The sequence below is a fragment of the Typopeltis vanoorti genome, chromosome 13 (assembly GCF_054136105.1).
Source record: "Typopeltis vanoorti isolate ZY-2024b chromosome 13, IOZ_Tvanoo_1.0, whole genome shotgun sequence".
Classification (NCBI taxonomy): domain Eukaryota; kingdom Metazoa; phylum Arthropoda; class Arachnida; order Uropygi; family Thelyphonidae; genus Typopeltis; species Typopeltis vanoorti.
The window spans coordinates 67,197,147-67,485,504 of NC_143561.1; the positions used below are offsets into that span (position 1 = coordinate 67,197,147).

General features: G+C 34.9%; 1 protein-coding gene across 1 annotated transcript; it reads right to left on the bottom strand.

Annotated features, from left to right (window-relative positions):
• Nucleotides 1-15,223: 15,223 nt before the first annotated feature.
• LOC150100244 (putative polypeptide N-acetylgalactosaminyltransferase 10) lies at nt 15,224-232,574 on the bottom strand. Its single transcript, XM_090402425.1, has 11 exons — nt 232,339-232,574; nt 165,745-166,038; nt 64,130-64,344; nt 57,783-57,949; nt 45,709-45,897; nt 38,781-38,958; nt 34,314-34,542; nt 29,779-30,000; nt 21,785-21,895; nt 19,886-20,029; nt 15,224-16,556 (listed from the first exon to the last, which is right to left on the bottom strand). The coding sequence occupies exons 2-11, from the start codon at nt 165,925-165,927 to the stop codon at nt 16,404-16,406; spliced, it is 1,791 nt and encodes a 596-aa protein (XP_090258551.1). The 5' UTR covers nt 165,928-166,038; nt 232,339-232,574; the 3' UTR covers nt 15,224-16,403.
• Nucleotides 232,575-288,358: the final 55,784 nt, after the last annotated feature.

Consider the following 288,358-nt stretch of genomic DNA (forward strand, 5'->3'; position numbering starts at 1 on the left):
TATGTGTATGGGGGAAAAGGATTTATGAAAAAAAACTAAATTAAAGAATACATAATTAAAATTTCAATAATTACTGTGTAAAAACATTTACAGAAAATTATATTATTTTTTAGCTTTATAAAAATCAATTAATGAACTCTGGGTATGAAAGTATTTAAAAATTGATTTCTCATTATCCTGTTGAGCTATGTAATGAAAATAAAAAAAAAATCTGGAAATTTTCATAACTAAAAAAAAAAAAAAAACGCTACCAGTTTTTCATTGGTAAATTTCGCTAATATGAATATGCTAGCCTCGATGAGGCGCTTGATAATTAAATTAAAAAAACGCCATTTTTAATGTATTAATGTTCCATTTGTGAAAAAAAAAGGGAGGAGGGAGAGAGCGAGAGAGGTAATAATGTTTCCATTTCTAGGAGCAGTATCACTTAGTATTTTGGTTATACGCCACCAATATATACTTCTAATACGTTGATCGAGCCATTTATTAAAGTTATTAGTGACAGGTACAGAAGATGACAGAATAAATTTTATTCAAATTCATACGGGGAAACCTTGCTAGATGATGTTTGAAAATGAGATATTATATAAACAACAAACAAAAACAGATAATTATGACTTTCATCGAAACTAATGCTATAAGCGCATTCATGTAAACAAAAACATGTTTTAATACAAAAATACGTTTAAATATTCATATCAATCAAAAAGTGCAGCATACCTGAACTTTATTTGAGAGTTGAAAATCTACGTAGAATAACTGTAACTAAATTTTAACTCCACTTTGAAACAAAATTAAACCTTCTCTTATACATTCCATATCAGAAGCATTCACTTAAAGCTTTATTTTCTTTGTGCTCACAGAAAATAAACAATCGCTTCCTTCATTACCGTCTTTGAAATGCAGACGCTCAGTACTACCAGCGTACTCCTGAATCGATCAAAAATGTTGTACTAACTCCCTTTTGGAAAGATTAACATGGTGCGAGACTAGATACAGCGAGATCATGACACTGAATAAAATATTAGAACGTGGTTAACAGAAATGAGAAAGTAAATAAGAGCACAATTTCTTAAACCATTAAAAGAAAATATGACTTCCGATCTTAGCAGCCATTACTGGTGACGTCATCGCCAAAAGACTAGGAAGCTCTGTTAATAGGAAAAATTAAACGAAAATAAAATTACAAAAGTAAATAAATAATAAAATTCTCAAGAAACCAACTTTCAGTAAATTATGAAATAATTTAAAAAATCCAAATAATAATTAAGCGCAAAAAGAAATAACCGGTATGACGAAAATTTTAGCATTTTGACACTGTTTTCTGGTTTCTAGGTTATTTAAAACTCTGAAATAATATAAAATTATTACGCATTCATAATTATAAATGCAAAAAAGTGACAATAGTTTATCGAGGTAATGGGGCTTTAGGAAGGAACTATTTTAATGTTGTCCCGTTTGGGACAACATTAAAAGGTTTTCGTAGCCTTCGCTGTACACTATATTGTCAATGGAATTGAAACACTCCAATAGGAATGCATACGATAAAGAAATAAATGAAACCGAATACATTAACCCAACAAATGAAGACGATATAGTTCTAGGAATAGACGTATATAATACAGAGGCGTTAATAAACACCATTTGCAGTTTAAACTAAAACTGGTTCGCGCTGCTACGGTTGTAGTGATGCTTGGTAAAAATTGGAGTTTGGAAAACTGAACGTAACGTGTACTTTGGAGAGCAAATAGCTAGAATGCTTTCACCACAGGAGAAAATTGACTGGCTAATCCCCTTAATTGGGAGAAAAAAACTCCACATAAAGATTCCTTGAATAATGATGACACTCAGATCTTTCCATTCGACGGGTCCGGTCTCGACGTTTCTTCCAAATGCTATATGAAGGCGCCAGAGAAAGCTTTTTCCAAATAAGTTAGGAAGTGCTGGGACGTCCTATTCGAATCGCCCAGTTTGTCTTGCGTTATGTTCTCTTAAACTGAACAGTCGCGGGCGATGCACATCTAGTTTGACTAATGACTTAAAAAAATAGTCTTCTAGCAAGATATTCATTGATTAATACTGGTGGAAGACTTCGTCAATAAAATGTGTTACTGCTCAACGAAATTATCTGAGCGAAACTGGAGACGCTTGTAATTGCCACCAGTCTTTCGAAATACTTCTGTTCCAAGTAAAAGGACTGTTTATTTAACAAAGGCCACTATATACTTTTTAAAACATACTCCATAAATATCAAAATATCTAGATAGGAAGATAGAACTTGCTACGTACAATCCGTCGATATTTGAGTTGTCTCTGCATAAAAAAGGTAGTGTACGTGCTTGCAGAGCTATGTGATTAATATTACGGTTACTTGAAATTATAAGACGAAGCAAGGCGATACATGCAGTATTTTATATGTTCACTGTGTATTTGCAGGCCTAGTTGGTCGAGTGGTTAGCGTATCCGCTTTACAGTCAAAAGGTTATGAGTTATGATTCCGTCAGGGGCATGGATGTTTGTGATTGTCCTAATTCTGTGGAAACGGCATCTGCGACCTCTACTACTTCCTCCAGCAGAAGATTTCACTACCAAAACCAAATGAGACCACACGACGTCACATGTGAATAACTAATAGCTACCATCGTATGAGACCAGCTAACTCATCTTTAGCTGAAAAAGATCATTATAAAGATTCGCATCCTCGATGGAATTCGGATTCCCCTTTCCAACCGGATCGTTCTGTCGTTACACTGAGCATCAGAGGTTCTATGCGGTCAGCATGCAATAATTTCTTAATTCATTTACCATAATAATTACCTGAAAAATATTAAAATTAACCACTGTTTAGAACAACTGAAACCTTCATATATCTGTAGCTAAATCCAGATTTATAAGTTTAATGTTTATAGCCGAATTCTCGTCTAAAAATAATGCCATTTAATGCAATAGTTCACCTACCATGCAAGACTAAAAGACATTTTCCCTTATCTATTCAGTCCTCAGTATGTTGTTAACCGAGAAAAGCTTTCCTGTTATCAAAATTCTTCTCTAAATACGGATGTTTAGCTCTTATGCTCGAAGATAAAACCGTGAATGTTTCCGCTGCTAACACTGATGGATTTAGCCAATGCCTGAAAATCTTCTTTTGGGCACTTTCAATGCTATGGCTCTTCAGCGTTATCTACGGTTGGGTGGGATTAATAGCAGCTATTCTCATATCTGGACATCAGTATTTCCTTTCGAGTTGTACTTGTGACGCATTTACTTTTATCGTTCATCCTGTAGATCCCAGAGAGGGTGAAGAGTCCTATCGGGATAAAATCGCGATAAAAAAAAAAAAAAAAAAAAAAAGTGGCCACAACAAAACAGAGTTAACAAACTGCTTTCGTTTTTCTGCAAAACAACTACATCGCTGTATATTAAAGTGCAAGATAAGCAATGAGAAGATGTGTGAATATACTTCAATTTGACTAAATTGAAGTATATTCACACATTCTATATAGAAAAAAAAATATATGAAAGCGATTAAGGTAAAAATTCCAGTGCTTTTTAGACTATATTTAAATAATTCATAAGGTGATAATTTGAATATTGGTGTATTTTTTTAAAATAAATAACATGCCCAACACAAAAATGCGATATTTGTTAGGCAATTATATTAGGGAGTGGCCTGCACAGCATCGTTGCAACTCCCATGACTCACCTAAAGAGAAAAGGCCGTTATAGATTCGACTCTAGTACTGACGGGGAGCATTTTCGAAGCCAGTGTTCGACAGATTTCAGAGTTAATCGATCTTTGCTGTATTCTTAATCGTTAGGATTAAGAACATCCCTTTTATCTAGCACGTCATGGTAATTAACTCAACCTCGGCTGTGGAAATCAAATCCTTACTGATTTCTAAATATTTCTCATGTCCTCATGAGAAATGAAAGGCTTGAGTGGATAATTAATCTGTTGTACAGTCGTGTAACTATTATAATGCAAAATCCTATGAGGCCAGTCTATCTTGAATTTGTGACTGCCAACTTGTTTGAAAAAATGAAAAATCATGCATCATCCTGATGGAAGCATCTAACTCAATTTCGAATAACGTTTTTGCCCAATTTCAATTGAAAAAAATTATAAAAAGTTCCTGTTGTACTTGATGGAATTCGAATCCAGGCTTTTCCAAGCAAAGGGAAAATGTCATATCCTCCTTGCAACTGCACTATGTGGATGAAGTATACGATAACATAGGTGACCCCTTCCAAAAGGGAGGGGGGAGTACGGGGGGGGGGGCTCTACAAAAGACAAAGTAGTTGATGTGATGCCCTCAAAGGATCCAATTAATAAATTGTTGTGGGAAGGAGCAGAAACTCTTGTTGCCTTATACTATTCAACTTCCTAACTAATCATAATTTGTATGCAGACTCTGGTGTATAACTGATTAAAATTAGTGAATTGTACCATTTAAATAGGAAAATTCTCTCACATCTTTAACCCGGCATTAGTAAGGTGGGGTGTCACAGTTATAGTCAATTTAAAATTTGCATTTTATGAAATGTTTGAAAGGCAACAGTAGTCGCTTTCGATACCGTTTTTAATCAAGCAAGATAACATAATTTAAAAATCTGCATACTGTGTGCACTATCTGCCTAACAAATATTAATTTTCTTTTGACTGAAATTTTAGTGTTTTTCGTGTGGAAAGCAGTCTCGTATATGAATCGTGGAACCAGGTCTAACGTTTAGTGCCCAATGAACAATTTTCATTAATTGAATTTAAACAAAAATAAAAGAAAATAATTAAAAAACTTTCACCGATTGTTTTATCTCACATATTTAACTCGGCGTTAGTAAGGTGGGGTGTTTTATAACCGAGCCCAATTTTGAACTTTTATTCGGTTATAAATAGATAGACTAAATAAGAGATTAGCAGGCCTTTGTAGTGGTTCATTCAAGATTAGTATCTTGATCTGCAATATAAATCACACAGGAATCTGTCTGGCAACAGAAACGCTCTTTCAAAATCGCTATACAAAAGTTTCACCCAGATTGCACTGATCATAAACAAGGATAATTATTATTATACATAAATAGTAAAAATCATCGTCATGCGTATCAAGGATTTAGGCCTAGCATGGCCTGTTCCGGCTTTAGAAGTCATCGTTGAATCCTTTAAGAGGACGTCCTGGTTTTCTTTTTCCCAATGGCTTGTACTTTAAGGCTTGTTTTGGTAATCTTTCTGTTTTCATTCTTTGAACGTGTTCCATCCATTTATGTTTATATTTTTTTAATTTTTTCTATTACTGGTTCTTGGTTTAATTCTTTCATAATATCTTCGTTTCTATTGTGATCAAATAGGGTATACTTTGCAGTTTTTCTCATAAACTTCATTTCTGCTGTTGTAAATCTTTGTTTGTCTTTTTGTTTTATTGTCCAAATTTCGCTTCCATACATTAAGACCAGTAGGGCTAATGTATTGTATACTTTTAGCCTGGTTTGTTTCTAGGTTTGGTTTAAATGTAGAGTTAATTACACCTGTTATTTTTAAATATTTTGCAATTTTTACGTTTATATCTTTTTCATATGTGATCATATATCCTAGGTAGTTAAATGAATTCACTTGTTCTAAGATCTTGTTATCTATTACTATTTTAGTTCTAGCTGGATCTTGTCCTTTAAAGGCCATAGTTTTTGATTTTTCCGTTGATATTATCATACCATAATCTTTGGATATCTCATTTAGATTTAAAATTGCTTTCTGTAGTTTATCTTCAGAATTTGTAATTATTATTTGGTCGTCGGCAAAGAGGAGAGTGTTTAAGTTAACTGTAGGAGAAAGTTTAATTTCTTGATGTAAATTTTTACTCCATTTTATTATTATTTCATTTAAGTAGATATTAAAAAGAGTTGCTGAGAGGGGACATCTATATATAATTTCCCCTTCTTTATGGTTTAACTAAATCCAAAAGTAAAGTTTAAATTTAGGTTCACCGAAATAATAAACTATCTGATAATAATTTTTATTATTGCATTCTGAAATTAATGTATTATAATATTCGAACTTGATAAACAAGGAATCTGTATAAAAAAAATAAAAATAAAAAATCGCCCAACGTGGGGCTCGAACCCATGACCCCGAGATTAAGAATCTCGTGCTACCGTGGCTACGGCTCATATTCTTAATAAAAACAATTAAAGAACAGTTTTATTTTTGGTAATTATAAAACAATGATTCAGTTCTTTCTAATACAATATCATTTATAGTTGTAAGTTAATAATTAATACGGTACAATACACTATTTAGACTGAAAACAATTTTTATTTTAAAATAAATCTTTACTTTTTATGTTTTATGTTTAATTTGAATATCTACTTATAAAATTTAATCACTAATTTCGGTGCACATAAAAATTAATTATTAATCTTTTTAAAATTTTCTAACCTGTTTAATAGACCAAAATAACATTTTGCTTACTTGGCATACATACAACAGCATAGAAGTGAATCTAAAATAGGCTTAACAGGATATCTCTTTGGACTCCCTGGAAGTGTCTCATAATAATAATAATAATATCTGTTTCAACTAATAGCCATTATCGAAGCTATTATATCTTGAATCATTTCAGTCTTTCTTATGATCAATGTCGAAAATAAACTCTATGAGGATCATTACTGATTTTCTACAAGATGTTGTCATAAATGCTTGTACTGCAATTGAATCATAATTACTGAAAGTAAAACAGATTTGTCGCTTCTTCACTATAAAAGATGATTTCCTTGTGATTGGTGGCATTTAACGATATGGATATATGTACTGCAAAAACCCCCTCAGTCATGTAAGCTGGTATTTTTTGGCTAGCATGAAAGAACTATTAACAATAGATCAGATACACTCGGTGAATGTATCTAATACATCTAACTACTGCACCATGGATTCCTTTCATGGTACATAATGCATGAGATGACATCACTATAGAAAATTGAAGGTTTTTCTTAGAACTTGCCATGCACAAAAGCAGCCAGTTAGCCACTGGAAGGCTAATCATGGGACCTTCAGTCCAATGACCATAATTACCTACCTAACCATGCATACAGAGGGGTGCCAATTAGGATACACTCTTGAATAGTTTCTTTTGTGGCACTGAGCATATGCCTGTCTTGTTGACTAAAGTTAATCTTCTTAGTCCATTACATTGTCAATAAAAGAATTTTTTGGCTTATTTTTTTCAGGATTCCAGGAGGAAGAACTATCTCTGCATGAGACTGGCTCAATTAAAAGCTCTTATAAATGTTCATGCCTTACATGCAGCTGAACTTAGGTCTTTTCAACCAAAAGGCACTGTCACTACTAACTGCCTCTATAGTAATTCTGTTGTATGTGCTATATAGGTGCATTCAACAGATAAGTTGCACTCAGATGTTTGAAATATTTTATGCTTTTGAAAGTGTCTTGCAAATCAAGAAAAAAGCTATGTCCTCAAGATCATTATGGAAATCACTTTTTTTTAATCATAGGGAGATGAACATTGCAGGTAATGAATATGCCAACATTCAATTGAAATTCTGCATACAAGATTTGTATCTATCATCTAAATATGTTAATCTGAACATGTACACAGGTTTGTTGAAAAATATATTTTAATAAGATTCTAGCGCAGTTGTTCAAACTGTGCTAAAACAGACTATGCAGAATTTGAAGTAATAATCAGTAACAAACTTGCTTAAAGAATTGCAATTCTTTAAGCAAGTCTTGAAAGGGAGATTTTTGATGACACTTTTCACACCTTCTTGCTAACAAACAGAAATACATTTTTCGACATATGGCAGCCATGAAGAAAAATTTAAGATTTTTTTTATTTTTATTTTATCAATGATGTTCCATTTACTATTTGCTAATATAGGCAGTCCTCAACTTATGGCAGGATTCCAAATGATCCTGTTGTAAATTGATAAACCTCTAAGTCAGAAATCACCACATGAACCATAAGGGTATGATAACAATGAACATGCCTGAATGCTAAAATGTATAGGTCTGTTTTGTTATTTTTTTATACTAATTTTACCCTTTATTTATAATGAAGTAATAATGCAAAAATTATAACACAAAATTTCTGTATACTGTACTGTAATAAATAATGAAACGTAAGTGTATAGTTCTGTGCACTTATGTTTAATTAAGTAAAATAATCAGGGGGGGGGGAAACATGAAGCAAGAATACTTATACAAAGCTTCCGTTTATTAATTAATTGGACAATTCATCAAAAGAGGCAGAGGAGGCTAGCCAAACAATAACAAATTCAGGAAATATAACAAAGTGTTCTGAGGATGGGTCACCAGATGCATAAAATGTGGAAGGTTTAAGCTCATCCTCAGAGGATGAAGTGATAGCAGGAATGGGTTTCTTTAAAAATTTGTTACATTACATCCAACTCAGTCAGTATATGTTTCCTTTTCTTTTCTGCATAAATTTCTCTGCAGCAAGCAATTGCAGCTTACATCATTCTGTCTACTTTGCTAAATCTATTCATTTTGGGATCCATTTCCTCAAACAACCAAAAATTTAGAGGCTAATACTTCTGCCAATTTTTTTTCAGTGTAAGCTTCTTTTTGAGAACTCTACATCCTCTTCTTGATGAGGAAGTAGAGTTCTCAAAATCTTCCATGGCTTCCAACAAATGCTCTACATTTTCAACTGCTAACTCTTTAGCTAGATGCACTATCTCATCACCAATCCCTTGTAAGGATTGTCAAATCCTGTGAATGTATGAACAAATATTTTCAGCAGCTTCTTCCAAAACCATTCATATACTCCACTATCATCTCACTCCATGCTGCATCTGCAAGAAATTATATTCCTCCCAAAAGTCTCTGACTGTTTCTCATTCTCAATAACAGCAACAGCCTGAACAAAGGTATTTCTTAAATAATCATGAAGATAGCATTAAGACCATGGCAGCATGGGGTGGAGGAGCAAGGTGACCATCATAAGTCATACACTGCAAGTCAAGGATTCACTATGTATCTCAGGTTTTCTCTCTTACAAAGAGGAACATTAATGAGCATGCAAAACACACACATGCACGCAGAGGAAGAGAGAGAGAGCACATGGATCAGGCTATTCCAGCAGTTTAGTTGGTGTTAAGAGGAGCATTCAATAAAACTCAGCTTTCGTCATTATCAATAAATCCCAAGAATTAACTAAACCTTAATTATATGTTGAATTATGAAGGCTGCTATACTTATAGCTTTTTCCAGCTAAATTTCTTTTAAAAATATGAAATGGTGAGATGCAGTGCTGAAAAGGAAGAAAATTGTTAAGAGAATTATCATCATCATCATCATCAAATTCCTGCCATGTACCCTCAAGGGGTGTACAGGATATGACAGTACTACATGAAAAAATTACATCATTACTAACTTCCTATCTACAATTTTCCTCCAAATCAGTCTGTTACTTGTCAAGACTCCAACATTATCAGATCTTATATTTCTATCGTCTAAGGCACTTTGTACCGTATCAATCCACCTATATCTTGGTCTTCCTCGGGGTCGTTTTCCTGCCAACCTGGCAGAGAACACTTGTTTTGCTAATCTTTCCTCTCCCATTCTATTTAAGTGACCATACCATCTGAGATTAGCTCTGCTAACGCATTCCTGGATGCTGACAATGTCAAGTTCTTTCCTAATATCCTCGTTTTTAATATGATATTGCCATTGATGCCATCTGTTCACGCCTCTAATCTTTCTCAGAACTCTCATATCTGCGGTCTCTAGTCTTTGGTCAAGTGTTTTACTTCTAACCCAGCTCTCAGATCCATAAGTTAAAATTGGTTTGAACACAGTCTTGTATACAGCTAATTTAGTGTTCCGACTAATTTCTTTCTTATTCCATATGAATTTATTCAATTGACTTCCCACGATACCAGCTTTGCTGATTCTGTTGTCTATTTCTATATTTAGTTTACCATCTTCAGTAAAAATTGTGCCTAAGTAGCTGAAATGTTTTACTTGTTCCACAGGTTCTCCATTCACAACACAGTTGACATTTTCAATGATTCTGCCTATTTTCATTGTCTTTGTCTTTTTATTGCTGACCTTCATACCATATCTATTACAACAGCTATTCAATTTAGTCAGAGAATCTTGCAGACTTGTAGCGGATTTATTTAGAAGTATAACATCATCCGCATAAAGTAAAGAGCTGACATTAACATCTCCAATTTTGATATCAGGTTTAATACCACATTCCTTCATAATGTGATCCATATAGATAATGAATAACAGAGGGGATAATGTACATCCTTGTCTCACACCAGATTTAACATTAAACCATCTTCCTGTACTTCCTTCAATTCTAACTGCTGACTCACAACTCAAATAAAGACTAAGTATTGCTTGATATAATGCCCCATTGACACCATATAACTGCAGCGTATTGAATAGCTTCTCTCTTGGCACCTTGTCATATGCCTTTTCCAAATCGACAAAACTTAAATACAGATCTTTGTTATATTCCCATGCTTTCTCGACTATTTGTCGTAAAGTGAAGATCTGATCCTGACAGCCTCTATTTGGCCTGAATCCAGCTTGTTCTTCACCAAGCTTTTCTTCCACAATTCTTCTCAACCGTTTCTCAAGTATACTTGCATAGATCTTGCCAGGAACACTCAGCAGGGAAATACCTCTGTAATTCTCACATTCAGTTTTATTTCCCTTTTTATATATGGGTACTATGAGAGCTCTACTCCAATCATCGGGAATTCGTCCCTCTGTCCAGGCTTTCTGAACTATGCAGTGCAGCCACTGTAAGACTCTTATACCACCATACTTCAGCATTTCTGGTCGAATATCATCTACTACTGTGCCTTTCCACATTTCAAGCCTTTGATGGCTTTTTCTACTTCAAGTATGGATATGTATTCCTGACTGCATGCCTGGTCAGTGTTTTTTTATCACTGTGCTGTCATCACTGCTTGTTTCATTTAGCAGTTTTTCAAAGTAATTACTCCATACTTCAAGGATATCTTTTTCTCCTGTTTTCATTTCACCTTTATCATCTCTAATTCCTTTTACAGCACTCTTTCCTCCATTCCTAAGCTTCTTCAACAACCTCCAGAATATTTTGCCACCTTCTTGATATTTATTTTCTATATTCTTGCCAAAGTCCTCCCATGACTTTTGTTTAGCTAGTTTTACACACTGTTTAGCTTTCTTACATTTGTCTCTGTATTCTGTAAGAGTAAAAGCTGACTTATTTGCCAGGAACTTTTGATATGCTTTCTTCTTTTCCTTCATTGCCTCTTTAACTTCCTGTGTCCACCAGGGAGTTCTGATTTTTTTATCCTTGCACACAACCTCACCACATGCCTCTCTGGCAGAATCAATTAATGTTTCCTTCAGAGTTTGCCACTGAATCTCCAAGGTTTGATTCCTGTTCTCAAACTCTTTCATTTTCTTTTCAATAATATTTCTGTATTTTAGTCTACAGTTCACATCTGAGAGCTGCTCAACTTTTATTCGCTTTAAAACTTTCTTACATGTTATTCTTTTCAATATGAAATTCAATTTAATCCTACTCAAGACTAAATAGTGATCACTTCCAATTTCAAATCCTCTGTACACTCTGGTGTCCTGCACCAGGGAGAAAACATCACTATCAACAATAACATAGTCAATGAGACTTTTCTTATTCCTTGCCTCTTCTCTCCATGTGAATTTGTGCACATTTTTATGTTGGAACATGGTGTTAGTAATAACCAGTCCATGTCCTGAGCAGAAATCCAACAGATATTTGCCATTATTATTAGCTTTGCTCTTTTCTCCAAATTTTCCTAAAATATTTTTGTATGTCTCACAATCATTTCCTACTCTACTATTTAGATCCCCAACAAGGATCAACTTTTCCTTTTTCATTGTGTCAGTTGCTTTTTCTAAAGCCTCAAAAAATTCCTTCACTTCTACCTTAGTAGAACCTTCTGTGGGACCAAAGGCACAAATAAGTTTCATTGTCCAGTTCCCCATTCTCATATTTGCCCACATTACTCTACTTGAGACTGACTGCCATTCAAGAAGATTAGCCTCGTATTTTGTGTTGAATACTATGGCTACTCCTTCTTTTCCTTGATTGTCATTGCCTGAATATAACATTTTGTATTTATTGCTCAGAAAGATCTCACCAGTTTTGGTCTTTTTTGTTTCAGTCACCCCTATTATGTCGATCTGGTACTTATCTAATTCCTCAGCTAGCTCCATTTCTTTGCCATTCAGGCTTCTTACATTGATAGTACCGATCTTTAACTCTGGTGATGTTGAGTTGGGGTTTGTTTTCAGATTTGTTCCAGTAGCTGACTTTTTGCTGTTCGCCCTGGTTCCCTGGCGAAAACAACGGGGGCCTTGTTTAACCGGGCGACGCCCCAGCCGGCATGAAATTTTGTCATGTTGTACCATCATTTTTTATTTTGGTTTAACCAATAAGAATACAGTATCTCCCGACTGTGCCTGGTAGCTTGCTCCACCTTTGCCACGAGTTGCCTTGGTGTTGCACTACTTACTGGATAAGATAGTACAACACTATATTTAGTCCTGAAGATAATTTCAGGCGCAAACTTTGTTTGCTCTCACTGGGATAAAGGATTAAACTAAATCTATTATACAATAAGAATACAATTTGGTCGGCTAAATCCCAAATTGCCAGCCCATCCTCGTTCGTTCAGTATCAAAGTAGATACCCAACAGGGTGCACCACGAGAAGGTGAGAATTGGACATTAGGTCAGAAGCCCTGGTCGGTTCTCCGCATTCCTTTAAAGGCTATGTGGAGGTCTCCTCTCAGTTATACAGCTTTTGACCCTTAAGCACCCCGTTAAGAGAATTAATGTTTATAATATGCACATTTACACTGAAGTTCTAGTATTTAATAATCCTCTTCTGGGCATTCAGCAAAGTACTTTTATTTATTTGGGATGATGATACAATGGCTGTGAGCCCCTTTTACGAGGAGGTATGGCACCATCTCGATCCCCCTATGTTTTTTCTGGGCTCAGGACTGGTATAGTGATGAATCAGGCCTATGGCTGCGAGGGACCGTCTCTGAAATATTCTTGACTAATCTGTGCATGTTCACGGAGCCGGTTTGTCTGTTATGAGGGGGCAAAAAATCTGAGTTTCCGGGTGACAAACACCCTCTATCTCCATATGAGACCAGCTAACTCACTTTTCATTGAAAGAGACCAGATAAAGGTTCCTCACATCACAGACAGGAATCGAACCCAGGTCTTTCTGACCAAAGGGCCTAGCAATGTATTAAAACAAGAAAAAAAAAGGTTTCATTGCTATTGAGTGGTACTGAGACTTTTACTCTGGCTTTGTTATACAAAACTTATCATAAGCACACTTAATATTATTTGTAAATACTTTCAGATGTAAATTAAAAAAATGGGATCAAGTATTAGTTTGAAGTCAATGATAACAAAATCACTGATAGTCCTATACCCTGAAAAATGGCTTTTTTTTTTCAGAATATACAATTGCTCTTAACATATTATCTATCACATTTAGAATTCTGTTTGAATCCTTCATATTGAAGTACAAATACTTCCAGAAGTAACATCTACAATACTCAACTAATGTCCATTAAATAATTCTGTGTATGTTATTCATCCAGCAAGTTGGCTGGTTGAAAGAAACTTATTTCAATTATATCAAGGCAACTAAAACAATGAAATAAGCATATTATGTCAGGGTTAATGGCATGTTTTCCAATTGGGTTATCTTTTCTGCATAAGATGACTCTGCCACTTCTGTATGAGCTCACTAAGTTGAAGAGTCATTACGCTCCTTGCATTCCAGACATTTAACCTGTGTCATTTCAACAAAGGGCACATACTATCTCTCTTGATGGCAACATAGAAATAGTATCACTCAGATAACATCTGAATAATAAACAATTTTACTATCAATGACAGGACATTCCTAACATCACATCGTATCTGAATGAGTAATTTTTTTGATTATTAGGTCAGCTTTGGTGTCGGTTTGCAGAAGTGATCAGTGAGGTCACCAGATCCGAGTCCATTTTATGTCAGTGTTGAGTTATTATATAAAAAATGCAATGAGGATAGAAAAGAATGAACAAAATCAGCAAATTTGAAGCTTCAAAATGTGATAATCATATTACAATTTACCAAAAATTATATTTTCTGTTGTCAAAGAAGTTTGGTTGCTTGTCCAAGCTGATGTCACCATTTTGATCATTTATGTAGATGAAATATATAATGCAATTCTCTCCTCCCCCCAGTATATAATTCTACTTTGAGTCAAGGTAGATACTTTTTAGAAACAAAGCTGGGTAACCACTGAAAAATCACATCCACATTCAAGTGACATTCCTGACTAGGAATAAGCTCATGCAGCACTGACAAAGCTCACCAAATCTCTAGATATTAGTGAGAAGTTAGCATGTGGAGTTATTTCAGATAAATATTATCAGATTTTAATTTCTGTCAGAATAGGAAGATCCAAATATGCTGTTTACTGCACTAACAGCATAGCACAAAAACAAAGTTTTGCTAAGGACAAATACTACATTGGACATGTACTCACTATATAGGAATAAATAGCATAAGAAAATTTAGATGTTATTTAAAAATATATAACTATCTTATGATTACAATTACAGTTATAATTGAATATTTATATTTTGTAATCTTCAAAAGTTTAAGGTGTGCTATTTAAATAAATTGATATGGGCAAACCTTTATTAATTAACTGAATTATTAAACATTAAAGTATCTAATTTTTATTAATTGTTAATTAATAAAGCTTTATTGATTGTTATGGAGCTATACAATACATATTTAAATGTGAATAAATACTTAAACTTTTGTGCTTTAAAACTTATTATTCCCTAAATGCCAAATGTGGAGTATAGCATTACCTGACTATATCTCTATAATCAAAGGCCATTCTAGCCCACCAAATGTATTTTGGCATGCATCATCTTCTGTTTAAAACAATCTTTCTGTTATTCTGATTTATGATATGACCAGGAATTTTAGTAGCATATTCCAAGCATCTGGAGAGATATACTATTTTGATAAGCATTGCTATGTACGAAAATAATTCAGCACAACAGATTACTGTCTGGACTAAGTGTAAAAGGAATGAATCAAAAATTTAGGAAAGTTAATGTGATTAAATATAAGTTGCTTAATGTTACAAAGAAAGAAACTAATCCAAAATTAACCAAACCTCTGCTTTATTTGTAAAACATCCCCATAAATCAGTTATTATACACAGCAGATTTCCTGAGTTGCCACATGATTCACACAGAAAATAATCTAGTAAATATCTCGGACACCAAAGCACCATTAAAAATTTTATATCATTATGAGAAAATTAGTTATATACTGTATTTATCACAAACCCCGAATAATTTATTATTTATCAAAGTGTCTTGAAGTAGCGTAGTTCATGCCAATGTCGTGTTTCTCACCTTTTGAAGAAAAATATAACTAGTTTCGAACTTCATTAGTGCACTCAAAAGCTTTCTTACATTATTAAAATTATACAGGATTTGTCATGTAGACTACGAAATAAAAATATAATAAATTTACAGCAAAATATGTCATTCTGACTTCAATCTAGAGACATTTTAAGCAAATTAATCACAGTTTCAGAAATGCCAGAATTATCAGCCATCATCAATTGTACAAAACATTTAATCATTTACAATCGTTCATCATTTCAAATAGCTAGCATTTCCTACTTTCAATTCACAATCTGCATAATAAAATACAAAATTGCTTGAAAGAGCTGTATCAAAAATCTTAATATGGAATAATCTGATTGCTGTGCCAAGTGCAAATGGATGCATGTATATATGTACATATACTATATATAGTATACACACACATATTCATGCATCACACACACACAGTTTTATTTTTTTGTACAGTCATTTATATACTATAAAAAGGCATTTTATTATAGATAGAAGTTCAAACTCATATGGGAAAATGTGTTTCATGGCACAGTGATAAGTATCATAAACAGAATAAATAATAAACTAAGATAAAACATGTGAATCTTCAGCTTTACGTTACTGTTCAGGCACTCTGTATGTACTGCATTTATCAGCCAGCAGATATTTACACCCCCCCCCCCCTTTCTTGCAAGCAAAATGCTGTATCTGCTATGTTCATTACAAGTTCACACCAACATTATGTTCAGCTGCAAACTACCAAACCTATCGCTATCTTCATGCAAGTTCTCATTCTGATAGTAACTTTTCTTCTCAAAGAAAAAGGAAAGCACTGAAATCACTGAACACCAACAGAGCCTGCATAGTCAAGCTCACCTTAGGAACTCTCTGGAGTACTTAAAATACATCAAATTGTTTGCTATCATTCATATTAAATTTCACCAATTTGCAATGGCACTAGAATTGTAGTGTTCAAATTTCCATCTTTGACTTTCTCGTTTAGGATCACAAGGACTCATAAAGAGTTCTCTCCTTTCCTCATCACAATCTAAACAATTTCCCGTAATAGGATGAAAGAGCTGTTGTTTTGCCTGAAATTGAAAAAATACTATTACCATCAAAGAAAGTACAAAAGAAACATAAGCAATATAACTGAATTAAAATTCATTGATAAAGAAATCAAAATGTACATTAGTGAAATCAAAAATTAATTATACATCAAATAATAATGGTTTATTTTATATTAAGACTTTAAACCTAAATGGTATAACTCCTCTCATCCAATTTGAGAAGAGGAAAAATCTAAGGCTCATCATTTATTCTTTTATATCAAGAGCTGAATGAAACAAAATTATCTTTAAATTGTAATCAAACAGTAAAGGTAATAACAGTTAACATTCAGAGTCAATCTCATTTAGTGAAATGTTTGCTACAGTGCATTTCTGATGTAACTCTAATTTCTCTATCCAAATTCTTCATATTAAAAGTTAAGATGAAATCAATTGCTGAACAACAAAAAAAGTAAATACTTGAAGGTACATGATTTTTAATTCTATAAAAATAAATAAACTTTGCATGGATATTTCATAAACAATACAAAAACGTCATAAAGAGATAATTCACGAGTAATACAACAAAGTTAGTAAATACTACTCAAAAAATGCAAACAAATGTAACTATGAAAAGAGTCACAAAGCTACAGAATTTATTTTTATTTATATTTATTTATTTTTTAAAACAATTCCATCCATGAAAGAATCCAAAAATCCTGCTCTGGAGACTAAATATGGAACTTTTATAAGATTTCCAGTCTTCAATAACCAGGTAGTGGTCTATCATTGGATGATAATAATCATTTACCACTAAAGGATATTCACAAAGATCCAAGCCACACTATTGCAGGAAAGCAAGAGATGCTCTCCACCCAGGCCAAAAATATATTACAAATTACTAAATTAAAAAATTTGTATGGCTAAATAAAAGTTATCCGATCTGTTTACTTCTCTAATTTTTCTCAAACTGAAAAATTTGGGGAGTAATTAGATGGCATTCATGCATCACACTAAAAATGAAGGTATTAAACAGAATCAAATGTGCTATATGATAACTTAAATGGGATGGAAAAGAATAGCTAAGCAGATGTTTGATGGCAGGAAAAAAAAAAACCGGAGGAAGACTAAGATCTAGGTGGCTAGATGCAGGTAGTAGTGCCTAGAAGACCAAGATTAAATTGAAGAGAAAATGCTTAGTAGGTTAATGATAATAAAACTATCCTGTATACATCTTGAGTGTATATATCAGGATGATGGTTGTGTGCATGTGTAGTCTAAAGGATAATGCAAAAATCCTACTCTAGAGAAGAGCAGAATTTCTCACTAAACCCAAAACCTTTTCAAGCCACTTCAGCACTCCAGTAAGGTAGCAGTCTCATATTAGGTAGTGAAATAAATCTGCCATCTAAAGACATCAGAAAACATTCATATCCATGAGAGGATCCACCTTCTCTGATAGCCTGTTGTGAGTGAGTGAGAGAGAGAAAATATGCTAGCCATTTGGCCAACCAAACCAGCAGCTTTATATTTCCAAAGATCGAAAAATACTGAATAGCTTGGATACCATTAAACTTTGCTTAAAACCTGTGCTCTGGAATTAACACACATCCTATGTCATCTTTACAATCTTTCATATTCCTTTAGCATCAACTCTACAGCAGGAAACAAGTTTATATTCACCCATTATTAAAGAAAGGAAATAAGAGCTAGCCATCACACTATTGTCTCTTTATACTCATATTGGATGAAGACCCAACTCCTTCACCAGCTGGAAGCTTGCCAGTTAAGTGACCAACAGTATGGATTCCACCACTCTCAAGCCACAGCAGATTCCCTTTCAAACATTAACCATCCACAGTTGCAAGCTATGAAAAGGTTTGGTGAAAATCATGGTGTAATGAAAACCCAGACATTTCTCCAGGGCATTTCTTCAGGCCTTCCCTTTGCAATTGAGTTGCCAATTTCCTCTCCAGTCTTTCTGGTCTTGTCTTTCACTACATGTTGTGATGGATGGCTTCCTTTCTTCATCCCAATAATGCTGAAATATTCCAGAGCAATGTGTTTTCATTCATGCTCTTTCTCCTGTTCACAAATGACCTTACCGCTCATTTCAAATGCTAGCCATAACTTTGCTGGTGACAGTAATCTCTGGCAAACCTTGCGATGTTTTTGTGTGTGTATATTCCAAGATCTTCCACAATCGATGGCTTAAATATCAATCTCCTTGCCATATTTCCATGGAGAATGGATAATCTCAACTTCAGTGCTACCAAAACACAGTTCTATTATTTCATGCAAGAACACTCATATTTTACCTTTCCTTACTTTTGGTAATACTCAGTACTCCACAAAAGATCTTATTTCTATTCTTAGCCTAACCCACATTCTAGCCTCTCTTGGCATAAGCACATTATATCCATAGCCTCCTCCACATCCAAAAAACTCAGTGTCCTTTTCTGCCCAAAGCATTATTTTTCACCGTATAATTCCTAATACTGTATAAATCCCAAATCCACCCTACCTTAGAATATTGTTCTTATATATGGAGTAGTGCACCTTTCTAAAAATGCTTGATGCTGTCTAGAAGGGGATGATCCAGTTAATTCCTGAACCCCCTCTTCTCACAAACATGCTCCCTTAGTCATTTTCCCATAGATGTTCTGTTTTTTCCTTATGTCTCTTCTACAGGCACTTTTTATGGGCATTGTTCCACTGAAGTGGCTACAACCAATCCTCCACTCTCCCTCAAGCCTGTAAACACAAGCAACTGCTGGTCAATATCCATTCATGTCCAGTTCCAAACATACCAAACAAACTATTTGTCCCTTTCTCTTTCATTCCATTTACCTCTGTTTGAAATAGTCTTCACCACAGTTTCCTTCTTCCAAGGACTGCCAGCTCCTCCAGTTGTTCAAAAACAGAGTTCCTTGAACACTTCCCACCCATAGAACTGATGGACTACAGATTCTGCAACTTCTGATGGGAGGGATTATTGACACACACACACACACACACACACACACACACACACACACACACACACAGTGAGCTGTACGGGTTCTACCCCCACACCAATGCAATACAAGTTTCACAGTATGGCAGTTACACTGCCTTGAATGATCTTTATCTTTAATATGAGTCATAAGAATTAATAATAACTTATATACATTAAAATACTAGCTACTAATCCAAAACTTGCTTTATAAATCAAGATTAATGGCAATGAAATGATAAAATTTATATTAATAAATATCAAATAGTTTGGCTTGCTAAAGCTAAAAAACATCAGTTACTTTACATTTAAAACATGTAAATATGAAAAAAAAATCCTAATATGGAATTTGCTAGATATACACTATAGTTCTTACTATATCATATTTCCATAACTGGTTCCCTTGCATGCCGTGACAACTCCACAAAACAACAGGAGCATGATTTTCAGAACTGGATACATCAAAGCAAACATTACGCTTCATTGGACGGATGTCCTTGTGCCAAGTTAACACAAATTGCTAGGAGGAAAAAAAAGTAATCTTATTTTAAGAAATATAAATGATCTTTAAAATTAAATGTAAAAAATAAATATATCATCCTGAATGTGAATATTTAAATAGTGAAGATTTTTTTTTCCCCTGAGACAGTGTCCCAGAAATTAAAATATATTTCTCATTGTTTCAATTTTTTTTTTTTTTTTTTTTTTTTTTTTTTTTTTTTTGTTGTTGTTGTTGTTGCTTTTTGTACTATGGCATGTCAAGTAACATGCAAGAAATATTTTCAGTTGGAAATACATCAATTTCCTGATATATACCCCCAAGGGGGTGTTCAGGTTACTACAACAGCACTACATGATTAAGTTTACGTTAATATTAAAACTTAATCATGTAGTGCTGTTGTTTAACCTGAACACCCCTTTGGGATATATATCAGGAAATTGATGATGACAATTATGTATTTCCACACTGAAAAATATTTCTCACATATTACTTGCCATGCCATAGTACAAAAAAAGCAACAACAACAAACAAAATTTAAACGATGAGAGATATTTTAATTTCTGAGACACTATCTCAGGGGGTGGGGGGAATCTTCATTATTTAAATATTTACATTCAGGGTGATATACTTATTTTGTGTGGAAATACAAACAAAATGAAAAACACGTTTGCATTTAGTTGATTATAATATAACTCTCACTACAGCAAACAACAACACAGTAAGAGTATGACTACATTTGCTCTGAGATCAAATGTGTCACATTTTTTTATGCTATTTTAAAGACTATTTCACTATAGTGAAAGGTGACATTATAAGATTATTACACAAAATATATATGTTTATATAAACTATAAACTTTTATATAAATGTTTACCTCATGAAGCTGCTCTAAAGGAATCCTTTTTTCTGAGTGAAAGGATTCCAACCCCCTTTTTTTTGGAAGGGTCAGTAACACTTTTCATTTAAAAATTTCAAACATGAGTCAGAAGATGTGCACCACACACCTTCATTTTTTCAAGGCAATAAGAGTTACTCGCATCTGCTAGGCAGCAGAATAGTCAATGCAGATCTTCACAGTCAGTAGTAAATATCATCAATATACAATATGCTGGTTTTTTTTTTTTGGTTTTTTTTTAGATATAATTTAGATTTAATTTTATATAAAGCTGATTTTTAAACATATTAATTCTGAATAAAAATAACTTGAATTTAACACAAATGGACACTGACATTGTAGCAGCCATTTACTTGCCAAATGAACCAAATGTATTCATCAAAATTTATCTTCTTTTTGTTCTATTTGCCTATACATGCAAATACATTCTTCACTAAATAATGGAAAGTACTCATTTGCCAAAAATTAATTGGAGTTGACTTTCCAATGCATGTGTGTTACATCCATCTTCCAAAAAACCGACCTATTTTTAAACCACTATTATATATATTTTATATATTTTAATCAGATCAAAAGATTTATTTTATACTAACAGCATTATCCTCATTCAAAACACTATAGCAAACTAAAGAAAGAATGAAAGAATAATTTTATTAAATTAGCTATTTAGCTGTACTATTATAAATGCAATATCAGTTTATTGGTTTATGTTTTTGAAATCTGTTAAAGCTTTCTTTATTAGAACTGAATATAGTTAGTAAGAATTTTCAAAGTAAGAACAGGATTATATTTTAAATAAACTATAATGCTAGTAAAGTGGTTGAAGTGCATTAGCAAAAAAAATCTGTGACATAAATTACAGATATTGTTCCCTTTACCTGCTCTCCTCCTTGAGTTGGAGAATCTTTGATGCATTTTTCCAATCCAAATCTTTCATTCTGTCCACGGAATCTGGTGTCAATACACAGGTTGCCAGCTACATTGCGAATCTAAATAATAAAATAAAATAAAGACTCTTTCCTAGCTATTTATTAAAAATTACATTAAAAATTATATATAATAAAAAGAGCTTCCATATTGGTATAGATGAAGTCATTGGTCAGAAAGACCTGGGTTCAATTCCTGTCCATGACATGAGGAAAACCTTTATCTAGTCTCTTTCTACTAAAGGTGAGTTAGTCGATCACATATGGATGTAGAGGGTTTTTTTCACCTGGAAATTCAGATTTTTCATCCCTCAGAACAGGCAAACCAACTCCATGAACACATAGAACTACAGTCATAAAAAAAATAAGTACTTAATCCCTTATTAGGAGGGCTCAAACTTCCCAAAAGGGACAGGAGAGTAAAGGGGGGGGGGGGGAACCACATATGAATAAATATAATAAAAATTAAATTATATAAATAATTTATTAAATTATTATATTAAATATAAAAATTTAATATTGTTTGGTTTAATATGGTTTTCTATATTATAGGAACATGAACAAACACTTGCTTTATGTATATTGTATACAACAATAAAAATATTTGGAGAAAATGAAAAAGTACATATCTCAGTAAAGTTAATTATAAATGCAAACAGGTTTTTTTTTTTTATTTTAGTTTGTCTCAATATGGTTCCCTTAAAGCATTTCAGATTTGGAAAGATTTTATACTCTTAAAACAGAGTTTTGTAATTCAAGATCTGCATTTTGCTTTGTAGAAATAAAGGAAGTTCCACAGATGTTTAGCATATGAAGAAATTGCAGAATTATTCAATATACACCATATCATTAAAAGTTGATGTCTGAATAGATCAACCATTATTACTGGAAGACATGTTTATTCAAATATTTAATAAGTCATCAATTCATCTCTGTTCTTAATGACAGCATATGCTATTATTTTGCACTGCACTTCACAAAGACCTCATAACATGACATCATCAACCATTTCAAGATATTCCATAGATGGTTTATAGGAATGAAAACTGCTTAAGGGCAGTTTGCCTATCTATGGCAGCTTTCATAAAAACACAGTCCATTAAACCACACACAGTCACATTATTATAATTAGCGGATCGTTATGATCAGGCTTTGCTCACAAATTTTTACTTAGGATGAAAGTATTTAACAATTATTTTTATGCTCATTTTTATCTACTTTTATGAACATATTTTAAACTAAAATATTATTATTAATAATAATATTTATTATTATTATCTGAGACCTCCAAGGACTCATCGAGGGAGGCTGTAAATTACCCAACCCAGCTATCATACCTACCCTTAAATTCATTTAGACTAGATGCACTCACTACCCCCTAAGGGCAAATTATTCCACTCACTCACTGCTCTCTGAGAGAAAAACCTAGCTCTTACCCCTTTCTTGACTGAGAACAACCTCAACTTCCATGGATGCCCCCGTGTTCTCTCTCCGCCTTCCATATAACGAAAAATTTCATCATTTGAAATGCTATAACACCCCTTCAAAAGTTTATAGACCTCTATCATATCACCCCTCTTTCTCCTGTTAACCAGAGTTTGTAATCCACATACTTGCAATCTGTCCTCATAATCCGGATATAATCTTTGTAACTTTTCTTTGCACCCTTTCCACAGCTTCTTTATCCCCTTGAAACCCAGAGACCAAATCTGTGCACAGTAATCCAAGTGTGGTCTTATCAAAGCCTTATAAAGAGGCAAAATTACTTCCTTATCCTTACATATCAAGGTTCGCTTCAGCATAGAAATTATCCTCCGAGTTGTATTTGCAACTTTTGCTATGTGACTTTTGAACTTTAAATTCTTATCCACCAATACGCCAAGATCCCTTGCCTCTTCAGTTTCTTGTAACATAACCCCGCTAACATAATATGCCGCTGGATCTCTAATCACGCCGAAGTGCATAACTATACACTTACTAACATTAAATTGAGAGCCATTTTTGTTTGTCCAGATTTCCAGTCTATTCAAATCATTTTGTAATTGCTGAATATCAGTAGCATCCCTGATTGCCCTGCCTAACTTCGCATCATCAGCAAACAATTGCAAATCTGATAATAGACCCTGCTTGAAGTTATTAATGTATAGATTGAACAATTTCTGGCCCAAGGACTGAACCCTGAGGTACACCACTGGTTATCTTAAATCTGTTAGATTCACACCCACTGCATACCACTTTTTGATATCTGTCTGTTAACCATCCCCTGATCCAAGTCAATAGATTATGTTCCAATCCCATATTCTCCAGTTTACGCAACAGCCTATCGTGTGGTATCCTATCAAATGCCTTAGAAAAATCCAACATTATCATAGTGTATCCATTTCCTTTATCCAACTCGGCCATAACATTGTTATAAAATGTTATAAAACATGACCTTCCTTTAGTAAACCCATGCAGGTCCCTGAAGAGTATAGAATAATTGTCTGCCCATTTCTGTATGCGAGTTCTTACTAACTTCTCTAAAATCTTCACTACCAACACCAGAAATACTAATAGGTCGGTAGATAGACACATCAGTTTTTGTATGTTAAAAATAAAAAATAATAAATTGTAATAATCAATTTCATCAGAATTTATATAGTTTATGTAGCATGTTATAACATTCACAAATTTTCAGCAACAGCATCATCTAAGACTGAAGATAAAATTTATATAAAGGATTGTGTAACATGAAACAGAATGGCAACAAAATGCAGAGTTAAGGATTATGTTGCTGCTACATTTATACTAATCACTAATTTTCTTTACTGCATAATCTCAAGAGTTCGTGAAATTTTATTAACAAATAGATAATAGACGAAGACTATCTGTTTTGTTCAGACCACAGTCTCCTCTAATCATGCTATTTCCATAAATCACAGACTTTTATAGAAGGAAAAAAGTGCTTCATATTGATAAATTTAAACATGTAACACTTTCTAAAGAGCCTAACAAGGCCATCAGCAACTCTTCCGGTTAAAACAAATTATTGTCAATCTATTACCAAATTCTATCAAATGCTCCAGAGAAGATGGAATAAAAACCAATTCCCAGTAGGTGGCAGCAACCAACTTCACATTCCATTTGTATGTTTGTGATTTTGTTTCATATCATGTAATCTCTTATATAATTGTAAGATAGCCTTAGTAGAAAAAATTTAAATATTTATATGTTCTCCTCTCCATCAATTACAAAATTAATGACTTAACTCACTAATGATTATTTTCATTATTATTTTTAGTTTTTTCTTTTATGTTGCTCTCATCCATGAATGGTGTTGTCTTTAAACTTATAGTACATTAGTAACATTGGTGGGATAAGGATTATTTTTTTTCTATTTTCATTAATTTTACATTATTTTGTATTTTTATTGATTTTTACAAAGTTGTCTCTAGAGCAGGGTTTCCAAAAACATGGAACTTTTTCAAGCCACTTCAGGTCTCCAATAAGGTTGTGGTCTCACACTGGGTGACAAAATTCATTTCCTACCTAAAGACAACCACAAACATCCAATACCATGACCAGAAGATACGCTAACCACTCTACCAACTAGGCTGGCAAAAAACACACACCTTAACTATCTCAAATATATTAGTTTTTCTCAGCTACTTCTACCATAAATAAAGATTGAACCAAAAACAGATCTGTGGACATTATTCTTGAGATAAGCAAGATAAAGAGCAAATCCTCTAAGTCTAAAATGATGCTCTGAAAATAACGCCTTAGTAGTTCCAGTTGATATTTATCATGCCCTTTTGGATGGATGGAAAGACTTAAGTCTGAATCCTGTGAAGGATAAATAAAGGATCTTATCTGAAGTGAGTCAGCTAGTCTTATACAAAGGTGTCAGCATTTTTCCTCCTGGAAATTCAGGTTGTTTTCACCCCAAAAAACAGGTAAACTGGCCTGAAGAACACATTCAATTTATAGACATAACACATTGGCCCCCTTAGCGTTAAATGCTTCAGCCATTATTCCAAACAACCACAATGTTGATACAATATATGCTGAACTTCAGTGATGTCCAGTCGGTCAGCAACCGACTAATTTTCTCTTGCAAAAGGAATCTCAGCTCACCTTCCCTCATCTTCAGCAATACACACATCACTAGACAAGATGAACTCTCTCTCCTTGGACTGACATTTACTTCTAACCTCTCTTGGCACAAATACATCACATCAACAGCTTCTAAACTTAGGCATTCTTTTCTGCTCAAGAAGTTATTTTACATCCACCCAGATACTAACCCTATATAAATCCCAAATCTGTACTTAAAACCTCCTTAGAAATTCTTGCTGCCATCCAAAGAAGAGCAATTTGGCTCATAGATGACCCTTCCCTCAGTTCATGTCAACCTTTATCTACATCATTCCTGTTTGCTGTTAGGCCTGTTAAAACAAGAGCAGTAGTTGTCCAACATCCTTTTACAGTACAACTGCAAGCAAACTCATTGAACCTGCTTTTCCTCTTCCTCATTTATTTCATCTCTACCTCTGTCCTCTGGAACAGCCATTTCCATGATGTGTTTCCCAACAATTTCAAGCTACAGCTCTTTAAGATGAATGTCAATAGGGTTCTTCTTTCTCAACCGTTATCTGCACCTCACAACAAGGCACTCACGTGCTATAGGTTCTTGTACCTCTCATGTGTGGGATAAAAAAATAAAATAAACAAATTCTCTGCTTACATCTTCGTATTGGTTAGCCTGTTTGTATTCCTGTATCATCATATACATCCTTAAGCCAAATAAAAGGATTAAACTATCAGATTGAGGGCAACCACTGTTTTATTCATTTATTCACTCCCACCTGCAAAAGGTTATTTGTAAACCTATAGTACATTTTGTACCATGGGTGGGGTAGGGATAGTTTTTTTTCTATTTTTATCAATTTTATCCATTTACATTTTACATAGTCTGGAAACTCTGCTCAAGAGACCAAACATGAAACTTTTTCAAATCACTTCAGGTCAGCAATATGCAAGGTGGCGGTGGTCTCACAGTAGGTGGAAGATAAATGTCATCACCTAAAGACAATCAAACATCCATGCCCACTAACCACTCGGTCAACCAGGCTGGCATTTGACAACAAACTAATGTATATAAGCATTAAGGTGTGATGATATCCATGCCCCTCAGAGGAAAAGCAACATCTCTTGGCATTAGGTAGTACATGAATCATCACTCAGAGAAATAAACCATTTTACTTACCATAGAGAAAAAAGTGGTTACAAAAACCATGTGTAAATTTCAGAATAGAAACCCTGATTACTTTTCTCAATTTCTTCCAGCATGATATATAAGCGATGTGCACAGATCGACCATTTCTTGTTTTGGAGAATACAACTTTAAAATGATTATTCTAAAAACTGTATGCTAGAGAGTATGTTGGAATCATGCTCTCTCTAGCAGTCATCTACCAAATAATCTTACTACTGCTACTACTATTCTGCCAATTATACCCGGAGGGAATCCATGTAGTGGTATGTAATAGTGATTGGGAGGGAGGGGGTGGATTCCAAAAACTCTTCTGAAAAGAGTTGTGTATAATTTAGCAAAGAATCCATTATAGTATATAATGTGTCACCACAATTTTAAATATCCTTAAACAGCAACAATTTCTCTTTGCATAGTCAAGCAAAGAGAAACATACTACATTCAGATAAAGAGAAATCTCACAAACTTCCACATTTGCATCAAAAATGTGATCTTAGCTGCAACTTCAATGATGTTTCAATTTCATCTTCAATCTGCAAAACTACACTCACTTTTCATTACAGAAATTCATATTTCAGTTTCTCCAACAATGTTTCATCTCAAAGGTGGTACTCATTTATGTTTGCTCTGATATAACATGTTAGAGAGAGAGAGTCCCACTTAGAATAGCAAAGTCACAGTCCTTGAAGATTTTAATATTCTTAACTCCAACTGGTGGTGTCTGTTTCCAACTACACTAATCCAGCAGATAGAGATGATGAAGCCTTTGTTCTCACTAGCAATCTCAGACCAGCTGTTCACATTTCTTCCTCACTAATGATCTTTCTAAGTATAACATGAATGTTCTTTGTCCTGAAGCGAATTGAGACCACAACTAGTGGAGAAACATTCAAGCAGCCACTCTCATTCATGTTATCTGGTATTATAAGCATGCCAAGAGGGATGACAATGATTCCATGCCCGTTACTTGATTGGATTACTGGCTTCGGATCAAAACATTTGCAATGCATGCATCACTGAAATGATTATTATTGGTATGGGAACATTCATTCCTCATTCGACTTTATAAATTTTTGCCCCTAATCTAATCCTTGGTTCTCCAAGAAGTGAAAAGTAGTACAAGCAAGGACTTGATCATATTGCAGTTTGGCTTTCATCAAAATCCTTATCTTCAATCCTGAAATAGTTGCAAGCAAATTATCAAAATGTCAAAACTGATATGATGAAAGCAGAAAACTTGTGCATCATATCCAAATGGCAATCATACTTTCTGGTCTCTTGGTAGAGCTAGTGGCCAGAAGTTTTGTGAAACCCTGCTTCCATTTGATTAGCACTCAGATGATGCCGTTATTGCATTATCATGGAGAAAGGCTAATCTCCCTACTTCTTCCTATTCTTGTACTAATGAGCTCAGTGAATGTCTTTCTACAAACACACAGCATTCAATGATGTTTCATTGATTTTTTACTATGATGAGATAAAAAGAATCCTGTCCAAAATGAATACCAAAAAATCTCCTCCAGATGTCATTTTTTTATTGTTATGAAAGGTTTTTGGATTTGACTCCTGTACTATGGTTCCCCTTTTTTTATTCTTTCATGTTTCACTTAATATCCTGCAGCTTGGAATTTGCAATACACAAATCACCAAAGCTTGCTGAATATCAACTTTTACATCTCTATATTCTGATTTCCAAACTATTCCTGAATGAAGGTTCTTACTTCATTCAGGAATAGTTTGAAAACTTAATTCCATCTCCCCCCCCCCAAAAAAAAGCTTCCAATCTGCTAAGAGCTTTCTAAAAATCCTTCAAATTGATATATAAGACTAGTTAATCATTAATCAATTAGAATGATTAATGACTAGTCTCTGAGCAATTTATTATTCCACTTTCTTTCACACGGATGTTTAGTTTCTGCTAAATACATTTCCCACAAATTCCAACCTGGTTGGCTGAGTGAATAGCATTTCTACTCCCTAATCAACAGCCTGTGGATTCAAATATGTTTGTTGATTGTCTTTATGGTAGACAAATTTCATTGGCCTAAAGACCACCACGCTCTGCTTACTAGAGATCTGAAATGGTTCAAAAGGTCAATTTTTGATTTTCAAATGATCTAACTTTTACCTGCCCACAGTACTACTTTATGAGAGGTTTACAACCTGTCTTAGTGGGAGTCGCATAAAAATTTCCACGGTCATCATTCATCAAAACTGGCATCAGTAATTTTCCTTATTGTGTCTAAATCTCTTAAAATGCAAGCAGTGGCTATTCAACATACCTTCACACCAAACTTAGAGAAGAACAAATTTTTCTTTCTCTTCATTCATTCCTTTTACTGTTGTCTTTTGAAAGCATCTCTCATGTATTTCCTAGAATACACTCTACATGTCTTCAAAATCCAATGTTAGTGAGAGTTTCTTCTTTCCCCTCTACTTTCTGCTCACCCATGCTAATGCACAACAGGTTGAACAACCTCTCATTTATAGAATTATGATTTTTAAAAAATGTAAAAAAGAAGTATGAGGACAAAGCAGGTATGTTACTGTTCATATTTAACATTTAACACATTTACTGAAATAGTAAAACTATTTCAAGAATAATACATAATTCTTTTAACTACAGCATAAAAAAAAAAAATTCCTTTAAAATTATGGCAGTTTATTAAATACTGTTGAGAAAAAGTTTTACCTCTCCTTTGGCATAATTAGGTGGCTCAATGGGTGGATATTTTTTTGGCTGATCAAAAGCCACATTTTCCATAAACCATTTAAATGGTTTACAGTTTAATTTTTCCCTCAAAGCTTTCTGCTGAGTTATATCACCTGGATCTAAGTTGCGATAATGAGGTCTTCTCATATATAAGTATTCTTTATATTCATCCATCCATACCTCTGCTACTCTTCTATAATTCTGAAAAAGAAAATAATACAAATTTTTCAAACATGTTTTTTGAGCAATTTATTTTTGTTTATTCACTTTATATATATATATATATTATTTGTAATGATGTTCCATATTCAGATCCTCAGATAAAATCAGATATCTCTTCTGATACTACCATCTCTCTCACATGCATTTTCATACGCAAATATTTCAAATACACTCATCCATTGACAAGCAGTTGCAAACTGGTAACTACTAAAGAAAATCACTTTCTAAATCTCATTTTAACTTTAAGAAAATAGAGAAGAATATATGTAATATAAAGGACCACTCTAGTAACAGAAATTAATGTAACAAGTTACATCTTCAAAAAAAAAAAAAAAAAACATGTTTTTGTTTCCTGTTCTCATTTATTGACTTCTCCTTCTTTGAATGGTTCTCACACAATAGGAAATGTTTCCCAAACAATGATACCACACCACTAGTCACTTCATGGAAATCCTGACTTACTGGAACATATTAAAAATAATGGGAAGGGTGAGTACCACCTTTATAAAAACTTTTTCTCTTTTGCTCTCGATATTACTTCTTTCTGATAATAACTTTCTTACTCACATATTTCATCTATCTTGACACAAATGACATGCATCCAACCACCAAATATCTCACATGCTACAAACCAGCTGCTAAATGTGATCACATACACAGAACTTGCAGTTTTAGCAAGTGACACACATATACACTCCACTAATTTTTGCAATCAGTGGAGTGTATATATACGTGTGTGTGTGCGTGTGCATATGGCAAACTTTCTACTATAACAGACTCTCCCATTGTTCCTCATATATTCACTGCAGGAAGATTTAACTGTAATATAAAACAGAGAGAAAGGAAATAAGCTGCTATAGAGTTTATTTCCTTTCTGTTTTCATATTTTATAAAGGCAAGAACAATTATTCTTTACAACATTCTAAAATACACTAAAATTTAAAAAATATTTTCAGACAAACAAGCCTCTTTTGAATAGTTAAACAAATTTTATTGGATAAAAACTGAATTCTTATGTTGATTTTCAATTAAGTTTGTAAAACAATTTTAATGAATAATGTACTTCAAAGTTTTTTTGATATACATCAATTAAGCCCTTAAAATTAAATTGAAATGAAATAAATTTTATTAAAATGGTAAAGACCTGTAAATGACCAAGGGTATACAACATTTTCTGTACATACAGTATCAGTTATATTGGACAGACAGGGTGATCTCGAGAAGAAACAGGCATAAATTAAACCAAGTCAGGATTGGCATTCCAAGAAAAAAAATTAATTACCTCAAAAATGGCAAACACAGAATTCAATAACTATGTTTGCAGATTTAAAGAGGCTAGCAAAACGATATGATGTTCAACCTATTGTAATAAAAACCAAGGTCTCGTTTAAGCCAGCTTGGTTTAAATGAGAAATATAGCAATGAGCCACGTGTCTGACATCCTGATGGTATATTCAACATCTTGCTTGTGCTCATCCAAAGTATAACAATTATTAATTTAGAAATCACTCTATTAACATCATTTTTCTATTTGCATTTGATCTGAAGATGTAAATAACATGATGTACTAAACTAGCAATTAGATATTGCTCTTTCTAAAAAGTTTTAAGTGGTTCTTGCCTGACAAATACTAACTATTGACATTTGAAGCCAGAGGAACCTCAACTCTTTTATAAAAATAATTTATTTCACTAAAATAAATGCTCATTATTTAGGTTTTGCAAACTGATATAAATTATTTAACTAAATATTTTCAAAGAGGATAAATGTGTATTTCTTAGAAAAATAATGGCAAAATATGAGGTTGTTGCCTTATGAAACTAGAAATTTCTAATAGTAACCAACTATTAGAAACTAATCAGCAAACTCAGAATAAGGGATTTGTTATTTCTGTGTGTTTTATGAGAATTCAACCCACTAAAGGTTCTAATGTTATAATTATTAGATGATCTGGAAAACATGCTACAGAAATCAAACACTGTACTTTTTCTGGCCATTTCAAGATGGGCAATGAAAACTGTCTGGTACCAAATGATTTTCACAAACATCCACGCCACAATGGAATTTGAATCTATATCTGAGAAAGATGTTAATAATGCAATTACTAATTAACTGCATGGCACTCAGAGACTAACAGTTGCTAACTTTGTTTTAGAGACTTAATCAGCATAATTCCAAAGAAAAGCAAATGCAGAGGGAGAGAGAGATGTTTTTGTCCCCAATGCCCAAAACTACTTATGCCATACTTTCCTCAGCAAGATGCTCATGAGTAATTCTTATTTTTTGTATTTTGAACTAAGTAACCAACTTGGTTCAAAATAATGATGAATTATACTATCATTCCTATATTTTAAGACAAATAATAATAAAAAAAAAACTTTTGAGATATCTCCACTGCATGAATCCCCCACGAGTTTATGGATGCCATGAAAGTTTGGATGCAGTAAGTGTAATATCGATATACTTTTTAAAAAAAACAAAATATTTTGCTTCCTTTTTTTAAAATTGTTTTAGGCAAGTTTACTAACCCATGAATGGAACTAAAATTAACAACAGTAAGTTTTTACCTAATCTTATATCTTCTGCCATCCCACCTTACTTTTCGTTTTAGGTACCATAGCCTGTTATGACCAAGTAATTCAGGATAGTGGTTAATCCTACTTCCATAGTTTGCTATGCTTATTAATGCATATGTGTTCCCTGTCTGGTTTCTTTGTTTTGAAGGGGGGGGGGGGTAAATCAGCTTTTCCAGAATGAGGAAAAGTAGATTTAAAGTAGGTTGTTTTCCAGAATTAGTTGATAAAGTCCATATAAAAGTTCTTCTTGTACTACTAGAATAAAATATAGTAGTAATGAAATAATAATAGCTAATAAAAGTCTTTTCAGCCAGCATGTGGTCACTACTGACTGCACTACAAAAGTGCTAGAATTTTCAATATGTTTGCTAATTATATACTGCATAGTTCTACAATATAAAAGTATATTATACAGAGTCATTTTCAACACCGGAATGCAGTGTTATAAATATATCACATATCTGTCATGACTAATTTTTTAAAACTTGCAATTCATTACTGATATCACAAGTGAAATATATCAAAGTTGCAACATTACAGGGAGGTCAATGCTAGTAAAGTAAATACAGTATCATTTGAATTTGCTATTATCCCGCCTAACTCAGATCCAGAGATGCCTGGATATCATAAAAACTCATCATTCCACATGCACTGTAGATCCAAATATTGTTTTTTTTTCTCAAATGGTGCTTTTATTCTACATAGGCAAAGCAGATACTAGATCCATCATTATTTCAAAGCTGAATGTTTGTAGAAACTATAAAAGTTTCGTAGGTTGACCTGAGAGCTTACGAGAATAAAAACCTTGGCATCCCCGAGTTGCCTTAGTTTGCACTACTTAAAAGACATGAGTGCTGCCCAAGCATCCATACATTTGCCTTTTATTAGTGCATTTGATACAGGTTTCACTGGCCTGTCAGCTGTTTCGAACTGGTTGTTCTATTCAGAAACCAGGCAGAAACATTAAGAAAACAAAAAATCTCATTCAGTACTAAGAGTAATCAAAATGTCAGAGAAATGTATTTTTCATAAGTGAACTCTCAGTCGTGCGTAAAAGTAATTACTAAATAAAAAGCCAAAAGGCTTTAGTTCGGTGATGTAAAATTACATAGGCAAGTGGATACTAGATTCATCATTATTTCAAAGCTGAAATTGCCAAACTGAAGCCTTTTGGCTCTTTATTTAGTAATTACTTTTACGCACCAACAGAGAGTTCAACTTAAGAAAAATTACATTTCTTTGACATTTTAATTTCTTTAGTAGTGAATGAGAGATTTTGCTCTCTTAAGGTTTCTGCCTAGTCTCTGAAGAGAACCAACCAATTCAAAACAGCTGTCAAGCCAGTGAAACATTTATCAAATGCACTAATAAGAGGCAAATATATGGATACTTGAGCAGCACTCATGTTTTTTAAGTAGTGCAAACTAAGGCAACTCAGGGATGCCAAGGTTTTTATTCTCATAAGCTCTCTGGTCAACTTACGAAACTTTTATAGTTTCTACATACATTCAGCTTTGAAATAATGATGGATCAAGAATCCACTTTGCCTATGTAATTTTACATCACCGAACTGAAGTCTTTGGCTCTTTATTTAGTAAATGCTTTTATTCTAACTTAGAGTTATTATATCAAAAATTCTTCCGAATTATTCCTTACTATGCCTTATTTATCATATTTATATATAATACAATGATATCAACAAAAAATGTTCATTACTCTGCCAACAAAATCTCCAATGCCAGGATTTGGGAAAGGTGCAAATTTACGATATATATGCCCTATTCTGGAGCAAGGAGCATCTACCATCTGACCACCACACTGCCAAATCTTAAATGACAGTTCATACTGCTCTCCTCCCCACACATCCAAGCCTTCATCATAACCACCTAATTCCCAAAAGAACTTGCGATCAATTGCAAACAGTCCTCCAGCCATAACAGGACTCCTGAAAATGACAGAAAAATTTATTAATAAACTTGTTCTAGCATTTAAAAAGTAATATATATGTCAGAAGAAATACTGATATTTTCTAAGGTGATAAAATTAACATGTGCCCAATAAGGTTACATTCTTAGCTAGCTGTCAGCAATACCATCTATCAAACTATTAAAATATTCTGGTGTTTGACTGTATTTTTATGTTTACATTCAAATTTTGAAGAATTTTTCTTTAAAATTTGTTCCTTTAAAAATATTTCCCCATTTACATAGTTTTTTTTAGTTCCTAAGTGATATATGGGAACTCAAAAAATGTAAATAAATTTTCTAAGTGCACTTACATAAATACACAGTGTTTTAACATTTATGAACCATTCACTTTTTTGCATTACACTGAAAATCATTTATTTCTTATAGCCAGTCTAGTAGCAAGACTTATACGTTGGTTAGACATAACTGGTAATTAGTTTACGGAATTAACAACGCATATAAAGTATATTAATTAAAGATCACATTGCCATCTTCAGGAACATAAAGATATGGTATGTGCACTCAGGAACTAACACAAAGCAAATGAGGAAGAAAGCAAGCAACTAATATTGTTCCTAAAGTCCTAATGGTGCCCTCTTGCGGGCTAATTTGGTAGTCTTGGCAGTTGGGCTGAAGTTCTCATAATGAAAGTCTCCCAAATTTGGGGCAGTTTCATGCACCCAAATTTGTTGAGGTTAGGAACGTTTTTTAGAGCTGCTGAAGATTCTTTGAATAATATTTCGTATTTAAACTTGCTGCGATGAATTATTTTTGTTTTCTTCCAACGAATTTTATGGTGGGTATCTAAGGCATGGTCTAAGTGGATATCTAAGGCATAAGTAGTACTAGACCATACTACTTACCTCCCCATTGAATATAATCCGATCAGCTCTCAGATTAGAACTATCCACAGACTCCTTAAGAAAGTCACTCCTTGGCCTGTGGAAGTCACCAACAAACTTAAACCTTATAACTCTAGACCCCCCCCCCCCGATTATATGGACTCCCAAAAATACATAAACATAATGTGCCATTGTGTCCCATAGTGGATGGCATTGATTCCCCCACATATAAATTAGCCAAACATTTAGCCAAAACGCTCACACACTACACTGGCAACACACCATCACACATAAAAAACTCAGCCCACTTTAAAGCCAGTATAGAAAACCTCACACTCCAACACACTGACATAATGGTCAGTTTTGACGTCTCCTCCCTATTCACTAATGTCCCACTCAAAGAAACCCTTGAGCTCATCCAAGCCAAGTTTCCTCCCGATATCTCAGCCCTATTTCAGTTCACAATGAACTCAGGCTATTTCGTTTGGCAAGGAAAGTTCTACAAACAGATAGAGGGGAGAGCCATGGGTTCACCACTTTCCCCACCCTTGGCCAATTTCTTTATGGAGACATTTGAAGAGAAAGCCTTAAACTCCGCCCCATAAAAACCACTATTTGGCTTCGTTATGTGGATGATGTGTTTGCTATTTGGCCACATGGCTCAGACACACTCCACTCCTTCCTAGCACACTCAAACAACCAACACCCCAGAGTCCAGTTCACCTTAGAAAAAGAGGAAAACAACACCCTCCCCTTCCTAGACACTTTAATCACCTGCCAACTTGATGGATCTTTGGTTTTCTCTGTTTACAGAAAACCCACCCACACTGGCAGATACATTCACCAGCAATCCCACCACCCTCCCTCACAACAATATGGGGTGATAAAAACACTATATAACAGGGCAAAATTAATCTGCTCAGATGACAAGGCCCTGACTATTGAACTAAACCACATCCTCAACACTTTCTTAGCCAATGGCTATAACCCCAAAAAAATCCAAAAAATACTAAAACCTGTAAACCACAACCCCCCTCCCCTCCTCCACAATAAAGATTACACCAAGTCTATCATCATCCCTTACATCCAGGGCACCTCTGAGAAAATAACCAATATCCTCAAAAAATATGACCTTACTTCCTGTTACAGACCATATAAAAAGTTGGCATCCCTTATCCACTCTACCAAAGACCGACCACTTCCCCTAGACCTACCTGGTGTATACCAGGTCCCTTGCAGCTGCAAATTGTCCTACTTTGGCCAAACAGGCAGAACAACAAATATCAGGATTTCAGAACACCAAGACTACATCCGGTTTCACCAGTACACAGCCGCTCTGAGCTAGCAGACCATGCCTTAGATACCCACCATAAAATTCGTTGGAAGAAAACAAAAATAATTCATCGCAGCAAGTTTAAATACAAAAGATTATTCAAAGAATCTTCAGCAGCTCTAAAAAACGTTCCTAACCTCAACAAATTTGGGTGCATGAAACTGCCCCAAATTTGGGAGACTTTCATTATGAGAACTTCAGCCCAACTGCCAAGACTACCAAATTAGCCCGCAAGAGGGCACCATTAGGACTTTAGGAACAATATTAGTTGCTTGCTTTCTTCCTCATTTGCTTTGTGTTAGTTCCTGAGTGCACATACCATATCTTTATGTTCCTGAAGATGGCAATGTGACGTTGCCGAAATATAGAAGTTATTCATTAAAGTTACCTTTAATTAATATACTTTATATGCGTTGTTAATTCCGTAAACTAATTACCAGCCAGTCTAGTTATCTGATCAAGTCTAGTTAACAGCACATCAGTTTTCCACCAACAAGCCGCAGGTTTAAATCCCACTTGGACATGGATGTTTATGATTGTCTTTAGGAGGCAGACTAGTTTCATTATCCAGCATGAAACCACTAGCCTACTGTAGAAAACCTGAAAAAGGGTGGCAGATTCACACAGGATGATTAAATCACAAAAGTTAAGAGAAAGGATAAGAAATCAGAAAGCTAACTATTAAATGTTGACACTAGTATATAAGGTATATTGGAAGGAAGAGAGAGGTGAAGCTGATGAAGGTTTCAAAGTATATGTAATGAAGCAAAACTGTTTCTAACTTCCAAGTAAGATCCAAGTCCAAAATTTAAAGTTTTAACTACCACTATCATCACTACGATGAAGAGTGTAAGCAAACAGAAATCATGGTTGTTAGAATAGTCTCATAAACTACATAAGTTGTTATTCCATTATACATCACATCCCAATAAATTATGCTGTATATGGGCAGGAATTAAATACAATTTTTTTAATGGTCATTCCCCAATCAGATTTCACTGGATCTGCATGAGTTCTTGGGTCTTGCAAAACATGCCACAGGTTACATCAAAATTAAAATTAAATAATTCTAATTTTGATATATTAAAATTAGTTTTAATATATCAAAATATGGCCAAATAGTTAAAAAAAATTTTTTGAAAGTCATTTTTAATATATCACTTTCAATTTTTATATTTACTTCACTTTCAAGTAAAAAGTGTGCTATGCTAGCAAACAGTGCTTTCAAATGAACAGATAGCATTACTCTTAAAATGTGGTGCATTTTGGAAAGGGAAAGATATAGTATCTTTTTGTTAAATTTTAAAAATATAAATTTTTCAAATTAGTTAAAAAAGTAAAAAGAAATTACTAAATAAGAATTCAATTACTAATTTATCTTAAGATTTCAAATTATGGTGGTTTGAATATTTTGATCATACATTCATTTTCCCTTCTTCAATGGCCTATCCTGGCCAAGTTAATTTGAATTTATATAAACTATGAATATGACTATGAAAGAGTTGTTGGGAACTTCTAGCTTAGTGCAACACCCACTAACTAACCTTTATTTGAAAAGTTCTTATAAATTTCTAGCATCCTAGATGGAATTGAAACCTAGATCTTTTTGACCAATGGTATAGTGCCTATCAAGGCAGTGTAAAAGTTACTATTAGTTAATTAATGATGTTAACAAAGTTGAAAAAAATTATCTGAAAACTTTTTAAGCTGTGAGATGAGAGGTCTGATGCTGTGACACTTTTTTGACAAAGAAGGATCCAAAAGTGTGACATTTAAGAAACTGCATATGGACATTTAACGATGATAGGCACTAATATGAATTTATGACTACAACTTTCCTAATGCTATAGATGAATATAATATAGTCAGTTCTCACTATATCAAAGCCACTAGTTAATTTACTCGCTATAGCAAACTATTAAAAAGTCTTGGCCAAAATCCCAACGTGTTAATGGAATGCTGAAGAAAATTCACAGTAGCAAACTATTTTTTTGGTTCATGTGAGTTTGCTATAGTGACAGTTGTGTAGATATAAACTTACTGAAATGGCTCAGTTGGATGCTGCAAATCTTCTGGCAAAAGAGGTAGTCTCTTATAATACAGTTCCCAATCAAAAGATCCTCTTGCACCTTCATCTTGAGCTCTATATGCAAATGTTTCAAAATCAATCACATCAATAAATGGGCATACCACAGTGCGATAGTCTTTTGCAATGGGTTCTGAAAAAATATGAAACAGAAAATTAGACTTTGTTCTTCAGATATTTTAAATCAAAGTTTGGTAATAATCTTAGTTCATATTTTGCAAAGAAACTGTATACATATCAAAACTACAACCAAAAAGTAGGAAAATAATAAAAATTTTAAAAAGATTCGTTTAATTTTATTAGCAATTAATAGGTATACATACTATTCAGTATTATTTTATAAACAAAAATATGAGCTAAAAAAATAATGATTTTACAATGTTACATGAAAAAAAAAAAGTGAATACTTTCTCTCTCTCTCCATAAAATAATTTCATTTACTAGCTAAAATTAATGTGATATGTTTCCATAGAAATAGTAGATACTACTTGTATACAGTAATCAACACATATTTCTGCTGTTACTCAAATTATATCAATAAATGTTCTTTTTATTTACAATAATTGTTTGCTACTGAAATTTTCTAACTGCAAGTAAATTAATTAATTACACTATTTATGCTATTGAATGATATGGTTCATGTGCATTAAAGTTTACAGCCATATTCTTTCAGTACAAGGACAGCCTGTTACTTTTTAGCATGCAAGAGAATGTAGCTTCAGAAACAGAAGCTGATATTAACAACAAAAGCTTCTTTAGACACTGGAATTTCAGTGCCCAGTCACTTATTCAATATATTCATCATCATCAAATTCCTGACATGTACCCTCAGGGGGTGTACAGGATATGAGAGTACTACATGAAAAATTTACTCGTTACTAACTTCCTATCTACAATTTTTCTCCAAATCAGTTTGTTACTTTTCAAGACTCCAACATTATCAGATCTAATATTTCTATCGTCTAAGGCACTTACCATATCAATCCACCTATATCTTGGTCTTCCTCTGGGTCGTTTTCCTGCCAACTTGGCAGAGAACACTTGTTTTGCTAATCTTTCCTGGCTCATTCTGTTTAAGTGACCATACCACCTGAGATTAGCTCTGCAAATGCATTCCTGGATGCTGACAATGTCAAGTTCTTTTCTAATATCCTCGTTTTTAATATAATATTGCCATTGATGCCATCTGTTCATGCCTATAATCTCTCTCAGGACTCTCATATCTGCAGTCTCTAGTCTTTGGTCAAGTGTTTTACTTCTGACCCAGCTCTCAGATCCATAAGTTAAAACTGGTTTGAACACTGTCTTGTATACAGCTAATTTAGTGTTCCAACTAATTTCTCTCTTATTCCATATGAATTTATTTAATTGACTTCCCACCATACCAGCTTTGCTGATTCTGTTGTCTATTTCTATATTTAATTTACCATCTTCACTAAAAATCGTGCCTAAGTAGCTGAAATGTTTTACTTGTTCCACAAGTTCTCCATTCACAACACAGTTGACATTTTTCATGAGTCTGCCTATTTTCATTGTCTTTATCTTTTTATTGCTGACCTTCATACCATACCTATTACAACAGTTATTCAATTTAGTCAGAGAATCTGACTCCAGTTAACATCTCCAATTATGATATCATGTTCAATACCACTTTCCTTCATAATGTGATCCATATAGATAATGAATAACAGAGGGGATAATGTACATCCTTGTCTCATACCAGATTTAACATTTCTAACTGCCAACTTACAACTCAAATAAAGACTAAGTATTGCTTCATATAATGCCCCATTCTGTAACGTATTGAATAGCTTCTCTCTCTTGGCACCTTGTCATATGCCTTTTTCAGATCGACAAAACTTAAATACAGATCTTTGTTATATTCCCATGCTTTCTCAACTATTTGTCGTAAAGTGAAGATCTGATCCTGACAGCCTCTATTTGGCCTGAATCCAGCTTGTTCTTCACCATGCTTTTCTTCCACAATTCTTCTCAACCGTTTCTCAAGTATACTTGCATAGATCTTGCCAGGAACACTTAGTAGGGAAATACCTCTGTAATTCTCACATTCAGTTTTATTTCCCTTTTTATATATGGGTATTATTAGAGCTCTACTCCAATCATCGGGAATTCATCCCTCTGTCCAGGCTTTCTGAACTATGCAGTGCAGCCACTGTAAGACTCTTATACCACCATACCTCAGCATTTCTGGTCAAATTTCATCTACTCCTGCTGCCTTTCCACATTTCAAGCCTTTGATGGCTTTTTCTACTTCAAGTATGGATATGTATTCCTGACTGCATGCCTGGTCAGTGTTTTTTACCACTGTGCTGTCATCACTGCTTGTTTCATTTAGCAGTTTTTCAAAGTAATTACTCCATACTTTAAGGATATCTTTTTCTCCCATTTTCATGTCACCTTTATCATCTCTAACTCCTTTTACAGCACTCTTTCCTCCATTCCTAAGCTTCTTCAACAACCTCCAGAATATTTTGTCACCTTCTTGATATTTATTTTCTATATTCTTGCCAAAGTCCTCCCATGACTTTTGTTTAGCTAGTTTTACACAGTGTTTAGCATTCTTGCGTTTGTCTCTGTATTCTCTAAGAGCACAAGCTGACTTATTTGCCAGGAACTTTTGATATGCTTTCTTCTTTTCCTTCACTGCCTCTAACTTCCTGTGTCCACCATGGATTTTTAATTTTTCTATCCTTGCAGACAACTTCACCACATGCCTCTCTAGCAGAATCAATCAAGGCTTTCTTCAAGGCTTGCCACTGAATCTCCATGGTTTGATTCCTGTTCTCAAACTCTTTCATTTTTTCTTCAATAATCTTTGTGTATTTTAGTCTACAGTTCATATCTGAGAGCTGCTCAACTTTTATTTGCTTTAAAACTTTCTTACATGTTATTCTTTTCAATATGAAATTCAATTTTATCCTGCTCAACACTAAATAGTGATTGCTTTCAATTTCAAATCCTCTGTACACTCTGGTGTCCTGCACCAGGGAGAAAACATCACTATCAACAATAACATAGTCAATGAGACTTTTCTTATTCCTTGCCTCTTCTCTCCATGTGAATTTCTGCACATTTTTATGTTGGAACATTCTGTTAGTAATAACCAGTCCATGTCCTGAGCAGAAATCCAACAGATATTTGCCATTATTATTAGCTTTGCTCTTTTCTCCAAATTTTTCCAAAATATTTTTGTATGTCTCACAATCATTTCCTACTCTGCTATTTAGATCCCCAACAAGGACCAACTTTTCCTTTTTTCTTGTGTCAGTTGCTTTCTCTAAAGCCTCAAAAAATTCCTCCACTTCTACCTTAGTAAAACCTTCTGTGGGACCACAGCCACAAATAAATCTCATTGTCCAGTTCCCCATTCTCACATTTGCCCACATTACTCTACTTGAGACTGACTGCCATTCAGGAAGATTAGCCTCGGATTTTGTGTTGTATACTATGGCTACTCCTTTTCCTTGATTGTCATTACCTGAATATAACATTTTGTATTTATTGCTCAGGAAGATCTCACAGTTTTTGTCTTTGTTTCAGTCACCCCTATTATGTCGATCTGGTGCTTATCTAATTCCTCAGCTAGCTCCATTTCTTTGCCATTCAGGCTTCTTATGTTGATAGTGCCGATCTTTAACTCTGGTGATGTTGAGTTGGGGTGTGTTTTCAGATTTGTTCCAATAGCTGACTTTTCGTTGTTCGCTCTGGTTCCCTGGTGAAAACAACGGGGGCCTTGTTTAACCGGGCGACGCCCCAGCCAGCATGAAATTTTGTCATGTTGTACCATCATTTTTTATTTTGGTTTAACCAATAAGAATACAATTTGGTCGGCTAAATCCAAAATTGCCATTTCATCCTCGTTCGTTCATTATCCAAGTAGATACCCAACAGGGTGCACCACGAGAAGGTGAGGATTGGACATTATGTCAGAAACCCTGGTCAGTTCTCCGCATACCTTTAAAGGCTATGTGGAGGTCTCCTCTCAGTTATACAACCTTGACCCTTAACCACCCCAACATTTGAATCAACACATAAAATGAGTGAGAGGGGAGTAGCACTAAACAAACAGCTACCGGTTGCTATATGACAATGCACCTCCACAATGTGCATTAAATGTGAAACAGTTTCTCACTACCAAATCCACACCATGCCTGAACTCACCATATTTGCTGAATTTGGCAATGGATTGTTTCCAAAACTGAAAACAAAATTCGAAGTAGACTAGTTGAACTTAGTGAAGATCACCCAAAAAAGTGTGATCACCAAGTTCAATGCTACCTTCAGACACTCATCAGAGGTGTTTCAAAAGTATGTCATCATCATCAAATTCCTGCCATGTACCTTCAAGGGGTGTACAGGATATGATAGTACTACATGAAAAATGTACATCATTACTAACTTCCTATCTACAATTTTCCCCCAAATCAGTCTGTTACTTTTCAAGACTCCAACATTATCAGATCTTATATTTCTATCTTCTAAGACATGGTGTTAGTAATGGCTAGTCCATGTCCTGAACATTTTCCAAACACATTTCTATATGTGTGATATTCATTTCATAACCTGCTATTTGGATATCCAACAAGAAACAACTTTTTCTCTATGTCAGTTGTTTGCCTTCTCTAATGATTCAAAAAATGCCTCCAGTTCTTCCTTAGTGCCTATGTTCCCACACCCTCTGTGGGACTATGTGCACAAATAAGTCTCATTGACAGATTCCACATTTTGACATTCGCTTGCATCACTATACTTGATACTTCTTGCAACTCAAAAAGATTATTTTTGTGTTCTGTGTTGTATTCCTTGTTCCTTATTCTAATTCTTCTGCCAGTTCCACTTCTTTTCTGTTGACAGTTCTTACCTTGATGGTGGCTATCATGAATTCTTCATATGTTGAATCATAGTTAGCTCTAGTAGCTGACTTTTCACTCTGATTCTGCAACAAAAACAACTGGTCTTGTTCAGCCAGACAATGCCTCAGCCAGCATGAAATTTCATGTTGTGCCATCATTTGTTTTGGTGTAAGCCAATATAGTACAATAAAATACAACTTGGTTGTATTTTATTGCCTGCCTAATCTCAAATTACCAGTCCATCTTCGTTTACTCAGTATCTAGACAAATACCTACTAACAGGATGCACCATAAGAAGGTGAGAATTGCATACCAGGTCACAAGCCTTGGTTAGTTCTCCACATTCCTTAAAAGGATATATGGAGGTTTCCTCCTGGTTATCCAGCTTTGTCACTGAAATGACTCCAACTTATTTTATTTTAAAAAAATGAAACAGGCAATTTTAAGTTTGTTTGATAATTGAAACAAAAAAAAAAAAAAAATTCTTACTATTTAAGAAAATAATCAAGTAAGATGACACATGTGCTTTGCATTATGGGATGCTAAGGCAAGTGATGTGAAGTCATCAGCTTCTATGCACGAGTTGCCCCAGTCCCGATTATATTTCAGACACAAACTTTTTGCATACATTTGGATAAAGGATTAAACCAAGTATATAATTTCTCAGTATCTTTAATTTATAACATGACACAGTAATAATGAATTTTGTTTCTGTAAAATTTTTTTGACTATATCATAGGGGAGCAGCAATAATAGCCTCTAAAAATGTTGACTGTTCTTAATACAATTGAAGATTATGCTATAATTATAAAATCAGTCTTGCTATGCATAAATAAATATCTTCATTCAGGCACACACACAAAAAAACCCGAACCACTAATAATAAACAATAAAATTTTAAAAGCTTTCTAAGTTACTTTTATGTGACTCACAACATCCAGGAATGGTTGTAAACATATTGTATATTAGTACTATAAGCATAACAATTTTTTGAATTTCAGTTTATTATTTTATTTTTATAGAATCTGGAAATATCTCCCATCTTGGCATATTTGTATTATAATATTACTTTTGAAACTTTAAGTATACATTCTTGCAAGTTCAAAGACGCTTGTTTTACACAAAAATTCTCTCAAAAAAATAATTGATTTTTTTGATTCTAGCATCCTGAAAATGTTGACAAGTTTGTAAAGCCTGATGCAGAAAGGGTCAAGAGAATTCCTGATTGATGCAACAAGCATGATACATAACCCAGCTCAAATATGTTAAAATGATCATATTCTTTATATATATATATATATATATATATATATATATATATATATATATATATATATATATATGGCTCTTGGTGATATGCATATATAAAATCAAACTGTGATGATATTTTCATGTGGAATGAGTTAAGAACAAAGACAAGTTGAATACTCTACATAGACATGCACATAATACACATGTGCATGCAAAGGCAGGAAGGCACAAACACAAAAGATGTTCTATGAATAGAACATTCTTCTAGTTATTGGCATGATATAAAAATCAATATGCATACTTTACATAAAATTAAAGAAGTTGTAAGATGTTGAATGACAGAGCAGTTCAGGCTATTACTGACGACTACAACCAAAAAAGATAAGGAAATGCCTTAATTGACAAAATGAGATAATGGTGATGATTATAACTGTATTTGTGTATGCTACTTTTTTTTTTTTTTTGAAATTATGGCTGTGGCTGAAGCAATCAGCACTCTGAGGTCAGTGTATTATGTTTTGTAAATTTCCTGTTGGAAATACACACACACATACACACACAGTTTCTCACCTATCTGTTTTGATGGTTTGTGAAACTCTAATGGTGGGTCAATATTAATCTAATAACAAACATAACATGAAAAATGGATAACATATGTGATAAACAGCAGTATATGTATAATAACTGCAGCCTATGACATTATTATTTGTACCAGCAAAATGTTAAAATTACTTATCACACTACACTTATTTTTTTACCTAAAAGTGGAGGTAACCAGTTTATATTGGCTTCAGTATGAGAATCCAAGAAAATCAGTACATCACCAGTAGCTGCTTTAGCACCCAATAAACGAGCTCGAATCAGCCCTTCTCTTTTATTAGCTCTTAATATGTGGACTTTTTTCAAATGTTGCTTCACATATTCTTCCAAAGGTTTCTTCAGTTGCTCTTTTTAACAAAAAAAAATAAAATAAAATAAAATGATCATACAAATTATTCTGTTATATATTTTACATAATTATTAATTAAATATGACATTTATACCTGTTTAAAATGATATTCATTAATGTATATACACAAAAAGAAAACTAATGGAGACATATCAGAATGGTAGTGCTATTACCATACAAATATTGGTAAGCTATGGAAATTGGATCATATATTACTAGGAAACTCTCTCTCTATGTTCACTGGGCATCTACAGATGACATATGGTCACTCTGATGCTCGGTAATCTGCCACACCAGGCCTCACCATGTAGTCCTGTTGTTTGCTTTTCTGGCGACCTCAACTCTCTGAAGATCAGCGACTCCACACACACATCATCCATCCATCTCATTGATGGTCTACTTCTTCCTCTTTTTCCAGGAACTTTACCTTCTATTACTGTTCTGAGAAGTCCCACTTCCATCCTTTCTATTTGTCCAAAATATTTTAACTTCTGTCCAATATCCTTAAGGAGCCTTAAAGTTCTACTGATCTTTTCTAACACCAATTTATTTGTACATGTTAAGGATATCATATACTTTCAGTATATGAAATCCCCAACAACCTTCTGCATCACCACATCTCAAAAGCAGATATCTGTTTTTTTTTATCCAACTTTTTTAGGTTCCAAGTCTCACATCCATAAGTCGCTGTTGGAAAAACAACTGCATCCAAAATTCTCAACTTTGTTCCCATGCAGATAAATCCATCTTTCCAAATTTTAGACAGGTCTCTGATGGTTGTTTTAGCAATTCCTAACCTTTTTCTGACAACTTCTGAACAGCAATTCACATTAATAATGGATCCCAGGTAAGCTATGGAAATTGTGAGAAGTTCACATTTTTCCTCTCAGGAAAACCTGAGAGGAAAAATGTGAACTGTACTTCTCACCAAATATAACCATTTATCTCATCATTAGTAAGAACCAAAAGTTGTATAAATTATCTATCATGTTTATGCAAAGAGAAAATGGAAGGTTCTTAGTAAAGACCAGTGTGCAATACTGCCAAGGCAAATGCAATAATCAGAGTTGCCTGGACATAATAAACCTAACAAGTTTAACTCTTCAAAGTAAGAATATTAATTAAGTTTTTTTTTGTGTGAAGTTTATTAGGAGCAGAATTTCACTCTGTTTGTAATTTAATTTCTTGTGAGAGTAATAAATAGCTGTGCTGCTATTTATGATATCAGCAGTTTGTATACTGTAGGAAATTGTGTTCCAAGCAGTATGTCAAGAAAGCGAGTTGGCACACCAAAGCACATGCATGAAATGAAAACTGTTTTCAAGAATATTACTGTGAACTTATGTAAAAGTTACTTTAGAACATTGGTGAACAGAGGTCAGAAATTTCCGTTTATGCTAGTTTCCCTCCAACCTTTCTTATATTTGACTTCTTACCTGTGAATTTATGAACACAGTATGCTTGAGTTCACAGAGTGTATAGAGGTTATTAATTATCTTTTTGATTATCTTAATTATCTTACTCAGCATAGCGTAAGCATACTCAGCATAATTTTTGATTTTGATGAAAGTGAATTATTTTATTATTCTATAGATGGAAAAAATTTATTTTGCCTAGTATCTTATTACGAGAGCTATGTTTATTCAGCAGATTCACAGAGTTTCATAATTCTGGAGGGTTTTTAAAAATAATTACAGTTTATTTTCAGACTGTCCAATTTGATATTTTCTGCCATTTTAATGCACATACAATTGGATTTCTAATTTGCCTTTTTTCAGACAAATTAACCAAATGAATTTTTTCAAGATGGTAGCCACTTGCTTTAGGTATTCTAAATGCTCTTTTCCCATTTTGTACTATACTCTGCAAGCCCTAAGTCAAATCCATAAGTCTGATTTTTTGTGCATTTCATTTATATATATATTAGATGTGTATGCCCCAAATCAAGATCAAAAAAACTGCCACAAATTTGCAAAAAATTAAAAATGGCTAATCTTGAAGCCCAACAAAGTTAGTGGGGGGGGGGGGGAGGACACATTTGAAATTTTATGAGATAAGTGGCTATAAAGTAAAATTGGTCCCATTTTGTTATTTTCATAACAGAATAGGACCTTCATTTTCAAAAGGCCTGGATAGCCTTTTGAAAATGAAGAAAAAAAAATTTTTTTTTTTTTGCAACTTTCAGTGTTTAGTACATTAGAGGTTAGAGCTTAAAAGAGTACTCAAAACACCTAAACACCTGAAGCAGCCACCAATCTTACAACAAAAAAAATCAGAAATTGTACAATACAATCTGAAAATGAGCTGTGTCGTGACGTTGTTTTCTTCATGTTGTGTTCGAATCCGCCATCTTGTTACAAGTCACTTTCATAAAATAAAACACAACTAATTGTAAACTGATCACTAATCCAAGGGTAGAGAAATTTCTATTATACTGCGCCACTCTATCCTTAGATAAGTCTATATGAAATAGTAGGATCAATTCAAAGTTAGTTAGCAGTCTTTTCATTCATTCAGGCCGAAGTATTTATTTTCTTTCTGGGATTCCCGCTAGATTCGAATTTTTGTGAACGGTGCAGTAAAAAGAAATTCAGGCAAATACAATAGTTAGATTAACAAATGAAGCATTTAATATAGGTCATATAACACATACATAAATTTTACTTCTAATTTTTAATAGTAGTAACAAGTCAAACATTAAGTCAAGTTAATCCCATTAGCACAATCTTCCAAGTCTTCACATGCACTTTCTCAGCTTCTGGGTTACAAAGTTTCTACACTTAAATAAATATAATAGAACATCCAATCTAATCAGTTTTCACACATTTCTCAGTCATGCTATAAGTTCAAAATATCACAGGCACTAATAGCTGAAAATATCTTTCAAACAATTCTTATCTCCAACTCTCAATCACGAAGAGTTTCCACAGTTAAAGTTAGGTTAAGCATAGTGTAATTAACACACAATTCTTCAAGCATTGAAATAATACACTATGATAGACCTTACCGGAAATAGTCCCTAGTACATCAATTATGTTGTGAGCAAACTTTTGGAATTTATTTATCTTACTTAAAAAAAACACATCTACAAGACTTATCTACAGTTATACTTAAAGCACTATCAATCGCACTTCAGAATTCTAGACATCAATTACAGGGTACTTCAACTATCCTTGTTACCACTCATAAACTAATTAAAACACTGTGAGGTTCTTTTTAGGGCAAATCGGAAATAAGCCGCAATTCTAGACCAGCTGGGTTTATTCAGAACTCTTCCTTAAACGTCCAGCTTTTTATTTTATCCGATTGTAGCATTAATTTCCCTTCTATTATTACTGCTGATTTCACTTTCAGCTAACTATAAAATTCGTTTCGTTCTTGCTCACTTATAAAAATTATCCACTTAACTCCTACCCTTAAGAACCTTTTATTTACTTCTACTTCTCTAGTTTTTCCCCTTGCTTCCTTTCACTTCCAAGTTTTCTGTCCCAACTCTCTTACCTCCTATATATTTTCTCTTCTTTATTATGCCCACGCTCTGTTCCACTCGCGCTCGTTTATTTCACGCGTCTCCATGACAACAGATAAACGTAAACATTCTCGCAAATGTTACATTAGGCTATACTACTACATTGAGTTATTACATAACGTTAAGCTTTCACAAAATAGGAATAATTAGAATATTTGCTCTACTTAATCAACTTTTTCATTTCGTATACATTTAATTATAATAATATTCACGTTACAATATACACATCAGTTATAATAAATTATACACATTATTGTTTAATAAGTTAATAATAGATTAAGTTCAGAATAATTATTTAAATAGCAATTCTTAATAAAAGAGTAATAAATAACTTTTATACAAGTTATGATTAATATATATTAAGCAATGTTAAATGTGAATGATAAAAAACAAATTATACAACATAGTTTCATTCACAATTTAACAGCTGCAATTATTTTTAAAACCCTCCAAAACTGAAAATTCTACTGGAGCTGCTGAATAAAATTGGCTGCCATAATTAATAAGATGCCAGGAAAAATCTAAAAAGTTTTCTTCTGAGAATGGAGTAATGCAAATGCAGCTTTGGCCTATGATGATGATTTCATTTGGAATGGCCCTGTTATATTCTTTGATTCCTGACAATGAACTTAGACACAATCATGATGTACAAAGAACTTACAAAAAAAAAATAAATAAATAAATAAATAATAAAAAATAAAAAAAGTAACAAAAGGCCAACTGGATTAGACATTGGATTGGAGAGAATGCCAGGTTGCACTCTTTTTGTGTTTCTCCAGCATCCTTTCAAATAGTATTAGTTTAGATCAAATCTAAGATTTAAAGAATAAAAATTAATCTAAATCCAGCTTACACCAATGCAAACTGAAAAGATAATTAATTTCTGACTTCTATTCCAAATGTTCTTAAGTCAGTTTTGCACAAGATCATGGAAACATTCTTGAGAAGCCAATTTTAATTTCATGCTTGTGCTCAATGTACCAACTCACTTTCTTGACACACTACTGTGGAATACAGAATTCTACAAAACCATTTTTTTTTCATTCTACACAAGAAAGGTACAAGAAGTTATAGCACATAGTACTGTGTGTGTGTCTAGGTAAGAACAGAAAGAGAGATAAGAAATCTGTTGACTTTATTTTTGGAAGAGTTGGAGGTTGTAGCTGATGGGAAATACATCATGAAGATGTGAAGATGACTATTCCAGATGACAGAGGTAGATGGAATAAATGAGGAAGAGGAGAAGCAGGTTCAACATGTTTGCAGTTATACTAAAAAGGAATGTTGGGCAGCAACTGCTGCTTTTGTTTTATCAGGCCCAATGGAAAGTGAAAATAATGTTTGCCAGTTGAATGCAGTAGTAACTGTGGAAGTATCTATAGAAGATACACAGAGCTGAAACAATGTATCAGTGATATACAGTGGTACCTTGGTTAACAACGCCTCAGATAACAACATACTTGGTTAACGACTCTCGATTAAGTGAACCTCTATCCGATCTAAAAAACCAGAATTTTCCGATCACACTCGGCCACATGCGGGATGACAATGTCGAATAGAGAACAGCCATGCGGCATAGTTGTGAAGCTCAGATATGTTTGACCCATCGTAGCCAGCTGTTTATGTTTTCCGTTTATTGTTTCTTTTCTTGTAGCATTTATAACCACAAATTTTATTTTAAAATTTGTGGTTATAAATGCGTTTTATGATGAAAATGAGTATTTAAGCATTTATTTTTTATGTGTTGGTTCATATAGACAATAAATCGGCAGGTGCATGTCACTATTTGTTCGCCATCAAAAGGCAAAATCAAATCTCATCTGTATAATAATCGTATCTATAAGCTGCTAATCAGTGTATGTTACGGTAAGTGCTGTATCTAATATCGTCACCTTACAAGCAAAATGCACTAAGTCAAAAATTGCAGGTTTCGAATTTAACTGTTAACTTTTATTTCAAAAAGTTTTTTTTTTTTAACTTTTATTTTCAGGTGACGATATGTTCTTTGTATCCCTTGTCTTAGTGTTGTACAATTTGTAATAATACCGTATTTTACATATCTTTTTTTTTTATAGATCGAATTTTTTTTTACAGTGTGACAAAATGGGTCCCAAAAAGAAAGCTAGTGAGGAAAAAAAAACAGAAAAATTTTCTCTATTGAACAAAAGAAAGAAATAATAGCAAAACATCATGAAGGTGTGAAAGTTATGCAGTTAGCTCGAATATATGAAACCAGTCATTCTACAATATCAACTTTTTTTGGCAAAGAAAGAAGAACTTATGGTAGCTAAGGTTGCTAAGGGAACTTCAAGGTTGAATGTCGGAGAGCTTCTTTTTCACAAATGGAATTGGATCAAAGAAAGAGAAATGGCGGGTGATACTACATCTCAAAATGCAATCTGTCAGAAAGCTAAACAGATTTATCAAGATTTGAAAAAGAAGACTTCAGGATCAAGTTCTGAGGTAGATGATGATGATTTCAAAGGTAGCAGAGGTTGGTTTCACAACTTTAAAAAAAGAACAGGAATTCATAATGTGGTCAGGCACAGAGAGGCAGCCAGTGCTGACAAAGCAGCAGCAGATAAATTTGTCAATAGCTTTACAAGAATTATAGAAGAAGGAGAATACCTACCTCAACAAGTCTTCAATTGTGATGAGACTGCGTTATTTTGAAAGAAAATGTCCAACAAGACATTTATCACAAAAGAAGAAAAAACACTTCCTGGGCATAAACCAATGAATGATAGGTTAACATTGCTTTTAGCAGCAAATGCAAGTGGAGACTGCAAGGTAAAACCAATGTTAATCTACCACTCAGAGAATCCCCGAGCATTCAAAAAGTTCAATGTCTCTAAATCCAATCTCTGTGTTTTGTGGAAGTCTAACAGCAAAGCCTAAGTCACAAGAATAGAATTTAGAGACTGGATTCGTGAAGTGTTTGGACCAACTGTCAAAGCCTATCTTGAGCAAAACAATCTGCCTGTAAAAGCCATTTTAACCTTGGATAACACACCTGGCCATCCAACGGGCATACAAGAAGAGCTACCAGAGGAATTAGATTTTATCAAGGTGATTTTTCTTCCTCCCAAGACTACAGCTCTGATTCAACCTATGGATCAGCTGATAGGTGCAAATTTTAAAAAAACTTTACACAAGGGCACTTTTTACCAGGTGCTTTGAAATGTTTGAGGCTACTAACATAACCCTAAGAAAATTTTGGAAGGAAGAATTCAACATTGTCATAGGCTTGTAAAGGCTTGGCAAGAAGTAACAATGAAATGTCTCAAAGCAGCATGGAGGAAACTGTGTCCCTCCTTTGGTAATGAAGAAACTTCAGATGAAGGACAGAAATTGGTAAGGGATATTGTGGCAACTGCTCATGATCTTAACTTGGAAGTAGAGGAAGAAGATGTTGAAGAATTAGTGGAGATGCATGACCGAGAACCGACTACTGAAGAGCTAAAAGAACTTTTCAAGCAGCAATGTGAAGAAAAGGAAATGGAAATTTCATCTGAAGATGAGGATGGAGAGAAAGAACAAATTACGACTACTGAAATCAAAAATGTTTTGGCAAAGTGGGAGGAAGTTCAAAATGTTGCTATGAAATGGAATCCAAACAAATCTGAGGTTATCAGAACTGCAGATCTATTTAATGAAAAGTCCATGCAGTTTTTCAGAAACATTTTAAAAAAGAGGCAGAAACAAACAACCCTAGACATGTTTTTTTTTTTTAAATGGGTCCATTTGCCAAAAAACTCCGAAGTGAGCCCAGTTGTCCTTCTGGTGAAGATTGATAATTAAAAACTGTTTTCATGAACAATTCATTTTATTAATGTTAATTTTTTTTTGTAGCAAATTACTGTAAATAGATATTTACCATATTTTTATGAGATTTTAAATGAGTTTTATTTGCATTTTTAATATGTACTATGGCTGTGGGGAGGAGCCGGAACAAATTAATCGATTTCCAATTAAATCTTATGGGGAATCGCGCCTTGGATAACGAAGGTTTTGGTTAATGACAATAATCCTGGAAGTGATTACCATCATTAACCAAGGCACCAATGTGTGTGTGTGTGGAGAGAGAGAGAGAGAGATGGAAGTGAGTCTATGAGGGAAGGGTCTACGAGCCAAATTGCTGCCCTCTGGATAGCATCAAGAATTTTTAGGAGGTTTTAGGTGTACCACTTCAAATGTGTGGGTGGGTGAAAAACAGCATCTTGAGCAGAAAAGAATGCCTAGTTTTTTAGAGAATGAGGAAACTACTCGTGTTTATAACAGTAGAGGTTGGAGTTAAATGTCAATAAAGGGGAGAGGAATGATGATCTGATCAGTCTGCTAATTTGTATCACTGAGGATAAGGAAGATCAGTGCTTATAAGGCAATGGTTGCAGATGACTCTGAAAGCTTGGGATTTCTGAGAATTGCATGGTTTGTTGAAAGTGTAGGATAAATGAAGTGTACTATCATTGGCAAAGCTATGGATATAATTAGTGATGACTGAGAGTAGGTTATTTATGTATAGAAAGAGGATAAGTAATAAAACAGTGCCCTGAGTCACTCTAACATTGATGGGTAAACTTGAAGGGATGATATCATAAATAGCAACACAAAGATTGGTCATCCTCACAGTGCTTTCATGTTCGCATGAAGAAATTAAATTACAAACAAAGTGAAATTCTACTACCAATCTACTTTGCACAAATAAAAATTAATATTCTCACTCAGGATAAAGAGTTAATTTTGTAAACTATTATGTCCAAATTCTTATAATTATTCTATTTGCCTAAGCAGGAAGGAACTGCATACTGGTCTTTACTAAGACCATTCCATTTTTTATAGAATAAGGAAGATGGAGATAATTTATACTACTTTGTTGTTCTTACTAGTAATGAGAAGGACGACTCACATTTTTCAGTCACTAGTAGTAAACTAAGTTCTGGTCTCTAGAGCTCTCTTTGAATCCACTTCACACTGTCAATAAGTAGGATGGTGATTTTCCACTAGCCAACCAGCTGGCATACTTATCTGTTGAAAACAAAACAGCTAGTAGTGATCTAGTAGTAACTAGCTGGTGTTACGTTGAACCATATCCTCAAGAAACATGCATCAGTGATAAGAAACACCCATTATTCTTATGCTGTATATACTCATGAATCAATGGAGAGCAACCAATTCATAACATAACTAAGTGACGATCAAATTATGATAGGATAACTAATCAAGATATTTAGTTTATTTTAAAATTGCACTTTGAAAAATTTCAATCACTTGAATTTTCTTCCAGAGCCTCTATAAGGAGCATAAGCATCTTTTCAACTTGGTCACAATGCAAAACCTAGTTTTGTAGTGGGAGCTTGCCATTCTAACTGTATATCTTTGAATGTACATCGATATAACCATCATCATTTTCCTCTGTTAATACATCTACTTGACTTTATAGTTTAGTTTTAGTCACAAGGTTTTATCATTTCATATTGTGTAATTAGTTATAGTATATGTTACGCAATTCACTCTTCCTTTTTTGGAATTAACATAGTTTCTGTGGAATTGTTGCCTTATGGGTTTGTGATGAACTAAGAGCACCCCCTCCTCCATTTGGCTTATTACCTTTGCAAACAAAAAACTACACAACTTGAAGGGTTAGAAATAAACACTTGATCAGAGACTGGAGATCATAGATATGAGAGTTCTGAGAAAGATTAAGGGAGTGAACAGATGGAATCAATGGCAGTATCACATTAAAAATGAGGATATTAGAAAAGATGGTATGATTACTTAAACAGAGTGGGAGAGATTAGCAAAGCAAGTGTTCTTTCCAGGCTGGCAGGAAAAAGACCAAGAGATTGATACAGTAAAAAGGCCCTTAGAATACAGACATATAAGATCTGCTAATATCAGTCTGCAGGCCTGGCTGGCCAAGAGGCCCTGGGTTCGAATCCCGCCATGGGCATGGATGTTTGTGATTGTCCTACAAACTTTGTATGGAAATGGAATCTGCGACCCTACCACTTATTCTAGCAGAAGACATCACTGCCAAAACCATGTGAGGTATGGCAGTGACCATACACCGTCTACAGACATCAAATATGAAAATGTTTTTAAAAAAATATCAGCCTTGACCCATAACAGATTAATTTAGAGGAAAATTGTCATTCAGAAATTAGTAATGATGTAACTTTTCATGTAGTGCTAACATAATATCCTGTATCCCCCCCCCAAGGGTACATGTCAGGAATTTGATAATGAAAGACTGAGCTTTCTGCCTGCATTTAACATAATGTATTATTATAACGTGGCTATAATTTCCACCTGTTATTCCATTTTATTCTGCTTCATTAAACTGCATGTGCTGAAAACGGAATTGAATGAAAAACAAAAATTCTGCTCATGTTACATAATTTTTTTTCCGTGAATTCCGTATCTAATTACTTATATATAGTTATGTTTACTACTTATGTACCTATCATTCAATAATATTTGTATCCTCCATCTTAACAGAGGTATGCACCTCTCTGCTGAAAGGCCAACAAACAAAGACAGTGGTTTATTACTGTCATTTTAATGAATTTCATCAGCATACAATTTTGCTTTACTAATAACAGATAGTTATTGATCCAAATAAATGCTGCCTTTAGCCCACACAAGTACATGACACATTTTAGGAAAACATTCACCTAAAAATGTATGATCGTTAGGAACGATTCTACACATTAGTAAATTAATGTATCTTGTATCCTAAAAATATTTAAATTATGCCAGAAAATTCCCAATCTTAATATAATGTTTAAGAATGTTTAAATTTAAAGAAAAAAAAAAACTTATGATTAGTATACTTCTATACTAATCATGCAGCAGCTATTCTAACTACTACTGTGTTGCCTCACATAACTAAAAAGTTCTCAAAATTCTCCTTTAAAACTACCATGCATGGCACCACATAATTGGCATGCATGTTCAGGTAAACCCTGTACTATGTAACATGACAAAGTGGAGGGATGGGGGGGGGGGGGACGGAGAAAACTCCTCCAGAAGAAAGGGAGGCATATGTTGAGTGACTATGAATCACTTCTGGAATAGGCTGTTATGCCAGAGAGAGGGTTGTCTATTCAAACATTTGATTTACTTTATCAACAGCATAACATTACTCAACGTTCTCACTTTGGAAATTTCAACCTGGAGTAATCCTTGGGGCAGAGTTACCAGATTCTATGTGGTTACGGAGAGGATCAGTAATCAGATATGGTTGCAAATCAAACATCTTTCTAATATGTTAATGAATTTTAGGGATTAACGATGACATGTCAAGAAACAGGTTTTAATAAAATTTATTTATTTTTAAAGAATGATTCTGATGTTTCAGCAGTCCTGCAGGCATCCTAACCATCTATAAAAAAATTATTTTTATTCTAGTACAAAATAGCTTGAACAACTTCATGTGATTGGGATCAATACAAAAGAAATAATTACCAGGATTTAACTAAATGAAGTAAATTGCTCATGGATGTACAAGAAATAAAATGAGAGGTATAATGTTATTAAACTTTGTGACAAGATAGCTGGTCTCTGACTTGTGTTTCCCCATGATGGCCCTCCCAAATCAATCTTAATGATTCCTAAAACTTGGACAGGGATTTATAACTACTGCAATTCAAGATTTTATGGCTTTGGCTTATTCTTTCACATGCTGCTGTTAATCTTTAAACTTCTAGAATAACATACTCATAGCAGAGAAGTATTTTACAAAGGGCAAAATTTAGAGGCCATATAATGAAGAAGGTTCTGGTTTGGTTGTTTAGAATTTGATCAAAACAGCTAAAATGATAAAGGCAGTATATTATGTTTGTACAATAAGTGGGTTCTGTTGACTGGTTTGTGGGATGAAGAAGGTTCTGGTAATGCTGTATATGCTAACTTCAAGAATAAAATTTGAGTCAGTTTTAAGTTTTTTTTTAATCTTTTGTTTAAAATCAAGTTGTTTATTTAAAATATCTACATAAATTTCTTTTAGATTACCATCTTTCTCTCTCCCTTTTACCAAATCAACAATCAATATCTAACATCCATCTAGTAATACAAGGTTATTTGAAGGTACTGGCCTTGGATTTCAGAAGAAATAGAAGGTTACTAACATTTGCCATGAAAAGAAAAGCTTTTCATATTCACATTACACCCAAAACCAAAGTATGTTTCAGTTTTCAGAGACATCTCAGAAACTTTGAGAAGACTAATAAATATGAATATGAAGAAAGCAGTTCTAATGTTCAAAAAAAATATAAACTAATCATGAAAAATGCTAAAATTTTTTTTTCAAAAAATCAAATCAGGAGTTATTAAAATTACTAGAGAATTACCTTTGGTACTGAAGTCATCCACAAGAATCACTTCCTTAATCAACTCAGGCGGTGCCCTTTTTAACACACTAGATGCTGTCCTGAGCAAAGTCGTCCAATGTTCATTATGAAATGGTACAACTACACTAGCAACAGGCAATTTTGATAGGTATTTTTTCCCTTTGCAACTAATGAAATAGAGAAGTTTAACTTTTTTGTAATTTACATAATCAAGTCAACTTATAATTTGGTAATATTAACTAAATACAAATTTTTATGATAATATAACAAAATTTTTAGAGAAGCACTATCAAACTGATTTTTTCTTTTTTGTTTGGATAAAAATGTTTCTAATTTTAAAGTGTGATTAATTATATACCATCTCCTGAATAGAATTTAAAAATGATTTGATAAAATGTAAAAGGTATCGATTCATTAAATGGTTAAATTAGTACTTGTACCTCTGTAATTCAGCTGGATAGATGATACAACATGCACCCTTGGATCTGAAAAGACCTAGGTTCACATGTCACTGCATCAGAAACATTTCTTTGAAAACCAAGATAAGTTAGCTGGTCTTGTAGAGGTTTCCCCTCATGAAAACAGATACAGGTCTGAGAACATAAGAGTGAAATCAGACAAGAGCATTAAAACCAAGTGCCATGATGTTCTTGTTTACTAAGGCTCACTACAAGGGTAGCCAGAATGTAGGTTAACAGCAAATGGGAAAGGAAACACACTGTGCTTAGGGAGTTGCCTAGATAAGTTCTGAATTCAGGGATAGAAGTCTAATCAAGGAGAAAAATTTGGGAACTGAGAAAAGGAGCTGCAAAACAGAACCAAAAAGATAACTGATCATGGGCTAATCCAAAGATTACTTCACTCTCTCTCTCTCATGTACAATACCAACTAATTGAATGGATAAGCTGAAAAGATTGCAACCTTTACCCATGTTCATGTGCCCAGTGTAAAACATAAATATTAATGAAGAGCAAGCTCCAAATATGATAAGCTCTTCTATTTTTATACCAAATCTACATTGCCATTAAAGTTTTCTAAACATTTTCTTAATGAAATCTCTGTCAATGTAAGGAAACATAAATTATAGTAAAATTTTTAAAAATTAAAATTAACTACACATATTTTACAAAGTGAAAAATATAATTCACAATTAATTTCAATTTATTAATGATTTGTTGTGGTCTACATGCTTCCTTACATTAATTTTAGGTTATGATGATAAGCAATACAATAGAAAAAGATGACCAAAATATTACAACATATGAGAACAAGATGCCTTATCCTCATATGTTCAAGATGGATACAGTTTTCTTTTGTCTCATTAAATATCATTAAAAGCCAAAAGGTCAAAAGTTTTACAACCCATTAAGAATTTAATTTGTACATCCAATCCAACTCTATACACAAAAAAAGGTTGTGAAACAGAGCATCAGTATTTGTGGCCAAATGATTAAGAAAGAAGGAGATTTCTTGAACAGTTGGAGGGTGTAGACCTTGGGGGTTTTGTGAGAAGGAAAGAACTTTTTTTTCCTTCCCCTCAGCTTATATAATCCCTACTATTGGGTAAAGGTCTCTTCTATTGCAGGAGGGTTGGGTCTACTTTTGCCATTTGACCCATTCTATCTTGTGAGAGTGTTTATACATTCGTACGAATGAATGTATGAAGATAAAAGACAATCACAAACATCCATGCTCATGGCAGGATTTGAACCCGCAGCATTTTGGCTGGAGAGCAGATATGCTAATCACTTGGCCAACCAGGCCAGCCCAAAGAACCTAGACAGATGTATTGACTAGATGCAAGTCAATTTATGGTTTGGCATGATTATAGGAAAGGAATGATGGTAGGCAGTTCAGAAGAACAGTGCCCATGAAAATACCTACAGAGAAGTCAAAAACAGAACCTTTAAGAAAATGTGACTGAAGTAAGATCTATGAGAGAGGAAGAATTTAGAGGTGTCTTTTTTGACAGGTTTTTGACCTTCCCAAATATGAAGGCATCCTAAAGTTTGGAATCTAGTTTTATAGTGCTATAAGTCATACAGGTGAAATGTAGTAACTTGAAATAATAAAAAAAAAGGACAGTGTTCTGGAAGCTCAGGTGTGGATGTGTTTGTGCCACAAAAAAGTGCTAAGTTTAAGTCAGCAAAGAGGTAAAATCTGATCTTGCCTGAGGACCTTAGTATTATCAATAGTTAGGGGAGGTGAAGTAAGATCTTAAGACAATGTTTTAGATGGCTAAGCAGCTTGTTCTTCACCAAGTGAAAACATGTCCTGAATGTCCATTATACTTCCACAAAAACATATATATAAACATTACTTACTTAATCCTCTTCACTCCACTTGGGAGCATAGGTTTTCCACCACCATTTTCCACCAGACTCTGTTTTTTGCTTCTGCTTTTATTTGGTTCCAGTTTTTATTAATATTTGTTATTTCTTTCAGTAATGTTCTTTTCCATCTTTCTCTTGGCCTTCCTCATCTTTTACCCTGTGGGTTCCAATCTAGAGCCTGTTTTACTATTATTTTATCTTCTTTCCTCAACACATGCCCCAACCATCTCCATTTTCTTTCTTGTATGTGTTGCAACATCAGTTTCTGGTTTATTCTCTGCCATAGTTCTTCGTTTGATATTTGTTTTAGCCAATATATTCCCAGTATCATTCTTAAGCACTTATTTAGGAAGACCTGGACAGTGTTAACTATCTTTTTGTTTAACATCCACAATTCTGATCCATACATTAGTACTGCCTTTACATTTGAGTTAAATATTCTCATTTTAGTTTTTATAGACAAATTCTTGTTTTTCCAAATATTTCTAAGTTGGCTGAAAGTTAAATAAGCCAGCTGTTTCTTTCTATTTATATCTTCAGTAGTTCTTCCTTTTATTGATACTATTGAACCAAAGGTATATAAACTTTCTACTTCTTTAAGCGGTGTTTCTTCTATTGTTATTTATTTATTTTGCTTTACATTTATTTTCATTAACATTGTTTTATTTTTATTTATTCTAAGGCCAACTTTTTTGGCTGTTTCACACAAGTGTTGTTATTTTTTTGTTCTATATGTTGGTGCTTCTGTGAAAGTAAGCAAATATCATCTGCAAAATCTAGATCGTGGAGTTGGTTTTGAAGTAACGATTGTAATCCTATATTTCCATGAGATACTTTTCTCATCACCCAGTCTATGACAATTAAAAATATAGTAGGGGAGAGTATACAACCTTGCCTTACTCAGGTCTTTGTTTTAAATGGTTCTGAGAGGGTATTTCCATGTATTACTTTAATTTCACACTCTTCATACTTTTTTTAATTATTCTTATTACCTTTTCTGGGAGTCCATAATGTCTAAGTAATTTCCATAAGGAAGATCTGTTTATAGTGTCAAAAGCTTGTTCGAAATCGATAAAATTTAAATATAAGCTTGCCTGCCATTCCAATGATTGTTCTATGATAATATAAACTTGCTTGCAATTCCAATGATTGTTCTACGATAATTCGTAAAGTAGCAATGTGGTCGGTGCATGATTTATTGGCTCTAAATCCTGCCTGTTATGGTCTTAGTTGTTTTTCTATTCCTATATTGATTCATTCTAGTATTATCCTTGCTAGTATTTTACTTATAACACTCAGCAATGTTATACCTCTCCAATTTTTGCATTCAGATAAGTTCCCTTTTATTGGATAATTTGACGAGTAATCCAGTATTCCATTCCTTAGGCCACTCTTCTTTCTGCCATATCTCATTTAGTAAGGGATATAATATCTCTGCTATAAGTTTTGGATTTGCTTTTAGTATATCGCCTGGTATGTTGTCTGCTCCCAGTGCTTTACCTGTTTTGATCTGGGTTATTGCTTTTATAATTTCTATTTTTATTATTTCGTTCAAATTTATATCTAATGATGCATTTTGTTCACTTAATTCTAGGCTCTGGTCACATCAGTCATTTCTGGAAATTTCTCCAAGAAGAATTCCACCCATCTATTTATCTATTCTTTTTCATTTAATAATAGTTTCCCTTCTTTATTGTATATAGGAACTATCCATTTGTTTCTTTTTCCACTTAATTTCCTTGTAATATCAAACTTTCTAGTATCATTAATATATGCAGCATCCTCTGTCTCTTGTGCTAGATTCTCTATGTATTTTCTTTTATCATTTCTTGCACTTCTTTTTATTTCTTTTTTAATTGCTCTATATCTTTCTGCTTGTTCTTGTTCAACATTTTTGCCAATCTGTAACAGTCTATCTTTTATTCTATCTCTCTCTCTCCCCTCTATTTTTAATTTGGTGTTTTCTGATATCCATTCTTTGGATGTATCAGTTTGAAATCTCAATATCTTTTCTGATGTGCTTATTAGTATGTCTTTAATCTTAATCCGTTTTCCCTCTATGTTATCTCCTTCTCTTTTTCCGAGTTTATCCCATTTATCCTGTAGAGTTGTTATAAATTTATTTCTAATCTCTTTGTTTTTGAGTTTTTCAATTCTAAACCTCTTCCTATTGTGCACTGTTTGTTATTTTTAAATATTTTTACTTTTATGTTAGCTGTTAGGAGAAAGTGATCTGAATATGACTTTGCTCCTCTTTTAACTCTGACATCCAGGAGTGATTTCCTCCAATTCCTTGATATAAGTACATGGTCTATTTGGTTCTTTGTCTTTCTATCTGGTGCTATCCATGTCCACTTATGTATTTTTTTATGTTGGAAGAGACACCCTCCTATTATCAAGGCTGATTGAACATACAAAAGTCAGTAACTCTCCATTTTCATTTATTTCTCCTTCTGCATACTTTCCCATAACAGTTTCTTTATTAGTATTATCATTTCCAACCTTAGCATTAAAGTCTCCAATTATAAGTTGCATATCTTTTTTATTTGTTGTTTCTATACTTCTCTATATCATGTTATAAAAATTATCCTTTTCTTCCTGGATCGCATCATTTGTTGGTGCATATATAGCAGTTATTATGATGTTCTGCTTGCCAGCTTTAAATCTAGTGTTTAGTATTCTTTCGGATATTGGGTTCCACTCCATAATGCACCATGAGCTTTCTTTGTCATCATTAGTGCAACTCCCTTTGTGTGGTCATTCGTATTTTGATTCCCAGAGTTTAATTTGATTTTTCCAGTTCCTATCCATCTCGTTTTACTTAATCCCATTATTTCTAATCTGTATTTTTCTAGGACTCTCAAGACTTGGTATGTCTTCCCAGTTTCAAACATGGTTCTAACATTCCAACATTCCAATCTAAGCTTGTCTTTTGGTAAGGTATCTGGCACTTTCTTATGCACCTCTCTTTCCCCAGAAGAGCTTTCACAGAGGTGCCTCATATTCGTGGTAGTTTGTGTTCTATTTTCTTCATCTGGTATCACATTTTGGAAGGTTTCAGTTTGCATAGCAAAAAAATTTTTCTGAGACTAGGTTGCTAGCCCTGTGCTCAACCCTCTCCATTTATCCGGGCTTGGGACCGGCATGTCAAGTTTTCACTAAGCATGGCTGGGTTCATACATAAACATTAACGATAATAAATCTTATGACTGGAGGGCCACTTATAATTTAAACTCCGAGTGGCATTTTTCACCTCTCAAAAATGGTGGAAAAGACAAAGAGGAAATTTTACACTAAAAACAGAACAAAAATGATGTGTCGGTATGATTTATGATGAACTATTCAATAAATGATCAGCTGTCACACGACAAGGATTTGCAACATTTTATTGCAAGAAAGAATGAATCAAAAATGTCATTTTTTTAAAAAGTAATATAATTTGTGATTTTTCACACAACCCAATACATTTCTTTCCATCATGATTAATATACAAATTATCTACAAAGTTATTCTGGATTTTAAGAAGTAATATTTTCAGAACTATTACATATATCACAATAAAAAGAGGTGTTCAAATTTTTTGTCATCAAATATTAAAAAATAATAAGGGGGTGGGAAAACTATTCCATCCAAACCAACAAGCTGAAAACTTCTCACTCACTGTATACATTGTGTGCACTACTATTCAAATGAAGTGGAGAAATTTAGAAATACTTATAAAGGGCATCATTTTATTACACTAATTCTTGCAAAATTTTAAACATGGACCATCTTATATCTTAAAGAGAGAAAAACCAGAACCTTCTATTTGAATAAGCAGAGCCTTTACTTCTTAATTTTATGTTCTTAATGCTCATATTTATATTACTAATAAATTAAATAAGAAACCTAATAAAGACTGAAAAAACTAAGCTAAATCAAATATTTCATAAATAAAAAAATGTATGAAAAAGATTTATAACATTACATTATATATCACAAAATTAAGATTTTGCATAATATATACATACTAACCCAGGATGTCGGATATCAACTAGAGAACGGTTTAGAGATATGTAGTCACTAACTAATGCATTAAAACCATTTACTTTATACAGATCATCCTTTTTCTTTTCCATTCCAGCAGGCAGGTAAAATGCAATGCCCTGTTCTCCAGGACCCTCTCGTTTTGCATCTGCTACAATTTCACTATAATTATGCCAGTCCTTTGTTGGGTGGCTATCTTGTACCTACAATAAAAAGTCCCAATAATATGACAAAATTGTGCAAAAACTTTTACATACATTTTTTTAAAAGAATGTTTTTTTTTTTGTTTGCATTATCAAATCACAGTAATTTTACAATGAGAGGGTTAGAGTATTTATACCAAAGACATAAAAAAAGTATGATAAAAGTTTAATGGAGTGAAACAGCACTAGGAAATGATTGAAAATAGCCTTTAATGCTTCAATATTGTTGTATCGTTGTCTACGGTTATCTCGATGATTCTATACGATTTTATATAGTTGTTTACTTAATCTATCCTTCTTACCTAAAACCTTACTCAATCAAGTCCTGTCTTTTGTGCCAATTGTTATTGTTCGATCTCCTTCTTCATATACTTCTATCGTTATTATTGTCTTTACCACTGTTTGCTACACTCTCCCATACGTTATTTTCTTTCTGGCTTCTATAATAGTTTTCCAATATGTTAAATAAATCAGCTATCACTATCCTTTTCTTAAACAAACTATGATTCAGGCCGTTCCAAAATTTTGTCACATGTAATCCTTTCATTCATTAGGGCTTTGTCTATGTATGGGACAAGGCCCTAAAATTTTGTCCTCTGAGACAGTCCGCCTGTTAAATATTGACGAATTTATTTTTTGCTGCGCCAGCCAATACAGAAGATAGATAAGATTCTTATCCAAGGTGGCTATCTCAAAGTTTCAAACACTAATCTAACTATTCTCACTTCTCTTAGTTTTACATGCAGTCGTGGTTTGAAAGATTAAACTATATTCATATGTTCCTCCCGCTAGGTTTGTTAGTAATTTTATGAGTGGCTATTTGAATTCATATAATTGGCTGGATTCAAGCAAATGATATAAAACATATTTATTAAAGCTTAAGAGATATACATGAAGAATATAAGGTACATGATCAACTTAATCACCTTCCTAGCAATTTCTGATATCAATACTAACACTATGATACATTAATCACTCTAGGGTCACTAATCATATCTCACAACACATCTAAGTTATTGCACATACAGATCCCTTCTAGGGAGACCTTCTTCAAACAGAGACAGGTTACTGCCAAATGGGATAATCACTAAAATTCTCTACAACTTGTCCATTCACAAATTAACCTATAAAGTCTCTCATATCTTTAATTGGAAATCAGATACTTTAACATTCTACGTTACCATCCCATGGAATGACTTTCTGTTCTGTCTTCAGCCCTGTCTGGACATAAAGGCACCATTGTGGGTTATCGTTCTTCAGGTCACATACGATAGCAGCACGATCAGGTTCTCCGGGACAATAAAGGCAGTGTGCCGCTCTGGTCTCTCTCTCTGGAACCACAGGAACACATCTGTATCGTCGGTAACACAATACAGCTTAGCTAATCTGTTATGAAGAGATAGCTAGCCTTGCCTTGCGAACCTCAATAAGCCTTTCATGACTTCTACGGCCGACCCGGAATCATCCCGTTGGCGGAGACGGAGAGCCAACATCCAAGAGCGCAGGAACCAGGAACCAAAAGGAAAAAAGCCTCATGTGTGTGTGTGTGTTGGGGGGGGGGCTTCATCCTTATATTTTCCCTCTCTTTCTCAGAGATTCTCGTGCTTAGCTACGTTGTTTACCGCACGGCATTCATTCACTTGCGCATGGCGTTTTTTCGAGAAAGTGTTCTAGCTTCGCTTTCCTAATAAATTCTCCTTCCCTTAGGCCATACGTTGTACTGGACGGCTAAAGTGTGACCTTTGGACTATAGCTTACACTCAACTTGCTTTCACACAATACATAGAATGGGATACTCTAATTAAATAATAACCTTAAATAAATTCCTTTATTTGACTCTGTACCAAACTGGTTAAGTCTCACATTTCTTAAACTAAACATTTCTACAGTTTTGCTTTAAATTATAATGTACACTTCAATTTCCATGCCAAAACACAACATTTCTCTGCCTATAATTAAAGGTAGTTGTTTCTGAATAAATTAAAATTTAATTTTCAATTTCTGACTATTCAGGACACAACAATATTTCATCTCAGTTACAGAGACATTGTCAGAGTACAAAATGGGACTCTTAACACATGCACACAAAGCTAACTTAAACATGTGGATGAAAGACCAGAGTCCTAACTAGAGGACACCCCACCTACTTAGGACTCTAGTTTTTCGTCCATGGGTTTCTGTTAAATTTGTGTTGTCTTTGTGTTACAAGTCTCATTTTTGTACTCCCTGACAATGTCTCTGTAACTGAGATGAAATATTGGAAGCATTAAAGACTATTTTTAATAATTTCCTAGTGCTGTTTAACTCTATTAAACCTCGTTTTATCATGAATTTTTCACAGCACTTAAGCCTTAACACACATAAAAAACCTAATTTATAGGATGGGGGAAGGGATTAAACTTCAGTGATGGTGATGAAAAGAAGTGCATCTCTCAATTCCAAATTCTAGGTTACAGCTATTTCCAAAATGGCTGTGGGCATAGAATTTGATCACAGCCATTTTGGGATTTGAGTTTTTAAGTCACATATGCTTCATAAAATGAAGTATGTTAAAGCAGTCATTTCCACATAGATATTATGTTTAAAAAAAAGGCCTCAACCAGAGCTGAAGACATTCTTCTTGAGCTGGGCAAGACAGATTTCATGATTACAATGTCAGGGGCTAAATTTCAAGTCTAAGACACTGATGTAACTCATGTGAAGTCTAGGTAGTCTGCAGCAACTAAATCCTCTGTCTACACCTTCATATAGTTGAGCACATTAGTAACCTTGAATATTTAAGATTGAAGAAATTATTAGGAGTTAACTACTGTATGCAGGATTAAGGCATGGCATTCACACTACTCAGAGGAAAGGCCTAGCCTCTGTAGGACAGGAAGAATGAACTAGCCAAAAACCACGTTTAGACTACAGAACAAAGACTGGGTTTACTTTCTCCATTTCTACCAGCACGAGATATTAGTTATGTTACACCCAGACATCACTGAGAGATCAAAGATTTCTTCCTTTCTGAGGATACAATTTTAAAACTGTTGGTTTTAAAGAATTGGTTTTAAAGTGTTATTCCACCACTGTTGGTGGAATAACAGTTTAAAAGGCACTAATCTTTTTCTTACAACTTCCCTACATTAATGCACAACTGTGGTCCATATCAAGAAATAGAAAAGCGATAGTGAATACATCTGACATAACAAACCAGGACTTGTTGACACACACACACATATATACATATATCTTTTCAACTAGCCGCTGTGTGGATTAGTGTGTTACTTGAGAATTAAAATGCACAAAATTTAGACATGAAAGATGCTTCAAAGTAGAAGAATTAACTATCCAAACCCAAACAAATATTACTACAAAAAAAAAAACTAGATCACATACCTCTGTTCCACTCTACCATTTCCCATCCCACCACAATGCATCATCATTCAACTAACCATATTTATCTCTTCTTTCTCCATCCCAGACATAATATTATTCCCCTCCCTCTACCATCACCACATTATCAAGATCTCCAGTAGAAAAAGACGACTAGACTTCTTTTCTTCACTATAATGTTTAATATTCTAGATGCTACTGTTTCATAGGATTTTCAACATATAATCCTATTTCTTATATGGTTATCACTGTTTATTATTTTTTAAACATCACTACTATTTTCAGAGACATTTATGTAACAACAGGAAATCAATTTTTTTTTTCTCACAGCAGTATCAGATTAAGACATTTGAGTGTATCCTTTGTATGTGATGGTATAGTCAATGACACTTAATAGTGTTAGTGAGACTATATTGGTGAAGGCCTGAAATTATATTAGTACATGATAACTTCAAGGATTCCAAGTACTCATCATCATAGGATGTGGGGATGGGGGAGGGGGGGATCCACACAAACACACACAATTCACCATTTGCTTTATTCAAATCTAACACTGAAACCTAAAGTGTCCTCCATTATGTACTACCTAGGATGACTGTCCATCGAGACATTAATTTTTTTTATTTTCAGATCTCTTATTCCATAAATTAAAGATGCCAAGAAATTACACTCTTGGTTTAATCCTTTATCCAAGTGTAAGCAAACAAAGTTTGCACCTGAACTATTTGCAGGACTGGGGTGACTTGTGTATAGAAGCCGATGACTTCACATCACTTGCCTTAGTATCCCATAATGCAAAGCACATATCCTTGTGGACATGTATAATGCTATGAATTATGGGAAGGACCACTAACCAGACTCGTTTCGACCTTTATTGAAGTCTCATCAGTGGGAGCCAGACCTAGAGGTGATGCTAAAGTTGAAGTAATGCAAAAGTTCCATTTTCATATATGAGTAGTCAAAAGGTGCCACATTTTATTTTTAAAATACTCTGGATTAGAAATAGCCTGATGGGACCTCAATAAAAGTAGAAGCCGGTCTGGGTAGTGACCCTTCCCATAATGCATAGCATGATACATGTCTGTAAGGATATGTGTTTTGCATTATGGGATACTAAAGCAAGTGATGCGAAGTCATACCACCTTTACCACAAGTTGCCCCAGTCCTGAAAATACTTCAGGCACAAACTTTGCTTACACTGGGATAAAGGATTAAACCAAGTATAGAATTTCTTGGTATTGTTAATTTATAGTATAACCAAGTGGAAAAACTTCCAACAAGATCTCATTCCAATCTATATTACATAATTAAAATCACCCATAATAAGCACCTTTCCCTTCATTAATCCAAGTTAACTATACATTTCTTCATGATCACCATCCTCCATGTTCCCTGGTGTATAGCAACATTCCACTAAATATTTCTTTCCCATTAACCTCCACCTCACACCATACTGTCTCAAAACCAGTGCCACTGTTTCCCCTTTGTATCCGCCTTGTGCAAACATAATTCTACTGCTATCACCATCAGCAGCACTCCTCCCTTCTTATCCTTTCTGTTCTCATAAAAAACATTATACCACTCCATTTCTATACCTGTCAGGATATTGTCCTCATCCAACCATATTTTATGCCATTAATTTTTGCATGAACTCAATTAGTACAATAATTCTGCTTCCCTTATTTCTGATGCTCGTAGCATTCATAAATAAACACGGCAATTCATTTTTAGTCTGAGTCCTACCTATGCCACCTCTCAGCTGTGAAGCCTGCTCAATTTATCACACTCTTCCCATATATCCTCAGACTCCCTCAACTACTCACCATACATTCCAGGTCATCCCATTCCTATGCTCACCAACCCCATACGCATTCATTACTGCTTCCCACATCCACTCTCTTTATGATGTTTTCCTGTCCATCCTGACAATCCCCCATTTCCTTTTACAGTAATATAAAATATTATATTCCTGATGCATACGTGTGCAAAATATTAGAGGCGACAGATTCTTATATATACATATACATAATATATAGATAAGATGGTGACTGAGAATAAATTAACATGTAATTATTAGAAATTGTTTAGTGCAATATGATTGATATAGTTACAACAATATATCATATAAAATATATCACGTGAAAAACGCCGTTGCCATCCAGAAATTTGTCATAAAAAAAAAGTGTTACATTCATATGAGCGTTGCGTGGGCACATAGCAAGAACCTATAATAAAATACGTTTGTAATCCCTGCCGCGACACACACAAATCAATTTCGAAAACGTTTAAATATGTCGGAAGTATATATTAACATACCTGGAATAAGGATTAAAAACACACAAGGTCAAGGTTTCCATTTAAGAATTTTTGCAATATGTTTCGATGGTTAAAAAAATACCGTAGGCGTTTTGTTATTTCAAATTTCGCAAGGGCGATTAACACCAGGAAGAGATGCATTCCGATACCCGCGTTATGTGCGACGGCAAAATTTTTTTTTAAAAAAAATCCTAACATCGCTTGCATAAAGTGGCCGAGTTCTTTGAACAGTGAAAGCAAAGAAAATGTCGTAACCTGTTTTGTATTCAAAGAAGAACTTGATCGGAATAGTTCCTATTATAACTATTTCTAAAGCACACACACACACACACACACACACACACTTTGCAGACTTTCCTTCCATCTTACACACAGCATCATAAACTTGACACGTATCTCACACAACGGGCATGTTAAATTCGTTCTTGAAGTCCTCGAATGTGCTTCGCGTGCGAGGTTTCTTCGTATAGAGTGGATAGCCAAGAGCGTTTGTTATCGACAGAACTTTTTTGCTGAAAAACTTGCAGTGCATTTTTACCATTTTATGACCAGACCAAACCAAACAATAACAACAAAAAAGTTCAGTTATATTCGTCACAACGCAACACATTTTTATTTAAAAAATGTCAGAATGTAAGAACTTTTCTACAATAATATTCATACGCAGCTTCGCGCCATTCCTAAAATAAGTATCGGGAAACAGCTAAAAAAACACCTTTTATTATTATTATAAGAATTGCCGAGTAAAATCTATTTACGCTTTTTTGTTGGTAAAAATGCAAATTGTAGAGAAATGAAAAGAAAAAAACAACAACAACTAAGTGTTAGATGATGTAATATCCGTCATTCCAAACGTCCGGTTTTCTACTTTTTCTCCAACAAATAAATAAATCATTTTTACCAATTTCTCATTCTTGGAACTTTTGATATATTTTCTTTTGTGGTCTACGCTTTAATTCGATAGTGTGCTCTCTTACCCTGGAATGATGTTGATGAAAGATGACAAACAGTGAGCTCAATCTCGATACGATGCTAGTAATATTTCAGTTAAATATAAAAATATAAAAGTTCAATAAGTCACATATTAGAGTAAGTTATAAGACTGATTCTTAAGAAAAAGAACACAAAAGAATAATAATAAAGAAACGTTAAAATATTAGAAAAGCACATTTTTACCTTCTTTAAAAAATGTTTAATCTGCAGAATCCAGAAATCTTCAATAGTAATATCCGTGTTTACATGCGAGATCAAATTTTATTTAACTTATAGCCTCAGTTTTTATCTAATTGATTCATACTGTATCACAGGAAAAAATATTATTCTTTCCATTGAACGTTAGAATCTATTGATTTATTGATTTTAATGCTTTAGTGCAAATCCCTAGCGACTCGCAATTTTTTGCTACCCTTGCTATTGGGGGTTGAAGTTGGTGCTAAGAGGACCCACCACCACTTGACAGATCTTTTCAAAATTTGTCAGAATTCTGAGCGTTAATTTTAAGAATGGAGTAGGGGGTTACTTTCATCAGATAACCTAACAGCCTGTGCTAATTATTTGCATGGCTCAAAAAACAAAACAAAAAAAAAAGTAGCAGCTAATGATAACGTGGAAAAAGAGGAACAAAAGAGTTGTTCGTAAAAATCATTTATGAAATGAAGTTATAAATACTCAAAAGAAGTGAAGCAATTTTTTTCTTTTAATTAGAGTTTTGTAGAAATCCCCCCCCCCCTCCTTAACGTTCTCATTCCCAATTAAAAACTCGGACTATTTTTTTTTTTTTTTTTTTTTTTTTTCATTTCAAAAGTTATATATGCGCGTATGTCTGCTCTGATATCCCCAGGTCACAGAATGTGTTCAGCTTGAAATATACACTCTTTTTGTTCTCTTTCTATCAGTAAAAATCTCTTTTCCCCATTCTATCAAATTCATTTGCGTCTCAATCACTCTCCTAATATCCATAACCACTCTCAAACTCTTCGATTTTCTTTTATTTTAAATAATTTTCCAAAGTCCATCTTTCCGACTTTGAAATTTTAAATTTCACTTTAAATTCTCCTCCTTCATACAATGCAATGCAATTCAATTAATAATCTCAGCAAATATGTTCCTAGTATTCTAATCTCACAACATTCAATGATATTTCATTTTCCTCCAAATAAAAAAATCCCATAAATCTTGTCCTGTTATTCTGAAGGTTGTTATTTCAGAGACGATTCTTCTTTTGTGTCATTTTTTTTATATTCTTATTCATCTGATATTTATTTATTCTGCAACTTGGAAATTTAATCTTATGGTCTGATTGCTTTTGCATGGGCCTCCATGGAGTCACAAGACTCATCCTAGAAAACAAAGTCTATCAAACCACTTCTTGAACTCACTGACCATTTGTGCTCTCACCACTCTATCAGGTAAAATTTCCTTTCGTAACTTCCAGGGATGACCCTTTGTCCTTGCTTCTTCCCTTTTCACCAAACGAAAGAACTCCCTGGTGTCAACCCTGTGACCACCTCTCAACAGTTTACAAGTCTCAATCATATCATCTCTCCTATCTACCAAACTCTGCAGTCCACATTTTCCTCAGCCTATCTTCATAACTAATGTTGTACAGTACTGATACCATCTTTGTTAAAATTCCTGAGAAAGGTGAAAGATAAGGATTCTGTAGCTCAACAAGATATCTTGCTTATGGCATCCACATTTCGATTAAATGCCATGGAAAAGCTTCGTCTAGTAGTGTTCTTCGCACTTCCAACCGTTGTCCTAATTATTATTTTTATAGAACCTTATTCAGTTTAGCATATTTTAGCGCTTAATTTTAGGTATAAATATGAATTAAAGTTTGCAGAATTGTCATACTTTATTTAAAATTGATAATATCAAAAAACACGGATTGTAATCCGTATAATTCAAACTATGTAATATTCATACTCAAATGAATGAATTCATACACTGCTCTGAAGTATCCGATTGCTTTTGCATGGGCCTATTAAGTATCCTGTGGTGTCTCCTGTCTTTTGTAAACTGATTGCAGGTTTGCTCTTTGGACGCACATTACTCGTGAGAGGGAAATCTTATCTTTATCAAACGTAACAACTAATGCTGGGTTATCACTGGAGAGTCTATTCTTTCAATTATTATATTCTTTATTTTCATAAACTACCTTCACAAGTTGTCTGTAAATAGGATTCATAATGTTGTTGATGACAGTACTCTACAATCCTCATTCCCATGTGACAAACTTTGCGTGACACAAATCGATAAAACTTCTAGAATGGAAATTTCATTGGCTGTGATTTGCAAAGTTTGATTTTCAAAACCCTTCTTCCCTAAGGAAGAAGGGTTTGGAAATCAAAGAAGAGTTTGATTTCCAAACCGTTCTTCCTTTTAATAATACAAATGAAAGCAAAGCTCAATTCTTTCTCACAAGAAAACATTTTCCCTTAAAGTTTTTCCCTTAACTTTTGACAATACCCAAGCCTCTAAAGAATATTTCGAATTCTTTTTTTCTTGGGACAACCCTAATTTCCAGTCTTCCTTGGCATAAACATATCAAGAGTAAGTGTCACTTTCCAGGATCTAAAAAATTTGATTTTCTTATTCGTTCCGGACCTTCTTTTAACCCTGGACAACTGTTAACTCTATTCAAATTACAAATCCATCTAACAAGTGACCAATGTCCTCATTTTTGAGGCGGCAGCTCTCTAAAAATCCTTTCAAATATGGACAAGAGCAATTAGGGTGATTAATGACTCATCTCTCTCTCTCCATTCACTCCACTCTTTTGCACAGATGTTCAGTTTCTGCTAGCGTACATTTTCAACAGATACTTCCATGGTCTCTCTGCATTCGAATTGATATCTGCAGTTCCAGTGCTTTCATCTAAATCTGTTAATACACAAGTAGAGAGTAATGCTTTCAAACTCACAGAATTTTTTCCTCTAATTTTCTCTCAGGTATCTCTCTCTTTCTTAAACCTCTCTTAAGTATTTTCTAAGGAGTATAATCTGCACATCTGTAAATCCAATGTTAACAAATTTATTCTTTTCTCTCGTACTTTCTGCCCGTCCAAGATCTTAAACTATATGTTGAATAACCTCTCGTATGTGATATTATCATAAAAAAAAAAAAAAAGAAGACAAAGTAAGTGCCTTTCCTCTTCCCGAGCATGCAGCTGTTACGGCATTGAATGAGGCCAAAGTAATGATGAAATAGCACAATCTTTAGGCATATCTAGCTTTACGATTTCTACTTACATAAAACCGTCCGAAGCCGATGCAATAGCTGTTTTCTAACAGCTATGATCTCCTCTCCCAACTGAGAATTCACATTTAACTTGAAGATTCTAGGGCCTCCTGTACAGTAAATTATTTAGTAGAATTTACTGTACAAATATTGGGACTTTCAGAATGAACCACAGTGATGGACGTATATTATTCTTCTCACATGGGTCCTGTACTATTTACTATATAAGTCAAACAAATACATCCCTTGATTCGACCGTCCATTGGTATACTCTCAATTTGAGAAAACATTACAGAAACAGTATCATCATAGGATTCCATATCAGTGACTTCAGTGGCGTAGCTAGAGTTTTTGCCGCCCGGGGCGATCCCCGAGTTTGCCGCCCCTCTCAATAGACACCAAAAATACTACAAAAAGTCAAAACCACGTAGGGAAAGAAATTAAAACATTATGTTTATGTTTATTTCAGTTGTAAGTATAGTTGTTGAAAACTAATTATTAATTAAGTAATAAAATTACTAAGTTAACATAAATAGAATAATCGTAGAAAAATAAAATTGTCTCAGGTGAAAAGTGCCGCCCGGGGCGGACCTCCCCCTCCGCATCCCCCTAGCTAAGCCACCGAGTGACTTATCCGTTCATGGCATTGGTAAAAGACTGCACTGCCCAGCTTCAAAACGTAGGAGCGCGACATAATTTCGGGAAAATGATTTGGGAAAACTTGAATGACCCTGCATGGATTCTCAATCTCAGCTCAACAGAACGAACTCAAGTAGGATAGAAATGAAACAGAACAGAGATCAACGTGTGTACCAGTAGTCCGAATGAAGACTAGTTAAAAGTACCATTTTATATTATGTGTGCAATTTGGATTTCTTTGAAATACAGAGCAGTCCAATACTGGAGCTTTTAAGAGTTTCGTAAAAATACAACATAATTCTATGATCAAAATTTATTACTTCTTTTATAATCCTCTACTGGTTTCAAATATCGTTTTGTACACTTCTTCAGGAAAGTTTGTTACATATAAATTAAATGACACGAAACGTTTACTGAATCAAAGCAGGAATGAAATCTGAGGTTGAAAAACGGTGCAACGATGAATATCACGGAGACATCATGTTTCAAAACATGAAGCGTGATAAACGATGACCAGACCTGATGTAAGATGATGACTGGGGTTTTTATTGCATTTAAATAGGTATATGTAACATGTCTGAAGTTTCCTCAAATATTCTGAAAAAGCAGTTAAGGATCCGTGTACAGGATTTCTGCTATAGTTCAGTATGACTTCGTTGGTTGTATGATAAGCTAAATCTCGGTATTTGTGTCTTTTCTTCTTTTCCACATTTTTAACGTCTTCCGGCAGGAGGTGGAATTCTACGTGAAACAGATTTTATAACCGTTATATTTTGTCGCAATATTAATTTCGCCATATTTACTTAGCTGTCAAACGCTTTTACAGCTCATTACTATTAAATGATATATTAATACACGTATAGTTAATACACTAGTATAATTATATTGTGCTGATTTAACACACATTTAATCAATTCTTAAATACTCCACCAATGCGAGAGACAAATCCAATACCAATATTCAACTTTTATGTGGTATACGGGAATTTCATCAGTGGATGCAGCTTGAAACACGTTCCATATTTGGTCTCTCGAGCAGAGCTTCAGGACTGTATAATTAAAATAAATAAAATAATAAATAAATAAAAATGATAAAAAAATCGTGGGTGGGGAGGGGAAGAAAGTAATTTTCAAAGCGGTTGTTCACACATTCCACGAAATCTCTTTCAGTGATGTGGGGTTTATAAGAAATATCGTTCACTGTACTGAACCCTATATATATATCCAACGAAATTACTTTTAGGGCTAAGTAAACAGCGTTATTAACGTAGCACACGTTAAGGTACAGCGTGTTACCAGTGAATATTGATATTCTTGAAGTTTTTAACAATATAAAGCATTAGTATGAAGGTAAAGGAGAAGAGATGACTACCATATTAGAAAAGTCACGCAATAAAATACCAATATCTTAAAATCAGGGGCGAATTCTCCCTGCTTGCTATGCAAGCTCATTAATTGAGAAAGAAGTAATATTTATTTGTTGATAAATGCATGCAATGTATTTATAAGCATACATTCCATTTAGGCTTTTATTTTTGTAGATAGAAGATGTCTTAAACTTGCGCGGCAATAATTGAGCTTTGTGTTGTGTATCGAAGGCCGATGTTTGCTCGTGTAGTTAAAGCTACCTTGGCTTGTCGGTTGCAGGAGCTTCTAGGTCCTCGCAGCACTGTGATTTCATGCGGGAGCATGGCCATTTCACGTAGTCTCACTCTGTTGCTTAAACACAGGCTATATGCAGTCAACGTAGCTCTAGCCAGCCTTTACAAGTGTGCGTGCTGCTTGGGAAAAATAAGCTACAACCAACTTTTAATGACGATGTTATTGACCAGTTCATAAAGAAGAACCGTAGGGTAGAATTTGTATCCAAGTCACTAAATTTAAAAAGATAGAATACTATTTGTAAAATAAATGTATTTGTATGATTAAATGTACATAAATTTCTAAATATATAGTTTTAAATGGTCAGTAATTAATTATTCCGCTAATCAGACTTCAATCACCTCTCATTCCCTGAATGATCACAACAGCAAGCGTGAATTTCAAGACCAGCATTCGCCCCTGCTTAAAATCTTCCTAACTCGGTCCTCTTCCTCTAAAAACAATTCTGATGTTTCTAACATGTTACCAGCAGTTTAATTATTTGAATTTCTATTCACTAGATATCTACTTCAAAAATAATTTCGAATACACCGCACCGAGACACTGGGAAATAATTAATCCATAGCCAATTATAACGTCTTCCAAAAGACTAATACCATTCATCTGTATGAGCAAACATTAACGGCAATCAGTAAAAAAAGATACTTGTATAGTTCAAATGCTATTTTGGCAGTTGCTAGAGGCTGTAAACAATATACTGAATTTCAATGCCCACCATAAATTATTAAAGCAAAACTACACAATGAAACACTTTGTATACGCAAGCAATTTGTTCAGGCGAACAATCACGCACCACCGAGGAAATGCAATTAGTAAAGATATTAATAAAAAGGACAATTATCTTGATACACTATCATATTCTTACACAATTCGACATTCTTCGAAACTTACAAAAAAAGAAAAGATAGCGATGGATGATTGTACTATGCTAAATGAAAATTTTTATGATATGCATTTATAATTACAATTCTAAGCAGCATTAAAAATGACGCAGGTTGCTTTATTGAAGATTTCTTGAGACTGAGAAAGCTTCACACTTGAAGCTGTGTAGTTGTCCTGGAAAATCGAGATCGACGAGATTTTTCCAATCAGGAGCGAATTCTCCACGCTTTCTCATTAATTGAGAAAGAAGTAATATTGATGTGTTAATAAATGCATGCATTTATAAGCTTTCCAACTTAACTTCCACCAAAAATGCTTTTATTTTTGTAGACAGAAGACGTCTTAAGCTTGCGCGGCAATAACTGAGCTTTGCGTTGTGTATCGAAGGCCGATGCTTGCTCGTCTAGTCAAAGCTACCTTGGCTTGCTCGGTTGTAGGAGCTTCCAGGTCCTCGCAGCAGCACTGTGATTTCATGCGCGCGCATAGCTATTTTTCACGTCGTCTCACTCTGTTGCTTAAACACAGGCCATACGCAGTCAACGCAGCTCTAGCCAGTGAGCTTCAGTCAGCCTTTACAAGTGTGTGTGTTGCTTGGGAAAATTAAGTTACAACCAACTTTTAATGACGATGTTATTGACCAGTTCATAAAGAAGAACCACAGGGTAGAATTTGTACTCAAGTAGCTAAATTGAAAAAGATAGAATATCATTTGTAAAATTAAATGTACATAAATTTCTAAATATATAGTTATAAATGGTCAGTAATTAATTATTCCGCTAATCAGACTTCAATCACACCTCTCACTCCCTGAATGATAACAAGAGCAAGAGTGAATTTCAAGACCAGCATTCGCCCCTGTTTCCAATTAAACCAAACCAATCAGCAACCACACACACACATGACAGATAATACACCACTACCCCCCCCCCCAATGTGTATCCTATGAAAGATGGTCAACTTTTCATTTACAGCTTTTGGTACAGAGACCAAACACCCGATATTTTTAAGTAACTTCAGGACTCCAACAAGCAAAATGACGCTCTTACATCAGGCGACGAAATTCACCCTCCATCTAAAAATATTTAGATGTATCTATTGCTCACAGTGATATTTGAACACATCCTGTTGGTTAGATAACTAACACGGTACAGCCTGGCCACAATATGTCGTATACACCTACTCCATACAATATACTGAGTTGCGTTGTTTGACCTTACTTATTTCTGAAATAAGTTTTTTTTTTTTTTTTTTTTTATAAATTAGAAAATCTAAATAACACATCTAGAGGCTTAAATAACAACTTAACTTCCACCAAAAATGCTATTAATTCCTTTAAGATGAAGATAATAGACTCAGCGCCGATATACCAAAGTTTTAATACACCCCACAGATTCTCAAACTGGGTTAATAGATAACGGGAGACCTGAGAGTGATTAGGAAAGATGACTGATTCAATTGCCGTTTTAACAGATCACGATGACAACACTGAATATACAATGTTGTTGTCGAAACAAAGGCTTAACTATTGTAACTAAATTGATCTTATTCACTGCCGTTACGGTGTTGTTCTATTTTTGAACTAGAATAGTGCACTTTAACTATTATTGTTTTGTCACGAAAAACAGTTCGGATAACAAACAGTACTGCAAGAAGATGCTATCAGACTTGTTCTGTGTTCGTGATTCAATCAATAACTTTCTGCAGTGAAGTAGGATTTTGAAAATGTCAGGTTGTAATGATTAATAATGCATATAAGGTAGGAATCGATAAGTTCTACTAGATCATTCTCTGGCTAATACACCCCCCCCCCGCACTCCAGGTTCGGCTTTCAAGCAAAGTTCATGAATACAAAATATACACTCACCATTTCTATATTCTTGCGAACACCGTACATAATATCTCAAAAATTAAATAGCAATGATAGCATCCATCGCCTTGACCTCTTTTGATGAAAATAAAACTTAACGGGTGAAAGATGCAACTTAAATTATAAAGCGATTGTAGCAGCTAGAATGTCATATTCGCATGCTTTTTCCATTGCGTCGCCATAGCTCGTTGGTAAGTTTGACGTACAGTCAGGGCCAGTTTTATCATTAAGCGAACCTAGGCAATCGCCTAGGGGCACTCAGTTTCGGGACACCAGATTTTGCTACAAAGTTCGGGAAAAATATATATAGATACAATATATAGGGCGCCTAAATTTTCTTTGCCTATGGGTATCAGATACTCTCGGACCGGCCCTGCGTATAGTTCATACTTCGCATGTAGTTTACAGATGATGTTTATACCAATGTTAGTATAGATACTTGGACATTATTTCACACCATGGATAATCTTCAGCAATCAGAGGGAAGTTACCTGCTGTTTATAAAATGTAAGCTGTGATTATCCAAGATTGTGAATGTCTTTTTCATTATTTTTTTATTTCATATTAATATTTTACATTTATTTATTATTTGAAATACGATTTTTGCGACAAGAGTTCGCTACTCGAGATCATTATTATAAAACAAAAGATGTTCGCCGAATTCGCCAGGTCCCAATCTTATTGATTTCTTTGAGAGAGGAGATAACAGGAGGTTCAAAATTCAATTGTGAAGAGAATGATTGTGATTCAAGGAAATTGAGAAGGAATCGTAAGAGTCAAACGAATTGAAGTGCAACAAAATCTAATCTAAACTATTCTTCGCGACTTTTAGAAGTAAAGAAAAGAAAAGAAAAAAAAAAAAAAAAACGAAGTCGTAGTAATGCTATAAACAAGTAACTATTGTGTTCGAAGTACTTCTGCACAAAATCTCTCTCTCCACGAGCTAGCAACAAAATTAATAGGATATACAGTCTATTTGGAAAAGCAGTGATGATAGATAAGAGTGATAGAGAAACACGATGAGCAAAATATCAAATAGAAAATATACATGTTCTTCAGTATAAGAAAACGAAATGGTTTGTAATGGTTTGTATTTATGAATATATATTTTATCGAAAATCCTGATGTTCGCTATTCTCAAGAGGAGAACGAAACAATGGAAGGTAAAATAATTAATTAGAAGGATCTAGGTTCTTTTTATATGAACACCATTTCGTAATCAAAAGTTCAGAAATTAAGTTTGAAGTCTTTATTTTGAACTATTGGTTGGAAAGAATGTGAATGCAATCGGCTTGACATTATTGCCAACTCGAGATATAAATCATATCTGGTATGTAGTTCAAACAGCAAACGGGATATATTTTCGTATAGTAAAAGAGCATTTTTGTTATACTGAAAGGTTAGAACTGGTGAAGCATTAAACTTTGTTTCCAGAAGGCCAGGGTAAAGTTCAAACAGGGGTGTAATCAAATACGAGAGCAAAAGTGAGTGTCAACATCTCACAGCAATACAAACATAGTCTTTAATATTCTGATAATTCAATGCATTATTTCAAGCATCGCGATAATTCAATGCACTATTTCAAGCATATCGTTCACATTATAAAAGCATGTACACAGTGCCAGGAGATTGTGTGAAATGGCTATGGCTGTAGTATGGGGGCGGAGCAGAGAAACTACGTATAGAATACTTCAATGAACAATGTAGTTCTGGAAGCTTAAATGGTTCAATGAAAACAGAATGGCTTACGAAAACTTTTTTTTTAGATCGTCTGAAGATTTCTAATAGGGAATTTAATACAGTAATGGAGTATTATTGTAATTATGAGAAAAATGCAGTGAATGTGGTAGCGAGTAGTACAGTTGAAGAATCCTGTTCGGGAGAATAAGGGCATGCAATGTTTGGCTTATGGTGACTTTGATAGTTCAGCGCAGCATAGATAATAAAGAATGAACGACGAACTAGTTAATAACAGGATTTAGACAGATGGAGCAAAGTAAATATGATCTAAATCTTATAAATAAATAATGACCTAGAGAGACACCCACAAAGTCAACAAACTGGTATGCACTCTCAACAAAAGACAGATATTAAAAGTCTACATAAACATTACTAGACCTCTAGAAATGCATGAAATGGAACTATAGTCCATGAAAAAGGATGATAAAAACTTACTAAATATACGGAAGAATAAAAATAATGAAGAAAACCTGTAAAGTAAACGAAAACAAAGAACCAGAGAATGAAAGCAAATCAAGGGTTAGCAGTAGCTAAGCCTTTTTTTTTCCTTCTTTTTTTTTTCTCTCGCTTGCTTCAAAAGTGAAGTATACTTGGCAAGAAATTAAATTTTTTGTTTTAGTTCTTTACTCCATTGTGAGCAAACGAAAGTTTATACCTGAAGAATCCTTCACGGGCAAACTTTGATTGCTGACGTATGAGTAAAGGATTAAAAACAAGAACATGATTTCTTGTTAAATAAAATTTACAAGAGTTGGCGGATCTATATCAAGGTGTGAATTAGACGGAATGAGAATGCAGAAAAATAAGTATTTAATGGAAAAACCCAAAGGAAAATGAGGGAAAGACCTTGGGAATGGCTTGACGACATTAGAGAGCATCTCAGAAAGACGGCAGTAGAAGGACTGAGAAAGAAGAAAAATGGGGCTGGAGTCAACAAAGACAGTGGCGCGAGTGAGTAAATGGAAATGTATTGATGCTCTACTTGTAACAGGATGCAACAATGCATACCAAAACTAATTGGACATTTTTGACAACCATTCACTGTAGTAGAGAGAGAATACAACGTGCATCGCTATGTTTACAATATTAACATCTTCGTGAAATCTTTTAAAGTACAGTTTTGTGATTCGCACATCCACAGACATTAAACATTTTAATTTCATTAGGAGAACGTGTTTTTTTATCCTTAATTTTCAATAAAGTGAGAATTGATGGTCAGTCACAGCTCACAACAGGAAACGTTAAGCTCAGGAACTAATAAAAGTTTGGCACCATCTGCTAACAGCAATATCGAATACGTTTCCTTCTGTCATAAGTAGTTTTGCCTAGATATCAAGTGGAATTGAGCAAAGGTTAATTAATTGGCAATTCCAATTGTAAAGAAATAATATAAAAGGCAAAATGATATAGTAAGTTTAACGAAAATGATTTGTACTGTCACCATCAATTTATTAAAGTTTAAATTGGAATTACTGGGTTTCAATTTTTATTCGGCATATACGAAGTGCGATCAAAACGTACAGTGAGTGCAGCCATAGCGCTCGGTTTGGAGGGAGAGAGAGACATCATGCGACCTCACGTCCATCTGCCAGTCACGCGATGAATTTCAAGTTGATCGGTTCGCTCGCTTAGTTGTAAATACAGTTTCGTTGTACATGTGTTTTGCATTATTGTCGCGATAATAGAAAGAAGGGATCGTGAATAACAAGTGAACATAAAATTGTATTTAAAACTGGGTAAGAGTGCATCAGAAACCAATGAAACGTTAGTAAGAGTTTACGGAGATGTTTATTAAATGGTTTGAACGATTTCGTAGCGGTTTTGAATAGATTGGGGACGAAGAACAGACATTCGACTTCGTGCACAGATGAAAACGCTACAAAAGTGGATGAAATGGTTCGAAGATTGATCATTTCATTAAATTATAAGTGGCAAAATAAGCGCATTGTAAACAATATAGACGAAAGAAGACGAGCTGAATTATAAACGTTGCAAAGCGCCCTCTATAATTACTGATCTCTTGTAACTAACGGTTCGTCTGCATCAGGTGGGAAAAATACAACGAATGGCTGCTACAACCAATTACGCATTTAAAACAAACGAGACATCCTAGAATCAAACAACAAACAGTTCAATTTATATTACCATTTATAATACAATACTTTTATCAATTAAATTGAATTAAACAGTGTATTTATCGTACTAAAAATAACATTCGGCGAATAGAATAACTGAAGGGTCGTAATTCAAATGTCGTTGCGGACAAAGGAACAAGTACACTGTTCAGTATACAACTCCTTTATCTCGCTCATGTAATTTTTATTTTATTTTACTTTCTTGACACGCAAGCACGTTTAAACTACACCATCTGTGTCGTAATGCACATCACATTAGGAAAGCGTGAATGAAGTCAAATCAAAGGTCGAAAATAGATATATTGTAATTTATTGTAAGTGATTAGTCGTAAGTATGATAAAGGGAAAATTTCTGAGCAATATAGTACGTTATTTTAGTTTATTACTTTCGACTTACCGTCCGTCACTGACGCGTTGCCATTTGAGCAAAATGACCACGCCCGTTTACGTCGTTACGTTTTACTGACGTAACCTCAGAAAATGACAAAAGTTGCTTATAAGCAAAAATAATGAAATAGAGCTCGCTTTACAACTGGAATCATTTCTATATTTAATATTATCGCGTTGAGTGTGCACACAAAACAGTCGTAAAAATGGACTTTCGTTATTTACGGTATTTGTTGCAGCGAGCTTTCGGCTATAGTTTTCGATTTAGTTTGCATGACCGTTCTCATCAAACTGACATCGAAAGAATTCTAAACCACCGCTTCCATCGCAAAACTGAACTCTTCGCTAAAAGCTTTAAAGTTTTCATACTTGAAAATATTTCCAGTGCTACACGCAATATCACAACCACAGAGAATTATAACACACAAATTCAAACTGCTAGTAAGGCGTTTCGTACACAAAAGATGAGTCATTTTAAAAGGTGGAAATATTTCTTTGAATTTTGTCACGCGAGTTTCGACTCCATTATAAACAGTACTCCACCACAAACCATCTCTTTAACCAAAACTATAACTCGCCATGTCGGTAAATATCGCTACTGCTATAAACTAAACTCAAAAACACCTTACAAAAAAATAAAATAAAATAAATAAAAATAAATAAATCCTTCATGGACTTGTTAAAAGTTCAATCAATATGGCGAACACTTCATAAAACAAATTTTAACCAGAAAACATTCCGCTGTCCTGATTTGTGCAAAACGTATGCTACTGCAATCAGACAAGTACTGAATTCTTGTCTTCGTGTCAACCAGCTAATTAGAGTGGCAGCATTCTCCGACATGTGATCTGTGCTAATTTTTCAAGGACCAGGTGCGAACATGTGACAACAAAAGAGCGTCACAATCTATTGGGTTTCGGGTAAGAAAAAAAAAAAAAAAAAAAAAAAAATGAAGCTATCCTTGTATGAGACCGACTAACTCACCTTCAGACGAAAAACGGATGTGACAACAAAAGAGCGTCACAATCTATTGGGTTTCGGGTAAGAAAAAAAAAAAAAAAAAAAAAAAAATGAAGCTATCCTTGTATGAGACCGACTAACTCACCTTCAGACGAAAAAACTCTTATAAAGATTCTTGGCGTCCTAAACTAGATTTTATCTCATCTTTCCAACCAAATATCGGCATCGCCGATACCGAGTGAATTACGGAAACTCTTCAGAATTAGGTATTTGTCTTTCATCTGCAAGGACTAAATGCAGAATAAAAATGACGGACGTGCGAGGTAAGTGTCGAACTGTTAGAATTTTGACTAGAAGAATTGTTACCTATTCTGGTGAAACTGAATCCACCCCAAATCACTGACTAAAATACAACAAAACTGTAAATCAGATATAAACAATTATAGACCAATCAGTTTTATTTTCCATACTTATAAGTTATTCAAAACCAGTGGCAAGTGTCTAACTTGCTCCCCCTAACCCAAAAATGACAAAAATTTTGAAAAATTTAAATGTAACAAGTTAAATTTTACTAAATGCAATATGTTAAATACTTACTATTAACCACATCAAAATGAGTTGCAGTAAGTTGCAGAATTTGTGTGTCTAAAGCAGCGTATTGCCGAAATTTAAAAATACAATATAAAATAGCGGACTTTTATATCTATTTATTTATTTTTAACATTTTGCGCCCCAAATCTAGTTGCGTCCATGGCGGGCGCCTCTTTCGCCACTGTTCAAAACAGGCTCTAGCCAAGTAACCAGGAGTAAACTAGTCACATGATCAAGCATTACTTAGGAAAATATTTTTCTAAAAGATATCACATTTCTATACATCGCTTTTATTTTTATTTTTTTAAGATACTCTAATCATAAGGTATAAATGTTAAATATATCAAACTAATCCAATCTATTTACAGCAGAAGTCAAGCAGCTGTCTGCACAGAAAGAACTTCCCAATCAATAAAGATGTTTAATAAGATGATCCAACATTATCTAAACTTTTAAAGCGACACTTGAACTTGTGTTCAGAAAACTTGATTGGACCAACAAGAGTATCAGCGATAGGAAAGAAACTAAGCAATCTCAATTTGGTAGTGACATTATCATCTTCTTCGAAGACTTCACTGAACTGATAGAACACAAGCAAACTAGTGAGGCATGAAATGAATTTTACAAAAACAAAAATCATGACTAACAGCTCAAAAAAATTCTGATCGTGCTAGATGGTATCAACAATGAATACATACCAGAGTATACCTATATGGGATAGTGAGAAGTGGAGCAATTTGAAAGTGGTTGTTGTTGTCTAACAGTGGGATGTAACAAGCTGACACACATATATGCGCGAAATAGAAAGATGTATTAGAATATTTCTTCCAAAAACATTTGATAATATTGACCAAAATATAACATGGGCTGTCTTGGAATCCAATGGTGTGACAATAAAGATATAAACAGTCAAGCACAAGCAAAAATCAGGATAGCAGGTGCGACTGGAGATTGGTTTGCCCCTAGTCAAGGCACAAGACAGGGGACTCAATATCATCTTCATTACACATCTGGGAGAAGAACACTAGATAAGATTAAAGAAGGTGGAGGTATTTCAATAAATGGCATGAGAATAAACTACCTCTGCTTTGCAGATGACATCGTCCTGCTTGAAGAAGACGCAGCAAGGCTGGAACAGACATTGCAAACACTATACAAAGAAGTAAAAAGATATGGACTAAATGTCAACTTTGAAAAAACGAAAACAATGATATTTGGACAACAGGAGTTACTGAACAGAGTTACCATAGACAGATTTCAACTGGAAAATGTGGAACACCACATATCTTGGATGACACATGACGCATGACTTGGACTCTAAAAAAGAGATAAAAATTAGAATAACCAGAGCAACAACAATTTTAAAAGAAGCAATGGACAAAATATGGAAGAGCCGAGCTATAAAGATGCAAACTAAACTGCGCATTGTAGAAACTGTATCTTCAGCAGCATGCTCTATGGATGTGAGGCCTGGGCACTACTGAGAAAATCTGAAAGGAGGATATTAGCATTTGAGAGGAAGTGCTATAGAAAGTTCTTGAGAATAAGCTGGATCCAGAAAGTGAACAATGAGGAAATCTACAGACGAATACAACCAAAAGAAATCCTGATCCAGAAAATAATCAAAAGGAAACTACGTCTCTTTGGCCATATATGTAGAATGAACGATGAGAGGGAAAATAAAAATGCTGCTGTTTGGGATAATTGACCAAACAGAGAATGGGGCGATGACATTGTCAAATGGTGCGGAAACTCTATACACAAACTGGGTCATCTTGCACAAAATATAATGTAATGGAAGAATATCAAGATGGCAACAGACACCTACGGGACATTGGACGCATGGTTGTTGATGATGATTAGAATACAGTTTCGTATTTTGCAAACTAAACCCAAAATTATTATTTCACGTGAACATGGGGGTTACTGAACAAATATTTCACGATTCTGCCCTGAAACTACAAATATATGATTGAAAAAATATTGTTAAAAAATTTAGAAAAAAAAAGTACTAACCAAGACCAGATGATTTACTTTTGTATTTGGTATTATGTTCATTTGGAAAAAAAAATCTTCCGACTTGCTTTTAGCAGACGAAACAAATATATCAACACATTTTTAAAATTAATTACAAAAATGTGGGGGAAAAGTTATTTGAACTTTGTAACTACTTTCTAGAAACATAATTACATATCACTGGAGTGATTATAAACATTTTCATTTTAACTCAGATTTATTTTTCAGCAGTACAAGTTTTAAATGCCAGGACCATTAATTATTTGTTAGGTGTAACAGCTTCAAGCACGCAAGAACGTATTTTGTTAGGGTGATAAATTTTGGACTGCGCTATTCACAATACATTAACGCAATTTGCCTAGCATAAAATAACTTGTTTATTGGTCAGTACTGATGACGTTTTAGTTTACATCACGATAGCGCAGTTTTGACTACATTCTACAGTAAGTGATATTCAATATTCTTTAGTTTATCGAACACTTCTTTTCTTATTGTAAAAACGATTATTTATATTGCCATTATAACTGTTTGTAATGTCCACACTCTTAAAATACATAATACACCACTGATAGTGGTGGGTATTTGCTATGACATCAGATTAAAAAAGGGGCGTTTATTTATTTAATTTCGTAATTGGGCTTACTGGGTCTTGTAGGGAAAGTTCTTCATATATTACTAATTCTTCTCTCGCTTATCTCGTCCTGCATTATCTTATAAATAGTTATAAAAGTTTTAAAACAAGAGAATAGTTTAGAAAAGTATCTTTTCAAAGATCTTATGAGCTAAAGAAATAACTTTTGTCGATTCCAGACGTTATCAAGTAATTTATTCTAGCCGAGCTGAATATTTTGCGGCGAAAATTTCAAATGTGACGATATGTTTCCGATCTATAAAAATATATATTTTACATTGGATTCACAAACATGCCAATTTAAGAAATACACCTTTAAAGGCTACTGTAGATCAACCATCGCGTTGTCAAATGGTGACCGGTTTATGGAAGAGCTCGGGAAAATGAATAGGTGCACCTTTAGCCGTGATCACAGAGTCTGCTTGTATATCACATGGATTTTCTAGATTAAGTATACCAGAGTGTAATAATATATGATACTCTTAGAGGAATTCTGTTAACAAAATTCCTCTAAAAGTATCATTTATTATTACACTCAAAATTCTTCTGTTTGAAGAGGATAGCAGACAACATAGGAATATACTGTTAAGCGAGCAAAATTTACAGATGGTTATTTTTGATTGTAGGAGTGCATGTAACTTGGCATTTTAGTACGATGTGAGTTGGTTAGCTGAGAAAACTAAGAATGTAAAGCTACTATCGTGGATATGCTGACTATCAGAGGTTGATTAGAAAAAGTGTCGCCTAGTCAAAATGGTCGATCATCGTAAATGGACAAGCATCTCCCTTAGATTGCTGTTCTAATCCATCTGTGTACAATCAGCTTCTGTCATGGGAATAGTAGTGGAAATGGTTGTTCAAAAGTGGATATTGAATCCAACATTGTTTCATAGCCGAATACACTAAGTAAAGTCTTTTGGCTCTCTTTTTCAGTAGTGGAACTGCTTTTAACAAATATTTAAGACCTTACGATTTAAGTTGTTTTTCAGTGACCAAATAAGTTAGAATTTCGTTTGTGAGAATATTGCATTCGAGTACCTCATCTTGTAGTTTTCCTGTCCCAGTTAGCAAACAGTGGGAGAGTTAAATATTTACCTAGAAAGGTATACTGGAATTTTTTGTCATAAAGAGCAGGATAATCTTTGTTTGTGGGGGAGGAAGGGGTATAAAACGAGATTTCACAACAACAGGTGCAGCTAATAAAGAGATATTAAGTGCTATACGATCATTCCCTGGCCAAATCCATCCATTATATCATGGAGCAGAAAGAAAGGATAAAGACTACTTCGTTGTAGTTTTATAATTACTGTGCTGAAATTATGCTACACTATAGTACTTGTTTTTAAACCTTTGCGATCCTTTATTTCTAAATTAGACTCACATCATCGTATTAAATTCAACATTTGCGCCAAAACTTCCTTTCAGCTTTCCGAAACAAACAAACAACAACAAAAAAGATGTCACCAAACCAGAAGCACTTCGAGTTTTCCGCAAGGATATCACAGCACGGCTACGCTATAAATACAATCGCTTTGTTCCGGCAATTTATTTGACGCATTCTTTAAAACCTTTGAACAGTGTTATTAGTATTTCGCTGTGTAGTATAATAAGTACTAACTGCAGCTCTTGACGATGACTTAACTAAAAATGTTTACAATGAACTCTACGTTTCAGCACACTTATTGTTGGTATTCACCAGGAGGTAAAAAAAAAAAAAGTGAACCACGGTTATGAACTGCTCTAACAACAGGTATTTTGAAATTTAACTAACTATATCATTCCCGGCCTAAGTGATGTTGGTTGGTTGGTTTGGAGTCTCTTCGATATGTTAGCAACGAATCTCTCTACTGCTTGGAAATGCCTTCTACGAACGTCCAAGTGACCAAACCTGTGAGATATATATCCCTGCCTTTTTCATCAGCAAGGCGAAAAGAATACTCGAGCGAATGGAAGTTCTTCAATAGAATATTTGATAACAAAAAACTTGCGTTAAGCTCTATCAGGAAAAATAATCAGAGGAAATTTTTTAAATGAAAGAATTAAGTTTTGAGTGAAACAGTCACAAAACTTAATAAACAGTTAAGATATAAAACAAATTATGTCATACCTTAATACTTAGAAACAAAAACTGAATATACATATAAAATATACCGCTAGTTAATCGAAGTAAAGAAAAGAGAAAATATAAAAAAAAAATATTTAGGCTTAATGCAAAAGAAAAAAGTAGATAACTGATTTTTGCATATTACAAAAAGGAAATCTATATTATATGTACAATCTGTGGTAATTACAAACAAGCCACGGATTTAGAACAAATAGAATAAGTAACATTTGAAATTCTTACGTACTGTGAAAAATGGATGGGTACGTTAAAAATGTGGCGAACTGCCGTTTGATGCAAAGTTGCTAAATATAACTATCCCAATTTTCTATATATATCTATATATAACTATCCCAATTTTTAAAAAAAAAAAGTCCCCCAAGAGCTTGTTGTTTACTTCCATTTCTATTCCAGTGCATAATTCGAAAGCAGTAAAAGGTAACTGCTCTCGTACCATTGCAGTCGCCATGGTTCTCCCTCTAAATAATAATAATAATAAAGCTTTCTGAGTAGCCTATACGAGCATCAACCCCGGGCATGCGATTCTTTTACCCCCGTTATCCGACTTTCATATTTCCATCCATTATGTTAGGCCTGATATACAGTATTGGTTTGCGCATCAGTATAGCAATACTGGAATAAAACCACAACTCATTCGGCCTGTAAGCCTTCGCTAGCAACAAAACATACAAAATAACATTTGGTGTGTACTCTTTTCATCTGATAGAAAGAGATAAGTCTTATTTCCATTTTATCTTGTTGCATGACATGTTTCTGAGAGCCTTCCTTCGATTATAATATTAGAAGATTCTTCATACACGACCTCAGTTTTAAAAGCAATGTGCACAGTCATCGCCTTTGCATTCTAAGTACACAAGTAGCTACAATTCAGAAAGTAAGTAGCGCCCAAAATAGTTCCCTGGTGTGTCTGGAAAATCTAGTCTGGAAAAAAGAAAATAGCGATATGAAGAGGGGGGGGGGAGGACATAACTTTAAATTCCTTTTGCGTATACTTTTTCTTAATATAAAGACAAACATTGCAATCTAGTATAATAATTAACTGGTGCATCGGGTATCAGAGAGCGCTATGATCGATTGTGAAAACTAGAAACATTATCACTTTTAGAATATATATATATAGTTATAAATAAAATTTATGAATCGTATAGTGAGTTCTTAAAGAATGTCACTGTTAACTTTTAACATAGTCGCATAATAATAAGCATTTAAAAATGGTCATCAGTTACCAAAGCTAATTATTTACATATAAATCAAAATCTTCAGTTTGAAGTATTCAACTATGATGTTTTTTTAAACGTATGGTGGGTTGTATACCAGTCTTTATCATAAGTATTTCACTCAAATTAACTATCGCGCATTTTTTGGCCATCCTTTCCACAGATCAGAAAGAAAAGAAATTTATTGAGAAACGTTTATTTAAGTAGGAGAAAAACTGCTGATACAAAACGCAAAAAGGCTAGAGGAGAAAGGGATTCATAAGGACGACATAACAGCAAGGTTGAAATCGGAAATAAGCCAAATCACTCGATAATAGGAGTTAGAGAATTTCGATAGTAATGTCATTTAAAAAATGGGAACTTGGGGATGCGCAATGGAAATAATGCACCCGTAGGATTACTTTCTATGAAATGCTAAGCACAAATCAATTCTAAACAAAGCAGATTTAAATTTATGCATCGAGAAGTGTTGTGTAAACCAGACGAATTTATGAAGTTCCTTTTCATATATATAAATTAGAGAAAATTTTGTTGTATTTTAACAATACGAATTTGAACGTTTCCTTTCAAATACGCAATCCAATTATACAATCCATTAAGAACCCCCACCCCGGATGACCGTTCGGTGCACCAAAGACAGCCACTGTCGAATGATGGGAAAATCACTATTTCATAAAAGGCACACCATAATAACTCTAATCGTGCCTTCAGATCAAAGTACTATTCATGCTTTGTCACTTTTTGCTAATCATTGCAATGTTTTCCGCATGTGAGGTCTCCAATTTCTTACGTACTTTAGTTTTGTATATGTTGAATAAGGCTGATCTAGCCAACCATTCGATCTAAAAGTAGACCATTTGGATCATTTTTATACCCCCCCCCTTGCAATCAGATATGGTGAAACTCGAGACTGAAATACAATAATACCGATCCCATAATCACGTTTCAACTAGAAGTTGCTCAGTGTTAATACTGTATCTGCAACAGTTAATCTGGTCTTCATTTCATGTGTATCAGTAGAATTCTACACTTCCTGCGAGGACGAAAAGCTAAAACACTGGAGATTTCGAAGGCGCTTTACAACTTTGATGGAGGTATAAATCATATGAAATCTCAGAATTGAAAAAGGGCGATGTGACTTCCATCTATGATACAACAGTCTCACCAACATTCGATTTCTTCCTAAAGTCCTCTTCAATTTCCTTGGGGGGGGGGGGGGGAGTGAAAGAGACATCGTTTGAAAGACCCAACGAGATGCCTCCCCAAATTCATGGTGGGGGGGGGGGAGCATTCCTAGCGGAACCATGAATGCTGCAGCTTACAGAAACGAGATCCTGGACTCCATGTTCGTCCGTTGCAAGTGCAATAGGAGAGACATTAACCATACAAAACGATAATGCGAAATTCGTGGACCAATATCTTCAAGAAGAGACTATCGTATGGACTGACCAGTCAGGTCTCTTGACCGTATTCCTATTAAGCACGTCTGGGATGCTCTAGCAAACATACTACTCTCAACCTCATCCCCAAACTCTTGAGGGACTTAGGACAGTTTTGCAGGAGCAATGGTTATTACTAACTGAGCTCATGAACGCCATTATAAAAGCACGCGACATCGTTATGAGCGCTGTATTGCTGTGAAAGGTTACCACATTCCTTATTGAGGCACTTGGGCAATCTCATTTTGACCTCTTGTTTTTCGGACCATTGTTTTCATGTACTCATTCGTTACTTTAATAAAGTATTTATTTACAATTTTTGTGGGAATTTTTCACATCTCATATGCTGATTTCACTGAAATGCATAAAAATTCACCATACAGTTCCTTAATGTATGGAAACCAGTGTATTTGGTTTCCAACCTTTTACGAGTAGTAGTAGTGACATAATAATCAAAATTCTGATGTATTAGATAAGCTTATTGGTTTGAAATATTTTAATAATGACTTAATATAATAAAAACAACACCTTCTCCTGTGGGAACTTGCAGCCGATTGGTAGTCACCGAATTCGTTTGCCCAGACATGCCCCAGTGAGTTTGCTGGATAGAACATACCGCTTTGTTAGCTTGCCTACAACAGCAGACTAATTTTGTAGTGCGCCATTTTTTTTTCGATACAAAATGTAAAAAACTCCTAATCGACAGTGGACAAAAATAACAAACTAGTCTCATTACTATTAAAAAAAAACCGGGTCGATAAATTCAGATTCCAACTGCATAATACTAGCGGCAGAACCAAGAAGAACACACCAAGGATTTATGAATCCATCATTATGAACCCTAATCCTAACAGGATATGTTACTGTCTGAAATAATGTGGGTTCTATGGTCGATTTTCTTGAATTTACAGGACGAAAAACCTGAGTTTCGAGGAAAAAACTAGCTTGCCCATACAGAGATCGACTAACTCGGGAACCGGTCGAAGATAGGCTTAGAATAAGTTCCTCCAGTCGGCGACTAGAATTGAACTTTAGTCTACCTTCGGAAGGCCTAGCGCAGAGGATGCAAGCGCCATTTCCACTGAGTGTATGAACGATGATTGTTCAGATAACATTTGGAAACATTTTATATTTGGATGTTCGGAAAATATCCGTCTCCCAATGGCGAAGAATTAGCAACTGGACACAAACCTGAGTGACATATTCACCCCCCACCCCCTCCAATTACGAATATCTCCCAATACACTTTAAACCGCCGATTACTCTAATAAACACCAGGAGTTAAAATGGAAACTCTATGTTAACAACTTTCGAAACAAATCGTGAAGCAAAACAGCTTTACAGTAATATCGACGAAGCTGTCAATTTATCCTCTGACGAGGTCTTTAATACATAAAAACCCATCAAAATGTCCTTTCCTACTAAATTAACAGTGGTAAAAAGAGCTTCAATAATTTTAAGATATTTACGTGCACTGAAACTGTGGTATTAATAACTTCAGGTAAAGGTCTTACAAAGTGACAATTATAAATATTTATAGTTCAGTTTCAGGAGGATAGATTTATTCACGTGATCATCTTAATACTATTCGCTTACTTTTCGAATTTAAACGTTTACAGTTAACAGCACAATTTTTTGACAACAAAACACACAATAAATTATATTTTTCTTTTTTTTTTATTGATGAATTAGTTTATAACTATTTCAAAACAGTGCCCACTAGGAGGCGTTATAAAACAGCGATAATCCATAGCGAATGCTTTACTGCGATAACTAATACGGTGTTGCTGTTAGACTAAAACCGGAAGAAAATCGAAATCTTGTTTCTTTACTTAAATTTTCGAAGGAAATAAAAGCCCACTAATACACACACACACAAGAGGATATCATCGATACCAACTTTGTTACCATATCAAACTAGGAATGCTGATATGCCAGTGCACAACAGCTCCTCTAAATCTGTGTGTTTGCGCATGCGTCACCACCATACTGATGTAAAATACAGCTCTATTAGTACTACAGTCATTCGGCTTAACAGGTATTATACTCATGCTTATTCAATAAAATATTATCCCTGATTAGACCCAGTACTCAGATGAGTTGCGGAACCAGTATTATTTACTTTTTTTTTTCCTTGTTGCATTTAAGAAAGCGGTATATTTTCTTGTGTTGATGGTAACTTAGTGTGGATTTGTTTAAAGAAAGGATATTAAATATATTAAAACTATAAAGTTTCAAAAGTAACAGAGTTTATGGGAGTGCAACATCGGCATTGGACTTTTTATAACATTTAGCGAACAATGAATGTTTTTAATTATTAAACAATGATCAGAAATACTTCTTTCAATGAAATCTGCAATTCCATCATGGAAAAATTCACTGCGATAAATCAGGGTTCTATTTCACGTAACCAAAGTACATGTAATTCGCTGGAACAAAAAAAAGTTGTTCTCTATAGTCACCACAAACGCACTTTTTGTATTTAACAAAAACCAGATAGTATTCATTGTCAATCATCTTTTCGAAGGATAATGATACAGTACGTACGACTCAGTTGCTTTAAAAATAAACGCGTAATACTGGAATATGCAGTGGTCTACTCTACGTAATTAACAACGCAATAAATACTTATCTCCTGCTAACAGATAATTTGGCCTTCCGGCTTTAAACACAGTTCTGAATTCCGAATTGTTTTAAGGATTCCTGCATTTTGCAAACGGAGGTCTCTAAGATTCTGTTGCGTTTAGTTGAATACTTCAATTTACCTTTCTTCATAGTTTGCGAAAGGAAGAATGTACAGATCACAGAGGTTAAAGAATTCAATGTATGACATTAAAGAGAATTAAGTAACTCCGATAACAAGAAGGATCTATCCAGCCGTATTTTCATTCTAATTATCATACAAAGCAACAGAATCTCGAAATCAATGTCCATGATAAATGGTTTAAGCATAAAGAAGGTATTTACTCAACCAAGTCAAGAAAGAAGGTGGACAATTGATTGATTACAGTGAATCAGAGTGAAACGAGAACGAAAAAGATGTGAAAGTAAAATTGTCTTGATTTTAATTGTGAAAATAACCTATGCAAAAAGAAAGAAGTAATGGCGAATACTTTTAATTGTCCCCTGCGGTTTCCTCCTTAGAAATATCAACATCCTGCACTCCAACCCGTGGAGCTGGTCTAGCTTACCATTCCCGGTTAATCACAATGAAAATACACAATCAAATGTTACAGGTAATTTATCATTTTGGACATCCCCACAACGGTTGGTAAGGAAACGAATCAGTCCAAATAAAGTAACTGTATATCCGGCTACAATGGAATTCAAAGGGTGCCGATATACCAAAACTTTGCTGTGGTTAAGTAGTGTTTATTTCTAGTTAAGTGGGGGAAAAAAAAACAAGTGTTTGCGCTGAAGAAAGACACTCCTTTGTTAGAAAATAATGGTGGCACAATAGGAAAAACAAAACAAAACAAAAAAGCAAAGTTAACTTATAATTTTCTAATTTTATCAAACTGTTTACAACAAATTCTGCACAATGCTACAATTTTAATGGAGGGAAAAATGGTAACAAGCGAAAAGATTTCGGTGGATTCTTTTCATTTCAAACACCAAATCTGTGATAGATTTAATGTTTTAGTTCTTATCAAATTATATTTCCATGATTACTGTGTTCACAAAATACAAAAAGCATTTATGTCTGATTTCTGTTGTCCACTGTCAAGAGAAAAAGGTAAGTTAAGCATCCATGATAAAACAGTTGGGCATCTCGGCACAACGCGGAGTTCTTTTTAAAAGATCTCAACATACAAGATTACCAGGACGACTCTGCAGATTGTAACAAAAACCATGTGCGCCTTTAAAATGCAATCTTAGAGGTTTCAACTGTCACGCGTTTCGTTGCAATGAGTGAGTACTAGAGGCAAACGGCTGCCAAATGATGTTTATTGGTGCCAGTGCTTTCCGTATGTCACAGGGAAAGGTGAATCGCTTTAACATCAACATTTAGGGCACTTGAAAATCTACAATACTTATGTTCAACATGTAAGGGAAGAATGCTAGTAAAAACAAGTTTATTAGTTTCACATGAAAGTTGTGTAGCCCGTTTTTATAAAATAAAAAAATAAAATAAATAAAAAGATAGAAAGATATGATAGAGAAACAAAAAAGAATTTATGCACTCCTGATATCAGATGTGAAGTAAATTTAGATTAACTGATGAGTTAGCAAGAAGACCAAAGCATTGGAACTTAAGAGCTCCGTACCTAACCCTATTTTTTTTTAATTAGTAATTCTTTGGTGGAATATTTCCATATTCAAATTTCCATGGCTGTTGCAATGATTCGTGTTGAAGTTTTTGTTCCAGAAACTTTAACAAAAATCATTTCTGTAGGACATGTCTAAATATTGGCACAGGTTGGAATAAGGACTAAAGCAAAATTTATACCTGCTTGGGGGGGGGGGGGGTTCCACCTCTTTATGAGGAGCCTCAGTATCTCAGCATTAACGATGCTCTCTAGTTAGAAACGCGTAGGTTCGAAATCCAGTCTAAGACGCGAAGGAATTTTTAAGAAATTTTCAACAAATGACTTTTTCTTCCGTTTGGCCAAAATCCGCAAAAAAAAAAAAGTCCTAACCAAGAGCTGAAATTATTGTAACTGACGGAACTTCGATAATGCTTTAGCCATCAATTACATTCATCGTTTACTACACTAGAAAAATGTGAATTCAGAGAAGTCGTCTTCCTATTTGTTATCAATCCCGGGCGGAAAAGTTAAAATCAGTTTCACCGAAGCGCTTAATAAGCCAAGGACGAAACTTCCAACACACACTAGAAATGGCAAAATTATCTGCTGTTCTCAGCAGATCACGTGCTGTAAAGATGTCAAACTGTTAACTGACTACGGTCAATGTGAAAAGTACCGAAAGGTTTTATACAAAAGAAGCAGTATACAAGGGAGTTTATAATTTAAATCATTTTTAACATGGAAACTTATATTAACAAGTTTTGTGATTATAAATCCACATAAGAATTAAGCTATCAACTGAAATTTATTATTTTTGACCTCCACTTTTCCACTGTTTCATTTGTGCGAAACGAGTTGGTATGCTATATATAAGTAATTCAATTATTTCCACAATAAAGAATCTTCATAGTTGCTACGCGTATTCATAACATCAAATTCACGAACTCAAATGGCTTCTATTTCCGCAAAGGGGGGGGGAGGGTATGAGGCACACCATTAGTCCTAAGGTGGAAAGCGGTCTTCATCCTTCAAGACTTCATTGATATCTATTAGGATCATTTTTCTTTTCAGATGGGTGAAACTCATGTTATTAACCCGAGTTCCGGGCAAAAAACCGTAATTGCCTTTGAGAAAGATCGACTAGCTCGGCATTGGCTGATGAAAGACTTAAAAAAGGTACTCTAGATGGCAAATAGGACGAACCTATAACAGTCTTTCGTTAGACGATCTAGCATTATGGATGCAAACGCCTTTTCAGTGCTCCACAGAATGATGGATGCACTTAAAAAAAAAAGAAAATCCGTTGATAGCAATAAACTTGAGAAATATACTTATGAGATTCAGTTTTTGTTTCTAATTCGTAATTAATTTTGGAAGTCTTTAATCCCCCTCCATTCCACATTTCTCCTTATATAATAAAATACTTAAACGATTTCTTAATTCAGTACAACGAGTTATGACGTTATTAAAATTTTCATGAAAGACAAAAGCAGTTTCTGTGTTTGTGACAAAGCAATTAAGCGTGTGTGTGTGTGTGTGTGTTTGTCACTGTCAACACAAGAGATGCATGACATTGTTAATACACCAGGCATTTCGTTTATTTAGTTTAAGCTTCCCAAACGTGCTTTATAATTGAGAAAAAAAAAACAAAACAAAAAAAATAATTAACACGCCCGTATTCGTAAACAAAAATTAGAACGGAATTATTGTATTAAAGTTAATTAATTACAAAGACATAAGATAACAAGTCTATTAATCGTTATACTTTTTTTTTTCACATATTTAAATTTTGAAATTCTTTATTATTATTATTTTTTTTTTACACGTTATGTCTATCTTTGTATATAATAAAACACTTAAATGTTTTAACGACTGCGATAAGGTATGATGTAATTAATATTTGCATGCAATCATGGCAACATACGTATCACGTATGTTGCCATGATCCCATCAATAGACGCGATACATTACTAAGACACCCGGCATTCCGCTAATTCGATGTACTCTACAAATGTGTTTATAAATTCACCAGACCAATAAGTAATCCGGTCGCACGCTGGGATTAAATTCATTAATCACTTAAGGCATCAGCATATCTGCACTTATTAAAAGTGTGCAAATTATTTAGTATTTTTTTTGGGGGGGGGATTTACGTTACTTCAGTACGGAAGCATTTTTAGGACAAAAGAATCGTCATCCAGTTTCCAAGATGTGAGCAATACTACACTAAAAAATAATAAATAAATAAAAATAATAGAGAATTTGCTAACGATACAAACGCAATGAAACATGTACAGATGCATAAACCAGAAGTGATAGTCGCTGAAGATCGTTAGAATTTAAGATACGAATGATTCCGAAATTTAGCGGAGAGTTCCGAAGGCGTGGTTCGGACAATTTGAATTTGCACTTTTAATGCAAACAGTTAAAACCATGCGATTGTGTCGTCAGACGGCACAATCTCTAAGAGATCAGTGGATAGATGCCAACAGCGAATTATTCCATCCCTGATAACCATCATACAATTTATTCTCGCGATTCACAACCTCTGACAAACTACTTCTTGAAATCTGTTGTACGTAACAGCTTCTTGCACGTTTGTCTTTCAGTACTGTTCCGTGATTTCGTTATTAAACTTTCATAACTTCATCACATCCTCATAAAACATTGTCTTGTTTCAATTAAAATGTACCGCGCAAACCCGAAGCGGTTCCTCATACGTCACGCCTTCATTTCCAATGACTGCTTTTGACGTTTTCCTTTGTACCCTTCAACAAATCAATGGCCTTGTAATGGAAGTTTCCGTACTGGCATACATGCGGGCCACACCAAAGCTTTTTTTTTTTGTAATGGAACTTACTGCTGTCATGATGCATAATTTAGTCATATTACGAGATAAAATTCAATTCATACTTAGGTTAGAAAAAGTGAGGAAGTATTCCTACCCAACGCAGTACCTCATACTTTGAAGTAGATATATTTTACCTCCTCGATTAGGAGCCCCAATTTCAGCCTAACCAAACCGTTTACAATAATGATATCATTTTTCATTGTTCTCTCCCCTATCAATTTTCAATCTCATCTGCAAAGCCGATCCCTGGAGAAGAGGACTCATTATTTTACAAGTGGCGTGAGGCTTTTGTAATAAGTACTGCTTTTCTTCTCTACTTAGTTATTTGTCTGAAAGCTTTGAACAGCTATAATGTTTAGAAAATATTCTGACAAATATTTTGCTAAAATCTAATACGAGATATCAAAATCAAATCTCCGTATTTAATTCTTTAGCGAACACGTCACAATTCTGAGAAATCCTGATAATTCTTTATATTCAATTTCTGTGAAGTTTTTTTGAATGTTTTGCTCGTGTCTCTCTTAATAAGATTAAACGACTTTATTGATTCCAATTTGCCACATCAGGGTGAAACATCTTTAGGAAAGTTCTGAAAAATGTGCAAACATCTAGTTAGATTCATTTTGCCAATTGAAAATTGCATACCTTTACAACTCCATTCTTTCAATTTTAGTTTCTATTAACTATTTTTAGTGGTTTAATGGAAACCTAAATTAAGCCCAAAGCGATCATATCAGTTTACAGGATTATGATTAACTTTGATCATTTGCGTACCCGGTGCAAAACGAGACTTTTTATTCGCTTGGCAGTATTTCAAGATAACCAATAATACCCAAACTTTTATTTGCTTTCCACTTACAATTTACAACAAATTAAGTCCATATATTATATATGACAAATATTATTATTTGCTAATTTTTGAATCTCCTTAAATTTTAGGCAATTTTAAGAGAGAGAAGAAAAAAAAAAAGAAATCAATGCTACCCGAGATGAAGCTGATTTCAAGGAAAGCAGTATTAGCTGTATCAAAGAATATTCCGCTAACGGGTTTTTCTTTGATACCCGTATAGAATACAGAAAAACTCATGTTTGCCAATATGAATTTATTGACATGAAGTTCTATGGCTAGTGGCAATTTGTCATATATGCAGGTCTATTGAAGGGATTTTGAGTTATGGGTGAAATTGGCGGCGATCTTGGCTGAGAGGAGGAGAAAACCTCTGAAAGTATTGCTGCTATTCGAGAAGCTGTACCATCACTATATCCAAGGCGCTTATCCATTGGCAAGGCTACCTTCCTTATTCACAAACTTAGAAAGGAGAGAAGTATTAAGTCCACATTCGTTCTCGATCTACAAAGTTTTTTTTTTTAAAAAAAACTTGTCAATTTTATTAATCACAATGAAAGTAATTTAGATGTTTTTGCATGGAGAGAGATTTACTTCAAGGATTTACCGAACAACAATAATATGACTAGAAGTGTCTTTTGACCACCCTTTTCAAGAAGACACGCGAAAAAAAAAGGTATTTTGCAAGATAGAATTCATCTTTTTCATCACACAAGCATATCAAACTCTTTGAAGGGAACCATCGCATTCTTACTTTCTTACTTGGCAGGTTTTTTCTTGCCACAACACGACGAAGTCTCAACTTTTATTTGCCTTGCAGTAAGTGAAAACACAAATATGTCAGCATTCAAGTAGTTTGTTTAGCTCATCAGTTTTTTTGCGTAAAATATTCATTAAATTAGGTATAGTTTCTGGGAAAATTCCCATGCTACTCTTTTTAAACACTATTATTATAATTACGGCTATTATAGCCTGCTTTTGTTTAGGAGTGTCCCTTATTTTTAAATACATTGGCTATAATTACTCAAAAAAGGGGTATATATACTTTAGGGCATTATGGGTGAGTATAGAAGGCAATTAAAGCAGAATAAAAGAGGTGGAAAAATTTTGTACATACCTTGTTTTGATACTAGGATGTCTTCCAATACTATGATCCTGCTGAAGGTTGTTTATAACGAAGAGGGGGGGGGGAGCGTGGGGGTGTTTTGACGCGGGAAAAATAAATTTGGAAACCCGGGTTTTGTATTAATAGTATATATATATATATTATTGTGTTTAAGGGTGCTTTGGGGGGGGGGGGGGGGAAGGGTTTACTTATGGGGAAACTGGGGCAGGGGAGAATGTTAACGGGGGCGGACCGTTTCGGTCGACTGACCATCATCGGAACATTTTCGGAATGAGTGTTGGGCTATGTTATGACTACAAGTTGAATCTGCCAAATAAGGGCAATAGTTTCGGATATTCTAAGCATTGTTAATTCATTAAATGACGTGTAACATATATTACTGCTTGGATTTTTTAGTATACCATTAAAAGTTAGAAATAAATATTTCTAACTAGTTTTTTTTTTTTGTCCCTCTTGAAACTATTAATAAGAAATCTGTGTGATGGTTCCCTTCAAAGAGTTTGAAATGATCGTATGATGAAAAAGATGGATTCTATCTTTTTCGCAATCCGCTATTCTGGTAAAAGACAGTAGATACCCACATATATTATACTAGAGGTAAATGACACACTGTTCATTTGAACTTGTTTATATCAACATGGGCAAGATACGTGAACAGGAGACTTCGAAAAAAAACACGATTGTAAGTGTACTATTGAGAGGATAGCAGTATCCAATATTGCAGGGTGTTCGAGAAGTGCTGTAGTTAAGGTGTTCCGAGGGGGGTGGAAAGATAATGGGAAGAACAGTACTCAACGGGCCAATGGTAGGTACCCTCGCCTCATCGATGCTCGTGATGAAAGCCGGTTGTCCCGCTTGTGCAAGCCCACAGACAAAACTGCGAGATAGTTGACCATGGAACTGCTCAATGAGAGAATCAATTATGTTTTCTAAACCATAAGCTAATTAATCCCGTCTCCGTATACAGGTCTCACAAGCAGGTGGCCATGCACACGTCTAAAGTTTGTATGTGAGAGACTTACCAAAACCACTCAAGACAGGAAAAAAAAAGTTGCCTTTTAACAGGTAGGGAGTATTAAGCTGAAACCTGGGAACAGAATCATCCCGATATCATGGTCCAGAAGAAACAGACAGGAGAGTGGAACATTATGGTATGATGGATGGTTTCCTGGAACTCTGTTGGAGACTTGATTCCAGTAGGTTGTACTATGAATGCTACAGAGCATCTGTCCATTGTGATGTAGTTCTCCGAACAAGGCAACGGCTTATAGGTGTTACCGCTGCAGTTGAATTCGCTGCTTTTTAATCCCGTTCGTATATGCTTTCTCCAAGTGGACCGCAGCCAGATAAGTTTGAAGAACACTAAACACAGAACAATTCTGAGATTATGTGAATCGAGAGATATTCAGAGAGGATTCAAATAGTTTGAATCCTCCATGCCGAACACTCTTCTACGGGAAGCAATCATGATGATAGCACACTATACCTCCTGCAACGTTCAAAAGTCTTAAAGAAGGGACCTGCGCACTATTAGGAGGCAGTGATCATATTTTGGCTGAGCAGCGAGTGTATCTAGGTCTTTATCTTGCATAAACACAAAAGGCAGCAACACGTGCCTTTTGTTTTAATGAAGTGGAATTAAAACTATTTCAAGCGTTCAACTTTTTTAATTTCAATAAAAGCGTTGCATTCTTCAAATATATTTCGAAAGATATTCCTATGGATTCTGTTTCGAATCTGGCAACTACATATACTTTGTTTGAACGAGAACTCGCTGCCACGCTCAACAGCAGTGAATTCACAGCTAACCTTATACGTAGAGAGCAGGACTTTCTTCCTCAAAAGACAACAGCCGAAGAACACATGCAATTAACAGACATGATATATCTGGTCTTACAGCTAGATTGTTCTGTAATCAAACAATAAGTGTTAATAGGATTCGACCGAGCCAATGAAACACAAATAAGTCCCTCTCCCATTTCCTAGAACCAGCTCCACATGACGTACATTTAATAATGACATCTACATCTGCTTACAAGATTCCCATACTAATCAGCAATACAAAAATGATCTGATGCAAAAAGAAACTATAGACGAACTAAATAATATAGGAAGAATAGTAAAATATGAAAGAAACTCTTGTAAAAGCATTACAGAACGCTTAAGAATAAAGAGTAAAATGGAATAGAGAAAAAGAGGGCTATAAGAGAAACACGGAATAATAAAACCAAGAAATACGGTCACTAGAAATACTAAATTCCAAGACAAACAGAAAACAGAAGAAAATACTACTAAAAAAAGAAGAAAAAATTGTAACAGAATCGGAAAAAGATATATCAAAGCCACAACAAAAATTCTATAAAGCAATAAAACGCACGAGTAACGAAATAAATGAAAACACCAACAACAAAGTTAAAAAAGTTGGTAACCTACTTTCAGAATCTCTGGACTGAGGATAATAAAGCGGTAAAAATATTTAAAACAAAGAGGGACCTAAGTGAGAATATTACAAATGTCAGAACTAAAAAATAAAATGAAAAATAGGAACAAGCCAGGAGAAGACGGTATAAATATAGAACTATGCAAAAACAGTAGGTGAAGAATTTAAAGAAAGACTGTTGAAACTCTTTAATAAGGTCTGGATTCCTGGCTCTTGGAAAAAGGCACTGAGGTTATACCAGATTCATAAAAAAGATGACTGCATGATATGAAATTTGTCTGCTAAATGTAGGGTACAAGATATACTCAACTGGGTGGAAAATCCTGTATCAAATGCTGAGGTTTTCCCCGGCAAGATCTCCCATACTCAAGCTTTGCTTCATGGTGATGTGGAAACTCGACTGCAGTCTTCATTGACGTTCTTAGCTCGAATGAAGGTGGATGATGCATGGCTGTGGAAGATCTTGCGGAGTGACGAGACATGTTTTTATCTGAACGGTAGTGTTAACTCACACAGTTGCCGCATTTCGACTGCGAATAACCCTCATGTGTTCCATCAGACCCCTTTACGCTCACCGAAAGTCACACTGTGGTGTGGTTTCACCGCATCGTTTATTATCGGTCCATATTTTTTAGAACTTCGCCCGACAGGACCAGCGACTTATACTGTCTCTGCTGTTAGATAGTGAGAGATGCTGCGCAACTTTTTTTGTTCCTCAACTACAGCAGCGAAGATGCCTTGAATATGACTATCATATTCAAGCAGAATATGGTAGAGTCCAATGTGAACACCACATCACATTGGACAGCGAATGTTACGAAAACACTTCACAGGACACAGTGATTAGTCGGGTATTTCCCACAGCATATCCATCTCGTTCGACTGATCTCAATCCCTGTGACTTTTGGTTCTGGGGACATCTGAATCGCGTGGTGTATGAAGGAAATGTTCCTGATTTAGCAACCTTGAAAGACAGAATAACGCAGCATGTGAGGCAAATCAATGCAGATCGGTAGAAAAATGCCATTTACCGAATGCAGTTCTTAGAACATTTGAAAGGATGCCATATTGAATTACATCTGTAAGTTATGTCAGCGCTTCCCAAACTGTGGGCCGCGGCCCCCTTGGGGGCCGTAGGTTTTGTTGAGGGGGGGCGTGAAATAATGAAAACAAATTTAAAATGTTTTAAGACTAAGTAGTTTTTTTTATTTTAAAAGAAACGTATTTAACTTTTATTATTTATTATTTCTTTTTTTTGTTATTTTTTATATTTTAATGGAAAAATTCACACATTGGTGTTGGTTCACAAACTTTGCTTCCTGCGTATTTCGGCGCTTAATGAATATTAGTAAATATTGCTCATTCATGTTTCATTTCAAAACAGTGGTTAATTGTAGTTACTTCGAATGCTCTCCGGGGAAGCTCCAAATCTTCCTGTCCCTTTCATCACGCGTTCGTAAACAGGGACTGTTGATATTGACTTTATATACATATCAAAATTCATTTTATATTATCACTGTCATCCGAGCTAGTTTTCTGTTACCAATAAAAGTTTCGCATATACTTCACACATGAAAAAAAGCTTAAACATGTTCATGTGAGGAGATAGTAACTCGCTTGCAGTGGTAAACAACAAGCCCTCCCTAACAGCCACTATACTGCAGAGGCAATAAAAACAAGTACAATTAACGAATCACATGTCCCCTCATACAGAAACTATGCTGTATAGACTGAAACAAAACCATATGTTGCATGGGCAAACACAGTATCTAACTAAAAACTATTGTTATTAATTAGATGTGTGAGAGTTCGATTTCCCAATGCAGCAATAAAATTCAACCGAACGTGTTAAAATTCGTAAAAGTGTTAAAACTAAGTACATATATATATATATATACATATATATATATATATATATATATATATATATATATGAATGTTATGGCAGTTTCACATATGGAATTCTCTCCTTAAAGAGAGTTAGTATTTCAACTCAATTGTCAGCTATGCTTTTTTATCTTTCGGTTGCGCCATCTTTTGTTAATACCACACCAATCATATGCACGTTTTAATAACCTGCCTTTGCTGTCTGTTTCGCGTTAGGCTTAATTACCGTAAAGGGAGAAAAGTCACAAAAGAGAAAAATGTTCCTGGTCCGGGGATCCCTTATTCAGGTAATATTCAGTAATTTCATGTTATCAGTCTGTGGTGTGCCAGTATCGGTAAGTGGTGATATTATTTGATCTATTCTATGTTAAAAAATTTTGACCCTGAGATGGATAAGTGGCTGATAAAAAATAAAAAATAAAATTCCCGCAAACAATCAGAAGCAGACAAAAAAAAAAAAGGACAGTATTTCATATTTTACCAGGACAGCCCGCATCGTCTTCAGAACCAAACGGTAAGAGGAAAAAAATGTAATATATGCATTTGATTTTTGCAATATTCGCTGTGTATATTTTGTATTGAATATAAATACAACAATTATAATAATATATCTCTCTATTACGATTTTTTTCGAGGAGGGGGCGGTGAAATATTTTAATTTTCACAAAGGGGCCCCTGACATCCAGAAGTTTGGGAAGCACTGAGTTATGTGAACACGAAAATTAATTTGTGTCTCTCTTCTAGCCGTTTAATTAATCCCAAACCATGAGCTTATAGCGCCAGATGTCCCCTGGTGGCAGAATTTTGTACTATTTTTATATTCTCTAAATAAAAACCGCATGTTCCAGAGTGCACTAAGCAAATCTGGTTGAATTTCGTCCAATACTTTTTTTTTTTTTTTTCCCCGCTACGGGATTCTGAACACCGCTTTAATTATGGCCACCCTGTACCACGGAGAGTGTTGTTAATAAAAAAGCAGCAGCCGAAAGAGAATAACACTGGACACAATACTGCCGGCCTGGTTGGTCGAGTAGTGCGAGTACCCGTTCTCCAGCCAACAGGCTACGGATTCGGATCCCGCCGTGGGTAACGTTTTTAATTGTCTTTAGGCGGGAGATGAATATCATCGTCTCCCGGTGTCAGACCATCGCCCACTTACTGGAGGCCTGAAGTGGCTTAGAAAAGTTCCATGTTTGGTCTTTAGAGTAGGGTTTCTTAACTCTGTAAAAAATAAAGCAAAAATACAAAATGTGCTGTAGGTCTTGCAAATAACCGTTCATGGGTGGGAGTAACATTAAAATAAAAAATGCGGCCCAAATGAAATGTAAACATCATTGTGCGAAATATTATCTAAGAACTTCAAATATGTGTACAATAAAGGATAAAGAAACATATTTGAAGAAAGTTAACAATGTGCTTGGTTTTAAACGCTATTTTCATTTTTTTGGATATACAAAGTATTATTGTTTAAGCATAAATTATTGTTTTGTTGACTTTTATTCAACATTACTATGGTCAAATTTCATTGTCGAAAATTGGACATAAATTGTGGCTTTATGATTTTTCAGTTTAGTAGCGAGAACTTAGCACGAATTCGTAAAATTCGACAATTGCCTGTATATAAGCCTACAAAAACAGACCCATTATTATTTGCAGATAACCAAATAACATTACTCCGATCAGAAGATAATTTACAAAGATCAGTAAAATCATTAAATGAAAAACTTCAAATATTGAAAATATCCAAAACAAAAATAATGGCTTTTAAAAAAGAAAACCCAGTAAGAAGTAATAGTGATAGATAATAAAAAAAAATAATAAATAAATATAACAAGTAAATACTTGAAGATACCTCGTATGTGCTTTTGCATATGAATATTAAAAATATATAACCATGAAATTTTCTTAAAAGTAAGCATAATAAATAATATATTTCAGCTATCGTAGTGCAAAACTATACTAGGATCAAACTATAGAATCTTATCTAAACATCTTTATTTCATTGAAGCGAAACATGAACCGCACAAATGTTTTCAACCTATTCTTCAATTCAAATGCAGACCTGATTGGCCGAGTGGTCAGCGTATCCGCCTCCAGCCAAAAGGCTGCGGATCCGAATCCCGCCGTGGGCATTGATGTTTGTGATTGTTTGTGAAAGTGATGGGCGGTAGATGGCGTTGTAGTTGGTGGAGACGGAGAGTTGTAGAGAAGGTGCCCTCCCTCTCTGGTCCTATGTGGGACCAGAGAACAAATGACATTTTACAATCTATGAATATAAAACCAATAAATTATTACATAAGTAAATATAAATAAAAACTGACAGAACATTTGAATGGAAGACAATAGCTAACGAAATTATTGTACTGATATAAAATAAATGGAAAAAGAATGGAAAGAACAAGAAAGCGATGGCATGAGACTGGAACAGGCTGCCTGGGTCTAAAACCCTGACAGGAAAATTATCTTGCCGAAACAGCCGTACAATAAGTGGGATCACGTGCTATTACTATATATATATATATATATATATATATATATATATATAATATAACGGTTTCTATACTAATAACCGCAGTAATTTGGAATTAAAGACCTGAGCAGCTAAGGTTATGCGGTTATTGTATTATCTGTTTTCATGAGTTTTAGGGGAGATTTTCGGGATGAAAAACTACAGTTTCCCGAAGGGGAACTTACCACCTTCGTATGAGAATGGCTAACTCGCCTTCAAATAAAAAAAAATAATAATAATAATAAATAAATAAAAAACCCTTAGAGGTTGATGCGTGCCCTAGACGGAATACGACCCTAGGTCTCTTTCTAATAATGCAATAATCACCTGGTGGTCATTTTTATAAGCCTATGACTAACAAACTGTTGATAATCACTGAATGATGTCTTTATAATCTTAAAATGTTATTTAAAACGATATCTTTTTTTTAAAAAAAAAATTCTATGAAACCCCTACAAGCCGTGATATCTCATTCGGAGCGATTCTTGTCGCTCAAAATTTCTGATCTTTATATCGTATTCGGTAATTTAATGTCCCTACTTATATGAGTGATATCAGGAATTTTTCTGTTGCAAATGGTATCCTCTATGGAGACCATTATCCTGATAAAACAGTCCAAAGGTTTGCAAAATACACGCATGATAAACTATTGCCTATATGTTATATTAAACAATTTCTGTCTTCTATTACACCACTGCTTCAGCACCACAGTATTATGACTTTAAAATTTGCATATTATAGTAGGCAAAATTGAATTTGATCCCTCAACATAAGATATGAATGCTGTGAACTCTTCATTATAATTCAGGTGATTGAATTGTTAATTTCCAATGTTATAATCAATTTATGCCTAGTGTCCTATATATAGTCAATCTAAAAAAATATTTATAGAAAGTGTGTTTACATAAATGTCCACGTATTCCAGGAGTCTGTGGAAAACGGCGCTGTTTGTGATGGTTAGAGATTTCTTGTTGACACATTTTCCAACACACCCTTTTTTACACAGATAAATGTTTCGGTATTTTTCAGTTCTCGAATTATAATTTTTTTCATGCTTATTTTAATCAAAAATCATTAAATTTTAAATAATATATGTTTACCAGCTGAAATGTGCATCCAGTGGCGCACCCAGGGAGGGGGGAAAGGGGCCCTGGCCCCCTCCAAAAGAAAAAAAAAACACTGGAAAATTTTCCAAAAATATTTTCCTAATTAAATTTTTTTATTTATGTTGCGTCCTGTCTTCTATTTCTATACTACTTATGAATTAGCGATCATTGCAAATGCTCAGTCATATGTCGTATGCGATGCGTGGTGTGTATTCTCAAATCGTTTACTCAACTCGCCCCCCCCCCCAAAAAAGATTAAATCCTGAGTGCGCCACTGTGTGCATCTACAAATCAGTGTCCTATATTTAGGACACACGGCATTTGCAAAAATGTCTAATGGCAAGAATATTACAACCGTATGATTCTTTCGATTTACACACACACACGCACACAGTACAATATATTCATTCTTACATAAATACATACACAGATCTCATACCCATGTATACATTCACACGTGTTACATATATTTCTCGCCCCCCGCAAAATGGACCCTAAACAACCTGCAGCAAATCGAAAATTTCGTCAAAACGAAATAATATTTTGGATTCAGCTGAAGATGGCTCTCGACCCATGAAGAATAAAGAAAAAGAATTTTCTATTACTATATTATTACCCGAGAATGCAACTGGGAATACTATGAAGATGGTCCAGGAATGATGAATCATTTGCCTGGAAGCATACTTAACGCTCCAGCTGTTTTAGATCATCCTTCTATCGAAGATGATGAATCAAAATCCCTTCCGAAGAAAAAGGGAATATCCACCCAAGCGCAAATGGGAGAAAGAGACACATTGAGCCTAGGGAGCGTGATCAGCAGAGGACGTTCAGAGTAACGTCCTCTGCGTCTCCAAAAGCAAAATATCTCGCATCACAATATTTCGAAATATTTCAAATTGTTCTTTCATGATGATGATATAATAAGTGTGATTGCAACCAACGCAAAGAGGTATGGTTTTGCGAAAAAAGGCAAAACTTGCAGGTACCTTACGAAGATATTAATTGCTTTTTAGGAATAATGCTGTTGAGTGACTATTATTCACCATCAAGAAGTAGGATGTTTTGGGAGAATGGATGTGATACTAATTCTCTTGTTGCGAATGCAATGAGACGCGATAGATTCTAGTGGGGTGGGGGGGGGGTTAAATCTATTATTCATGCTTCACCCTATTCATCATTATCTAAAAAACTTGTACTTATACAACAGCCATATCTTGAAAAGGTTTACACATGGGAGGGATAGACCGAATGGACTAGAATATATCAAAATACAGTAATAATGTTGTTCGAGTAAAAATGTTGTTCGAGTCTTATTGCATATTTGATCGATGTAGCTGTGAATAACGCCTGGCAGCTATTTGCACATTGGCAGAATGTGCAAAGACAAAGATGCAATGAACCTATTCAATTTTCATTGAACTATAGTTAGATTTTATTTAGAGCGATATTGCAATACACCACAACAATACCAGGGAGGAAGACAACAGCCGAACTTGAACGAAAATCCATTTGAAATGCATGTACATTGAGTTGTTCCCCAAGAAAATCAAACATCTTCTTCGCCTTGTCATATAAAAATAACAACTCGATGCGAAAAATGTAATAGAAGGTTGTATGTAAAATGCTTCAAGGCTTACCATATTCATTAACACTTAATCGTATTATGATGAACAAAACTGAATTTCTCATGCGACTATAGTCCCATCAACTTATAGTATTCTTTCTTTCTCCAATAAAGTTTACAAACTATTGTAATTAAAACTTCTAGTATTTATAACACTGCGTTTAATTTCTTAGAACACACACAACACAGTTCTTTATATTTAATGAGACAGCTATCCTTTTACAAACAAAATTCCTAATTGAGTCCTTCAACGCAGTCTTGTTTATCCATCCAACATTACTTCTGCTAATGAATTATACTTTTCAATAAGTTTTAATATTTCATTATAAGTTTCCTGAATGCGTCGCATTTTTGCTAGTGGCGCTGACAACAAACTGATTCTCTACGATCTCATTCACTTTTACTGTTCTTCTAATTATTAGTAATATTCTTCTTGTCGTTTTAATTTTCGAAACTGCCATAATTAATACAGTCGAAAGAGGCCTAAGAAAAATCCTTTGATCTATTAATACTCAGAAAGCAACTGAGAGATTCATTATGGAGCTTCGGAAACACCCAAAGCAGTTGCAATTAATTCAGTTCAACAGCGGTCAGAGGTTTAATGATGTTTTTTTTTTTTTTCTTTTCTGCCAATAACTTCTAATAAGAATCCGATATAATTAACTTTAATGTTTGCAACAATTGTCGTTTCGTTCCAAAAAAAAAAAAAAATAATAATTTCGCCACCAGTCATCTTGGCAGCAACAACAAATGAAGTTTAATAGTACTTCAATATTGCAGTAGCAGACGTCGGTTGAAAATTTTATGTCGCGTTTATCAATAATGAATACATTTTTGCAGACGACAAATGATTGCTCTATTCTCCTGAAGAAGTTAATGACACTCAGTTACAAAAATGAATGTTAGTCGAAAACAATTAAAGTAAAATAACATTGTCTAAATGAGTTTTGTTCTAGGTACATGATGTCATTGAACAAAAGATATAGAAGCGCTCTCAGCAATTTTATATGAAATTCACGTAGCAATCTATAGCAACAGTTTGTTTATGCCCTCAAAAATGAATAAAATATCTAGTGCAATATTAATCCATTAGGAATCGCATACTGAATTAATTTTAATCGATTTAATCTCATTTTTTTTTACTTCCTCTCAACCGATAATAAGCAAGTGGAAAGGATTTTTCCCCCAATTTTCGAAACTGCCATTTTAAAACATATCAATGTCATAGGAACTAATCGCTATTGGTATATTTAACGTATAAACTGATTGACCAGTTTAATTAGTCTCAATTGTCACCTGTCCATTCCAGGCTAAAGGAAGAAACAGAGATACCGAGAACCAAGGTGATGATTTAACGATGTTTTAACGCAATAAGACTTTTGGCGAGGTATTACAGTCGGTGAAAGATGCGCGTGCAATAGTGGTTCAATAATCAGAAAACATCTTGATGTAAGACGCCGATTATAAGAATCTCTAGCAGTCTAACAGGCCGCAATAGATCCAATAGCAGTATAATACAATACAATACACGAATGATAGGCAAAAGAGTGTATCGGAATTGCACAATGTAATGGACCCTCGTCACGAATGAGACACGGAAAAATCGACCTGAAATTTGGGTGAAAAAAAAAAAAAAGGGATAGCTTCCCCCCCCCACGAAGAATCACAGACAATAGTCCTAGAGATATGCGTCTTTTCTTAGCATTACGTTACTTCCTGGTACTAGTGAAGCAAACAATGTCCGAATGCAAGCTTATTTGAACATTAATACTAACCGAAGAATCTTTCCATTGTTCAGTTTATCCATCTAGCAGGAAAATACGTCATAATTAAACATTCACGTGTCTGCCAGAGTAAAATATATTTATTTTATAAATATTTACTGTGACATAAGCGTGAATGTTTATTTATGAACTTTTTTGTTGGGTTTAAGTAAATCATATTTTACTTAAACCCAACAACGTATTTGGCATGAAGCAGAAATTGCCGTTCAAGATAGGGAACCGGCGAAGTTGGATCTGGGGCACAGGTCAGCATCTCTTGTGCAACAGCTTACAAAGAGCTCTGAGTTCTGTGAACGACGTCATGAAGCTAAGTGGGATGGCTAATTGCTTAGATACATCCATTAACTAGCTGTTCGACATATATTACATTTATGAGGAGTATATGAGAAGCTCGTAGCTAAGTACAAAGAACTGCACCGAACTTAACGATTACCTGTCACTTTTTAATCCCAGATAACTCATGAGTCACCACACTTCTAAAAGTGCTTCTGGGAGAAAAAAAAAAAAAAGAAAAAAAAAGGCTCTTGCATATTTAAGGAAATTGCAAGGTGACCACACCAGAAATGACAACAATAATTATTCGAAGAATAATGGGTGTCAGCCAGCTTGGTAACATAAGATAGTCGAATAGAGCAAAACCGCGTGGAAGGATAAACATACAGATAATTGCAGATGGGTTACTGCTATCAATGATCTATAAGACGGCGCACTGTCCTCGTCAAATGAAAGAAGATGCCCTGTCGGAGTTAGTAACAGGCAATCGCCCATTTCATGTTATTATATCATGAACTTCTGCTATTTTTTCAGTTGAGGAGGTCCATCTTGAAGTTAGTCACAGCCACTGTGAAATTCGGCAATCCACTTCATCGATTGTTCTGGCGGACTATAATTGGTTTTAGGTTCTTTTGGGGCAGATACTGAATGATGACACTAAATGTTGACCATTTGAAGAATATCCGTTCACTTAGTCACTTGTGGGATCTGGAAAAATAAATAAATATATATATATATTTTTTATGATATATCACAAACAAGTAAGTTTGCCAACATTGCCTTGGCTGAATGGTTGGCGTATCCACACTCAAACAACCGGCTATGGATTCCAGTCATACGGCGAGTAGGGTGTTCAAGCGAGTCTTTAGGTGGAAGATTAATTCCAGCCAGGTACGAGTTCGCCGCCCCGCATATTGCAGGCCTGAAGTCACTTTAAAAAGCTCCATGGTTTGATCTAGAGTGGGTCTTCCGGATTACATAATAAAAGTAAATAAAAATACAAAAAAAAAATTTTAAATTAATTAAAAAAAAGAAAATAGAAAAATCATCCTTAGACCACTCACGGTACTAATGTACTATAGGTTTATAACCTTGAGTGGGAGTAACATTAAAAAAAAAAAAAAAGTACGCGATTACAGACAATCGTAAAAGGGAGCAATAGCACATTTGTAAAATGATCAGTATTCATTCAAAACTGAAGCATTTTTAGTTTATTTGACATAGATATAACTTCGTTTGGTCCAATTTTCCAACAAAACTGATCCGAGTGAAACTAAAATTGAGATGGCTGAAAAAAAAAGAAAAAGAAAAAAGAAAAGAAAGTTCATTACGTTCCTATCAACCAGAGCGGAACTACAATTTGCCAAAATCGTTTTGAAATTTGTCAATATTTGATTTATGTGAATACCGGCGACAAAAAAAGTTTCGAAATCGTACTGCGGGTAAGGATTATATAATCCAGAGGTATTACTCAAAAAAACTAAACTGGAAAACTTCTTCAAGTCTCCAACAAGCAGAGTGGTAGTTTCGCACCTTGCAGAAGTTCAGAAAAGTCGCTTTTCTGTCTGTAAGACATTTACCAACACTCAGAGGGATTCGAATACATGGCCTATTGGTTGGATGGCAAAAGCGTTAATTCACTGGGCCAAATAAAGCAATCATTTGCGAAAATTAATTTTGAGTCTTAAAATTTTGTATCAAGTAGACTATTTTTTTTTTTTTTTTTGATAAACACTAAACGTATGGAATTCTATACTTGCTGAAGAGCATATATTCTCAGACGAATTCTAATGGATTCTGCTTTCAAATCGATTTCTACAATTAAAAGTTCAATTAAACTTCACAACTTAAGGATCAACCATTAAATATTTAATACTATTCTCAAAATTGAGGAACCCCCATTAGTAATCCGCTTAAATTATGATTCTTGAATTAAACCGGAGTAACTCGATTAACGCTTTCAATGTATATAACATTAAATACGTTTATTCGGGTACCCATCGGAAGCGACAGAATACTCAATGGATAACTGAAATCCTTCCTATATAGAGGATTAAAAATCTCATTTTAAATAGTTTTAAGAGTTCATATATCATGACAAGAAGTGCTGGTATACACTTAGTAGGCGTATTCATTGAGATAAGTACGGAATCCCACTGCCAGGAGGCAGGAAAGCCATCTTCACTCGAATCTGAAAGTCATCAAGACATTAACACGCAAGTGGACTCCCGAAACGATGGCGTTGCTAGAGGCAGCGTGCTAAAAGTTCCTTTTCTATTAAAGGAACTAATTGCCTTCATCGTAAATTCTCGATTTCATAATAAGTTGCGAGAATTGCAATATTAGAAGAGCGTTACCTACTTAGTTGAATGAAAAATACTTAATGATGGAGAATCATTATGCCCAAACAAATATTTATGTTGAGAAGCACGTCTGTCCTTATATTACGACTTAAATTAATAACGTTGCTGTCTAATTACATCGATTGTTTCCCTCCCCCTTACTAATTAGTATAAATTGTGTGTACGAAACTTAGGAAAATTAGAAATTCTTAACTCTGTCAGGTATTGTATGTACGCAAATGAAATATTTACATGAATGGCAAAGAAATAATATCTAAAAGAGAATTATTGCAAGTGTAACCTTTTGTGGTAGATTCACAGCAATCCAGTTAAACGATAACACAAGCATATAATAAACAATACCTAAATTGCTATATTTATAGTTGAAACTAACTAACAGATTGAAGATTAATGTTTTAAAACAAACAATAACACAGCAGGATATGCAACTTGTTGGAAATTATACTAAAAACAGCTGTATGGTTTAAACGATAATATTATTTAATAGTTTTGGATATGGGACGATACAATCAAAGAAATAACCAAAATGAAAAGAAGCATATCATAAATAGTCAAGCAGGAAAGGATCAGAAGATGAAATCTACTCTATAATATAAAATGATAAGCCTTTTTGTAACGTTTTTTATGAAGTTATTTGAAACTCAGGGATACCCTGAGTGTCGAGTCTTCAAAATTCAAGGAGAACCGGCCTACCAGTCTTCAAAATTCGAGTCATCAGAATCCAATGAGAACCAGTGTCCGGAACTCGAGGGGGGGCATAGGCGTCAGAGGGGAGGAACCCACCTTTTGAAGACTCGACACACTCAGAGATACCCTAAGTGTGGAGTCTTCAAAATTCGAGTCATCAGAATCGAAGGAGAACCGGCCTACCAGTCCAGAACACCGGGGGTTGGGCGCCGTAAGCGCCAGGGGGGGCTACCCCCCAGTAGAATATAAAAGAATAAGAGCCATCGCTAAAAGAGAAGTCAGAAAAAGAGAATCATGGAACAAATTTCTTTCTAATTTAGAACATGATTTATATAAAATAAGACCCAATGTATATAAGATTTTGAAGCATTTAAGTCCAGATACTAAACAAAGCTTAAAATTAAACATCGAATTGAAATTAGAGAAGTTCTAAATTTCTACAGAATTGTGAACAGATAAATATTTAAAAAACATAACTGGCAAACATTTAATGAAAATGAAAAGGAAATAACTAAAGAAGAATTAGAAATCAACCTGAAAGAAACAAGAAATGGAAAATCACCAGGAGAAGATAAGTTCGGCTCAGAATTATACAAATATGCGGGAATAAGGTTCAAAGAAAGACTCTTATTATTTTTAAATAAAATCTATTCAACAAGTAACCCACCAACATAATGGAAAAAAGCAATAGAAGTAGAATAATTTTAAAAGTACAAAATGGATTTAGAAAAGGACGATCATGTATAGACTCGGCCTTTTGCTTAAAATTAATAATAGAGAAAAGAAGAGAATACAATCTAGAAACACATATTTAGAAAGCTATCATAAGTATATATGAAAATAATCAAATACAAATAGGATTAAATTATGAACTATCATATCCGAGAGAGATAAACCAAGGAGTACGACAGGGATGTCCCCTTTCAGCAACTGTTTTTAATATTTATCTAAATGAAATAATAAAATGGAATAAAATTTTCCATCAAGGTATTAAACTTTCTCCTACTGTAAACATAAACACTCACCTTTTTGCCGATGACCAAATAATAATTACAAATTCTGAAAAAAAGATATTTTGAATTTAAATGAGATGGCCAAAGATTATGGAATGATAATAATGACAGAAAAATCAAAGACGATGGCCTTTAAAGGACAAGATCCAGTTAAGAACTAAAATAGTAAAGATAACAAGATTTTAGAACAAGTGAATTCATTTAACTACCTAGGATGTATGATTAGATATGAAAATGAAAAAGATATAAACCTAAAAATTTCGAAATATTTAAAAATAACAGGTGTAATTAATCCTATATTTAAACCTAACCTAGTTCAAAAACAAACCAGACTAAAAGTATGCAATACTTAGCCCTGACAGTCCTGTTGTATGGAAGTGAAATCTGGACAATAAAACAAAAAGACAAAGATTAATAACAGCTGAAATGAAGTTTATGAGAAAAACTGCAAAGTATACTCTATTAGATCACAAAAGAAACGAAGAAATTATGAAAAAATTAAACTAAGAATCAGCAATAGAAAAAATTAAAAAATATAAACATAAATGGATGGAACACGTTCAAAGAACGGAAACTGAAAGATTACCAAAAACAAGTACAAGCTATTAGGAAAACCAGCACGTCCTCTTAAGAGATTCAACGATGACTTCTAAGGCCGGAATAGGCCACGCTAGGCCTAAATCCTTGAAAAGTATGATGATGATTGATATGTGGTAGCTTTCCCTTTGCCTCTTACACACTGGGTAGAGAAATATGTCGCGAATTAGAACCCTATAAGCCTCTGAATGAAACCTTTCCAATACATCAATGCAATGGCCTTCTTTTTTGACCGGCGGGACAAATAAAGCATCGTCTAGCACACAAAAAACCGGATTCAAAAAAAAAATTAATCATAGGTGCTTTATTAACGTGACGTGTGAAAATAACAGCTATTCAATATTGCACACTTCATGAATCAAGTTTAATACGCCTGTAGATATTTCCCGACCGTTCGCTTTTCATACATCTCCGGGTCCGTATCCGTTTAACCCACATTAGTAAGTCAAAAGTAGACAAGCCAAAATTAAACAAATAAAATAATGACAATTATTAATAATTAAATGACGAAATAAAAAAATAATATTTCCCTATAATATTTTATTATTATATGATATTTCCAATTCTATTATTATAATGACTTGTACTGCTAATTTTGTCTAATGTCATTTACGCATCAGTCTTCCTCTCGCCAAACTAGAGGGCGCTAGGTCTCCAGCAGATATCTCAAAACATCATCCTGACAATGCAGGAAATAAGTTTACAGCAGTGTTTCCCAATGTTTATTGGATCATGCCCCACCTCAACGCCTCAGAGATTTTGATGTCCCCCCCCCCACCTTTAGCATAATAGTCAGCCACGTTCTGAAAAAGTATAATATAAATATATACTTTAAATAAAAAAAAGGAACATAGGTAAAACTGTTTTTAATTTGACTTTCTGAATAATCTAAAATAGAAAACTATTTAAAATCTTAAACTTCTAGTCAGAGGCACCGACGCGAAGTTGTGTATCATTCATTTCAACTAGCAGTCGATTATTAAGCTGACTGTTGAAATTATAACAGCAAATTGACCATCATAAAAAATAAATAAATAAAAAATCGGAAACCGCAAAACTTACAAGTTGTTATAATGTGTGATACAGATGGAGAATTGCCTTTGCAATGCTTCATCTCACACAGCATTGCAAGCCTGCAATGAAAAATGCAGATTTGGAGCCCTGGTTGTCCACTCTTCCTATAGCAGGCTGTAGGTTCGAATCTCGCAATGTTTGTGATTACCTGGAAGGTGAATTTCATTGCCCGGTGTGTGAGACTTGTCCCACTTATCAGGATGGTCCCAGCTCGAATCGATCAACTGACACCAGATTCAAATTCTTATATGTATTTGTTTGTTTATATATGAATATATAAAAATCCCCAATGAACTGGCATAAAGTTATAAAACTACAAGTACACAAAACAGTTCGATTTTTAAACAAAAAGTGGTGCGGGCTTATTACTGCTTATGACAATAAATCGAAAACCACTCAACCTAAAATAAAATATTTAATGTTTTTTTATATGTTTATTTTTATTATTACCATCATTTATTTATTGCTTTTCTTAGTACAGCATAAGTGCATTATTGGGGGGGGGGGACATAATTTGCGCCGAATGATTTCCTTTATGTGAATCAAGGCAAGCAGCAGATGATTGCTATGGACCACAAGGAACGTCTCAGCTAGCAACATTTGCAGAATGCGTGTACAATAAAATAAAGTCTAACATTCACAATAATCTGTAATTTATCCAAAGTTAATAAGTAAATGTTCGTGCTTCTCGAGTTACACAGCAAATTGCTCTGTAACATCAAATGCGAGGTTCCAGTAAACCATTAATATATCTAATCTTTGTTTTCTAATATTTTAATGGAGTAAGAGATCAGCATCTCAACTGCAATGTTATCTTTTCTACGCTATTGTCTTGCATTCAGATGCATTAAAAAACCGAGAAAACCTAACAGCAAGCAAAACCTATAACGAGACAAGTAAAGAGACATTTCAAAGTTGCTAAATAATGAAACAAACAAACATCTGACAAGTGTCATATGAACCATCTGCGCAAACTGAAGAAATATGAGGAAACACATCATAAATATCTCTTCAACTTACCGTCTTTAATTCAAAGGATATTTATATGTTTTGTGATTTCCTGGCGACACTTCGCACATGCAGCGGATAAAGAGTGAAGACTAGCGAACACTTAAAATACCGAAAGATACAAGTGTATATACGATTATCTGGATAGCATATGATCGATCTTGATTGCATGAATATTTGTGAAATTACTCTCAATAAACGAATATACGACATTGATCTAACAGAACGTAAGTTTTTTTTTTCCTTTGCCCCAATAATAAAACCTACTCTAAAAATACTATCTTTAAACATAAGAGATAATATGGAACACTCAGAATTAATATTAGACATCAAGAATGCATATATCAAGAATCAAGTACTGTAAAAATCACTAACTACTCATATTACATGGAAACATAAGGGCCAAAATTCGACCTGTTGTAACTTCGGTTACAAGTCGAATACTATCGATCCGTCACTTTTGTTCAACAGAGGTATTCAACAGCATCTAGAGTGTGTGCAAAGTTTCTACGCGTTAAATCCAATTCAGAATTTAAAAAAAAGGAATGGAGTCGTTTCTTACGCTGCTAAAAGGCCAGAGAAATTCAAAGCTAATTAGATTAAAGTGAATGCGGGAGGGGGGGGGGGCTCGATCTGCAATCATTACTAAGTCGCGTCATTCAACAAATTTCGACCGAATTTGAAATCTAGTTGTTTCATGTATTGATTATTGACCTCTGATAATTTCTAAAGTTACCGGATTCCAAAGGGGCGGGGTTGTAAAGAAGAGAGACGGAAGTAAAATGCAATGCCAGGCCAGCTGTAGTCGCATCTTGCAACAAATTTCGAACAATCATTTGTGTTACCTATTTCTAAAAAAAAAAAAAAAAAAAGTAAGTTAAGGAGGCAGTAAGGAGATTACTGCGGGAAATATAATTAAATTCAACTTTGAACATCGAGAAGAATTCGCATTTTCAACAAGGATCACCACAAACCTCTTGGATTAATAGAATGTTATAAGCTTAGAGAATCATAATTATTATATTATAGATCCCACTCTGATCTACCATTTACAGAGAACGAGACAGCATTCTACATTATATAATTATAAGAATGTTATCTTAATTAGCAGCCTAAACATGGATTTACTAGGAAGGTGGCGTTATTATTGGCTATGTATGGTCTTCAGCAATATGCAAATATTCTAACTTCAGTGGCTTATATTGTGTCTGGATCACGAATTCGTTAAAATACAAAATACGAACAAAAACAATATCAGACAAATTTAATAATTATTTCGTAACATTCAATAAAATCTTACAAAGAACTAATAACTTCTAAATAAACAACATATGCAGATAAAAGAAAACCCAGACTTTAATATACTTCCTTACTTCCGAAAAAGTAGGGAAGTATATGGAAAGTAAAAATATTATGAGAATGAAAAAACGCTTGGACTCTGTGCCGTCAATGATTAAATATCAGATTTTGCGAGAGTCAGAAGTGTCCACCATAGCTCAGTCAGCATCGACTATGTCCTAATGGAAAGATGATGCGAGTTCAATGAATCCAAAGTAGGATACGAAGCACCTTGACAGAATCTTTCAAATGATGGTAAGTTAAGCGGTCTCGTACGACAATGGTAGTATTCTTGCTACATTAAACTGTCCACAAATCAGAAAATGGCCAGAAAATACACTCTTTGAGAGACGTACACGATGAAGATAGGATAAACCGTCACATAGGACTTGAATGAGGTTTATATGCAATCTTCTTGATCGTGATATCCCATTAAACCATGAGGGAGAAGGTAAAGTAAAAAATTACTCTTCGAACCAATCTGTATTCACACAGAAACTAAATATCGAGCACGTATTTTGCTGAACTCCAGAAACTTAATTTATTCCTCGCAAGATGAACATTAACTTGAGCAATTTTTCAAGGTTTTCACATAGTATCCGGCGATTAAAAAACGAAAGCTAAGGAATTACAGATGTTCTTGAGAAATTTAAGAACTACATCAGTTTACTTGAGCTAAACTATGCAGCTCCATCCCAGAGATTTGGTACTTTAAGCTTCGCAGATGCCACTGCATTGATCTTCACTGTAAAATCCGCACATGAAATGCAAACTGTGGTAAATGTGAAAATAGGCAAACGAGTTCCACACTGATAAACTACTTACTCTCAATGGTATCAAAATAAATTTGTCATATTTATATATCAAATTAGTAGTAAAACCAATAAATTATTATTGGTTAATTTTTTTTTTTAACGTAACGGAATCCAAATGCGTGCAGTAGCGCTTTGTAGCGTAAAAACGCTAGAAAGCGCTACTGCACGCATTTGGATTCCATTGTATTCATGCGCCCTATCTGTATGTTATTCCTAGTATTGTTCCCAACTGTACTGACGATGTCCTAAGACATTTAGGTCGAAATACTTACGTATTAAAAAATCTATTACTGCGATTTTACGTGTGTTTATTTAGTCATGAATTCTTCACAGGTTTCTTTATATAATCATACTTAGAACTGTAAATTGTTACTGCTCGAAGATAGAAATCATGAATATTAGATTATTTAAAAATTGACAGCAACCTAAGGCGGGGAAACAACACATTACAGAAGCGTGACAAATGTATATATATATATTTTTTTATCTTAGGTAGTTTTTCTTTTTAAAAAGATTCTTAACTGTGATCATGTTAAGAACATTTGCGTGTATATAAACTGTTTCAACACTACGGCATTCTAAGCTTGGCCGAAAGCTATTGTACGACAACGATAACTCTAATTTCTATACAAAAAAAAATAAAAAAATATGCGCCCAATCAATGATTATAGGGATACTACAATGAACTGCAAATACTTCATTAAATATTTTATCGTTTAGATAAAAATATCCAACATATTACTGTTCTTAAAATACTTATACAAAGATTCTCTCTGGGTCCCAAAATCATTAATAATCTATCCCTATTAATGAGAAACGAAGTCAACATAAACACGCATGGGAACCTATTAAGCGTTGACCTTTTATAAGAATATACTTGATTAGAAAAGTGCGTAATTTATAAAGTAATGTTACAGCAACAGATCAACTATTGTTCAGGCTATTATCGTGATAACATACGAGTACAGTGGTGTATATTTATCTTATATTAATCTATGATGTTTGCTACTAAGACCACATCTGTGTACTTTCAATATTACTGTATGTAATCTGGATGAGCTGTTGGTCTTGGGTTATTCTATGATAATTTTTTTTTTTTTTAAATTTGTATGGTCCTAAAAATGTATGAAAATTTAAAAGAAAAAAATTAACAAAACGGCCGGCTTTCGGAGAGCATAGTTTTTTAAGTCCCAATGAATTAACGCAATCGATTTCGTAATAATTCTTTCATGGAGAAATATGCACGTGACAATCTCTCTTGTATTAACCTCCCTCCTAAAAAAAGCAATTTTTTTTCCCTCGTTCGATGAATTAAGGAGTATTTTCCAACTACAAGTAGAAATGAGCATGTCGGGAGATTGCCTGACGTCTTATTGCCGCTAGCTTAAAACTAATCTAAAAATAGACGTCGTAATTTCCAAGCCTCCAATTGGCTTACTGACCATCTTTTTGCGGTCTAAATCCAATTTCAACCCAGAAAGCAAAATTAGAAAGAAAAAAAAAAACGCACGCCATTTTCAGTAATTCACACGATATAAATATATCAATACCGATTTATATCGCTTACCAGATCCTGATTTCTATCACGTATGAAATAATCCAAAAGACTTGGTCATCAGCGAGGAGGACAAAAAGGTTTGTGTGTGTCTACGTGGGAGGGGAACCTATAGTATCTCTCACCTGGGCCCTTCTATAGTTCTAAAACAGAAAATGAGCAGACGCCTTAAAATGAGAAAATTAATAAAAGTACCAACCCGTATAAGTTTCCAATAATAATAAAAAAAAAATAGTAATAAAATAAAACTATTACATTTTCTTCTTCCTAAGCTGTTTTCGCTCATAATATTTTAATTCCAGAATATTCAAAGAATCCAAGACTGATAATAAGGACCGGTCAGCACATATAACAAGTCTAAGCGATGGCTCAGTCATCGCTCACCCACTCGCACGTGACTAGCAGATCTTGCCAAAGGGGAGCAGCTGCAGCCTGGACCAAGCAGAATCCTGTTTATTTAATAAAATAACTTTCTAGACATTTTTTTTTAACTTTAAGATAACACAGATACGGCATCATTAATCATTTTATTAGACTTTTTACTCACTGACATATAATTTAAAAAAAAAAAAAATTTACGGGTGGAGTAGGATCTTGGGTGAGTACATTTTTTTGCTTGGGTTTTCTATAATTTGTCGAATTAAGCTCTAAGTAGAAAATAAAAATAATAAATGTTGTCATTTAGGAAGTTCCTCGGTCGATGAGCAAAAAAATTTACGGGTGGAGTAGGATCTTGGGTGAGTACATTTTTTTGCTTGGGTTTTCTATAATTTGTCGAATTAAGCTCTAAGTAGAAAATAAAAATAATAAATGTTGTCATTTAGGAAGTTCCTCGGTCGATGAGCACAAATGCACCAAGAAATCCATCCTATTTGGAAATAATAAAATCAATGAATTCTTCTTGTATTATCATTACTTGTTTTACTACCACAACTATATATGAAGAAGTCACGCACTGTTTTAATTCAAATATGATTCTTACGTACGTTCTAAATGCATCATCAGTCCAACAGCGTTCGATCCCTTACATGAAATGCGTTTGCTTCGGACAATAATTGCAATGAGTCGCTTCGTCAATTTTAAACCTATTTCTAAACTTATTCCTCCTGATAGGAGGGATAATTTTGCGTAAAAATGTCTATTTACGTGTAAGTTGCTTCATTGTCATATTAGCCATAGAATGATATTATTCGATTATATTTAAAAGAACCACAAATCAATGTATAAAATTAGCTAATAACATTGCATTCATTGCAGTCGATAAATATTTTAATACTCGTCTATAATTTATATGATGCAATACTCATTTTACGAAAATTAAAAATTATAATAAACGCAATGTTTTCTGTTTTAAATTTATAAAATGTCTGGTTGGTAAGAATCTACATATATACTGAACGAAAGAGGGCAGACTGGCACTTGGCCGACCAAATTGCATGCTATATTACCTTAAATCAAAAAACAACATGATGGTATACCATAATGAAATGTCATGGATGTTGGGCCGTATCCTAATGACATCGTTCTGACTTACAATGAAGTCAATATTAGAAGCACATAATTCAGGATCATAGGCACTGCGGAACTGCAGCACCCCCAATTTTTCTCGATATATAAATATATTTATTAATATTTGCTTGCAATATTTAATTTTATCATCAACAATCCTATACAATTCTCTTATTTTGTATAAAAATAATGAGAATCCATCTTGTAGCACTTAGGAGGGCGAAGGACGCTAGCGGCACCGTGTCATATTGCTACGTGCGCAAGCATATGCATGTCATATGCGAACTATTAACGTAATGCGGCACTGTCCGTCACACAGTTCCACTGTTGTTTATATGCAGTTTGCGTCAGTAGTAGAGTGTTCGTAGTGCTTATCGTGTTTACTCCGTCTCTTTAAATATTTGGACATTATAATTAAAGACATAACATTTGTTATAGTTTTTATTTTAGAAGATTATTGAGCTTATGATAATGGATTTTATTTTTTAAGTAATTTTGAATTATACTAAACTATATAATTTTATCGATAATTAACAATATTGTTTCGTGTTTAATATTTTACCATAATTTTGATATTTTATCCAAACATCACACTGTACTTACAGTGCGTATGTATATTTCGAAAGTTGCAGCACCCCCACGATTTCAAGCCACGAGCCACCACTGCTCAGGATATGACAAAATTAAGCACAAATAGTTTTATAATAATGGCCTCAAAAGAGATTTAGATAAAAAAAAATATATATATATATATAAATTCAACTGCATCTTTAAGATCAGGAACAGATATGAAATTTGCTATAAAAAGAGGAAGTTAAACAGGGAGATATAATTTCACTTAAATTATTTACAGCAGTCATAGAAAAAAATGTTTAAAACCTGAATTGAAAAAATAGAGGAATTATTTAAGTATAAAGAGCTAATAAGCTAAGAGGAATTATGGTAATTAGGAAAGAACTAAATCACCTACGATTTGCCGATGGCATTGTTCTTTTAGGAAATTCTACATAACTTCAACAAATGATCAATGAATTGAATGCAGAGAGTAAAAAGAAACATTAAATATAAACAAAGACGAAACAAAAAATAATGTATAATAAATACATGACCAAAAAACAGCCAGCACAAATCTCACAGTAGAGGATGACTATAAAGAAGAAATTATACGTAGAAGTCAACTTGGTTGATATCATTTGGTAAACAACGTGAAGCACTTAAAGGAAACATTCCAATCTGCCTTAAAAGAAAGATATTTGACAGTTGTACGTTTCCGGTCATGGTATATGGAAGTGAAACATGGACTTTGACTAAAAATTGACTAGCAAGTTGAGGATTATCCAGAGAAAAATGGAAAGTTCATTACTCCAGTATTCTAGATAGGAAGCGCAATACTTGGGTTAGAGTTTAGATTTTCACAAAACTAGAGAAATACGATTTTTCTATTTTTCATTCCATGGCATATGTCTCATTTAAAGGATGATTTTCATGGTTGAAAGGAAAGCTCAACTTCCCTTCGGCCAGATACGTAGATATCGTTGCTATGTTACAAGTGAATTCACTAAGATGGCAGTAAGAGTGAAATGAATGAAGTCATAATTATGTCTTTGGCACAAATACGCAACAGATAGCAGATCTTAATAACAGCATGTAATTTATGTAGTTTTTACGTATCCTTTAATAATAATCTTCAAGTATCAGTTCATTAGGAAAGTCAGCCTTGCGATGCTTAGATTTTTCTTATATTGTTTTTGTAGTCACTTTTTATTGGAAGATGATCATTCGCATTCGTTGATAAGCCCAAAAATCTGAAGAACGATGGACGTGCTGGATTCTAGCTGAGCAGTACTTTGTTGTAGTTGAATTTTTGATCGTTAGGAGTTGGAGGATAAGGCTACTGTTCCTACAGAATCAGTTGTAATCAAAAGATAGAAAGCTCGCTAATAATGAATCCACACTTTTCCTGAATATAAAAGAGATTATCGTAGCTGCTTTGAGAAACATGTTGAAGTAGAATCTGACTTGCTGTAACCGAAGTTTTAAAAACAAAAGTTTTCTAGAAATTTATGATATCTGTTTTACTTCTAGCTCCTTTGATTATTCAGACTGTACTGGGAAAACTTTTAGAGTAATAATCTGATTAAAAATAATAATAAATAAAAAAGTCCAAAAGTGTAAGTGAATTTCACATTATGTAGCTAACTCGGGAAAACTACTTGAAGAAATAATTTTCCAAAATAGTCATTTTAGTTATAAATATTTCAAATTATTGAACACGAATATAAAAAATGGTGAATAGATCATTTTAATCATTGTAATTTTAGTATATAATAAGGATTTTATGCCCGATTTTCAGAATAATACAAATCAATGTTTGTAACAGATTTTTTTAAAGTTATTTTTAAAATAATTTACGGTCACAGAATGGGAGATAAAAAAAAAGATTAGCAAATCAGGTATTTGATGCCAAGATGTAAGGAAAAAGATCTAGAGAAAGACCACAGGCTAGGTGGATTAAGTCAGAAGTATCGTAGAAGAACCAAATGCCAGATACGAGAATATTGGAATGTTGACAAGTAAAATGGACTCGTCTGGAGGGAAATTGTACAAATTTATTTAAAATGGAATAAAATATTACAAGTAATCAACAACTTTGTGAGTTATCGAATGCGTGTAATATTTGGTTTTAATACTCATTTTAATAATTTTCTACGACTAGATCGAATATGACCTTCTAATTCGAATTATGCAACCATATCTTCGTATTTTCTTCTACACTGGCAGCCGCGAATCCTTGGATATATTTAGCGAATTTTATTTTTACTCTAAGTGATGGTTTAAATCAGGCATGGACAACCTTTCCTAGTTCGGGGGCCATATTATCATTCTGTCTCCGAGTCAAGGGCCGGACCAAATTATTAAATAAAATAAATTAATATTAAATGAATTAAAGCAAGTTGCTACTTCATATTTCATTTATTTATAATATAATGCTTTGGTATAAAGCTCTACATGAATTTTATAATATAACGAACGACATAACAATTTAATGTGAAGATTGGCCTTCAACTACGAGACTATCAATATTGACGTTAATATTACTTAAGGATAATCGCATAGAATTTTCTAGGTTTTCGTCCGTTATTCTTGTCCGAATTTTTGATTTGTTGTATTTCATCCTCGAAAAAAACTGTTCACACATATATGTGCTGCCGAAAAGACAAATGATTTTTCTTGAAAATGCGCGTAAATTTGTATATTTTTCTTCCACCAAATAAAATTTATAAAAATCCGTCAAAGCAATGTTGTTAAATTGTGATTTTAGCAATAAATCCGCCTGAAGCTCAATAAGTTCCATCTGTAAGTTTTCTGGCACATTATTTACATCAGCATCCATCGGACGAGCAAATATAGCGAATGTGGAGTCTTTGTTTTTGAAGTCGGCAAATCAAATTGCTCTATTAGTGCCTTCAGTTCATCTCCATAACAATTATAAGGATTTTTTTATGAGTTGCTAGAGTAGGAAAATGATAATTTTTAGCTCTTATCCGACTTTCCAACAATCTTAGTTTATTACAAAAAGCTTTGACATGTCCATGCAGTTCATGAACCAATTGTCCTTGTTTTTGCAATTTAAGATTCAGTTCGTTCAGGTATCCGGTGACATCTACAAGGCATGCTAAATCACACACCCACTCATCATCTTTTACTTGGTTAATTGTGTTTCCTTTTATGTCCATAAAATCTGCAATGTCTTGTCTCAGATCATAAAATCGTTTTAACATTTTACCTTTACTCAACCACCTCACTTCACAATAATAAGACATCTTCATAACCCGAAAATAGGTCTGCCAAATACTCCTTAAATTGGCGGCGATTAAGTGCACGTGACTTAATAAAGTTAATACTGGCTACTACAACTTCCATAACCTTTGTGAATTTAATCGATTTTGCACACAGATTTTGTTGGTGGATAATGCAGTGAAAATTTGTTAAATTTTCCGGATGGATCTTTAGTTCTATTGCTCTTTCATTAACTATTCCAATAAATCCATTCTGTGCACCAACCATTGCAGGGGCTCCATCAGTGCATATGCCACAAAGTGAACTCCATTTAAGCCCAAATTTCTCGAAGACTGTGTTGACTGTTTCAAATATATCTTCACCGGTAGTTGTTCCTTTTAACGGCCGAAGCGCCAGCAATTCTTCTGTGATGTTGAAATCCGCACAACTCCTCGAATAAATATTGCTAGTTGTGCTGCATCGGTGCTGTCATCCAAAGAAATTGAAAATGCTTCCAATCTAGCAATCTTCTCTTTTAAACTTTTTTTGATATCATCAGCCATAATTTCTATCCATCGGGCAACAGTACATCTCGACAAACGAATATTCTCGAAGTCTTTTTTTCTTTTCGGGACATATTATACTTGCAACATCCAGCAGACATTCTTTGATAAATTCTCCTTCACCAAATGACTTGGAATGCTTAGCGATTTTTTCGCTTGCCACAAAGCTGGCTTTGACAATGCTGTGCGGCGTTCTTTGCTTGCTGAACATTTGCTGCTGGGAATCCAAGTTCTTCTTCAACTTCTGTATTTCATCTTTTCGTAGTTGTCCACCAATTTTTGGGTGATCAGCATGTCTCGAAGTAAAGTGTCTCTTCAAGTTGTATTCTTTGTTGACGGATACGGATTCGTTGCACAGCAAACCTTTATTCAGAATAAAATAATAATCTTCGTCCAGTTGTCTTGAAATTGACGATTCTCGGCATCTACTTTTTTTTTTTTTTTTTTGCAATAACCCCTGACATTGTCCCAAATTTATAAGCGATATTCAGAACTGTCAAACAAAACTGTCTTCCACACCGCAGGCACTGAACAGAACACAACATCAACGCAGGCATTGAACAAAGCACAACACCAACGTAAGTACTGAACTGACACGTTGTAACACGTTTATACACGCCGCTAGTCAAAGTGAGAAAGAGACCTTGGTTGGAGAAAACAGTGTGTTTTGCGCAAGTCATATGACGTCAGCTTAATGTGAGTTAGTAAAACACACCATGTTTTCTCCCACCATGAATCAGACAAACTTCGCCGAAATAAATTAGGGCCGGATCTGGCCCGCCATATTTGTGGTTTAAATCATATGAATTTAATATATTCTTAAGTAGGTAAGATTTATTAACCTAGATTTGAATCTGAAAACAACAAATTTTAATATTTTAATGTGTATATATTCTGATTGGTTAATTTCAGCTCTAAATGTTCGCGGATTCTCTCCTTCTTACAGCAATTTTATCACATTGCTAACCACATTTACTTTACAGATATAGTACGGGAAATGTATAGGATAATACTTCCTATACATTGCTTGTCCTATCCATTCTATGACAATGCTGATGGGATTACAGAAGCGAGACATCTGGTGATGTATTTCATATATAATCCTGAGATGACAGTAGAGAAGATAATGAGGGGAAAACAGATAAATAACTTTCAAATTAATGAATGAGTTAATTAGTTAGAATTTTTGAGTCTCAGCTATTATTCTATTCCAGGACTCAAGACATTTTGTTTCCGAGTCCAAGGAATTCCCAGGACCATACAATTTCGCTCATGAAAATACTTTTTTGAAATATAATGCAACTGTTAATGCATTTTTATAAAAATGCGACAACAAAGGAATAATTAAATGCCCCCCCCCCTTGTTATTGTATGCTTTTCCAACTAATGCGTCTGTTGCTAACCCGCACGCCAACTTTCCATTTTCAAAGTCCACTTGCACAACGAGTTTACATTTTTCTCTTACATAAGTATATAAAGAGACGTGAGCAGATATCGATGGCATCTCCGACAGCTCCGCTAAACATAAACAAACGGTTGTTATGCTAAGCGAGACAAGAGGTGGGGGGTTAACGTATCCCCCCCCCGAACTTCATTTTCGATTTACTACGCATACAGAATTACAAAAGCTAAAACATCGCTGACTGCAAAGATATATGGAACGTTTCGAAACCATCTCCTATACACACCAGCATTCGTTGTACGGTGGGACGTACGTCAACATATTCGTATATTACGGGTGGGGATGAAGATGCGCATGTAGAGTTATTATTTATTCATTTCCTACCTTTCATCCTGCGCTGCACTGAATATAGATTCTTCTGCGCGCTATAGCTTTCGTCCTCTGATCATCTAGCGAGTTATAAGTTGTCTGCGAATGTCTTAGATGGAGAAACTCTAAAATGGAATTTGATATTCGCCTCCCAATGAGAATTCAATCGGTTTAACATCTGCAAAAGGTTTGCATACGATGCAAATTCCCAAAATATATTTTTATAAAATCTTAATAAATTATATCCGAGAACAGGAAGACAACAGCTGTGAGAACCAACGTATGTGATAAATGTGCTCGTGGAAAGATTGAGCAAAAAGATTCGGTTTGACTGGATGAATTTTGCAATATTTATTTCAAATCTTCGCTTGCATAGCAGTCGCGTTTTATGTGTGAACTAAAAGGGCTTCATAAACCTAGAACTAGTTCAGGATGTTTTGAGATTTTCAGAAGCACTAGATTAAATGCCAATCAAAATTACCAGGCAAAAAGAAAAACTAAAGTGAACCAAAATTACGCAATTTCTGGCGTTATATTAGAAAGTTTCAATTTGGCATTAATATCACATAACATAATTAAGCCTTTTGCAAACGTTTTCAGCCTAACATTCGTTAATTTTCAATTCCAATCCCTATTTTTAAAAGTCAGTCATACAAATGCAGATGAATGCGGCTCATACATGTCTGCCTGTTAATCCCGTATGTTCTTCAGCTGGTTTGCTTTTACGGGCTAAAAATACAGTATAGTGTTTCCAGAAGGGAAATCTTGCTAGCTGTGTACGAGAATGACTAACTCACCTTTAGTTGAAAATCCCTTATTATACGTTTATTGTGTCCTAGACACAATAAGCGTTTGGACATCTTCACTGTAGTACTTTACCATTACGATTCAGGGAAATATTTCTAGGCAACGTATCAAGTCAACCAAGGATTATTTGCAGTTGCCAATTAAAAAAAAAAAATTAGTTTTGGATTGGAAATAAGTCTTACTAACAATTACTGTATCTAACGGTGATTGTTTCTGCATAGTTTTCAACTTTATCCACTGGTATGAAAAGAGGTTATTTTCATAATTTTTAGAACTTAAAATTTGTCTGAAATCAATACTGACAGTACATACAACACACCTGCTGTTCTGTATATGTTGGCTTGTGCATAAATAAGTGTTGAATCTTTCAAACCCCTCCCCCCATTTACGTCAACCGTTCTCCTATCTAATATGTACAAAATAATATCTTGAGTTAATTTAACATTTGTATTACAAAACTGAAAAAAATGTACGGGTATTTCCGCAATATTACTCAACTTCTAACAACTGCATCCAAAGCATCAGGTGTAAAACAAAGGTGCACACTATTCTACTATTATTTATTATCTGTATGGATCACATTATGAAGTGAAGCGGCATTAAACCCGATATCATAATAGATGTTAAGATCGCCTGTTGTTAAATTAAACAGCAGGTTAGAATCCAGCTTAATAGTGTTAAATAGCATTATATAATGTTACACTTTTGAATAAATTCAGTACACCTTCGCGGGATTTTTTTAATTAAACTGAACAACTGCTGTAACAAATATGGCATGAAAATCAGCATTAAAATAAAGACAAAAACAACTATGAAAATAGGCAGAAACAAGTAAATTATTTCAGCTGCATCATGAATGGAGGACCCCAGAGAACAAGTAAATTATTTCAGCTATTTATTCACTTTTAATGAAGATGGCAAACTAAATATGGAAATAGACAAGAATAAGCAAAGTGGTATGACAGAGAGTCAACTGAATAAATTTATATGGAATAAGAGAGAAATCGGTCAAAACATAAAACAGTGTTCAAACCAATTTTTACTTATGGATCCAACAGTTGGGTTACGATTAAAACAAATGATCAAAACACCAGACTGCATAAGCTCTAAATCTTTTGACAGGAGAAAAATTACCGAGTGAGCAGATGACATCAATAGCAGAATCATATTAAGAACAAATATATTAGAAAAGAACTTGACATTGTCAGCATTCAGACATTTGTGAGCAGAGCTGATCTGCGGTATGATCAGCACATTTCATGTATTGTGAAATATTGTGCCGTATGAAGTTTTTCATTGCTCAAGTGAAAGTCACGACCAAACAGTGGTCAAGACGCATTATCCCTATCAAAATGAATAGTTCGATATCACGCCATTCCAAGTGGTTCTAAAATTATGATTCCATCTCACGCACTTAAAACTGAGCGCGCAGGTATAAATATTATTTCATAACAGATTCCTAATAATCGGAAGTCAGATAACTGTACCGTATAATGAGGTGTGAATCAAGCAAGTTGCAATCCATTTGTTATAAAAGCCATTAATTATTGAATAGAGTTCTATTAATACGAACTGGACTACCATGCGGAAGAACTGCAACTCTTAACACAAATTACATTGAAGAGACAGAATCTAATTCCAGAATCTTAGACAACTAAGATACCGGAAATTTTTTGAAGGCATGAGAACCATTTCTTTGTAACTGTTCCATGGGTGGGTAGTTGTAATGATCTAGTCAGCATCACTTCATACCTCTTCCAAAGAAGGCTACCTCGTGTAATCATGAGGTCTGTAGCTCATGATCACCAATTACGAATATTTATATACGAAATAGTAGCTATAATTCTAAACATTTTGAGGGAAGGTCATGAAACTAGTCATTCAGGTTGCATTTGGACATTGCTTGTGTTTATTTATTGCCATCCTCGATCAACGTTTAGAGGAACGGTGTGTGTGCATGTATTAATTAACTGTGTTTGGAAATCTAGTGAAATAGAAGCCACAGCTTATGAAATGCTTAAAATAGTGTTTAAGCAACGAACACCTTGTTAGTTAGCTGAAAAGACGTTAAAGCACTGATTCACAATCTGGTCAGCGTAGTCGTTGACAAATCTGAGAAATAAAAAATCGAAAAGACAAACATTTCATGATTAGGAAGCTAGCAGAACAATTAGGGACATGGTGAATACCAATAAAATTGGTTGAGAGGAATTTCACAGAGGATTGGAAAGAAAATCACTTGCCACAATTTCAAGGATTTTTTTTTTTTAAATAGTTTCCTGAAAAAATTCTCTGTTCAATTAAAGTTGACTGTACGTGAGAACAGAGTGTTAATGGAAGTCCTTCAGGGGACGAAAATGTCTCTGGAACCACAGAATATGCATGTCCAAGGGACATGTGTTAACCGCCAGCATACAATTTTCGATTAACCTAAAATCAATCTTTAAATATGCTACACTACGAAGGAGATTAGAATGGTAAATGTTTCATCTTGACCACACAGCATTTACAAAATCACTCAGCAGTGCTATAAAACTTATTTTCAAGAAAAAAACCACTTCAAATACCGTGCTCTGTTTATGAAACTTGAAGTTCAAACATAAACCGAGCATCATGAACCACTGAGCGTCTCAATTGAAGCAACACAAGTAGCTAACAAAAGTTCGATGTCGATATATTCTGATTACAGTGTTTTGGAAAGTAATCCTTGAGAAATACAGTTGATGCATGAACTATCAAGACGTATTACCAGGACAGACAGTTCAATACATAGCCAAGTAACAGGAAGTACTATTCGCACATGATTATTCACATACATGCGATGATCGTAACGAAGCACTGTACTGTCTGATACGGTTTCGTAGAGCGTGATATTCGATTAGTGACAGCCCTCCAAGACTACGTCTAAAAGCATCCCTTTTGAATGGCATCATCCATATTTTATATATACGTTATAACAAAACGAAACTAGCGGACAATTCAGGATTAGCTCGTATTCGTTTAATAAATATTAATGAATTGTTTAATATTAATGAAATGCTATTCGATCGCATTTATTGCAATGAATAGTTTTGTTTACTAGCGAAATAACCTGGGAACCTGACTTGACAGCAAGTTATGCTGGAATCTGCTTCTTTCTTCTTCTGCAGCTTCTCCCACTTAAGTGGGGTCACTGTTGATAATGAGTCTTCTCCACGCCTTCCTGTCTTGGGCTGTCATCTTCATCCTTTAAGTTCTTCTTGACTTGAGGATGAGTTCTTCATCCTCAAGTCCTCTTCTATCAGCTCTCTCCATCTCTTCTTTGGCTACCCACGCTTCCGCCTTTCTTGCACATCCATCTGCATGACCCTTCTTCCCACATATTCGTCCTCCCTCCTCATCAGATGACCAAACCATCTCAACCTTGCCTCCTGTATTTTCGCTCCTAAGTTTGTAACTTTCACTGTTCCCCTGACAATAACCTCAAGGGCTCATTTTAGTGAGTACAGGCATGGCAAACCCGAGGTACCAGATGCTGGACCATGCCTTACGTCATGTAATATATATCTGTTATATTATTCTGTAGACTGGTCCCTCCTCTTCTTTCTTTGCTTCTTTCTCCTCTCCTTGCTCCTCCCCCCCCCCCCGATGCTATTAGAGTATTCGAGGGCTAGAGGCGAGTCTTTCCTATCTTGCTAAGTCATTTCGTCTTATGCAGCCACCGAAGGAGGCAAGCTAGCCGCAATAGGTGCCGGTCCCAAGCCCGGATAAATGCGAGGGTTGATGTCAGGAAGGGCATCCGGTCGGAAAACTTCAATGCCAGCTCAAACTATGATATGCTGGAATCTGCTATCTGGATTATTTCTAATTAACCATGAAACAACTAGGACTATACAAATGACGCCAAGTATTTGCGGGTAAATACACAGAAAATCCTACCCCCAACCAGATATGAAATTCTGTAGTTCTATCAGACCTGTTAGCTGTGGGCCTCTGTTTGAACATCTTGTTCCACCGCATCCCAAAGATATTCACAAGTAGGAGCCATCAAGGAAACACACTATTTTGTTCCTGTAACCAGATGATATATGTCTATCATATTCTCAGTAAATGGTCAACTCGAATAGATCACTAAGTCGGTAACGTTGTCCATGTAAGATGCACGATCCAGTCGTATACTAGTATCAAGGTACGCAAAGGAATGAAATGCATGTCACAGCCTTGCACTGTTGTTCATGCATAGCGAATCTATGGCTTCATGTTGTTGCTGCCATAGCGTTGTCCTTGTACGCATGAAATAACTGGAATCAGGATTCATTATTTCATGGCACCTTTTTCCAGTCCTGATGCTCCTTTGCTGTAGCTGCTATTTGTTTGCGTTGAAAAGGGATTGGCTCAATGGATGACTGATGTTATACCTCATTAAAACAGACTATCTCCACCTTTAATGAATGCACAAAACGTTTGATGAACTAACAACTTTTACCTCGAAGCAACATTTTTAGTAAAAACTCAATCAAGCATCATTCAAAGTGCTTTTTTAAAAGCAATTTTACACACGCACATATGGCGAGGATTGTTTGGAGAGTACTGTCAAGAAAGGAGTGAAGTCAAACTCTCGGAATTATTAGACAATAGCCAAACATCGATGCGTTTATGCCGGGAGAGTTTAGCCATAAATATTAATCCTAAAAATATATTTTTGTGTGTGTATTCTCGGGACGGTTTGTTTGTTTCCGGGATGGAAAACTCTTGCCACCTGCATATGAGATCAGCTAACTCGCTTTATTTTGAAAAGCCTGATCAAGATTCTTCGCATCTTAAAGAATTCCAAATCCAGGTCTTTCCAACCAAAGGGCTTCGTCGAAACCGACTGACATACGGGAACTGTTAAATTTTACAAGTTTTATAATGTATTTATTATTAATATTACTTCATTGATCACCGAATTTATTCTTAGCCCACGTTCTATCTTTTAAAAAGTATCCTATCATTTGTACGCTTTGGACTGTTATTTACTATTCTACTTATTGATATCATTCATTCATCACCATTTGTAATCTCCAAGTTTCAAAAGATTGTAATTGTCAAAAATACAGCAAAGACAGGCAATAATACCTATAATATATAAAATCAGCTCACTATTTCCTTCTTCTTTTTTTTTTTAATTTAAAAGAATTGCAGTCAAAAGACAAGTTCGGATCCAAGGGTGCTCCATAAAAATAAATCTTTGCTTATCTCTATATCAAAGATCACAAAAAAAGGGACAACACGAACCAAGAAGTTCAGAGATAATATAAAATGTCTCACGTTATTCGCCGCTGACAACCTACAACGGAAAATATTCTGAGAGATTTAAGCATCCAGTCATGTGATTTCCGCAACATTTGATTAGATGGAGCATTAAAGCAAGCTCCCACCCAACGATCTATAATTTGAAGATAAAAGGCGGTTATTTAACGGCCTTTTATCTTCAAATTATTTAAGTGACCAAGGGGAAACAGCCACCAATTATAAAAGACAGATCGTGGTGAGTAGAAGACTGTTCTTTCGCTCCTAACAGCGATGAGTTAATTCTACATCTGCTTCTCGTTTATTCAACCTTGAGCATGCAGAAACAATATAAGTCTCAAGATCATTTTTACAAAGAATCTTTAAATATTGCTTCTGTTATCTATCCACCAGGAAGATAGATAACGTAGTCAACTTAAATGCAACGATCTTTTCGGAGGAGGAGAGAGGATTCACATTAAACTGAATTCTATCTTGTGTCTCACAAAACTCATGGCCTATCCTTACTTGTGGTAATACCCCGGTTCAGAGTTCAACGAATTAGCTCGCCATTCGAACAGGGCGAGTATTTGCTGGCTGACAAGTAACTGCAGACTGCACAAAATATAATATTTTTTTTTCAACTTTCTAAACAAAATCTTTTAACTTTTAGAAAACAGCGTGCTACTGATCATTATGGGGCAGTCTTGGACATTTTTTTGCGAGGTGAGTAGGATATTACTCACCTCGAAAAAATAAGAAGTAGCTCTTCTTTCCTATAGTTGATTCAATCCGTCAACACTGCACTTCTCTTCCGCTTCAAGGGTGTTAATCTGACTTGCACAACTTACTCGGCACAAATCCGAACTCCACTTTACCTACAATACTGTTTTTCTACTTTAGGTGGAAAACTAGAAAGAAATTCTATTAGAAGTGAACAATTCGGCAAAATCGATTGCCTCTTTCAGTACATTTTCTATCGCGCGGACGGTATGTTTTTGTTATATGCGCGAGATAGTCCATTCAACTAAACTGACGTCTATACGGACCAAGTCTGAACTATCCAACCAGTTTTTCTTCCTCTTGATTCTAAGTATTTCCACAACAATTACTACCTGCTTTTCTGTTGCAAATCCGTGGCCTAAGGGATTTGCAAACTTTTGATGGCAAAGTGTTGATGACATGTTCGCATTTTGTAATGATACCAGGTTCGCGAATTCAAACCCCCCCCCCCCTCTCTCTCTTTCAACACTAATCTTTCCAATCAATTTTAAAAGTAGCTTTGTTTCACCCCTTCTAGTTTCCGTAATTGATCCATTCCGGTTTAAAAAAAAAAAAAAAGTCGTTAAGATGCAGTCACGACTTCTTCTGTTCACAGATTAATTCCGAACTCGTTTCAATACTAAGAAAATTAAATTGGTAATGAATAACCTAAACGGGAAAAAATATATATATATATCGGGTTAATCTCTTTCCATTTTAGTATGGCAAAATCACAGCGAGTTTTTGGCATAAATTCTTCTTCGCCAGCTACTAAATGACAAATATTACACAGCAAGTAACTAATTCATATCAGGAACGACAAAAACCCATTACAAGACGCAGGAGCCCCATCGCAGTTTATCAATAAAGGATTTCGAAATAATGAGATCCACCAAACGATCCCTAACTACTTTCCGATCTGCGATCACCAGGGAGAGCACGCTGATATGGCACTGTAATGATTTATGAGCATTCCCAGAAGCACCCAGGTAACCACGCTGTTCTCAAAGATAGCAACCGCCGAACAGTCAATTTTCCAAAGTTACAGCGACATAAGTCTACCCAAATGAAGTAATGCCGAAGTAAAAATTAATATTATTAATTTTACTCGTAAAGTAATACAGTCAGATAAAGTAACACGCAAGCACAAATCGAAAATTAAAGTCTCAAAGTGGAATAACGCTTCAATATGTATGGCGAAGCGCTCAAGGAATACACAACAACAAAATACCGGAATGAAAGGGGTTACCCCGCCCCCCATATCATTCCGGCATTTTGTTGTTATATATACGTAATAATAATAATAAGTTATTTGGATTTTATATGCATCGCTTTTACTTGATCAGACTTCGGTATGATTGGCTGGATTACATCCAAAGTATGTATAAAGGCTGTTAACATTTTTCCAACGGAAGTAAAGATCACATTACCCTTGCGATTAGGCCAGGAGGCGTTCACTCTATCAGAAAATGTTCCCTCTCAAAAATGTACTGTACGTAACAAACAGAATACCTTAAGTTAAGGGGATAATAAATCCCTCATTATTTTAAAGCCGGATACGAAACTCGGAGAGCGAAATCTAGTGTTGTACTACCCAGATGTTGACTTACGCTTGGACTCGCCGATAGTTCTTCGGCATGAAACTCTTAGATTTCGATCTCCGAGTTTCGTATCCGGCTTTAAAATAATGAGGGATTTATTATCCCCTTAACTTAATTTACGCCGCCGGAAAAATAGCCTCTTGGCTCTTTATCGTAAACAGAATACCTTTTTCATCTATTTAAAACATGCCAAATTCCTAATTTTATAATGTTCATCGTGAGTTTTAATTTAATATCTTTAGCTTGACGAGCTAACGATATTAAAGAAATAATCATTTAATGAATATACTGGTAAAGTATAGTCAGGTTTGCTTAAGTTCATCAAAATTATGAAATTCATGCTGGTGTCACTATTCTAAATCTATTTCTCCTTGTGCCGATACGTACAAGTTTTACTGAGAGAAATGTATGTGCCTTTTACGCAGTCCAGATTAAGTCAATTATATCCCATATATCCAGTAACTATGCATTTCACTGCAAATATTTACTGTTCATTATTTATTATATTGAGATTTAAAATTCAAAATGTATCTTTATCTAAGCCGGGCCGGCCCTACCATACAAGCGAACCAAGCATCGCTTGGAGCGGCAAAATATTGGGCGGCGGGGGGGGGGGGGGGGGGGGCGCAGAGTAATTCGAAAATATTTGGATTATCAACAATTTTAGGGCGCCCCAAAGGCTCCGTGCTTGGGGCGCAAAAACACCTTGGACCGGGCATATCTGTAAGTTCCTTACTAATGCCAAATAAATATTGGTGTGTAGGGGTCACTGCATTAAACTGTTTTTAGAACGTCAGTTTGCCAATACATAACCTTTAAACTTTATCAACAGAATAAGCATTTAAAACCATAGACTTGGAAATATTATAAATTGAAATCTACTCCAGATTACGGTATTCAAATATGTCCATATAAACAAACATGTTTATTTAAATAAGAGACACTCAACAACAAAAAAGCTGCTCAGACCACACTGATTATCGTTCCAGTGTATCCAAGATATACTGGAAGGAAAAACATTCCAAATTAACCAGAGCAAAATTCTCAATGATATAACATAATTTAGATCCCGTATTGACTTCTCTTTTCTCCAGGAGTTTTACTTAATTTATGAAGGAACACTGAAATTTAAATTTTAAAAACTAAAATTTTCAAAGGCCTTTAAAAAATTCGCAACATACGTATATATTGGAGATGCACAATCAAATAATTCACCTCAACAGTTAAGAAGAAATACTCATTATGATACAATTAATTTATGTATATTATAATGACAACCAATTAACCGATTACGGCTGACCCATTTTGAATGGACGTCAGACAAGTTCCCCTTTTTTTGGTCTTCCTCTTTTGTTAAAAGAAACATCTTACCATGAAAAACAGTTTTAAATTGGACTTTACGAAAAGGATTTGCAGTTATCAAGTTAATTTAAGAATGAAATGTAATGAAAGAGGCCTGATTTCGAAAAGCTGTTTTGAATCCTCTTAAGATTTATTCAGTTACACAAAAAATGTTCGTAATAAACTAAAAATCTAAATTCAAAGCGCGCATTATTTGCGATTATATTTTTCATTGGGGACATAAATGAATCATTCATCTGCAATTGTCCAGATTATAATACTTCGATTTAAAATTTAACAACAGAAAATTATTTTTTTTTTAATAAAAAGGTATCCATTTATTTCACAAAATAAAAGAGAAAAAAAAAACGCTGTTTTAGCAGTCTTTGTTGCAAAATAGACAGCACAAGGGGGGGGGGGGAATGACGAAACTCGACACGTTCGTCTCTGAAGCTAAATTATCTTTTGTCACGATTTTTGGAGCGTTCCGCTGACTACGTCTAACCTTTAAAAAAAAAAAAAAAAGACCGTAACTCGCTTCATAAAACTTTGGATTATAATGTTACCCATTTGTCTTGCATTACAAAATAATCAGCATTCTCTCTCTCTCTCTCTCTCTCTCTCATACCGTTAGCCCGTTACGCATGCTTTACTTTGGATGCAAGTACCGTGACATTTCACGAATATAAAATAACTAGACTAGGAACACGCTCGTCGCGAAAAGCTAAAAGAGAGAACGAGTAAAATAAGAAAAATAAACACTGTAATAGGCTATTTATCAAATCAAAAGTTTTGCTGTAAGATAATTTTCTTCGGATTGTTTTCAAAGAAATTAAAGAAAAAAAAATTTAAATATGAGGATTTTAAAAACTAATAAAAACGCATCCTATATGTTTAATTATAATTAAGGTTTACTTCAATTATGGTCAATAATCGATAGTTAATAGATTTCATATTTTTAATGAAATTTCGCCAGACACGCCAATCAGAGATTCGGGATCGAAATCGGTAAATACAAAAACTTATCAGCATAACAATCACTATTACGTACATGAAATCAGTGACGAAACTCCTGATCACAATATGTTTTAATATAGAGGTACTACAGAGAAAATGTAGCGGTTGATAAAATAGGAAGGTCAAATTGTAATACTTGCCTTAACAGCATTTCCTATGTTAATATACCAAATGAGTTAAATGAGCTAATCGTGTATTCCATTTAAAATCTTCTATCGCTTAATGTGTGGTAAAATATTAATTATTTATCTATATGCAAAAGAGAAGTTACGTCTAAACAGTGGTGGCCTAATGAATGACCTAAATGTAACAAAAGTACATCTAAATAACTATAAACCAACATGGTATTTGCAGGCTACAAAAATACGAACACCACCTTCTCAGTGTTCGGTTTCAATTCTTCTAACTTTTTTTTTTATAACCATTTATGGTTATAAAAAAGTGACTGCATTTTTGGAACTTATGAATTTCGCAGGTTGTATTGAAGTTCCAGAAGGATCAAAAAAGCGTTAAATATTATTTTGAATAATGGATTTTAAAATTCTACATATTAATAATTTTTATATTACTCCTACACACGAGAGGCTACAGAAGCTATGACAACTTAATAACCTGTGTGAGGAGTATAGCGAAAAGCTTTTAAGAAATCTTTCAACATGGAAATAAAAATAATGAACCACAGAACTTAATTCGTCTACAACTAAATTGTTTAAAAAAAAAAAAATGCTGTAAATATTATAAAATCAGCTTTTAAAAGTTTTGAAACAACAGCTATTTGTAGTTTGTTAGCTTACTAAATTAACTGCTTTGTTTCAATTTTTAAATTATTAAAATTTCATAAACGTATGTTGGGTTTTTCTAGAAGCGTTTCAATGGGAACGAGACGCTAATAGAAACTGGACGCTGAAAAGAACTAGAATTACTACCACCACCAAGAACTTGGGAAATATAGCCTAACAAGGGTTAAGTTGCATTAGGCTACATTAAATTGTTACTTTATTATTATTTTTTAAATGTGATTCCACCCAAGAAAAGTTTTTATATAAGCATATTTGTGTAAGCATTAAGTACCGTGGATGTGCTAAGGATTATTTTTCTGTTTTTACATATTTTGGCACTTTTTTAATTAATTTTTTACATAGCCCAGAAACCCTCCTGAAGAGACCACATATGGAACTTTTTCAAGCCACGAAAAAGTTCCATATGTGGAACTTTTTCGTGGTCAGTTTCCTGCTTATTGGAGGCCTGATAACTTCAGGCCTCCAATAAGCAGGACGGTGATCTCACACCCGACAAAGAAATTCATCTCCTCCACCAATCACAAACATCCATGCCCGTGGCGGGATGTTTGCCGGCCGTCTCTCTCAGCTTGAAGAGCAGATATGTGAACCACTCGGTCAACCAGGCCAGTATTTTATTTAATTTCTTTACACCCACCCACCCACACCTTTAGAATGTTATCTTAAATGATGCCTCACTTATTCGATACTTAACCTTAATTTTTTAATGTGAATCCTAACCAAGAAAGGTTCAAGACATTCTAAGTTTACAATAAGCAGGGTGGTGATTTTACACGGTGCGACGAAAATCGTGTACCAAATAATCATGTGTATTCTGCAGCCCGTTTGCCTGTAATTCAGGATGAATAACCCAAATTTCCAAAGGGGAAACTTTCCACCACAGCATGAGACTAGTTAACTCACCTTCAGATGAAATATACTTATAAGATTCCTTATGCATTACACGGAACTCGAATTCACGTCATTCCAACCGAAAGATTGGAATGATTGCAATCATGGTCGCAAAGATTTTAATGACTGCAAGAACGACGCATGTACTCTTTCTACCAATAATTGCTCAGATAGCCCAGTTATTTGAAGTTATGGAACATTCCAGGTTTGTTAATAAGATAAAAACCGATGTATATATAGCAGGAAGCAGGATTTCATTGCAGCAGTTAAATGCATATGGTATGGCATCACGACGTGAAATCAGTGACTTCGAGAGAGGTGTCATCGTGTGCTGTAACTTTTGGTGGCATGTTCGATGTGCCATTGCTGATCAGCTGGGGCATCCAAAATCAACGGTTGTTGATGTGATCAACAAATGGAGACGTTCTGGCATCACTAGTGTAGGAAAACACCCAGGGCGTTTGTTTGTAGGTAAAATCTCAAGAGAAACATGTGACCATTTCAGGTGATCCTCTAACTTATCTTAGCATAGAGCTAATTTTATTCCGACGATTTCTAATATACACAAGACAAGGAAAGGAAAAGTTTTTTTTTTTTTTTTTTTAAATAATGACATTTTAAAAGCTCTGCACAAATTGTACAATCGTCGTGTACGGGGAAGTTCCAATTAGCTGTCATGGTTGAGTAGCTATTAATTAAAACCTTCAGCAATAGATAACAGCAAAGCAATGTTGTAAAAGCAATTTTTGACGCTTGGTCTCTGTATAGGGGTTGGGGTAAGCAATGGTGAACTATCCTTAAAAATCTCACCAGGAACACTTTGTGGGCAATACCTACAAAGTCATCTAAGGTCGGAAACGACTGAAGGGAAAACCAACCAACCAAAACATACGAAAACTAATTATTGAAAATAATGGCAGACTGTGATGGAACGTATCACAAAGCGAATAATTATAGTTATATATATATATTAGGTTAAGCCCAGGCGAAACAATTATGTAACTCGGTCTTATCTGATTCTCTCCTCTTTCGGACTGTGCAACATCAAGATTAATCGTTTCAATTTCCTGATCTCTTCGGCATTACATCTACACCGTGGTGTCTGCTGCTCTAGCTTTTCTGTTAATTTCTTTAAAATATCTTTAACGAATTTTTTGTTTGTTTATTTGTAATCCGGAGAAAATGAAAATCTCCTGGACTTATGTGATATTCTAACATGATAGCTATGGTTGTGATATCGAATATCTACAGATTGCAAACAAGCTACAGGAAGGCTATTCTAAAAAAAAAAAAAAGTAGAATCGAAGAATCTAAATAGTAGAAACCGAATTTTGGATATTTTTTTAACAGTTCCGTATTCACATGCTTTATAGCTGGCAAATGAACTGTAATTATGCTTAATGTCCACACAAGAGTAGCTTTCACAGTTTCCCCCCCAAAAAAGAGTACAAATTCACTAATATCGCAATGAAAAATCTTCTAAGCCGTGAAATGCATGAACGAGGCAATCCCCCCCCCCCCCTCCATTTACCAATTCTTTGGCAAACTATCTTGCTAACTCCACACACTTAACGTGACTGTCACTCGCGAAACATTGTAAATCTGTAGTATATTATAATACCGTGTGCGGGCTAAGGATTTTTATATAATTTATTATATTTTTACATAGTTCGGAAGCCGTGCTTTAGAAACCGAACATTTTCAAGGCTCTTTAGATCTTCAATGGGCGGAACGGTGGTCTTACGCCGGGAAATGAAATTCATCTCTTACCTAAAAGACAATTACAAACCATCTACGCCCACGGCCTGTTGGTTGACCGAGTCATTAACCCTAATTAACGACTCAGAAAACCTGGCTGACCATTAATTACATTAATGGCTAAAGCTAATAATTTTCAAATCTTTCATGCGTACATGACAAAAATGCAACCGAGAATTTGTTATGGGGAAGAATATAAATTTTATTTAAACTACTTCGATTGTGTCTGTTATATTGTGTGTTAACAAGGTCCTGTTTTAGTTTAATAAAAATACGTATGTATTCCAGTTTGGTAACACTGATGGTGTTATATCCATCAATGTTGTTTGTGGCAAAAGTTTAGCATCAAGCAGCCCACTGTTGAGCGAAGTTAGCAGACGCTATTTTTCATATTTTATATTGAATGAATAAAGGATTAAAATAACAATTAAATATCACAGTTCCCTGGTATACTTCATTTAATAGTTTCATTCATTTATTAAAAAGTAAGAGAACTAGGAAAATAAGGTAAGTGAACCTAACTTGGTAGTTGTTCAGAGATCACTAACTTCGTCACAAAAACTATTAACAGGGACATTTGATTAAGGGAAAAAATATACAAAAATCTTCATTGTACGTAACACAAACGAAGCTTTAAAAACAAATCACTTTTATTCGTTAAAAATAATATCTGAAGTTTTTAACGAAATTTCACACTAGTTAACTATTTTAGACTAGCGTTTTTAAACTAGTTAACTATTCTAGCAAACATAACCAGACTTCAAGTTCACTAATTCTCTCACTGTATTTACTGAATCACTTAGGAGTTCTGCTTATATACTGATAATCCTTGAACAAGCGTAAGCGCAGTCAAGTAAGTAGAGGGACTGAATTAAAAACAAGAAATCGTTTCCGAAGTTATATTTAAAACTCAGAATAATTTTCCGGAAATAAAATGTTAATAGATCACTGACTGCACTTACTCAACCAGCTGGGACAAACAGCAGACTCCGCAAAAGAAAGTAAAAAAATAAATACTTTTAATTTCACGTTTATTTTGTTAATGGCAGACGATAATATAGCAAAAAATGGCTGCAGAATCTGAAATAATCGGAAGCTGGTATCAAAAAACTAATTATTAAATTAGTATTTGATTTAACAATTAGTTTTTAGTTTAATAATTAGTTTTTTTTTTTTTTTTTTTTTTTTTTTTTTTTTTTTTTTTTTATAAGTAAAGCACGCCGAAAACATTAAAATATTAACCTTCGACAACTCTACACACAAGAAGAAAAAAACGTGACTGGGTTGAGCAGTAGATCGTGGATGGCAATTAGGAACGGATAAGAAACAGGAAATTCCCAATCAGCAATAAACACAGCACTCGAAAATTGGTGGTAAGCAGCAATCGGTTTAAAAGTCTCATTATTATTCGAGGCAAGATGGCTTCGAGAAATAACAAAGACGTGAAATGTAAATCTCATCTTGAATCAAATCGTAGCCGAGTGATGAAATTAACGTAGTCACTAAATCCTAATTAGTAAACTGCTGGAAGTTAGAAATGTGAAGCGGCCAATCATTTATTGTTTTCCGTATGGGTCGCAATACACAAAACTAAACTGCGGAAAACAAAAAGAAAACGGAGTAGAGGAAGGAAATGTTGTTGCAAATAGAACTATCAATCGTATTGATAAATGGTTAATTATATATGCAAAAATTAATAAAAAACAACAATTTAAGAAAAACGAGATTTTAATACGAGAGCAAAATTGACAGATTAAAATAACTACTGCCCAAAAGTAACTCCAGTGTTACCATGGTGACAATGGCAACTCCAGTGTTACCTGAGTGGTTGGCGCAACGTATTTAAGTCGTCATATAAGTGGTGGTAGTTTCACATTTTCAACACAAAATTACTTTACGTTTATTATTATTTTTTTTCTTTTCCCGAAAGTCGTAAGTGTTAAATTTCATCCAGCTCAGTTCATTTTTCTTGAGAGTTCAGTTGGTTTTGATAGAAAGATGAGTTACCTGTTTAAATTAAGGGGATATTAAATCCCACATTGTTTTAAAACCGAATAAGAAACTCAGAATTTCATGCCGAATATAGTCAACTATAAAAATATCGGCGAATACTAGCGTGAGCTAATGCAAATAGTCCTAGTACGTAGTACAATACCGGGCAACTCGTTGCAAAGGTGAGTAATTAATACCAAATTTTGGTATTAATTTGGTCTAGCTACTCACTGATGAAGCCTCAAAAAAGGCTGAAACCGGTCTGGGTAGTGGCCTCGCACCATAATGTAATAACAGCATACATTTCCTAGGAAAATACCAAAGAATAGCGATCAGAACTTTACTCACCTTTGCAACGAGTAGCCCGGTATTGTACTACGTACTAGGGCTACTTGCATTAGCTCACGCTAGTATTCGCCGATATTTTTATAGTTTACTATATTCGGCATGAAACTCTCTGATTCCAATCTTTGAGTTTCTTATTCGGTTTTAAAACAATGTGGAATTTAATATCCCCTTAATTTAAATGGTGTTTATATCGCCGAAATGAGTTACCTGGTTTCATACGGAGGGGGGGAGGGAAAAGAGGGATTTTATCCTTCCACCTCTAATGAATCCCTCTTTTGAGGGATTTCATCACTCAAAAGATGGATTAATCTCTTTTGAGGTAAACCGGCCCCACGAACATCTCCAGGCATAAAAATAGTTAGGGCGCAGCGCAGCAAAGAAGTGGCAAGTCGGCTGAATTAAATAGCCTAAAACCGCTATTTAGGGACTCAACCCGCGTAAAGGCAGACGAGAATTGGACAGATTCCAAATATGTCGATGTTCATTTCTTTTAATGTGATGAGGTTGATTTGGTTCAATCAGCAAAATGAAGTTAGTTTTAATTTCAGTGAGTTTGGTTATGTTTAGTTTTAACAGAATAATTTAGGTCTCAGACATTTAGTTGTCCAAAGTTACTCAAAAGGAAATATTTCTGTTGTTCGCTTCAATATATACTTCTCTGATTAAATATTTCATTTCTTAATAAATTTACTGTGTGACCACAGATGCGAGACCCCCCCGACACTTCTGCGCATGGCAGAAGAAGGCGAATATATTCCAATAATAAAATAATCAATGCTTTTCGTGGGATGGTTGTTTATTATTATAAGCTGGAAAATTAGCTTTTCTTTTATGAAAATTCTAATTTTTTAAAGTGGTAACTATTTTGCTTGTATAACAGTTGAAAAATTTACGTGTAAAGCAAGTGATTTCGCGTGTTGGTGACGAATTCGTACACCGCCTCATTCCTTTCTCCCCCTTCAACATGAATCGACTCATCTTGACTCAATGCCAGCTAGGGTTCTCGCAACTGTGGACAGACTATACATGCTCTATAAAATTTTATATGAATTCTTAATAAATATTATTCAATTATTCTTGTAAGCAATCAGCGTGAATTCAAACATCTCGTGATCTGACGATGATCACGAAGATCTAGCACTGTGAAGCCGGCGTTGAGCATCTCAAAGTACCCAAATGGTACGTTCACTGAATACTATAGATTACACGGAAATACTGGACTATAAATAAGCTAATCGATTAGGTCTCAATGCCTTCTTTATTTACAGGAACTTACAGAGCGAATACGTCAATTAATAAAACCACCACTGAGTGCGGAAGAGTATATTGAGAAGAGTTTCCAGCAAAAATCCGCTTGAGGGCAGCAGTCGGTAATGTTGCTTTTCTATCACTAGGCATAAGGAATTTACTGTTGCAACAGCTATGAGTGGTTCTCTAGTTTTAAATGGAAGAGTTCCATTATGACTTTTTTTTTTTAAATTACATGTTCTACCTATTCTAGACAGGAAATTCATTTTGAATTAGCACTATGGGCAACTTAAATACAATATATAGAAGAACAAACATGGTTTTATGCCATTCAGTAAGGGAAGTAGGTGTTTTTTTTTTTTTTTTTTACAATCCTATTAAATCTTCAAGTAGAAAGAATGTTACACACATGCGTGTGCCATGCTAGATTCGAAAAACCTGTTGGTCGCCGAGCAACGGTTACTCGCTGAACCAAGAAGTCTGACCATATGGAAAATTTTCTGTTTTTTTTTTCTTTTCTCAATTCTTCGTAAAAATTATTTAAAAATAAAACACGTGAAGAATGTCTATGTACTGGTTTACGGTTAGAACCATTAATTTACCTTTACACAGTTAATTCAAAAAATCATGTACGTAATTGAAAGTAGAAGTTATTAGATTTTCCAAACAAATAATAAAAAAAAAGTTCTACAATTAAAAATTAACCAAACCAGGACATTAAATTTATATTGAGATATGAAAAGGGTTTATTAAATATTTCATTATACCACCGTAGCATCTTCTAATAGTCTCAAGCATACGAAGTAAAAAATCTAGTTCTGAAAAGAATATCCCGTATCGATAGCATGACCATCGATCAAGCCATCATTCCCATAAATATACACTTCTGTGGCAATAACATCAACAGGCGGATGCTTTCCCGTCTATCTCGAAATGAGATTTTTAAGCAGCACTGTTAAGTCAGTGGAAGACACCTTTCACAAAAACTCATCTTTCAAGAAAATGTAGGGTCATTTAGTGGTGATCAGAAAGAAAGCAAGAAGAATGGATTCGATTGAAATATTACCAGCTGCGAAAACAATGAGATAAGATTCACTTTTTTTTTTTTTTTTTTATATTTTGAATATACTCACAGAGAGCACTCAATGAAATGAAGATGTCGCTTTAAACTCGGCTCAAAGAAAATAGTATAAACAGAAGTAAAGTTTATGGGATAAACTTAGTTGGAATATTCGCCGTTGTGAAAATAGGATACATTTTTCAAGACCTTTATTAAGTGTGTCATTCTTGAATATGATACACAGGAAAAAATAATTATAAGCAGGCTTATTTAAACTCGAGGCTCGGTATAACATCGTTTATACACAAACTTTGAATAAAAATGAAAAGTAAAAATATAGCCGATTATTATTTATTTAATTAGGGTATGATGATACAACAGTCGCGAGGTTCCTTAGAGGCGGGTAGTGTCATCTTATAAAACCAATGTTATGCTATGGTTATAACGTAATACTATATCCGTTCGATCCGTTTTAATTCAGAGGGTGCATGTCGCGTCATTTATGTCATAACTGTGCTTTTGATGTATATATTTTCATGAAACACACTTAGCAAATATTCGTTTGTTTTACTTTATGCACAAATACAGTTTCCGTATTGGTCTGAGGGAAGGGGAAAAAAAAGTAACACATTCGTATCAAAATTTTATATGAATGTGCTGTTACCTTTTTATTGAAATTTATATTTTATTAAATTTATTTTTTTTAATAATAAATTTCAATACAAATATTTGATTGCAAATGATGGCAGATGAATAATACAAAATATTTATTGCGCACCTAGGATACGTTTTCTCTGGCAAATAAAAACATTACTGTTTTCGTCAGTAATCTATGTCTACCTTTGAGTATTAAAATGAAACTGTGCATTAATATAATATGATGACCTCTGTGTTTGGGTTTATATACATAAAGGTGTAGTCTATTATACAGACATTATGAAAAGCGCCCTCAGGCAGTACTGATGATGCCCTTGGTTCAAAAGACTCAGGCTCGAATTCCACCTAGAATGTGAAGAATCTTTAAAGACTTTTCAACTGAAGGTGAGTTACCGGGCTCAATGGGAAAGTGGAAGAGTTTTCCCCACTTTCTTTTTATCATGTAAACAGGAAAAACGAATAGATAACACACACACACACACACACACACACACACACACACACACACACACACACACACACACATTTTTCCTAATAACCCCTTATAATATTAAAAATTATTTTTGCGGAAACTAAGGATACTTTGGCCGATCATGGACCTGTAACCACTGTTGATGATATGTTATAAATATCTAGTGATATGTTATAAAATACGGTAGAACTCCGTTATTGAAAGCTCATAACGATCGGAAAAATTGCCATTAAAATGAAATGCTCACCTGAATAACCATATATTCACAATATTTAAGATTATTTCATATTGCCATTTATACCGCAGCACTTTTATTCAATTAAAAACATATTTATGTTACTGTCAATTTGCAATCAATTTACAAAAGAAAAAAATTGACATGAATTGAATTACCGCAAGAATTCGATTAGTTATTATATTCTAAAATTCACATAACTCCTCTTCGCGACAATAATCTTATCCACGTATTTTTTCCCCCCCATAGATCGATCTCATCCCAACCAATCTCAGTCTCGTATCCTATGCCATTATAAGGGTGCCGAAAGGTATGGATTTCTAAGCCTTTTTTCTATGATCCGATTACTGATCAGAAAAATCTTCATTTGTCTTCGTTCTCCTGATCCAGATAGCGTCCCTTCAGTTATGATCAAAACTTGTGTTCTATTATTAACTCCATCCTGAATCGCTGTTCATATTTATCTGGCATGTACCCAACAACATGGAAGCAAGCTTTTACCCCACCTGTCTCCCTAAAAAGGGAGATAAGTCAGCCACAAAACTATCGTCCCACTGCCTTCACCTCCGTACTCTGAAAAGTAATGGAGATCATCAACAATCAGCTTCTGTGTTGTGTTTCAGAACAGATGGCTTCTCTCATCAGATCTCTTTACAATGCTCGAGTACTCCAGGGTTCTGTACTCTCAACTACGCTCGTCTTCCTTTACGTCAATGACCTCTAACTTAAAATCCTATTCAGGGTTTTGCTGATATTTCCCGTTCCCCCGTCTTCATTCGAGAAACCCTCTAGGCCCCAAAACGATCGCGGTTTCAACATCTTCCATAACCCAATTCCTTACACTTTGATTTCTTCACCATTCTCAAATGAAGTGAAGAAAACTTAGTAAATTTCGTTCTGTCTTATTGTTGGCCTACTTCACTCCCTCTTATTTTTGATAATTTTCTGATTTCCTTTCAGGTTCAGTTTTCGTTTAATGGACTAACTTTTAGATCCGTCTTAAAGAACGTCACAGAATTTCATAATATTACAAGATTAACCAGGTGAATCATTAAGTTGGCTTTCATATGGCTTCAAGAACATTTTTAATAACTTTGTTTAGGGTTTCCGGAGCTTTTCTTATCCATTTCTCTAGTTTTTAACTTCCTGAAGAAGCTATTAAATAAGAAACATGTATCTATAGTACTCTGGCATATAGTTATTATCATATATAGTTAATATCATACTGATAAACATTTTAAACAGTACACGTCTTTATTTCAGAACTTTAAAATTACATTTATAAATTTTAATTGTTATCGATTAATCTTGCGGTCGGTCGCAAGTTAGCACTTGCTAGCTATTCAAGTCACGATTGAGGATTTAGTTCTTTCCTTTAACGGTGATGCATGTTCTAGAGAAGAATACGAGGGTGGTCTGAAAAGTTCTCGGCCTCGGCCATATTTGGCAACACTAGCGGCAAGATTTTTTTTTTTCAGCGTTGGTACATCTGTCCTAAGCATCCATGTGAAATTGCAAGTAATTCTATCAAATAGTTTGTTTTGCACAGCTGTAGGAAGCAAAGGTGTTGTCTGTATTACTTGAAATGGATAAAATTTGAATATCGTGCGGTTATAAAATTCTTTGTAAAAGAAGGTTTAACGCCAAAAGAAATTCATTCGAAGTTCATAAAAGTTTATGGGCACTTTTCTCCTTCGTTTTCGACAATTAAGAAATAGGCTGCCAAGTTTAAACGTGGCCGTACCAGCCTTGAAGATGATCCAAGTGAAGAACGTCCAAAAAGTGTAACACCACCAGAAATCACTGATCAAGTGCACGATATGGTACTGGATGACTATCGAGTCAAAGTGCATGAAATTGCTGAGACTACAGGCATTTCAAAAGAACGTGTAGGTTATAATTTGCAAGAATAATTGCAAATGAAAAAGATTTGCGCAAGATGGGTGACGCGCTTGCTCATAGCAGCAGATCAAAAACGCACTCGCATGAAAATCTCTGAACAGTGCTTGGAACATTTTAACAAGAATAAAACTGATTTTGTGCGTCGATTTATTACTATGGATGAGACTTGGATTCATCGTTACACACCAGAATCCAAACAGCAGTCAAAATAGTGGACAGAAGTCGGTTGTTCAGCGCCAAAGAAGACAAAGTCAGTTCCATCAGCAGGAAAGGTCATGGCATCGGTGTTTTGGGATGCTAAAGGCATTATGTTTATTAATTATCTTGAAAACAATAACCGGGGAATATTATTCCGATCTTTTAATCAGACTAGATGAAAAATTCGAGAGAAAAGACCCGGTTTGCAGAAGGGAAAAAAAATCATCTTTCATCAGGACAACGCATCCGCCCACAAAGGTGTTTTAGCAATGGGAAAATTAAGGGATCTGCACTATGAATTGTTGGAACATCCACCCTATTCCCCAGATTTGGCTCCCTCTGACTTCTATCTCTTCCCCAAACTAAAACTCTTCCTCGCTGGTCAGGTTTTTCTTCGAATAGGTGATTGCAGCTTTAGAGGGGTATTTTGCAGATCTTACCGAGAACCACTACAGGGACGGGATAATGGCGCTGAAGCTAGAATAAATGTAGTAGTCTTAAGGGAGATTATGTTGAAAAAAAGAAAAATAATTTTTAAATTATAAATTCCTTTTTTTCATTGTTAGGCCGAAAACTTTTCAGATCACCCTCGGAATACAAGGCGTGTTTTCTGAAACATGGATTCGCAAATCGTCAACGCGATGTTATTATTTTAAATTATGGTATTCAGAAACTTAGCTTATGGTAATTTAACTAAAAGTCTCAGAAGGGATTCGTATTTCTTCACTGCTTATCAATTACATTGTTTTACAGAGATGTCCTTGAAGAAAGCATTCAATATTGCAAGTCACACTTCTTAAGCGTTTAAAATTTCTGTTCAATGTGATATGACGAGCGTGGGCGTTATTTCAAGGAAAGCGTTTGACTTATTTGATTGCTTAACGATCTTGAAACTAAAATTATTGAAGCGTAGCTTTATATCGAGTAAAAAACATTTCAGCAAGACTAAATCAATATTTTATTTATTTGCGAATCGTTTCAACAAATACGGTTGACAAGCACTGCAATGACGTCACAAAGCATTATGGACAGACAAATCAGCAAAATGTATCATTCGCGTGAAAAACTTCTAACACTTGTAACTGCTTTTTTTTTTTTATATATATATATATATATATATATATATATATATTATATAAGCTGTTGGTTTACATCTCAGACATCCTTCATAAAACACTAGCACGCCTGCGAGAATTACACGCATTGCACAGCGATATACATTGTCCGGAAGGAAGTGTGTTTTGCATTATATCAACAACCTCTATATAGAAGTAGTCTAGTCGTGAAGACACTTCACACGCAGACTTTATTTGCTCATACTTGGATAGAGGAATAAACAAGAATATGATTTCGTGTCAAGTATAATTTATTTGATAAACAAGCGAGGAAAAAAAAAACTTTCTACATATATCATTTCTCGTAAATCAATAATATCGACGCTTACTATAGACGATGTCAAATATTCGGTTTTTTTTTTTTTTTTTTTTTTTTTTTTTTTTTTTTTAAAGATAACTGCGCCTTCTATAAACAGATTACATACCGAACTATGAAACAATACATTTTAACTTTACATTCGCTCAAATGATAGTCGATTCGTTTTCGAAATTGATTATCTGATTAAAGATTCGAAAAGTTAATTATAATCCATATACGGTATTAGAATCAAAATTTTAGGGGGTGGGGGTACGAACAAACTTTCAAAGAATCGGTATGCATTTTCATCATCGGTGCTCCATTGCTAACAGAAGTGGGCTCTCATTTGTTGAACATGTAAATCAGAATTTGGACCCATATGAACTTGTAACTTTGATCGGCGACTGCTGCGTATAATCTACGTAACCCCACGCCACATTTTACAGAAGTAGCACGTTTGTGAATGCATATATCATTCGCATGCGATAGTGTTGCTGAAACGTCAGTATCATAAAACTTTCCAAAGATAAATTTCAACCGCGGTCAACTGTCAACTATAGTGAGCTATTATTTTATTAGGTAAGTTCACGCAGTAAACAGCGAAAAAGAACTCGTATTGGTAGTAAACAAAAGATAATCTTACCACTAGGGTGTAATATTTCATATGTAAGAAATCCTGATATTGTTAGGCTAATTTTTCATTCGCCAGAGCGTAGATACTGCCGTCCCAGTCTACTTAAATGGATTTGCATTTGGCCAGGCGCTTGATGCGTGTTTATCCAGTTGCACACTAGAAATCCAACCCGTCGTTGAAAAAGCATAAGATAGAGGAGAAAGTTGTGTGCGTCTGGGACGGGGAGGAAGTAGGTATTTGGAATTTTCTTTAACGCATTCCAAATGACATCGGAACTCTCAGAGCCGAAAGTTAACGACGCGCAATCTCAGAAAACACACCAAAACTGTTCTGAATTGAATTCATAAATCTCCCAATATGAATCCTATCTGCATATTTCGAAGTCCGAAAGAATTTGGAGGTATCCATAATAATAACTGTAATAATGGAAAACATCCGAGATGGACTGGAACAGAATCTGGGCAATATGGTCAACTCTCTAACATACATTAGTAGAACGTCTTCACACTAAAGCAGTTAAATTGACCAGAGGAGAAACAAAACATTTTTTTTTTTTAATCACTAAAGCCATGTTTGTCCGCGCGGTTAGCCTAGTGACTCTGCGCTTTGCACCATATGCCTGGGGAAGGAGTGTCCTAGGTTCGATTCCCGTCGACGACATGAGGAGCTCAAGGATCTTCCTCAGCCATAGCCAAGTTAGCCAGTCTTGGGCATGAACAGCAGGGTTTTTTCCCTCACTTTATCTGAGATTTTTCATGAATATCGCCCTTAGGGGATGCAGCAGAGGAGTGGCGAACCAGCTGCATTAATACGCCAGTAACTCCTCATTAGGAGGGGGACTCAACCCGTCCTAGGACGACGAGAAGAATAGGAAAGCCATGTTTATCCACACGTGTCCCTTGATTTTTCTGGTAGAATATTGTAGTCAACTATACTAATTTTAATAATTATTTATAACAGCGCTCGAAGCGGGATGGGATTCCATTATCTTTTGGAGAACCGTAAACATTTCCTATATTCTGAAGATAAATGAAAGGTAATTAGCATTAATTTTACGAATAGATTTCAATTTCAACCCCTGCGCCGTGGGAATCCTTTTTATCAGGTCCATAAAAAGGATGCCCCCACTGGCATCCATCCATCCATCCACCTAAAAAACTGTATATAATGAATGAATCACAATTAATTATTCATACTCATTAATCGAATCTAAAAAGAGAAGTCAGTTTTAAAGAGAGAGAGATCAAGAAAACTGCGGGAAAGGTAAACAACCATTTCTACAGAATCAAATAGCAAACAGAAGACTAAAGTGCACTATATATAAAGTTATATTGTCAATATTTTAACGAAATTAAACAACATAATTTATCTTACTGACAAGTTAAAATAAACGAAAACGTTACGTTATGACTGCAAAAATCAATTAAATGAAAGAAGTATTACTGAATATTACTTTGGCGCAGGATGAACAAATAAAAAGAGTAAAACCTGAATGCAAAAATAAACATACTGCAATATATTCAATTTGAATGCGTTTCGGTATAATGTGTTATTTCGTGTTAGCATCTGCAACAACCCCTAGTAGTTAACGACAAATAATATACTGTATTATTTATTCGGAACTGTCGATTCAAATTACAGCTCTAATGAAAATAATAAGTAGTGTTCTCGTTATTACTACCAAAAAATTTATGGATTTTGCACTGATGTTGCAATATACTATACAATATATTGCAATTTATCTGCAAAATCCGTTACTGCAGAATTCTTTATAAAATCGCCAAAAAAAAAAAAAAAAAAAAAAAAAAATTAGTTGAGCAACACAAATGCGTAATGGCTACAATATTGTAATAAAATTTAACTTCACAGTCAAACACTTATAATAATGAACCATGATGGTCACGTGAGCAAACTAAACTCGACAATGAAAATTGTAAACAAATATTCTTCGTGTGTGGCACTAGCGAGTTTGTTGAACAAAAAAAAATCACTAATTGGTACATTGCCTGTCTGATGTTCATTTTGTTTATGCAAATATAGTAACTGTAGTCATTTCTTGCTCTAAAAAACACGAGTTCTGACACTTGCAATTAGCAAATGCGAGACAGCGGAAGAGTGAAATATAATCGCTTTTGACAATTTCTTTCGAAGGCATGCTATGTAAGGAAATTTAATCCGAGTATTTCGAAACAAATCACTAAATTAATAAATTAGTGATCACTCGCCAGCTGATTGGCCAAATGGTTCACGTACCCGCTTGAATCACTTGGCAACAGACGTTTGCGATTCTCATGTTAGAGGCTTAATAGAATGAAACAGCACTAGAAAGGATTAAAAATATTTAATTCTTCCAATATTTCGTATGTCAAGTGAGTACAATATGAGACTTGTAACCTCTCCACACACACACACAGGCAATACAAAACTACGCGAAACGCGTGGACGCAAAACTCTAGTTCTAACTAGGTGGGGCGCCCTCTGTGGGCAACTGTTGACGGCCTATGATGCAAATTGGGATCTCGAAGTATTAGTCTCTTCAGTGGAATTTCTGAAATATATATAAAAAAATAAATAATAACAACTGAAAATGATAAAATCCTTGACCCACCTCCAGCACTAATTTACTATAGGTTTAACCTTTCATGGATGGGAGATAAAAAATAATATAAATTAAAGTTGGCAGTGTCCGTCATGATAAAAAAAAAACATCTAGATCTGAGATTATGGCCAGAAATCCAGTTTTTGGAATCTAAGACAGTTATACGCTTTAATTGAGACATAAAAATATCTTAGTCTCCTTTCCAAACTTAAGAATTTGGTTCACCATTGCTGAGATCAGTCGATAAGTGAAAGATCAGCACGTCTTATGGAATGACAGAAAAATAAAAACTAACAGAACGAGAAATGGTAATAAAATTCAGCTGTTGGTCGCGTAAAAGGAATCAATGGTCCGCTTCGCTATATAAACGGCAAAGAGAAAATGTCCTTATGCCTCTGCTGATAACGTTACAACAATGACATACACACTGATAACGTATGTCATTGTGTCAATCAGTAAAGCCAGCTGCCATTGTGCCGGATATGGGATGACTATTCTTATCAGAAGCAACGCTATACAAATAAAGGAATTAGATCCAAAATTTCAAAATAACACGAATTTGTACAGCGTTGTCACTCTAACCTCGATATACCAAAAACTGCCCCTCTAGTGATGAATAATAACAAACATAAGCAGTTCTAAGAAAATAAAATAAACAATTATCTTAATTACGAGTGTATACAATAGTTTAAGTAGCCGGTTTTAAAAGCGCACTTTTTAATATGTCCGTATTTGGTTATAACTCATTATTATCGTTATCCATATTTTACACTGAAAACAAAGCTAAATTTTCATACTAATTGAGAGGAATGGCTTTCGTTTCATGTGGCGTATATTGCGCATGCGCGTCATATCAGCTGATGGTTTTGAAGCTTTTAAAAACGTATGAAGCCGGCAGCAACAAGCAATAATATGACGATGTCCGAGACTGTCATGCGTCGCATATATCACGTGACTCAAAATTACATTCTTTTAGTTGTCGTTCCAGTCGGCAAAGCATTCTGGTAGTTTCCCGGTTCTCATCAAACTCGACCTCACATGTTTGGCGAATGCTTTCAAATATGAAAGTAAAAAACACCAGGGTAGGAGGGAGGAGGGGTTAGAATTGACATTTATTAGATTTTTTTTGATATCCATATTTTATTAACACCACATAATTCACTTCAATTTTTCGCCAGCACATATTTACTTCACATTTTAATTGGCAAAAATTACATTTATATATATAATTTGTTGTGATCATCCCCAACTCCTGGAATCGCCAGTAGGTTCTCCCACACACTGCGTATACATTTGGGTTTTTTTCAAAAGGAGTGTGGATCAAGTTCCGTGTTTATCATGCCGAGCACTGGCTTTTCTAACCTTTAGTCTAGCAAAAGGTACTAGATGCGTTACTATATCCGTTTGTGCGGTGGATTATAATGATTTATGAATGATACAGCATGTAGAATCAAAAGGACTAGAACCAAACATTGAAATATTATATTAAAACGGATGAATATTCAAAGAGTATTACTGTCATGCAAGAAAGCCGAATAGCGGCATTCGAAAATGCAAAACTCCTCCCTAAATTCATAAATGTGTTACTACAAAAAAAAATAAGGTCGGCAATTTTCAACTGTTAGCGGTGTTAGAAAAATAACTGGTTGGTTTTGCTACTTGATGAATAAAGTTTAAGTTATCTTAAAAGATTATAAAACGCAAATTGAGAAGAACAACATTAATATTGCGCGACACCTGCAAGGAGGCCTAAGACTCAATTACAGAATATTAATCATGATCCTTAGTTTATTTAGTGTACTGATACTGTGGAGGTCCAAGAGAGAGAGAGAGAGAGACCGTAGTATTAATGTACTAATAAACAATTCACAGAACTAGTATTACAAAATACCAGTCTTAAACACACAGTTCATAATCAAAACAAACATCGTGTCAGCTCCACGATGTTTGTTGTGCCATTTCTCCCCAGATCACCCAGGACAGAACTAAGATAATTCCTCTCGCACTTGATCGGATTAGCCTCTGATTGTCCAAGGGATGTCATATCTTCCAATCATCTATATTAAGGGTGGAATTCCTCCCTAAAGAAGTGCAACGGTGTACGTTAGGCTTTTTTTTATAGGGGGGGGGGGGCATTAAGTGCTTTCTAAGTACTTCACAAAACAATATTAGGTCAAAGATGAATCAAGTTCGGAAGGTTACAAAAACGACTCGCATTAGAGAAGATGCAGAATGCCTCCACTAAAAGATCAATACCCTAAAATAACGATTTCAATCAGTCATTCAACAAAAATTCAATATGGTAAATTTCGTCCTACTTGCAACTACTTGGTAAAACAAAAAAAGAGTAATTTAAAGAAGATTAGATCCTTAAAAAAAAAAAATCAGACTCAATGGACCCCCCCCCCCCTCTCTCTCTCTCAGAAGAATCCTCCGCGAAAGATGCTGAACAATTACTTTTAATGTTTCTTTCTTCGACAGCAGTATGTCAAGAATCACAGGAGCGACCCTTAGGACAAGTACTCGGGTCATTGTGACTTACTCCTATCATAAGAATTATTACAGTAGAAATCAAACTTTTTGTAATCCCAGATCGGACTGAATATTACTGATCCGCCAGTTTATGCGATAACAGATTCAACGAAACAAGCAAGGCTTGCAAAGATTCAAATTCAACTAATCCAACGCATCCTTTTCTTCTGCTAAACTAAGGTCTGCACGTCCTGCATCATTCAACTACTACAAAAAATAAACTGAATACAGCTGTTTCTCACAATGCTAAAGATCGGAAGAAATTTAGTACAGCACAGAATGAAGTGGAGGGACAGTTGCATTCTCAATTGCAACTCTCGCGCTGCTACAAACCACATTGTTTGACTATCAACGGTTTTACCAAGTAACGGTTTTACTTCAATCTAAAAAAAAAATCATATCTTCAAGTTTTTCTTTCCTATGCAAGACGAAACGAATTACTGAGAAAGCAGGAAGTTCTCTCACAGTTATTAGACTGGCATTATTGCTTCATCTCAAGTTTATTACATCCTTCAGTCAGATATATCTTAATAATTACAATGTCAGCACATCCGTTTCTAAACTGAAGGCAATCTTTTACGTTCAGAAAACTCAGCTCACTTTATTTTTTTCATGTGGGTTAATGGATCTCATATGAAGGTGGATTTTTTTTTTTTTAAATTCTCCTCCAAAACTGGCTAGAAGACCACAGGCAATTAAGACAAAGCACTATCAACGGCCTCATAGTCTTAGTTACTTTAGCCGTAATTCAAACCCCTCCATCGCAAATATCCAAATCTCTGTTCCGAATTGTAATGGTTTGTTGCTGTTCTTAGATTTGCTTGTCCTGCGTTAATACAGGGTCTAAGAGTTTAGTCTTTCCAACAAGACAAAATAATGAACAACCAATCTCCATAAATTCAGCTGAAAGCTTTGGGTACAGACTTTCCCAGTGGCAAAGGGCAACAAACACTGATCTAGAAAGAGTTGGACTTCTGCGTCGAACTATTTCCAGCATCGTTAAGGACAAAGCAAAAAACCACTGAAGGATTTATATATAACATCGCCATCACAGATACAGTGGAGTATGTTCAAAAGTATGCCAATCACAGTCCTAAAGCGGCTTGAAAAATGCAATGTTCGGTCTGTCTCCAGATCAAGGGTTCCGGAACAGCTAAAAATGAATAAAAATTTTAAAAAAGTAGAAAAACTGAAAAAAAGTCCTTAGCCCATCCACAGCATTAATTTATAATAGGTTTACAACCTTTCACGGATGGAGCTTACATAAAAAGGCGAAACCACGATGTCTTACATGACACACATAAGAGCCTTTAGAATAATCAAATTCAACTTATATGGTGCACAGAAAAAAAAAAAAAAAAAAAAAACACTGAGCTAATTACTGATATAATTACCTGATCAGGGTAATGGAAAGGCTGAAGTCCAAACTTCGAGTTCCACATTAATCAGATTGCCGGCCTGGTTGGAAGAATGGATATCGCTTCCACTGTCCAATCAATAAGTTGTGCTTCCAATAGCACTACTGCCGTAGATGTTTGTTAGGTGGTAGATGGTTTTCGTCAAGTAAGAACAGTACCCTGCTTATTAGAGGCATGAAGTTGCTAAAGTTCCACTGGCCAGATCATATCCAACCCTTTCTCTCAAGGGTTAGATATGATCTGGTTTCTTTCACTCTTCACAATCCGTCCAACCAGTGAATACGAGATTACAATTGGAATGTTTCCCCTAATATCTTTCTAAGAATCTTTAATTTCTCCCCCTTTCCAGAAAAAAATTCGCCGTTAAATTTGTTACAAGTAAACATTTCTTCACAGTTCACTTCCAAATTAACGCAATACATTTTTCTTTCTCTTTCTGTTCGTGCTCTGTAATGCTTTTGAAGTCTTCCCTCTTGTGTATTTTCTAGAAAAGAAGTATAATCTGCAGGTCATCAAATAAAGTTTCTTCTTTCTCCTCAACTTTCTGCCCATCCAGTATATACTAACGTACAGCAGGCTGAACAACCTCTCGTGTGTGGGATTACTATTTAAAAAAGTAATCCTATAATCAAAGAGATTTAATCAATGCTGAATTCAAGCCATTAATACCTAACGATCTTTCCAAAAATATGAAAATCAATACTAGCAGGTTGTTTTTCACGTCATGTTTCCAATTTCCTGGTCTGCTAGAAGAAAGTTACCACTCATTAAAATCAGATTAATAAACATTTACAATGTACAAAATCTGAATTGTTAGCAATTAACGCGGCCCATCATTCACAGGAACACTTGTATTGCTTGGTAGAATTCGAATTGCTCTTTTATTTTCTTGGATTGAACACAATTTCGACCGCTGAAGACTGATATCTATTTTGCAATGTTATGTTGCTTGGAATTACGGCCAATATATTGTATGTTAATTGCATGTGTTCTTCTGCATGTTTTGCGGAAGGGAACCCCCCCCACCCCCACCACCACACACACCTCCGTATGAGACAGATTAACTCAAGCCCAACTGAAACGTCTTATACAGACTTAATTTGAAACCAGATCTTCCTTACCCTATTTTAGAAGGGGGTTATAAAACACAGTTGCTGTGAATTACTTAACTATAAAATAGTTACCGAGAAAACAAATAACATGACAACATTAAATGTACATACATAGAATGTTTAAAAACGCATTTATCAGATACATCCTTTCGCATTCATTCTTCGGTTTTGCTAATAGTCCCAAACATTGGATAAATTGCAGTGGCCAAAGTTCGGTATTAATCTACTCGTCGGAATATGCCTATTGGCCAGATTCCAAAGAGCACGGAACACAAACTTGATATCTGACATCAAGCGGGAAACACGTAATTTTCAGCACAGAAAGATCCCAAATCATATCATATCTACGAACTTTTGTAGTATAAATCATGAAAAAACCAAGAGACTTAAGTAAAAAGTTTTTATCTTGGAACAGTCATTAGTCCTAATGGGAAAACTGATCAAGAACTGAATGGACATTACCAGTTGTAGACCTCTTAAATGGTCTTTATGTCAAAGAAATTAGTGTTAAATGATTACTGTCCTTTACAGATACGGACCCTAGTTTCTTACGAAGAACACCACAGCTAAATCTACAGGAATTAGACAACTTCTTAGGAACACTGCAAATAAAATATGAAATGATAAAATCAATAATCAAAGCCACGAGAATCAATGATCGGGCAGAAAGGAATGGAGATTTCGGATCGCGAACTACTTTTAATCCCAATGTTGCGTAATTCAGACACAGGCTTTGGCCTTTCTGGGTTAAACCGTATATATAACTATAACTAAAAGGCAAGGCTGTCCTATTCAAAGCATTTTACTTCCGATAAGAAATTACATGAAAACACCGATAAAAATTATGTTCAAATGTTTTCCCGGTAATTCTGTTTTACTTGGAAAATATCCCCCCCCCCTCCCCCAACTAAAAATGAGTGGTCTATTCAACACCTTTATTTATACGATATCTATATAGGATTACAACAATTCACTGCCGAAATCTTAGACAATACATAAAATTTCAATGTCCGGTGTCTTTTTTTTTTATAAGTTTAATTTTTTTAACAAAAAAAAAATTATTCTCATGTAGACGATTATTTTTATTTCTTCTTCTTTTTTGTACTCAACCGATGAATCTTTACTGGAGATATAAATCTTAATATTCATCTCCAACACAGATTAAACAAGGAATTGAAAAGCATGGGCATGCACTTTTTCTTTTCTTTAAGGCACAAAGATTCCAGTACGCACTTATCGGAAACATAAGTAGGTAGTTTACAGTAACTTGTCAAATGAGTGAACATTCAGCATGTACACTTATCCGGTTTTCACTGTATAACAATCTTTCTGCCTCCCACGTACCTCATATCAGAGAAACCGGTTTCATCCTTATTCTTGTACCCTGGTGGCCTTAATCTGGTAATAAGTACTGGAACAAATGCCTCTCCAGCTTGACGGTTAGAAAATGGCTTTCGTTACTTTATTAGCCAGCGAAACAACGAAAATATGCATTCAAACATTCACTTTTTAATTGAGAGGTTAAAAGTACTGTATTTTTCTTTTAAATTCCAAATAATAACGTGATTATGATTCTTCGTATTGTATTTACCTGTTTTATAAGACTCAGTGAACAGTTTAAACCTAACATAGTTTTCAACATTTAGAGAAATTCATATGAACATACCCGGGAAAACAACAACCTCATAACTACTTTTAATACACGAAGATACAGTCACACTGCACTGGAATAGGATTTCAACAAATATGAACAGTGCCATCGTGCAAAGATACAACGTTTGACAATTTATAATAGGAAAAATTAAAAATTATAATTTTTTTATAATTTATATTATAAATTATTGCATTTTCGTCAACGGTGTTAAAACTAGAATCGTTATTCTTCCCAGTTTCTTGAGAAGGAAAACTATTTAAACAAGATTTATTAATACAAGAACTTCCTTTAATACAGAAAACTCCTCGCTATTAACACTAATGAATAATTTAAAAAGTTAGTTTGCAGACCAAATTAATTCCTGAAATTTAGAATTCTGTGTTCCTGCAATGTCTGGTATCTTAAAAACATCAATGATCGCCAAATAGTTTCTACGGCTGTCAGTTTTGCCGATGCCCTCTGAATGAAAAACATCCACTTCGATCTCGTCTAGGACAAGAACATCCTTGTTCTGACTTTCCTTCCTTTAACCAATTCATTCATCTTTTCTAATGGCTTTTACCTTTATCCGTTTGCTATTTCATTTCTCCAAAAACGCATCTGATAAAATATGATAAACAAGAGAGCTCCAGAATTCGGTATCGAAAAGTTATCTGCAAACATCAACGGAGCTCACCTTGAAATGAAACTAAAATGAATAGCTTACCTTTGCCTTTCGTAGAGCTTCAGGCGGTTGGGGCATCATTCCAGCACTGTCTACCAATTCAACATCCGAGTCCTGCAGAATATGAGGCGTAAAAACGATTTTGACAACCAGAGTTCCACAAACCATCACGATGCCGACTGTCAGCATGAACTTCAACATCCGTCTACTGTTCCGGCGAAACATTTTGGATGCTCGACACGATGGTGTCTTTAAGCGATGAAGGCAGTTGAAGGAGAAGGAAACATAAGTATTGTGCTACGATGCCCAATCTTTCCTAATGGGAAAAGTTCCTCCCTGAAAAAAATAAAAATAAAAAAATAAATAATTAAAACTTGGAAACTGGGGAAGAGTGACATCATTGAGACATACTTAACTTCAAGACCTATCAAAATGTTTGTAGACCGGCGATTTTTTTTTTTTTTTTTTTTTTTTTTGACAATATAAGCTCGTCCTCGCTCATGAATACAGCCACCTTTAAAAAAGTCCATAAGCCAAGGAATCTCGCAACGATTTCTGGTCTAATTTTTTGAGAGTTAAGCAAAATATCTACGAACTTTTTTTTTTGATAGGACTTAAGATGAAATTCCTAATTCCTAGATATTTCCGATCTTCTAAGTCAGCGAATATTACGCAAATAGTCTGACGAAAACTTGGCTAACCTACAGTTCAAAAATACTGTACAATATGACTTTCAAAGAGATCATAGGAAAGACCACAATTTACAAACTGTTAGAAATTATAACCAAATTACCAAGTCAAGCGAAAACAAGTAACAAACCGAATAATATCCCTTCTTAGATAATCAAATATTTACCACGCTTTACGGGTTTGAAAAGAAATTCTGGATGTCCCAAGTAATAAGGTCAGTAGTAAACGCAAGTGTGGGTGCGAGGAGAAGCATCAAATGTCTTAAAATGAAAGAAACAAAAATAGACATTACCCCCGAGTTTAGTTTTTGATTTGTATTTTATTTTTGGCATAACATAAAACGCGAGTTATAACCCCTACAAGGATTTATGAACATTTTGGTTTAAGTTCTTTTTAAGTCAAAAGACTTGAGTCTTTTTTTGCTTAAGAAAACACAAACTAGTAGTATGGGAGCTGTGCATGCAATGTTAACTATAAGGTTGAAATAATGTTACACGATCTTTTCAAAAACTAACAATATAAAAGTTATGAACGATTTTCAGTCTGTTATCATCGACAAACCTGATATGTACGAGGTTGTTAACAATGCCAGTTTGAACAGGTAACTCCGGTTACGCGAGTTCTTGGAGTTACCGTTTCTTTTTCCGGGTTAGTAAGGGTTTTCAACAAAATAGAGTAGTCCGTATGTCTTTGAGAGGACAATTTCCAGCACAACATAATAATCAAGATCGTATATATATAACCAGCTGTTTCCTGAATTCCTTTGATTCTTAAAAAAAGGCATTTAAGAATGCTTACCGATACAGACGAGAAAATGTTTTTTTTCTCGTCTGTATCGGTAAGCAAAACATTGATGTTTTCAATGTTTTTTTTTCATACATTTTTCGGAATTTTCTTTCATCGTTTTATACCTTTTATTAGTAACTTCCAACACCCTTTTGTTAGGTTTATTCTTACATTTTATAAAAATAGTTACGCAAATAACATAAAAGCGGTGGCATTCAAGATAGGAAATATATACACCTCAAATACCATTCGATTACACGTTACAAGAACACATTTCCCTTGGAGTTTAAGGGTCACCCTGAGATGTCCAGATCATTAATTTTGGTTACCACACATGATTAAAAATAACATACAAACATGAATTTGAAAACACAAACTTATCTATTCCACAAATATTCGGCAATTGATACTATGATGTGTATGCGTGTACATGTCATTTAGGTCAGCATCTAATACTTGACAAGCATCCATTATATGTATTCGAAAGCATAATTCGTTTGAAATTAGCCAGCAAGTATGACTTGGAATTATTTTACAGCGTGGCAAAGACATTCAACCTTCTAAGCCTCAATTCACCGCTTGCTGTTTTAACTTTAAATATTATTTTTGTGGTAGCAAAGCGAATTTCTCTTTTCGAGACCAGCAGCATGCGAAAAGATGGCAAATTTAATGGAAAAAATATGCAATAAACAATAGCAATTTTGATCCCAAACAAAAATCACCACAGATCAATTAATATTTACAAAGTCTGAAGAATGATATTCGACAGTTGAAATACTGAACAGGAGATCTGTCATGAAAGAAATATTTTTTCTGGCTGGCTGGGGACCCTGGAATAAAACTAAGTTTTTTTTTTTCTTCCTTATGTCAAAATATTTCGAAATTCACGATATATATAAGACCGCGCAATTTACAGACAAAAAATGCTAGTGGTGGTGGGCAGTAGACGGCCTTGTGTGTAGATGATGATGGTAGTGGCGTTCTGTGTCCTCCATGAAGAGTTCTTGGACTCCTTGGAGGTGCCACGTAATAATACTTTCCATCCTAAGTAGTACTTCACACGCATTCTCTCACACAATAAGTATATAAAAAACAAATACCAAGAACGCATTTTGTAGGAATCAAGAAAAGAAAAACTCGAGCAATAAAATATAGAAAGGGCATTTTTTTAGTGTTATTACTTTCTTTTTTTTTGCTTCTGATATTAGTGTGCACTTTTTTCTCCATGAGTAGTGTTAATAAAAGAACTGCAAATATATTCAAATAGTCCGAGTTAGCAATCCGTGCGTCTACAAAATGTTTTTCTAATAGAAAGACTGCTTTGTCGCATATGAGAATGTTTGCACATGCATCTGATCTAGAAGATGCGTCGGGAGAAATCAGTGAGATGAGGAAGAGATGCGAAATCCCCGAGTGCATGAAATTGTAAACATCGAAAATATGACCATTTCCCATCAATGTTTCCTTTGGGATAACATACGCGATTTGATATGCACGTGCAATGCAAAATTGCGCTTTCACCTTTGAAATTTCGGAATGGTTTCATGCAATTTTTCTGATAGTCTCTGGATGGTTATTATAACATAAAAACAGCTGCGTGAGCTCAATGTTAGTATCGGATACAAATTCATTTAGATGACAATTAAAGTTGTCTTATTACAGCATAACACGAGTTTCAATTCCTTAATTGTAAGATTTTTTTTTTAAAAATTTTATCTAAAGTTCTACGTAAAGTATTTACTTGGGAGGAATGACTACAATAATTCTAAATTTCAAAGTAAATTTAGAATACACAGAGGATTTGTTTATTTAATTAATTTACATAACTTGACGATCTGTTCGAATTTTAAAGTATTATCAATAGTTTAAAACTTCCTAATTACTACAAAAATGTTCACGATTTGCACATCTTCTATCGATTGGTTCTTCTCACCAATGCGGAATAATTAAGAAGAATTATGAATAATTAAGGACACTCTCGGTCACTAGGAGAACGTTCAATATCTCTAAGTTAAACTAATCAAATCACTTTTTATAATATCAACCGTGTCTGAAGAATAACTATCATTTCTCCGAGAGAATCAATAAAACTTTGATGGGGGGGGGGGGGGATCTAACATCTCACTATTCAAAGATTTTCGATCACAAAACTAGAAGCTTTTGCTAAATCTGAAGGATTTTTAGGAAACCTTACAAAAGTTTTTCGGCAAGAATCAAAGTAATAAATAATTAAATTTACTGATTATTGAACAAATCATTCTTAATAATTATTAGGGTAAAATCAAAAATGAGGGTTAAAAAAAAAAGGAAAATGTAGGAATGGCATCGCAGCATCGGTAGCTCAGTTGATTTAGACCATAGGTTGTCAAACTTTATCCGGCCACCGCCCACTTTGCAAGACATAAATTTTGTAACGCCCCCCCCCATTATAACAGTTTGAATTAAACCATATTTCAAATATTTGAGACTGAATAAAACCATATTTCAAATACTCAATACTGTACTGTCGACACTTCTTCTTATATTCAGACATAATGAAGGAATAAAATTTGCAAAAATATTCACAAAATAAAAGATTTAATTTACACTTTGTATGACTCCCCACTTATCTATCACACTTTCGATTGATGATTGTTGGCAAAGCACACAAAAAATAATGAAACTTATTCCTAAACCACTGGTATTTATAGATTTGAAATCTAGCCCGAATCGATTTGCATGCCTTGTCTTGTTTGCGATACCATGGTACTCGTACTTTGAACAAGTCACTACAAGCACCCATATTCCTGTCAAAACATGCTGAATTGAGTGAATTACCTACGTAATAGTTGACCGACATACTACTAGTTAAGACTCGTCTGCTGCATGGATAGACTAAAGCCTGTATGGCACGATCAATTTTTACAATAGCAAAAAATGAATACATTTTTTAAGTATATAAAAAATAGAAGTTAAAATATCCTGTATGACACGTTCAATTTTTTATTTTGCACGCAGGCGCATTTTGTTCGTCCGACCACGACATTGTCCGAATAATTATAAATAATAATTAATAAAATAATTACACAAGATATAAACAAGAAACCTACAAAACATAACCACAGAAAACAGTATAATAAGTTTCGAATAATATTTGCTTTGTTTTTTCCCTCTAGTTAACAATATAAGTTAGTAAGTACTAACTAGGCTAACTAAAATTTACGATTTTATTTCTTTCTTGCCATTATTTTTACTCGTAATATTAAATTATATAAAATTGGGTTTATTTTTGTACAAATCAATTAGAAAAGTGGTTTTATATTTTTTGAAATGAAATATAACGAATATATTTGCTACTGTAAACATATTCTATTATACACACACACACACACACATATATATATATATATATATATATATATATATATATATATATGCTCTATTTTCTCATTGACATAGAAAATTGACATCTATTTCTATCTGACATGGTAAATTTTCAAATGATTGAAATAGAAAATTGATAAAAAAAATTGATCGTGTAAGACGGGCATAAGATGAATTAAAATTCAATATTTAAATTTTAAATGATTATCTAATCGCAAAATCACGAAAATAATTAATTTTTAAATATATATTATTAATTTCTTCTATAAAAAGCCACTGACCCCTAGACTGCCCCCAAATGCTTCTGATCCCACTATAGCCCCCCCCCCCCCCTAGAAGGCTTCAGCGCCCACTGGGGGCGGTACCGCCCACTTTGGGAACCTATGATTTAGACGAACCGTTTCGTTGGAAAAACGGGATGGGAGATTCGAATCCTATCTATGACGTGAGAAAAAACCTTTATCAGATGTTTACAATAAAATAGTGAGTTCCATACGGAAGTGGAAGATTTTCATGGTGGAAATTTGGGTTTTCATCCTTCAAAACAGGCAGACTGGCCAGAAAAACACACGCAATTTTTTCAAACCACTTAATGCTCCAAGTAACGAGTGACAGTCTCCCAATTACACTCACACGCATCAATGCCCACGACTAGGCTCGAACACAAGAGCTTCGCTTTGTTCGAGAGCGGGTACGCTGACCATTCGGCTAACATTAAGCCTACTTATCATTTACAATGTCATATCGATATAACTTACAAAAACACATTACTTAGTAAATTAGCTTTAGAGTTTTCAAAAATAATAAGCATTTAAACTTATAGTCAAGTGGATATTAGATCCAGCATTGGCTCTTTATTTTAGCATTTAAACTACTGTGTTCGTAAAGTAAAATGACGAATTTTTTTTAATTTACATAACGAAGCAAGGAAACTTTCTCAGTCGATTTGCCTGTATGCAGGATGAAAAACGAGTTTCTAGAAAGGAAAAAAAAAAACCTCTCTGCTATCCCCGCATGAGATCGATGAATTTATTTATCCTGAAATAATTAATACATAAGTAAAACATTAAAATGGAATTATTAGCGTTTTGAAAAGTCCTGCGCTAAAAATTCAATTTCAATAAGCTTCTTTATATATTATTACGTGGGAGGCAACACTAGTACTACCGCCATCAACACACAACGTCATCTACTGCCCACCAACCCCCTGAGTTTCCGGGAGAAAACTCTGCTATCCCCGTATCAGATCGACTAACTCATTTTCAAATGAAAATATACTTCACAAATCCTTAATCTGTATGAATTTGGATTTTCCCAAACACCTAAACATTTATGAGTTTTTATTACGCATTTTTTACAGTGCGCTCAAGCACTGTAAAAGATGCATTTATAAACACCGACATATACAGCCTATAAACATGGTGGGAAAATGATCAAAGCTGTGCTAGAATAATTTTAGCACCATTTTTTCCAAAACGTTTCTTAGTTTCGAAAGCATTTCAGGTCTATTACATTTCTGTTGATTGATGAACCTCAAAACAGTTTGGCCTAACAGCGTCTTCCTAATTGTATTTATTTATTTTGCTTGTGCTGCGTAAGTCTAAGGTGCTTTCAGCCTAGGTCAATGCTACTTTGTAGATGGGTGCTCAAACCAATTACTTCAGCAAAGCAAGGGATGATCCTTGAAGCTATCAACCATTTCTTTGACAGCTGGCAATTGACAGCCGCCAGAGGAATTTGAAAACAAATCTACCGACGAATAAAGAACTTCGTGTTGAGGAGAAAAACTTTGCCATTTCTATTCTGAGATACCTCCTGCAGAGAGAGACTCACTTGGTCGAAAATCTTATTTACAAGTAGTTGAAAAAATTAGAAAAGAAATGATAGCACTGTCTGCATTTGAAAACTTCACTTCAAATAAGGAGCAACCAGAATGGAAATAACACTGCACAGGGGTTGGCCCGAGAAAAAAAGGAACACTTCGCTATATGTGGCTCCTTGTTGGCATTCAAGCTTGAATGGGCAGTCTGCGAATCGGGCGCAGGTATATAAATGAAAATTTAATAGACGCAGTACAATTTGTTCTGGGAGAGCATGAAGTAGAAGAAAAACCATTAACAAACAACTGACAAAGAGAGGATTCAACGCAAGCAGTAGATTTACTAACCATCGAGAGGTTACTGACATGTTTACGCTGAAAACATTGCATTCAAACACTAAGGCTTTGTTGGGCTTAATGGAAACAGAACAAACTAGTGATTTTAAGTAAGTGAAAGTATGCCTAAATGAGTTTTAAGTTTTAAGTAAAATGTTCTCTCTCTCTCTCTCTCTCTCTCTCTCTCTCTCACACACACACTCACACACACACACAAAGTAAGCACTCTGTTTCAGAAGGGTGTGCCATAGACACCATGAAAATACAAGTAATAAATATTTCTAAATGACAAGCACGTGTCGTTTGCAGCATTCAATTTTGTGCCCCCCCCCCCTTCTCATTTTGAGAATTATCGCTACAGTCACTTATGAAGTATGTGCTGCAACATATTTTAATAACATGCAAATCAAATTCACATTTAAAACCAACTAAAGTAATCTAAAATTTGAGGACCACTCAAGCTCAATACTAAAGGAAACCGGATTCTATTAGTTAATTTTATCCTAACAAATGACATGCAGTTTGATATGAATTTAAATCCTTGTTAACAGAACTACGGCTGTTCCTTAAATATATACTTAACTATGCAAGGCTCTTTTGTTATAATCTCACTTAAATATACATAAAATAATTCAAAAATGTCCCCTCAGGGTTTATCAACTTAGTTAAAGTGGATCAAGAATTACGTGGTGAGTTATCCCACAATGCAATTTGGCAAATCAACTTCTATAGACTGCATCGCGGATTTCAAAACTTTGTTCGAGACGCTCCATCTTGATATTTATGAAATTGGTGTAAGCTATAACATTCCATGACGGCCCGCCAAATTAGTGAATATTTATTTAGGTCGCTTTCAATAATAATTTTAATTTTTAAATACGACACGCGATAAAAATTGCGTTTAATCGACCTGTTTAGAAACGGTTTAATTTAATATTTAAACTAATACGATAAACATGATGCAAAGAAGTGCGTTTCTATTTTCAGAGCGGCGTTTACCATAAAAATTTGTTATTTTTCAACTGTGAAATTCATCTGTATATTTCTTATATAGCTAGAAATAATTCAAATGTGTGATTTCCTATAATCCAAACGTTAATAAATGTAACTCAGAATTATAAACAGGTAATACTTAAGCTGGAAGCACATCCATATAGATGTTAACAATGTTAAGTACTTTATAAAAAAAATAAATAAATAATAATTTCAAAAACATTTCCCAAACGGGCACCAGCTTTTCTAAAGTATAATGTTCTGAGGCATCCAAGTGACATGCTTTTAATATTGCTATTATTTCCTTTTCAAATACATTAATATGCTCACTATTAATAGTGTACGAATACGAGTAGATACACCTCATTAAATATTTGGTCCCCTTAGACATTTACACGTACGCATGGCTAATATCCATAAGTCTGATAATAAAAAAAATGTTCACACATGATGAATAGTCAGAAAAATAATTAGTATGAAATATTTTCCACAAAGTGTAAAAAAAGAGAAGAAATATTACCAACGCTACACGTGTTTAATCCCGACACTGCTTAATAAACTATCCATATTAAAAAAAGAAATCAACCCAGCCATGTATTTGAAGCCTAATCAGTACGTACTTGAAATACAGTCAGTTTCAAATGAATGTATACATTCAAAAACTAGCAAATGCCAAGTTGTACATACTATGTTTAAATAAGTATCGGCACACCACCTATTTCAGAATGAAACCTACTGAGATGTCATTCAAAAACAGGCGGATTGTTACACGTCCTATACTGCTATATCAAGCAAACAGATATATCCCCACAGTCGAATGTAAATGTACATCTTTGATGCTGTCAGTAGCACGTGGAAGAGAAAAACTTAACAGAATTCGATAGAGGTAAATTAAGAGGTCATATCATGACATTAGCTACATCACCGAAAAGCATGTGTACACGATATCGTCAACCGATGTAAAGATCATTGACGCCTATGCAACACTTCTAAATAATGCAATGCTTTCTAGATTGTGGAAGTTTTAAGGAAGAAGCCTATATCTTTGTCAACACTACGTCATACTTCAGATAATGAAACTGTGGAAAAGCTTGACCAACCTACAGAGTGATCACCCTTTGAAAAGAAACAGAACCTTGTACGTGGTCCAGACCAGTGCATCCAACCAATGGTACATTGATTGGTGGTTATGTTGAAGGAGGATTGGTCCAAAATACTCGATTCATCATCATTACAGCGAGTGTCAATTAAAAGGATGGGAGTGTGATCGGGGCTAGAGGAAGTTCTACGAGTAGAGGTGTGCTCAATTTAGATATAATGTATGTTCTAATTTCATCACAGTATATATTGAATATACTATTCTTTATCATTTGTCTTGTACCAAAACTACTTCTATATGCTGCATAGTGTTCTTTTTCACACAGCTCATCCAGTTAATTATCATTATTATTTTTTTAACATCGTTAGGACTTGAGAGAAGCTTGGACAAGCTAATCTAAGTTTTTCATGTGAGATTGACACGTTCTCATAGCTGATTCATCAATGTTTGAATTCATACTGAAGATACCTTCGATTGGCAAAACTTTTATGCTATTAAACTTGTAGAATTGTTCTTCCGTTGTATTAAATTTTGTTTAGCTAAATGTTAATAGAAAATCAACAATGAGTTGATGTCATAACAGAGAAATGAAATTCAACCATATGTGGCATTGTGGCTCTGTTTTTTCATGTTGATTATATTAAAGTGATTTAACTACCAGCTACGTTCTGAAAAAGATGTCCTCTTAAATAAAAAATGACAAACTAAGCATAATCTTATTCGTATGATGATATAAGGGTTCGTGAGGCCCCTTTTACGGGGAAGTACGGCACTATCTCAATTCCCCCAAATTTTATCCGGGCTCCGGACCGGCATAGCTGACGAATCAGGCCTATGGCTGGGTCTTCACGGGGTCGATTTGCCTGCTTGAGGAGGAAAAACCCCAGATAAACTGGGAAGAAAAACCCTGCTGTCCACGCCCAAGACCGGCTAACTTCTGAGAAAGACATAGCCAAATTAGCCGGTCTTGGGCGTGGACAAACTAAGCATGATGACTGTATAGTCTCATTCGAATTTTAAGAGGATATATCAAAGAAGTCTGATTATTATCATCAAATTTATAAACCGGTATATGAAGTTGTGGAAAAGTTCGTATTTATTTAGCTTTAAACAAATGAAAAAGACGTGAATACTGAAAACAGATCTGATATGTCCACACCTGAATAAACAAGGATGTGGTGCACCTCAGCATCTTGAATTTCTATAACCAATTTGTATAATCAAGTTGTGCAGTTCTGGACACCTTAGAAAGAAAACATCAGAGAAGAACAAATAAACAAGGAGGTGGTCGGCATTAAATTAAATTTAAATTGCGTAGAAATGGACAGTTTTTGCAAAACTGCTCTGTGCAGATCCATTCCAATATGCATATTTATACTCAGTGGGACACTAATCTACTGCTGGCTTATAGGCTCAATGCTCCATTATGTTTTTACCCTTAGCAAGCGCAGCAAGTACCAAACTCACTGGATGCTTCTTCTGATAGTAGAGTTATGGGTTCTCAGTCAGTTTAAAACATTTCTAGTTTCACAAATTTGCAGAGAAGACTGAAAAACATTTTACCAGTGAACAGGTTTCGTGTAATATTTAATACGATAGTATATTTCACTAAAAGTACTTTCCCCTATTTTTTCCTCTTTCAGAATATCAAATATCCCGGGTAATTAGAGATGCAACTGTGCCATCCAGTGACGATCTTTTTTCTCTTTCAAAAATATCCATACAATTCGATTTCAATCAGACTTCTCATTCTTTAGATCTTCAATTAAGAAACCGGAACGACACTTTATAACCATTCCGTATAAAGTGTTTTCATCTTTCTTTTCACTCCCATTCTTTCACTGTCTACTTTGAAATTAAAACGCCATAACTGTATTTTACCCTGCCAGTGCTTATCAAGAAAATGATACACACACACACACGCTTGCGATGTACCGATAACTCCAGCAACATGTAAGAAGAGGCTTATGAAAATTTTATTTGAATCTCAACATCAATTTAGCTAATGGAAACTTGACAAGGTTCCATTAGTGCGTGCATACATTTAATTAGATTAGAAAGATCAAGGCACTGTAAGCAAGAGGAAATTGACATGGCTTTTGCATAATTTCCAAATATCACCCTGGTAGCCGGCTGTAGTGATGTGTCCACTGCTTTTATGTAGATTCAGAAGACTTCCGGTAAATAGCTATCTTCTTTCGAAACAATGCACTTTTAAATGAGATCGTGTGAACCACGATATACTGCATACCCTATCCAAGTTCGTTGGAAGTTGAATAAGGAGCATTTCCCCATAAAGGTCAGTCAGGTTGTTACTACAAGATAAGATGCCAACAGCAACAAAGTATAGATTTTTTTTTTTTTTTTATAATCGTATCCATTTTTCACTTTAAACTATCCCAAAAACATCAAATTGGGCAGACTGTCACTCAAATAATGGATTTTACTTTTGTTTTACTATCTAGGCTTTTCGTGGAAACAGAGATTTCATTTATGAGTTAGTTTAAAAACGGAAATTCAATAAGTGAGAAAAGAAAAATAGAGTAGAAGAAAAAGATAATCTATTATGCATTCGATATAAGATTAAAATCTTGGTTAAGCTACTGCAATTTAAAATTAAGTATGTGGGCAATACGCCAAGAACTATATATATATTTTTTTTTTATTTGTTTAAAATTTTTAGGGGAGATAGTATTTCAAGCGCTATGATACTACCACGAAATTATCTCCGACAAACAGCTTATGATTAGTCAACAGCCCTCATCTGCATCATCTCATTTGAACTATCTTTCAACTTTGAAAATTTAAAATACAGTAGCATGTCAGATTGGTCTAATGCTAGCGACTTTGCTATCACAAAATAACAGGTTGGTCCAGTGCAAAAGGTAGACCTCCTTGATATCTTCGGTCTTTTTCGGGGTGGGGGAAGAAACAGGTCTCAACAGGAGTCTGTAGTTCGGTCAGTATTCGTATTAGTTCGGCACCGAAGCAAAGGTTATGATGTCAGTATATCATCCTGTTAACCACGTGTTTTTTCCGTCAGTTTCTGCTTTGTTCGGAGAAATTACAAAGTATCCAGGAGTAAAATCGTGCTCTGACCTGCTGGAAAACTTATGTACGTTTTCTTTATACACAGGATTCGAACCTTGATCTTTCCTACCAAAGGGCAAGTTCATTCAGTAGCGGTGATATCCCCTTCGGATGCCCTGGATTTGAATCGTGTCGCAAAATGTGAACTTTTATTACAGCTTTTTTTTTTTTTTTTTTTTTAACTAAAACTACGTTAGCGATTGCATACAGAGGTGGGAATTTTTTTTCTAAAAGGAATCCGATTTCTTATTCAGCAAAACAAGAAAAATAGTCTGCGAGAGTAAAAGGAGACTCGGGGAAGTCCACTCGCACCGTTTTCTAGGTGATGCTACCTCATTCAGTGACTCGCTATAAGGATGAAATTTCCTGAAAATAACTTCGCAGAATGTTTTTTTTTTTTTTTTTGTAAAAATTACATTATAATCCTTTAAAAAAAAAACTCCGTCACAGACACATCTAAAAATAAAGTTTCTTGCAAATGTAAAAACTTCAGGCATTTTTAGGTAGTCTTAAAAGGCGACAGCAGGTTTTCTCTTCCAAAAACAGACAAACCAACAAGCACGCGCATGCATTTACCAGAAATAACACATCATCGGATATGTTGAGAGATGATATTTGTCTAATAATTAATAACAAGAAAATACAAATTAATCGATATCAGTTTATTAAAATATATATATATATATATATATATATATATGAACGTGCATTCTTTTCTTCAAATATTTATTTAAAGATCTATAAAGCTTAGGGAATCATTGCTCTTAACATGTATGTGTAGTATCTTTCTGGAAGACCAACAAATAGCATACTAGGATAAAAAAAAATAATTAAATTGTTAAACTAATTACTTCATTATCAAAGGTCTTCTATCTCAAGTAATTATTTGGGCGCTTAAGACACACACACTTGTAAAACCTAAAAAAACAAACAGCATTGTGGGATGAATGTGCAAAAACTGCAATCTGATGATCCGTAATTAGTATTTTGAGACTGATATGACACAATTTCTTTAAAACTAGTCTATAAGGTCGGTTGCGATTCCCAGTATTTTGTAGCCCTTGTTTTTTAAAAATTTAAAAACAGACGGCTGTTTTAAAGTTTTTTTTTTATTGCGAATTCTATGTAATTAGAGTTGTAAAGCAATCGTATATTAGTAGCGTAGTTTTATTTAGGAAAATCTAGAGCAGACTCAAACACAAACTTTCTCAACGCATTTTCACAGACTCCTCAACATTAAGCAGTCCAATACTGCGGACTCACACTGGAAAACGAAATTCATCTACCATCTAGAGCAAAATGAATAAAAATGCATTCGTGTTACTTTATTAACAATGCAGAAATGTGAAAGAGCTGGTCTTATACTGAAATTCTCATGATCTAATTAATGCAAATTGGTGGCTCTTAAATAGAACTTTCGCTTTTCTATGAAAGCGCTGATTATTTCAAGCTGTTAGAAAGTGGTGTGCTGTAAGAAAGGTATATTTTGTTATAATAATTAACGTTGTATGTTAATCTGAGAATCGTCAAATGATCGCTATAAAGCTACGAATCCAAACATTGGATTTCCTACGGGGGTGCATAGACACTGCAAAATTAGAACTGCTTATTTTTGATCAATAGTTTGTATCAGTACAGAGTAATACGAAAGCAAAATATATTTCGATTAGTGGTTTATTGAAGGAAGTAGGCATGATGAAAAAAAGTTATTGCTAATCCCGAATAACATATACTTCCAACACAATTCTTGATCTCTGTTACAGATCAAAACTCGAAAGCGCAAAGAATTTTAACAAAGCGCGAATGTGCAGAGCACTTAAAGCAGTGCAAATGCAGTATAAGCCGACTGATTTCCCCATAATGTTTAAAACCATAAACATTTCAACATATTTCAAAGGGCCGTCACAATGATATTTACATTGAATCAGCTGTCTAGATTAAATAAATTCATGCTTCTTCCCAACACAAACTAAACCCTTTTCATGCACTTGAAGAAATATAAAATATATTTAATCTAACAACCATAGTTACTTTTACTCCCCCAATCTGAAGAGATTGGAAAGCATCTTAACATTCTCCACTTTTTCTTCACTAAATAACCCTTTTAATAACAGCGTTAATGTTAAATCAAAAATAAGCCATTCAAATCGGAATTGCCAGTGTTCAAATAGCACTCCGGAAAAGGGAGAAACCGTCCAGAAATGTCGGTTTCTCCCTTTTCGTGGTTGCACTTTGGTTTTTCCAATTAAAACGTGTTATGGAGATTGTTCTCACCAGCATGAGCACCATTACTCAATGCATTCCTATATTTTGAGTCAGATGGTATTAAAGACTGAAACATTTCGCAAACGACCTAAAATCTCTAACTTCATCCTCTGTCCACATGGAAGCATAAACAAATTTATATCAGACTTGAAAGGAAAGAAAGTGAAAAACTCGCCATGTTTCTTTCGAATTCCACCCAAGTGTCAGAATCACATTGAATGATCACTGTCGTTCCCTCTGCATCCAAATAATTCAATAATGTTATGAAGGCCTTTGGTGTGCAACAACCCATAAGGAAAACCTTAATTTCTACCACATATTTTATATTCAATGCCTCTCTATCGATCTTTTGCTAGAAAAATTACAAAAAGCTTGAGCAATCTAGAAATCAAAGTCTATCCAGGGGGTGAATCTTTCGGTAATAACGCCTTGATTATTTTGGCTTCTTCAGACTCTTACTCCAGCCTTAATCTGCAATTTTGAAATGAGTCCATATCCAGCTCCACCATCCATCGAAACAAGGAGGAAATAATGAAAAATTTCGAGAAGTTTTTCGCACCTAAAGCAAGGTGGAAGATGGCATCTCTCTGATAAATATATACTTTCCACTAAAATCCAAGTGCCTATGTTATTTTTCCTATGAAATCGGCTTACTGATAGAAGAAAAAAGAGAAAATCTTGTAGAAAACATAAGTTCTCCGACTATTATTCCTAATTATGGCGGCTAGGAATGAAGCCCTAAGGCAGTCGCTTCTCGGAAAGTTCCCCCATGGACAAATCTGACCCATGAAATTATCGTTCCATTTCTCTCAGCTCAATTTTCTCTAAAATAATAATAAACTCCATTAACAGTTTCAATTTTCTCTCTTTTATCATTCTTTACCAAGTTTAGGGCTCTTCTTCTTTTCCTTTTCACTTCCGAGATCGATGTCAAAACTGTCCTAGAAATTTTCCTTTGTCTATTCTCACTACACGAGCAATATATTTCCACCTGCGTCGTTTAATTTCATTGGCAATACTTTTTTTTTTTTTTTTACCATATCTGTTTGCATAACTCATTACAATACGTTGTGGTCAAAATGTTGAATATTTTATGTAAGCATTTTGAGAATTATTTCATTTGGATTCCTATATCTGTTCAGTTTTCATGTCTGCGATTCATATAATAACGCCTTTACACTGTAATCGAAAACCATTATTGCGGTTTCATATTTGGATGATTTCTCCATATTATTCTCTTATCTAGAATGCGAAGAACCTTTTAGAAGAAATTTTCAAGTAAAGTTGAGTTATTCGGTGTCATATTGTCACTTCTCTTCAGCAAAAGAAGCCAACTGGTCGGAAGATCACACGCGAGTTCAGACATGATACACTGGCCTGTCTTACACTATGGGAGGATTGCTTCGGGCCTAAGTCCAAATAGTCAAATACCTCAATATTATTCAATCTCCTGAATAAACGTATTTGGTTTTTTCAATGTTTTTATTATATCCTTGTCAGTTCCATCTCCAGTATCAATCTAATTCTTACCTTCTATTGTATGTTGATCATATATTAATTTATTTTCTCTTTTTATTTGTCATTCAATTAAAGAATTTGTTTTCTTTAAATCCATTTCTTTCTCTAATATATAAGCTTCTGACTTTGTTTGTATATCAGTGTTTAGGTGATATCAAACTCATCTTCCAACGTTCTGTGAGCGTCCATTACATAGCTCTTATGTCCGTAACCGTTTTCATAATCCAATCACAGACATAAAATGTAGTAGACATCGCACAACGTTTTTTTTTTCGACACCCGTCCTTGACTCAAAACCATTCAGATGTTATGAATAGCACAACCAGTCTGTTTATACATCTATTTCATAACTCTCATCTATCAGGAATTCCATAGTTGAGTTTCTAATAATTATCCTTCTTTCCTCTATATGTAAGTACTGCGAAAATCTCTGATAATATAATTTAGGTATAAGGAGGTTCTAGACTTCCGTACACTCTGTTCATGTGCAAGTAAAAATGTGATGCATACCCCTATTCTAAAACCAACTTGCTCAAATCGTAATACTTTTTCGACCTTCATTTTAAATTCTATTTATAAAAAATTAACAAATTATTAGTTGCTATTAAAGTATTATGAGCAATTAAAAGAATAATAAAAAGATTTTCTGTGTCGTCGCCTTTCAGGTAACGAAATCTGTAATCAGCAAAAGTGACAGTGAAAATTATCACTAATGTAAAAAAAAAAAAAAAATTTTTTTTTAAATCCCAAGTGAAAATATATTGTGCTTACAACCTCGTTTAAAACTGAATTTAGTCAAAATTAAGTCAAGGCGTAATTCAAAATTTATATATTAATAAGATTTACGAGGTCAATTAAAAATGGTGAAAAAAAAAAAAAGATATTTTATTTGCAGGGTGATGATACATTATTACCGACGCAATGCAACAAGAACAAAGGGAGCACAATTTTATAAGGTGTAAAATATTCAAGCAATTTAACATTGTTGAAATGAGAGAATGTTTAAAAGAATTAATGATGAACTATGTATGTGGTATACTTATCGCATTTCCAGACATTCACTGTAAAATCATGAATGTTACTTGCAGAGTTATATTTTTAATCTGGTTTGACGTATATAATTTCTTATATTCACCCTTTTCATCTAATACTCTATAATTCGGATCTTGAAAAAAGATGTTTACAGAAACGGTGAACCCATTGGTCTAATAATAACTGCATGTTTGTTGCGGAAAATGCCGTGCGCACACACTTCATCAAAAACTCTCATCAAGTAAAGTTTCATTACTGATAACAGTAGGTCGATCGACCATGAATTATAGAGCGTGAGAGGTTATTTCCAAACCTTGGTAATGATATAGTACCTAATATTTCTTGGATGCAATGATTTCTGATGGAGTTCAGAACGAAGCGATATATACGACTTCCTTATTATTCCCTAACGTCATCGCCAAACTGCTTTTTCTCTGTTTGCGCGACTATCAGCAATGAAAGATGATAAAATATCCAAGCGACAGTTTCAAATAAAGGTGAAGAGCTGGCGTAATTTTGAGATATTTCACTAACAGACAGTTTAATTCTTTCATCAAAACAACCGATTACGAATGCGCCACCAAGTGGCCATTTGTTAACGATGAAAACTGGAAATTTAAATATCTACCAAACAACTGACAAAAACAAAAAAACAAAAAAAAAAAAAAAGTATTCACGTGGAATGCTACGTGAACGTATAAACTGGATATTTTTATAGCCTCGAACACAGGGTGAGGATATTTTCTGATGCATATTTCAAAATGTAAAAGCGATAATTTGAGTCCATTGCATACTGTCAGTTTCCACTAAGCCTAATCGAAAAGATATGTGGAACTCTTGAAAACATGAACTTCACTGCTAAGAGAAGGTAGTCTTAAAAAAAGAAGGGACCACTACATTCGTGTGAGAACAAGATACTTGTAGTAAATATTTAATAAAAGCAGAAGCAGTAGAGTGCCTTTACGAAGATCGCTGAATCTTTCAACTTTTCATGGCACCGCTTAAGTTTGCTGGGGGATACGCCTAGAAGCGATACGAATAATGGTTTAAAAGAAACCTCCAGCTTAATTATTTACAAGTCAGGCATTGACCATTACCGAAGGCAGATAAACTGGTCTATAAAGTGAAAACGTGATCTCCGAAAGAAAAGCCAAGTCAGTGAGGTGGATCCCATTAATTCATAATGTTATTATTGCCGAATGGAAGTAATGTTGCTCGAAAATTAGACATCGTTTTTATTACTGTCCAGAACGATGTCCAACAGTGATCAGGACTTGCACAAACAGCTTAGGAGGACGCAAATTTGACAGATTTGCAAGCGCTGTACAAATGATAGGACACTAATAAATGGCGCAACGAAAGCAGGTCTCGCATTACATTTAATCGGCTTAAAATAGCGAGTTCTCATTCTCTTTCTAATCTCTGAAATTACAAGTGCATCAACTGAATAGATGTCCATCCTTAACAGGGTTATTAAAGCTTATGAAGTTTGATTAAGATTTTGTTTTTCTTGCGACTTAGCATGAATCACAGTTTTGATTATAACTTTCAATCTGGAAAAGTATACAGCGAACGTTGGAATTTTTGAATGAGCTAAGACTATGAGAAAAGTGCATTATGTCTGATTATTTTACAGGATGATAAATCAAAGTTTCCGAAAAAAAAATCTTAATCTCCCTATGAGCATCTACCTCATCTTCATTTCAAAAGCTCATATAACGGTTCGAGTCCTGCGGTTTGTTTGTTTTGGATTTACAATCGAAGCAACGAAGACCGACACAAATATATTTATGTCAGTAAATTGCGTATGTTCTGGTCGGTTTGTCTGTTTTGCAGGAGAAAAAAAAACTCTTCCACTTCTATATGAAACTGGCTAACTCGCCCTCAACTGAAAAGCCCTAATATTGCATCCTAGGAAGTAAAAGAAGATGACAATACTCATCAGGATTGTGAATCACGGAAAGCTACATGCTGAGACAGCCTGTGGACTGTCTCGTGTACCATCATTTCTATATGTATACAGTATTATTTCTATATTTAATATTTAATAAATGTATACATATTTCTATATGTATACTATTATTATCAAATAATAAATCAAAAACTAACATAAAAGCATAAGAAATGGATCCACTGTCCACTAGAAAAACTAAGTAAGTTCCAAAAGTTTCCGGCCTGACATACAAAATTCGCACCAATTTTAAAACGTTGTTCGCCATAGATAGCACCATCTATGGGGAGCTTAGTGTACCAGTTTCAACCCTCTACCTGCGTCATTAAGTTGGAGGCACTCGTTTGACTAACACGTGACACGCTAAGTGGCTATAATGTTAAAAATTGAGTACCGCGCTGTGATCAAGTTTTTTCACCAAAGAAGGCTTTCTCCAAGAGCTATCAAAACAGTGATTGGATGGTGTTTATGGGGAAAGCTTCTCTCTCATATTTCAACGTGAAGGAATGGGCTAAACAGTTTCTTCTAGGAAGAGAGCATCAAAGACGATCCTTGTGATAGTCGGCCTGTGGAAGTGATGACGGAGAAAAATGTTTCTCTTGAGGAGGAACTGCTCAATGAAGTCGGGCACCCACCTTGCTCAGTGCACTGTGGGTGCCCTGACTTCTTTTCAATTCAGAAGGCGCATCGTGTGACCTGTTCCTGAAAGTATTTAGAGCTTTGCCAAAGGAATCAGAGAGAAGTGCTGGAATCCATTATCACGAGGATGAAACCATGATTCTTTATTATGTTCCTCTTTCCAAAAGGGAATCCATAGAGTGGCGAAGCATCGCCGAGAAAAGCCAAGGTCACTCAGTCCACCAAGAAGATCATGGCAACAATATTTTAGGATTGCTGGGGAATTCTGTTGTTTGACTTCAAGGAAAGGTATACCATCGTGAATGCAGAATATTATGCTTCACTCCTGTACAAACTGCGCGACGCCATAAAGGAGAAGAGAACGAGGAATACTGTCATGGTGTTCCCCTGCTTCACAACAATGCTCCAGTCCATACGGCTATTGTTGCGAACGTTGCAGTGAAGGACTGTGGCTTCCAGGACATTGAACAACCACTCTACAGCCCAGATCTAGCACCCAGTGACTACTACCGCTTCTCAAAACTGAAGGAAGACATTCGAGGGAGAAAATTTGCAGATGACAATGAGATGAAAGATGCAGTTTTAGGCCATTTTGCAGACAAAAGTACACACTATTTTTTCAAGGGTATAAAAGTGTTAACTGAAAGATGCGAAAAGTGTGTTGAAGTAAAGGGAGATCATGTTGAAAAGTGACACAGTTGTTTTCTTTCTATCACCTCTGAAAGTTAATCAGGCCGTAAGGAACCACCCTCATCAATGAAGGGAAAAAAAAAAGTTATTTGCCAATATTGTTAAGCAATTTAGAAATCAGTTGTTTCGCATACAATTCTGAAGAAGTTATTTTTGATATATAATTTGCTTTAGCCATTATGTGCTATATAATTTAATGCAGAGATCACTCAGCCTCTGCACACTACTTACAATCATTTCTCCGAACAAACCTGAATTACAAGAAACCTATGAGCAGCGGAATTAAAATAATACAATCGCATCCAAATGTAAGGAAGCAAAATTACATCGGATAAATCGCAAAGCCACAATGCTGCTATTCAGCATAATACAAAATTCATACATTGCACAATAAAAGCACATTTAAAAGTATATGAACTCATTAACAAGGAGAATGACTAATATTAGTTAAATAGTTCTTAATTAGAGAAGCTCGAAATATTTTCTTCAAATAAGTGGGAGGGCAGGACCAGTGTGTGTGTGTTTACCAGGAGCGTATATTAAAGATATGACAGCAGATTGGACCTTGAGAGGCACAAAAGGACATAATAATCCATATTGGCACAAATGACATCGCCAACAAAGAATCCGAGCGCCAAATGGACAGTTGGGATAATCTCATTCAGAAGATTAGACAGCTTGGTCTCTGCATGTCAAACTACCCAATATTCTGTCCAGATTATGACAGAGGGGGGGGGGGAGAAATGACAAAAGCTCTCTCTATTAATTAGATATATTCTCCTTAAAGCTTGGTGTAGAACTACTGCAAAGATGAGATTTATTATTTGGAAGAAGTGAACTGTTCCGTAATGATAGACTGCATTTAAATTTATCATTACCTAACGCCATAATTCAAAATTAAAATGAAGAAAACTAATTCCCCCCCGTTGCATCTTTGCATATTTAATACATCGACTTATCAAAACAAATTACACGTTGAGAGTTTTTACATGTCATTCACCAGCATTAATGTAAAAATTGAAAAGAAAAAATACATTTTTCTTTTACTTTGATACCAGTAACGTATCTTATATGGGCAATGCAATTTCGCATCGTAAGTCTGCAAGTAACAGATGCGCTAGAGTTTTAAGTGCTTCAATTAAAAAATAATAATAATAATAATAATAATTAGCTAGGTAATAAAAAATAACTGGTACTCGCATAAATGTAATTTATTTTTTTCCAAAGGACACGATCGTGTTGTCAATTTTAATAGCAATTCAGGAGTAAATTTTAATAATTACCATGGTAAACACAGTAAATATATGCATACTTTTCTATATGAAGGGTAAGGCAACCAAATAAGTCACTTTCATCAAAATACAAAATTATGTTGCTTCAATTTAATTTTTAATGTGATGATCTCATACGGAATAACCAAGGGACATGGTATCATTCACTGTCATTCAAAATTCTGATTATGGAACTCGAATAACTTAATTTTGATAGGCTTTTTCTGGATATGAGACGACTCATTTAAACATGTAAAAATACGGCACAACAGATACGACCGAAGCAACTTAGACTATAGAGGTCAGTTTATGTATGTTAAATTGTGTGAATTTTTCTAGCGGAATGAAAAAATCACGATAACATACTGAACTTCTACAGAAGTCTAAACAACTTCGCTGAAGTAACTTCATGGTAGCCTTAACTCGACTTGGGTAGAAGAGAGAGAGAGAGAATTACGATGAATTTGCTGCGTGTGCTGAAAAAGAAACTAGACAGCAAAAATTTTACCCTGAGACATACATGTTGAATGTATGTCTCAGTGTAAAAGTCATACATGTTGAATGTGTGGTTCATAGTTTAGGTTGATGACAAGTGTTTATTCCTAGATAAGTTATATTCTCAATTATGTGGGAATATACAGATTAAAAACCTGCTTTCCTAATGGGTGATTTTCTAAGTACTATTACAATACATATTATAATTTTTTGTATTTTAATTTCCCGTTTTCTTAGATTAAAAAGGCATGAAGATGTTTTGTGATAATTAATTAGTTTACACACCCACAAATCGATAGAGTTACAGAAACGTCAAAAGTGTTTGACCAAAGCCTGTAACGTGCTTTTTTTTTTCTCCATCTACTGCTGTACATTCGTTCTGTTCACCACTCAGATCACACTTAAACCATACACGAGCTCATTTTCAATTCTTAAGTGAGGTCGTGTGGCTACGTTTTATTAAGTCACGTGCAACGAGTTTCTATATAACTGTCAATCTATTTGAATGTATGAAATTTTCTTCTCAATCATTGTCGATATCAATGACCAAAAATTTCTACCACGCTAAAAGTTTCTAACTTGAACATACTATTTCCAGATCACTTTCGAAAGCGTGCATACTCGCATAATTTTGTGTAACTTAAAATTTAAATGACACTTCAGATGATGAACACAGCCGAATAGCAAAATGAATGTTTATGTTGTTTGAAGACCCTGATAAATATAAAATCAATAACGCATATGCTGAAAATAAAAAAAAGCTCTCACACACTGGTAGGTAAGGATTACAGCCTATAATAAGCGGGAGCTACGGCTAACTGCAAAAATGAAAATAAACTCAATAAAAACATTGAATACGATGAAAAGTTTAACCCATTCTAGCCATACATGGGTTAAATTGGCCAAAGAGCAACAGAACTGAAAATAGCAAGATGGCGCTGTTACTATAGGGTACCAGAAACTGGTATAATAATTAAAAAAAGATGTGTTTTATCGTCCGCTGAACTGATCGCATTGCAGAGCTCAAATTGTCAATACTGCTACATTATATTAATAAATATATATTAAATTATATAATTAAAACATATTTTGACCTTTGACTTTTTTTTTATTAGATATTATTTGAAAAATGGATATAAAGAACCAAGGAATTTTATGGACCGATTTATCCACTTTAACAACAATCAACTTGTTTACTGGACAGCGGGAGTGGTATTGGAGGCCTGAAGTGGCTTAAAAAAAGTTATGTTTGGTCTCTAGAGCAGAATTTCTGAACCATGTAAAAATAAATGATTAACACAAAAAATATATAATTAAAATAAAAACAGAAAAAATCCTTAAACCACTCTCGGTACGAATGCACTATAGGGTTACAAAAAAGCTTGCGTGGGTGAGAACATAAAAAAAAAAAAAAATAAATAAATAAAAAAAACTTTCTAGTAAATGAACGAATCGAACAGGATAAAAATCGGTCATTCCTTAATTGCTAGACCAATAACTTGACTGATCACATTCCATTCTCCAAAACAGTCCACTGTGTCAGTGTCAATGCGTAAGGGAAATTAATAAATAATAACAGCAATGAAGCAAAAATATATCAGGCTCCAGGTCAAGGGAAATAAGAAAGAAAAGAAAAACATGCGGCTAATAGACAAGTCTTCCAAGTACATGCTATTTATTAACAAAATACAAAAATCAATAAGCGGCCTACTATACCTTTTCAAATGAAAGTTCAACTGCCGATTCAAGTAAGCTGTATTAGAACAATACTCGACCGACACTGAATCGTGGTGGCTTTATTCTTAGTATCGTTTGGTCTTTTTTTTTTTTTTTTTTCGGTATCTGAGACACATGGCTATGTTTCGATATACAGTGCACCAGTGGGAACAAAGAATATGTATAAATGCCGCCTGCGTATATTCCACAGGCCTTAGCTAATTTTCATTTTGTCAGTAATGTTGATGGCATATTTGTTTTAAAGTGTTCTTCAGTTGATTATATAACTATGAAGATATCAATGAGCTCCACAGAAAACCTCTAAAACAACCTCAACTTTTTGTCTTATAAATTTCGGAACCAGAGCGGCGTCACTTTTGGTCCCAAACTGTTGAATATGCACCGCAGTGTCTGTGTGTCGGAGTATCGTCAGAATGAAGCAAACAATTCTCCGTTTACCACTTTTTTTTTTTTTTCCAGTTTTACCAAGTCTGAAACAAACCCAGATATAAAATTGCAAAACAAAATACATAAACGAGCGATTAAACTGTATTTATATGAAAACACAACAAATTATTAATGGAAAACGATCACAAAAATTCATAACGAAGCAAACCCACAATAGCTAGCAGTGGCAAGTCGATTGATAGATATAAATACGCCTTGCGATCAGTCTAAGAACTATTGGGTAGCGATGTAGTGAAATATACGAAATTCATATGGGTGAACGTAGTCAATATATACATTCATTAGCCAAAACATTACAACTACCTTCCTAGTAGCGTGTTGGGCCTCCTCTGAGCGAGATAACCGCTTGCACTCCTCTTCGCATTGAGTTCACGAGACCACAGAAACTGTTCTAAGATGTTTTGGACCGACTAATAAGAATAACATCCCGAAGATCAGCGAAGAGGCTGGCATCGACTAGATGATAGTGTGTTCCACATGATACCAAGATTGTTCGATTGGATTCAAATGATAATTAAGTGGCCATGGGAGTTATTATTAAAAAATAATAAAATAAGGAAACAGATGGTGGAAGAGAGGTAATCTTTTAAGAACAAAACCGCATATTTTATGATAATGCACGGTCAGAGAAACAAAAACAAAAAAGAAATGTGTTAATAGTTCCATGTGGATTACGAACATCCTGTATTGTCTCAAATAGAAAAGAATTTAACAGGGAGGAACGTGTCAGCTAGACTACTCTGCATAAACTGAACGTGACCACTGTCCAATGAATCGTGCAATCTCTCCAGTGACTTACTTTAGCGATGTTCTTTGGCAGTTCTACAATATTGGATTCATTTTCCTAATATGGTCTGGACCCATATCAGCGGCACAACACACTAAATCACCATCCTAAGCGATCATTTATATTCCATTATGTAACAGTTCTTCCATAATGAAAGAGGAAAGGTCGTGTGCTACTCGCCAGGCCTCAAAGCAATAAGCATTTTCGGAAGCATACAGAGGCAACAACCAACTGGTGGACAAAAACAGTGTAGCACTCTTTTAACAGTCAAGTTCCAGGCTGATTGTATTACAGCGTATTTATGAATGGATGCATATTAAATTCAAGATTTAAGCATTCGGTGTCTATAGGGCTATTTCTGACGAACCTTTCTGATTTATTAGTATCTTTTTAAGTGTAAAGACGTTGCTGTTTTTATTTTTCTGTCCCGTACTTGCATATTTTCAATGCAGAACTGTGAATTGTTATAATGCCATAATTACTTTGGGCGCCTATAAAAAAATAACCGAAGTCCTTTTTTTTTATTATTATTATATAGGACACCAGAAGCGCTCAAATTTACACATTGTATTCATACATATATTATCACCCTCCTTTTCTTTCCTCGTTTTATTTTTATATACTGCACAAGACGAACTTGGGGAACTCTGAGAGTACTTTAAAATACGCAATTTCAAAGAAAAGAATTTCATAGTTGATTACCATAATTTATACAGAAAACGCAAATTGTAGCTGCTACAACACCTTTTTCGCCGAGTTCGTGTATGACACGCGACACTCAACCTGTCCACACACAACTCATCAATGCATCTGGCAAAAATGCAAGTGGGTTGCTGCAAAAGAAGACTTCGTAGTTGAAAAGGAATGAAATCATTCATCTCGATTTCACCTATTTCATTACATAGGAACTTCGACAAGATAAGAAAGTGAATAAAAACTCCAACACTTAGAATTATCTGAACATCGCTTACTGCAATACCGAGAATTTTTTTCCCCTAACAATACAAAATTAAAAATTATGAGATTGGAAAGATAGGCGAGTAAATAATAGTATATATACGTCTTGCACTATTACGTATACACCAGCTTTTATCCACTAGAATGACTGCGTATAAAAGCTTTTCTTGTTCAGCTAGTTTCCTAATAAAGCTCTGTAGCTGGAACAGACAAGGCATGTATAGAAATCAGTGACATTTAAACTCAGGGCATCATTAACTTATTAATACTTCAAGCATGTGATTTCGTAATTAGGAAAGAACTGAAACTTGTAGCGCCTGTGAAACAGTACAACCGTGGTCAATATGAATCAAATGATACAAAACACTTTCCTGCAAATTAACGAATTTTAGAGCAAGTGACATTTTACATATTATTTTATAAATGGCTACGTTCGCTTAAATTCACTAAGTTCGCTTAAATGACGTATCGCACAGTTTGATATTTTTATTTAAAAAGATTGTTTCCGTGAGGTTTTTTTAGAATATTACGAAACTTAAAGACGTCAAGAAGCAATCTACTTCCTTTCGGCTAAATTTATGCACTCAAGACTTCATAAATTTGAAATATTCCATTAAACTAATTCTGGAAAAATACTGTGCACATTTGACCACAGGCATCCCATCTTTCCGTATGTTATATACTTTCTCAAGGGCAACTAGACATAATGCAAAGCAACAGAGTAAGAAAACAGCACAGAGAAGCTTCGTAATTAAATTCCAAAGAAATGTAGTCAACTATTAGATCAATTAGACGTCAGTACTAACTATTGCAAACCCACTAGGAAACGTGGCTTTAGTCGGGCTGGACAAGTATAACTACTTGTGTATTCGCTCTTCACCTAACAGGCTGTGGTTTCGAATCCCGCTGTGGGCATGGACATTTGTCATTGTCTTTAGGTGGGAGATGAACTTCATTGTTCGGTGTAAAACCACTGCCATGCCTAATTGGAGGCCTGAAGTGGCTTGGAAAAAAAATCAATGTTTTTGTCTCTAGAGTAGGGTTTCCGGACTTTGTAAACATAAATAGAAAAAATACATGTAATTAAAATAGAAAAAAAAAAAAATCCTTAACGTACAGCAATCAAAGGGCAGTTGTGCGCTAGTGAAGACAGAACTATTAGAACTTCGATGGTATAATACTATTTTATAATGACACGGTATGGCTTGAATACTGTATACGTAAAACAACAACGTTGACTACATCCCGTTTTTCATACTCTGAGTGCTAAAAACATTTCTCTTGAAATATTTTCTTTGGAGCGCTAATAGGATGATGACGCACAGTAGTCTTTCCCAGCCCATTTTTCAACTAAAATTGCGTTAGCCGGTCTCATACGAAGGTGCCAGAATTCTCCCCCACCCAGAAACTTGAGTTTTTCTTCACGGAAAACACACAAACGAGCAAGCCAGAGAATCAAGTAATCACCGGACGAAATACACCAAACTTCATAGGAATCAGTTGTTTAATTAGACCACAACTTCCCAGTATTGGGTTGTTTCCACAATTGGACAAGATCTAATAACTATAGCGAATATTTATCATAAAAAGCGTACATTCTTTAGACGAAGGGAAATGTCAGTCAACCATACACCTAAGATGCTTTCAGAAATTACTAAGATATCATTCCCTTCTTTAGCAGACTCGAAGTGGCTGATGACATGTTTCATCTTCAGAGCAGAATCCTAGCATCAAGTGCTCTCACAGCCGGTTTACTGTCTGAGAGACATGTCAGAGAGTCTGTCACCAAGTACTTTCTTTATCTGTTGTCTATTTTTTTAAAACATCCTGGAAAGAATAGAATTTAGTAAGGTAATTACCAGTGCATAATATGGTGCATGTGCCTGCCAAATAGACAATTTTCTTTGATTTTATACTAAAAATCAAAAACATCGGGGTCATCTGTATTCTGCTATACAGACGGTTTGTAACGATCCATGTGCAGTTATCAAACAAGTTCTAGTTCTGAATTCCTACACTGTAGTGCCGATTACTTTCGCGTCCGAGATGCAGAACTTGAGTTTATCATCCCTAATTTTCCGCAAATGGTAATACGAAGAGGATTTCACTACAGAGAAGTTCCGCTTAGTAAAAGCATTTGACCAAATTGGCACTTTATTGTAAAATCTAAAAAGGTCATGGAGAGAACCTACATCTACAAAAATACACGTTCACAGATGAATAATTCTGGAATCGTGTCGAAACATAATCTCCAAATCCACTTTTATTCCAAAGCTACAAGACATGGAAGTTAAAGACCAAATGCGTTCAAGACTCTTTGAAAATGAAGTAGATTTGGAGATAACGTTTGCACAGCTGAGGCAAGCCTCCAGGCTTGCCTCAGCTGTGCAAATTTATAATTGCGCATAATGGTGTAAAAATAGAAAAGACATAATATTTATTCGAGTTCGAGTTTTTACTATCAACGTATTTTCTAGAACATTTCCTAAGCATATATCTGAACTATCAAAATGAGAAATATAAAAGATTACCTAAACACATTACTACAGAATAATGTTTCCCAATTTGCATTATGGACTGAGTCATGGTAATCTACCCATTGTGTTAAAACCAATTTGCCTCACAGGTATACGTTAATTTTCAGTCAGAAAAAACTCTGAAGTAAGGAAAGCGTATACGTTTTGATTCAATGCAATTGAAATCAATATAAATGTCAATAAAACTTATTTTGGTATGAAACAGATTTAAAGATGAACTCCACTTAAAAAGTTGAATTTGCACATTTCTTGCACAGGTTTAACAACCTTAGATCAGCAAGTATACAGGATATTCCTGGTGTAAATAAACACAGTGCAAAATATTTCACGGTTTACGCTCTAAAAATAATCAAGACTGGCTGCTCAGTGGCACACTTCTCACAGGATATTCTAATTATACGGTAAAGTTGTCATAAAAGCAAACAGGTTCAGCGCCAGCAAGATGGGGGGGGGGGGGCGGAAATAGCGGCGAAAGTTAAAGCATCATACTGTCTTTTCAATGCAGCTTGTTCTGCCAGTTTGGTGGGATTGTGCTCTCCTTTTAAGAGTTACTAACGATCGTTAAAGAATAGCCGAAACTGATGAGGTAACCACACTCCTCGCAGTACATCGAGTTCAGAAAGATTAATCGGAATAATCCAATTCGCGCATGTATTTAACAATCTCAGAAAATGCACGGCTCACAAAGCATACTGTTGCGTTTCTCTAGAGCCATTGAATTCTGCATATCAAAATTTATTCCAATACCCGCAGTAGTATGCATAAGTGAGCATGTGCCTTGCATAGAATGGAGATGGGGAGGTAGGGCGAAAATCAGTCACAGAAAGCGCACTACTTCAAAGGTCGATAAAGATCTCAGAATTATTCAAGTTAATATCAGCAGTGTTAGTAAGTGGCAAGGCTTAAAACACATGCAGTATTGGTTTCTGTATTTTGTTTAAATGTGATTTACACAAGTTATCAAATTATGTTCTACTTATAAAGAAGTGTTAACTTCTTTATAAGTAGAACATAAAAATCAAGTAAATTTAAAGAAATTATTTTTAATCGTAATTTAAATAATTTGTAACTTTCAGATATCAATGCATTCAAGTTATTGTGATATCGTTATTTATTTTTGTTTTAGATGAATCTTAAAATAAAATTCTATAGCACATTAATATTACTATGCAACTGACTAAGGGATAATCCGGAATCTCTTCTCTATCCACTCTCCAACCAGGCTGGTAATTATCTTCATTATTACAACATACCTCTATGAAGCCAACATTGTTGGCGTCATTAAAATAAATATAAATACTACTCGCGAGAATGCTCAGATGAGAAAAAGATTTTCATACACCAATATCACAAAATTAACAGTTCGCACGGAGGAAAAATAAAAACTAATTTTGACAGTTGTGATTTACGAAATGTGACTGACATATTTCACTGAAAAATAAAGATGTCAATATCCAAGCAATTGAACGCCATGGGTGGTGCACGTTTTGTGTTGTAACTTCCGGTATGAATTGACAACTTGCACTTAATTTTAAAATCCTTTTTATTTATTCATCGCCCCCCTGCTAAAAAATAATTGACGTAAATAAACGCACTAGACTACACGTAGGGGTAATTTCTACCTTGAAAGCCTGAAATTTAAAGACCAAGCATACGCCCATTTTATTGCTCGTATATAGCTGGATGATTTAACAGCCATTGCTTGCTATCCTTGACAGAAAGAGATGTTGCCCTTGGACAACGTTGAGTAAGAGTCGCCAAGCCCTATGATTAAACTCGAATCCAACTCTAAGAAATGGGAGGGAGAGTTATCTTGCAATTTTGGAAGTTTTTCTAAATTTACACAAAGCAAAAACCGAAGTTGGTGAATAAAAGCAAAATCTAGTATCACATTTTCATTGAATAATCAAACCGGAACATACAATATTTCTAATCGATACGAATTAGAAATATCCTCATTTCTTAGTGGTGTAATTGGGGGGGGGGGGGGTTGACCTTTACTTCTTGGCTGGATTAGATTAGCAATAAGCTCTAAAGCGAAGCCAATAATTACTGAACTTAGTAATCCATGAATTTCTAGATATAACGTCAAGCTTAATGATATAATACGTCATCATCTGGGTAATGAAATTATGCACAATGTCTAAAAAAAGGAATCAGACATGCAGCACGCATGCATGAATAATGGGGAAAAAAATCGTTAAGTAATGAAAAATGATTCTCCAGGCAGACGTACGAGGTTTGAGAAAATTAAATAATTACATGTAAAGGACAGGAAGTGCTTCCATGCAACGCGTGTAGGTGAATAGGAGAGAGGGGGTTATCAATTAACAACCTAGCAATCGGCTTTGAAAAGATCGAATCTAAACAATCCATCTTAGTTCCGCTTCTGAAGGGTTCCAGTTCCTCTATAATTATATCGACAACCTTCCGCATTCATCTGGAGAAATTTGGTTTCTAGAACACAAAGGAATGTATAGGATCAATGCTAATTAGATTATCATAAAAAAAAAAAAGTGACGTGGGTACAAGAAGATTTATAAATAGCCTCAAATAATCCAAACCCAATCTTAAATCTGTGAAACAGTAATTACGGCTGAAGTAACTCAGGCTATGAGACCACTCTATTTTGTTTGTTAACTGCGTATATTCTTTTGGCCACTTTGTCCGTTTTTTGCGCATGAAAAATTCTTGATTTCCCCGTACTGACGCAACTGCAAAAGGTCAGTCTCTCCAGTCCTGGATGGCAGATGTGACAAGTGTTGCCACAACATTTTCATTTTACAGCATTGACTAAAAACTTAAATTAGGATTTTCAATTTATGTTATATAACAATACAATATAAAACAATCAATCAATCTACATAATTTAGATAGCTTTCAGAATTATCGACAGGGCAAAAACGTTAATCAGAAGTGGTGCATGTATTTGTCAATTGCTCGTATTTTCTCAGGCCAGTTTGGTCTGTTTTTTTGAAAACGAAAACAGTTACTGGAAGATAAAAACCACGTCATTTCCTCCTAATATCTCCGAGTTCAACTTCCTTGAAAAAGATCTGGAAAAGTTCACCACTCACACTGGATATATTTAGATTGCTAATCTGGAGTGGTTTTTAGGGGGGGGGGGTCACCCAGAAACTCTGGTTTTTCGTTCCCCAGAACAAGCAAACCGACCCTGTGAACACACGCATCTACAGACAGGCCTAACCGCCTTATCCTCGAGTTACGGGTGTGAAGTCCAAGAATACTTGGAAAGGTCGTGGGCGCTTAAGTACCTGTTAGGACCACTGATAGGTTAGAATCTGGAGTGATAAAAAATTGGAATAATATTCATGGAGTTAATAAAGAAAGTTAGATACAAATCATTTTTTAGGGGCAATAAAACATTATAACAACCTCAATTCCGACTTTAAAGAAATCACAAATATTCGGTGATCGTCAAAAATAATGGCACAGAGAAATTTACACCCTCTGTCCAAAGAGAAACCGAACTTTTGATAGAAAATAAAACACAGGCCAATTATAATTATTCAAATCATTTATTTCAATCAATATACTCTCCCTCAGCTTCGATACAGTGTTTGGCACAGTCAATTAATTCGTTCAATGAGTTTTTTTATATCGGTTTTTGGGCAACCGATACTGTTGAGGGTCGTGGTTACTGCCGCTTGAACGTTTTCAATGGTGTCGTATCGCTTTCCTTCATCGACAAATGAAGTCGGGGGAAGAGAAAAAAGTCACAGGGTCTAAAGCAGGTGAATACGACGAGTGATCGAACACACAAACTTGGTTTTTGCTGAAAAACTGTCACACAATGTTCGGACGATGAGATGGTGCATTATCGTGCAAAAGTGACCAGTTGCCTGCATCACGATATTCATGCCGTACGCGACGAATTCTCGCTATGAATCACTTTAAAACTTCGAGATAAAACTCACCATTGACCTTTTGGCCAGGCGGAACGAATTCTTTGTGGATAATGCCCTTGGTGTAGTTTCTCCATTTAAGTATCCAACCTGGTGATTTTTTTTTAAAATTTCATTGCCAAGTTTCAAGATTTTACTAGGATTCCTTTATTTAGGCAATTCTTTTTTCAGCGTCTTTTAGATGGACCTGTTGCACTTCCGTATAACAAAATTATTTTCGAATAGTTTACATTACACGATTAATTATTGTTATGTAATAAGGTTAGACGCGTTTTCACTTTCTGTGGAGATTTACCGCCAGGTTGCGCGTGCAGTTTGTAAAGCTTACGTAGAAGAAAACCATTGTCGACATGGCAATGGCTTTCTTCGCGATGTTAACCACCGTTCTCTTCAAACAACTAAAATAACTTCCCTCCCCAGCGATAAATCTGAAGTTGACGAAGAAAATGTAGATGAGCCTCAATTCGCACTAGGAAAAAACACAGCAAGGAAGTTCCTCATGAGAGCAACTGGAATTCATTCATAAAGAGATCGGGCCTTTAAAATATACTTGGACAAAATGTATAAATAAATTTCCATAAAGGAAGTGTAACAGTTCTTCTCCGGTAAACAAATGTCATCTTTCTACTAGGGAGCGCTGGTCAGTCTCTAAAAATTAACTCATGTTCTTAAAATCGCACTTCGCGTTAACCCACTTGGTAACCTCAATAATAGTTTCACAAATCAGATAGGCAATATAACTGCATACAAAACAAGTGAAGTATATTATATACGTAGAAATCCTGTTTATTTTCATTACAGCAAATTATCATTTTTAAGTTGTTTTATTTTTTAATCTGTCATAGCAGAATGGATGTAGCTTTTTCTAGCCCGCACACGACACTCGTACGATATGTTCTGCAACCTCTCGTGTGTGGAGGATTATCATATAACATAATACACGCACGCACACAAGATCAGGTTCCAGACTTTTGTGTTGATCGATAGTGGACTGGGATCGATGCGTACTAACATGCTAAAGCAAAAACAAAGCCTACAATAAATAAAAAAAAAAAAAGATTAACCCCTATCTATTCCAAAGGTTTTTTTTTTTTAAAGCTATTTTCAGATTTCACTGAAGTTAACAAAATCATGCATATCTTACGAAGGTTACTTCAATCTTCGCGTAATCTTATTACTATGCACTTTACGTGGTGATTAATTCAAACATAACCATAACAACTCATAAAAGTATAATTAAAATGGATTACTGCAGTTCAAACAATATAAATTTACATCGAATTCAACAATTTGCATTATTTACATTTTAATTTGTGATGTTCCGTGAAGGGCTGAATATCTGGACATTTTGTAAAGGGGGATAAAAACGGATAATAAAATACCCACCCCATCATCTCTTCTCTAGGTAACCAAATCACAACCTGGTGGAATGTTTTGCTAATAACATTTCGGAAAACTTAACACTGGCTAATTCTCATTTATATAGAGTGAATGATATGGCTGTAATAATACGTAAGGTGATCGCCCATTATAAACTAGGATAAGACATTTTAGTTTCCACTTGTGTGACAATGAATCGTCGGTACAACCAAAGAATAAATCAGACGAGGTCATTTTTAACCCCATCCAACTTTTGGAGACTGAGGGGCAATATAAACGTACAAGAAAAAAAAAAAAAAATCCAAAACATTAAAAACAGCGAAAAATCTGAACTACACTGCGATTAATTAAGGTATTTTAATAATTATGTTAATAAGAACGCAGTCAATATGATGATCATAAAGTACACACTCAATGACGATTAAAAGCAATGAATAATAGCCACTGTGTCTTTCGGATTTGGTCTATTAGAGTAAAAACAATATTAGTGCTTTAACACACTCTCGAATGTTACGCTAATTATACTTTATATCTTTTCCGCTTCCACGACAAATGTTATTTACGCATTTTTTTGTAATAAGGACAAACGAATTGGGATGACAGTCAATATAAATAAATACAAGGTTTTTGCACTTTAGAACTGAAATATAATACTGTGCATCACATCGCCGGCGGCGTCATGTTACAGGTGGTGGGAAAAGCAAGGATTTTTGGAATAATGATGAAGAGACAGAAGGTCAAGTTGAAAAGGATATATTGCAAAAGATAAAATGAGCACAAAGAAATGCTACTAGAATAAGTTCAATGAAAAGTAAAGGATGGTCATTCCACTGGAAGAGCCATTGATTAGAACTACATTTGGTCTTCTGTATTTCTAGATGAGAAAGCCTTGGAAACGGTTCCAAGGATGATGGAACCGTTTCCAAGTGTCAGGTTTTTGAATGTTATTTGGGGCTACAAGGGATGTTCTTAAAGATTTTTTTCGGATCCTTGACGAGTTTAAATGCTGATTTTTCTTGGGACCAGGATAACCATATATCCAGTATATATATATTAAATAATTTATTCGCATATAAACAAAAATGAGTCTCGCTGCTTGCTTTAAAGTAATTTTACTTCTTTAATCAACTCCAGTACAATTAAGATTGATGAATTATTGACAACTGGACGAATGTGTAGATTTTAGTATTACTTTTGTACTTAAAAAATTAAATCATAATATCTAGACTAAATTTACCTCAAAATATAATTCAATTCGGAGTGAAATTAACTTTGATTAAAAAAAAAAAAAAGGTTACCGAAATGAATAAACTTTTTACAAAAACTGGAAACGATACTTTCTCTCTCTACTTAAAAAAGGTCTCGGGAGCTCAATCCAAAAAAACTGCGGATTTGAAGGATGCTCATAAAAAGACTCTGAACAAGCTTCTATAATATACGGCTTGTTTTAAATATATGACATTCTGTTAAACTAATACAATCTGTTATGCGAGGCTGGTTCTTTTTGGAAAGAATAGTTATCTTCTTCATGTCGTAATTACACAAATTTACACAGGGTAACTGAAATATGGTGGTTGGCTGGTAATATGGAGGATGAACATAGGCGTTTTAAGTGAGCGTAGACGGGAGGGAGAGCAGGGATGTACTCCTGCTAATGACAAATAAGTTGTCAAATTTGACATAGTAGAGGTAATGCTGCAAATGAAGCAAAAGTTACTAGAAAAAGATTTTATGGGAACATCTCCTCTATACGAAAGGTTGTAAACCTTTCGTGTAGTAGATGAGCTAATAAGTGGTAGATAATAACGACGCTGATGAAATAGATTTGTGTCACAAGCGGTAGAGTGAGTGATCACAGAATAACGATGAATCCAGCTGATCCGTTTTTATTTTAATTATATATTTGTTAGCTGCATGTATTGGTTCGCCTGGTGTGCCCTTGAAGCAAATAAAATGCCTGAGTTTCTCCACGAGGAAAAACCTCGCACCGGCTAATTCACTCAGATAAAAATCTAAGAAAGGTTCTTCGCGCGTTAAACATTCAAATCCAATTCTTTCAACCAAAGACGGCAATGACGATGCCCTTTCTCGAAGGAAAGGACGATGAAGCAGCGATGTGAAAAATACCTGCTCAGTTCAAGAGAAATCATGCAGGACTGATGAGAAAGGAACAAATTGCTACGACAGTGAGGATATTGGCAACTGAGGACAGCTTTGCAGTCGTTCTACTGACGATTAGACTAAGCTAATCAAAGCAGAGATTTAAATGTTAAAATTAGCAAGTTTTAACATGGTTTAGAACATCGGACAAAACCAATGTCAGGCATACCATGAAGATAGGCTTAAAAGCATACCTTCCCGAGTTGGAGGAAATGCTAACCAGACCTGTAGGTGGTAGAAAAATGGCTATTGCCAGGTTCCGTCTACAGAGTTGCCGGAATCCAGTGCGAATGATGCCAGCTCTCTACACTGCAATTATTCAACTTGAGAGTCAATGAATCCTCCATTCGAGTGTACAACTCGAAAGCAGGTAGGCCAGCCACCCAGATAATAACATAGGACCGATCAGTTAGTTGAGTATTCCTGCTGCTTAACTCTATCAGGCTGGAGGAAGTCCTCGTACAGTAACTTGAAGGGAGATCACTGTCGAGGCCATGCCTGGAATCTGATTATTCCGTGTGCAGCAGCCGTATCCACGAGTCCTTCACTCCTATTGCATATCCCAGTTTTCTATTTTTTTTTCACTATTCCACTAATATAAAGGATTGCATAAAAATTATAGCACAACAACAGTTTAAAACAATATCACTTCCAAAGCCCAAAAAAATCCAACCCCAATGTCCATCACAACTCACACACATCAAACCAGATCTATTATTCATCTGGTAAACCTCAATTGGCATTTTCTAAGATTACAGCTCAACTCAACTTTCCACGTTACAAATGCATTCTTGCTTTGATAAGTAGAATGGAACACGAGTCAGGTACGATGTCCCAAATCAAAAGTAATCAGAACTTGAATCTCGTTTGCACGGCCTGCTTTGGTTCATGATTTTCTTGTCTCATTTGGTTGCCTTCACTGCTATCTATATTAACCTTTATAATAATCTCTGAGAGTTAATCACATACAGTCTAATCACCAAAATAGTAAGACAGCTTTCTTTGGAGATTTCAAAGTCCGTAATTTCGACTGGGTCCCGCTTCTACAACTTCACAGACCAAACTGAAAGCTAAGCGGAATGGTTTGTTGTTAATCTAAAGAAAATCGTCAACCTATCAGAATTCCAGATAATCCTCATCACTCTCCAAATACCGTGACTTTTTCTTAAAAAAAATTCCCTCCAAATACACTGTTGATATAAGCTCCCATCTTGGCAACCTAACCTTAACCATATTTCTTTTTCTACAGGTCGACCTTTCTCAGCCAATCTCAGGTTTCTGATCTCCTAATCCAAAGATTAGGAAATCAAAATCCCACACCCTTATCCAAAACTGGCTTTTTAGCAAATGCGTCAAAGCAGTACAAGCTAAAAATGCAGCATACACTCAATGACTCAAATTAAAAACTCCAGCTTCTCACTCAGCTTGTGCCACAGTCCATATAAACGGCAAAACAAAGAAATTTAAAGAAGACTTTGTAGAGACCAAAATGTACCAAGATGGTTTCGTGCTCAAATAGTAGTCTTAGTCCCTTGCCCAAGGCCTTGGTAAGGGACTAGGACTGCCAGGAACCCTATTATGTTTCCAACTTTCTCATCCAGATGGATAATGGTAATATCTCAAAGTTAAGGTGGACTTCCCGCTTTAGACAACTAAGGCGAATCTACTCCTACTATTCCATAAACCACCCTCAATATACCTCTCATCTTTCATCAGCAGGATATCAGAAAAATACTTAATAACCTTGATACTAATAATTCTGCCCGCAATTCCAGATGGTATCTCTCCAGTTGCACAAAAGTTTGTGCTGCAGAACAAAGCGCTTATTTTGTACTTCCTTCGCAAGCCTCATCTGGCAGCATTCATCCAACAACATGGAAGCAAGCTTTTATTCATTTCCTGGAAAGGAGAGATAAAATACCATTGATACACTGGGCAATGAGATGATAAAACTGTTACCTCATTGCCCTCAACTTCAACACTCTCACAAGTGGAGGTCATCAACAAGAAGCTTCTTCACTATCTAGAGACCAATTATTTAATTAGTCAACAACATGGATTCCATCATTCCCGTTCTGCAACAACCCTCGTAACTATCCACCTTTGGATACGGGGAATGGAAAGATTCAGAGAAACGCGTGATCGCTGTTGATATTTCCTAAGTACAGTCTGGCATTCATTGCACTTACCAAGCTGCATCTTTTAGTCCGTCTGTTCTATCTCTTTGTGAGCGAGTTTCCTCTGTGGTCGTCACTGCATGTCACAGTGGACGGATACCCCCCGCCCCTTCATCTGTACCGGAGAACTCCAACGGCTAATGCTTTCACCTATACATCAATCTTCTTTCACTAATGTCCAATTCTATTCACAAATTTGCGGATGACACAACTCCATCTTTCATTATTTGAAAAAGCTTGCAATGTTCAGATGATTTGCGCTTCAAGATTTATGCCCAATGACTTAAACAACGATCTTCTAGTAAATGAAGATAATTTAGTGAATTTTAATGCTACCAAAATATACTACTCGTTTCCTGAAGAAGTCGTGGTATCAGTTCAAGACGATAAGCACAGCTCCAACACCTCGCTACGTAAGTGAAATCACGTGATGCAGAGGAGGAGCTGTTGCCGTCGCCGGAAGTGACGTTACAATGCGATCGGCGCGCCGCCAAGCAGAACCCTAGAAATCGTTCTGCGGTAATAAAAAAAAATAAGAAAAAACGAATTTCAAAAAGGAAACAAGCGAGGCAAAAAAGTAGAAAAAAAAAACGGACACAAAATAATCATAAAACATGCAATCCTGATTATATATAAAGTATATTTTTCTTTCTTTTCATAAAGAGAAATTATATATCACTTTTAAGTAACTCAGCCTATGTAAATAAATTACTTTTCTTCGTATTAACCTCAAATTTTTTATATCGCAATCCCTACAAACATCTCGAGGAAACGACAACCAGTCTACGACCCTATCATTTGTTCATAATAGTTCCATCTTTATTATTTGTAATCTCCAAACCGTTACTTTTGGCCAGAATATAATAAATGCCTATATTATTAACGTCTTTCTTTTGCTTGTTCAAACCATGATGAATTATTCACTTACTTCGAGTAATTACACAATATTTGTCTATTTTTCCTTGCAGCAAAGAAATTAAAACTTCTCTAAGTTTATTTCTAACTATACTTTGCGTTGTTCACATTATGTAAATTCTAGTTAAAAAACTTTACATTATTCTTGCTGGTGGACAGTGAAAACTAATAATTTATACTGCATTTTGTGTATTGTTCTGTTACGATGACTGTTATCGTAATCACTGCTGAGGATGTCACAGGTAGTATTACTTCACTTAACATCAAATTTCTGTAAATGTGCAAAGTGCCATTTGGTGTTGAAATATTACCTGTTATTTCTTACGCATTCTAGCGAATGTACCATCATTGGTCGAGGTGAGCAGAATCATTTCTACTTATATAGATGTCAGTTCAAAGTTGAACTGACACGGTGGTTTCACCATTACAATCTAATCCAAAAATAGAAACCACAACACTTCAAATAAACGGAAACCTCCAATCTAAAAAGGGTACCGGTGTTTGGTTCTCGTTAAACACAGCGTTTGTGGTAGTTTTTTTTTTTTTTGTTGTTGTTTTGTTTATTATTATGTTTGTTGGGTGTTTTCTTGTTTGTGTTGGAGTGGCGATTGATTCGTTTCACTGATTTTAAATGGTCAGGTTATTTCTCCGAGGGAGCCCTTGGCAACGGACCAGAACTGCCAGGGACCCTACTTTGTTTCCGACTCTCTCATTTAGATGGATAATCGTAACATCTCTTAAAGTAAAAGGCACACCTCTGTAATTTTACACCTGTAAGTTGTTTAAAGCTCTCTCTTTAAACTAAGGCGAATCTACTCTTACTATTCTATAAACCACCATCAATATGCCTCTGGTAGGCATATCGTGGCCAGCAGTGGCGCACTCAGGATCTAATCTTGGAGGGGGCCGATCGCTCAGGATTTAACTTTGGGCGGGGGGGGGGGGAAATGAGTAGACTATTTGAGAATACACACTACGCATCGCATACGACCTATGACTGAACATCTGCAGTGATCGTTAATTCATAAGTAGTATAGAAATAGAAGACACGACACAACATAAATAAAAACAAATGAATTTTAATTAGGAAAAGATTTTTGGAAAATTTTCTAGTGTTGTTTCCTTTTCTTTGGGGGGTGCCCGGGCCCCTTGGCTCCCCCCCTCTGGGTGCGCCACTGGTGGCCAGCAAGAACTAAACACCTCTGGCTGCGGCCCTCGAAGACTAGGGTACATCCACACACCCACTGTGCCCCGCCTGCACATCGCCGGAAGTGACGTCACACGGAGCCTCCATGCCGTTTCGAACCTTAAACACCCCCATCCATTCGTTTCCATCTGAAAACAACCGCCCTATGTGCATGTCGCCGGGGAGTAACGACACGCCACCATGTTGTGCCAAAACCCACCCGTCCCCAGCCTTCATCTTCACAAACACATCCACCTAGCTATCAAAAATACCTCGACCCCCTCATGAGCTACCTAAAAAAAGAAAGCCACCGTCTGCCACTCCAAAAAACGAACCTCCCACTTCAAAAATCCACCCGCCCTGCCCATTATCTCATAAAACGCACCTTTCCCCCACAAATCACCAACACAGATCCTCCTGACGACACCACATTGATCAAAAAAAGAATACTTCAGTTCCTAATATAACACAAATGTAATAACAAACCATTCATTACAAACAAGAACTTAATATAATTAATATTATAACCAGAATGCGCACCCAGGGGGGGGAAAGGGGGCCTGCCCCTTCAAAAGAAATATGAAAAAAAAAAAAACACTAGAAAAATTTCCAAAAATCTTTTCCTAATTATTATTATTATTTTTTTAATTTAATTTTTTTTTTTTTTAAATTTATGTCATGTTTTCTATTTCTGTACTACTTATGAATTAGCAGTCACATAAGGTCGGAATACCCTATAGCTCTCGGGAATCATGGCTGCTGTGAACATAAGGTGAATGAAGCAGAGCTCGGGTGGACCAAGCGCTACTTCGTTTGCCTGAGCAGGCCAAAGGAGATCATGAGTATCATGTATTGGTGATCACTGCAGATGCTCAGTCATAGGCCGTATGCAATGTGTATTCTCAAATCGTTTATTCAACTCGCCTCCCTCCAAAGATTAAATCTCGAGTGTTCGGCTCTCCCCAAGGTTAAATCTTGAGTACTCGCCCCCCCCTCCCCAATTAAATCCTGAGCGTGCCACTGATTACAACCAAGTAACTTCAAATCCATGCCAAAGAAAAGCACGAAAAAATATAACCAGCAAAAGCAAAAAAAAAAATCTGCATCACAGTTACTTTTACTTGGCAGCGTGCAGGTTGCTATAATGACATTGCATTCAGTGACGCAAATTCGTTAAGTACCAAGTATCGGAGTAGCGTTGTAAACTTAGACCGAAATCCTTATTCTCCGAAATAAAGACCATGTCACACATTCTCCCTTACTTCTAATAACATTCTGCTCGCCCTCTAACATGTTCTCTTCTTGGGTTGACTTTAACATCTAGCTTATTCTGGCCTCTTTAGCTTCCAGAGCTCAGTATTTTTTGTGGTTGTTGCTGCTATTCTAAACATTACTTCTCTGCTCAACTCCTAACCTTTCTAAATCTCAAATACACTGAACCTTAGAATAATGTTCTCACAACTGGGGTGATATACCGAAAACCTTCCTCACAAAACACTAGACTATCCAAAAGATCTATGCTAAGTGAATGCTTAGCATATGACCTCTCTCGCTTATCCCCATAAGTGCTGCAAGTCTTTTCCAAAGATATGTCCATGGGCACTACTCCACTGAACTGACCACACACACAACAGTTCCTCTAATCATGTAAGAACATGGGCAACTGCTGGTCAACATCCGTATATACTTCACCTCCAAACCAAATTCTCATCCTCTTCTTTGTTCCAAAGGACATAGGTATATGGAATGAGTCTTCCCCATACTGTTCTCAATGAATACTGGATCTAATCTATTAATCTGCACTACAATTGGTCTGAAACCAAAAATTAAAACCAAAACAACTTCAAAAATTTCAAAAGACATACTAAAATGTCTCAGTTGGCAAAAGTGAGCCCAGAACCAACAGGCTGTGTTACAAGTCCACCAAAGACATGGATATTTGTGAATCTTCAGATGGTAGATGAAGTTCTTATTTCTGCTTATTTAACCTGAAGTTGTTTGAAAAATTCTTCATGTTTGGTCTCCAGATTATCTAATCCTCAGTCAGCCTACCCACAAAACTGATGCACAGCTGATTTACAACTATTTATGTGTGCAGATTTAAACATAATAATAATAATAAATAAAACCATTAAATTCCAGCCAGCAAATGCAGAATTATTAATATCTGCTGGAATCATTTTGCTAATTTTTAACAATAAAAATGACCCAAATTGAAATCAAAATCGAACCACAAGGATAGCTTGTGTATATCCTACATTCCAAATTGTATTAAATTCCATTCAGAGTGTTGTAGAATTATTGAAATATATACATTTCAACAGGTTTTTCCTTGTGACTAAAACTGGTCCAGATGAAAAAAAAAAATTGGATTGGATGATAAACTATTGTAAAGATTCCAAATGCCAAATTTCAATAAAATCCACCCAGCTGGATTTTCTGAATATCTTACACATGGATAGTTAAGCAAAATGTGCTTACACATTTTGGGAAATGCACTCACCTAAAAAGAGTTCCCTAAAAAAATTCAACTACCACATTACTGAATGTGTCACTATACAAAATAGTATTACATAACCCTTTCTATGATTAAATTAGTTCATTTTTATACTTATCACAAAACCTCTATGAAGTCATACATTATGAGAAGCCAGTTCTAGGATGTCCAAAAGATACTGTAATTCTTAAATTCATTCATTCTAAACTACTCTCTTGGATAATGCATCAACCCTGCATCCATCACTCATCATGAAAAAAAAAAAAAAAAAAAGAAAAATTAAATTAAAATGAGTTACTTCTCATTTCCTTGATCAATTTCCACAAACGGTTCTTGTCTATGCCCTTTTCCTTAGTTCCACACTGGAAAATCACCCAAGATCTACCCACTAATTATGTCTCAAATCATAAGTTCTTTAAATCAAACACTGCTGACTATATGTATTCAATATATCCACACATTCACTTGGTTACAATGTATATTACACTGTACTTGGCCAGAAATTATATTGTTGTTTTAATCTTATACCCAGGCATAAACATGAAGTAACTTTGATTAGTTTAATGTAGAGGCTATTGACTGCACACTAAATGCCTTAGAATCCTTCGTGACTAGTGAAGTAACTTCATGCTTATGATTTGGTATAACAACAATACAATTTCTTCTCAAGTATAATATACATTGTAGCCAAGCGCACTCTGTCAGCAAGAGTATTTAAATAAGGTGATATACCTGTATATATATGAAAAATATGATACTGATTTAATCCTCGTATCTTCTTAGGTCTGGATCCCACTGATGAAACCTCAATAAAGGTCAAAACCGGTCTGGGAAGTGGCACACAGTGCTTTTGCACTATGTGATAACCAAGTGCAACTGCCTCTATACACAAGCAACTAGTCATGAAGTTGCTTATGCAGTAGCCTGGGGGGGGGGGGGAGTTGGATCAGGGCCTTATAAAGTGAAACCGCATCTTTGTCTCTGCTGATCAATGCACTATTGCAACTACCCCCCCCTGTGGGTTGTACTGAAAGATGATCAAATTCAAAGCTTTTTACCTATTATGGCCTCTGTTTTTCAGACTGAAAAGCTGTCAATCAGTCTCCAAAAAGAAATGGCCTGGTCATTTTTTTTTAATTCGTTTATGTTGAAGTAATTAATATTACTGGTTTTTGGTTTAATTTATTTCTTGATCTTCATTTTTTAAATACTTGAAAAGATACCACAGTTGTCTGCAGCTTCAGATTGATTTATCACATTTACTCACAACTGTTCCTACTAAAATTAATGGTAAGGAAGGAAAATCTTGCTTGGCCTCAAAGATTACACAATTTTATCAAAAGTCATATTATTGAAGGCATGATTTACGATTAATGCAATAACTGTTAGATCTAAATCTATATGAATCTACCAACCACCAATTAATTCACTGTGAGAAGTATAGTAATATACTAATTCAAACACTCAATTTTATTATTTTTTGGAATCAATTAACTGAGCCTGATTGCCGATTAATGTTTAAACAGTAATCTAATTATGCCCAATACAGCATAATTTCTTTTGCAGTAAATGTATGCTGAGAAAATGTTTTTTAAAGTTTTAATGGAAAACTACAATATTCCTTATCTGAATGAATACATTCTCATTTGTTTGGAATGAGCATTTAAATCAAATACAGTAAATTACACATTATACTAGCACTACAGCATATGGTATCAACTTCCTGCTCATCATCAGCTGCAGATGTAAAATTAACTTCTTAAGGCAATACTTTGCTAGTATATAAAGTAGGAAAAATTTCATTTTCTACTCCAAAAAGTTCCTTCATTTAGTAGTAGTTGTAAAACTTTACTACGTGGCATGACTGCTACTGATACAGAAAGCACAGATTTCCTTCCTGCCCATAAAGATTTAACAAATCATGTGGTAGACAAGTTGGCATTTGCATTTAAAAAGTAATATGTTCCAAAAAATAATAATAAAAATGATAAAATAAAAATTTTAAAAATAATAATAAAAACTATCCTGAAGAAGTTGCCTAATATAAGTTTTCCTTGAATGCTGTTATTAAAAACTGTTTTGAATAGAATTTTTCAAAAAAATGCAACTAATATCTTAATTTGTAATTTATGACAAAACTTATTTTAAAGACAGAAAGACGTTGGCTTCTCAATCCCTATTTATATTCCACATCTATATCTTTAGCATCTCTAAAAACTAGAGAATCGATCAACTAACGTTTCATTTTTTTGATAAATTCAGAATATCCTAGGATTTTGAGCACCGTGAGCCAAATATTTACAGAAAACTTCCCTGGATGTTGACATTTGGAATGCAAATTGCAATAGCTATAAGAGATGACTATTAGGAAAATATTTCTATAAGAAATATATATATATATATATATATATACTGTCTTACACAGATCCATACTGCATCCATCAACAAGGCTTGCAGCCAGGTGGCTAAATGGATAGCTCTCCACTTGGTGTTTGAATCCAACAGTGAACATGTTTAAGTAGCAGACTTTGATGCACAGTGTAAGTGTAAACCACCAACCTACTTATATAAGGACTGAAATAGTTTGAAAAAGTTTCATGTTTGGTCTATACAGCAAGGTTTCAGGATAAGTATTGCAAATGGACTAACCCTTATCCCATCCATGTACTAATAATATACTACAGGTTTACACAACTTTTGTGGGTGGAATTCATATATAAAAAAAAATATATGCAAGCATAAAATAACTTTAAACTGCAAGATTATCTCCCCCTTGTATACACCAAGGCAATAATTTCCTGCTCATAGTGTGCATCTTCTGATCTACTGTCACAACATCAGTAAAATTCTCAATAGTCTTGATACTAATGCATCTTCTGATCCAGATGGTATACCTCAAATTGTGCTAACAACTTATGCTTCAGAATTAACACTCATCCTGTATCACCATGAGCTGTCAAACTCACCTGGTATCTATCTAACATCATGGAAGCAGCCTTTAAAAAGAGAAAAATGTGTCAGCCATCGAACTATCATCCCATTCCTCTCATCTCAATACTCTCAAATAGAAAAAGTCAATGGCTAGCTTCTTCATTACTTGGAGACTCAGTTAATTAGCGATCACTAATATGGATTTGTCACTAGAGTAGACCTCCTTGCTAACCTTACACAGCCTTTGGATACACACCGTGGAAAAATTTGGCCAAGCTTATGTAGTCATTCTTTCTAATGCAGCTGATTATGTCGGGTTTAGAAGAGACGTCTTACAAGGCTACTGTTTTACAATCTCCTCCTGTCGTTTGTGGCTGGATCACCCACACTCTTCCTTCTATATATCAGTGACCTTCTCTCTCATCAACTCCTATTCATGGTTTGGCTGATGACAGTACATTCCTCTTTGTGAGTCAATGAACCATGTAGTCCTCAAATGATTCAAGTTTCAAGATCTTCCATGGCCAATGTTTTAAATGCTAACTTCCTCACCATTCAAGTGGGGTGAAGATAACTTAGTGAATTTCAATGCTATCAAATTGTAATATTATTTCCTGAAAAAAAGATCTTACTTTCAATCCTCCTTACTTTTGATAATGTTGCAATCTTAATCAAGATTAGTTTTCTCTTATTGGGTTGAATTTCACATTTAGCTTACCCTGCCACAAACATCATTCTCTGCCTATAAAAAACTTTGTATTCATTTTCATTTAAAACAGTATTTCACTCCTTCTCAACTTCTAATACTTTAGAAATCCCAAATCTACACAACCTTAAAATACCGTTCTCACATTTGGGGGGGGGGTAGTGCACCCAAAACCTTATGAATTTGACTGTATACAAAAAAGGCAATTCATTTAATAACCAACAACACCTCTTATATATTAAATTTCATTCAATCACTTTCATATATGAGTGTTTCTACATTATGCTTTTTTTTTTATAGGTACTTTCATGAACCCTGCTGCACTAATCACTGACTGCTACCATTCTTCCATTTTCCTCTAATCATACTCATCTATCTACCCAACATCATGGAAGCAGCCTTTAAAAAGAGAAATAAGTCAGCAATCAAATTATCATCTCATTTCTTTGATCTCACTACTCTCAAAGTAATGGAGAAGGTCATTAAAGGCAAGCTTCACTATTTGGAGACTCAATTAGAAATCACCAAATAGATTCTGCCACTCTTGTTATAGAACAGATCTCCTTGCTAACCTTACTCACTACACTACATTACAAACACAATAGGGTACTGGTCTACATTCATATGCAATTCAACTTCAAACTAACTTCTCATCTTCTTTCCATTTTTTTTTTCTTTCGTAATATATCTGACCCACACATGATAGGCTGCAAGAACTATACCATATCAGAGCATCTGCAGACCAACAAATGAATCGGTGGTGGAGGGATAATGTTTGGATCAGCTTTGCCATATCATTTTTTCCAATGAATATAACTCCAGTTTCTTAAGTTAAGATTCTTTCTTTCTCTCTAATCAGCTATCAACACATGCCACTGTTGTGTAATGAGTTTTGTATTCTCTTATGTGTGGGATTAATATAAAAAATAAAATAACCCATCCCTCTATATATCATGCTGTTTCCTGAATGATTTTAAATGACATACAGCAACAAGTAGTTCACTGTACTGTATTAACTGTTGCATTATTATTGTTGTTATATTAATTTCATGTCAAGCTAATAAAAGGGAAAAAATTATCTTGTTAAAATATATTCTAATAGCTTTACCGAATTCTAACACTAAAATAATGTTTACCAAAGTGACAGCTATGGTAGATTCAACTGATGCCTTGCAAAGTATGGAGCTCTGGTAATAGTTTTAAATGTATTATTACCAAAGCTCCATAGTTTGCAATTCACCACATGAATTTTTTTACTTCTAATTTTTTCAAGATCTATAGTAGAGGAAGTGACAGTAGGATTCTTCAGAATGATTGCTGAGACAATTAAAACATTGTATCATGCCTGACATTCCCAGGCTTATTTGTCTGCTCAAGAGAGAAAAGCCCTTCAAAATCAAGGTTAGAGAAACTGAATAGCTGTTTTAAAAAAAACTAGATATTATTCTTCAAATCCTTAAAAAGATTTATATCCAAGTTTTTCCCACCATGTGGCTTGTGTTATTCCTCAAAAATGTGCTATAAAAAAATCTTTTCCTAAGACTCCAGTCTGTTAAGTCTGCCAACTGCACATATTCTAAATTTTTCAGTTTAGCCATGTTTTTTCTTTTTTGAGAGAGAGGAACCTATAACATATAGGAGAAATTGTGTCACTTTCATATAAGTCTTCCGGGAGGAAAAACTTAAGAACAAAAGAACTTAAAATCCTGCTGCCTGCCTTGCAAGGGATTAATTCTTGGTGGAGATTCAGTTTAATATCTAAAGAAAATGACACGGTATATATAGGGACAAAATAATGGAAACACTTGTTTATACATACATATTTCTTAATTAATATGCCGTTGGACCACCATTACCGTTCAGTACAGCCTGAATTCTTCTTGGAATGAACTCAATAAGTTTTGAACAGTTTCTGGTGGAATTTTATATCATTCTTCTTTAAGAAGATCTTCAAGTTTTTTTGTTTTTTTTAAAGACAAAGATGGGAATCTGTTTCTTATTCTAGTCTCCAAAACTGACCAGAGTAGTTCAATAATGTTCAATTCTGATGATTGCACTGGCCAGGGAAGATGAAGTTCATCTTCATGATTTGAAACCAAGACTGCACAAGTCCAAGCTGTGTGGATGGGGACCTTGCCATCTTGGAATACTGTATTGTTGTTTCAAAATTAAATTTGAATCATGGATGCACTTGATTACCAAAATTACTCAAATAAGCGGCAAAGGAATTATCAGTTCCCTTGACCATATTGTTTAATTTAAGTCTCAGCTCTGGATTAGTCCCAAGGAGGTGGAATAGTTTTATTGCATAAAGGAGGTTCCAAGACTGATGTTGTAAATTACTGACAATCGGCATATCAGGAATCATTGTCAAAGTTTTGGAGATATTAGTCAAGAGCAAAATACAGGAATGAATAGATGAAAATGGAATACTGTATAGAGGACAGCATGGTTTTGCGAAAGGTAGATCATGCCTCAGTAACTTGCTCATGTTTTATAATACAGTGGCGGCTGAACTGAATAAGGGTATTACAGTGATACTGCTGGACTTTGCTAAGGCCTGTTACTAGTGGTGTGCCACAGGGTTCTGTTCTTAGACCACTGCTATTTAAATTTGTTCATTAATGATATAGGAAAGGATCTGAGAGGAACTGTTCATTTATTTGCTGATGATGCCAAGTTGGGTAGAGCAATAGTGAATGCACATGATGTCAAAATTTTGCAGGATGATTTGGATAGATTGTCAGTCTGGCCTAATGAGAATGGATGTCAGTTTAATGTAGCAAAGTGTAAGGTTATGCATTTTGGGGTGAAAAAATTAGTAGCAGTATATCACATTGGTGGAACTGTACTCCAGGAGGTTGACAAAGCCAGAGATTTGGGTGTGTTGGTAGGTAGGGAGTTGAAGTTTAGGGGACACATAGAATGGCTAAATCAGATCACTTGGTTACTGAAGAATACTTTGACGAGCAGAGATAAGCAAGTTATTGTTCCTCTTTATCGAGCCTTAATAAGACCCCATCTTGAATACTGCACCCAGATCTAGGCCCCTGGTTTCTTCTTGATGGGGAGGAGGTAGAGAGGATCCAGAGGCGGGTGACTAAGATGATAGCTGGTCTATGGAATGAACCTTACAAGAATAGGTTGAACATCTGTGGGTTACAGAAATTGGTTGATAGGCAGAATAGGGGTCTTATGTTTGTAACATTCAAATTACTGAAGGGTTTTTTTTTACAAGATTAATTTAGAGGAAATTTTTCAGAACAGTTCTGGTGATGGAAGAACTAGGGGCCATCCATGGAAACTGAGCAAGAGTGTTAGAACTAGGTTTTTTACTTGGAGAGTGGTGAATGAGTGGAATAAGCTGCCAGATTTTGTTGTGGGTGCCATGACTGTGAATGAGTTCAAAGCAAAGAATGATAGATACTGTGCAAATGCCGAATAGTTGTTCTTGATATAACGTTTAGGGCCTCCCTCGATGAGTCTAAGGACTCCTTGGAGTTGCCCATAATAATAATAATAATAATAATAATAATACAATAATGCTGCCTAGACCATCTCAGAACTGTCCCCATGCTTTACTATTAGAACCACGCATTTTAGATTGTAGGTTTCTTTGGGCATTCTCCAAAAGTAAACTCCTTCTGATGTAGGAAACAGTGTGAAGGTTGATTTATCTGACTATATTACAGATTTCCAGTTTTCTAATGTTGAGGTATGACAGTCTTGACACAATCTTTTATGCATCTGAGCATTCTTGTCAGTAATCAGAGGTTTAGCAACTGCAGCTCTACCACGAATATTGGATTTATGAAGCTCACATTGGACAGTTTTCGGGAAACAGGTTCTACAAGATGAATATTCAAGTTTTGTAATTAGCTGTGCTGCAGTAGCTCTGATTTTTCAAAATAATGCTCTCAATGTCCGACAATTGATTTTTGTAATTTTTGATTTTGTCCACTGTACACACACAGTAAAACGCCGATTATCCAGGACTCAATTATCCATGGGGTTAGATTAACCGGGAACCTCTGTAGTAGATACAAATTTCATTTCTTTAAATTCTGTATGCAATCGGATTTGTAAAATAACAGAAGTCAAGACTGCAAATTTCAAATAACACTGCATCATTTGTGGACATAAGAAAAATAAAACAAAAAATAATGCTACAGAGAAAACAAACAAACATCATTAACTTTATCTGAATAAGCTTAAAAATGTTCAGTTTTGAATTTACATACTATAAGAATGTTTATCCTATGCATTAACCCAATAAAACATAATTTGGATTAACCATGTTTTTCAGTTATCTGAGCTCTAAGCCTTCCCCAGTTACCACAGATAACTGACATTTTACTGTACACACACACAGTTTAAGAAAGATATATATGGATTTTGTCCTTAAGTTTTTTCCTCCTGGAAGATTCATACATAAGAGAGACAATTTTCTCATCTTATAGATCCTGGGGTCCTCTAAAAAAAACTCAATGTATGAAAAAAAAAAAAAAAGCTGAGAATGATCTGAGAATGGGTGCAACTGGAAGACTTAACAGAACAGGAATTTTAGGAAAAGATTCCTTCAGAGTGCATTTTGAGGAATAACACAAGGTTCATGGTTGGTAAAAATTAGATATAAATCCTTTAAAGGATGTATAATTATATATACATTTCTTGGAGAGAAGTCAATGGACACCCTATGGGCAAGGTGCATCATGCCATGTAACAAGTCACGTGTTTGTAGCCAGTATAAATTGGAGGAATACGATGCTTAGTGCAACTGTGTCCTGGTGAAATGGCTACAAGAAGGAAACTGACATCACACCAAGAACTGAGATGGAAGCACAGGGAGTCAACTGCAAGTGCTACCCACAATGGATAACCCACCACACTAACCGAACGTAACCATAGGATAATATGGAAAAATTGCCATTCAACAACTGACATGCTGAATGTGGAATTCTGGGCATTGACTAGAACATGAATCTGCACAAAAACATTCAGAGCCAAGGCTCACAACAATAGTTTCCATGATACAACTGCAATATGGAAGCCCATTATTCAACTGCATTACCCGAACCAACATATGTTGTCTTCAGTGGTGCAAACAGCGTGCACAGTGGGATGTGGAAGCTTCGAAAGCTGTGTTATTTAGCAATGAATCATGTTATGCTCTATTGAGCAGCTGGACGTGTGGTGTGGTGGATGCCTGGTGAACGTCTCTCTCTCTCTTACCACAGTATGCAATCCCAACTATGAAATTTGGAGGTGGTGGTGTGATGGTATGATCGTGTTTTTCCTAGTTTTGGCCTTGGAACCTCTGTTTGTGGTGCCATGAATACTGAATTCCGAGAGGTATCTGAACATTCTAGACAATGCAATTATTCTTACTTTGTGGTGTTTCTATAAAACATGATGTATCGTCTCTTTCAGCAAGACAATGCACTGTGTCATAAGGCAGCTATTGTAACTGTGTGGTTTGTGGACATGAACGTCACCACACTTGGCTGGCTCTGATTTCAACCCTATTGAACACGTGTGATGAACTGGAGCGTCAGGTGAGATCAAGGGATGTCCTCCTCACAAGACTCCAGGACCTCATTACATGCCTACAGGAGGAATGGTCCAAAATTCCCATTGATTGCTGAAGTCATTGCAGCAAAAGGAGGCCCTACATCTTATTAAGGTAGGTGCCATGGCTCTTGGTTCCTCACACTATTGTCATTGACATTCGTGTGTGTGTTCTAAAGTTGGTTCTGTTCGAAATTCATGGCACCATCTTTATAAAAGCAGTTCTCATATTAAAATTTTCTAACACAATGTGCTTTGCTATTTGTTTTACTTGAATTTAATTCTGGAATCTAATCTTCCCTTTTCGTGTTATGTGCAATGGTCTGTCATAGTCAAGTAACCTGATTTCTTAAAAACCTGCTAAGTATACTTAGGGGTGATTAATCCTCTGCATCATTCTGTTATGTCTGTAAACTACATGAGTTCTTCTGGCTGGTTTGGCTGTTTCGCAGAAATGAAATACCCTGTCATCTCCATTTGAGACCAGAAACTCATCATCAATTTAAAAGCCCAGATCTTTCCAACTAAAGAGCATCATTGATACCTACTGAGCTGGAGGATAATTCATTTTATTGTTCAGTTTACATTACAGTTTAATTCACAACACAAGATACAGAAAAACAAATAATATATTTATTAACTTATTTGGTGATATTTCACTGGTTTTCTACATAGCAGCTTCAGATCACAAACAATTTGCCACAGTACATAAACAGAACAATTAGTTAATAGTGGAAAAGTTTAAAACTGTAACAGACAACACAGAGAACTAAAGTCCTAATTAGCACCATCTATTGTTGAATGTATACATAGAGTGGGGTTAACAAGTATGAAATGAAGCTTAAAAATGACTGTCTCCAAGACTTTTTAAATTCGTACAGCAATTTACAGCAAGTCAGGAATAGCAGGCCATGCCTTGGCCACCCCTTCACACAGGATTATACAGAAGAAAATAAAAGTGCTACAGAACACTCAATACATCCAATTAGGACTTTAGTTCTTTGTGTTGTCTGTTACAATTTTAAAATGTTCCCAGTGTTAACTAATAGTTGCTGTTTGCATACTGTGACAAATTGTGTTCTGAAAATGCCAATTAGATAACCAGTGAAATATCAGCAACTAAGTAATTAAATATATTAATATTCTTATTAGTGTTTTGTGTTGTGAATTAAACCATAATAACCATAACCAGAAACTCATATTTCTGCTGGGCTAGAAATATGCCTGTATTAACCACGCTACGGGTCAAGATGTCTATAGACATCAAGTTTATCATGGATGCGAAGTGCATATTAAAATTAAATACCACTGATATTACATTGAAATATATGATGAATACGAAGCATATGAGGATGCGTATTTGATCCATAATGGCCGGTGAGGTGGTTAAGCAAATATACTATTGTAAAGCTACAGTAAAAAAGGAGTGCACATTCCATAGTGATGCTATCTCACAATGATCACTATTTAGGAGTGGGGGGGGGGATTATTAAATCTGATAGTTTTAATATAAGCTCAGAAAGAGCATGTGATGAGCAAGTCTTATTGATTGCTATGAAAATATCACTTAACAGTGGATGGTGACTAGATGTTCCAACAGAATGTGTAAACATTACATAATAAATAACACTGAAATGAGTGAGAGAGAATATACTATACTGATAAAATTGTACAAGCTGTAGAGGTAAGAGATTTTGGAGTGACAGTGAAGAGGAAGTTCAAATTAAGAGGACAACACTGCAAAGATGGTGAGAAGGCATCTGAAAAGTACAAATAAAGGAGTGGTATTTGCATTGTATATGGCTTCAATAAGACTTGTCCCCAGACTACTCTACATAACTTAATTGTTTGGATTTCAGGGAGATGAGGAAATTATAGAATACTGAGGCTACTCACTAAGATATCAACAGAATTATGGAATATCAGTTATGTAAATATAAATAAAAAGATACCAAGAAATTATAAAGGATTAAACCAAATAATCCTTTAACCAAGCGTAAGCAAACAAGTTTGCTTACACTTGGATAAAGTTTGCTCAATCCTGAAAACAGTTCAGATGCAAACTTGTTTGCTTACACTTGGATAAAGGATTAAACCAAGTATATAATTTCTTGGTATCTTTAATTTATAGTATAACCAAGTGGAAAAACTTCCAACAATATCAGTTATGAGGATCAATTGAGAGAGAGAGAAAGAATGCAATTTAACTTCCAAGTTTGGTAAATGGGAGATAAGGAGGTAATATGACTGAGTTCAGAAAGGAGTTTACCAGATAGATTATACAGTATATATAGATGTGAATATATTTCATGAGCAAAACATTGTTTTGCTTCCTTGGGAAAAGGATTAAAACCAAGTATATAATTTCTTATTAACAAATAACAATTATTTTTCCATATTTTACACTAAAGTATCTTTAGTGTAAAATATGGAAAAATAAATCAGAACCTTCCCATAAAGCTGAGACTGCTGGAAACATGCACATTCACAAGTGCACTCTATGACTGTGAAACATGGATGATAGTTAAAGACTGTGTGAGACAAATACCAGCATTCAAAAGAACATGCTATAGAAAGATTCTATGAATTGGAGGGGTACAAATATAACAAATGAAGAACTGTATAGCAAAGTTAACTCAATGAGAATCTAATGCAAAAATAAAATAAATAAATAAAAATTCAAAGGAAAGTACAGCTTTTTGGACATATCTGCAGAATGGATAATAGTAGAAAGTTGAGAACCTCAATGCTTGGCACAATTAGTCAGTAATAAACAGAAGAGAACAGGCAAGGCAAAAGTGGATAGATAATGTGACAGAGCAGTGTGGAAAGTTTGGTCATCTGGCAACATATAGAAAGATGGCAAAAAAAGGTGAAACAAGCATGAGACACCAATGGGCACTGATGATAATATATATCAATTTAGAAAAAAAGTTAAACATCTTTGCTAGGTAGACACAGACAGTGGGGAGGGGGGGGCATGGAGATGCTATTTAATTTCAAGTTCCCAATAAACATAACTGAATTTTATTCTCTTCATACTGAAAAGCAGCTGTACATAAATAATAGTTGCTACTGCCTTGCTCACTAGCTTGAGTATGGTCTATAGGCAGTAAGACAAAGTTGAGTCAAATTGAGTCTATATGTCTAATGAATGGATTATTATTGTCTTTAATATGAACTTTTTCAACTGAAAGCAAGTTAGTCAATCTCATATGGGGATAGGAGGGTTTTTCTCCCAAAAACTCAGGTTTTTTTTTATTCTGTATGCAGGTTGAAGAATTACAATATAATTGGTTGAAGAAAAACGCACAATTAACAGACTTTTGGATGTATCAGCAAAAATACGATTAGGGAGCAGTAGATGGCAATAGCATGGTGCATGACAGTAGATTATGCATTGTATTAGTGGCAAGTAGATGATGTAATGTGGATTAATGTCATATGTAGGTGATGTAGTAACCTCCCATAATGAGCCATTGAACTCCATGGATGTACCACATAATTGCTTTAATTTTAATAATAAACTCTTTTTATTTCAAAACAATTTTAGCACTGATGTTCTGATGATCAAACAACATGAGAATCTTTTTTTCTAATAACTTATTTTTAATGAGTTCTCAAAAATGCTATAATATGATTGGCAGAGTTGTTTTTTTTTTTACTTAGAGCTGAGGCAATTTCCTCCCCCCCCCCCCTAACAATTCTACTCATAAAAATCATGCTACTGAATGCTATGGCATCCATGATATATCTATAGTACACTATAGGAGAGCAGATAGCAGAGGGAGGAGTACTACTAATGATATCAGGTAACTTGAGTCCAGTTGCAGTAGAAACTCAAGAAAGCAATAATGGTAATAATGTAACATGTAGCATAGCAGGGAGTCTGAGGATATCTGCTGTGACAATTCGAGTAATTATTATGGATGACTTAAATTATCCAACCGTTTATTGGATAGAAGAAAAATCTCATGATAAAAAATGAAGGAAATTTTATTGAACTGTTGCAAGACAATGTTCTCAAGCAGCATGAAAGAAGACACTCGAGGTGAAAGAGTGTTAGATTTGATCACAGCATCAGAAGGAGTTTTAAGAATATGACTATTTGACCACCAGCTGGTGACAGTGATCATGCCATACTTTCCTGAGAAGTAGATAATTAGTTAGATGTCCCAATAAGGATAGGTTACATGTTAAACTACAAGCTGGAAATTATTATCACCTCAGGAGAATACTATCTTTGTTACCATGGTATCATTTATTAAATGAGAAAGAATCAACAATGCATGGAAATCTTTGAAAAAGTGATTAAATAGGCAGTATCTGAATGCATCCCTAAAATTCAAAAAACAAATAGGGTGGGAGTAAAATGGAGGTGCAACCTTATTAACCAAGAGCTCCAAAGATGATGTGGAAGGAACATCAATAGAATAAGAGTGAGTGTTATGAAATATATAAGGCATGACAGAAAAGTTAAGAGTATTATGTGGAAAGCTAAACTCAAGTATGAAAAGAAACTGGCTATGAAGGCAAAAGGCAATCCAAAAGAATTTTATCTTTCTGCCACAAAAATGAATGTAGAAGAATAATTTTATTGAATGCAGATGGCACTCTTGTGTCAGAAGCTGATGTAACTGTTCAATTAACCAGCACTCACATGCCTAAAATATATTAACCAGGTGTATTTACAACTACTGAAGAGATAGAGGTAAACAAAAATAAGGTTGAAGAGCTGTTGCATAACCTGGATAAGAATCTGGTGATAGGAACAGATGGAATATTATATAGTTCTGTTGTACAAGGTTAAAAAACTGACATAACTATCGACCTATCAGTATCTCTGGAGTGTTGAAGAACTCGCACACAAAAAATGGGTTGATAGAAACAACTGTGAAAGGAACTGCTTAAGTTTACTAAAGGAAGGTCATGTTTTTGGCAATTTGTTCATATTTTATAAACAATGTTACAACTGAGTGGGATAAAGGGAATGGATATGCTATGATAGTGTAGGATTATTGGATTTTGCAAGGCATTTTGATAGGATACCATGAAAGGCTTTTGCATAAACTAGAGAATATAGAATTTGAATATAAACTCTTGACTTGAATAACTGGATGGCTGACAGACAGGTTGACTATCAAAAACATGGTATACAGTGGGTCTGAATTTGCCAGATTTAAAATAACCACCAGTGGTATACCCCCAAGTAAAAAATGAAAAAATTAAATTTTGCTTGTGCTTATAAATAATAGCAATGCATACAACATTTATATAAATGCAATACAACATGTTAAAGGTTACAGCTTATGTTTCGACATTGATTGAATAGTTAATAATTGGAATTGTTCTATTAACACTTTAGATTACGAAACAAATGCACTACAATCTAACGCAGTGTCAGAATTATCACATTCGGCCAATTGCAGCTAGACTCGCTGATATTTGTTTGCACTTGTCACTGCATGTAACAAGTGAATCCAACACTGCTCGTTGAGCAGTGTCGCTACAGATAAATTGTATGCTTGCTTGCGTTTTTTCTGTGAGATATGAAACTTTTATTATTGCCGTGTGTTCATGGTGAGGGTGAAATATTTTTAATAAAGCCATTTTTTAATATGTAAATTTAAATATTAATAAATTGGTTACTGAATAGGAAAAAAGAATCTTTTTTAAATTTGTATATGGAGCACTCCAACTTAAAATTTTCACCGGCCACCACTGATCTATACATTAATGACTTTAGGAAGCATCTAACAGAATATGCTCAATTGTTTGCTGATGATGCAAAGATAGGCAGGGCAATTAGGGATACTACTGATATCCAGCACTTACAAAATGATTTGAATAGGCTGGATATTTGGGTAAATGACAGCACACATGAACTCAAACACACGAATTAGCTCTCTTAAGGGCAAGATGACTAGGAATATTGGACCTGTAGTTCGAATTTGCCAAATTAACATTGAGGGTATGTGTAGAGCAAAATGTGAATACCTCGCCAAGATTTTATATGACAACAGTGTCAACGTTGTTCTTATTCAAGAGACTCACTGTAAGGATGAGGATCAGCTCCACCGCAGGGGCCGAATTCCTGGTTACATTATCATTGGAGCCACTTACCATCATGCATATGGCCTTGCCACCTATGTACGTAGTACCCTAGAAGATTCCCACTTCATTACAACCAGCATTGTCGGGTGTGCAGCTGATAACAACTGTGATAGGGAACATAACCATTACCAATGTGTATAAACCCTCTGCCCTCTTGTGACCTCCACAAGTTCTACCAGTGCACAACCACCCTGCGATGCATATAGGCAACTTTAACAGCTATGGAAATATGCTTCCAACAATGAATGCAGAGAGACTAACTGAATGGGTAGAAATTCACAACATGCACCTAATTTTCGATGCAAAAGATAGATCTTCCTTCAGGTCAGCAGCTTGGAACAGGGAGTACAACCCCAACCTCTGCTTCATCACTGAAGACAACAGTGGACGGCCGTTATTTACATCGAGAAGAGTTCTCTCCAATTATATTAGAGGTAGGTCTGCACGTACCCTTATCTACTGGATCTTCAGATCCATCCAACGTCCCCGCTGGAACTTCCAGAAAGCCGACTGGGATACATTTGCTGCCTGTCTTGACAAATATGTCTGTAGGTAATAAAATAGTAATAAACTGTATCAAGAATATCTAGAGTGTGGCAATCCTGACATTGCAGATGAACTCATTCACAGTCTTGACACCAACCGACAGAAGAAATGGACTGAAACAGTAGAAAGACTCTATTTTCGGCACTCCAGTAGAAAAGCATGGAGCCTTTTAAGAAAACTAGGTAGTGGCACCCTGACTGTCCGGGAACAATCAGCTACTTCTCCTAACCAATATGTATCACATATTGTCAACACGTTAAGATATACCACCAAAGGACAAACAACACACTCTTCAAATAAAAAGAGAACTTACATATTTGAAAAATAACAGACCATCACACCCTCTATATTCATGGCCCTTCACTCTTGAAGATATTAACGTTGCTCTAATGAATATGAAACCAGGCAAAGCTCCATGTTTCGATGGAATTCTTCCTGATTTCCTGTTGAAGACAGGCCAAAAAGCTCGACAGTGGTTGGCTTGCTTTTTGTCTGACATCCTCCAGACTGGTAGACTTCCAAAAGAGTTTAAGAGGACAAAAATTATCCCCATCTTAAAACCAGGAAAACTCAACAACAAACCAGAAAACTACCAACCAATCGCCCTGCTTAGCACCTGCTATAAGCTCTTAGAAAGGCTCGTCCATAATAGAATTGCCCCTAAGATAATAGAACAAGTCCCAGTGGAACAGGCCGGATTCAGACATAAACGAAGTTGCTGTGATCAGGTTCTGTCACTCACCACACACACACACACACACACACACACACACAGAGGCAGGCTACCAGCAATGCCGGAAAACAGCTGTAGCGTTTGTAGATCTTACTGAAGCTTATGACACAGTCTGGAGGCATGGCATAGTCTGCAAGTTGCTCCATGCAGTCCCGTGCAAAACTAATCGATAACATACTAAGTAACTGCCTGTTCCAAGTGTGTATGGACAAGAACAAAAGTAAACAAAGAACACTGCATAATGGACTACCACAAGGGTCAGTTCTGGCTCCCTTCCTTTTTAACTTATACATCGCAGATTTGCCTAATACAGCCTCCAAGAAGTTTTGCTATGCTGATGACATTGCTCTAGCCACCAGACACACCAATTTTACTACAATGGAAGATACACTAACAAACGACCTTGCAGTTCTAGATGAATACTTCAGCAAATGGAGATTATGCCCAAATCCTAACAAAACACAAGTTTCATGCTTCCACCTGAACAATAACCAGGCTAACAAAGAACTCATGGTCTACTTCAACCACAAACTGCTACACTACAACAGATTCCCAAAATATCTGGGCATCACTCTAGATAGAACACTATCTTTTAAACCACATCTCATTAACACAGCATCCAAGCTAAAAACAAGATACTGCAAAAGCTATGTGGAACAACTTGGGGTGCCTCAGCAACAACGCTTCGCTGCACTGCTCTTGGCCTCGTTTACTCTATAGCTGAATACTGCTCACCCATATGGCTGAACAGCACCTATGTGTATTTGGTTGATGTCCAGCTTAACACTACTATGTGCCTTATTTCTGGAACTGTAAAATCAACCCCAATCTACTAGCTCCCAGTGTTAAGCAACATCCTGCCTCCACACATCTGCAGAGTCAATCTTCTTCTACATGAATACAGCAAAATCATGGAAATCCAAACTCTTCCAATCCATGAAGAAATCCTATCCCTAGAAATAAACAGGCTAAAGTCAAGGCATCCTCCAATCTTAACAGTAAAAAATCTTACAGAGACAAGTTTCAAAATGAAGGAGAAGTGGAAAGAGTCCTGGTGTAACACTTCAACAGGGATCTTCCATGAATTAGTGGACCCAACACAGATACCTTCGGGTTTTGATCTACCTCGAAAAACTTGGTCTGCCCTTAACCGAATCCGCACCAACCATGGCAGATGTGCAGACCACCTTTACAAATGGGGCATGATTGCCTCATCCAGGTGCAACTGTGGATCACCCCACCAGACAATCATATTACAGCAGAATGTATCCAACATGCATACAGTAGAAACCTGTCAGACTTCATCCATGCTATACCAAGTGCAGTCAACTAGATAATCAACCTAGACATTCAGTTGTAGCCTATTCTTGATTCTGTCTCTTTTATGACTGTATTATGCCTTATTATTGTACATGTCTATTATTATGTCCATATATATTAAGGATTAATGTAATGTTGTAACTTTTCATGTGTGAGCCATACGCTAAATAAATAAATTGGGTAAATGATAATGGCTATCAGTTCACTGTTAGTATAAAGTTATGCATTTTGGTGTGATGAGATTTCCAACAACATGTTATATTGGGGGAGGTGTGGGGGGATTATGTTACAAAAAACTGACTAGGCTAGGGATCTTGGCATTGTGGTGGATAGAAATTTGAAGTTCAAAGGTCATTCAGATACTGCCTATTCAAATTGCAAATACAACTCAAAGGATAATTGTGATGTTGAAATGAACCTAGACTTGTAAGGATAAAGAAGTCATTTTGTCTCTTGACAAGGCATTGATGAGACCACACTTGGACTACTGTGTATTTGGATTTGTATGGGATTTGGCCTTCTGGGTTTGAAGAGGATAAAGACGCCATGGAAAGGGTGCAAATAAGATTTACAAACATTATATCAGAATTATGGAATGTAGATTATAAGGATATAATACTGAGACTGTGGACTACAGACTCTGGTTAATAGGAAAAACAGGAGTGATATAACAGAGGTCTATGAATTTCCAAATGGGTATTAATAGGATATCGTCTGAAGAAATTTTTTGTTATACGAAATAGGGAGAGAAAATGGGGACATCTGTTGAAGTTTAAGTTCGTTCACAGTTAAGAAAGGAGTGAGAGCTAGATTTTCCTCTCAAAGAACAGCGAATGAGTGGAACAGTTTGCCTCTTGAAGTGAAGAGTGCATCTAGTGTGAATGAGTTTAAGAGAAGGTATGACAGCTGGTTTGGGTGATGTATAGATTTCCTCAATAAGTCCTTGACTCCCCAGAGGTCTCAAATAATAATAAAATTCAAACAAGTGATCCTCAATGGAACCAGGATTGAATATCACATAACTTACTATAATTAGACTGTATGATGCAAGGTTTTTTTTTTTTTTTTTAATTTAAAAAAAAATTCCACTCACAAAGTACTGGAACTCTGGCTAGGCTAAGGTTCAGATAATCTGAAAACCCAGGTGTAAAAGAGCAAACACGGTACATTTTCAAGCCAACTCAGTCTTCCACCATTAGGAAATGAAAACCATCACCACTTCAAGACTTCATAAGCATCCATACTACAATAGAATTTTTATTATTATTGTTTAGTGACACTTCCAGGGATTCCAAAGACTCATCGAGGGAGAACACCTACTCCACCACTCACAATCCACCAACTACAACTACCATCATCATCTACACCAATGCCATCTACCACCCACCACCACTAATATTTTCACAAACAATCATGAACATCCATGCCCACGACTGGATTCAAACCCACAGCCCTTTGGCTGGAGGGCGGATATGCTAACCACTCGGCCAACCAGGCTAGATTTTAATTCAAAGATTGATTGTAAAGAAGAGAAATACTATCTATTCAGCCATTCAAAAATTCATTCTAGTATGCAAGATTTTTCACTTTTCAAACAAAATCCTAAAATATCTATCACTACTAGCTTATATTATGCAATATCGTAGTTAAGATTAGATTTCTTTTCTTGGAAAAGTTTTAACCTTTACTTCAACTTTCCTCTAATACATTCAAAGCATCTTAGCTTTATCATCACATTATGAATTTTTTTTATAAAAAGGTATCTTGTATGATCCTTTCAGATATAGTAGTTTGTAGATATAAATCATATCATCCCTCTTTTCTTGTCTGCAGTCCATAAATTCTCAATCACTAATCATAATCTACATTCCACAGTCTCAATATCGTCTTTAAATTCTCCTTTGCACACCCTCCACTGTATCTGCATCATCTAAAAAACCAGATCTACACACAATACAGATGAGGTTATATCAAAGCCTTGTAAAGAGAAGATAAAATGACTTCTTTAATTCTCATATGTCAGTGTTTGTTTCAGTAATGCAATTATCCTCAGAGTTGTACTTGCAATTTTCAGCTATGTAGCCCCCAAACTTCATTTTCCTATTCACTAAAACTTCAAGATCTCTAGAATGGTCAGTTTCTTCTAGCATAATTACACAAATATAATAAATTGGTCAGTTATACACCAAAGTGCATAACTACACATTCACTAACAATGAACTAACAGCCATTTTCAGATTTCCACAATTCCAACTTATTCAAATCATTCTGCAAGTACTGTGCATCAGTTGTGTTCTTGATTACCTTTCCATCATCAGCAAATACTGTGCTTGGAAAGAATTTAACAGACACCCCTATGGGCAAGGTGCATTATGCCATTTAACAATTCACATGTTTGTAGCTGGTATTAATTGGAGAAATGTGCAGCTTATCCAGGTGAAATGTCTACAAGAAGGGAACACTGACAGAGATGGAAAGAGACATTGTGATAGGATGCTATGTCACAGGCCTATCTGTTCTGCAAATTGTTGACAAATTGGGCCATCTCAGGTCAACAATCAGTGATATCATACTGAGTTGGAAGTGGTCAACTGCAAGTGCTACCCACAATCGATGACCCATCACACTAACCAAACGTGACCATACGGTGCTATGATCGATAATATATAAAAATTGCCATTTGTCATTTGACACACTAAATGCAGAATTCCGGGCATTCACTGAAACGCAAATCTGCACAAAAATATTCAGAATTGAGGCTCAGCTCACAACATGGGTTTCCAATGCAGGACCACAATATGCAAGCCCCATATTACACAAACCAAAATGCAACGTAGTCTTCAGTGGTGCAAGGAATGTGGAATCTTGGAAAGCGTGCAAAAACAGTTAGTAATAAGAAAAGTACATTGTATCTGTTGTTAATTGTTAACATGTTCTTTAGACAGTCTGCCTTATTGGGAAGGTATCTAATTTTCAGAGAGGAAGCTATAAAATGGGAATATTAGTTAAATCTTAGTTGACTAGTTTTAATAATCACCATATGAAAGTTTATTTAAAATTCTTTCATCGTGTTAAGGAATTTTCATACATCACAAAGGTGCCAAATAATAATATCAAGAAATTACTGATTAGTTTAAACAAAGGATAAACAATTATTTATATATATTTCTATTATTATTTATCTTTGTCTATAGTAGATGGTGGGTTAAGTAGTACAAACGGTGGGTTGTGTTGGTGTGGAAAGTTCTCCCATAGTGAACCTCTGGACTCAACGCCACAGAGGTGTCAGGTAATAATAATAATAATAATAATAATAGATATATGTAAAGAGAAATACCATTCTTAAAAATAAATGTGAAACCAATCTAAATTAAAAACAGGATTAAAAAATTAATGGAAAAGAATAAAAACTTATTAAATCACATTTTGATTCACGTTAATAGTGGACATTAGTTAGATTTAATGTTGATATTTCTCTTAATAAAAATTTATACACAATGCTATGTGTGTTCCCATGACAGCGTATATCTAGCCACACATTCGATTAGTCATTATGTGATGAATCCCGAATTCCAATAAAACAAAGCGACTTATGAATAAGCAGTTTTGTCTAATTATCATGAGTTATCAATAATTATTATTAATATGGGCTACTCCATAGAGTCATTAGACTCATCAAAGGAGGCCCTAAATCAGGCCAAGCACTATCCAATTTGTGCACTATCACATTTTGCTTTGAACTCATTCACAGTCATGGCACCCACAACAGACTGTCAACCTATTTCACTCATTCACTATTCTCCAAGCTACAAATCTAGTTCTTACCATCCTTGCTAACTACACTCTTGCTCAGTTTCCACCTAGTTCTCCCACCATATTAGTTGATAAGAAATATTCTGGAAGAGGACCAACTGTTAATAACCTTTAATCCAATTGATGTTTGGGGGCCATAATCACCAAAAAGATAGCTGCAATGTGGAAGGGAATGTTGACTTAGTGGTATTAAAAAAGTTATTCACTTCTATCCACCAAATTTCAATAAGACTGCATTTGGGCTAACATACTCAGCTATGTAGCTTAATTTCTTCAAGAATAAGGAGACAGTGGAAAAGGTTCATAAGCAGGTAATATCAGGTTTGTTGTATTTGTATGTTTCTATGTACAGTCTCTACACAGATGAAAGAGACCAAGGATCATGCCTGGAAGCTAGTAAGGAGAGAGAGAGAGAGTGTGTGTGTGTGGCCACACATGCACAGTAAATGCTTTTCTTGTGGCATGCAGAATAAGTTTCTGGTGGAAGTCATATATATACATTTGTTTCTTCAATGAATCTGCTAAGAGACTCTACCTCAATGAGTTGTTGTACTCCCTACAGGTGTCTATAACCTGATAACTGTTTATAATAATCATCATTAGTTCAGAAAATAAATAGTCTTGGATTTTTTTTGATTTGGTATTTCTGAAAAATGGTAAATAATGTATAACCCAAATAAAGGATAAGGATTAAAACAGGCAAACTAGTCAGAAAAAGACAATGACAAGGTGAAACAGTTGGGCAGTGGCAAAACCTCTGCAACAACTCTTTGGACTTCATAATCGAAGTGTTAAGAACCTTTGATGTTCTTAACACTTCTTTGTTCTTATCATATTAAATTAGGATGTATAAAATTAAAACTTAGAAGTCATGAGATATCTCAAAACATTATGAACAAGCAGTGGAATATTTTGGATCCCATAAGTGCTAAATAATACCAAATATTAATACCGCATTGACTATTGTTAATGAAACGTGAAGTACGTGCAACAGAATAAAATTGTTCAATAACATTTAATCAGAATAGGCATTATGAAAGTACATAATGCATAATTTTTAACCATCGAATATTAATAAATTCAGATTATAGTATCTTATAATACATCACCTAATGCCCAAAACTATCACCTGATAAAAAAAATGAAATAAAATAAATAAATAAAAATAATAAATGGTATACATAACACAACGCCATATTATCATCATCAAAATAAAATGAAAATAAAAAGATGTCTCATTATTGTTGTATTTTTTTTTTTTTTTTTTTTTTTTGTAAATTTTAACATTTACTTATTTGAGAAAGGAGGAAATATAATGATGAACATATTCTTAACTGCTCTTGTTTACCTTAAAAGGAATTTTTCAAATGCTTGGTACATTGATGACTCGTGCAATAATTTATCTGCCTTGTCAAATACCAATTTGAATGTAGTTGTATTCTAGATATTCGTTAATGAAGTGATCGGCGTTATTACACCTTAAAAAGTATTATATTTTTTATTTCTTATTCTTTAGTTTTATATTTCTAATTTCTTGCTTGAAGTCTTTATTTAGAAAGCATGCACTTCAAACAAAATGTGCACCACAGAGAAATCATAACTGCAAATGGGGGATCGAAATGTATACTTTAATTATCACCGAATGTAATTTTACGTAATTAGAATTACATAAAATTACACAGGGAAGTCCATGCTGAATAAACCGAATGCTTTAATTCAGACAGAAAGACAAAGAAATGCTTTTATACTTGATTATCGTCTTATATATTCGTCACTGAGGCACATGTTTAGATACTGTCAAGGTTATAATTCTCGACGTATTTACGGGAATATTGACAGTGTACACAAGAAGATAAGTGCAACGATAAGAAGTTTCATAAGAATCGTGTTCTGCAATAAATAAATAAAATAACTATGTATGTCATTCGATTGTTTCTCACTTTTACTTTATAACTGTGATTTCAGGTTCTTCCTTTATTCCTATATTCTCCCTTAGCAGAGTCCTAGTACAATCAAAATGAACGGTTTTCCTGCATCCTGTTTACGTAAACATAACAAAATATATTTTATCAGTTGTATAATACGTAGTCCCTTTGTTACCCAAGTTATTACAAAAAATGCAACACATGAAAATTATTTATTTCTGAATAAATATCACTTACCTAGAGGAACAAGAATGTGTGTTCCATACACATAAATATATATACACGACATAAGTTTAGTAACCACGTGTTACTTATTCTTCCTTAACATCTAGTTCGCATCCCTTGAATCCTTCAAACTTTAATAAGCATGATACCGATCACCCAAAGACACCAGCAGCCACGCAACAACCATCACCGCGATTACCACCCACCGTTACCTGCCTGCTTGTACTGTGAATGAGTTCACATCTGCCGGGTGCTGTAGTGCCACCACATCAAAATACCACACAGTTGACGTTTACTTATTGTTATTTCTGTAATAGTGATTTTCCTGCCATCTAGTGAAGAAAAATATAACTATAACATTTTGCAACTGCTAAGGAAGGAAATGCATCCGCTGATGTATTTATGAAGATATTTTTGCGGTCGGAAATCATTCAGTTTATGAATGCTGTATTTTGTATGATTGTTAATTCGATGTATGAATTGTTATTAATTTCTAACTAGCTAAATTTCATATTAACTGAAGGCAATTGATCTGTAATTACTTTATTTATATATATACTGTATATATGAAGATTGTATCTCCTGAATATTAAAAAAAAAAAAAACTCAGATGAAGCTGAAAAACTGGGTTTCTAGTATGTAAAAAATAAATAAAATACTAAAAACAACAATAATTCCTAGCCCTCCCACGGAACCAAATTTACAGCATTACACAGGTGAGAATAACATTAATAAAAAATCGGAATAGCTTTGAAAACCTGCACATTGTGTCCTTTTAGGAAAAACAGCAGTCGAAGGAATGAATGAAGGGCGGCGGGGGAAGGTTATTCTACGAGTATGGAGTTGAACTGTAAAGGGATGTTTAATAACTGCTGCACAACGGATTCTTGCAAATGGGCAAGAGAACATATTCAAGTAACAGTCTAAAATACTGTAAATGGACGGTAGATGGCGTGGTGTGTTGATGGTGGATTGTTTAGTGTGAGTGGGATCTGTGTGCTACCCTCCCGAAATGAGTCATTGGACTCCATGGTGGAATCAAGCAACGGGACTTCTATCTGAAGATGTTATCATCTCCGGTTATACATCTCCACTTCTATAGCACTTATTTATTTATTTATTTATTATTGGCTGAAATATTAAACCTGTTTAGCCCTTGTCTGCTGTGTAATTCTTATCCCTACAAATGATTGCATCATTTCCAATTAAATTTACTTTTCAATTCCTAAATTATTAAATAATATGTAGCATAGCAAAATTAAAGAAGTAACAGGCAGATCACATTTTTCTTTATTTTTCACACAGTTATTAAAATTCGAAAATTTCGCAGTTTTAATTTGAATATTTCGAACATAATTTATTCACCACTCATCATTGCGCATGTCAGAAAACATCGATAAAAGCGTGTTGTTGACCGCAGACGCTTTCGTAGCGTTTGGTGCTTTTAAATAAAGTTAACTTGCATTTTTCCATTCTCCTGTGAAAATTAAAGTGCAGATGAAGCAATTTCTTAACTATGTATGCTAGAGTTATTTTGAGGGAAAAAAAATTACTTAATAAAAGCGAATTAAAGGTGCATATAAAAAAACGGTGTATGGCATATCTTTTGAGAATTAAAATAAAATTATTAAATAGTTTAAAATATTACAGTTCATTATGAAATTATATAATAAACATGAATAATTAAAATAATTACCACTTATCCATTATTAAAGTGTTAAATGAACAGAAATCTATTATATTTAATAGATTTCTGAAAGAAAACATGGATGAGAGCCATGTTTTCTTTCAGTTAATGTAAGCAATATCTTGATATCTCTTAGGCATTTGAGTAGTTTGAGCAGAAAGACCTGTTAATCAAGTTCTCATCTTATTGTCTATCCTCTAACTTCTGCAAACCAGATTACCCGTTTTGAGAGAAACTCGGTACAGATAACAAACTCAATGATTGCAGATCAATAAAAATGTTTTTTTTTAAAAATAAATAATAAATAAAAAAGCCCTTAAAATACCAATCTTCAAATCTCAGTGGGATTTGCTGGTTAACATCATTAGCAAAACTCACTCCTCGGGCATTTCTCAGGAAAAATACTCTTACTATATATCGTACTTAATCGCTGGATGATTCTTTCTTAAGAGTTGTACTGAATCAAGAATTGTTAACAATTCTTGATTCAGTACATAGCCTGGTTGACCAAGTGGATAACGTCTCTGCACTTCTAATCCACAGGCTGTATATATGAATTCTGATGTGGCAATCAATGTGAATGTTTTCAGGTGGAAGATGATGTTCATTGTCCCGTTTTTGCTTATTGGAGGCTGAAGTAACTCAAAAAGCATCATATTTGTTTTCTAGGTTTAGGAACAGGTTCTGGGTTAACTAGTTATTCACGCTTGATATCATTGTAGGATTTGTTTGCCATTCCCGTAGATAGTACCTTCATTAGAGCCACCGTAGTTCAGTCGGTATAGACGAAGCCCTTTGGTCGGAAAGCCCTAGGTTCGATTCTCGTCCAAGACCTTTATCTGATATTGAGTTGGCCGGTTTCATACAGAGGTTGAGGGTTTATTCACGGGTTTTTCGTTCCCCAGAACAGGCAAACTGATCACGTGAACAAACAACATGGATTACAGTCATGAATACATCCCCTCCATACGCCGGTCCCGAGTCCAGATAAAATGGGAGAGAGAGAGAGAGAGAGGGAATGGTGAATTACCCCGTAAATGTCTCACCAAGAACACTTTGTGGGCAATGCTTGCAAAGTCACCTACGGTCGAAAGCGACTGAAAGGGAAAAAACCACTACCAGTAGGTTCATTGAAGTGATCTCTTCAATTTTTCTTTTCTTTTCCGTCATTCCATTCCCTGCCTTTGGAACAGTCTCATATAGAGGCTTTTAATTTACGTTCACATTTCATTACATCTGTTCTGGTGCACGAAAAACCCGAGTTTGCGGGTGGAAAAAACCCTCTCTCTCCGTATGAGACTGGCTAACTCACCTTTAGGCAAAAGAGACCAGATAAATGTTCCTGACGTCACTTGCGGGAATCGAACCCAGGTCTTTCCACCCAAAGGGCTTCGACTATACCAACTGAACTGCGGTGGCTCGAATTTTGTGTGTAGAAATAACATATAAACTAACACTATGGAGCAAATTGCAAATATTCATAGGGAGTATTATACACGTTAAATGTCTGAAAAGCTGATATAAAACAGGGAAAGACATGTTACTCGTCTGAACGCTCGTAATTTTTTTTTTTAAAAATTCTGATAATTTCCTATTGAGGAAAGTTTATTTTGTCAAATAAACGCCTTTGTTTTCCTGTCAAAATAAAAATGCAGTCTTCGAGGGTAAGAGATATTCTTCCTTGATGTTTATTCACTACATCACATGTGTTTGACACGTGCATATTATCGTCTGAATAGCGAGAGGGAAATGAATAAAAAAATATATCATCTAATGCCTTTTTTGTTATATGATTTTAAAGGCATCATGGAAGAGTGCGACACACAGCTGGCGCCATCTTATGTTCCTAAACCCTACTCGTATTGTTGTCTGCCACCCCCCCCCCCCCCCACCCCCCCCCCCCCCCACCCCCCCCCCCCCCCACCCCCCCCCCCCCCCACCCCCCCCCCCCCCCACCCCCCCCCCCCCCCACCCCCCCCCCCCCCCACCCCCCCCCCCCCCCACCCCCCCCCCCCCCCACCCCCCCCCCCCCCCACCCCCCCCCCCCCCCACCCCCCCCCCCCCCCACCCCCCCCCCCCCCCACCCCCCCCCCCCCCCACCCCCCCCCCCCCCCACCCCCCCCCCCCCCCACCCCCCCCCCCCCCCACCCCCCCCCCCCCCCACCCCCCCCCCCCCCCACCCCCCCCCCCCCCCACCCCCCCCCCCCCCCACCCCCCCCCCCCCCCACCCCCCCCCCCCCCCACCCCCCCCCCCCCCCACCCCCCCCCCCCCCCACCCCCCCCCCCCCCCACCCCCCCCCCCCCCCACCCCCCCCCCCCCCCACCCCCCCCCCCCCCCACCCCCCCCCCCCCCCACCCCCCCCCCCCCCCACACCATTATTTTTACATTACCAAACACAAAACAGCATCTTCAGTGGATTACCTTAAGTCCAAAGTCACTCGACTTTATGGCTTTTTCTTATAATACTGTTTATCCTTACTATACCCTACCCTGACCGTTCCTTCAAAAATGAAACTTTTGCACAGATGACTCAACAACATGTTTTCACATGCTGCTGGATATACTGTTGGTGTGTTTTTATCTTACTTTGTGTGTGGGGAAAGGTTAAATTTGTATATGTATTATCTAGAGAGTACAAACATTTTTTCTATACCAAACTTTATGAGTTTAAGTCACGTTTTTGGATTAATTATCTGCTATCTCTCTGTAAAACAACCAAATTCTAACAGTTCGGATTTTCGATTATGTTAGGTTTGAGGGGGTTAGAGGGATGAGGGGTTAGAGTATAGGGTGGGGAATCATTGCAGGGAAGACCTCTGTCACCCTCTTGACTACCTGTTCACTTCCACCACCTGACATGTTTTTTCCACATCCCAACAATTTCAGACATATGAGTGAGAGAACTAGTCACATGGTCAAACATCAAAAACACAAATTGAGGATAAAACACTTAACATAATACGGACAAATAATATAGAATACCCTTCGAGCCACAGAGAAAAGATTTGCCCTATGATGTCTCAAAGTAAGATAATCTCACATCAACATCATATCCAACAGCATGTAGAAACATGTCCGTGAATCATCTGTGCAAAAGTTTCATTTTGGAAGGAACATTCAGGGTTAATGGTCAGGTAAACAGTACTATAAAGAAAAACAAGCGAGTCAAGTGTCTTTGCAGTTACGACAATTCATTCATCCTGTGAAGTTATCGTATTGTGTTGTGGTGATTGGTATCCAGGAAAGTAAAGTAAAATAATGGATGAGCTACAAAAGTCATTGAAATTTTCTTTCTTCAGGAAAATAGCACGAGACAAAACTCTTGACATAGCTCTAAAAGGATGGAAACCGATTATTATTTTAGAAGACACGTACATTGTGATGTATTTATCCAGGACCCCTTGGGAAAAGTTACGCAGGAACTGGTCTATTATCCTCGGCTACTTGCAAAGAAGAGTTGACTACGAAATGGACCTCGGTGAGTGTTATATTCTGAAATGCCAAGAGGGGAAACTAATACTTGATGATACAGGAGCTGATGGATCTAAAGTTTTCTCTATTAGTTGTGAAGAAGCTGAGAGATTTTCAACAAAAATGTAAGACATTGATAATCATTTACTATTTTTGGAAACTGAATTACCATCTATTCGTATCATTGGGAAAATTATCGCTAATCATTTAAATTCATCAATGGTAGAATTAGACTTTCAAAATTTTATCCAATTCGATAAAGATTCTTTATTTTGGGACATTTACGAACATTTTACAAAAACTGTTTGTGTATATTTCTTGAGGAAAGAATACACAGAAAGTTTAAGGAGGCATGGTGTCATTTCCAGACTGACACAATATCAAATGTATGGATCTGTGCTTACCATGGTATCTGATCAAAAAAACCCTTTTGCGTGACCAGCTATTTTGATGTAATGTAACCAAGAAACAGTGAGTAATGAAAATTTTCTTTATTGAACTCTGGAAAATGTTAAAGTCTAAACTAAATATTGTGAAATAATTTTAGGTAATTACATGTTTCGATTTTTTCTCAGTGAATATACTTGTAAATAGTATTTCAGAAAAATAAAATATGCACTTGTAAACTCGAATGAACAAAGCTGTATGTTTCTGTTGTTGTGTTTTTCCACAGTGAATATTTTATTCAGTTATTCTGATTAAAATTTGATATTTAAATTTATAACTTTATACCTTAATGCATTCTGTTTAATAATTGTAACAAAAATCACTACTGTGAAATTAATGCCCGCAATGGGAGAAGGGTTGAAAACTGATATCCATGTAATTGATTATTTTAGAAATTGTCTAATGCTACCTATTGAATTGTTTGAGTTATCTGAAAACAATTCGTTTACATAATCGAAAATCCGAACTGTTAGAATTTGGTTGTTTTACAGAGAGGCAGCAGATAATTATCCCAAATACATGACTTAAACTTTTAAAGTTTGGCATAGAAAAAATATTTGTACTCTCCAGATAACACATATACAAATTTTACCTTTCCCTACACAAAGTAAGATAAAATCACACCAACAGTATATCCAACAGCATTCAAAAACATGTCGTTGAGTCAACTCTGCAAAAGGTTCATTTTTGAAGGAACGGTCAGGGTAGGGAATAGTAAGGGTAAACAGTACTATAAGAAAACACCATAGATTCAAGTGACTTTGGACTTAAGGTAATCCACTGCAGATGCTGTTTTGTCTTGTGGTGTTTTCGGTTTGGTAATGTAAAAATAATGGTGAGCCACAAAATTCTTTGAAAGTTTCTTTGTAAAAAGTTCTAATTGTTCAGAATTTTGTAAGAATGTTAACATAAAATATAAAATCAGAGCTAATAATCAGTGAAATAATAGTAATAATAATAAATAACTATTTATTTGTGGTACCATATGAAGTAATCTAAGAAGAAGAATGAAAGAAAACGAATATGCAAAATCTACAGTTGGTAAAAAATACGAATTTTCAGTTATCATTGGTATAATTGACATACAATTTCTTTTAAATAAGACTTCAAATTTATTTGCTAAAGAAATTTGTATTTCTGATGGATTATTGTAAGATATGCATTGACAGAATCACCTTATAGTTGGAAAGAATTACCTGAAGAGTTAAAAAACAGAATTCTTGGTTAATGAAAGATAACCATCAGCTGAAGTGGAAAATTGGTTCACTATCTCTGGACAAACTAAGAAATTACATGATAGAATCAACATGCAAATATCAAATATTCCTCGCCAAAGGAAGATAAAAATCGAAAACATTAACGCGGTTAATAGGGAGGCCTGTTCTTGATTTCAATGAAATCGGATGCCCAAAACATGAAAATTTAACGTGTACTTTTGAATACTTTTGGAGACATAATGAAAGATTCTGTGCTTTAAATGATGTGCAGAAATATATGTATTGGTTTCAAAAAATAAATAAGCAACCCTTAATTTTACTGCAGTAATAAATTCCCAACAATCACTAAATGAAAATTAACTTTCAGATGAGAGTCACATTGTCAAAACCACATGATTGCAATTCCACAAACATGGGAAGAACCTTTGAACAACAGTGCAAATTTAACAATAAGAAGATTAAGGAATAAAAAAATAGATTGTAGTTTTCACTTTATTTATTTTCTGTATGTTAGATTCAGTAAGAACAACTTGTAAACAATATTTCACTCAAATAAAATGTGTAAATTAAATGAACAAATTGGGTGTGGTTGATGTGTTATACTAAATTGAAGAAAGATTAACATTTTTTTTCCTTGTGAAATTTCATGCCACAAGCCAACCAGAGACTTTTTTGCTTGTTTTTTTTTTAAATCCACTCAGTGAAACTGTGTCAACTCTTGGGATCAAAAGGAAATCGGTATTAAATTAATAGGCAGAATTTTAGTGGAGAATATTTCACCTGAAAGTATCGTAGCATGCATATAACAAGTGAATCAACGTACATATATCAAAACATACTCGCCATTGGAAGAGAAAAATCAAAAACCATTAACGAACTTAATAGCCAGACCCTTTCTTCATTTAAATGATACCAAATGATGAACACAATATGTGTATGAATTTCAAAATTTTGAAAAAGCTCATGAATTGGTTGTTTGCTGTGATCATTAAGTAAACATTTTTTTTTCTTTACAATTTTTCTTTATTTCCTTTTTTTTCTGAGCTAATTTTCATTTGAAATAACACTAAATAATTATTTATTTGTATTGGAAAAAATATCTAATATAATAATTGTGTTAAAATATATATAGAAATATCCCTACTGTGAAATAAATGTCGAGCTGAGAGGACAACAGTCAATTGGGACTAACGGAAATGAGTTTGACATAGTTGAACTATATAAAAACCATAGTTCAACTTGTTTTGAAATATCACATGGATAATAATCACATGAATTACACGCAAACACCAGTGACAAATCATACACTATGAACATCAGTGCAAATCTTAAATCAGAAGAATAAGAAGAAAAAAAATACTGTCTTTTTCACTTTATTTAATTTCTGTATGTTAGATTCAGTAAATATAATTTGTTACTAATGTTAAATTCAAATAAAAGGTAACATAGAAATTAACAAAGTATATATTACAGAGCTAATATTCATTTGAAATAATAAGAAATAACTATTTATTTGCTACAGAGAGTTCAAAACCTTGTTTGTTTCATATCCGTTACTTAAAATTACTAATGGTAAAGAAAAACAACTAAAGAAAATAAATTTCAGTTACCGAAATAGGTTAAGAGCACAAGGAATCGAAGGTAAAATTAATAGTCATATTGGTTAAAAAAAATAAATGTAAACATTCATTCACTACACCAATAATTTCTCATGGGAATGAAGAGTTCCAACCTAAACAACGATTTCTCACGTACTTACAACAAATTAGCGACCCGATAAGAGAGATATCTTGAAGATAAGACATAATGAGAAATCTAGTGTTGGAAAATAAATTCACATATATTTTATTTATTTTTTAATTTTGCTCAGTTATTCTGTTAGAATATGTAGTTAAACTGAATTTTAAAAGTAAAATATAGAAAATAACCAATCAATTAATATGAAAAAAAATCATTTTACTTGTCAGAATTCCATACTCTAACAGTACTCGGAATTTGAAACCAGAAATAACACTTACCCTAAACAAAACGGCGCACAGCCTTTCCAACCAAGCTTGGAAAAACATAGCATGAGCAACTGTGGGAAGGAATTAATACAGAGAATCAATCGGATAGTAATCTAAATTAAGTAGTCAACTAGCTTTTCTGGTTATTTACAGAAATATCTTTCAACTCCTATGTTTTGTGTGTTTTTGTGCTGTGAATATATGTTAGTCCCAGTAACCTATAATGAAAATGTCAACTGCATTTTCAGACTTGTGTTTGTGTTCTGTGCTGTGAATATATGTTAAAAATCAACAACTTGGAATATTCAGGAAACCTAGATAGTACTACCATGTTCCTATTCTGGAAAGAAATGTAAGTTAATTTTTTTTTAACTTAAACTTAACAATTGATAATTGTAATTTCAATAATCACTGCTCGTATGTTTTGGTAAGCATAATTCTAATACTGAATATTTTTTTTCATAAGAATAATCATAGGGTATTTATTAGAGTATCAATATGGATACATTAGTGACTTTTCATGTGTAATGTGTGTGTGTGTGTGTTTGAGGGACACGAGCATATAATTAAATTATTCAGAATAGCCTAATCACTGCCGCTATCACGACTCTACTCTAAGAATTCCCACCCTTCAACAGGAAAGAAATACCCTAAAATGTATTGGAAAATTAGTACAGCCATCTATAGACAACCAAAGACAAAGCATGACGACAATGACAGATGACAGATGTGTGTCACCCTGGGAAAATTCCATGATATCTTATCTCAGAAACATCACCCAGAATTCCATAGGCAAACCAAAATACTATGTCATATCCAGAGAGAGAGACATATGTTCCCCAGAAATTTCCAAACACATAACGTCACGATTGCTTATCTGTCAATAACAACTACAATGCTATACGTGAACCCAACACACCACATGATGTCCCTGACAGAAGGTGGGGGGAAGCGAAATTCCAAACATTCCAAACTTTATCTTATCACTATCCATCACCCATAATGCCATATGCAAACCATTTACTTATCTACAACTCATAAGAACCCACATCCAGGACACTGACGTTGCTTCCCCTTTCACCCTACCCCTATTTGGTTCATAGTATCCCACCAATCACGACACGAATGCTTATCCACTAATATATCTCCCTTTTCCATTCAAAACAAACAATAACTTAACTTATTTACAACTAACAAATATGTCACTTATCTATATCTAAAACAACAAATATTCGCGTCATGATTCCTTATCTTATCTTGATCTTGTCAGAAGTGTCCAACCAATCATGACATGAATCCTTATCCAGTAATATATCTCTCTTTTCCATTTGTTATTGACGTTATTGTTGTAATATCGTCACTTATTTACAACTAACGAATAATGTCACCTTATCTACATCTGAAAACAACAAACATTTACGTCACGATTCCTTATGTTATCTTGATCTTGATCTGGTCAGAAGTGTCCCACCAATCATGACACGAATCCTTATCCACTAATATATCTCCCTTTTTCATTCAAAACAATAAAGTGACTTATTTACAACTAATGAATGAGGTCACTTCTCTAAATCTGATAATAAAAAACATTCACGACACGATTCCTTATTTTATCTTGGTCTGGTCACTAGTGCCCCACCAATCACGACACGAATCCTTATCTCTAACATCACCCATAATTCCATACGCGAACAAAACCAAGAACTAAAGCCATTGACACATATGCCCCTGGGGAAATTCCAAACACATGAAGTCACACACACAATGATGTCATTACCTCAACGACCGATCACGTCACACTTCCTTATCTTATTTTGATCTTGTCAGAAGTGACCTGGCTACTACTGTGTGACAATGATAAGTATATAACGACGTGGCTATTCAATGATTAAAGGAGGTACATTAACTATCGAAGTCTTCTCTCCTTTCATATAAAAAACATGCAATGAATCTCAGAAATTGTGGTATGTGTTGAAAATGTAAACTATTTTTCAGGCTCTCTTACTTGTCAGGTAATAGGTTTAAATCTATTACAACCAGAAAAAAGTTTCTTTGCAACCATCTTGTCATAAAAAGATACCTATTTCATAGGTATTATTTCTGGGAAAATTCCCATGTTACATATTTCATACATACATATTTCAATTACTTGAAATCATTGAGCAGAAAAAAAGAATCATGCTTTCAAAAAATTATACTGATCTTCAGAAATATTTCCATTATGGACCTGAAAGTAATGGGTGGAAAGATATAGGTAGCACATCAAGTGATGTTAATTCCAGATGGCACTGCATCTGTCTAAATAAATAAATAAAAATAAATCCACTAACCCTTTTTATTCCGTGATAGGAGTAGGCAAGACTGTTTAGCTCTAGTCAATCAGAGACAGCTGGCACAAGACTATTAATGATCTTAACTGGAGTACAGGGTGAAATCATACCATCTCACAGGCCACCCTAAATCTAATACCATATATTATTGTCTGAAATATTATGAATTCTTTGTCAATTTTTTGAGCTCAGAGATAAAAAAGGAGTTGTTTATAGAAAAAGTCTCGGGCAAGAATTTTAAAAAATATTCTCACTGCAGATTTAAAGATCTTTTATTATGATCTTTTGTTTGAAAATTCCTTAGTGAGTGAGACTTAGCATTCCAATCCCTATAAAGGACTAAAACAGGCTGTGGATTCGAATCCAATCGTGAACATGAATTTTTGATCGCCTTTAGGTGAAGGTGAATTTCATCTCCTAAAATTAGAGAGAGAGAGAGAGAAAGAGAGAGAGAGAGAGAGAGAGAGAGAGAGAGAGAGAGAGAGAGAGAGAGACCACTGTTCACTTATTGGACGCCTGAATTGATCTGGAAAAATTTCATGTTGATCCTCAGGAATTTTCGTCCAGATGATGGTGAGATAATGAGAATGGCATAACTACGATACTGCAAAATCCCTCTAGGAAGAATCGAAAGCTTAATAGACCTAACAAAGGCTTTTAAATAGGTCAAACAAAAATTCTCCACATCTCAGGTCCCAACTTGTTACTAGAGAGGCCAATATCATTAGTATGCTACTGAGTGATGAAAATCTATGATAGAAACTGGGACGATCTTTTTTTTTTCTTGACTGAATTAAAACTAAAGAAGTAAAGCAGCCAACCATTCCTATTGTGAGCAGGGCAGTCACTCTTAACTGCCTTAACACTTTTTCCAAGTTTCCTAGTATAAACGTTTACGATTGCGGCAGTTGAGTTCTGTCGCCATCTTGTGTTCCTAATTCAAACTAGCATTTTATGTTAATATATTGATATGTTCTACTGTCGATGGTGAGTCTAAAAAGTCAGTTTCTTTAAGAAATTCTTCCTTCACAGTTTTTTCCCTAAAACTAAAGATTAAATAATTCAGGTATCGGCAACCAGAATTGAATCCGTGTCTTTTTTTCTTTACACCTATAGGCATAGAAATTACCACGAATATGCAAGCATCTCTGTAGATAAATAAGAAATAGGCATAGTGGGATTATAATTTTTTTTTCAATTTTTAGTTACTTCAATATAGATTTCAATAGTTTCTTGGTAGTTAAAAGTGAAAAACACATCTTTATATAACAATGGGGAAATAGCCATTTTTCGAAAATTGCTACTTTGTTATAATCATAATTGAAGAATTTTTCTAAATTCTAAACCTGGATTGTTTCTCGAAAAATATATAAATTAGATAACTTGATTTCTGGGTATAAAACTATCATGTATCAAATATATTAATTTAGATTTATTTAAAACATTTTAAGATTTTTCTTTAGAACTATTTAGAAAAAGATATAATTAAAACACCTTTTTCTATCTTAGTTAATTAATCATAAATATCTGAAATCTGGTTTTAGCATAGGTTTGTAAAGTTTTCACTTTCCTATTCAATTATTGTATATTTTTTCAATTAGGTAAAAATATACTGAGACCTTTGGCCTATATATATATAGAAGATGCTCCATCTCGATCATTAAATGGCTTTTATTTCGGGGATCTGCATGCTTAAAGAAGCAGTAGTAACTTTCCTTGTTCTTTGCTCTTATTTAATATAGTCCAAACTGTAGACTCTCTGCTCTGTATCCCCGGTCTCGCACAATCATTGTATTACTAGCGCCACTTTCATGTCTCTTAATGACTTCCAACTTTTCCGCTCGCTGCAGATTGGTGACAAAAAAATTTCGCTTAACGTAAGAAATCCCGTTAACTGATTAATCACTAGCTTAAAGCGATAAATAGCATCATTTCACTCAATCGCGCATGTCGAATTCGCGTTAAGCGAGGTTTTCCTTTACATCAGCATGTAATATAGATTCTCACATTATGAAAATTCAATTCAGTCTACTCAATGATATTATTATTATTCCACTAGCAGATAGAAGTCCATCTACGATAGCAATAGCATAACTTATAATGTTTCAAGTATATAAAACATAAATAAATATAAATAACATATATATAACATTAAAAAATAATTAAACCTAGTCATAAATTTACTTCTTTTTTTTTCCCCAGAAAGGAACGAATAAAATTGTTCGCTGCCAAAGTGAGTTACACAGGTAACTCACTTTGGTGTAAACAATCGTTATATTTCAGTTTATTTGAGAAATATTTTTTATTTTTCAAATAAAAAATAAAACAACATTTTATTTGTTATTTCATCAGACTATAAAAATTCATTGACTTTAGCTTCATGCATTTTACCCCGTGTGGTGGCCGGAATAAAAATAACCCCACTGTAGCCCATGCATGTCGTACGAAGCGACTAAAATGGGTACCCAGAGAAGGTAATGGATGGCAATGCTGTAGCCAATGAAATTCTAACCAAGGCTCGGCCATTGTTGTTACGCTCCTGCCATGATCTGCGCTTATAGCACTATATTACTCTATCCATACATTTTCTTTACAGATAACGGGGAATATGAAAAGCATTTTTGCTTCACCCAAATATATATATATATATATATGCGTTTTTAATTCATCGATCATGCAAGTGCGTTATTGGTAATAAATACCCTTTTTTTCCCTTCTTTTTTTCTGTAGTAGCTCCTGGTATTGGCTGCTGTCGTTCCCAAGTAATACTTGATAATGACTGTTATATTATGTGTTATTTTTTCTCCGTTCTCGATGCCCGTATTGGAAATTATGGAGCTTATAGTAAATAGCATTAGAGTGATTATTTATATTACTCATAAATTATATATATATAAACATAACAATATAATAATTTTTATGGGTAGGTTCTCTGAGATCTGAAAATTGTTTCAAGGGTTCCTAGAGTATCAGAAAATGTTTGTTTGTTTTTTTTCCTGCTAGCTATTAGTTTAAAAATCTTTATCTATGGAATGATATATTTGAACGATATCACATTTCAGGATGGGGGAAAGAATCTAAGCTTGTGATATTTTGTGAGCCACCAATAACACAAAACAACATCTTCGTACAAAATATTTGAACTTTCAAATTTTATATATTAAGTCATTTTATTTGTTGATTGTCGAGTAAGACGGATGTGACGTCATGGTTCCATGAAATACAAAAACAAATTAAATATGAAAGACACGAAATATGCATGTAAAGTACGTATTCATGAACGAAATAGGCAACAGACGATTGCATTTTTCGTAACAACCTGTGTCCTTTTAATCTTGATGACATATTTGTATTATTAGCGCAATCGCGTGTTATTATTTTTTAATGTGAATTTTACTCAGGAAAGGTGTTTACCCTATGGTACTTTGATATTAGTATCTTAAGTGAGCTATAGGTTAGATACTCCCGAATCTCTCACAAAATTTCACGTATTTACATTTGAAATAATGCTCACAGACAGTATTTAATATGATCCAAGTTCTACCTTTATAGGGTAAGAATGAAATTTAAAAAATAAAGCAGTGTTACCTTGTAATGTAACTACTGCAACTAACTAATAATATCACCGATATTATAGTTTTGCATTTATTCCCATCAAAGACTCCCGTAATTGTTTCCTTACCGCATGATTCCAAAATTAAACACAGTACACGAATGCTTCATGAAGAGGACACTTTTAAACATTGCATTGCATTCGCGTTGATAGTCCCGGTGTTGTACGGTCACACATACTAACGACACCTTTGAGCCCTTAAAACAGACGTACAGATGGCGCAGCGTGTCAAATCCTTAACGTTCCTGTGGTTTTTAAACCACCCAGAAGGTGAGACAGGGTGTGCGCTGAGACAATAGCACCCAGAGATCATTGGCTGTGATTGGTTATTGTGTCAACCAATAACCAATATGAGTTGCTGTTTTTGTTTTCTGAGTTTCATCTGTTTTGCGTACGTGAAGTGTGAACTGACGTGTTTATGTCAGCGATATAGACAAGTTTCTAATATATAATTTTCTATATATAATTCATAACTTTTTACCCATATTTACAATGGAAAAAAGTGTTAACGAGCTACTGATCTTAGCGCACTCGTTTTTTTTTTTTTTTTTTTTTTTTTGCCAGGGCGGATAGTATGATTGTAGTCGAAGGAACTAAACCTCAACCTCCACTTCCAAATTCACTATTATATTTGCACATTCGAGTAATTCAAATATACCAACCAATATAGCATTCTCCTTCATTATTGTTTTCTCATATGCAGTATCTTAAAACAAACACATTGTCCCCCACTCTACACAAATTTGGTTACAATTAATTTATAAATAAACAAATAATAAAATATATAAATAATAAATAAATAAACAACGTTATCCTACAATATATATAAAGGATTACTTTATTTAATTAACAGAGGAACAGCCTTCTTCAAACACAACCCCTATTTATTTAATAAACACATATTTAAATTTAACAAATAGATTTCGTACTTCCTGAACGAATTTACAAGACCCGTCTTCCACTAATAATTGAAAATGCTTCTAATTAATTTTAAACACCCTGAATACTTGCTTGACATCGACTAATAATATAATCGCATTTAATTTATTAATTATTGTTATCGCGTGACACCTCCAAAGTCTTATCGCATGATAGAACTCGACGACACACAAGCAGCCGTCTGCTATACTTAATCCTTTGTCTAAACATTATGCTCTGCCACTCACTAATAGTATTTTATGCGTAAAAAAAAAGGGGGGTGCTTAAGGGTCAAAGCTGTATAACTGAGAGGAGACCTCCACATAGCCTTTAAAGGAATGCGGAGAACCGACAAGGGCTTCTTACCTAATGTCCAATCCTCACCTTCTCGTGGTGCACCCTGTTGGGTATCTACCTGGATACTAAAGAAACGAGGATGGGCTGGCAATTTGGGATTTAGCCGACCAAATTGTATTCTTATTGGTTAAACCAAAATAAAAAATGATGGTACAACATGACAAAATTTCATGCCGGCTGGGGCGTCGCCCGGTTAAACAAGGCCCCCGTTGTTTTCGCCAGGGAACTAGGGCGAACAGCGAAAAGTCAGCTACTGGAACAAATCTGAAAACAAACCCCAACTCAACATCGCCAGAGTTAAAGATCGGTACTATCAACGTAAGAAGCCTGAATGGCAAAGAAATGGAGCTAGCTGAGGAATTAGATAAGTACCAGATCGACATAATAGGGGTGACTGAAACAAAAAAGACCAAAACTGGCGAGATCTTTCAGAGCAATAAATACAAAATGTTATATTCAGGCAATGACAATCAAGGAAAAGAAGGAGTAGCCATAGTATTCAACACAAAATACGAGGCTAATCTTCTTGAATGGCAGTCAGTCTCAAGTAGAGTAATGTGGGCAAATATGAGAATGGGGAACTGGACAATGAGACTTATTTGTGCCTATGGTCCCACAGAAGGTTCTACTAAGGTAGAAGTGGAAGAATTTTTTGAGGCTTTAGAAAAAGCAACTGACACAATGAAAAAGGAAAAGTTGGTCCTTGTTGGGGATCTAAATAGCAGAGTAGGAAATGATTGTGAGACATACAAAAATATTTTGGGAAAATTTGGAGAAAAGAGCAAAGCTAATAATAATGGCAAATATCTGTTGGATTTCTGCTCAGGACATGGACTGGTTATTACTAACACCATGTTCCAACATAAAAATGTGCACAAATTCACATGGAGAGAAGAGGCTAGGAATAAGAAAAGTCTCATTGACTATGTTATTGTTGATAGTGATGTTTTCTCCCTGGTGCAGGACACCAGAGTGTACAGAGGATTTGAAATTGGAAGTGATCACTATTTAGTCTTGAGCAGGATAAAATTGAATTTCATATTGAAAAGAATAACATGTAAGAAAGTTTTAAAGCGAATAAAAGTTGAGCAGCTCTCAGACGTGAACTGTAGACTAAAATACAGAAATATTATTGAAAAGAAAACGAAAGAGTTTGAGAACAGGAATCAAACCTTGGAGATTCAGTGGCAAACTCTGAAGGAAACATTGATTGATTCTGCCAGAGAGAGGCATGTGGTGAGGTTGTGTGCAAGGATAAAAAAATCAGAACTCCCTGGTGGACACAGGAAGTTAAAGAGGCAGTGAAGGAAAAGAAGAAAGCATATCAAAAGTTCCTGGCAAATAAGTCAGCTTTTACTCTTACAGAATACAGAGACAAATGTAAGAAAGCTAAACAGTGTGTAAAACTAGCTAAACAAAAGTCATGGGAGGACTTTGGCAAGAATATAGAAAATAAATATCAAGAAGGTGTCAAAATATTCTGGAGGTTGTTGAAGAAGCTTAGGAATGGAGGAAAGAGTGCTGTAAAAGGAGTTAGAGATGATAAAGGTGACATGAAAATGGGAGAAAAAGATATCCTTAAAGTATGGAGTAATTACTTTGAAAAACTGCTAAATGAAACAAGCAGTGATGACAGCACAGTGGTAAAAAACACTGACCAGGCATGCAGTCAGGAATACATATCCATACTTGAAGTAGAAAAAGCCATCAAAGGCTTGAAATGTGGAAAGGCAGCAGGAGTAGATGATATTCGACCAGAAATGCTGAAGTATGGTGGTATAAGAGTCTTACAGTGGCTGCACTGCATAGTTCAGAAAGCCTGGACAGAGGGACGAATTCCCGATGATTGGAGTAGAGCTCTCATAGTACCCATATATAAAAAGGGAAATAAAACTGAATGTGAGAATTACAGAGGTATTTCCCTACTGAGTGTTCCTGGCAAGATCTATGCAAGTATACTTGAGAAACGGTCGAGAAGAATTGTGGAAGAAAAGCTTGGTGAAGAACAAGCTGGATTCAGGCCAAATAGAGGCTGTCAGGATCAGATCTTCACTTTACGACAAATAGTCGAGAAAGCATGGGAATATAACAAAGATCTGTATTGAAGTTTTGTCGATTTGGAAAAGGCATATGACAAGGTGCCAAGAGAGAAGCTATTCAATACGCTGCAGTTATATGGTGTCAATGGGGCATTATATCAAGCAATACTTAGTTTTTATTTGAGTTGTGAGTCAGCAGTTAGAATTGAAGGAAGTACAGGAAGATGGTTTAATGTTAAATCTGGTGTGAGACAAGGATGTACATTATCCCCTCTGTTATTCATTATCTATATGTATCACATTATGAAAGAATGTGGTATTAAACCTGATATCAAAATTGGAGATGTTAATGTCAGCTCTTTGCTTTATGCGGATGATGTTATACTTCTAAATAAATCCGCTACAAGTCTGCAAGATTCTCTGACTAAATTGAATAGCTGTTGTAATAGATATGGTATGAAGGTCAGCAATAAAAAGACAAAGACAATAAAAATAGTCAGAATCATTGAAAATGTCAACTGTGTTGTGAATGGAGAACCTGTGGAACAAGTAAAACATTTCAGCTACTTAGGCACAATTTTTACTGAAGATGGTAAACTAAATATAGAAATAGACAACAGAATCAGCAAAGCTGGTATCGTGGGACGTCAATTGAATAAATTCATATGGAATAAGAAAGAAATTAATCGGAACACTAAATTAGCTGTATACAAGACAGTGTTCAAACCAATTTTAACTTATGGATCTGAGAGCTGGGGTCAGAAGTAAAACACTTGACCAAAGACTAGAGACCGCAGATATGAGAGTCCTGAGAAAGATTAGAGGCATGAACAGATGGCATCAATGGCAATATCATATTAAAAACAAGGATTATTAGGAAAGAACTTGACATTGTCAGCATCCAGGAATGCGTTAGCAGAGCTAATCTCAGATGGTATGATCACTTAAATAGAATGGGAGAGGAAAGATTAGCAAAACAAGTGTTCTCTGCCAGGTTGGCAGGAAAACGACCCAGAGGAAGACCAAGATATAGGTGGATTGATACAGTACAAAGTGCCTTAGACGATAGAAATATAAGATCTGATAATGTTGGAGTCTTGACAAGTAACAGACTGATTTCGAGGAAAATTGTATTTAGGAAGTTAGTAATGATGTACATTTTTCATGTAGTACTGTCATATCCTGTACACCCCTTGAGGGTACATGGCAGGAATTTGATGATGATGATTTGATGATGATGATGAAAAAAAAAAAAAAAGTCAGCAGTTGGAGACTTTTTCTTTGACCAAAAATACTACAATACTAGTCTAGAGGAACTCTAGTTTCACTTCCGTATTTTGTAGTTTAAAAACAAACCTTCAAATGTAGTTAGTTGTCGCTTGGCCTTATAAAGTTTGCTGTTAATTATAGAGTATGCAGATATGATACATATTAATAGGTTTAAAAGTAAAAATACTAGAAGTTGTGTTTCGTCAGTGCAATGCAATACAAACTTGTGTATTTTATATTTTATAATGCATTGAATAGGCATGAGTATGCCTAAATTACCAAACAATTTTACAAATGAGTGCTGTGATGAAATGAGATGAAAAATGCATTACTTCGGACACATTTTCCATACAACAAAATTGTGCATAAATAAAAGCAAATTTAATATTTATAAATTTAATTAAAAATGTGGTGTATTTGCAGTTTTAGTTTAAATATATTACAATTCCGGTGTTAGATTCACTGATTTGAATACTATGTGAATTTTTCAATGAAGTGTGATAAGGTTTACGATTATTATATTGCTAGAAATGCATGATGTTATTTAAGTATTAATAAAAGAGTTTGGATATTTTCTGTCTGACATCGCATATCGTTATGCATGCATCTACAGTATTTATTCTACAAGGTTCTTTATTTGTTTAGTTAAGTTAGAAATAATGAATTTATCATTCTGATTAAATAATAATTTATATTCAGATTTTCCAAAAAAACTTGTTAATTGTAAATAAAATTCAAAACAATTAATAATATAAATTAAAAAGTAGAAATATTTTAAATAATTCTTAAAATTATTTTATTTTTTAACAATAAAATTCAAACACCTGTCAAAGATTAATATATTACACTTCCTTAAATTCATACTTCGAATGAATTTGAAGTGGGGAGGAGAAAAAATGGCGGCCCGTGTGTTAGTGTTTTGTGTAGTGTATTATTGATGATGAAATTAAAGAGTCAGCTGAGTCATTGTGTTGTTAATTAGTGGCGATAGTTTTGAATGATAAATGATATATACAGAGGTAAGTGTTCTTCATTTTCTAAGGTTTTTTAAGGTGAAATATTTGCTACCGTTGCTGGTAGATCGATTTGATCTACGGGATATATATAATAGAGTAACATTTTACTGCTGGTAGACACCTAAGAGTGTCTACGGGATCTGCTAGTGGACCCTCAAAAGTTCACAGGATTGTCTTTGCCTGCTCGGGGCACCTGAGGGACCTCTACTCTTTCTCCATCTGTGTATCAACACATTTTTATTTCTTGAAATGACAAAACTTCTAAATGAGACCCAATTCGAAGAAGTCTACAGGGAATTCCTCAGACTGGGAAAGCTACTGAGTGATAACTGGCCGGGAAAGGTTAAACTGTATGACACGTTTCCCCCTGAATGTGTCTCAGACGCTGTCGCTGAAGATCATTTAGAGTCGATGCCTTCTACTCCTTCAGACTTTGCAGAAGTGCGTGCTCACAAAGTCGTCGCTGAAGATCATTTAGAGTCGATGCCTTCTACACCTTCAGACTTTGTAGAAGTGCGTGCTCGCAAAAAGCGAAGAACAACAGAAGAACCGCACAATGACAATACTGTAATGGAACAGGATTCTCAGGGTTCGGACGCCGCTACCTCTCCCAAAGAAAAGGTGCCTCCGGTCATCCTTAGAGAAAAACAAAACTGGGCAGCTTTACGATCCACAATGTCCAATCTGCATATTGGCTTCATTAAGGCCAAAAACATGGATGAAGGCATAAAGATTCAGCCAGCAACAGTGACAGACTACAGAAGGTTGACCAAGGAACTGGACAACAGAGGCATCCAGTATCATACCTTTGCGCTCAGTTCAGAAAAAAAGTTAAAAGTAGTCCTTCGTGGTGTCTGTGAAGACATTGACACAGCAGAAATCGCTGCTGACCTAAATTCTCAGGATCTGCCACCAGTCAAAGTGAGCAGAATGTACAAAGCAGACAAAACTCCCATGCCATTAGTCCTTGTTGAGATTCACAAAATATATAAGGATATCTACAACTTAAAAACAGTCTGTGGTCTCATCGTCACACCGGAACCACTCCGTAAAAGATCATCTTCTGGGCAGTGCCACAGGTGCCAAAAGTTTGGCCATGCCCAGAATCTATGCCGAGCAGAATATAGATGTTTAAAATGTGGAGACAGCCACCCAACCAATACCTGCACTAAGCCAAGGACCACCTCGGCCAAATGTGCCAACTGCAGTGGCCCTCATCCGGCGAACTACAAAGGATGTACTCAACACCCAAAGAACAGACGGATGGAGGCAATCAATCAGCCCTCCTCCTACAGTACAAGAACACCAGCGGCCCAGACATCAAAACCGGAGACTCATCGACCACAGTCGGAGACCTCCAACCAAAAGCAAACAAGAAGTTATGCCGATGTGACCCGTACAACTAGGCCAATTCCAGACCAAAATCAACCAAGAGCACCTAAAAACCTAACAGCTATTATCACGGCCTCACTAGCAAACATGCTACAAAATTTTAGCCTATCAAACCCTACTGAAACCTCCACTAAAAGATTTCTTCGTGAAACACAGGTCATCCTCACAGCTCTCATAAATGAATAGTAACAAACTCATTCCAGCATCTCTTCAAATAGTTGCTTGGAACGCAAATGGCCTCAAAAACAAAATCCTGGAACTCCGTGCCTTCACATCTAGGTATCAGCCAGATGTTATTCTAATCAGCGAAACTCATCTAAGACCCTCAGACAACCCTACAATAAGTGGCTATCACCTATACAGAAATGACAGACTACTCTACAGAGGTGGTGGCACTGCCATCTTCATTAAAAACTACATTAAGCACCACTCTGTGAGCATTCCTTCAACCACTAACCTTGAGATCACAGGAGTGGAAGTAGTCACCAGCTCCACTGGCAAACTGAAAATCTACTCAGCTTACAACCCTCCCCAAAAATCTCTTCTTCACTCTGATCTAAATGCCATCTTAGGCATCAGAGGGCCCACCATTATTGCCGGGGATCTGAATTCCAAGCACCCTGCCTGGAATTGTTCAACCACAAACAAGAATGGTTGCATCCTTTTCAATTACTTAGGATCAAGCAACGCTGTTGTGGCAGGCCCCACCGAACCAACTCATCTCAGTACGTTCGGCACTGCTGATATCCTGGATATAGCTATCCTGCAGGATATTAAACTTCAGTACAGTATCATTTCTATGGATGAACTATCATCCGATCACAATCCAATACTGCTGCAGCTGGGAAATCAGGAATTCCTGTGTCCTCCTTCTCACTCCTACATTGTATGGGAAAGACTGTCAGCCGCACTCAAGGATCATATTGGACCTGTTCCTCACATACGCACAAAAGAAGAAGTAGAAACTGCAGTTACAAATCTCACACAACAAATTAATTCTGCTATAAAGGTAGCTTCCTCCTACAAAACTGCCCGCAAGCCAGATCGTTTGCCTGAAGACATCATGAACTTAATCAGAGATAAAAACAGAGCTCGAAAGAGATTCCGTAACACGTGTGCACCACAAGACAAAACAAATCTAAACAGACTAAATGGGGCAGTAAGAGATGCACTGAAAGCTCACAGAGACTATGTATGGGATGAAAAGTTATCCTCCATTTCACCTAGTGATCACTCCATCTGGGGACTACTGAAAAATACCAAAAACAAAGGCAGATCCCTTCCCCCAATATTAACTGATCAGGGCCTTGCTCACACAGATGTGGACAAAGCAGAGGTTATAGCGCACAGCTTGGAAGAGCAATGCAGGCCTTCGTATGGAAACCTTGACTTTGACCACATACATAAGATTCACAGCAAGGTCAGACACTCACTCAAACTTCCTATCACCAGCACTGACCATATTGCATCAACATCACCTGCTGAGATATATGACATTATTAAAAATTTAAAGAACAAAAAAGCTCCTGGACCAGACGGCATTACTAATCGTGTGATTAAACTTCTGCCCCGGAGGGCAGTAGTGTACCTGACCAGTATAATAAATGCAATTTTAAGATTTCACTATTTTCCTTCCACCTGGAAACTGGCTGACGTAATTCCCATACATAAGCCAGGCAAAGACTCACACCTACCCCAAAATTATCGTCCAATCAGTCTCATCTCAAATCTGGGTAAGGTTGCAGAGAAGGTCATCCTCTCACGACTTCAAACCTCAATAAATGACCTAAACATCCTTCCAAAAGAACAGTTTGGTTTTAGGCAACACCATAGTACTACCCAGCAAATCCACAGAATTGTTGAATACATCACAACCAGCTACAACTGGCGCCAGTGCACAGGTGCTGTTTTCCTAGATTTATCCAAAGCATTTGACAAAATCTGGCATTTTGGACTCCTGCACAAGCTTATCTCAGCCGGCATCTCACCTAAAATGGTTCATTTAATCCACTCATATCTTCAAAATAGATCAATGCAAGTAAAAATCAACGGTTCTACATCCTCCCAGCGCCACATCTTTGCTGGAGTGCCGCAGGGATCTCTGCTGGCTCCATTGCTGTTCTCTGTATACATGTCAGACATCCCACACAATCCGATGACTTCCATTTTGGCCCTATATGCAGACGATACGGCAATACTAACCAGATCTCTCAGACCCCTTTTCATTACCAGAAAGCTTCAAGAAAACATTCTAAAGCTGGAGGGTTGGTTCTCTAAATGGAGATTGGAAGTCAACCCCCAGAAAAGCTCAGCCGTTCTTTTCTCAAAAAGGCCAATGTCTCCTGTAGGAGATTTGTTACTATTCAATATTAAAATTCCCTGGCAGTCAGAAACAAATTACCTGGGTGTAATTCTCGACAAAAAGCTATCTTTCAATCAACACACCAAGTCTGCATGCACAAAGGCATCTAAAGCCATAGCACAGATCTATCCGCTAATTAATAGAAATAGCAAGCTCAGCAACAGAATCAAATTGCAGCTATACCAGTTGACGATTCGTCCTATAATCACCTATGCCTCTCCGGCCTGGAGCCACACCTCTAATGCTAACATCATCAAAATACAGCGAGTGCAGAACAAGTGCCTGAGAATGATTTTGAATGCTCCGTGGTATGTTAGAAACATTCAACTCCACAGAGACACAAATATTCCCTATATCTTCTCTTTTCTACGATCCTTAGCCACCAAGTTTTTCCTAAAGACGTCCACACATCCCAACGATTTGGTTCAGCAAGCTGCAGCATACGATCCAACGGACATGTTCAAATATAGAAGACCAAAAGCTATATTGGCCTCCTTTAGTGATGCATAATCTCCATGCCCAATCAGGGCGAGCATTCTGCTCATAAATTTTACCTTCACTGCAACCACAACAGATAGCGGGGAATATGAAAAGCATCTTGCTTCACCCCTAAAGACATAAATGTCAATTGTCAATTGTCAATTGAATAAAGATGAATGTTGAAAAAAGTTCTTTTTAGGACTTCCAGGTAAACAAATGGCAATGCTGCGAATAGCCAATGAAGTTTTAACTGAGGCTCGGCTATTGCCGTTACCCAGCCATGGCTAGAGCCTCTTAGCTCGATAACACTCCATCCACACAGATTCACTTCATTCAGATGACGGGATAAAGAGTCAAGGACTCAGTCCATCGCCCAGTTCTTATAAGAACTATAAGAATAAATATAGATATATATATAGATATAGATCACCAGTATCCCCAGTACTGGTAATAACCTTCACATATCATCATATGTTACGGCACCATTTTTTGTTTGAACAGTGATTTTTTTCGACGATTTCATTGCTGATCTGATAGCCGATGGAAGATAGAAATGCTAAATAATCAGCATTTGCACAAATTGCTCCTTTTTTGATGCTTGATGATCAAAAGAAGATAAATTTCTGACACGAGTAAATCCTGCTTTAAGTAATAAGCAGAAGCGTAGTATCTTTGGCTTTCTCCAAAAATCTACATGTTTTAGTACCAATATATGATCCAAATTCTCACTACTATACACTTAATAAAACAGTTGAAGTCGGTTAACGTAACTCCTCTTGCATGAACATTATCGATCTCATTTAACCCAAATACGCCTCGATATACAATAACTACTCCACAATAACAGTAATGCGTATATGTAGTCACCTCATGAGCTTTATTTGTATAATCAACATGCTATTTACATTCGGAACTATATACAAATATTTACAAGCTATGTACAATATTTACATAGCATGGTTGTTGTTACGCATTATGTGTAAAATATATCTAAAATATTATATTTTAGATATATCCATTTTCATATATGTTACTAAGCAATTACATTAGTTCCATATTTCTACTATTTTTTGTATTTGCATGTTATATTTTTACTCTTTACATCATTCATTTCTATTCCCACAGCTATACAGCTGGTGAGTTACATATTTGCATCTGCATTCGAATATGCAGGCATTAATTTTATACCTTTAATATACATTGCGTTATTGTAACAAATCCTTACCATATATATTCATATACATACATACGCATACATATATATACATATATATATATTATACATTGTTTTACATTAGTCATTTCTATTCCGACAGCGATACACTTGGGGTGGATTAAATATTTACAGCTTCTTTCTAACTTGCAGACATTCACTCTACATCTCCAATATGTATTGGATTATTGTAACAGCTCTTTGTTATTTAGTTATTGAGTTTTTCTCCATAATGTATAGGCATATTTTACATCATACACATATATTTATATTTACACACACACACACACATATATATATATATATACTACATATACTATATTAGGATAACCAAGTAATTTTATAAATAAACTTGGTAATTTTAACTCCTAATCCCAAGTATGCAAACAATTAAGTTTGCGCCTGAAACAAAGTTCAAGTCTAAAGATAGTACAACATCACGGCAACTCATTGTAAAGATGGGTAAAGCTCTGATCACTATTCTTAGTATTTTCCCATAATGTAAAGCACATCTCACTGGAAGATGTATACTGCAATGCATTATGGGTGAGGTCACTACCCAGACCGGTTTCAACCTTTTTTGGGGTCTCCTCAGTGAGTAGCTATACCCTAAATACCATACCAAGGTTTTAGTAATACGGAGCCTTATCATCTTTATCTATAGAAGTTGCAACAAGGTGTTTTTATTTTTAATAAAAATCTCTGGAGGAGATATAGAAGTAATAAAATTTTTAACTTGTGGATATTATATATTAGGATAACCAAGTAATTTTATAAACTTGGTTATTTTAACTCCTAATCCCAAGTATGCAAACAATTAAGTTTGCGCCTGTTGTACTATCTTTAGACTTGAACTTTGTTTCAGGCGCAAACTTAATTGTTTGCATACTTGGGATTAGGAGTTAAAATAACCAAGTTTATAAAATTACTTGGTTATCCTAATATACAATATCCCCAAGTTAAAAATTTTATTACATATACTATACTGTATATTGTTTTATGGTATATACATTTCTTGCTGCATGTGTTATATTAACTTTTTTTTTTCTTATCTTATGCTAGCCGGGCAACGATTTATATTGTTCTTAATTAATTAAAACAATTAAAGAATTGATATACCTTTGCTAATAGGGAATACGTTTTTTTGGTGATTATAAAACAATGATTCAGTTCCTTCTAATACAATATCATTTATAGTTGTAAGTTGATAATCAATACGGTACGATACACTATTTAGAATGAAAACAACTTTTATGTTAAAATAAATATTTACTTTTTATGTTTTATGTTTAATTTGAATATCTACTTATAAAATTTAATCACTAATTTCGGTACATATAAAATTAATTATTAATAGTTTAAAATTTTCTAACCTGTTTAATAGACCAAAATAACATTTTGCTTACTTGGCATACATACAACGGCATAGAAGTGAATCTAAAATAGGCTTAACAGGATATCTCTTTGGACTCCCTGAATAGCCATTATCGAAGTTATTATATCTTGAATCATTTCAGTCTTTCTTATGATCAATGCAGAAAATAAACTCATCGAATTATGAGGATTATTACTGATTTTCTACAAGATGTTATGATCAATGCTTGTACTGCAGAATCAAAATTACCGAAAGTAAAGCAGAATCGTCGCTTCTTCGCTTAGATGATTTGCTTGTGATCGGAATGTAAATAAATATATTTCTCCATGATGTGAAATGTATGAAGGTAAGTGATCGCACAACAAAAACCTGAAATAAAGCTAGATATTATTAATAAATAATTAACATTATTAATCAGTTAATTAATAATTTTTGATTATTATCAATTAATCGATACATTTAATTTTAATTAGTAAAAGTAAATCGACACCACGCAGAATCATAGATTAGAATAACTTCGTCCAGTTTTTTTTTTATTTATTATTATTATCTCGGAAATGTATTCATATTTATATTTATTAATAAATGATGTGAAAAAATGCACTTTACGACTTTTTTTCAATTACTTCTGTATTTCGTTAGTTATTTTTCCAGCGACATTGCATATTTATGACGATATTTGAAACTCAATTGCTATTAACCATGTTAATGTCTAATGATAATGATTACATTAACCCCGAACTACTGCTGATATAATCTTTTCTAAATGAATTAGTTTTTTGGTCTTTTTTACCTTCGCTTTTGCCAATACTCCGGAGAAAGTTATAAAATACATTTATCTTTTCTTTTGATCTTTAAATAGGCGCAAAGCAGATGAGAAAGTGTGTGGGAGGAAGGGGGGGATGAAATTTAAAAGTGACTGATGCTCTGTATTTAATGCACCTCATCATGCAAGACCTCTATCGGTGGTCATTAGCAATTTTAAAAGTTCTTTCAAGTTATTATTTATGAATGTCGGGACATTACGGTAATTATTTTCTGATGATAGTTCGGCCATCACATCATCTTAAGGAAAGTCGAGTACAAATTAGCAAATTTAAAAAAAAAATAATAATAAAAATAAAGAAAAAAATTCTAAGAGAACGTTAGTAAACTATAAACTTTTCGTTGGTTCTTTTCAGAAAAATATCTTAAGCAGTTTAGCAACACGAGCGAGACAAAATGGCGTGAATAGAATTATCACAATAAAAACGTTCATGAGTGCGTCGTTAAGTTCAAGGAGCAACCTTCTAGAAAGATAATCATTAAAAAGCGATTATCAGTTGTAGAAGTTTGAGGTCAGATTACGGCAAGATGGTTCAAAGCCAACAAACTTAATTACAACTTCTTCGTAGCGATTAAAGAGTGTTGGTGTTTTGTAAGATGTTGTTTATTGAAATATTGATGGCGGTAATTATTAAGGGTGCCCTGTCTTCGGATACTTTGAAGCAACAGAATAATCTGTTCAATCTTTATTAATTTTTCGCATTAATTAGGTTTTCGCGTCAGTTTTAAGTATAGAGAGAGAGAGAGAGAGAGAGAGAGAGAGCGAGTGGAGTTATTCCACCAATGATCATTTTGTTTTTTATTCCTTATTGGCTTAAAATCTCACAACTTCATCTTCCGAAGTTCTAAGTCATTATTTTATTTATTTATTTTTCAATAAAGGGGGAATGCGCACCCCTAAACTTCATGGCTCAGGCGTGCCCCTCAGGCTTGGCAATTTTATGGAATTAATTTTTTATAATTTTTTCTTTTAGTATATTTAGTGTTAATAATTAAGCAAATTTCAAATATTTTGTGGGTCTGATCAACATATGAGCTTTCTTTGCATTCATCTTGTTAAATAAATGCACCAAAAATAAATCAGCATGATGTTCTCGCTTCCAGTTTAATGTAATTAGCTAAAATATCAAAATAAAAAGGAAAAGTCTCCTAGTTTTGATATTTAGCATTATATGCAAATATATAACCGTTATTGGTTTAATAATATTCAAACACACTCACGTACTACTTCTGATAAATGTCCCGAGTACTAATAAGTCGAATTTTTAGTAAAACCTACTTTCACAATGGGCTTCTACATTAGCTACATCGCTAATGTTTAATATAATGTTGCTCTTTATGGGAACGAAGTTTGAGATTAAAGATCGACTGTTAGTTGAATAGTGAAATAGTGAAGTCTGCAGGTGCTACTTTTCTAGGTTCCTCCAACACTTCCAGCATAAGTAGAATTTTTATTATTAGAAATCCTTTATAAAATGAGTTTGTCTTGACCGAATGAAGACATAAAACTACATTTAAGTACCTTAGTTCACTATAGACAATATTACATCTAGTCATTTGATTTTCAGATTAACGTAACGACGCAAAGATAATTAATAAAGTTACTGAAATTATCACATTAAACTAATTAGATGCAATAATATGTATTACTGCTTCCTGAAGGAAAGAAAAAAGACTCATGACTTTTGCATAAGATATATTTCAATCAAGCTACATATTGATATTTAATTTTGCTCTTGCGTGATTTTGGTAAGTGCCAAGTTATCTTAAAAGGGAAACTCAATTTTAGTTGGTGTTATTTGACATTTTTTGCTAAATAATAATTAGTTTTATTTACTTAGTGATTAATATCAAACATGATAGTGGTTTTTAAACTAATAATCTCCTATTTTAAACCCCTCTTAAACTCTATAAAACTAAAATACTACTACTACTACTACTACTACTACTACTACTACTACTACTACTACTACTACTACTACTACTACTACTAATAATAATAATAATAATAATAATAATAATAATAATAATAATAATAATACAAAAAATCGAGGTGAAAAAGTAAAAGGTTGCTCATCATAGACCTAGAGTAGTCAGTAGGGATGCAAGAGAGCCTGATAGTACCAGGAAAAAGAAAGACAGAATTGATAGCATGAGAGACAGAGAAAAGGCCACAGCTCTTTTATGTCATCATATAGCCAAAGGCCATCAGTTTTCCTTTTTCAACGATCTCATATAGATGAACAACCAAAGGACCAATGGAAACTAAAGTGCAAAGATGACTGATACCCAGCTGGTTAACTCCATCTGGGTTAACTGCCTTGAGTTGGCCTTCTCTGCTTGGGATTGCTCTCCAGTCATCATCCCTCCAATTGACTATAAGACTAAACTGAATTAAGTTGATTGAACTATTTAAAACAACCTCTCATAGCAAGAATAGACAGAATCTTATCTTCCCCTAGTGAATATTGCATAGTGTGGGTGGTCTACACCAGCGCTTCCCAAACTGTGGGCCGTAGGTTTTGTTGAGGGGGGGGGCGTGAAATAATGAAAACACATTTAAAATGTTTTAAGACTAAGTAGATTTTTTATTTTAAAAGAAACGTATTTAACTTTTATTATTTATTATTTCTTTTTTGTTATTTTTTATATTTTAATGGAAAAATTCACACATTGGTGTTGGTTCACAAACTTTGCTTCCTGCGTATTTCGGCGCTTAATGAATATTAGTAAATATTGCTTATTCGTATGTTTCATTTCAAAGCAGTGGTTAATTGTATTTACTTCGAATGCTCTCCAGGGAAGCTGCAAATCTTCCTGTCCCTTTCATCACGCGTTCGTAATCAGGGACTGTTGATATTGACTTCATATACATATCAAAACTGGTTTTATATTTTCACTGTCATTCGAGCTAGTTTTCTGTTACCAATAAAAGTTTCGCATATACTTCACACATGAAAAAAAAGCTTAAACAAGTTCATGTAGGGAGAGAGTAACTCCTTGCAGTGGTAAACAACACGCCCTCCCTAACAGCCACTATACTGCAGAGGAAATAAAAACAAGTACTTTTATTATGCCAGTGAATAAGGTTTGAGGAATCTGTCTAATATATTTCTCAACAAATAGTGGAATTAGAGACAACTGGGATAAAAACACACTAATTAATGAATCACATGTCCCCTCATACAGAAACTATGCTGTATAGACTGAAACAAAACCATATGTTGCATAGGCAAACACAGTATCTAACTAAAAACTATTGTTATTAATTAGATGTGTGTGAGTTCGATTTCCCAAGGCAGCAATAAAATTCAACCGAACGTGTTAAAATTCGTAAAAGTATTAAAACTAAGTAATAGCACTCGGATGTCTGTTTCGCGTTAGACTTAATTACCGTAAAGGGAGAAAAGTCACAAAAGAGAAAAATGTTCCTGGTCCGGGGATCCCTTATTCAGGTAATATTCACTAATTTCATGTTATCAGTCTGTGGTGTGCCAGTATCGGTAAGTGGTGATATTATTTGATCTATTCTACGTTAACAAATTTAACCCTGAGATGGATAAGTGGCTGATAAAAAATAAAAAAAAAATCCCGTGAACAATCAGAAGAAGCAGAAACAGACTCAAAAAAAAAAAAAAAAAAAAAAAAAGGACAGTATTTCATATTTTACCAGAACAGCCCGCATCGTCTTCAGAACCAAACGGTAAGAGGCAAAAAATGTAATACATGCATTTGATTTTTACAATATTCGCTGTGTATGTTTTGTATTGAATATAAATACAATAACTATTATAATAATATATCTCTCTATTACGAATTTTTTTCGAGGGGGGCCGGAAATACTTTAATTTTTGCAAAGGGGGCCCTGACATCCAGAAGTTTGAGAAGCACTGTTCTAACATTTCAAGGTTTTTGTATATAATTTCTTGGACTGGTAATATTGGGTAAGTGGAGAAGGGAATTCCAAGTATAACGAGGAGTTCTCTCTCACTTAGCGTTAGTCCAAACGGAATGTTTTCAAGATCCCACTTTCTGTAAACTTTTAATTTTGTCTTGTCTGCATTAATAATTAATCCACTGCTTTTGCTGAATTTTTCCAAAAACCAAAAATAATATATATGGAATCATTATCCTTCAAAGTTCCCACTACATCATCGGCATATGCTAATAACTTATTTTCCTTTATAGTTGAAGGAACTGTTATTCCTCGCACAGCATGTGTATTGTTAACTTCGTGTAAGAAAGGTTCAAGAACCAATGCAGACCAGTGGACTGAGAGGACAACCTTGCTTGACTCCTTTTTGAATTCCTGTCAGGGTCTGACAGGAACCCATTAACTAGAAGGGGGAGCGGCTGAATTGGCATAGACTCCTTTGATAACAAATAGCAGATTTTTACCTACATCAATTTGCTGGAGGATGTGGAATATAAAGGGATGTTTGAGATTATCAAATGCTTGAGTAAGGTCTACTGATAGCACTGCCATCGACTGATTTTTCGTGTTATCTAAGTGAATTAGATCATGTAGCAGAAATAGATTAAATTTTACTGCTCAACGTGGTACTCCATACACTTGTATGCCTTTAATTATTTATCTCATTCCCACTTTAAGTCTGTTATTGATAATGAGGAAAAATATCTTGTAGTCAGTAGTAGATAGAGAAATAGGTCTCCAGCTGCTGATTAAGGTGTGATCTCTATTAGGTTTTGGAGTGGGGATGCTATGGCTTGCTACAAATTCACTTGGTATGTGTCCTGATGAGAGAAAGGAATTAAATAGTGTGACTAGAATGAGAAGAATGAGATCCCAGGCTTCGCGATAAAGTTCTATCCCTAGACCATCAGGTCCTGAAGATTTTCTTGTCTCGCATTTTTTATAAGCTGTGGTAACTTCAGTTTGACAGACCCATCTTGAATTTAGACCCATCTAAATTCAAGATGGGTCTGTCAAACCCATCTTGGATATGAACAGGAAAGCCATTAATGTTCCAAGAGTTATAATTTCCAACAGTAGTATTACTGTTTTCAAACAGATTTTTGTAGTTTTTGAAAAGAGTCAAGGATGGACATGTCTTCTCCATCAACGTAGATTTGAGTAATAGTCCTTTCTTTGCTTTACTTAAAATTTCTTTCTTCTACTTGTTTCTGCCTTTTAAGTTTTATCTATATGTTAATGATTCTAACGATATTGTTGCATTCTATACCATTGCGTTAGTTTGTTACGAACCAGCTTCTCTCTTTATACAGGTCTTTCAACTTTGACCTTTTGAGGAAAGCCTGTTCCTTTCCCTATTCCATCATATTCTGCTTTGCTGCTTGTTTGAATTTTAACCACATATCCCAATTTCAGGTAACATTATTCCAATTTGAACAGATGGGATGTAATTTAGTTGGAAAGATTAACGGAAAGTTTTCTGGACGTCTCCATGGGCCAGAAGAAATCTCTGCTTTTTCCATGCAGTTGAACTTAAGTAGAACTGGATTATGATCTGACATGTTGATGTTAAGATGTTTTATCTGAATTATCCTATTTATAAGGGAGGAAGAGATATAAATTTGATCAGTACGAGTGCCAACACCCAATACCTTGATTCATGTACGTGTATGTCTGGAGATTAGAATTGCGAATCCTCCATATGTCTACTAGCTGAGCATTGTCGAGACATGTTTTTAACTGTGCATCTCGAACATCTCTGACAAACCATGGGGCGTTCAGAATCATACGAAGGCATTTGTATTGCACTCGCTGCAGTTTGAGAATATTAGTATCAGCAGTATGGCTTCATGCTGGCGAAGCATATGTGATTATAGGACGAATTATAGGTTGTAGAGGAGCAGTTTAATTCTAGTGTGTAATTTACTGTTTCTGTTTATTATGGGATACAGCTGGGCGATGGCTTTTGATGGCTTTGCACACGAGACCTTGATGTGTTGGTTGAAGGTTAGTCTTTTGTCCAGCAGTACACCAAGGTATCTGACTTCTGTTTTTCCAAGGAATTTTGGTGTTAAACAGGAAGATGTCCCCTGTAGGAGATACTGTTTTCTTTTGGAGAAGATCACGGCTATGCACTTCAAGGGGTTTACTTGTAATCTCCAATTGGAGAACCATTTTTCTAATATTTGTAGGTTTTCGTTGAGGTTTTTGGTGACTAGGTGTGGGAAGAGATCTGGTTAGTATAGCTGTGTCATCAGCGTAGAGGGCCAAGATAGATGACATTGGAATGTGTGGAATATCTGCTATAAATATCGAGAACAGAATTGAGGCCAGTAGTGATCCATGTGGAACACCAACCAGAATGGGGCGCTTGGTAGATATAGTGTAGTTTATCTTGACCTGCATGAATCTGTTGCTGAGGTATGATTGGATCAACTGTACAATCTGTAGTGGGATGTTAAAGGCGATGAGCTTGCGGAGCAGACCATAATGCCACACCTTATCGAAGACCTTGGCCATATCCAGAAAGACAGCTCCGGTAAGTTGATGCTAATTGTAGCCTGTGGTAAAATATTCAGGTAGTCTATGGATCTGTTGAGTGGTACTCTGATGTTGACGGAATCCAAATTGTTCATTTGGAAGGATATTCAGCTTATTTACTATGAATTGGAGTCTGGTGAGGATGACCCTTTCGGCAATCTTTCCCAGGTTCGAAGTCAGGCTAATGGGACAATACTTTTGCGGTAGATGTGGGTCTTTGCCTGATTTATGAATGGTGAGTTATACAGGGTGTCCCAAAATTCACGCAAGATTTAAATTTAGCGCCATTTGTGCGGTAAAGTGTTGCCAACGAGAAAAAAAAACAGCGTGACAGCTGACAGCTTAGGGTTATTAAAAATGACCACACACACAGCGAAGAGAGTTCGTTGAATGGATTATGGAACAACAAAAGTGGATGCTTATTTTTCGAACAAAATCAAGTTCAGCGATGAGGCTCATTTTCATCTTGATGGCTTCGTTAATCGACAAAATTGTCGCATTTGGGGATCAGAATATCCACGAGTGATTGTTGAGAAACAAATGCATCCACAACGTGTCACTGTTTGGTGCGGAGTTTGGGCTGGAGGCATCATCGGTCCATTCTTCTTCGAAAATGCGGCTAGTAAGGCAATAACAGTTAATGGTGCTCGCTATCGCGACATGATAATCCAGTTTTTTGTGCCAAAATTGCAAGATATGGATGTGGACGACATGTGGTTTCAACAAGACGGTGCCACATGCCATACAGCCCGAGAAACAATTCAATTACTGCATGAGTCATTTCCTGGTCGTGTAATTTCCCGTTTTGGCGATCAGAATTGGCCGCCCAGATCATGTGACTTAACGCCGTTGGACTTTTTTTCTTTGGGGTTTTTTGAAGTCTAAGGTTCATGCCAACAAGCCCATGATCACCCACGCCTTGAAGGAGGAAACTGAGCGCTGTATCAACGAAATTCAGCAACATTTATGCAAAACGGTCATGGAAAATTTTGACAAAAGAGTGCGTATGTGCCAGCAAAGCCGTGGAGGCCATTTATTCCATGCTATTCCATGCATATACTTTATGAATCAATAAGAAATTACAATTTTTAATGAAAAACCTGTGTTTTCTATCAAAATTACTTCTTTCGTGAATTTTGGGACGCCGTGTATAAGCAGTTTTCCACGTGGAAGGGAAATATTGGAATTTAATGATCGCGTTGATTATGTTGGTAAGGTGCGCAGTGACTCTGCGGGGTAGTAGTTTAATGACTTTATTGGTGATGCCATCTGGACCAGGAGCTTTTTTGTTGTTAACATTCTTAATGATCTCGTAGATTTCTGCTGGTGAAGTAGGGACGATTTGATTAGCACAGGCATAAAGAAGTTTTAGTACATGTCTCACATGACGATGAATTTTATACAAGTGGTTGAAATTTAAGTTTTCACAAGCAGGTCGACACTGCCCTTCTAAATTTTTTGCAATGGTTTCTGCCTTCTCTGCATCCGTGTGCACAAGGCCCAGGTCCGATTGTAGAGGGGGGAAATATTTGTTTTTATTTCTGAGATTCCTCAAGAGTCCCCAAATAGAATGATCCGCAGGTGAGAAGGAAGCCAACTTATTCTCCCATAGCCGATCCCTGTGGTCTTTAAGGGCGTCTCTCACAGCTCCTTTTAATCTGTTAAGAATTCTTTTGTCTTGAGGCGTGCGAGTATTGTGAAACCTTTTTCTAGGTTTCACAATACTCGCAGGATAAAAAAAAAAACAACCTTTATTTTTATCTCTGATCAGGTTCATAATATCCTCCGGTAACCGATTTGTTGTGGAGCGAGTTGTGTAAGAGGTAACTGTCTTTATGGCTGCATTCATTTGCTGTGTACAATTTGTGACTGCTGTTTCAATTTCTTGCTTTGATCTTATAGCAGAAACAAGGCAAATGAACTCTGGGAGTACTTTTGCTAATTTTTCCCAGGTGGGGGTTGTGTTGCGTTCCCAGCTGTAATAGCACTGGATCATGATCTGATGACAGCTCGTTTAATGTTCTTAAATTATATTGAAATTTAACATATTGCAGGATGGTTATATCCAAGATGTCAGCAGTGCCATTCGGGCTGTGATGAGTAGGTTCGATGGGGCCTGTGACGACAGCGCAATTGAATCCTGTGTAGTTGGCAACTTAAACTCCAAACACCTGGTATGGAATTGTGGTTCTACAATTCCATACCAGGTGTTTGGAGTTTAAGTCCCCAGCAATAATGATGGACTCCCTAGCATCTTGGATGGCATCCAGATCCGTGTGCTGTAGTGTTTTTCGCAGTGGGTTTTGTGCTGCATAAATTTTCAGTCTGCCAGCCAAGCTAGTAAGAACCTCCACACCAGTAACCTCGAGGTTAGTGGTTGGGGTTGTTCACTGTATGGTGTTGGATATAATTTTTAATGAAGATTGCAGTGCCACCACCTCTGTAATTTGGTCTGTCAGTTCTGTAGCGGTGATATCCCTTAATTATGGAGCTGTCCAATGGTCTCAGATGTGTTTCACTTATCAAAACGTTTAGCTGAAGTCTCTGAGTGAACTCTTCGAGCTCCGTAATCTTGTGTTTGAGACCATTGGCATTCCACATCACAATCTGTAAAGACTCTGGAGTTAGTTTATGCCTGTTCATCAATAAGTGCTGAGAGGATTGATCGAGTTTCACATAGGAATCTTTTTTAGTAGCTGGTGAACGATTGAACCTGCTGAAATCCTGTAGCATATTTGCCAAGGAGGCAGTAGTGACAGTTGTCAGGTTTAACTGCGCTGCTGATTGATTCTGGTTCTGTTCCTTCGTTGTCATTTTGGAACGGGCCACATCGGCTTAAGTTCTTGCCTGCCGTTGGTAGTTTGTTCTCTTAGGAGCCTCAAACTGTGGCGATGGGACTTCTGTCACATATTGTTGAACACTGTGAGAATGTGTTGCCAGAGGTGTAAGTGTTCGTGAGCTGATAGAGGCAGGTGATTGCCTATTTATTTCTATTCGGGTGTTGAACACATCCTTTAAAGTTAGCTGGGTGAGGGCCACCACAGTTTGCACAACTAGCCGGGGTGGCTTTTGGCTATGTGCAGGTGTTAGTGGGGTCGCTCTTGGCACATTTCAGGCATTTATACTCTGCTTTGCAGAGTCTCTGAGTATGGCCAAATCTTTGACACCCGTGGCACTGTCCAATTGAAGCTTTCTTCTTCAGAGGCTCTGGGGTAATCCGGAGTCCACAGACTGATCTTATGTCATAAATATTTTTGTTAGCTTTATGGATATCCACTAAAACCAGAGGCATAGGGGTTTTGTCCGCTCTAGTCATCCTACTGACCTTAATAGGTGGCAGGTCCTGGTGGCAGAGGTCGGCCTCTATGTCATCTGTAGTTACATCCTCTGTAACACTTCGGAGGACTACCTTCAGATTCATCTCCGAGACGAGAGATAAGGTGTGGTATTGAGTATTACTTGAATTTAACTCTTTGCTCAGCTTTCTATAGTCCGTTACGATAGCATGCTGGATTTTGATGCCATCATCCATGTTCTTAGCTGAGATATATTCTATTTGTAGGTTTGTCATGGTGGACCTTTCGGGTGTCCATTTTTTCTTTTCCCGGAGGACGATCGATGGCACCGTCTCTTCGGAGGAGGCCGAGGGATCGGAACTGGGAGTATCATCTTCCATACCAGAATCCATGGGAGGTTCTGCGTCGGTGATTTTGCGCTTCTTGCGCGCACAGTCCTCTTCAAAGTTTGGAGAGTGGAAATCACCAAATCCAGCTTCTCCTCCTTCTGAGCAGTGTCTTCCCTCCTCAACGTTTCCTGGCAAGGAGTAGAAATTAAGGATGCCGGACCACTCGCGTTCGATTTTTCTTACAATCTTTTTGAGAATGCTGAGCGCCCACCCTTTGTTGAGCGATTCAATATAAGCGTCATCTTCCCCTTCGCTCATGGTGATGATAGCACTACAATAGTTAATAATCTGTTATTTCTAATATATATAAGCCAACAATGGCGATTCTAAACGGAAGCGAAAATTAGGCTTAGTAAATCGCTTTCGTTGCAAATACAGTTTTCTGGAGTAAAGTACAGAACACACGCCATTTACAGACAAAAAAATACTAGTTGTGGTGGCGGTGGTGGTGGGCGGTAGATGGCCCACCACCGCCGCCGGTCGAAAGGGTCGAAACAGCTGTAGGTGTCCGCCCACGATGAGTCTTCGGACTCCTTGGATGTATCAGGAATAATAATAAGTACTTACCTAGAGTAACCAGAACTACACATCATATAATAACACTACTTCAATCATTCTATGCACCGTACAAACTCCAAAAAACTGAAATAGTCGAATACTGATCAAATTCATAATCGTCATAATACAATTCACCACTCAAATTCGCCATCTTTTTCGTTCAACATACAGAAATGTTTCTAGCAAAAATTTTTAAACTTTTTTTTTTAGAATTATTTAAGTTTGCTTACATAAAAAACAAATTGACAAAAGTTTTATTCTCACACCTTAATATTTAAATATAAGAATTTATATAATAATGATTTTAATACATAAATGCTTCCTTAAGTCCTTAAAAGGACTTGCCTAGATGGGCGAAGCAAGAACGTTATTGAGCTATGTTATTATGAATATAAATAAAATTTAAAAATTTTAATTATAAAATAATTCTTAATGAATTTAATGAATAGTTTATATTCTTATATAATTTTAACGATCTACGTACAAATTTAAGATAATTTACCAGTGCAGCATAGTTAAGAACACCGATTAACATTCCATCATTTATCATCATCAGTGTTAAAATGCGTCAATTATATATATATATGTAAAAATAAATATACATTTGCCGTAACAGTTGAACTATTTCAACTGTTACTGCAACATAAGTTGGTCTACTCAAGTTCTAATAATATGACATATCTGTTGAATAATTTAATATAAATATAAAAAAAAAGTTCGAACTAAGCAGTCTTAATTACTACAAATGAAATAAAGCAAATTACTATGTTGTAAATATCGCTTATTTAGTATGTGTGTATGTATTTGTCATAGACACTTGACTAAATAAGTTAGTCAAATTAATAATAAATAATTTTAGTAGTTATTATAAAATAAATTATTTGACTAAATTTCATCGCTTCTACTAAATAATTGGATTATTTGGCAGAAGCAAACGCTTTGAATCAGACGCACGCGAGATAATTTGATTGGTTGATATTTCTGGTGTTTATATACTGTGAATGACAGAAGTGATCTTTTGAGCTTTGCTAGCCCTGCAGTTTCCTGTTAGTGCGTGTTGAAAATGGCTGCCGTTTTAATGTAAAATAGTGATCAAATACGAAGTTTATATCTTCTGCTGAATACATTTCTGGATATTGTGAGAAGGTAATTACTGTATTTATATTATTTATCCATAGTAGTTATGTTCAATTAATTATGTTTAGTGAAAAGGCTTAGCATACAATCATCTAATAGTGATTCTTTTCTAGTAATTTATCGAATTAAGATAGGTTGTGTCGTCATGTTGTTCAGTGAACTGGGATATGTCATTGTAGCTCGCTCTCATTTCTGCTAGAATGAAACAAATGAAGTTTGTTGAGAATTCTTCATCTCCGAAGAGATAGTAAATATCAGGTTGCTCCATACGAAACTAGTTTTTCCATGATTGTAATATTAATATTTTCGCATAATTGCGTTAAATATTTTAGCATTATTGTTGGAAATTACTGCATGTTGTAAGTTGTTAAATGTTAAACAGAAATAAATTAACTTCGTTTAAAGTAAATGAACACAACATTTAAGGTTTTCGAGTCGGTAAGCAATACGTTTGGTGCCTATAGGCTCCGAAACTTGTAAATATAAATCTTGGTGTAGTCTCTCTCTCTCTCACTCACACATAATTTTTTTCGACACAAAACAAGAATTTTTTTTCCGTTTTCAGTTCTTCTCTTATAAAGCTATGATGTCAATCTCTGCGATCTTTTTCGCGTTATCTAACTTGGTAGTTGTGTATTCATCTCTCCCTCCATTTTCGGGGAAGAATATATGCTTGCTGATAATCATATAACATTCTTTAGAGAGAGAGAGAGAGAGAGAGAATCCGAAGTTTCTGGAAACTGAACTTCAAATCTGCATCGGAGTACACTTAGGATCTGCCCCATATGGTTAGAGACCCTCGAAATATAATCCCTCATGGTATTAAGTTGTCTTACATCTAGCATAGCTGCTTCATATTGTGCCATATGCTGTTTGAATGGAAAAGGAACTAGAACTACATAAAAATTATTGCCTGTTCCTAACCTGTCCAATACCATCTACTCTCCTCCTGTGTTGTCGAGTAGGATGTAGCAAGTGGCGCCATCTGCCAATAAAGGTAATCAACATTCTTAGGAACGTAACTTTTTATATTCAAGATAGCTTTTAGAACGTAATTGCAGTATTTTTATTTTTAATTTCTTTTGTTTTATTTCTTAATAAATTAAATCTTTCCTAAAAACTCTTAGGTTTTGTGAAGGCTCTGATTGATAGTTTATTAGCTATATCTGACTTCGATCATTTTTTCGATCATTTTTAAGTTAACATTTTTAAATTATTTTAATTATGTCTCCTTATTAGTTGTAGTGGCCTCATAATTCTTAAGAGATCGTTCCCTGTTCTCGGTAAATTTTAAGTTATCTACAGTCAGGTGAAGGCCCCTTGTAATGTGAGGCCCTAAGCTATAATTTGTCTAGCTTATGCGTAAATTCTGCCCTGACTGAATCTGCTAAAAATGTGGCGATTGTTTTGCAAAATAATAATAATAATAATTTTTTTTGGTATTATTATTATTTTATTTACATAATTAATACACAGCCAAAACAAGATATCATATAAAGAAATTCATTATTAATTTCTTTATATGATAATTTAACTTAATTATCATATATCATATAAATATATTTATAATTAAATATATCATATATTTAATTATAAATATAATTATAAATATTATATATGATTTTATAATTTTTATTAAAATTTATGATACATACATTACATTACGGGCATTTGATTACATTGATACATACATTGATTACATATTTTGTTTAAAAAATTCAATCTTTTTTATTATTATTAAAATTATGATTACATATTTACAACAGGTTTAATTCTTTTCTTTTTTTTGTAACAATGAAATTCATACAGATTTTTACTTTCTTTTTTCCCCCTGTATAATGTATTAATAATAATAATAATAATAATAATAATAATAATAATAATAATACAGCATTTATTCATTTAACAATGTGTTATATATAACACATTGTTAAATGAATAACACATTGTTATTCATTTAACAATGTGTTATATATATTTACAATTTTAATTTTAATATATTTAAGCCTGTAACTACAGCACTTCAATGTGATATATGGATTTCCCCCCCCCACCCCTTTTTAATTGATCTTGGATGAGATGTAATTTCTCAGCTTTCATCCTCGAAGCATATTTGTTAAGCTTATTTGAGAATGACACCAGTTAGTAATTAATTATTGGTTTGTTTGCTGTGTTGGGAAGTAGGCTGATATTTAATAGGTTTGATTTCCACTACAGCTGTTGATTGAGAAATTCGTGCGTACACACACACACACACACGCACATGCACGCGCGTGTGCATATGTGTGTGTGTGTGTGAAGTAAATTCTAAGGTATCGTATTGTTTCAACCCGAGTGATTGTAGTGGTTTTACTGTTCTGTGTGGTTTTTATGTTGGAGAGTGGATGTTGGATGGTTATATATTTGTTATCAACTGGTCGAGTCAGTGGATTTCTGAATGTCATTAATTTTGTCTTTTCTGAGTTTAGGTGTATGGAGTTTTTGGTGGGCCAGTCTGTGATCAGATTTATGTCATGTTGCATATTTGTTTGGGCTATGCTTGCGTTATTATGGATGGATATTATAGCTGTATCGTCTGCATATTGGAAGAACTTACCTTTGAGAGATAGCTGATTAATATCCTGCGTATAAATATTGAATAGAGTTGGGGAGAGTACAGCTCCCTGTGGCTCTCCATAGGTTACTGGTAGCTCTCTACTTCGGTTTGACCCGATACGTGTGATATGCTTTCTATTTTGAAGGTAGTTTGTAAACCACCTGTGCATAGGCCTGTTTATTCCAACATGTCTCAGCTTTACTGATAAGGTTTGATGTGTAAGTGTATCGAATGCTTTAGTTAGATCAACAAAGACTACCATGGCAATTTTGTTTTTGTCTCAGGCGGTATTAATTACATCTGTAAAGTCTCCGAGAGAGATGTTCCCTTATTTTTCTGAAAACCATATTGGGTTTTGGGGATAATATGAAGGATGTCAGTGTATGCTGTGAGTTTCTTTAGTATAATCCGCTCCGTAATTTGATTGATAATTGGTAATTTTGCTATGGATCTGTAATTGCTGATTAATTTTTTTTCCATTATTCAAATTAAGTGGATATCGAATCCAACATCATTTCATAGCCGAATAATGTTGGATTCGATATCCACTTAACTTGAATAATTTTGATTTGCCGAAGTGAAGCTTTTTGGCTCTCTTTTTCAGTAGTTTCTTTTTCCATGTTTGTATATGGGTGTGATCATGGCAGTCTTTAGCATACTTGGTATCTCTCCTGTTTTAAATATTTTATTTATTTTAGTAGGAAATGGCCTAAGCCAGTGGTGGCGAACCTATGGCACGCGTGCCAGAGGTAGCACGCCCGAGAATTTTGCTGGCACGTCAACGATTTACATGTGATATCCTTTTATACGCTTATAAATCATTCAGCCTTTTTTTTTTTAATTGTTACAATACGTACAAGTTAAATTTTGTTTTACAGGAGAGAGCAGCTATGAAGACATGAATTTGACTGGTGCGGTATTAACAAAAGATCACGCGACCCAAAGACAAATGGAACCGACAATTTTTTAATTGAAATGCTAATTCTCTTCATCCGAATTCCATGACATCTGCAACTGTCATAACAACATTCACTATTAGTTTTAACACATTCACGACGGGGTGTCGTTTATCGTTCCAACAGAGACAGAACTTCATTACCGGCGGGCTCAACTCACACAAAGTTTCAACCCATGATTGGTTTTTATTGCCTTGTTTGCGTTTGAGCTGGAAGGAGAACTCACACACGCATTATATGGCATGTTTCAATTCGTGGTAGAATTTTATTTGAAGTTAGCCTTTGTATCTGCCATAATGACATCGAGAATTCAAATGCAATCAAACAAACACTTATTTCATGTAATTGAAAAATTGGACAATAGTTTTAATTAGATACTGTGTTTCCGGTGTAACATATTGTTTTGCTTGCCTATACAGCATAGTTTCTGTGAGAGGGAACATGTGATTTATTAGTTAGCGCCGTTTTTATTCCAGCTGTCTCTAATTGCACTATTTGTTGAGAAATATATTACACAGACTGCAAACGCCTCTGTACCTTATTCAGGGACATAATAACACTGTTTTTTTTCCCTTCTTGCATCTACAGTATATAATGGCTGTTAGGGAGGGCGTGTTGTTTTTTTGTGTTGGAGGTATATATGCAAAACCTTTTAATGTCTTTTTTCGTGAAGTGAAATCAGGGGTGCCAGTTATACGCGAGGACAAGTTATATTCGACGGTAAGCGTTCGCCGACAAGTCGACATCCTTCTGCTGCTTCCCCTGCTCCGCTGACTTCTATGGTGAGTTACGATGCATAAATATTTTTCTCACTACCGTTTTTTTTTTTTTTTCAAACCAACATCATTAAAATCAATTTAATAATGCAATAATCAATTTTAATACTGAATAGTATTATATTATAAATTTTCGGTGATAGAATGGGATTATGGCAATGAAACTTACCAGAAGTTAATTTAATGATGTCGGCCTGAGGAAACTACAATATTGTGGCATTAGTTCTGTGATTGATAACTAATTTAAATGCGTACTTTTATATTTGTCGACATGCTACACCGTATACATTAAGTGTATTAATACTCTTTACGATTATGCTATAATTAATTATTAATACTTATTTACTAAAATAAATTGCCAAAAGGCTTCACATCGGCGATACAAAATTATATGAATTAAGTGGATATTAAATCCAACATTATAGAGAAAGAAATCGCAAGAAACTATAGACGTTTCTTGCGAAATTTGACATGAAAAAATTATAACACGAATTTCGAAATTTTACCGGTGTTTTAAAATCTGAGATACACAATTCTCGGATTTAATAATCATTTGTGTAATACAAGAAACTTGACACATAAATACAAACAGTCACTGAAACGAAACTTTAATGAAAAAAACTTTAGTCAATAGTTTCATCTTAAAGATTACTCTCGTTAACTGAACTCAGACTTAAACTTTCTGTTACAAGAGTAACCGGTATACAATTCTAATATGAAATGTGCATTATGGTTCAGAATAAACTATCTCAACGATATATTCCGACAAACTGGCTTTGCAACTTATTTGATTTTATATTATAAAAATATCATTACTAAACCAACTTTAGAAAGTATTAAAATCTGAGATACGCAATTCGATTTTCCGAATTGGTATTCCCACCTCCGCCACTAAAATTAGTGGTGCTTTCCAGTGTCGGCTCCTCCATAAGGACTGCTCAAATGCAGCTAAGGCTTGATATACTAGTTAGTGCTACTCTCCAGTACCACTCGCAGTATCCGCAGAGTAGAAGCTTGTGGTACTCCCAATACTACTTGCTTCTACTCTCCATTCAATGCACAGTACCAGCAGCGAGTACTACTCGCGACTACTCTGCAATGAATGCAGAGCTGCATTCAATGCAGCCCATATGCACGATCCGCCACTGGGTTTCCCACCGACCTACCCACATACACCTCCGCCGCTAATTTTCGTGACGGTGTTCCTCCGCCACTAAAATTAATGGTGTGTTCCCACCGACCTACCCACATACACCTCCGCCGCTAATTTTCGTGACGGTGTTCCTCCGCCACTAAAATCAGCGGTGTTTTCCCACCGACCTACCAGCTTGCACTTCCGCCACTAAAATTAGTGGTGTTTTCTCACCAACACGACAGTGTTCCTCCACCACTAAATTTAGTGGTGTATTCCCACTGCCAGAAAACACTGCTAAAATTAATGGTGTGTGTTCCCGCTGACTACCCCTTGCACCTCCGCCGCTAATTTTCGTGACAGTGGGAAACTCTGCCACTAGAATTAGGGTGTTTTTCCCACCGACCTACCCTCATACTCCTCCGCACTGAAATAAGTGTTTTTCCCTGCCTACCAACCCACAAACACCAACCATGTATGTTATTGGCAAACACCTCAATCATTCAAAAACTGAAGAAGAAGAAACCTCTAAGTGATGAAGCCTTAAGAAACGCCTGAAAGGCGATTTTTGAAAGAAAATTTTGATGGGAAGTGACTTTTCTCTCTCTCGATGTGAGAAAGAATGACTCCTGTTTATTTTAGACCACGAAGTGGATTGAAAAATTTAGCTTTAGTCTATTAGAGAAGGGTTTCCTGAATTCTTTAATCCTCATCACAAAGTCAGCTAAGTAACTTCGAGAATCCACTCATCGTTTGGCGAACAGCGTAATTATTAAACCGTCTAATGCTCGCCAATCATTAAACAGTTTAACAAGTTTCGGTATTACAGCGTGCAGTTATTCTGGTGCATCATTTTTGAAGTGTGAACATCTTTCATGATCAAGAAACTCGATCTTGTTCTAAATAGTTATCCCTCATTTGAACGTTCGATGTCGTCAGTTCGTAAAGGCATCCGAAACAAGATTAAAGAAAATTGCTATCAAAGACTATTGATGCGATCATCCATCCATTATGGATGGATGATCGCAAGTTGCTCAATTCATCCAGAGAAATTGCAGTCTCGTGGAAAAAGTGGCAACTCAGAACGATTGTATTTACGTTTTAGTTATATTACAACTACCAACCATGACTACAGCAATACCCCGGTGGAATCCGGTTGGTAGTTAGTAATGTCGAGTGCAGTGTACTGGAAGCAACATGCAGGTGAATTGGACAAAATGAGTGGGAGGGAAATGCCTGCGCATCCCATTCACTTTCTCCAATCATTGACTGCTCACCAAACATTAATTTGTTGAGCAGTCAATCGCAAAATGGAGATTACTTCATTTTCTTGAGGTGAATGTCCTAATTTATGAATGCAGATAGGTTGAGCCTCCGCAAGCCGAACCCATTTACACTCGTTATGTTTATAGTAATTAACTTCAATTACGTATTAATGCATAAAATTAGTGTACTGATGACACGACGAATATGAATCAGTTTCACTCAATGGAATCCGTCAATTCGTGTTGAGCCGCTAAGCCGAAAGAACATCAAGTGAGTGGGATGCCTTATTGCTGAAGATATCTTTAAATGAGGTGGAGGCAAAACGAAGTCACCTCCATTACTGATTCCTAACATGATGAATGAGTGCCACCAGTCTAAATGAACGCTGCAATTCCTGTTGACGGATAGCGATGTTCATCTCTGTCCGTCAACAGGAATTGCAGCTCTGAGGAACCGATCAGGTTTGCTCGTCCCATAAGTGATCCTCTTGGTGGATTAGTTGACTCTGATGGATGAAGGATTTAATCCCGGGAACCGATCTCATTCACTTTCCCAGTAAATAAATAATTGTTTTGGATTAACTTCGTCATTTTTAAAAACTTCTTCTAACTCGTTTTAAAACGATTGCAAATCCACGATAGTTTCCGTGAATGACTCTTCTTAGGATCTAATATCATTCCTTTCCACTGCCATGAATCGAATCATACGTTCAAGGAAACTCTGTGTGCTCCTCTCTTTTTATATGCCAAAACAATTGGACATCAACAATCAAATTATTGTTGTATGTAATAATTCGAAATTAGAAAAAAAAAAAAAACATGATCGAGTTCGATACAGAAGTTTCTCTGTTTGTGACATCACAGAAGTTGAATATCCACATCAACAATCATGTTGATACTCAACAAACAAGAATGTGCAGAACTGTGCCCGTTGCATGAAATGTTTCAGCATTGGATTGCTTGAATGATACGAATTAATGCTGAACTCTTTAGGTTGGACTATTTGGCAGTATTGTATACTAACCGAGTATCATACGGTTGTTATTTTCATCTCCTTTGCTCTGAAATATTTTAATATGACCATCGCCGCAACGTGTAGAACTTTAGCACCACCTGCAAGCAAAATCGTTTTTTCAATATATTTTTATTTTTTACATAATGCATAAACCCCCCTGCTCTAGAGACCAAACATGCAACTTTTTTTCAAGCAACTTATGGCCTCTAAACGCAGTATGGTGTCGTTTCATCCGCGCAATAAAATTCTGTGAATGTCTTTTGGTAGGTAGGAGATGAACTTTCTAAGTTGGCCTGTAAGTACCCGCTCCCTCACTAACAGGCTGGGCTGCGGTTTCGAATTCGTCGTCAGGTGAGTGAGCAACTAGATAAGAATTCAACAATTAAGTTTTGTTTATATCAATCTATGTATATGTATATATGATATTTAGATTATGGTGTGTAGGAAAAGGCGATTTTTCTTATAGTTTTGTAAAAAAAAAAAAAAGGCAAAATTTGACTAGGGTTAATGTATCCTACATCGGTAAACTTATTCTACATATATTAACTTATTTCATTTGCATCGTTGAATTAACTGATTATTTCATGTGGAAATAATTCTCCTCTTGTGAAATATGTCATTTATTTTATGCAAGTATGTATATATAATTGAATTAAGATAACAATAAGTTGTCCTCCTATTCGGATTTTCTTCGTTTAAGCAATTTACCAGTAAAGGAGAATTTCAGTTCAGATAACGGAGTCCATAAACGTAATTTGCAGGTGTTAAAACAAATGTGATTTTTTTTCTCCAAAATCCACAAAATGCAGATCAAAGAACGGTATGCTAACCACCTGGTAGACGTGCAGAATACTTATAGGAATTCAGCACGCCGCCTCTACTTATTTCTTTCCAGGATATTTTCCCAATGTCCTCTGTAAGCGTCCATTAATATCGTGATCTGCGTTTCGCTTTCTATTTCATCTCCTGCCTCAACTGAGCAAGTCGAGCCTGTTGCATTTCCAGACGTTGTTTGCGCCATTTCATACAGAGGTTCTGAAAGCAAACCAAAGACGGTCTGAGCACACCATTTACTGCTGCCTTTCAAATTCGCTCTCCAACCTCTCCAGCTGCTCAGAAGTAAACATGGTACGTATATGTATCCGCTTATTTTTTTCCCTCCTCCTCCGGGACTATGTTTCTTTGGATAGGGTCCTCCTTCGACTCCTCCTCTGTGGTTTCGACCCGTCAAAATGCATCTTCGATATTTGGAGTAGAACGAACCTTCGATGGCGTGTTTTCTTTAGCCCTAGAATCTGGGGAGAGAGGAGAACATTTGCAAATTATAATTAAAACAAAATTTCCCTTCCCTACCAAAAATTTGAAATTTTCACACGCATTGAAATTTTATAAACGGAAATATAAAATACGTTGCTTTTCTTTCAAAATGGGAATAAAACACAAATGATTGCGTTCCTGTAATTATATGCAAATCTAAAAATAGATTATACGTTACGTAAAAGATATATCTTAATTTAATCTTTATTAAATAAACGATGTGCGTGATAAAAGGCTTACGCATGTTAGCCTGAGTACTCGACCACGAGCTTCCCAACAGGAAGAAAAGTGTGTGTGTGTGAATAAAGAAATCATCATCTTTAAAGCCGATGAAAGAAACTCTACAGTGATCTTAAACACCAGAGATTACAAAGAAAAAATCACTAACTTACTCTCTGATACATCTACCTGCTGTGTTTTAGATTCAGACCCCACATTAAAGAATCACAATGATACCAACGACTTGTTATGTAATATGGATAGCTCGCCAACAGACTTAAAACTAAGATTAAAGTCAATGCATCCAATAACGACGAGACTATATGGCTCTCCCAAAGTTCACAAAAATGTGTGTGTGTGGGGGGGGGGGGTGTTGACTCACTAACACAATTAGGCACAAATCACATCAACATAAGATCTCCTCGTTAATACTTGCACGGCATTAGTAATGATCACCTAAATCATCCACTCTTGCCTTATTGCTTCTTCGTTTCACGATGCCATTTCCCCCCCCCTCCCCCAAACACATACACACATACACCTTGCCGAAAGACGAGCAAACTAAATATTCTACCGTCATTGTAAGAAGAATTGCTAATAACCTTATAAATTAAAGCGCAAACTGGAATAGACGCCTTAAAATAAATGATCAAGTAACCTTACACGTGACCAGTACAGTAACGAGGGTATGAAGCGCCTGTGCCAAGTGTCTAACTTGCGCCCCCCCTGACCCAAAAATGACAAACATTTTGAAAATTGTAAATGTAACAAGTTAAATTCTACTAAATGCAATATGTTAAATACTTATTATTAACCCCATCAAAATGAGTTGCAGCGTGTTGCAGAATTCGTGTGTCTAAAGCAGCGTATTGCCGAAATTTAAAAATACAATATAAAATAGCGGACTTTTATATCTATTTATAAAAATCTTTATTTTCGTAAAAAATTCTTTCGCCACGCCCTCGTTACGGCATTGCACATGACTCCCCTTTCTGTTGACTGAAATACAAAACACGCAAGAACAGGAGGTAAGCACCAAATAACTCAAGATACACGAGGATATCCTTAACAGCATCGCACTAAAAAAGGAAGTCTGTTCAAGAGACAAAAACAGCCACCTAGCGACATTCAACATTATACATACTCTCAAGAAACCAACTGATAACCAAAATTAGGCATGATTCGTAGAATCCAGTGCTGAAAATACACAAATATGGCGTGGTCCACATCGGTGTTTCTTGAACTTTTTGAGACTGCGGAACTCGACTTAAAAATATTTCCTTTTCCATTAAGGCAAAAATATTTTAACCAAGAAAACGTATGATACATAATATTACAAATAATAAAGTAACACAACTATTCTAGAATTAAACCAGTTTAATAAACATTAGTATTTTCCCCATTCGCGGAAGTGGGGTTCCGTGGAACACAGTTTTAATCCTAAAAAGACGTCTCCAACACTACAAAACAAAATTATCAAATCAAAATCAACAGCACCGTACTGATATTTTCACCCTAATCCGAATCGGAACTAAAAGATACTCTCTTACAACTAAAATCAAAAACCAGTCTACGAATAAACAAAACACGGCTTACAAACCTTTTAATACATTTTGAACAAATAAATGCTTTGCTTCTGAGATTTGTGGACATGATATTTGACACCGGTATCCCTCTCACAACTAAAAACCTCGGTAAACTACTTACAGAAATGCATCATCTCTCAAAAGCAGTCCTCTTTCCAGAAAGAAAGAAAGCACTCCTAGGCTGCGTGAAGGAAGACATTATTGACGCAATTAAAAATAAATAAACTTGATAAACCAAAACAAATTCACTGCTTTCTACTTAACGAAATCTTTCCACACTTTTGACCTTTTTAATACTGCTAATCAAATTATACTCTACATACCAGTACATACCTGATGTAGGGATTATCTCATAGAGAACACGAATAACAAAAATAGATTCAAATAAATCGAAGTTTCTGAAGAAGCAACATTATCAGCTACTGTGTTCAAAGTATCATAAACGTTATTCAAAACTTAGCCACGCTGAGTCAAATATATTAATACGAGTCAAACATATTATCACTGCTCTCTCCAAAGCACAACACAACCTAAACGATAAAAGAACAGCTAAACAGCATAAAGAGGTTATATTAATCTCATCCTTTTCATACCATTCTATTCATAATAATACATTAATTACGCAGTATATCACTTACGTCAGAGCTGTCCAAAGCGCGGGCCGCAGGCGCCCATCTGTGCGATTCAGTGTTTGGGTTTTGATTTTCACGAGCAAAAAAATAAAATAACAATTTGAATCGAATGCGTATTAGATATTTTAATTCTATTACTAATCGATAATCTCGATGTTGGTAATTTTATTTGGTGTTTTTACGTCACTATGTACCCACTTGTTTTTCGAATATTAGATGTGTCAAAGAAACGTTCTTACACTTTTTTTGTTCCACCGCGCATGCTCTGGCGCTCACGGGGAAGTGCGATTAGTGTGCAATTCGTTTCACCAAATTACTAGATACGCATTGTGATGCGGCCCTCGGATAAACCATTTTTCTAATGCGGCCCTCTAAATTACCTAAGGTTGGACAACCCCGACTTATATTATCAGTTATGTAACCGCAATACTATTGTCAGTTAAATATAACAGTTATAATGATAATAATCAATTATGATTTCTATTGAATAATGTATTTGTCTGAAAATCGAGACGTAAGTAGAAAAATTCATTATAAAATATTAATACCAGAAGCACTTACGTTTAATATTTTTATTGTAAAATTTTCTGCTAAGTTTCATAGCCGTTGTCAATACAGTTATAGCAAAACTACAAAAAGAACAATTTTGTCGAAAGCACGTGACATTATGCGCGATATCGGCTGCAGGAGAATAAAAAACAATAAATTGATTTAGTTAATTATTTTAAACTATAAGCAATATTTAATATTAATACAGATAAAGCTATTCTCATTAATGTATATTCCAAATAAATTAAAATAAACTGATTAAGTTAATATTTTTAAATTATAAACAATATTTAATATTAATGCAGATGGAGCTATTGTCCTCCAGACGATATTGCACATAATGTCACGTGTTTTCAATTAAATTGCTCTTGTTTGAGTTTTCCTATAACTGTATTCACAATGGCTATGAAACTTAGACGAAAATTTTACAATGAAAACATTAAAGGTAAGTGCTTCTGGTATTAATATTTTATAATGATAACGTATTTTATTAAATTTGAAAGCACGTGAATGTCATTTACTTGAGAGATAATAATACTGATTGGGAAAAAAATGTTATTATTAGTAGTAATGTGCACTGATGCGCATTTATTATTAATATAATATAAATGTAATATTTTTTTACCTCCCAAATGTATTACAATAATTTATACGAAACTTGATACGTTTTCTCCGCTCGAAATATCACAAAATATAACTTTGTATGAAAGTAATGACAGCAATTAGTCATTCTGAGATTATAAATTTTCACTTTTTATTTAATGATTAATTTCTGGCATAATGAAAAAAAAAAACGGTTGAATCCATTCGGAATAAATCCAGCGATAGGAATGTAGCATCATCCAATAAGGTATTACAAATTGTCCCCCCCCCCCTTTGAAGTTTTAATCTTTTGCATAGACTGTATTCCTTTTTATTAAATGCCTAAGTTATTTTAAATGATGGCTTAATATCAGGGCCAGTGCGAGAGTATCTGACACCCCTAGGCAAAGAAAATTTAGGCGCCCCTATACATTGTCTCTATGTAGTAATTAGTGCGTCATTTTTTTCGATACCCAAATTCGATTAGTGCGCCTGTATACATCTTAAAAATAAATGTTACAGATTTAAAAAATTTTCTATCTATACATTTTTATGGCTAACTATTTTAAAAAATCACTCACCAGAATGAAATAATTTAGTTACCGATTTAAAACATTTTACAAAGTTATTTTTAATGCCATACTACACTATTTCCATGTACACTATGTCTACCAGGGTTTCCCAAACTGTGTTCCGCGAGAAGTTCCTAGAATTTGTCATTTTAGTTTTCTAAGCATTTTTTATGAATAAATATTTTATAGTGGAAATATTCTGAGGAGAATAGTATTCGAGAATATGTCGAAAAGCTCAGACCCAGAACGCCTAATAACATTTGTGTATCGTTAATTTTCACACATCAAAACCTTTCAACATTTGGGAAAGAGAATACCGCTGTTTATGATCGGTCTTAAAAATTGCCTGCAAGCGGATTATAACAATGGGTGGCGTATCCTCTGTTCTCAAAACTGAAGGAAATTACATCTGTGTAGCAAATGTCAGTGACCAAGTGGCATATTTTTAAACATGGAAATATTCATGAATTATCGTTAATTTTCACACATCGAAATCTTTCAATAATCGGGAAGGAGAATACCGCTGTTTATGACCGATCATAAAAATTGCCTGCAAGCCGATTACAACAAATGGCGGCGTATAATATTTTTCGTACAAACGAAGTTTTTAAGCAGCAATGCAGAGGCTGACCCTGATGAATAGAGAAGCAGTAAAATTTGCAGAAGAGGCAATAGGGCCATACCGTCGGTTGTATGAAAAAAAGAAACAAAATGCCCGCCAAACTACGTTAGATCAATTCTTTGTTAAGAAGTAGAATAATAAAATTTATATTCTGAATATGTTTTATTGTCTTTCAGCTTCATGGTTTTCCTTTAGCTAGGCCCTGAGACATACCTTGATACTTTTATAAAAAAAAATAAGGTTCAAAAAAGAAATTTGAGGAACGAATTATACTTTTTCCCATAGGTTATTATATTCGATTAGTGCATTTTCGATTAATGCGCCTGTTTTAAAGAACGCATTTGCCACACTAATCGAGGGATTTCTGTGTATATATTTTGTCATACTCACACAAGCACACGTACACCTACACATGTGGATATTTATAAAAATAATATCATTTTGAACATTTATATATAAAATTTATTAATCAAAACCAATACATTTGTATACATATGATTACACCTAATATCTGCATAGCAAGAAAATTTATTACATTTTAAATACAAAAATTATGAACAATTAATCTTTCGGGCTTTTGCTTTGGCAAAGTTTTGAATTAATTCATCTATATTGATTGTAGATACAATTTCATGCTCTATAGTTATTATTGCTACACCAGTGAGCCATCGTAGAGCGAGTGTAAGTTTTAATTTCGAGAAACTCCTTGCTGAACTTGCTACCGATACTGGCAATGTCGAAAAAATTCTCAGAGCAATAAACACATTTGGAATACTATTTTCTAAATTATTTTTGCATATGTATGACAGGACATCTAATGAGGAAGTATTTTCTGGAATTCCCTTGCTATTATTTGTAATCCACTACATAAATCTGTTCCGTCAATATCTCTAGAATTATCATGTGTTAAATAATTTTCCAATATCAAACATTTTTTAAGCAGTTCTGCTGAAGTAATTTTTTGAAATTCATATATATTTAAAAGAAAACCAAACTTTTCGTGAATTGTAGACATGTGCTTGAATTTTTCATCAACAGATGCGATTGCGGTATCAATAATTGAAAAATAAAAATCTACCTTAAATTTTTGTTTAAAATCTGTTATGAATTCATCTTCTGCTTCATACACAAATTGTTTCTTTTTTTTCTTCTTCTAAGTCTAACTGTTTCTTGTTCAAAATTAGGCGTTACACCTAAGACCTCAGCGATTTTTCCGCATCTGTTAACATCTTTTCAAATTCATCCTCATTTCGGATTTCATTAAGAAATTCTTTGTATCATTAATACAATTTATGGCACCATTTATATCAAGGCTTGTATTCTGAAGTTGTTTACTTGTAAAGTTAATTTCAAAAAGTATATTATACCAAATTACTAAGGATGCGATAAATTTGAACTTCCTTAAAGTTTTAAGAAGACTACTTGCTTCTAATTTCATGGTATTTCCACTTAATCCACATAAACTATCATCTTGAGATATTTCTTGCAGTGCTTCGCAAACATCGAATAAATTATATCTTAGGGGCTTTAATGAGTCAATTCGACTCTCCCATCATGTAGCACAGACTGGTTTGAGTGTAAAATTACTTATGTGTCTTTTGAGGTATTCCCATCGACGAGTCGAACCGGAAAAAAATACATATAAACGATGTACCCGGTCAAAAAATGCTGTGGCATCTAAAGTATTAGCAGTGCAATTCACTACGAAATTTAATGAATGTGAACTAGGTATAATTCGCCCACCGATTAGAGATCTCTCGACACTTCTGCGCCCGTCAGAAAAAGGAGAATCCATTCCGATAGTAGGGTAATCAATCCGTCTTCTGGGATGAGTTTGTTTATTATTACAGGTCGGAAAATTTAGCTTTTCTTTTACGAACATTGTAGTTTTCAAAGTGTAACTATTTTGCTTGTATAACAGTTGGAAAAATGTACGTAGAGTGTTAATAAAATTAAAAAAGGTATAACATAAAACAAAAATTTAACTTAAGTTTATTTTTAAGTAAGTTTTCTATAAAATAAAAATAATTATACAGATAAACAGAAAATTTTTCAAATGAACTTAGATATTCTAAACTTGCAGTTGAGTGAACTGAGACACTTTAATGTCCTAAACCGATTAATTATTTATGACTTGTGACTCTTTAACAAACCCATTCAAAAAAATGTTGTAAAAAATACCATTATCAAATCCTTTTAATCTTCAGAGTCATCTGAATCTGTGTCCGAATCGCCATCACTTTCACTTAAACTGATCACCAAAGGATCGCATAATTCTTCGATAATTCCGTCTCTATCCCAATACATATTTTCCAATGAGGTGACATGAGAGCAATATTT

What these genes read in the sequence shown, in the direction of transcription:
- LOC150100244 (XM_090402425.1), bottom strand. Translation starts at nt 165,927, where the DNA reads ATGTTTCGCCGGAACAGTAGACGGATGTTGAAGTTCATGCTGACAGTC. An exon ending in AAGCTCTACGAAAGGCAAAG is followed by an intron (nt 64,345 to 165,744) that starts GTAAGCTATTCA and finishes TTTTTATTGTAG; the next exon opens with GTACAAGATAGCCACCCAAC. An exon ending in CATCCAACTGAGCCATTTCA is followed by an intron (nt 34,543 to 38,780) that starts GTAAGTTTATAT and finishes TGTCATTTTCAG; the next exon opens with GAGTCCTGTTATGGCTGGAG.